At 40.4% G+C, this 274,095-nt stretch overlaps 2 protein-coding genes and 2 non-coding genes across 5 annotated transcripts; 1 reads left to right on the top strand and 3 right to left on the bottom strand.

Moving 5' to 3' along the window:
- Positions 1-40,622: 40,622 nt before the first annotated feature.
- Positions 40,623-157,768, bottom strand: LOC126175590 (GATOR complex protein WDR24). The gene is made up of 13 exons (XM_049922452.1): positions 157,156-157,768; positions 152,740-152,822; positions 142,463-142,562; positions 142,253-142,369; positions 133,349-133,571; positions 118,407-118,620; positions 111,776-112,024; positions 106,129-106,283; positions 104,236-104,422; positions 90,279-90,499; positions 64,894-65,108; positions 61,232-61,471; positions 40,623-41,218 (listed from the first exon to the last, which is right to left on the bottom strand). Exons 2-13 carry the CDS (start codon positions 152,773-152,775, stop codon positions 40,872-40,874), a joined length of 2,304 nt encoding a protein of 767 aa, XP_049778409.1. The 5' UTR covers positions 152,776-152,822; positions 157,156-157,768; the 3' UTR covers positions 40,623-40,871.
- Positions 157,769-163,449: 5,681 nt separating this feature from the next.
- Trnat-ugu (transfer RNA threonine (anticodon UGU)) lies at positions 163,450-163,524 on the bottom strand. Its single transcript has one exon. It is a non-coding gene; the product is annotated as a tRNA-Thr (tRNA).
- A 187-nt stretch (positions 163,525-163,711) lies between these two features.
- Trnat-ugu (transfer RNA threonine (anticodon UGU)) lies at positions 163,712-163,786 on the top strand. Its single transcript has one exon. It is a non-coding gene; the product is annotated as a tRNA-Thr (tRNA).
- Positions 163,787-221,006: 57,220 nt separating this feature from the next.
- Positions 221,007-264,738, bottom strand: LOC126175589 (uncharacterized). Of its 2 annotated transcripts, none has more exons than XM_049922450.1 (5): positions 264,503-264,738; positions 243,037-243,282; positions 232,278-232,325; positions 228,286-228,431; positions 221,007-222,371 (listed from the first exon to the last, which is right to left on the bottom strand). In XM_049922450.1, exons 2-5 carry the CDS (start codon positions 243,275-243,277, stop codon positions 221,997-221,999), a joined length of 810 nt encoding a protein of 269 aa, XP_049778407.1. In that variant the 5' UTR covers positions 243,278-243,282; positions 264,503-264,738; the 3' UTR covers positions 221,007-221,996. The 2 variants fall into 2 exon arrangements, with proteins under 2 accessions (XP_049778407.1, XP_049778408.1); XM_049922451.1 differs by lacking the exon at positions 264,503-264,738 and adding an exon at positions 262,617-262,910.
- Between the last annotated feature and the right edge of the window lie 9,357 nt (positions 264,739-274,095).

Raw genomic sequence — 274,095 nt, 5'->3', positions numbered from 1 at the left:
CTATATAACATCCACCCATTTGTCAAAACCATCTAAAATTATAGATGAAATTAGAAGAAAAAGATAAGCTCGACTCTCAGTCAAGTGAAAGCACTGTATTTCTGTCTTTCCTGTTTTCAGGCATACTACCACTACAGAGACTTATGTCCATTCAGTGCCAATATGCTGAAATATATTTCTTATTCCCTTTTCCACCCACACCTGGTTACATTGTTTCTTCCTGAAGGAAGAGTTTACCAGATTTGTACATTTAATTTTAAATTTTATTTTGTAACTTAGCCCAGATGCAGATAGCCGTTGCCTTTTACCTTTATGAATGCCGCTGTCTTTTATTCTTTCCGAGTGAGGGTCACCGCGACTGTGATGAATAAAGGTCTCTTGAAATTGCTGCAACCAGTCACCTTTTGTTTTGTTCTTGCATTTGTGTTATCAGATTACCAGTTTGAAACCACCTAGCGATCTTTGAATGGTACATATTTATTCGTTGTCTGCAGCAGTGTTTTGTAGAGCAAGTGGAACGTATTACCTGTTGCTAAGTGTATAAAGTGCATTACAATTACCGTCACTGGAAAACATTCAATATGTTTTCCAGACTACTGTGTGCACCAAGAACCAACCAACGGATATGAATAACTCATCACGACTCCCACAGTGCTGCAGACAACCAATAACTATGTACCATCTGAAGATGAATTGGTAAGTGTTTTGAAACCAATAATGGGATAATAAAAATTTATGAATGAGATAAAAGATGACTAGTTGCAGTAATTTCAAGAAACCTTCAACCATCATCTGTATAATGGAATGATGACAATGAAAAGTTGTGCCAGACGGAGACTCAAACACAGATTTATCACTTTATGCGAGTGGTCGAGTTAACCATTATGACTGTCTGTGCACAACTCACGGCCAGACCCAAACTTCCATATATCGTCATTCATGCATCACAAGCTGCACTCGTACACATTTTGTTATTTGCATACTGGCATGGGGGTGGGAGATGGGGGAGGGGGGACATTTCAACTGGAAGTCACTGTCTGGCATCTGCAGATAAATACTATATTGCAGTACTTGCACACAAAATGCTACACGACAGATATTGTAAAGCCAGGTGAAAAAACAAAAATCGATCTACATAACAAAATGATAACAGGAAATGAGTATGTGGTGTGTATAGGAGGTGCTAACAATGCTGCTTAAAAGAGGCAAATAATTGCCTAGCAGAACTACAGAAGTTCCTGCAATGATGGGCACAATAATTAATGTCATAAAATGGTCACAACATTACCGCACAGATATACATATAAATCATACTCTGCAAACAACCATGGAGTGCACAGCAGATGGTATGTCCCATTGTAACAGTTATTAGAGTTTCTTCCTGTTCCATTCATGTGTGGAGCACAGGGAGAATGATTGTTTGAATGCTTCTGTACATGCAGTAATTATTCTAATCTTATCCTCATGATCTCTGTGTGAGCGGTACATAGGTGGTTGTAGTATATCCCTTGAGTAATCATTTAAAGCTGGTTCTTGAAACATTGATAATAGGCTTTCTTGGGATAGTTTACATCTGTCTTCAAGAATTTGCCACCTCAGTCCCATAAGTATCTCTGGAACACTCTCCCATGGATTAAACAAAGCTGTAACCATTTGTGCTGCCCTTCTCTGTATACGTTCAATATTGCCTGATAGTCCTATTTGGTATGGGTTCCACACACTTGAGCAATACTCTAGGATGGGTCTTAGGAGTGATTTGTAAGCAGTCTCTCTTGTTGAATGATTGAACTTCCATAATGTCCTACCAGTAAACCGTAGTCTAACACCTGCCTTACCCATGACTGAACCTGTGTGATTGTTCCATTTCATATCCCTACAAAGTGTTACACCCAAATATTTGTATGAGTTGGCCGATTCCAACAGTGACTCATTAATATTACAGTTACAGGTTACTACATTTTCACATTTTGTGAAATGCACGATTTTACATTTCTGAACATTTAGAGTAAGTTGCCAATCTCTGAATCATGTTGAAATGTTCTCAAGATGTGGCCTATATTTATGCAGCTTCTCTCAGATAGTACTTTATTATAGATAACTGCATCATCTGCAAAACACTAGAACATGAACAGCAAGGGTCCCAAAACACTTCCCCAGGGTACACCCGAACTTACTTATACATCTGACAATGACTCTCCATCCAAGTTAACATGCTGTGACCTCTCTAGCAAAACGTCCTCAATCCAGTCACAGATTTCACTTGATACCCCATATTTGTACTTTTGACAATAAGCGTAGGTGCGGTACTGAGTCAAATGTGTTTTGGAAATCAATAAATACTGCATCTACCTGGTTACATTGATTCAAAGCAATGTCTGTCATACGAGAAAATTGCGAGTTGTGTTTCACATGTTTTAGAAAACCATACTGGTTGGCATTGAGGATGTCATTCTGTTCAAGATACCTCATCATGTTTCAGCTCAAAATATGTTCTAAGATTGTATGACGAATTGATGTCAAGGGTATTGGATGGTAGTTGTGTGGATCACTTCTGCTACCATTCTTGTAGCTGGGTGTGCACTTTGCCTTTTCCCAAGAACTGGGCACAGTTTTTTTTTTTGTACAAGGTACCTTTGATAGATTATAGTGAGAAGAGCAGGTAACTCAGCTGCAAATTCAGTATAGAATCTGACAGGTATCCCATCGGGGCCTGGAGCTTTGTTCAATTTGAACGATTTCAGTTGTTTCTCAACATCACTGACAGTAATATGTATTTCATTCAATGTTTCAGTAGTACAAGGGTTAAATTGGGGCAACCTGGGTTTTCCTTTGTAAAGGAACATTTGAAAACGGACTTAAGCATGTCAGCTTTTGCTTTGCTGCCCTAAATTTCAGTTCCTGTCTCGTTCGCTAGAGACTGGACACTAACTTTTGTGTCACCAACAGCCTTTACATACGACCAGAATTTCTTTGAATTTTGTGAAATGTCATTTGACAATATCCTGCCATGGTACCCATTGAAGGTATCATGCACTGCTCTCCTGACACCAAAATGTGTTTCATTCAGCATTTCTCTATCTATAGCCCTATGCTTTGTTTTACACCCATTATGCTATAATCTCTGTTTCTTTAGACATTTCCTTACAGTGACTGTATACCATGGAGGTTCCCTTCCATTATGAACTGTTCTACTGGGTACATATGCATCCAGTGTGTGGTCAACTATTTCCTTAACCCTGAGCCAGAATTCCTGTCTACAAGATAAGTTAGCTTCTCTGTTAGCACCCCCCCGCCCCTCCCCAGCGGGTCCAGGGGTTAGAATAGGCCCAAGGTATTCCTGCCTGTCGTATGAGGCAACTAAAAGGAGTTTCACACATTTCGGCCTTTATGTGATGGTCACCTGTAGGGTTTGACCTCCATTCTTCAAAATTTTCCCAAAGAGCGAACCAATTGGGGAAGGGTGCCTTAAGGTACATCTTGTCCATCGTCCATTGAGATCTTTAGCCCACTTTCTCATCGTCGCATTGCAGTCCCGCCCATTCTCCATCTCTTGGGCGAGGACATCTTCGTGGGTGCATTTTCCACCATGCACTATGCCGAGTCAATTTCTGCATTGTCAATGACCATGGACTTCTTTGCACCTGATATCTAGCACTGTAGCCAGTCTATTGTGGTGGGGCAGCCATATACAATGTTGGTTGTAGCCCCCTGACCACACAGGGATCACTCTCCTGATGCCTGTGCCGTTAACTCCCCACGTATGCCAAGGGGTAGAGGCCCATCCCCCTGGGGCATCAGAGCTCTCGGCAATGGCCATCCTGCCAGGTGGCCTTTGCTGCGGCTGGGTGGCGCCCATGGGGAGGGCCCCTGGTCGAAGTAGGTGGCATCAGGGCGGATGATGAAGCGTAGTCCACCATCTCTTGCTGGTGGTGAAACACCAGCATTCCCTAAATGATCACAAACTCAATTCAACTACAGAAGTATAACCACAAATCATTGCCCTCCCTGGCCTCACTGCGGGAGGAACATCAGGCTAAGGATGGCAGCTGATCTTATTCGCCCCGGTACCTTGTGTGTTCGAGGCTGATGGGGAATCTTTCATGACAATGAAGCCTCAGTTTTTTGTTGACATTTAGAGGACAAGCTCAGGGAGGTGGAGGGCTTGTCCTAAATAAGATCTGGATCAGTCTTGATCAAAACAGTATCATCTGCCCAGTCACGGGAGACAAGCTGGGGGATGTTTTTGTAACCATCACACCCCATAAGAGCTTAAATATGGTCCAGGACTTCATATTTCACAGAGACCTTCTTTTGCAGTCTGCCGATGAGCTGTGCATCAATGTAGAGCGGCAAGGTGTACATTTTGTCTGGCGTGTCCACCATGGTCCGAAGGATAATCAGGTTGCCATCAGTGCCTTCATCCTGGCCTTTGAGGGTGATACATTGCCTGAGAAGATCAAGGTGATTGTCTACCGGTGTGATGTAAAGCCCTATATCCCTCACCCAGTGCAGTGCTTTAAGTGCTGGAAGTTCGGCCATATGTCTTCCTGCTGTACTTCCAGCGTCACATGCTGAGATTGCGGATGCCCATCACATCCTAATACTCCATGTGCCCCACCTCCCATCTGTGTCAACTGCAGAGAGCACCATTCACCTTCCTTGCTTGACAGCATGAGTCTCCAGAAAGAAAGGAAAATCATGAAGTACAAGACCCTGGACAGACTGACGTACACTGAGGCTAAGAGAAAATTTGAACGCCTGCATCCTGTGTGTATGACATCATCTTAGGCTGCTGCTACAACATTTCTGGCACCATCAGCTCCACCAACCCAGGTCACCTCTCAGAGCCGGAAGACTACACCTGCCCCCTTGATCTCTTGATGGTGGGGGACATTTCCCTCTCTGTTGCTCCTGCACCACCTACTTCGGGAGCAACCCCCCCCCCCCCCCCCCCCCCCCAACCATCGGGGATGTCTGTCCCCACTTGTAACCCAGAGAAGCGTAAGTTTTCTTTGGCTTCTCTTGCTAGGAAGGGGTCCCTTGGGTCACTCCCTTCCCAGGTTTCTTCTAGTGGGAAAGACGACACCCGCCAGTGGCTGAAGAGCCCAAAACAAAAGCAGCTGGTCGTAGGGCTTCACGCTCATCCTCAGTCCTGGAGACTGAGCCAGTGAAGTCCTCCCAGCCAGGGAAACCCAAGGAGCAGCGAGAAAAATCCAAAAAGAAAACCCCTAAGACCAAGGAAAGTGCGGTGGCACCCACACCACCGCTACCTACAAGCTCTGCGGCTGAGGATGGGGTGGAGATTTTGGCATCTGCTGAAGACCTAGATCTAGCCAGACTCTCAGACATAATGGATATAGAGTGCTTAGGCAATAAATTGGTGGCAGCAGGTGACTCTGATGCATAAACTGCCTCATTGAATGTGCCATGCCTTCCCAGTCTCATGATGTCATCCCCCAGTGGAATTGCGGTGTTTTTTTCCACCGCCTGGCTAAACTATGGCAACAGTTATATTTACACTTGCTATCTGCATTGCCCTCCAGGAAACCTGGTTCTCAGCAATGCGGATCCTTGCCCTCTGCGGCTATAAGGGATATTACAGGAACTGTAGCGGCTATAATCGAGTGTCAGATGGCGTTTGCGTTCATGTCCTAAACTCGGTCTGTAGTGAACATGTGCCCCATCAAACCCCTCTTGAAGCTGTGGCTGTCAGAATAAGGACGATGCAGGAAATAACTGTCTGCAATGTATATCTTCCTCCAGATGGTGCAGTACCCTGAATGTATTAGCTGCACTGACTGATCAACTCCCTAAACCTTTCCTACTTCTGGGAGATTTTAATGGCCATAACTCCTTGTGGGGTGGTACCATGCTTACTGGCAGAGGCAGAGATGTCAAAACTTTACTGTGGCAATTTGCCATCTGCCTCTTAAATATTGGGGCTGCCACACATTCTGTGTGGCTCATAGTAGTTACTCGGCCATTGATTTATCAATTTGCAGCCAGGACTTTTCCCATCTTTTCACTGGAGAGCACATGATGACCTGTGTGGTAGTGACCACTTTCCCATCTTCCTGTCACTGCCCCAGCGTCAGGCACATGGATGCCTGCCCAGATGGGCTTTGAACAAGGCGGACTGGGGAACTTTCACCTCTGCTGTCACCTCTGAATCTCCCCCACCTGTTAACATTGATGTGATGGTTGAGCAGGTGACTAGCACAATTGTTTCTGTGGCAGAAAACTTGATCCCTCACTCTTTAGAGTGCCTGAGGCGTAAGGCAGTCCCTTGGTGGTCACCGGAAGTCGCTGAAGCAATTAAGGATTGTCGGCGAGCTCTACAGCAGCATAAGCGGCACCCTTCCCTAGAGCACCTCATAGCCTTTAAATGGCTCCGTGCCCGTGTTTGCTACCTTATCAAACAATGGAAGAAGGAGTGTTGGGAGAGATACGTCTCCACCATTGGGTGCCACACAGCACCTTCCCAAGTCTGGGCAAAGATCGAACATCTTTTCGGGTACCAGGCCCCAACAGCTGTCCTTGGTGTTACCATAAATGGCGGGTTATGTACCGACGCAAATGCAATTGCCGAGCACTTTTCTGAACATTATTCCTTGAGCCTCTGTGTCGGAGAATTACCCCCCAGCTTTTTGCACACTCAAACAGCGGCTGGAAGGGAACGTCCTCTCATTCACTACACACTACAGTGAATCCTCTAATGCCCCATTTACAGAATGGGAGCTTCTCAGTGCCCTTGCACATTGCCCTGACACAGATTCCTGGGCCTAATCGCATCCACAGACAGGTGATTAAACATCTCTCATCTGACTACAAGCGACATGTTCTCGTCATCTTTAACCGGACCTGGTGTGATGGCATCTTATCATCGCAATGGCGGAAGAACACCGTCATTCCGGTGCTCAAACCCGGTAAAACCCCACTTGATGTGGATAGCTGTCGGCCAATCAGCATCACCAACGTTCTTTGTAAGCTGCTGGAACATATGGTATGTCGGCGGTTGGTTTGGGTCCTGGAGTCACTTGGCTTGCTGGCTCCAAATCAGGGCGGCTTCCACCAGGGTCGCTCTACCACTGATAATCTTGTGTCCATCAAATCTGCCATCCGAACAGCCTTTACCAGACGGCAACACCTGATTGCCATCTTTTTTTACTTCAGGTAAAGCATACGACACGACTTGGTGACCATATCCTTGCCACGTTGTAAGAGGGGAGTCTCCGGGGACCACTCCCGATTTTTATCCAGAACTTCCTTTCGCTCCGTACTTTCTGTGTCCAAATTGGTGACTACCATAGTTCCATCCATATGCAGGAGAAAGGAGTCCCGCAGGGCTCTGTATTGAGTGTCTCTCTATTTTTAGTGGCCATTAACAGTCTAGCAGCAGCTGTTGGGCCCTTCGTCTCACCTTCTCTGTATGCACCCGACTTCTGCATTTCGTACTGCTGCTCCAGGACTGTTGTTGCTGAGTGGCACCTCGAGGGAGCCATCCAAAAGGTGCAGTCATGGGCTCTAGCCCACGGCTTCCAGTTTTCAGCTGCAAAGTTGTGTGTCATGCATTTCTGTCGCTGTCGTACCATTCATCCGGAAGTCGCACTTTACCTTAATGACGATCCACTCACTGTAGTGGAGACATATGAATTCCTAGGACTGGTTTTCAATGCTCGATTGACTTGGCTCCCTCATCTTCGTCAGCTTAAGTAGAAGTGCTGGCAGCACCTAATGCCATCCATTGCCTGAGCAACACCAATTGGGGTGCAGATCGCTGTACACTGCTGCAGTTCTACAGAGCCCTTGTCCTATCCAGAATTGACTATTGGAGTGTGGTTTGTTGTTCGGCAGTGCCTTCAGCATTACGTTTACTTGATGCTGTGCACCACTATGGGGTTCGATTAGCGACAGGAGCTTTTAGGACAAGTCTGGTGAGCAGCGTATTGGTGGAGGCTGGTGTCCCTCCACTGCAGAACAGACGTGCGCAAGTGCTCGCCAGTTATGCAGAACACATTCATAGTTCCCCTGAGCATCCGAATTATGTCTCCTTTTCCCGCCGACGGCGGTCTATCTCCTGCATCGGTGGACCAGATCAGGGCTAACGACTGTGGTTTGCGTGCGATCCCTTCTCTCCGAACTGGAGTCCTTCCCTTTACCACCTCTACTTGCGGTCTGTTCACGTACGCCTCCATGGTGTACGTCTCGGCCGCAAATTCATCCGGACCTTTTGCGTGGCCCTAAGGGCTTCGTTAACCCCGCCGCCCTCCGATGTCACTTCCTCTCAATTCTTGACATGTTCCTGGGCTCTGAAGTGGTTTACACTGATGGCTCAATGGCTGATGGTCATTAGGTTTCGCATATGTTCATGGAGGACATATTGAGCAGCACTCCTTGCCAGTTGGCTATAGTGTTTTCACTGCGGAGCTGGCGGCCATATCTCGTGCTCTTGAATACATCCACTTATGCCCTGGTGAGTCATTTCTCCTGTGTACTGACTATTGAGCAGCCTACAAGCTATCGACCAGTGCTACCCTCGCCACCCTCTGGTAGCGTCAATTCAGGAGTCCATCTATGCCCTGGAACAGTCCTGCCATTCCGTGGTGTTTGTGTGGACCCCAGGACATGTCAGAATCCTCGGTAATGAACTTGCAGACAGGCTGGCCAAACAGGAGACGCGGAAACCACTTATGGAGATGGACATCTCCAAAGCTGACCTGTGTTCTTTCTTACACTGCAGGGTTTTCCGGATTTGGGAGACGGAATGGCATAACAGCAAGCACAACAAACTGTGTGTCATTAAGGAGACTATGAATGTGTGGAAGTCTTCCATACAGGCCTCTCGCAGGAAATCAGTTGTCCTCTGCCGGCTCTGCATTGGCCATACATGGCTAATGCATGATTACCTACTCCGTCGCGAGGACCCACCTCAGTGTCGCTGTGGCTCCCAAATGACAGTGGTCCACCTCTTGCTGGACTGCTCACTTTTAGCCTCTCTGTGGCAGACTTTTAACTTTCCCAGCACCCTGCTTCGGTGTTGGGTGACAATGCCTCCACAGCAGCTTTAGTTTTACGTTTTATCCGTGAGAGTGGGTTTGTACTTTTATCTAGGTTTTAGCTGATGTCCTTTGTCCCTCTGTATCCTCCACCCTAATGCTTTTAGGGTAGAGGTTTTAATGTATTTCAGAGTGGCTGGCTTTCCATTTTTATTCTCATGGTTGGCCAGCCACTGTAATCTGCTTTCATGTTTTATTCTCTTCTGTTTCTAGCATCTCTCTGTTGTTTTTTGTCCTCTTTTGTTCCTTTTAGTGTTCGTTGCCTTCCCTTCATTCTTGTGGCTTTTCCTTTCTTTCCGTTTTGTGTTATATGTTTCATCCATTTTATTCTCACACTTGGAGCATTGTTTTATTAGGACCAAGGGACTGATGACCTCATAGTTTGGTCCCTTCTCCCACCTCTAAACCAACCAATCTCTGTTAGCAGATTCTGTAAGGGGAGCCACAGTCACACAAGGAATGATCCCTGTGGTTAATTGGGCCAGACAGACAAGTTGTTTTAGGTTAAAGCCAAAGTCCAGACAGACAACAAATCAAGAAAAATAGAACAAAAGAAGCGCAATGTACAGTAAATTGGGATAAAACTAAGGGTACCTAGTATAAATTTGCTTCATCAGAATATCATGGGAATAAAAAATAAAGCAAACAAGATGTTAGTTTGTTTAGATGATCTCAAAAATAAGAATGACATTGATATACTTTGTCTGTCTGAACACCATATAATTGTGGGGATGGAAAGTGTCAGTATAAATGGGTATAATTTAGCATCTTACACTACAATTTTGTGTTTATATCCTTGTTTTGTGTAATGGCAACTCCTCCTTTATCCATAAAGGAGGAGTTGCCATTACACAAAACAAGGATATAAACACAAAACTGTAGAAGTAAGCAAATTTTATGTCAATCAGCACTTACAAGTTGGTGCATTTGAGCTACAGCTAGATAATGTGGTGTTGATATTAACAACAGTATACAGGTCCCCATTAGAAGATTGGGAGCTATCCATAAAAAAAGTTATTAGACTCCCTGTTATGCTGTCTGTCAGACAAAAAGAAGAAGTTATTAATCTCTGGTGATTTCAGTGTAACCTTTCTAGGCAATTCTGACATGAATAGTGAACTAGAAGTCTTATTAATGACATATAACTTAGAATCAGTGATCAATTTCCCTACATGTATAGCTGAAGACAGTAGCAGTCTAATAGATAATTTATTTGTGCAGCAAGAGTGTGTAAAAGTAACACATGCTTTCCATGTGATAGATGGATTATCAGACCATTTGCACAATTGATAAACTTACAAAAACAAAGCAGGGTATACAGTTCAGAAACTTTTAAATGAAAGTGTAAGGTTGCTCAACCTGGTATCTATAGAGCACTTCAGAGAAATTTTAAGAAATGTTAATTGGGGAGATGTATATAATGAACCAAATGCTAATGATAAATGCAACATATTTCTTGATAAATTTATATCCCTCTTTGAACATTGTTGCCCAAAAAAATTACTAAATGTAACACCAAACAGTTTTCAAAGAAACTTTGGATTACTACAGATATTAAAGTGTCTTCAGAAAGAACAAGAAAACTGTATGAGACAGCAAGAATTAGTAAAGACCCAGAAGTAATATTACACTGTAAAAATTATTGCAACAAACTGAGAAAAGTTGTCAGAAAATCAAGAAATATGTATATTAGAGATTAAATTACAATTCTGGCAATAAAAACAAATCAGTATGGAATGTTGGTAGAAGGGAGGCAGGAAAAGTAACCACTGGAGTAGGTAGTGTTACTTTTAAAGAGAATCAGACCATCTTAACCAACAGTACACATGTAGCTAATGTATTTAACAACCATTTCTTAAGTGTAGGTGAAAAAATTGGCAAGAATAGTTAAAAAAAAAAGCTAAGCAGTACATGGAAGAGTCAGGTTTGAGAGTGCACTCAAGAGTTGGTTAGCCATCTCAACAGTAATGGGATACTTAGTAAAACACAGTTTGGATTTCAAAAATGCTGTTCCACTGAGACAACAATATACAAGTTCACTGCCCACATAATAGAGTCTTTACTATTTAAAATGACACCAACAGGAATTTTCTGTGACTTATCCAATGCATTTGATTGTGTGAACCATGACATTATGTTACAGAAGTTACAATTCTATGGGATAAATGGAATCTGTGGCATAAATGGAACAGCATATGAGTGGTTTTAGTCATATGTACAGAACAGGAAGCAAAAAATTTCCTTATATGGTTTAAGTGATTTAAGGAAGTTTCCCACTTCATCTAACGGCGGTGAAATTACATTAGGTGTTACACAGGGTTCAATCATGGCCCTTCTGTTCTTGATATATGTTAATGACCTCCCTTATTATCTGAAACAAGAAACTAAACTGACACTGTTTGCTGATGATACAAGAATCTTTAATCCAGTAAAAGAAACTCCAATAGAAAATTATACAAGTAATGTCTTTGGAAAAGTTATTGATTTGTTTTCTGCAAATGGGCTTGCTCTGAACTTTGAAAAAAAACATTATATCAAATTTTTTACTGCAAGGAGTACAGTTCCTTCAATAAATATAACACAACAGAAGCCAGTAGCCAGGGTAGAGCGTACTCAGCTTTTGGGTGTACATGTATATGAGAATCTTAATTAGAAAATTCATATTTTTGATCTCCTAAAGCGACTAGGTTCAGCAACTTTTGCAATCAGAATAATTGCCAGTTTTGAGGATACAGAAATTAGTAAGCTAACATATTTTCTGATGTCATATGGAATAATATTTTGTGGTAACTCAACATTTAGGCAAAAAGCATTCACTGCTCAAAAGAAAGTGGGTAGAATAATGTTTGGGGCTCATAGTCGGACATCATGTAGGCATCTGTTTAAAAGGTTAGGAATTCTTACAACAGCCTCACAGTACATCTACTCAGTAATGAAATTTGTTCTCAACTACATGGACCAGTTTAAAAACAACAGTGACATTGATGATTATAATACCAGAAGAAAGACAGACCTACACTATCCTCTACTTAACCTATCTTTGGCAGAGAAAGGGGTAAAATGTGCTGCTGTAAAACTTTTCGATAAATTACCAGATGAAATAAAATGTCTGACAGACAGCAGTAATAGTTTCAAAAAATCAACTGAAATCGTATCTCCTTGACAACTCCTTCTATAGATGAATTCTTGAATAGGAATAAATAAATCTGTAGGTGTAATATATGCATTTTGTGCCATTAAAGGGGATGGGGTAGGTAAAAAAATTGAAGCTTAAAAAAAATAATACCTTGATTCATGTGTGCATTTCTTATGCACTTGACACATTCCATATCATAACAGTTACTGTGAGACTGATCAATGGACCAAGTAACTAACTAACTAACTATGCCCCTGACCTATGCTGAAAGTTTCAGGTTCCTCATTGAGGTATAACAGTACTGATTTTTTACCTACTTTGCTGAACATATATATTTTTCTGCTTGTTTTGGTTGTTCTTTGTACTTTGATAATCATTGTTGCCACAACCGCATCATGGTCACTGATACCAGTTTTGATGTGGACATTCTCAAAGAGGTCAGGTCTATTTACTGCCATTAGATCCAATATATTTCCACCAAGAGTGGGGTTCCTAACTATTTGTTCTAGATAGTTTTAAGAAAAGGCATTTAGTAAAGTTTCACATGCTCTCTTATCATGCCCACTACTAACAAAATTGAAATTTTCCCAATTAATTGTTGGATGAATAAAGTCTCCACCAATCATTACAGTATAACTTAATGTACTATTTATGTATGAAACAAGAAATATGGGAAATTAACATTAAAATAAAACAAATGTGTCCTTTGTTTGGAATCCAGCATCCTAGATATAGGCAAATTGGGCGGATGCCAGCATATAAGGAATTTAATGCATCTTAATTGTTAACAAAAGCACTTTGTATGTAAAAAGGTAAATGAAATCATTGCAAACAGGAGAAAAGTGAACAGTGCTATTTCAAAAGTAGGAGCAATATCATCAGCAGCAGAAACAGCAGCATCACCAGTCTAGTCAAAAACAAAAGTACCTTCAGTGTCAGAACCAGCAGCTAACACATCACCATATGCAGCAGAACTAACACATCACCATATGCAGCAGAAGCAGCAGTAGCTTTCATTTACACAACAGAAAAGACTCTGCATGGTGTTAAGAAGAATTCCACTGACATCTGGTGAAATTTTTATTTTATTGATACAGCTGCATCATCATATGTAACAACGTTAAAAGGTCACAGGTGGACCCATTGCTTCTATCAAGATATATTACTCAGGTATATTGTCTACATGACATTCTATATTAATGGATCACATCTTTGTTGCTCTTTTTTCACCAATGTAATGCAAATAATATTCACTGAATAATATAGGCCTATCTTGTCTAGGAACGATGGGTACACCTATGATCTTTCAACGTTTTTGTACCTGATGATGTGGCTTTAGGCTACAAAATCTTTTTTGTTTCAATAAAACAATAATTTTCCTGTTTTTGGATGTAATTCTTCTTAACGTCATCCCCTTCAACACCTGTGGATATCCAGAGTATAACATACTCTGCAAGAAAAGATTCTTGGCTTGTTTTTATTGTGAAAACATATGAGAGAGAAAAGCATCCCAAGTGATGTGGAACATCTCTCTCATGTACTCAAAGTGAGCCTTACATTAATGCAAATATGAACAACAATCGAACTTTGTTTGTATTCCATCAAAACATAAGATGTTTGAAGAATAAAATGGACTAACTGGTAATAAATCTAAATGATGAAGACTATGTATGTGAATCTGATATACTGGGTTTCTTTGGCATCATATTACAAAAAGAATTCACATGTTACAGATTGAAAACTTTGGTTTAGCTGCTCATTATTCTAGCACGGGGAAAGGTGGAGATCCAATTTTTGTTAGAAATAATGTAGTATATAAAGCTCCATATTTAAGCAAATACAGTTCTTAACAGCATTTTAATGTGTGTGGCATTGAGGTAACATATAGTGCAACTGTTATTGCGCTGCTCATTTCCAGAACACCTGCTGGAAATGTGAATGTTTTTCTGAGACACATTGAATCACTCCTACTGCACCACTGTAGCAGAATAATTATTTGTCATTTCACTTATGTGAAATTCTTGACAGATAATAGTTACAGAGAAGACCTCGAATACCTGATGTGCTCTTACAACATAGTGTCAGTGGTAGACCATCCAATTACACTGAACAACAAATTTGAAGTGAAAGTGTGTAAATTGCTTGATTTTGAGTTAGTTATGTTTATTTCAGTGTAAAATGATACAAAATCATCATCTTCATAAATATTTAGCTCTAGTTTTTTTTTTAAAGTAATCTACATTTTTGTATAAATAACTCACCAACTAAATAGACATTCATGTTCCAAGGTTCAGCATAACATATTTTAAGTGAATAATTACTTGAATTATGTTATGTGTTATGCATTGATAAATTTCAGTGTCATTATGGAAGTACAAAAGTAAAATATTAAGAAAAAATGAAGATAATATTACATGAATGAAAATACTTTGTAAGTCTACTTTGTACCAGAACTATGTAAAGCACAAAAGAAAATATATAAATTTTTGGTCACAAATGTATATAAAGGATTACAAATGTTAAATGTCCACATGTACAGTATATCCAATTACATATTTTGTTCACAGATAAATTCAGATGATGACCGTTTTCACTTGGCTTGACATTTATACACATACTCGGGAACATCCCTTATGACACCTCAGCAGTAATCTGCTAAATTAGTAGGGCTCCACTTCCTGGCATACCTCTTCTCAAATGTGGCAATAGCTTGATGAAATCGCTCCCCATGTTCATCACTTACTGCTCTACAATCTTTGGGGAAGAAGTCAAGATGACTGTATAAGAAATGCATTTTCAATGACATGTTGCAACCAGGTTTTTCATAAGATGACAACATGGTATTACAATCTCCTTGTAATTTATTACTTGTTTGTTCCCTAAGAACTGTAAACAGACTGTCTTAAAACATTCCCATGCATGCTTAACACCTTGTATGATTCCACCAAAAGTATGGTCTCCAAAAAGCTCTCAAATCTGTGGGCCTACAAAGATGCCCTCCTTTACTTTGGCATTACTTAAGTAAGGGAATTTTTGGCTTAAGTAGTTAAACGCATCACCATCTTTGTTCATTCCCTTAAAGTTTTTCATGAGACCCAGCTTGATGTGCAAGGGTAGAAGCAGAATCTTTATAGGGTCTAGTAGAGGTTCACTCTTAATGTTCTTTATACCTGGTCGAAGAGATTCATGTTTACTGTAATGAGATGCATGAGCTTGGCTATCCCATTCTCAGAGAAAGCAGCTATATTTAGTATACCCTAACTGCATACCTAATAGCAGTGCAACCACTTTTGCGTCACCACAGATCTGCCATTGAGAGTCATTATACTTGATGGCTTCTAGTAAAATTTTCATGTTTTGGTATGACTCTTTCATATGCACACTATGCCCAATTGGAATAGAAGGAAGCTCATTACCAATTTGTAAAAGCACTGCTTTTAAGCTCAACATTGATGAATCAATAAAGAGTCTCTATTCATCAGAGTTGTAATTAATTCTGAGAGCCTTCATTAGACCATTTGTGTGTACACATGCCACAAAACTATCTTGAATATTAAAAAAAAAGAAGTGAACTGTTGCTCTCTTCTGTGGTAGAATGAAACATTTACATTGCTTTCCAGAAAATTGGGCTGCTGCAGTCTTGATGCTAAACTCTCAGCCATAGCTGAGCTAGAGAGCTCCAAATCTCCAGCGAGATCACTTAACTCATTTTGAGACAATTTTTGTGGATCATCAGTTGATGATATATTTGGAAGAAACTCTGGATCTTGTGATGTACATGGTTCAGGACATTCAGAATCCCCATCAGAAGTAATATCGTACTCTGTTGGTGGTTCAGGTATTAGCAATCCTTCCCCATGTAGAACTGGATGTATGGCAGATGGAATGTTAGGATAGATCACTGTCAGCTTCTTCTTCTTAGTTATTACTTTCTTGATAGGGGAAACCATACAAAAGTAGCAGTCACTGACATGGTCAGTTGGCTCACACCATCATGGGCATTGCAAAGGGCATTGAATATCCTTTCCCATGCATCCAGTTCCTGAGGTTGCTGGCACAAGTGTTGCTGATCACATGTGGAGCCCAGGGTTTATCCTGATCACCTATTTTGCACCCAAAATAACAACTGTAAGCTTTTTTAATCAATGGAGTTATTTGCTGTTTTTGTGAAGAAAATGTCACTTCTCCGTACACACATAGCAAAATGTGTCAGTTCTGTTAACACAAACTCATGGCGTTTTTGTTCATTTCAGTAGCAGTCAAAGTGAACAACTGGTAGTTAATCTGCAAACAAATGTGCAAAAATTATTACATGCATTAATAAAGTCACTGAAGTTGAAGGGGAGGGAGACAAAAAGATCACTAAAATAGGTATCAAAATGTTTATATACAAAATATTGCACACAAGTAAGACCAGAGGCAATAATATAATCTGTTGTTACTAGTTATTATGACTTTCACACACCATTATAATATCTGATTTTAAACTTTACATAAAAATCCGTATATAAGTATCTCACCATAATAAAACAGTGTAAAATGAAAACTTAATTTTGAATTTTCTTTGTGGTATTTGCGATCAGCACATTAGACCTGTTAAGAATTGGCTACTTTCATTCGATTTACATTTAGTGTTAGAGTAACAGCCAGTTCAAGCACTTTAATAGATAGATATATCCACGTGGAATGTTTCCCTCTATTATATTAATAGATATATAGTTAGTTTTGTGTTTGATGGATCATATTGCAGATAAGGATACATGTAATAATTAATCAAAAATATTATAAATGGCCTTTCTTACTGTGAGGGACAGTTCCTCACCACAAACAAGTAAATGTGCAGAATAAAGTTAATTTTATTTGGAAAAACTTGAGTATTACAAACAAACCAACCATGGAAAACTTTAATATCAACTGCAGATTGTGGGTTGGTCTCCTGTATATGTTGCTGTGGGTTTTAGCTCAAAATTTAATATATTTACTGCAGAAATATTTCTCAAAAATTTAGGGAGATAAAACTTGTTTAAATCAGGTTATAAGCCCTGGATTACTAAGGGCATTTAAATTTCTTGTAGAATGAAAAGGGAGCTTTTGAAGTAGCCAAGAGATCAATAATTCCAGTAATATCAGGCACTACAAGCTGTACAATAGAATTCTTAACAAGGCTGCATTGAAGAAAATGTTCTTGAAGGCAGAAAGCAGTAACTCAAACAATAAAATAAAAACTATCTAGAATTTTGTAAAGAAGGGAACAGGAGAAGTGCAGTTTCTAGAGAAAATATCCAAATAAGAATGAAAATCATTTTGTTTGTGATCCAGAAAGAGTTGATCATGATGCTTCATAAACTGAGGCACAAATTTTCTGCAAGCCCATGTTCTTAGCACAGTACAACAGATCCAAATAAGAATAGTCTCTATAAAAGAAATTCAAAGATTTATTAAGTCTCTGAAAAGTAAAAACTCTATTGGAGTTGGTAGCATACCCAGTAACTTATTAAAAAAAAAAAAAAAAAAAAAAACTGGTGCAGCCATGTAAGTAAAATCCTTTGCTTTTATTTCTGATGCACCATGTAAGCAAGGAACAGTTCCTGACAGATTTAAGTATGCAGTTGTAAAATTACTGTATAAGAATGCAGATAAGGCAGATATTGCTGACTATTGGCCAGTCTTGTTACTCACAAGTGTTTCTAAGATTTTAGAGAAACTAATGAATGCCAGGATTGTTAAGCACATTAGTGATCATACCATCACTAAAAGTAAGTTTGGATTTCATAAAGGGTTATCAACTGAAGATGCAATATTTATATTTGCTGCCAAGGTTTTGTAGGGAGAAAAAAAGGAATCTGAAGATGGTTGGAATATTTTGCCACCTGCCAAAAGATTTGACTGTGTCAGGCACCAAATACTTTTACACAAAGCTATGTAATTAGGTATAGCTCCACCATTGCCAGTCCCAAAACTTTGTGAGAAAGGAGGAAGGGTGGATAGATAGACTGATTGGTTTGTATTTGGTTTCATTTGCTTACATTATGTACAGAGTGTGTACTTGTAATGCAGGACAGGTCAACTAAACCTAATACCTTAAAATATTTAGCCTACATATTATAATATGGAACAGTGTACTGCATGTTATTTACATACACCATACTATGATATTTTCAATTGATTACAGTACATACATGCAAGTAATTACAACATTCCTCACTTTTTAAACAGACATTCTCCTGCACAATGAAATTCTTTTTCCACTAAGTAATCCTTTAGTTTTTTAAGTAATACCTCTTTTAAAAAAATTTGCATCGTCCACCCTGGACAATAGTGTCCTATAAGGGGTCCTAGCCAGGGTAACGGTGAAGTCTCCAGAAGCAGAAAAGGCAGAAATGAAGGTCACTGGTACAGTGGAGCTGGTGGATGTGACACTTGCCCATTGAGGCTAACAATAGGAACCTCCTGCCTTACAGGAAGATGAGAGAACCTAAGAGACCATCCCTGACAGGAAAGGAAGCTCCACTGGTAGTAGAGTGTGTTTGTGGTCTTTCCGCGAAATATAAGTTGGCGGCAGTACTGCAGTCAGCCTCAAATGCTGGTTCTCTAAATTTCCTCAGCAGCAATTCACGGAAAGAACGCCTCCTTTCCTCCAGAGACTCCCACCCGAGTTCCTGAAGCATTTCCGTAACACTCGCGTGATGATCAAACCTACCAGTAACAAATCTAGCAGCCCACCTCTGAATTGCTTCTATGTCCTCCCTCAATCCGACCTGATAGGGATCCCAAATGCTTGAGCAGTACTCAAGAATAGGTCGTATTAGTGTTTTATAAGTGGTCTCGTTTACAGATGAACCACATCTTCCCAAAATTCTACCAATGAACCAAAGACGACTATCCGCCTTCCCCACAACTGCCATTACGTGCTTGTCCCACTTCATATCGCTCTGCAATGCTACGCCCAAATATTTAATCGACGTGACTGTGTCAAGCGCTACACTACTAATGGAGTATTCAAACATTACGGGATTCTTTTTCCTGTTCATCTGCATTTATTTACATTTATCTATATTTAGAGTTAGCTGCCATTCTTTACACCAATCACAAATCCTGTCCAAGTCACCTTGTATCCTCCTACAGTCACTCAACGACGATACCTTCCCGTACACCACAGCATCATCAGCAAACAGCCGCACATTGCTATCCACCCTATCCAAAAGATCATTTATGTAGATAGAAAACAACAGCGGTCCTACCACACTTCCCACCACGTCCCTCCAGATGATACCCTCACCTCCGATGAACACTCACCATCGAGGACAACGTACTGGGTTCTATTACTTAAGAAGTCTTCGAGCCACTCACATATTTGGGAACCAATCCCATATGTTCGTACCTTAGTTAGGAGTCTGCAGTGGGGCACCAAGTCAAACGCTTTCCAGAAGTCAAGGAATATGGCATCCGTTTGATACCCTTCATCCATGGTTCGCAAGATGTCATGTGAAAAAAGGGCGAGTTGCATTTCGCAGGAGCGATGCTTTCTAAAGCCGTGCTGATGCATGGACAGCAACTTATCTGTCTCAAGGAAATTCATTATATTCGAACTGAGAATATGTTCGAGAATCCTGCAACAAACCGATGTTAAGGATATTGGTCAGTAATTTTGAGGATCCGTCCATTTACCCTTCTTATATACAGGCATCACCTGTGCCTTTTTCCAGTCACTCGGGACTTTACGTTGGTCAAGAGATTTGCGATAAATGCAAGCTAAGTAAGGAGCCAATGCAGTAGAGTACTCTCTGTAAAACCAAATAGGAATCCCATCAGGACCTGGTGATTTATTTATTTTCAACCCATTCAGCTGCTTCACAACCCCAGGGATGTCTATTACTATGTCCTCCAAACGGGAATCTGTACGAGACTCAAACAGCGGTATGTTTGTATGATCCTCCTGTATGAAAGATTTCTCAAATTCTAAATTTAAAATTTCAGCTTTCGTTTTGCTGTCTTCCGTTGTCAGGCCAGACCGATCAGTGAGTGACTGGATGGAAGCCTTTGACCCACTTACCAATTTTACGTAAGATCATAATTTCCTTGCGTTTTCAGCAAGATCTTTTGCTAAGCTATGACGGTGGTAGTGGTTGTATGCTTTGCGCATCACTCTTTTTACAGCTGCATGAATCTCTACTAACTTTTGCCTGTCCTCATTCTCCTGATCTTTCTTATACCACAAGTGTAACTGTCTTTGCTTCCTGAGCATTCTCCGAATTGCGCTGTTAAACCATGGTGGGTCTTTTCCGTCCGTAACCCACTTTTTCGGCACATACTTGTCCAATGCATGATTTACGAGGGCTATCCACAAAGTACACTAAGTTTTGGAATTAAAAATAAAGTATTGGAATTTTTTTATTATATACAGATGAAAGCCACACTTAAATACTACTTTTCTACATAGTTGCCATTTAAATTAAGGCACTTATCGTAGCGATGGACGAGCTTGGAAATTCCTTCGTCGTAAAATTCGGCCGCCTTTGCCTTCAAGCTGTGCGTCGTCATCAAAACGCTGCATAGCCAACCACTCTTTCATTGCTGGGAATAAGTGGAAGTCACTCGGTGCCAGGTTGGGACGGTACGGCGGATGAGGAAACAACACCCACTTAAAAGATTCGAGAACTTCATGAGTGGCATTTGCTATGTGGGCCCGGGCGTTGTCGTGAATCAGCAAGATCTTTGAGCCCAACTTTCCCCTGCGCTTGTTTTGTGTTGCTCTTCTGAGGTTTTTCAGAGTTTGGCAATACCTTTGAGAGTTTATTGTAGTGCCTCTTTCCAGGAAATCCACAAAAATCACACTTTTTCTGTCCCAAGAGACAGTCACCATCACCTTCCTTGCCGACGTTGTCTGCATGCATTTCTTGGGTTTTTGGGGGGAATTTGTGTGCCCCCACTGCATTGACTGCAATTTTGTCTCGCAGTTCACATGCTTAACCCATGTTTTGTCACCAGTAACGATGCAATCGAGTAATGAGTTGCCATCTTTCTCGTAAGTGTCCAAAAACGGTAACGCTGCAGCCATTCGCTGATTTTTGTGAATCTCTGTCAAGATTTTTGGTATCCATCTTGCACAAAACTTGTGGTAACCAAGCTTTTCGATAATGATTTCATGCAACAAACTTCATGAAATTTGTGGAAAACTCATAGAGAGTTCCGTTATTGTGAAATTACGGTTTTCACGGAGCGCGGCATTGACTTTTTTGACAAGTTCGGCAGTCACTATGCTGGGTCTTCCACTTCACTCTTCGTCGTGAACGTTAGTTCAGCCATTTTTAAATTTTATGACCCATTGATGCACTCCACCTTCAGTGCTTATGTTGTCCCAATACACTTCACAAAGCTGCCGATAGATTTCTATCGGTGTACAGTTTTTTGCAGTCAGAAACCTTATTACAGCACGCACTTCACACTTCGCGACATTTTCAATTAATGCTGACATTTCAAACTGTCACAGTAACTCAACGGAGTACAGCACGCACCTCTCACTAGCACAGCAGGATGCCGACTGAGCAGCGGAATGCCATGACACCAAGATGGCCGCGCTAGCCCCTCCCCTAACGAACACAAACCAAAATGTAATGTACTTTGTGGATAGCCCTCGTACAATGTGTTTAAAATTTGCCCATAATTCTTCCACGTCCATCGCACCGGAAGTAAATGAAGTTGATTCATTTACTAAGTGGGATGCTAACAACTGCTTATCTGCTATTTCTAGTAAGAATACTGTCCTAGCCTTCTTGACCAACTTTTTAACTTTTGTAACCATAGTCGTAATGACAACATCATGATCACTAATCCCTGTCTCAACACTGACACCGTCGATGAGGTCTGGTCTGTTCGTGGCTACTAGATCTAAAATATTTCCATTATGTGATGGCTGTCGATTTAGCTGCTCAAGACAGTTTTCGGACAATGTGTTCAAAAGTAATTCACACGATGGCTTGTCTGTACCACCTGTAATGAATCCATAGACATCCCAGTCTATACTAGGTAGGTTGAAGTCGCCTCCGACTAATATAGCATGATCCGGGTACTTCAGCGATAAAGAATGTAGACTCCCTTTGAATGATTCTATCACTGTCATGGTGGAACCTGGTGGTCGGTAATAACACCCAATAATTAACTTTATTTCTCCTAGCCCTGTTAAACAAGTCCAGATAACTTCACAATCACACTCTACTTCGACCTCAGTAGACACATTATTTTTGTCAACTGCAATGAAGACACCACTTCCTACGGTGTCTAATCTGTCTTTCCGATACACGTTCCAACCCTCACTAAATATTTCAGAACTTCTTATCTCAGGGTTCAGCCAGGTCTCAGTCCCGAGAATAATTTGCGCGCCACACACTTCCTGGAGGGCAGTAAATTCAGGAACTTTATTCCGAACACTCTGAAAATTTACTGCTAATATCTTGATAGCTGAAGTGTTTTTACACTGAGCGCATCCTAATTTCCCTGCCTGTGTTAATCAGGATACCTCGCACTACTGCCTAGCCTAAAAAACCCCCATGTGCACGCCACAAGTACTCTGCTACCCGAGTAGCCACTTCCTTTGTGTAGTGCACCCCCTGACCTATCTAGGGGCGTCCTACAATTCCCCACCCAATAGCGCAAGTCTAGAAATCTGTAGCCAAGACCGTCACAGAGTCAACGAAGCCTCTGGTTGAGACCCTCCACTTGGCTCCAAACCAAAGGACCCCGATCCACTCTGGGAACAATGCTGCAAAGAGAGAGCTCTGCTTGCACCCCGTGAGCGAGGCCAGCGGTCTTCACCATATCCGCCAGCCGCCTGTACGAACTGAGGATTGCCTCAGAACCCAAGTGACAGGCATCATTGGTGCCGATGTGAGCAACTACTTGCAGACGACAGCACCCCGTACGCTCAATAGCCACAGGCAAGGCCGCCTCCACATCTTGGATGAGGCTCCCCCAGCAGACAAACCAAGTGCACGTTGGAATTCTTTCCAGCCCTGTATGCTATTTCCCGCCTAATGTTGGAGCTCCCAATAACCAGCAAGCCTTTGCCCCCGTGTGTCTGCTCGGGCCCTGCTGAAAGAACGGCCACCTGCCCACTGACAGGATGAATGGGCGAGGCCAGCCTCCACAACGGCCCTCCACAACGAGCAACGCAAACACGTTGCAGTCCGCCACTCACCCTGAGGTGAGGGCGGCCCCAACGCGCCGGGTACGCTAGAAGGTGCCTCAGCGGCTGAGTCAGCAGACACAGCAAGCGACACTTGAGGTGTCCCAAGCGACGCGCCAGACCCTCTGCCGTCGCTGCACCTTAAGGCAGCAGCCTGAAGGCAGCTGACTGTGGCCAACAGCATGCTCAGCTGCTCGCGAACCGCAGTCAGTTCCTCCTGCACCCGCACACAGCACGCACACACCCTATCCTTCCTACTGCTAATATATGGACGTATAGAGTTGCGACAAATAAAACAGCAATATGCAACTGCACAGTTGTGTCACCAGCGCTGGATTGAGCTGCGGTATATGAACAATTACTTACAAACTAAGCAACCAAATGACCACGACTACACCACTATACAGATATTACAATGCGATCCTACCCCTGTCTTAGTACAAATGACAACCGCCTACGTGATGTTACACTCTATTGTTATTAAAATTTGATACTACCCATTTCTAATTCGAAAATATGCAAAGATGCAAAAAATTTCACCACGCAAGCACACAGCTAGTGGTGACACTCGGGTATAGGCAGAGGATAACAAGAGCAAACTTTAAATGTGTAGAAAGGGATAGGAAGTATAATGTGGACCAGTCATCACCAATGAGAAGGAAAGAGCAGAATTCCAAAGAGAAATGGATGAAGGGATGAGAGCGATTGTCGTTGAGGAGGAAGTTAGCCCAAGATTGCATTGGCAGCTTAAGGAAAGAACAACATGACAGACAATGAAATCCACATTGGAACTGGAAAACAGAGTTAAACAAAGTGAGTGGTATGATGATATCTATGAGGTAGCTATTAACAAACAGAACAGTGCATGGAAGAAGATGCTCCAGCAAGGGACAGGCAGACAAAATAATGAAGAATGAGGCATAAATCAAAAACTATTTGCAGAATGAAATTTGAGAAAAATAGATTGAATGACGTTGAGGAATGTAGAAATGAACAGGGTATAGAAGAACATGAAGAACGGGAAAAAGTTACGTGTTCTCTCTCTCTTTTTTTTTAAGTTGTTACGGGAGCTGAGGATGCTACCAAAGCTATTAACACTTGTGAAAAAGACTCTAAGCAACACCAACTGTAAAATAGAAGCTAGTGCCAAGTATACCAATAATTTTCTGATATTTCTAGGACTTAAGTAAGTTGGCTGCAGAGACTGCAATGTGAAAACTTCCAAGGAAAACATGTGGTACTATTTTCACCAGCACGACTAATAATAGGCATTTGTGGATGACGTAGCCATGCTAGGGAGGGGTGGAGAATGTGTGGTTGGAAACAATTTAGTTATGGAATGTGAAATGGCTGCACTTGGCCTGGTCATAAGTTGGGAAAAAATAGAATACACACATTTGTTCAGCACCGGAAACAAAACAAGATGGAGGGGAGTTGAGCAGTTTGAAGGATTTGAAAGAATAAACTAGTTTAAGTATTTGGGAGGAATTGTTACAGAAGATAATAAGGAACCAACACTGATAAAGGCAAGAATAGCTGCATGCAACAGTTGATATTACTGCTTCCTTAAGCTGCCGTGATCCTCCAGCATTTCAAGGCAGTTCAAGATGACAGTTTATAAAATGATCATAAAGCCTGTTGTTATGGACGGGCCTGAAATGTAGACAATAACATAACAAGTCAGAAATGCTGTGGATGTATGGGATAGCAAAGGACTGCAGAAGATATGTTGGGCAGTACGTGATAATGGTGTTTGGAGAATTAGGACTTCGTACAGCGACATTACCCCAAAAAATTTAAAAGAGCAAAAATTATCACTATCAAAAAGCCAGGGAAAGAGGGAACAGCTGCAGAATACTTCCGCCCAATATCTCTACATAGCTCTGCTTACAAGCTATTGGAAAGAATGGTTCTAAACCGAATCCAAGATCAAATTAATGCTATGATACCACCTGAACAAGCTGGATTCAGACCTTATAGAAGCTGCAGTGAACAAGTGCTCTCCTTGACAACTCACATAGAATCTGGATACCAAAAGAAACTTAAAACTGGAGTAGTGTTCATTGACCTGTCAGCAGCTTATGACATGGTGTGGCGTGAGGGCCTATTATTGAAATTTTTGAGAGTAATACCTTGCAAAACTCTAGGCAACCTCTTAAGTAACATGGTAAGCAAAAGGCGGTTTAAAGTACATCAAGGAGAAGAGTAAAGCAGATGGCATGTACTCAATGACGGATTTCCTCAGGGCTCTGTTCTTGCTCCGGTGTTATTAAACCTCTACACAGCTGACCTGCTGAATTTGACCTGCTGAAAATTTCAATGTGCAGATGACCTGGCAATTTCATATCAGAGTGAAGACCTTTCTGAAAGTGAAGAACACGTAACGAACAGCCTTACTAAACTTTATGAGTATTCCGAGACACACCGACTGAGAACAAGTGTTTCTAAAACCGAGGGAAAGCTGTTCCACCTCTCTAATCGCCTTTCATCAGCAAAGATCAGTCCACAGATTGGCCCTCTTGGCACAGTCAGATACAACGAAAGTCCAAAATACCTGGGAGTCGCTCTGGACAGAACTTTAACATACAAAAAACACCTTTCCAACTTTTGGCCAAGAAGATACAAACACGAGTGAACCTTGTGAGAACGCTAGCAAGCAGTACATGGAGAGCAACCACATCAGTCCTCCGAGGAGCATCCCTTGTACTGGTATACTTTGCACCAGAATACTTGTATTTGTGTCTTGTATTGTAATCATGGATTTCCATATTCCTGTTTGTCACTTTTTTGTCTTTTTTCACTAATAATATTGATTGAAACATATATATTGCATAGATAGTTATAATATTAAACTTAATAAACAGGTTTTTGCATGAAGTTCTGGGTCTTACTTTTGCCATAGTTCTTATTACTCTTTTCTGCAATACAGATACCCTTCTTATACTGTATTAGCTACACCCACCCCACAATATAATTCCATAAGATAGATGGGGATACACCAACTCAAAATATGCTATTGCTTCGGTATCTAAATATTGAACTAATCTCCTTAGTAAATACAGACTAGATGTTATTTTACCACAGACATGATCTATTTGCTTATTCCACGAAAGTCTGTCATCTATATATATCCCCAGAAATTTACATTCTGAACAGGTATTTTCCTGAATGTCCTCATTTACAACAGTATTTTTATTTGAGCCACTTGTCTTAAAATAAATTAAATTAGTTTTGTTAATATTGACCCTCAGGTTTTCTTTTTCAAAATGTGTTTGGGCTTTTTCAACAAAATTCTGTACCACTGAATTTAGGTCATCATTACTACATGCCAGCAAACCCCAGAGGTGTCATCAGCATACATAGTAATATGATGACTGGTGTCTAATACTTTTGAGAAATCATTCACATAGCAAATAAACATGAAGGGGCCCAAGATAGAGCCTTGTGGCACACCAAAATTTATATTTCTTATCTTTGATCTTCTTTTTTCGATTACCTCTCCATTATCATACACAACTTCTGTGCATTGTTGTCTGTCTTTAAGGTAAGATTCTATTAAAAGCAACAGTTTCCCACTGACACCATTACAAGCAAGTTTACTTAAAAGAGCACCATGATGGACTCTGTCAAACACTTTGGAAAGATCTAAAAACACTCCTGCCGTTTCGTAACCCTCATTTATTTTCTCCATCAGACAGTGTACAAACTGTACTGTTGCAGGTATGGTGCTCCGACCACTTCTAAAGCCGTGTTGGAAATCTCCTATTAAGTTATTCATATTATAGTGCTCGATTAAGATTTCTAGCATTATTTTTTCAATTAATTTACCAAACACTGAGGTTAAGGCAACTGGTCTGTAGTTCTGTGGTTGTTTTCTTTCCCCTTTTTTATATAAAGGTTTAACTATAGCAAGTTTCAGTTTCTTTGGAAACACACCTTCTTCAAGTACACAATTTATTAGATGGACTAATGGTCCGGCTAACTCACCCTTGCATTTTTTCAGTAGAAAAGGAGAAAATTCATCCCATCCAGGTGATCTTTTATTTTTTAGGCTGTCAATTAGCTGTGTTACGTCCTTGATGGTTACTGTAGGTAGCTTACAAGAGTCCCATTCCTTTTCCTTATCATATTTAAACTGCCTCTCCTGTTTCATGCAAGTATCATTTTCAATAGCATCTATAAAGTAATCATTAAATATATTGCTAACTATATAAGGATCAGAAAAATTATCATTATGTATACTTAACTCTATATTATTAATTTTAGTTTTTGAATCAGTGTTCCTATCATTAACTACTGTCCAGCACGACTATGAGACACAGTCAGAATTTCTTATCTGTTTACTAATATGTTCTACTTTCCTTCTCCTTACTTCCTTGCGATTCTCATATTTATATTTTTTATAATCCTCTTTATATGAATCAAGACTGGTTTCTCTGTGTAGCTTATACATATACTCCATTCCGTCTTTGAGTCTTTTCGTTTTTTCATCCAGTTTTACACGTTTGACTACTGGAGGTTTATTTTTATTTACATTGCTGTTCTTTGCCGGATAGTAATATCTATATGTCTAGTTAAAATTTTTACAAATACTTCCCATTTGCTGTCAACTCCCCTTTCTCTATAAACTGATTCCCAAGATTCTTGACCCAAAGTTTTCTTTAGCAAGGTGATGTTGTATTCAGAAAATAATCTTCTATTCTCATATTTTTTGTTTTATTTAAGTTTATTAAGACAACCAATCAATAATAATTGTTCTAGATGATCAGATATGTGCCCGTTTACAGTCTGTGCCGACACAACATTTTCGTAATTGGTCATTACATGATCTGTGGAACTACTGCTTGACTCAGTTATTCTAGTGGGCACATGACCAAGTAGATCTTTAATATCATAGGATCGTATGCAGTCTTGTAAACCTTTGCATTCCTGGCTGTCGCTTAGTGTGTTTATATTAAAGTCTCCTAACATTATAATATTTACTGTATTGCCACCCTTGCTTAGCTTCCCCAATACACTATCCAGTGCTTCCAGGAAAACCTCGAGATTACCAGAAGGGGCTCGATATATACCTACCACAATAAGTGGGGCGGATACAATCATTAACTTAATTATCACCACTTCATAATCTTTCTCAATACAATAATCATTAACCCATGATACTTTTTCTACAGAACTTATTACGTTACATTTCCTTACGTAAGTAGCAACGCCCCCTCCTTTATATTCTGTTCTACAGAAAAACGATGTAAGATTATACTCCTGTAACTTATAATATTGAATATTATGGTTAGCTTTTTGATGCTCTGTAACCACGATTACATGTGGAGCTATATCTGTAACTAAGGCCTCAAATACATCGATTTTGTTACCCAAGCCCTCAACATTATAACTTAGAAATGGTACATTAGTACAATCATGAGAGGATATATCCTTGTCAAGGTTAATATTACCACACAAATTGATAGTTTCTAAATTAGGAACACTGAGGGACTTTGTTATCCTAAAAAATCAACAGTCTTGACATTGCGGTGAGGAATTATTTCCATTTGCTTGTTCTGCAGGCATGTATACTTATCACTTCCATCTTTCGTGTGTATGACATCTGAGGTACAAGGTAGCAGATTTGAATTATTGCTTTTTGTTCCCTCAATAACTCTGCACCAGTTTGGGTCCGAAGCACCCACGTAGTGAAAGTAGACGTCCAACTGAACTCAGCTATGAGATTTAATTAGTGGTACAGTACGGTCTACACCTACTTCCTGGCTGCCAGTGCTTTCAAACATCTGTCCACCAGACCTCCGTCGAAAGGCTGCTCTTTACAACCTCTGTCAGCAAGTTTCTGAAAATAACCCGATACCTCTTCATGATGATTTGCTATCATTGCCCAGGAAACGCCTCAAATCTATAAGACCAGCATATGAAATGGGAGCCCAAATGCTATCTACAGGATTCAGCCAGGACGCAGAGTGGCAAGCTACAAGAACCCGAAACCACGAACTTGTAGAGAATCCAACAGTTCCAGTTCCAGGCTTCCACCAACCAAGGGAGATGTGGGTGCAGTTAAACAGTTATCGGACTGAAGAGGGTAGGTGCAAATACAACATGCACAAGTGGGGCTTTTCAAGTGACTGTATGTGTGAAACCCAAACAATGAGCCACATAGTGAATGAATGCCCAATCAGATGCTTACCTGGTGGCATTGAGAAGCTCCATCAAGTATCCAACGAGGCACTCCGCTGGATCAAATCCATCAACATACGAGTGTAATCTGAGCCGTTTTAAAACTTGTGTACTGTATATAATTTCACATGTTCATTTTTATATACATTTCTTTGTTTTGCTAAATGTATATTACTGTAATTGGTGCATATGATAATAATAATCAAAAGTTTGTAACCTCCAAACAGCTTTGCATAAAAATATTGTGTAAGATGAATTTGTTTTTTGCTGTGACACTTCAGTGTTTGTAAGAGGCTTGCTTTATTACTCACTAGAACTCGTATATGTTTAAACATTCAGCTAGGTTCACACTGTTCAATCATACCATTTGTCACAGTTCTATAATCATGTGTAATGCTGTCTTTTTGCCTTTAGGCCCTGTCATGTAAAATATACCCCACAGTATTAAGTATTAGGTATTTAAATTGTATACTTGTCTAGCCATTCAGATAGGCACATTAATTAAGTACACCACTTGTCACAGTACCGTATTGAATATGATGTACAACAGTGCAGATTTGCCTGTAGGTCATATGTATGTAAATACACCCAACAGTTCAAGGCAAGTGTGGATTGGTCTTGAGTGACCTTCTCTAGCTTAACTAAGGCAGTAGGAATCTGTGACATCTGATGAACTTTGCATCAGATGAGATGTTTATTTTGAAGAACTCCCTAAATGATTAAAGTAATTTAGGTAGTCTTTAGGAGTGTCCTTAAAATATGAGTATTCCAGTGAGATATCAGCAAAGTTAATCAAAGAGTGCTCATGCGAGTTGAGTTCTATCTTAAGTTATTTGCGTAATCAATCTCTTATAGCGGAACATTTCCAGACTGGCTAAAATATGCTGAAGTTAAGCCTCTTTACAAGAAGGGGGATAAAGAGATACCATCATACTATCAAGCAGTTTCACTTTTGCTGGTTTTCTCAAAAATATTTGAAAAGGTTGTGTTCAAGCGTCTCCTTAAGCATTTGACTGCAAATAATATATTGTCTAAGTCACAGTTTGGATTTCTTAAGGGATCTGATATAGAGAAAGCTATTTACACTTACAGTGAGAATGTACTTAATTCATTAGATAATAAATTAGAGGCTACTGGCATTTTCTGTGACCTGTCAAAAGCCTGTGATTGCGTGAACCACAGCATTCTCTTAAGTAAATTAGAATATTATGGTGTCACTGGCAATGCTGCGAAATGGTTAGAGTCTTATCTATCTAACAGGAAACAAAGGGAGTCGTTGCAAAATACCTATGCAATAAGCAGTCAGTCTTCATCTGACTGGGAATTAATTACATGTTCTGTTCCCCAAGGTTCCACCATGGTCCATTCCTTTTTCTTGTGTACATTAATGACCTCTCATCTGTTACAGTGCCAGATGCTGAGTTTCTTTTGTTTGCAGATGATACGAGGATTGGAACTGAAATAGTGGCAACTATTTATTCACAACCGATACAGAAGAGTTACATGTTTGCACCTCTTACTGTCCTTCAAAGTAGCCACCAGCATTGTGTAGAAGCTGTTGCCAGCAATGTAGAAGGCATAGTATACTTTTAGCAGAGCCTGTTCTGTAGATGGTGCGAATGGAATGGTCTAAAGTTATGGTAATTCTCATGTACAACTGTGATGGTGTTATCCTAATGCATTACGTTCCTCCATGGCAGACCGTCAGTGCACAGTATCATTGTTCGTTTTTGGAGCATCACCTGCGACCAGCTTTGCAAAAGAAGCGGCGACACTTTCTGTGCAACCCACCCATCATTTTGCATGACAATGCGCGGGTGCATAAAGTGCAAGCTGTGGCTGCTCTGTTTGGTCGATGGGGCTGGGAAGTACTGTACCATCCACCATACTCCCCGAACTTAAATTCTTGTGACTCTGATTTGATTCCGAAGATGAAGGAACCACTTCGTGGCATTCGATTCAGAACTGTTCCAGAGATTCGACAGGCAGTAGATCGCTCCATTCGTACTATCAACAGAACAGGCTCTGCTAACGGTATACTACACCTTCCACATCACTGGCAACGGGTTCTACACACCACTGGTGACTGCTTTGAAGGACAGTAACAGGTGCAAACATGTAAATCTTTTGCATCGGTTGTGAATAAATAGTTGCCACTATTTAAGTTCCAACCCTCGTACAAACATTGCAGTAAGTAGCAAGTCAAGTACAGATTTATAAACAGCTGCTAATCAAATTTTCACTGTCATTAATAAGTGGTTTAAAGCTAATTAACTGTCATTAAACTTTGAGAAGACCCTCTATATGCAGTTCAGAAACTGTAAGAGATTTCCTTCCAGCATGAGTATAACATATGAAGACATGCAGATCGAAGAGGTTGACAGTGTTAAATTTCTGGGATTACAACTGAGTTGGGGTTGGGTTGTTTTGGGGAAGGAGACCACACAGCAAGGTCATCGGTCTCATCGGATTAGGGAAGGACGGGGAAGGAAGTTGGCCGCGCCCTTTGAAAGGAACCATCCTGGCAATTGCCTGGAGCGATTTAGGGAAACCACGGAAAACCTAAATCAGGATGGCTGGACGCAGGTTTGAACTGTCGTCCTCCCAAATGCGAGTCCAGTGTTCTGGGATTACAACTTAATAATAAATTCAGTTGGGAAAGGCATACTACAGAATTGCTTAGCGCCTAAACAATTCTGTATTTGCCTTGAGAATGATGTCAGATGTAGGAGATATAAATAAAATAAAAAAAAAAACCACATGCATACTTCGCTTACTTTCATTCTATTACGTCATATGGGATCATATTCCAGGACAACTCATCAAACCGAGCAAAAGTTTTTAGGGTGCAAAAGCATGTGATAAGGATCATTTGTGGTGTAAATTCAAGAGCATCTTAGAAACCTGTTCAAGGAACTTTGTATTCTTACCACTGCTTCTCAGTATATTTATTCCTTCATGAAATTTGTTGCTAGTAATACATCTCTATTTCCAACCAATAGCTCAATACATAGTATCAATACTAAGAATAAGAACAATCTAGATAAAGACCTAAAATCACTTACCTTGGTCCAAAATGGGGTCCAATATTCAGGAACACACATTTTCAATAAATTGCCAGCAGTCATTAAAAACTTGGTTTCAGATAAAGCATGGTTTAAAAAGAGTTTGAAAGACTTTTTGATAGGCAACTCCTTTTACTCTATGGATGAATATCATAAGAGAGACTGTTAAGCCATCTTAAGTAAAAATATCGGTTAGATTTCAGTTTTGACAACACTTGGTCACAACAGTCAAGATTAGGTATTTTGTGTATGATAAATTTATTAATAGAGCATAACAGTGTTTCATTCTGACAGCATGTTGATTCTGTAAATATTAGGTGTTCCAGTTTACTGCATTGTACTAACCTATTTTGACTATCTCCTGACAAATGATCAGGGTAGTAGGTATTATATTCAAATGTTTTATGTTATACTTTCTGACATGTTCCACACCCACGAAGAACATCTCATTTGGGTCTATGGAACGAAAACGAAATCTCATCTAATCTGTTGGTCGATGTTGGAATAACTGTACTGGGAGGCAGCCCAACAGCTAACATAAAAAGTATGAATCAGCATGAAATTTATGGAATGAGAGATAATTACTACTTGCAGTACTGGAATTAAAGCATGAATTCTTGTTGTAACTAAATCGGTGTCATGAACAATCTTCCTTGCAGTGTAATAAAAATACAATGCAACAGGCCAAAACTGAAATCACACAAACTATATTTTGCAGCAAACTTGGTGCTTAACAAAAAGTCAATTGTCTGATTATTACACACATATATTTTTAGATGTCTTACATGATTACTGCCTCTTCTTATGATTGCAGGCAAAGGTCATGCTCGTGAATGAATATTGGCGTAATAAATAAAAATATTCTTGCATTTATGATAACTCTTAATATATGTATTTTCTTGCATTTTTATCACACATAGCATTTACTATGTACATTGTTGATGCACAAGTAAAAATTACACGTCGTTTTTGTGTGAGGTTTAAAACATAAATACTCTCACGCAAGATTGAAACAAAAGTGGTTAAAAAAAATTATTATTGTCCAGACATTGTTCTTTTGTTACGTAGATAACTTCAAAAGCCTATCTTTGCCAATTTTCTGTGGCAATGTACAAATTTCTTATTACTAATGAGGAAAAGGAAACATTAATAGACATTAATAATGAGAAAAAATAAAAAGGTATGATATTGCAAGAAAAAATAAAAGAGGTATTACACATGGGCTATGTTGCGTTTTGATTAAATACAGCTAATATTTACACTGAGCAGTCTCCTTATTAGCAGAGACTGTAAATTGTTACTGAGAGACACTATGATTGAATTTCATCCACCAAATGTTTTGGCTGACTTTCATTCTCTTTCTTGTCTCTCTTGAGTACTTGTCAGCCATTGAGAAAACCAGATGCAATTAAGACACGGCTGCTTGACTACCTCACTCAATAATATTATTGTACTGAATGTACCAATAAATTATCAGAACAGGTGGAACAGGCTAATGTAACTTGTTATTCTGAATAGAAATAATAACACTAATGTAAAGGAATTATTCACTACTTCAGTGCACTCATTTCTTAGTCTTAGTGACCTTCGTCATTATTTAAGTAATCACTCAAGTTTTATTCCTGTGTAATGTCATTTAAAGTACTGTCAAATGGGGTGATTTCGGACACCGGGGCCAATTTTGACAGTATGACTTATTTGCTCTTTGCCACTGCATAGAAACAAAGAGTTACTTATTTTAACGTCTGTGCGCCACTTATTTTAAGTGCAAGATTGCATTTATCGCTTTCCACAACTTTTATTTTGCGTCAATTGTTTCCCTAGGTGAATAATTGACAAACAGTCTCAGTGTTAAAAATCCATGCATTATCGTAAAGTGGAAACTTTCTATTGTTGTGCCGAGCGGGAAGTTATTGTAACCGTAATTGTTGACACGCTCAGTAGCTAACAGCATTGAGACAATTTCTGTACAAGTTTGTCGAGTTTCTTGTGCAAGGCTATAAAATAACGACGGTTTTTGTAAAACTATGTACTGTGTGGGGTGATTTCGGACAATGCCAAAAATGTATTAGATATTAAGTTAAAGGCTACCTTGATAAATCTGGACCACAAGGAACCCATTTCAATAGGAACAAAAGTGGATGGTTTGACCTGCTGGTATTTGAAGACTGGTTCTTTACCATCGCTTTGCCCTATCTGAAGAGGTAAAACGGGCCAACAGTCATGATTGGAGACAACTTATCCAGTCACGTGTCTGTATGTGTTATTGAAGAGAGTGAGCAGAACAATATTTCATTCATTCTCCTTCCCCCCAATAGCACGCACCTCCTCCAACCGCTCGATGTAAGCTTCTTCAGGCCAATGAAAGCAGCGTGGTGAGCTGTATTAACTGATTCACTTGTGTGACCATTTCCAAGGATGCCTTCCCATCTCTTCTAAGCAGACACTGACTAAGATTTCAGCAAACTCCAAGGAAAACATAAAAGGTGGATTTTGCGCCATGGGCCTAATCCCTTTTGATCCAGATCATGTCTTACAAAAATTGCCAGATAATAAGGATAGCCAGCAAAGCAACGCAGACACATGGTCTTCCACTTTTGAAGAAATGCTCAAAGAAATTCGTTATCCTCCAAATAAGCTTGGTAGCTCCCACCGCCACAAACTAGACGTTCAACCTGGAAAATCAATCACAAGCAGAGATTTTGAAGGAAACGAAAACAGTGCTGAAACAAGTGACACTGCTTCTAGCAGTAGTGAAAGAGAAAATGACACATCATCCAATGAAGTTTTACTGCTGAAAGAAGAGGCTTTTCTTGTTGCAGAGTACAAATATAAACGTAGAAACAAGCAGCAAATAAGGCAATAAGTGGTCACAAATGTTGGTGCTACGGAAGTAAGTGTGAAATTCTTGCACGCACACGAGAGTAGTAAAAACATATTTGTGTTTCTTAATTTCCCCGATGAAGACACAATACAAAAAATTGCAAATTTCGAGAATACTTCCCACACCGTGCTTTAGACTCAAAGACAATCATTTATTTAAAGTGTTTGCAACTTAATTTAGAATGATGAGCGAGAAAAATTATTTTGACCTTTTAGTTAAATTACTTTGTTTGTTTCTGTCTGTTTCTAATATTTCAGTTAAGAACTGTAATTTTTTTTTTAATTCTTGCAAAATAAAAACTTAACTCTAATATATAATATTCATTATATCATTCCATATCACTTATTCGTAACAAAGGGCTACCTTAAAATGTCACCAAAATCAAATTAAAGGCATGTAGAATTAAAAAAAAAAAAAAGGCAGTACTGTCCGAATTCGCCCTCTATATACTGTAACCTCAGACAGAGATTTAAAAAATCCATGGGGTGACTTCGGACACTTTATTTAACTGCCTCAGATAAACATACCTACACATACACTTTCTGGTTCTGGGATATTTTATTCGTTACACATATGCCCTACCACTTCCATAACAATCAATTTAATCTAACAATATATACAAAAGTTACAATCAAAATAATGACAAAACCGTCTGAAATCACCCCGTTTGACGGTATGTCATATAGCACCATGTACTCACATTGAAGCAGAACTGTTAAGAAAGCACACTTCTCAGGGAAGATACTATCGTTTAGATATTGTTCAAGAGGAAATAGATTTAACATTACAGATATGTGCCATTTATCCAAAGACATTTTACATTACCATTTCCCATTAAAAATACTTTTAATTTTCATTTAATTATTTGCATTTTTTCGTTCACAGTATGCTCTAATGGTGACCGTACTGTAAGAACTTGATTACTGTGAAACTAATCTATGTATTGCTCTTTGTTTCATGATCAATAATCTCATCCAAACAAGACATGAATGGAGACACTATATGTATGTTGTATGCTACAGACAGGTGGGAACATGGGATGAATACAGGCTGTATTTAATTGGAAAGTTGAGTGCAGCTGTGTGTTTGTGAATTACCTGTTGTGAGAAGCTTGTATTGTCGAGTTGTTACAATGGCAGTTTGCATCAGGATAGCGAACTGATTTGAGGAGTGTCACATAAAGGTGGGCTCTGTGAAGGAATATAAAGAATTGTTTCAAGTGAAGTATCCTGTTAGGAAACTCCCCACGACCAGCACTATTCAAGATCCTTACAAGTGGAGGGCTGCAAGATATGTACAGATTGTGCACAGGAATAGGTGACCGACAACGAGGACCCCTGAAACTTCAGACAAAATTCACATGGACATTACAAGAACTCCCCATAAGTTGGTGAAGACGTTATAGCAGCAGAATGGCATATCTCGTACATGTCATTGTGTACTAAAAGTTATGGAATTAAAAGCGTATTGTACAGTTGTGGTGCAAGAATTGAAATTTGAGGATCAGGAAAAAAGAGAGTTTATTATTTTAACTGTCTGTTAACATCAGTTTGCTAATGGTTACTTTGACTCCTTGCTTTACTTCATGTCAAATGAGGCCTGGCTTCATTTATCAGGTTATGTAAACTCCCAAACTGCAGATACTAATCACAGGACAACCCACATATTCTTCATGAAAAACCTCTCCACTCAGAGGAGATTGGTGACTGGTGTGCATTGTCCAGTATGCGAATTACTGGACCCATATTTTTCCAATTGTACCTTAAACAACGCCAGATATCTAAAGATCTTTGATTCTTGCTATGCACAACCAACAGATGCAGAGAAGCTGTAAGCTGTATTCCAATAAGATGGAGCAACTGCTCACGCATCCAACCAAAGTATGGTCCACATCATCAATGTGCTCCCTGAAGACAGACTTGTCAGTAGAAGCTTCTAGCCCCCAAGGTCCCTGGACTCAACATCACGTGTTTTTTATTCATGGGACCATTAAAAAGTAAAGTGTATGCTGACAATCCTCACACAAAAGATGATCTTGAAAAGAACATTAGTAGAGAAATTAACATCATCATGCATACAAAATGACAGTGTCTCGGTGGTATCGTCACACAAAGTCAGTGTCACCTACATGCCCATGGTCACCACTTCCAGCATTTCTTATAAACAGGTAACTACATGTTTTTTAATGTTACTACTGTCTATTCTGTTTTAGTTGTTCATTGTTACTTGGCTCTAAGGCTTGAGGTGCACCGATTTTATGTGGGACACCTTGCAGAAAGCAAAGAGCAACCACCAGCACTACTTAGATGTCATCATTTTTATTGCATACATATTATACAGCTAGAAGGATGGGGCAACATATGCCAGTAATATTTATTATCTCATTATCACACAAGTTCTGACAGCACTCATTATGTTATGAACAAATTTGCAAAGTGATTTTGATAAAATGAAGTTGTGAAGCAGAGTCTTTATTTGATGTAAAGAATTAAAAATCAGATGAGAACAAACAAAACTTCCAGAAAACTTTGTTAAATGCTGCTCTCCCCAAATGAGTGCTTAAAAGCATTGTGAAACAATGAAGATGTTATCAAGCATAGGGGGCAGTTCAGTGATGATGTTACAAACTTTCAAGGAAGATGGAGAGGGTAAATGTATAACTGTTCGTACATACTCAGGGTAGCAGTCTTGCTGTTACGATGAGCGTGTGTGTTTAGGTGTCTGTGTGGTTGTGTTTGTGAATGTTTGTACTCTTACTGGAAAAAGAACAAGAGCTCAAAAGCTGGTGTCAGCTGTTTTCTGTGTGCTGTACAGCAGTCCTCTATACTTAAGTAGTTGCCTTTCCCCTATTTTATGTATTTTTCAATCCAGGTATTTCCATCATTGTTATTCTTTTACTGAAGCTATACTTTTTACAGTATGCATTTTAGAGCCTATATTTACTGGATTTTTTTCTTCTCTGATCCACATTACTTCCAAAAAACATAGGAACCAAAGAGCTTGTAGTAGAAGAGATGTGCTACAAAGTATCACAGATGAACAAGTGCTCATAGCTCTTAATGTGTGCATTTTAGAGCCCATGTTTGCTAGACATTGTTTTCTTGTTTCAGTCCATACTATCACCTCTGAAAGTTGTCTGCCCCACAATATTAGCAAAGGTACTGGTACCTGTATTGCACTGTCACAGCTCTGAGAACGATTTTCACTTATAACTTTTGACTCGGTTGTTCCCTGATCAGGGTCCCTTAACTTAAATTTATACTTTTACCCGTCTCAGACATCACTGAAAGCTTGTATCATCATCACATAATCATCCTGTATATTATCTCTCACACTTAATTTCTATGCATCAAAAATGATGGTTAAAGAATATATAAAAAGATAATTTTCATCCTACAACTACAGGGCTATTACAAATAATTGAAGCGATTTCATAAATTCACTGTAGCTCCATTCATTGACATATGGTCACGACACACTACAGATACGTAGAAAAACTCATAAAGTTTTGTTCGGATGAAGCCGCACTTCAGGTTTCTGCCGCCAGAGCACTCGAGAGTGCAGTGAGACAAAATGGCGAAAGGAGCCGAGAAAGTGTATGTCTTGCCTGAAATGCGCTCCCATCAGTCAGTCATAACAGTGCAACGACACTTCAGGACGAAGTTCAACAAAGATCCACCAACTGCTAACTCCATTCGGCGATGGTATGCACAGTTTAAAGCTTCTGGATGCCTCTGTAAGGGGAAATCAACAGGTCGGCCTGCAGTGAGCAAAGAAACGGTTGAACGCTTGCGGGCAAGTTTCATGCGTAACCCGCGGAAGTCGAGGAATAAAGCAAGCAGGGAGCTAAACGTACCACAGCCGACGGTTTGTAAAATCTTACGGAAAAGGCTAAAGCAGAAGCTTTACCGTTTACAATTGCTACAAGCCCTGACACCCGATGACAAAGTCAAACGCTTTGAATTTTTGGCGCGGTTGGAACAGCTCATGGAAGAGGATGCGTTCAGTGCGAAACTTGTTTTCAGTGATGAAGCAACATTTTTTCTTAATGGTGAAGTGAACAGACACAATGTGCGAATCTGGGCGGTAGAGAATCCTCACGCATTCGTGCAGCAAATTCGCAATTCACCAAAAGTTAACGTGTTTTGTGCAATCTCACGGTTTAAAGTTTACAGCCCCTTTTTCTTCTGCGAAAAAAACGTTACAGGACACGTGTATCTGGGCATACTGGAAAATTGGCTCATGCCACAACTGGAGACCGACAGCGCCGACTTCATCTTTCAACAGGATGGTGCTTCACCGCACTTCCATCATGATGTTCGACATTTCTTAAACAGGAGATTGGAAAACCAATGGATCGGTCGTGGTGGAGAGCATGATCAGCAATTAATGTCATGGCCTCCACGCTCTCCCGACTTAACCCCATGCGATTTCTTTCTGTGGGGTTATGTGAAAGATTCAGTGTTTAAACCTCCTCTACCAAGAAATGTGCCAGAACTGCAAGCTCGCATCAACGATGCTTTCGAACTCATTGATGGGGGCATGCTGCGCTGAGTGTGGGAGGAACTTGATTATAGGCTTGATGTCTGCCGAATCACTAAAGGGGCACATATCGAACATTTGTGAATGCCTAAAAAAACTTTTTGAGCTTTTGTATGTGTGTGCAAAGCATTGTGAAAATATCTCAAATAATAAAGTTATTGTAGAGCTGTGAAATCACTTCAATCATTTGTAATAACCCTGTACATCATCACAGCTCATAGGTGGTGTAGTAGGATAGTTACAGTAAATAATAATCATTACAATTTTCAACAATAATTTTACAAATTCAGTTCAGCACCTTGAATGCAACTTAAAACAGCCACACAACAAGGAAAGCAAACTTAATATTATTTTTGTCAACAAAACTTCTATGTGGTTAAAAGTTAGGAAGGATACTAGCCTTCTACCGGCTAATACCTGTATAAATTGTCATGATTTCAGTTTGTCTGATAATGATCTCTGCCTGCAGGATCCTCTAAAGTAATAGCTTAATAATGACAAAATTTATCGTTATAACTTCTGCAAACAAAATCACAGATTAAACACTCTTTCCTCCCCCCCCCCTCTCCCTCCCCCCCCTCTCTCTCTCTCCCTCTCTCTCTGGGTGTGTGTGTGTGTGTGTTTTATTGGAAAGGGGGCTGAGGCACTATGCACACACAGCATGAATAGTAAAAGAGCTTGTTGGATGCAGTAATTCAAGTTAAATTTAATAGTAACATTAATGTGCTGCGGACTTGTCAACAAGTTCATTTGTTGTTTACCACTATACAAAAAAATTAACAAAAAACTCTTTAGTGCTTAATTTACTTACAATATTTAATATTCAGTTATACTGACAAATATGCCCACAACCAGCAGGGCATTCACGACGATCATCATTTTCCCACCACTGTTGCAAGCAAGGCATGATGTGACCACCGTGTGCACAGCCTTGGCACCACGCATACAATCCACGGACTGTTCTATGGCAGACTGCACATGCTGCAGGTCGTCGTCCACAACGATCACAAAGCCAGCCCGCACGTTGTAGAGGTTTACGACAAGTCGAGCAACTAGAATACACAGTTGTTGAACGCTGACTTGCACGTGAAACTGCTGAGATCCAAGACAGCTGAGTCAAATGTGCTGATGCTATCCACTGTCGCCTCCGTGATAAAGAGTCCAGGTAACCTAGAAAATGAGTGGCATGTATCAACCGGATTCAAATTATTTCAAATTTTTCATAGTTATATGTATGTTGTGTAGGACCATGCCAGCAACAGCTACCTGGTCACTGAATGTGTCAATAGATAGTTTATATAATGCTCATTAGAAAATTTATACACAAAAGAATTGATAAAACACAAAAAAATTGTGAGAGCATATATTGCTAAATAACACATTACAGAGAAAAGTTCTCAACTACTGCAAGGGACTCCTGTAGAGGATTGAAGGGATGTGCCCCAGGGGAACCTTTCGACTTGGATTTGAGTACTTGGGATTTATCACTCAGTTTTTTCAGTTCTGCTGGAAGCCTGATGAAAATGAAACTTGCTGAATAACACAAGCCTTTCCGTACAATGCTTAAGAAAGTGTTATCCATGTGAATATTATTTTTTCGTCTAGTGTCACTTAATTTGTAGCTTGTTCTGAATTACTCATAATATCAACAACAAATCCCACAGCGGAATATACATACAAGGAGGGTAGATTGGAACTCGAAGACACCAGAACAATAGTTTACATAAAGGGCATGAAGCGACACCACGGATCAGTCTCACTGCCTTTTTCTGAACTAAGAATATTTTTGCTGAGTGCAGAGAGATGTAACTAAAAACAACATCACATGAGATAAAAGAGTGGAAGTCAGAAAAGTAAACAAGCCTTTGTGTTTCAGCATCAGATACAGCCAATATCATTCTTATAGTAAAGATAGCAGCAGCATTCAGCTTTTACACAAGATCTTGAACATTCAGCTTTTGCACAAGATCTTGAACATAGTGCTTCCAAGGAAGCCTTTCATCTACAATCATTCCTAGGAATTTAAAATGGATAATGAAACATCAAAGAGTCAGGAACAAGAAGCTAGTGATCACCTTTGTTGATTTTTAAAAAAGCCTACGATAGTATTGATCATGTATCTCTACTGTCAATTCTTAAAGAATTTGGTTTACATCAGAAACTTGTCAATCTTGTTGCAGTCACCCTTCGAAATACCAAAGCTAGAGATTCATACTGCCCTTCGAAAAGGCGACGGATTGTCTCCATTATTGTTCAATTGTGTGCTGGAGAAAATCATGTGTGAATGGAACAAGGTATGCCCACCATCTGTTAATACTGGAAGAAAGATTTGACTTAACTGCCTTGCATTTGCAGATGATTCGGCGCTGTTAGCAAACAATATTGATGAAGCAAAGTTTCAGATAGAACAACTAAAACGATTAGCGGCAAAGGGTGGATTGCAAATTTCGTTTGAGAAAACAGAAATGATGCCCAGCTTCCCAGTTGACACATCCCATATCATACTCCATAATGATCAAAAAATTAAAGTAGTAAAAAAGTTTAAATGTCTTGGTGAGATTATTACCTGGAATGCTAATGAAAGAGCATCAATAGATAGTAGAACATTAAAACTATAGTGAGTGCAGCGAACCACATGACCAACTTACGAAAAACGATCTCTCTCAATAAATGCTACATTTCGGCATTACTCCTCCGTCGTTAAACCGGAGGCAACATATGCAAGTGAAACACTATTCAAACTAAATACTCAAGCAACAACTGACATACTGAAGAAAACTGATAGAATACTCCAAACAATTATCAGTAAAAAACATCAAGTTAATGGGCAGTAGAGACTTTTGCCCAATTCAGTAGTGTACCGGTATAAAGAAAGTGAATCCATTATTGATACAATGCGGAAAAGAAGGATTGCATTTTTCGGCCATATATCTCGCCTACCAAATACTAGAATCCTGAAGTAACTTTTTGACTACTTCTGGAACAGTAAAACCAAAAACATCTGGTTTAAAGAAGTATAAAGTGATCTGGATGAATTGAACATCACCACACACCAAATTCAACGCAGAGAAGAGACAGCTACTGAAGAACAAATACATATGGCTGATATTCAAACCATCAGAACGGAAGAAGTACATCTTATCTGCAGAAGAACGAGTAGCCAGATCACAGCGAATGAAGAAATTTTGGGAAACGAAGAAATTGCTAACTACTAAGACCTAAACTTAATCATTGTAGACTCTTTTGTATTATGTTTGATTTTAGTGCTCCAATGTGAGTGTAAACTATGTAAATAAATAAATAAGGTCCAAGTGTTGTGGCACTGTCTGTGTGGACAAACATGGCATCCTGACCAATGTGAGCAACAATATTGTGGAATGATGAACTGTGGTCCCGATAGGTCACACTCCTGTCACTGCTGAATTGTGATATATACTGATAGATGTTTCTCCTTCTTACATGATGCATAACATGATTTCAGTAACACACAACATTAAAAAGTAACTTCCGAATGAAAAATCCACTGTGTAATCGTTCCTCATACACAGAATGTAGATGGAATTACCCCTACCTACCTTGTGTGGTTTGCGCAAAGAATGCTAATTATTTGCATATCCAAGCATGCAAGATACTTCATGCCAACTTGATGACTGCTGCATTCGGCTTCATAGTTTTGCAATTTTAATGGCCACCAGCATATTAATCCCTTAACTTAAATCAAACAATGGAAGATCCAGCATGGATGTAACAATATTATGAAAAGGATAATTGTTACGGATCATACAGTGGAGATGCTGAGTCGCAGATACGCACAACAACAAGACTTTCACACTTAATGCTTTTGGCCAGTGCCTTTGTCAACAATAAGACACACGCACACACGCTCACGCGCGCGCGCGCGCGCGCGCGCGCACACACACACACACACACACACACACACACACACACACACACACACACACACAAACGTGTTTGTTTTAATATAATATCACCTTATGTCATGTAATATTGTTTCATTTTTGAAGAAAATCTGTCTATCGTTCCACTTGTTCAGATTTAAATAATTTGTTACGGCGATTTGTCTCTACTCACCTCAATGCCAAGACTGTCTGTTGATGGCTTGGGGAATATGTTTTACAGAAATCTTTATTTAACTATCATTAAATATGAACTGTAAAGTTACAGCCGTCAGGCATGAGATAGTCTGATAATTTTTTTATATTATCAGATTTTTTTTTTTTAATTCCGTTATTGTCCACTGATTTTAATAATAGGTTAATCTTAAGTGGTGAGTTCCAGAGCACATTTAAATTGGCATGTATTGCTCATGCGTTTTGTTAAAAGTATTATGTTTATTAAAAATAAATATGAATTGTGACAAATAATGGCAACTGTGGGCCTGCCCTTCGAAGTCTTGATTTCCCACTCCATCCTGTGTTCAAGGATATCAAGTATTTTCACAGAAAATATTCTATCTATCCATGACTGATCCTTTCTAAACACAAACTGTTCAAGTAACAAAGTTTCTGATATAGAATGTAATCTTTCATTGATTATGTTCCATATGTATGTGTCATTTAATAGACTTGCCTCTCTATAGTTCATTGTCATACTTATATGACCTTCTCAAGTAAAGATTTCACCAGAGTTTTTCTCCAGGAATCAGGAATTTTGCAGTGTTGCCCACATATATGAAGTAGGTACAACAATCTTAGTTTACAGATTTACTGGCATATTTCAGTAGGTATGAATTTATTCCATCCAAGACACATGTATTTTGGTTTTTCACACTTTTATAATTTTGTAATTGCTGTCTTATCAACACTTTTTTCTTCTGATTCTAGTTCGTCTTCCTTTGAGATTTTGTCATTAAACTATAACTGTCTATAATGTAAACCCAAGTGGGCCATGATATTAATTTCAGACTGTTTCCCTTTCTTCTTAGCTGAGATCATTACATTATGAGGGTTATTCTAAATGTAAAGAATGTTTCGACCTGTCAAGCCCCACAATTCTACCCCAACCTACAGCAGCCTCTAAGACTTTCCTAACTGTTGGTATCAGTATTAAGTTAAAAACAAGCACAAACAGTAATTTTTGTGGTTTTAAAATGTGTGACAAAATTAATGATCCCACCAGGTGTAAGGTTCCAGGGTTGCTACAAGTTTCCCTAAGCAAAATTCCCTGATATTTCCCTGATTTCCAGACACATTTTAGCATTTTCCCCTGAGAAATTTTGAGACTGATTGATTGACTGAGAGGGTTTATGGAGCCAAATGGCGAGATCATCAGTCCAGCAATTTCAAAGTTACTCACAGAAGAAAGAGGGTCAGCTAAACGTGGATGGATCCAGTCAGGGGAGTCAAACTATAAAACAAGGAAGTTAAAATACACACAGTAAAAGGCATAAAAGGTTAGACCAAATCTAAAAACAGAAAAAAAAGTGCGAGCTTTCCATGGAGGAGTGGTCACTGGGTCCCAGATTGAGAAAACGTGAAAGCCCCAACCACAACCACATTGCCTCTGTTCCAGGAGTGAAGCAAAACCTTATATCTGGAAATAACCACTTTCACAGAGGAAACTGAGGACTATTCAATCATCCGTGAATTGTCTGATAATATTAAAATCAAGGAAGACAATACTTAATATGAAGGGGACATTCTATCAATATGTGGGATATTCTCAGTCTGCCTCCACAACCATATTGTGGCAGTGGTTCATTACACAGGAGAACACAATGGGTGAACTTGGTATAACCAATGCATAGACAGCATAAAGCAGCGGACTCCTTCTGAGAAAAGTGGAAGGAAGAGTACCAAAGTGCAGTAGTGGACTCCTTCCGAGAGGAGGAGGAGGATTAGCACCAAAGCGCAACAGTCTCCTCGGTTGTGTGGGGTTTATTACTGAAGGCAGTAGTGATCCAGGTGTCATTCCAGTTTCCATGCAAAGAGAGATTTGACATAGATCTGCATATCCACAGCTGGGGTCACGAAAGGGAATGGAGTGTGAATATCAGCTTATCTAGCCAAACAGTCAGCCCGTTCATTCCCTGAGATACCCACATGACTTGGGACTCAGAGAAAGACAACTGAGCAGGTGGCACAGACAAGGAAGGACAGAAGGTCATGGAAAGCAGAGACCAAAGGATGATGAGAGCAGCAGGCTCCTAAATGTGTCAGTAAATATTAAAAACTGTGGAGGGAGGCCTGAGTAACAAAATGGAGGGCCTTGGTAATGGATAACAGCTCCGCTGTGAACTTACGACATGATTCCAGCAATAAATTGTGTTTTAAGCCAGTAGGAGAGATGAAAGCATATCCTGCTTTATCTATCATCTTAGAACCATAAGTGTAGAAGATGGTAGCACCCTGGAACTCTGCAAGGATGGAATGTACAAAATGCCGGAAGACCGTAAGGGCAACAGAGACCTTAGGAAACTGGAATAGGTTGATCCTAATCCATCCAAGGAGGTGTGTGAGAGGGAAATAAATGGCGCACATTTCAGTGGATGGAGATGGAAATCCTGACAGAGGGAAGTGAGCCAACTGGCAATCCAAACCATAGGCAGTGAACAGGAGGGAGCTGTCCCTCACTTGCAAAGAGGACAGACAATGGGATGGTCAAGGAATCTGTGAATGGCAATTGCATAAGAAACCAGGAGTTGGCTTCATCATATTTGTAGAAGGGGAATCCTCACTTCTGTGAGGAGACTGTCAATGGGACTAGTGTGAAAGGCACCAATAGCCAGATGCACCCCACAATGGAGAACAGGATCAAGTATTTTCAGAGCGGAAGGAGCCACTGAGCCATTAACCTGATTAGATTAGATTAGATTAGATTAATACTAGTTCCATGGATCATGAATACGATATTTCGTAATGATGTGGAACGAGTCGAATTTTCCAATACATGACATAATTAGGTTAATTTAACAACATACTTAAGTTAATATAACAACTTTATTTTTTTTGTGTGTTTTTTTATTTTTATTTATTTATTTTTTTTTATTTTTTATTTTTTTTTAATAATTTTTTTTTCTTAATTTATATCTAAAAATTCCTCTATGGAGTAGAAGGAGTTGTCATTCAGAAATTCTTTTAATTTCTTCTTAAATACTTGTTGGTTATCTGTCAGACTTTTGATACTATTTGGTAAGTGACCAAAGACTTTAGTGCCAGTATAATTCACCCCTTTCTGTGCCAAAGTTAGATTTAATCTTGAATAGTGAAGATCGTCCTTTCTCCTAGTATTGTAGTTATGCACACTGCTATTACTTTTGAATTGGGTTTGGTTGTTGATAACAAATTTCATAAGAGAGTATATATACTGAGAAGCTACTGTGAATATCCCTAGATCCTTAAATAAATGTCTGCAGGATGATCTTGGGTGGACTCCAGCTATTATTCTGATTACACGCTTTTGTGCAATAAATACTTTATTCCTCAGTGATGAATTACCCCAAAATATGATGCCATATGAAAGCAATGAGTGAAAATAGGCGTAGTAAGCTAATTTACTAAGATGTTTATCACCAAAATTTGCAATGACCCTTATTGCATAAGTAGCTGAACTCAAACGTTTCAGCAGATCATCAATGTGTTTCTTCCAATTTAATCTCTCATCAATGGACATACCTAAAAATTTGGAATATTCTACCTTAGCTATATGCTTCTGATTAAGGTCTATATTTATTAATGGCGTCATACCATTCACTGTACGGAACTGTATGTACTGTGTCTTATCAAAATTCAGTGAGAGTCCGTTTACAAGGAACCACTTAGTAATTTTCTGAAAGACAGTATTGACAATTTCATCAGATAATTCTTGTTTCTCAGGTGTGATTACTATACTTGTATCATCAGCAAAGAGAACTAACTTTGCCTCTTCATGAATATAGAATGGCAAGTCATTAATATATAATAAGAACAACAAAGGACCCAAGACTGACCCTTGTGGAACCCCATTCTTGATAGTTCCCCAGTTTGAGGAATGTGCTGATCTTTGCATGTTACGAGAACCACTTATTTCAACTTTCTGCACTCTTCCAGTTAGGTACGAATTAAACCATTTGTGCACTGTCCCACTCATGCCACAATACTTGAGCCTGACTTTCATAATCTAGTCTGGACAAGACCAGAGCACTATGAAGATGGACAAGTGTAGCATGGTTTGCACCCCAAGATGTGTGGGCGAGGAGGCAGAGAGCATTAAGCTTCAGCATGCATGTAGTCTTCAAGTAGCGAATATAGGTTAGCCATATCAGTTTGTCATAATAATAATAATAAAAAAGCCCAAGAAACGAGACTGTGCTGTAACATCAAGAAGCTGGTCACCTAAATAAAGTTCTTGATCAGGGTGTACTATGAATTGATGACAAAAATGCATAACCTGCATTTTGGAGGGACAAAATTGGAAGCCATGGGAGACAGCCCACACAGAGATCTGTTGGATGGTGTCTTGGAGCTGGCACTCAGCAGATGCTACTGAGTGGGAGCCACACCAGACGCAAAAAATCGGTGACATACAATGCCGGGCTAACCTGGGGGCCAACAGATGTTACAAACCCATTGATGGCTATGAGGAAGAGTGTGACACTTAATATGGAACCCTGTGGGATACCATTCTCTTGAACCAGGGAGGTGCTGAGTGAAGTGCCAACTGGAACCTGGAAGAGCTGGTGGGGTAAAAAATCACGAATAGAAATTGGAAGGGGGCCATGAAAGCCCCAGTTATGGAGGGTAACTAAAATGCAATGGTGCCAAGCCGTTTCGTATGCCTTATGTAGATCAAAGAAGACAGTGACAAGGTGCTGACAGTTGGTAAAAGCCAGTCGGATTGCAGTTTCGAACTTAAGTAAATGGTCAGTTGGACATTGTCCTTCCCAGAAGTCAAACTGGAATTGGGAAAAAAAGGCCTCGAGATCCAAGTACCCGCCATAATCTGAAGCTAACCATCCTCTCAAGCAGTTTACAAAGTACATTCATCAACCCAACTGAGCAGTAGCTGTCAAGAGACATTAGGTTCTTCACGGGCTTAAGGACAGGCATAATTATACTGTCTCGCCACTGTGCAGGGGAGGCACCCCTGAGCCAAATGTGGTTGAACACCCTGAGTATATATTGCCTCTGTGTAATGTTAAATTGTTGAATCACCTTGTTGTGGATGGAATCTGGGCCTGGGGCCATGTCATGTGAAGAGGTAAGAGCCTGCAAGAATTCTCATTAGTGAAGGGTTCATTATAGTGTTCAGCTTGATGAGTGTTGAAACAGAAAAAGGGGGGTGGGGTTCTGTTAAGCTTTGTATTTCTGCCAGAGACAGGTGACAGGATAGGAAAAGGACGCCGATGCCATCGCAAAGTGTGTCGCGAGGTGTTCTGCAATGACCAATGGATCAGGAGACAGAACACCATGGAAGATAAGGCCCTGGACAGTTGACTGTCACTGGTGATCCAGAAGGCTACAGAGCTTGGCCCAAACCCGTGATGAAGAGCCATATGTCCCCAGGGAGGAAACATTGTGCTGCCAGAATTCCTTTTTACTCCACTTATTACCTTTACCTTATTAGGTACTGAGCCTTAGCACAGAGATGCTTAAAAGTGAGGAGGTTGGTCTGTGAAGGGTGTTGTTTAAATTGTTGCAGCACTTGTCAGTGGTCCTGCACAGCAATTGCTATGGGACTTGTAGATGCGCGGACAGCAGTGCCAGCAGCATGAAGAATAGTGGAAGAAATACCCTGCACAACCACATCAATGCAGTTTGAGAGAGATGTCGAAGTGCACGGCAGACGTATATAAAGGCCGACTGGCCCTGTGGAATGCTTAACATGGGGTCCTGCCTGCCTGGCGGTGGCAGGGGAATGACAGAATCATTGGAAAGTTGTCACTGTCACAAGGATCATCAGGGAGTGACTAATGTAGGCAAGCCAAGGGAGCAGGAGAGGAGACTGTGAGCAGTAAAGGTCCCATAAGTGAAGTGGGTAGGGAAAATCTCACTGAGGAGACACAAATCAAAGTCTGTAGTAAGCTGGTCAAGTAGAAGACATCTACCCAACAAAGTGGCAACTCCCTGCCCAGGTACCACCCACTCTGAACAGGGGCTCGCCTTGTACACGCCACCAAGCCACAGTGATGGCCACCTGGCAGGACAGTCATTGCTGTGAATTCTGATGCCCTGAAAAGATTGGCAACCACTCCTAGGCTTACATGAGGCATTCATAGCACAGGTACCAGCAGTGTGATCCCTATGGTATCAGGTGGCTCAGCCAGATGGGAACGTAACAGCCCCACCACATGGACTGGCTACCGAGCTGGTGACCTAGCAAGGAGGTGAAAGGGCTTTGGCAGGGAGGGAGAGGAAGGGGAGAGAGGGAGAGGGAGAGGGAGAGGGAGAGGGAGAGGGAGGAGGAGGAGGAGGAGAGGGGAGAGAAATCCACACCAGAGATGCCAGGGAGGGAGTTCTTCCCCATATGGCTCACACTACAGGCTTCAAATTTAGAGATGGAGGTCAAATACCTGACGGGGACCACAAAAGAAAAGCCAAAAAGGGGGAAAAGCAACCAATCAAAACCACAAGACAAAGCAAAGTCATGAGGATAGCCAGGCCAACATAAAGAAGAACACCAAGAGAAGGAATGGAAGGGTCAAAGGGAAAGGAAGGAGGACAGGGAAGGAGGAGGAAGGGGAAGGAAAAGCAGCCCAGAAAAGAATGAAGGCTGCAATAGCTCAGGGACCCATTTAAGCCACTCACGTACCTGCTAAAGAGCTGTGGCCCCCTGGACAAATTTTGAGATCTCAATGTTACATAAAGACATAAATTGACAAAAAAATGCAAGACTTCTGTATTTCTAAACATGTGAGCAAAAATCTTAAGTACTAACATCAACATCTTTCGCAATGAACTTTTTTTAGATGGAGAAAGTAAGTCAAATGTTATATATGTTTCATTAAGACCACAGGTGTTATTTTATTTCAATAAAATGAAACACATTTGGTGAGAAAAATATGTATATCATTGGAATTGCAAGACAGATTTAAAATATTGTCACTGATTTCAGAAATAATTTAAGAAAAAAATATGCCTCTTGAAAGAAGTGTATAAGGCGGGGAAGAATTGTGTAAACCAATGTATAGGTGATTGCCAATAAAATATTGTTTCTACTATGTTTGTTATTGTCAGTTATTACCCACTGTGTTATGTCTATTATTTTACAGGTATTGTGTGGTTTTTCTTTCACGAAATATGTGAGTACATAGTATACAAACTGCCAGTGACTGCCACTATTTTCTTCCTCTTATCAACCATGCTTTCTAATACATAAACTACTTTCAAAGTGCCGAAATGTACTAGAATAAATAAAATGTCTATAAAATGCTGCACTGTACAATTTTCTTGCAGTGGGACAGTTGTAATTCCTGAAATCCATAGCCTGTGGCCTCTGGCCTGCCAAAGAGCGCCACAGTCCTCAGTCCATGGATAAACCATGAAAATCTGCCACATTACCCACACACAAATAGACCTGGCCTGCAGGCAGATCGGTGAGACTAGATCCAACAGGCGGGACATGCACGTTAGTGGGAAATGATGGGCTTCAGACTGGCAGGTCTAGTCCGTTAGAGATACCCACAGAAATGGCCTGCAGTTTTGGCCCATTATGGAAGTCCACTGGTGTGGCCAGCTGTTTACATCTCACAGACACCATGTTAATGAAATGAGACCACAGTGATCAATTCATGCAACAGATAACTTGCGTGAATACTCTGAAAATCAATACTAATGATGATAGGTAACAGCTCACCGTGAAGATGATCGCAGATTCATAGACAGGCAACTACAAAAAAAATCACACTCCCTCAACTACATTTTTGGCCATAGCCTTTGTCAGAACACGAGAGCACATAAACATTCACACAAACATTCAGACACAAATCATGCGTATGTGACTACTGTCTCTGGCCACTACATCAACAGTCTCTGAGAATCAGATCCAAACAAACCTCTCCTCACGCCTCCTGCCTCTTGTCGGAAGCTGGTAGACTAGCAGCAGGAAGTAGTGGCAGCGCTGACTGAAGGCTGAGGTTAGTGGCAGAAAGGGAAGAAGCAATAAGAATAAGGAGTAGGGAAGCGTCTCACATACTCCGCTGCACCCAGCCAGCGATGATGCATGACATCTCAGTAAACAAATCATTTCATCTACTGAGATAAAAACTAGATTTTTTCAAATTTTCCTGATATGTTTGAAATTCCATAATATTCCCTGACTTCCAGAACTTGTGGAAACCCTGGGTTCATAGGTTGATATGGTTTCTGAATGCAAAAAGTTCACACTATCAAAATATTTTGATCTAGTTCTGTGGGACTATGCTGGGGAAAGCTATTTGGTCATGGCACAAGTCAGTACATAGTTTAGAGGCAGATAAATGAAGTTTATGGAAATGTGCTGAATGGAGTTTCAGTTCGAACATGATGCTTCATGTTTAATTGCAGACAAATATTCTTGATGAAGAATGATCAGGCCAACCTTCAGTTGTGAATGCCAAGGAATAAATTCAACGGGATAGATGTTTTATTACTGATGAACTGAACTTATGTTTTCTGAAATTTCACCATCATTTATTTGCCAAATTGTTAGTGGCAACTTGGGCTACAGAAAAGGTTGTTTCCTTGGTTTGTGGGGGTTGAAGGGACCAGACTACAAAGGCCATCAGTCCCTTGTTCCACATCCATAAAATCCTTCAAAAAATAGAACAAGCAATTGAGATGACAAGGGATGACACAGAAACAGAAAGGCACAAAGACCAGACAAAAGGAATTAAGAGCTCACCACAATCTAAAACCGGAGGCCAAAGGCCAGACTCAACATAAAAAAGGACACAAACCCTTAGATTGAGCCATAAAAGCCCCCTGCACGAACAAAACTCAAAACTAAGTCTGCGATGGCGACATCATCTGCTAAAAGTGCAGGGAGCATATCAGGCAGTGCAAACGTCTGCATGAGCATAGTTAAGAATGGACAAGTCAACAAGATGTTGACCAGTCAACACTGACCCACAGCGACAAAGAGGTGGGTCCTCACGATGCAAGAAATGACCGTGCATCAGCCAGGTGTGGCCAATGTATAGCCGGCACAGAACAACAGAGTCCTTGCGGGAGGCTCGCAAGGAGGAGCGCCACACACCTGTAGTCTCCATGATGACTAGAAGTTTGTTGGGTGAAGACAGGGTGCGTCTTTCATCACCCCAGGCACCAAGTACCTTCTGCCGCAAAACTGACCAGAGATCACACTCTGAAAGGCCAATTGCCAAGGCCGGTGCATCGACAGCCTGTTTCGCCAGTGTGTCAACATGTTCATTACCCGGGATGCCGTCATGACCCGGGGCCCACAGAAAAACGATAGAGTGCCACAATGGGCAAGGGTATGGATAGACTCCTGGATCACCATCACAATAACCAGACGAGAGTGTGGAAAACATTGTTTGATAGCTCGTAAACTGCTCAGGGAGTCACTACAGATAACAAAGGACTCACCTGAGCAGGAGCGGATATGCTCTAGGGCGCGAGAGATGGTGACCAGCTCTGCAGTGAAGACAGTGGAGCCAGCCGGCAATGAGCGTTGTTCATAATGATCCCCTAAAATAAGAGCATAACCAACTCGACCAGCAGACATTGAACTGTCTGTATGGACCACATCAGAGCCCTGAAATGCGGCAAGGATTGAAAGAAAGCGGCGGCGAAGAGCCTCAGGAGAGACTGAGTCCTTCGGACCCTGTGCCAAATCGAGCTGAAGGCATGGGCGGGGCACACACCACAGGTTATATGCAGAGGGGCCTGGAAAAGAGGTGGAAGAGGGAAAACCTCAAGCCCAGAGAAAAAGAGTCCTGATGTGAACCACGATCATACACCCTGACTGGGGCTGCCGTTCCGGAAGATGGACGACCGAGTGAGGGAACAGGAGACAGTAATTGGGATGCCCGTGCAAGCTACAAACATGTGCACCATAAGCAGCCAGTAGTTGGTGGCGCTGGATCTGCAATGGAGGGACACCAGCCTCCACAAGTACACTCCTGGAAATTGAAATAAGAACACCGTGAATTCATTGTCCCAGGAAGGGGAAACTTTATTGACACATTCCTGGGGTCAGATACATCACATGATCACACTGACAGAACCACAGGCACATAGACACAGGCAACAGAGCATGCACAATGTCGGCACTAGTACAGTGTATATCCACCTTTCGCAGCAATGCAGGCTGCTATTCTCCCATGGAGACGATCGTAGAGATGCTGGATGTAGTCCTGTGGAACGGCTTGCCATGCCATTTCCACCTGGCGCCTCAGTTGGACCAGCGTTCGTGCTGGACGTGCAGACCGCGTGAGACGACGCTTCATCCAGTCCCAAACATGCTCAATGGGGGACAGATCCGGAGATCTTGCTGGCCAGGGTAGTTGACTTACACCTTCTAGAGCACATTGGGTGGCACGGGATACATGCGGACGTGCATTGTCCTGTTGGAACAGCAAGTTCCCTTGCCGGTCTAGGAATGGTAGAACGATGGGTTCGATGACGGTTTGGATGTACCATGCACTATTCAGTGTCCCCTCGACGATCACCAGTGGTGTACGGCTAGTGTAGGAGATCGCTCCCCACACCATGATGCCGGGTGTTGGCCCTGTGTGCCTCGGTCGTATGCAGTCCTGATTGTGGTGCTCACCTGCACGGCGCCAAACACGCACACGACCATCATTGGCACCAAGGCAGAAGCGACTCTCATCGCTGAAGACGACACGTCTCCATTCGTCCCTCCATTCACGCCTGTCGCGACACCACTGGAGGTGGGCTGCACGATGTTGCGGCGTGAGCGGAAGACGGCCTAACGGTGTGCGGGACGGTAGCCCAGTTTCATGGAGACAGTTGCGAATGGTCCTCGCCGATACCCCAGGAGCAACAGTGTCCCTAATTTGCTGGGAAGTGGCGGTGCGGTCCCCTACGGCACTGCGTAGGATCCTATGGTCTTGGCGTGCATCCGTGCGTCGCTGCGGTCCGGTCCCAGGTCGACGGGCACGTGCACCTTCCGCCGACCACTGGCGACAACATCGATGTACTGTGGAGACCTCACGCCCCACGTGTTGAGCAATTCGGCGGTACGTTCACCCGGCCTCCCGCATGCCCACTACACGCCCTCGCTCAAAGTCCGTCAACTGCACATATGGTTCACGTCCACGCTGTCGCGGCATGCTACCAGTGTTAAAGACTGCGATGGAGCTCCGTATGCCACGGCAAACTGGCTGACACTGACGGCGGCGGTGCACAAATGCTGCGCAGCTAGCGCCATTCGACGGCCAACACCGTGATTCCTGGTGTGTCCGCTGTGCCGTGCGTGTGATCATTGCTTGTACAGCCCTCTCGCAGTGTCCAGAGCAAGTATGGTGGGTCTGACACACCGGTGTCAATGTGTTCTTTTTTCCATTTCCAGGAGTGTATGCTGTTGACAGGGCTTGTGAAGAAAGCTCCAGTGGCAATTCAGATCTCGCTGTGAAGGATGGGGTCAAGCAATCGCAACACGGAAGGGGCTGCCGAACCGTAAGCCAGGCTCCCATAATCTAGGTGGGACTGAATTAATGCCTGGTACTGTCATAGAAGGGTAGACCGATCGGCACCCCAGGTGGTGTGACTCAAGCAACGAAGAGCATTAAGATGCCACCAGCACGTGTGTTTAAGCTGCTGAATATGAGGGAGCCAAGTCAACCGAGTATCAAAAACCAGTCCCAAAAACCGATGCGTCTCCACCACAGTAAGAGGTTCATCATCAAGATAAAGCCGTCGCTCAGGGTGAACAGTGCGACGCCAGCAGAAATGCTTAACGCAGGTCTTGGCAGCCAAAAACTGGAAGCCTTGTGCTACAGCCCAAGACTGCGCCTTGCAGATAGCGGCCTGCAGCTGCCGTTCAGCAGCTGCAATGCCTGTGGAGCTATAATATAAGCAGAAGTGATCAGCATACAAGGAACCTGAGACAGACGTTCCCACCGCTGCAGCGAGCCCATTAATTGCAACTAAAAAGAGGCAGACACTCAATACAGATCCTTGCGAGACCCCTTTCTCCTGAACTCGGGAGGAACTATGGAAAGTCGCAACTTGCACGTGGAAGGTACGAAGCGACAGAAAATTTTATATGAACATCGGGAGTGGGCCCCGAAGACCCCACCCATAAAGCATGGAGAGGATGTGATGTCGCCATGTCGCATCGTACACCTTCTGCATGTCAAAAAAGATGGTAAGCAGATGCCGATGTCGGGCAAAGGCCGTATGGATGGCAGACTCCAGGCAGACCAGATTATCAGTGGCAGAGCGGCCCTGACGAAACCCACCCTGAGACGGAGCCAGAAGGCCCCAAGGCTCAAGTAGCCAACTCAACCTCGGGCTCACCATGTGTTCGAGCAACTTGCAAAGAACGTTGGTGAGGCTAATGGGGCGGTAGCTATTCACCTCCAGTGGGTTCTTGCCACGTTTCAACACAGGGATTATGATGCTTTCCCGCCATTGCGATAGGAACTCACCCTCAACCCAGATACAGTTGAAAAGGTCTAGGAGGAGTCGCTGGCAGTATACCGAGAGGTGTTTGAGCATCTGACAGTGGATGCGATCTGGTCTGGGAGCCGTATCAGGGCAAGCAGCTAGGGCACTTTGGAATTCCCACTCACTGAACGGAGCATTGTATGATTCAGGGTGGTGTGTGTGAAATGAAGGGCTCTGACGTTCCAACCACTCTTTCAAGGAGCGGAAGGCGAGCGGGTAATTTGCAAAAGCGGAACTCTGTGCAAAATGCTCCGCTAAGTGGTTTGCAATTGTGTTGCAGTCAGTATAGACTGCTCCATTCAGTGAAAGTGCAGGTATGCTGACGGGAGTCCAATAGCCATAGAGTCGCCTAATCTTGGACAAAACCTGTGATGGAGACGTACGGAGACTAATGGTGGAGACATACCTTTCCCAGCACTCCTGCTTGCATCGGCAAATGAGGCACTGGGCTCACACACGGAGCCGTTTAAAGGCGATGAGGTGTTCCACTCAGGCAACCACCAAGGCACAGTCATCCGCCGAGGGGATCCAGAAGAACAGGGAATGGCAGATTTGCGGCAGTAATTATGCCGGTGGTGACCAAGTGAATCACCGCATCAATGGCATCATTGGAAAGAGGCTCAATAGTGGCAATGGAGGTGAACAAGCCCCAGTCAGCCTTATTCATAGCCCATCTCCAGGGGTGCCCAGAAGAGTGACGCTGTGGCAGTGACAGAAAAATTGGAAGGTGGTCACTACCACACAAGTTGTCATGCACACTCCACTGGACAGATGGTAATAGGTTAGGGCTGCAGATCAAAAGGACGATGGCTGAGTATGTGCCATGCGCCACACTGAAATGTGTGAAGGCACCATTATTTAAAAGAGAAAGGTCGAGCTGTGCCAAAACTTGCTTAATGACGCTGCCTCGGCCTGTTGCCACTGATCCACCCCACAGAGGGTTATGGGCGTTGAAGTCGTCCAGTAACAGAAAAGGTGGCAGCAATTATGCTATCAGCGCAGCCAGACTGCAGACATTAACAGCCTGAGTCATCCACACCCGAACAGTGACAGTCTCTAAAGGTGTTTGATGAGGGACACACTCGCTGTAAAGAGAGTGAAGGACGTAGATGCAGACACCACCAGATACCCTCTCACAAGCTGCCCGGTTCTTATAATAACCCTGATAGCCACGGAGGAGGGGGGAGGGGGGTTCGCATCGCTGGAAACAAAATTTCCTGAAGAGTAATGCAGAGGAAGAGGGTGAAGGCTGAGAAGTAGTTGGAGCTCAGCAAGATGGTGCAAAAAACTGCTGCAGTTTCACTGGGCTGGGAGCACTTCACTGACTCAGTCTCAGGAATGGACGAGGACTATGAAGCCCTACGACCAGCGACCTGTGGTTGCTTCAGCCACTGGCGGGTGTCCACTTTTCAACTGGTCAGAACCTGAGAAGGGAGGGACCCAAGGGACCCCTTCCTGGAGAGAGGAACCGAAGAAGACTTAAGCTTCTCTGGCTGGAAAGTGGGGATTGCTGTCCCCAATCATTGGGGAGGGGGGGGGGAGGGTGTTGTTGCTCCTGAAGTAGGTGGAGCAGGAGCAACAGGGAGGAAAGTGCCCGCCAGCATCAAGGGGGCAGGTGGAGTCTGACGGATCAGAGAGCCAACTGTATGCGACGAAATGGGAGACGGTAGAACCAATGTCGCAGCAGCGGCATAGGTGGATGTCACAGGCGCAGGATGGAGTGTCTCATATTTCCGCTTAGCCTCAGTGTAGGACAGGTGGTCCAGGGTCTTATATTCCATTATCTTTTGTTCTTTCTGTAAAATCCTACAGTCTGGGGAGCAAGGGGAATGGTGTTCTCGACAATTAACACAGACGGGAGGTGGGGCACATGGAGTATCGGGATGCGAAGGACGTCCACAATCTTGACACGTGACGCCGGAAGTACATCGGGATGACATATGCCTAAACTTGCAGCATTTAAAACACCGCATCAGGGGAGAGATATATGGCTTCACATCACAGCGGTAAACCATCACCTTGACCTTTTCGGGAAAGGCGTCACCCTTGAAGGCCAAGATGAAGGCCGGATGAAGTGAACACCTCGTCATTCTAGGTTGGCACACAGTTCATCGTCAGACTGCAAAAGAAGATCCCTGTGGAATATAATACCCTGCACCATGTTTAAACTCTTATGGGGCGTGATGGTAACTGAAACATCCCCAAACTTGTCACAAGCGAGTAACCTTCGTGACTGGGCGGAGGACGCTGATTTGATCAAAACTGACCCAGAGCGCATTTTGGACAAGTCCTCCACCTCCCCAAACTTGTCCTGTAAATGTTCCACAAAAAACTGAGGTTTCGTTGACATAAATGATTTGCCATCACCCCGCGTACAGATGAGGTACCAGGGTAAATAACCTTCACTGCCATTTTTAGACATGCATTCCTCCCATGGAGTGGCCAGGGAGGGGAATGATCTTGGATCGTATTTCCTGCCGTTGAGGTTAGACCTCAATTGCTTAGAGACTGCTGGTGGAGGCCCACCAGCAAGAGATGATGTACCACACTTCATTACAGGTCATCCGCCCTGATGCCATCCACTCTGACCAAGGGCCCTCTCCATTGGCGCCACCCAGCCTCAGCAAGGGCCACCTGGCAGGATGGCCATTGCCAGGAGTCCCAATGCCCCACACAGATAGGCATCTACTCCTTGGCATATGTGGGGAGTTAACGGCACAGGCATCAGCAATCCCCGTGTTGTCACGGGGGCTACAACCAACAGGGTCCATGGTGCCCCTCACAACGGACTGGCTACCGTGCTGGATATTAGGTGCAAATAAGTCCATGGTCGTCGTCTCCACAGAAAACAACACTGCACAGTGCATGGCGGAAATCGCACCCAGGAATGTTTCCATGCCTAAGAGATGGTGAACGGGCGGGACTGCAATGCGACGACGAGAAAGCTGGCTACAAGTCTCAATGCACGATGGACACAGTGCACCATGTAAGGTGCCCTTTCCCAATTGGCTCGCTCTACGGAAGAATTTTGAAAGATGGAGGTCAAACCTGAGAGGGGACCATCACATAAAAACCAGAACGTGAGAGACTCCTTTTAGTCACCTCTTATGACAGGCAGGAATACCGTGGGACTATTCTAATCCCCAGATCCGCAGGGCGACCTACAGAAAAGTGTGAGCCAGATGGGTTTCTGAACTTCTAATAGATGAACACAAAAACAACAAATGGGAGTTGTACTGACTTTTCTTACTTGGTACAACAAAGATGGACAGGCATTTTTGAACTACATTGTTACTGGCAACAAGACCTCACTTTCACATAAAACTCTAGCAACAAAACACTAGTCAATGAAATGGCATCATTCATGGTCCCCAAAAAAGGCACACAAATTATGAACACACTAAAGGTTACAGCCACATTGATTTGGGACTGAAAATGCATCCTGCTCATCAACTTTCTGCCAAGAAGTGCGACTATGAATTCAGTGGCCTACTGTCAGACCTTCAACCGATTATGCCCTGCCATTCAAAACAAACAGCATGGCTTGTTTCCCAAGGGCATTATGTTTCTTTATAATATGGCTTCCCAACATTCTGTTGAAGGATTTTCTTCAGCAGTTTGCGTGAGGAGTTTTTGAACATCTGCCTTATAATACAAATTTTTCTTTGAGTGATTATTAACTTTATCCCAGACTGAAAGACTTTTTTGGCAGAAAGTACTACTGAAATGTTAAGGAAATGAACGAGGATGTTAATGACTGGTTCAACAATTTGGTGACAAATGTGTCTGCAGAAGGCACAGAAGGTTATTGAGTGCTACAACAAATGTTTAAATTTGATTGGCGACTATATAGAAAAATATCTAAGATAACAAAATAAGTAGTAAAATAAATTTTCTTTTATCATCTTGAATTCAAATATCTGTAAAAACAAATGTTCTTTACTTTCACAATGACCCTTGTATATGCTGTTATTAATCAACTGTACACATCATCCTCTATGGCACTAACAAAGTTGTCCCCCATGACTTATCATGTGCATATTACACACTATTTTTGGTACAGTTCCATTTCTGCGTATGTACTGTACAAGCATCATTTGTCCCTTGTTTGGAGATATTAATGAGGCTGTATGTTTATCTTTTACTTATCCTAGATTACTTATCCTTTATTACTTATCCTAGATTTTTCATTTCAAATTTTCAATCCTCTCTTGCATTTATTTAACTCTCTCTTGCCAAGAGCTTCCTTGGCAACTTCAATAAAAGATTTTTTATACTACTCCATCCAAGATCTACATTTTCAATGTTCCAAACTGACTGTGTGTATTCAGTCATTTTTGAAACATATAATTTGTACTTTCTTCCTGTAATATGTAAACTTTATTCATCTCAGGTCAGTTTTCATAAAGTTATCTGTGTAAATCATTTCAAACACGATTATTTGATTACTAAGTGTTAAAGTGTTTCTACTTTATCTTCTTTAAATTAATTTCAAACTTATAGACCATACTCTGCTGATCTACTACACCACATTCAATTATACTACAATAAGACATGCCATGATATGTGAAATACTGATATGGTGTGGCAATAATTTAGGTTGCAGTGATACCTAGAAGCCAAGTTTCTTGCTCAACTGTTGTCAACATGCTGGACAACTGACGACGAATTCTGTCACCTAAGACAGCTAGGACGCAGACTGCTGTCTGGACATCACCAAGCTCAGCATGATGTCGAAGTGCATCCACAACAATGGCTGATGGATCCAATGGCTGTGGCCGAGGCACATTGGGGACACTCAGAACAGGGTGTCCAGATGATTCTTCTGGCAGCAGCGGTCCAAGGACACCATCTGAGGTAACAAAAACAATGGGTATTGTATAAACAAAACTGTGTTGCTGTAGTTACATTTCAGCATGACACAATAAATAGCAAATATAACTTGATTCAATTATACAAATTCTAAAAAAGGAAGTTTTAAATTTTAGTAGTTCTCATCTATTCAAGCAAAAACATCAAACAGATGAAGTCACTAATTCCAGAGAAGCATGTAGTTCAATACTCTATTTAGGTGCTTTTGAAACTGGTATGGAACTTTTAAGTTTAAATAAATGTCAAATGCAAAAACTAGTTTTCTGCATAGCAAGAAAAATGATCATAGGCAAAAATGGTGTATATTAGTATTTAGCCTGAAGATACAGAAAGTGGCATGTTACAGCAAAACAGATACTACTTTATAAATAATATAATTAAAATTAAAAGCAACATATTAATTTCATACATATATATCTTTGTGTGTATTACACAGTATAGCTATTAACATATGGGCAGAATTGGTGGAAAAAAAAAAGAAAAGAAAAGAAAGAAATGAACATCTTTTATAACTAAATACCTTTTGCTGGTTCAAGAGAATATAAGAAGGTAACACATTCAACATTACAATGAAGAAATAACTTGGAATTTCTAACCGATGGAGAGAGATAGCAAAAGCTGGAAACAAAAAACAATTGTATTTTTAAATGTAGCCCAGTATCCCATCTGCTTTTATATTTGAAATTATATGTAATATTGTATTACATGTGATGTTTCTATACATGCTTTTGATTAATATCACATCTACATCTTGAATCCTGCTTTCAGTTTTGTCCTCTCATTACCTGGGTGCCCCATCAATAGGGGAAAATGAGTATCTGGTAACTGCAACAGAAGAAGCTCTTGTATTACAGATGCATTTTCTATAGGTCACACACTGTTCTATGACACGTAAACACTCCTGAACCTGGCTCATAATTTCCTTGTGTATGGGTCCATCTACAAGTACAGATCAATAAACAGCGAAGTCTGGTTTATAATGAAGAGTACATGAAACTTCAATTGCTTCATCTCTCATGATAAACTCTTATCTATAGCTTAGTAAGTTTTTAGAAACCTATCATGTCCAAGGCATAAGGTTCCATTAATAGAGCATGGCCAAAATAAAACTGATCTAAAAAAGTTTTTTTGGTATTTCATGACAATGTAATCTAAAAAACAAAAAGTGAAGAAGTACTGGGACATTTTGGCAGATGAGATCTGCCTTAGAATGAAATTTTCACTCTGCAATGGAGTGTGCGCTGATTTGAAACTTCCTGGAAGATTAAAACTGTGTATCGGACCAAGACTCAAACTCAGGACCTTTGCCTTTCACGGGCAAGTGCTCTACCAACTCAGCTACCCAGGCCCGACTCTCACCCTGTCCTCACAATTTTACTTCCGCCAGTACCTCATCTCCTACCTTTCAAACTTGACAGAAGGTCTCCTGCAAAACTTGCAGGAGTAGCACTACTGGAAGTAAGTTCACTTTCTGTGAAGTTTGGAAGATAGGAGACGAGGTAATGGTGGAAGTAAAATTGTGAGGATGGGGCATGAGTCATGCTTGGGTAGCTCAGTTGCTAGAGCACTTGCCCACGAAAGGCAAAGGACCCGAGTTCGAGTCTTGGTCAGCACACAGTTTTAATCTGCCATGAAGTTTCAAATCACTGCACACTCCGCTACAGAGTGAAAATTTCATTCTTGAAACATCCCCTAGACTGATGTTAAGCCATGTCTCTGCAATATCCTTGCTAGTCCTGCAAGCTTTGCAGGAGAACTCCCGTGAAGTTTGGAAGATAGAAGACGAGGTATTGGCGGAAGTAAAATTGTGAGGATGGGGTGTGAGTCGTACTTGGGTAGCTCAGTTGGTAGAGCACTTGCCTGTGAAAAGCAAAGCTCCCGAATTCAAGTCTCGGTCCGGCACACAGTTTTAATCTACCAGGAAGTTTCAAGATCTGCCTTAGTTTACCCAGTTATGTGACTTCACAGAATACTATGCACCATGAAATCCAATTTTATTTTTGTCTCATTGTAGCTTACAGCATATTGCTTAGCAGTAATATAACTATTTTCTTGGTATACGAGGGTCGTCCGCAAGTAAGTTCCATTTCTATATCTATCTGCGGCAGCGCTATGATCGCAGTTCCGAGCATGCACAGTAGTTACTCTGACTCAAGGAGAAGACATGTATGCCATTTTCAGATTGCTGCTGCCGACGTGTGCTTTGTAGTGCTTCTTTATAATGTCAGCCGTAATTGAAAATGCCGCCGCGTGTGAAATCAGATCTGTGATTCGTTTTCTAAATGCAAAGAAAGTTAAACCAAAGGAAATTTATTGGCAAACCTGTGAGGTTTGTGGGCGAAATGCTAGTAGTGATTCAATGGTTAGAAGATGAGTCAGACTGTTCAATGAAGGATGTGATCAAGTGCACAATGAAGGACGAAGTGGATGCCCGTCTGTGGTTATTAATGAACTGGTTCACAAAACTGAAGGGAAGATTAAGCACAACCATAAGTTTACACTTAGTGCCCTTGCTATGAAAGTTCCGCAAATCTCACGATCACTAATTCATGAAACTGTTACTAAAACACTGAAATTTTGAAGTATTTGTTCATGTTGGGTACCCAAAATTCTTACTGAACAACACAAAAAACAATGGGTAGGCAGTGCACTTCAGTTTTTGACACGTTACAATGAAGAAAGCAATGGGTTTCATGTCTCGGATGGTCACGGGGATGAAACTTGGGTATCGTACAACACCCCTGAAACAAAACAGCAATTAATGCACCATTTTATGGGACAGAAAAGGAAATTTGATGATTGATTTCTTACCATGAGGCCAAACAATCAATGCACATGGTTACTGCGAGACCATTAAGAAATTGCACCGTGAAATACAGAACAAGCGCTGAGGATTTCTGTCAAAAGGTGGTGTTTTTTTCCACAATAATACCAGACCTCACATGGCAAGTGTGACCAAACAACTCTTATGGCAATTTCACTGGGACGAGTTTGATCATCCTCCGTACAGCCCAGACCTCGCTCCTAGTGACTTTCATCTCTTCTTACACCTAAAATCTGTCCTTGGTGGTCAACATTTCAATGATTATGATGATGATGATGATGATGATGATCTGAAAGAACATGTTACCACATGGTTGAATACATGAAGAATACTATGAAGAAGGCATACAAAAACTTGTGCCGCGCTATGACAAGTGCCTACAAAATTTTGGAAGCTATGTAGAAAAGTGGTTTAACAGTTATAGATTTTTGTCCAATAAATATTTTTTCTGTATCTGTACACGTTTGTTGTATATAATCAAATGGACCTTACTTTGTGGACATACCTCGTATTACAAAATTGTAGGTGATTAATAAAATATACAACTTTGCATAGTTTAGAACAAAAATGTTCCATACCTAAATTTTCTGTTGGAGAGTGATTAGGAAATTGTTCCGGTGGAGGTGAGCGATCTTGAATTTCATGCCGGACCTGGAACGCTTCATTTGGTAGTGTCCAATCTTGCTGCCCAACCATGGTATTGCTAGTCAACTGTTCAAAATCTAATAATGCCAGCTCACCCTCACCAAAGAAAAAGTCTCCTTGAGATGGTGTGAGAGCCGAGAAAGCAGCCCTGTAAATCAAAGACAACAGAAAAAAATATTTCTCACAACTGCTAGAGCTCTTTCTCAAAAGATAGACTTTTGATACAACATATACGTATGGTAGTTTTTTGCCTTTGGCAATACGTCTGAAGCTTGAAAATGGTGCAGAGTGGTGCTTTAAACCTCTAATGTGTTGTGACCAAGGCAATGAATATATCAGGCTGCTCACATCTGATATACGAAACTAGTCAAATAAATCAATTAATATCCTACCTAATTCCAATCATTTGAAATGCTTTGTTGCTCCAGCAATCCGTGATAAATTGCTACTAGCAAGACAGCAAGTTCTCTCATATTATCTACACAGAATTTGACAGGCACTGCATCAGGTCTAGTCACTGTTCCTCTGTTGAATGATTTTAGCTCATTTTCTATTCTGCAAGGATTTGTCTCAATAGCAGTCACTTTGGGGTCTGCGCAATGACTGAAAGCACGAACTTGCTTAACAAAACAATTGCAGATGACAGAATTCACTATTTTGACCGTCACTGTGCCATATTCTGTTTTGGTGTAAATGATCACTAAGTGACTGAACACACATATGACTTGAGTCTGTATACTGACATTACATAAAAGAAAACCACTTGGGAATTTTGTCAGAGCCATAAATAGAATTTTACTTTCAAATTCATCGTATGCTTCTCAATTTCCTACACTTTATTATTTGGTTTCAATCTGTTTTTTATTTGTCAAAAGGCTTTCAATTCATTTTCTCAGCTCCTGTAGCAGCTTTCTATGTGTATCAGTGGCTCTTTCTCATCCCTCATGTCCTTCTTCGGCACACACATGTTAAAACATTGGTACAAATCTACTGAATGTTTGTTCTATTTATTGGCCTTTAGCTTGTGTTGTACAGTCACCTTATTTATACAGCTAAATAGAAGGTTGGTTGATTTCAAACAATGGAAAAATCCAGGATGGTATGTAAGAATATTATGAAAAGGAATGTTGCTACTCACCATATAATGGAGATGTTGAGTCACCGATAGGCACAACAAAAAGACTGTCACAAATAAACTATCGGCCAGCAAGGCCTTCGTAGCTTCAGTTGCCAGAGACTGCAGTCATGTGTGTGTGAGTTGGGTTTGTATGAGCGTGTGCATTTGTCTGTTTCCTATTTTAACAAAATCTTTGCTGGCCAAAAGTATATTTGTGGCAGTCTTTTTGTTGTAATTATCTGTGACTCAGCATCTTTGCTATAGGTTGATTAATTTGTTGCATATAATTAATATTATTGATGTTTGATACATGAACTGCATTTTGTGATGTTAAATGTGAACAGATGTAGCAACAGTATATTGCAAGGTGTTTCAAAAGATTTGACCTTCTTTACAAAAACAATAAAGGGGCTCCATGATGTGCAATCTGCACAAAACAAGAAGAGAAAATTAGGGTTTAAGTTTCCATAGACAATGAGGTTTTTAGAGACAGTTTGCAAGCTCAGACTGGACAAGAATAGAAATGGAAGTAGCCACTGTCCTAAACAAAGAAATCATCAATCTTGAGCCGGCCAGTGTGGCCAAGCGGTTCTAGGTGCTACAGTCTGGAACCGCACGACTGCTACGGTCGCAGGTTCGAATCCTGCCTCAGGCATGGATGTGTGTGATGTCCTTAGTTTAGTTAGGTTTAAGTAGTTCTAAGGGACTGATGGCCTCAGAAGTGAAGTCCCATAGTGCTCAGAACCATTTGAGCCATCAATCTTGCTTTAGGGAAACCACTGAAAAATTGGGTGGCTAAACAGATATTTGTAATCTGCCCTCTCTAAACACAAGCCCAATACATTAACTACTGTATGTAAGCCAAAAAGATTCCTTTACTGATACATTAATCCCAACTTTCTATCTTCATCCAACAGCTTACAAACACACAGCATTCCAAAACATGATCCACTGTCTCCTTTCCATCCCCATGTCCAAAGAAGTCTATGAATTAAAATCTGACATTGTTGGTAACATTTTCAACTAAAAAGGTGAAAAAGTACACCAGATCCTTGTTGTAACCAAAGAACAATTTCTCTGAGTCATCAGTCTTCTGACTGGTTTGACACAGCCTGTCATGATTCCTCTCCTATGCCAACCTTTTCAAGTCAGAGTAGAACTTGCACCCTACGTCCTCAATTATTTGCCGCATGTACGTCCTCAATTATTTGCCTCATGTATTCCAATCTCTGTCTTGCTCTTAAGGTTTTACCCTCTACAGCTCCCTCTAGTACCATGTACATTATCTCCTGATGGCTTCACAGATACCCTATCAACCTGTCCCTTCTTCTTGTCAGTGTTTTCCACATGTTCCTTTCCTCGCCAATTCTGCGGAGAACCTCCTCATTCCTTACCTTATCAGTCCACCTAATTTTCAACATTCTTCTGTAGCACCAATATGAAAGGCTTCGATTCTTTTCTGTTGTGGTTTTCCCACAGTCCATGTCTCATTATCATACAATGCTGTGCTCAAAATATTGTCCCAGAATTTTCTTCCTTAAACAAAGACCTACATTTGATACTAGTAGACTTTTCTTGGTCAGGAATGCCTCTCCTACCAGTTATAGTCTGCTTTTCAAGTTCTCCTTGCTCCATTCGACATGGGTTATCTTGCTGCCTAAGTCGGACACTTCCTTAACTTCCTGTACTTCGTGATCGCCAGTTGTAATGTGAAGTTTCTCATTGTTCTCATTTCTACTACTTCTCATTGCCTTGGTCTTTCTTTGATTTACTCACAATCCAATTCTGTACTCATTAGACTGTTCATCTCATTCAATACATCTTGCAATTCTTCTTCATTTTCACTGTGGATAGTAATGTCATGAGTGAATCTTATCACTGATATCCTTTCACCCTGAATTTTAATTCCACTTCTATTGTTTCCCTGATCGCTTCTTTGATGTACAGTTTGAACAGTGCTGGTGAAAGACTGCACCCCTGCCTTACACCCTTTTTAATCTGAGCACTTTGTTCTTTGTCTTCCAGTCTTATTTTCCCTCTTGGTACTTGTACATATCGTATGTTACCTGCATTTCCTACAACTTACCCCTATTTTTCTCAGATTTTTGAACACCTTGGACCATTATACATTATCAAAAGCTTTTTCCAAGTTGACAAATCCTATGAACGTGTCTTGATTTTTCTTCAGTCTTGCTTCTACTATCAACAGCAATGTCAGAACTGCCTCTCTGGTGTCTTTACCTTTCCTAAAGCCAAACTGATCATCAACTAACATATCCTCAGTTTTCTTTTCCATTCTTGTGTACATTATACTTGTCAGAAACTTGGATGCATGGGCTGTTAAGCTGATTGCTTGATAATTCTCACACTTGTCAGCTCTTGCAATCTTTGGAACTGTGTGGATGATATTTTTTCCAAACATCAGATGGAACATCACCAGTCTCGTACATTCTACACACCAATGTGAATAGTTGTTTTGTTGCCATTTCCCCCCAGTGATTTTAGATATTCTGATGGAATCCTTTCTGCCTTATTTGATCTTGAGTCTACCAAAGTTCTTTAAAATTTTGATTCTAATTCCAGATCTCCTATCTCTTCCCTGTTGACTCCTGTTTCTTCTTCTATCACGTAATCAGACAAGTCTTCCACTTTGTAGAGGCCTTCCATACACTCCATCCACCTATCCGCTTGCTCCTCTGAATTTAACAGTGGAATTCCCATTGAACTCTTTATGTTACCACCCTTGCTTTTAATTTCACTGAAGGTTGTTTTAACTTTCCTATATGCTGAATCCATCCCTCCAACAATCATTTCTTTATCAATGTCTTCACATTTTTCATGCACCAATTTTGCATTAGCTCTCGGGCACTTCCTATTTATTTCATTCCTTAGTGACTTGTATTTTTGAATTTCTCTGAACATTTTTATACTTCCTTCTTTGGTCAATCAGTTGTAGTATTTCATTTGTTATCCAAGGTTTCTTTGCAGTTGCCTTCCTTGTACCTAAGGTTTCTTTGCAGTTGCCTTCTTTGTACCTACAATTTTGTTGCCAAGTTTTGTGTTTGCCCTCTTTAGAGACGTCCATTCCTCTTCAGCTGTAGTGCCTACTGAGCTATTCATCATCACAGTGACTATAGTCTCAGAGAATTTCATTTCTTAGTACTGTTGTATCCAACTTCTTTGGGTACTGATTCTTCTTGACTAGTCTCTTCAACTTCAGCCTACTCTTCATCATTACTAAATTGTGATCTGAGTCTATATCTGCTCCTGCGTAAGCCTTACAATCCAATATCTGATTTTGGAATCTCACCTGACCATAATGTAAAGTAACTGAAATCTTTCTGTATCTTCTGGCCGTTTCCAAGTATACCTCCTCCTCCTGTGATTCTTGAACACAGCATTCACTATTACTAACTGATATTTACTGCAGAACTCAATTAGTCTTTCGCCTCTCTCATTTCTGCTACCAGCCCATACTGTCCAGTAACTCTTTCTTCAACTCCCTCCCCTAAAATCCTCCATGACTACTATATTTTCATCTCTCCTTACGGACTGAATTAGCTGTTCAACATCCTCATATACTTTCATTATTTCTTCATCATCTGCATGCGACGTCGGCCTATATACCAGAACTACGGCTGTCAGTATTGATTTGCTGCTGATTCTGATGAGAATAACTATCAATGAACCATTCACAGTAACTCTCTCTCTGTTCTACCTTCATATTCATAATGAATCCTATTCCTGTGATACAATTTTCTGCAGCTGCTGATATTACTCTGTACTCCTCTGACTGGAAATCCTTGTCTTCCTTCTATTCCACTTCACTGACCTGCACTATATCTAGACTGAGTCCCAGCATTTTCCTACCAAGTTCAAATTTCTGACATTCCATGCCCCAACTTGTAGAACATTATCCTTTTGTTGGTTATTCAATCTTTTTCTCATGGTCACCTCCCCCTTGGCAGTCTCCTCCCGGAGATCCAGACGGGGAACTATTATGGACTCTTTTGCCAATGGACCATGGTACACAAAACATGTCAGAACACTGTTGCAGTAGCAACAAAAAAAGCATGCCAAATTCAGAAGAACACAAAATTCCCAAGACTGGCTAAGTTTCATGGAAGCTCAAAATTTAATGCGGGCGTCAATGCGAGATGCTGTTAACAGTTTCCACAATGAAATATTGTCTCAAAATATGGTAGAAAACCCAAAGAGATTCTGGTCGTATGTAAAGTACACTAGTGGCAAAAAACAGTCAATACCATCACTGTGCGATAGCGATGGAAATGTTACCGATGATGGTGCCACTAAAGCGGAGTTACTAAATACAGTGTTCCATAATTCCTTCACGAAAGAAGATGAAGTAAATATTCCAGAATTCGAAACCAGGGACATAAAAGTAGGTATCTTAGATGTTGCAAAACAACTCAAATCACTTAAGAAAGGCAAGTCTTCCGGTCCAGATGGTATACCAGCCAGGTTCCTTTCAGAGTATGCACACACAATAACGCCTTTCTTAGCAATCACATACATTCGCTCACTTGACGAAATGTCTGTTCCTAAAGACTGGGAAGTAGCACAGGTCACACCAATATTAAAGGAAGGAAATAGGAGTAACCCATTGAATTACAGACCCATATCACTGACCTCAATTTGCAGTAGGATTTTTGGAGCATATACTGTACTCTAACATTATGAATCACCTTGAAGAAAATGACTTATTGATACATAACCAACACGGATTCAGAAAATATCATTCTTGTGCAACACAGCTAGCTCTTTATTCCCATGAAGTAATGAGTTCTGTCGACAAGGGATCTCAGATCAATTCCATATTCCTAGATTTCCAGAAGGCTTTTGACACCGTTCCTCACAAGCGACTATTAATCAAATTGCATGCATATGGAGTATTGTCTCAGTTGTGTGACTGGATTTGTGATTTCCTCTCAGAGAGGTCACAGTTAGTAGTGATAGACGGTAAATCATCGAGTAGAACAGAAGTGATATCTGGCATTCCGCAAAGTAGTGTCATAGGCTCTCTGCTGTTCCTGATTTATATAAATGATCTAGGTGATAATCTGAGCAGCTCCCTTAGATTGTTTGCAGGTGACGCTGTAATTTACTGTCTAGTAAAATCATCAGACAATCAATTCCAATTACAAAATGATCTAGAAACAATTTCTGTATGGTGTGAAAAGTGGCAATTAGCACTAAACAAAGAAAAGTGCGAGGTCATCCACATGGGTACTCAAAGAAATTCGATAAATTTTGGGTATACGATAAATCGCACAAATCTAAGGGCTGTCAATTCGACTAAATACCTAGGAATTACAATTACGAGCAACTTAAATTGGAAAGATCACAGAAATAATATTGTGTGGAAGGTGAAACAAAGGCTGCGCTTTGTTGGCAGAACACTTAGAAGATGTGACAAACACACTAAAGAGACAGCCTACATTACACTTGTCTGTCCTCTGTTGGAATGTTGCTGCATGGTATGGGATCCTTACCAGGTAGGAGAACATCGAAAAAGTGCAGAGAAGGGCAGCTGCTTTCGTGTTAAAGAGCAATAGGGGTGAGAGTGTCACTGATATGATACGCGAGTTGGGGTGGCAGTCACTGAAACAAAGGCAGCTTTCTTTGCGGTGAGACCTATTTAGGAAATTTGAATCACTAACTTTCTCTTCTGAATGCAAAAATATTTTGTTAACACCCACTTACATAGGGAGAAATGATCATCATGATAAAATAAGAGAAATCAGAGCTTGGACGGAAAGATTTAGGTGTTCCTTTTTCCCATATGCCGTTCGGGAGTGGAATGGTAGAGAAGTAGTATGAAAATGGTTTGATGAACCCTCTGCCAGGCACTTAAGTGTGAATTTTAGAGTAACCATGTATATGTAGACGTAGATGTTTCACCTGTAGATACACATTGCATCTTTTCATGTGTGGTGTCGTGCGTACAGACTGTTAATAATATTTACCAAAATGAGTGAAGAAACTGTAACTGGACCTTTCAGTGACTTAGTATCAACTTTCATGTTACTTCTACAATATAACAATCTGGTCGGTAGACACACAAACAAACACAAACATACACACAAAATTCGAGCTTTCGCAACCAACGGCTGCTTCGTCAGGAAAGAGGGAAGGAGAGGGAAAGACAAAAGGATGTAGGTTTTAAGGGAGAAGAACCACAAAAGTGCCCCACTTGTGACAGGATACTTTACGGGACTGGATCAGACTCTGAATGTGGCTCTCCAGCAGGGATACGACTTCCTCAAATCCTGCCCTGAAATGAGATCCATCCTTTATGAAATCCTCCCCACTCCACCAAGAGTGTCTTTCCGCCGTCCACCTAACCTTCATAACCTCTTAGTTCATCTCTATGAAATCCCCAAACCACCTTCCCTACCCTCTGGCTCCTACCCTTGTAACCGCCCCCGGTGTAAAACCTGTCGCATGCACCCTCACACCACCACTTACTCCAATCCTGTAACCCGGAAGCTGTACACGATCAAAGGCAGAGCCACGTGTGAAAGCACCCACGTGATTTACCAACTGACCTGCCTACACTGTGACGCATTCTATGTGGGAATGACCAGCAACAAACTGTCCATTCGCATAAATGGACACAGTGTTTGTTGGTAATGAGGATCACCCTGTGGCTAAACATGCCTTGGTGCACGGCCAGCACAACTTGGCACAGTGTTACGCCGTCCGGGGTATCTGGATACTTCCCACTAACACCAACCTATCCGAACTCCGGAGATGGGAACTTGCCTTTCAATATATCCTCTCTTCCCGTTATCCACCAGGCCTCAATCTCCGCTAATTTCAAGTTGCCGCCACTCATACCTCACCTGTCATTCAACAACATCTTTGCCTCTGCACTTCCGCCTCGACTGACATCTCTGCTCAAACTCTTTGCCTTTTAATATGCCTGCTTGAGTCTGTATATGTGTGGATGGATATGTGTGTGTGTGCGAGTGTATACCCGTCCTTTTTTCCCCCTAAGGTAAGTCTTTCCGCTCCCGGGATTGGAATGACTCCTTACCCTCTCCCTTAAACCCACATCCTTTCTTCTTTCCCTCTTTTCCGACGAAGCAGCCGTTGGTTGTGAAAGCTAGAATTTTGTGTGTATGTTTGTGTTTGTTTGTGTGTCTATCGACCTGCCAGCACTTTCTTTTGGTAAGTCACATCATCTTTGTTTTTAGATATATTTTTCCCACGTGGAATGTTTCCCTCTATTATATTCATATCATTAATTTGAACCCAACAATTACGATTGTTATTGTCACTGTTGCATTTCGAAATCTTTTCTGTCGTCTTATTTTCTCTTCCTGTTTTTGCCAGTAGTTTCACTTTGTATTCACCTTCTCCTTTTTACCGTTATCTACTATACAACTTTATCCCGCCTATATATACTCAATAATACGTAACCCACTTCCAAACCATAACCAAAAAAATTTTTCTTTCCACTTTCAACACTACCGCTGCTACAAAATCCACCGTTTCTAGTTCACAAACAGTTCCTTTCACCTATTAAACAACCATTTCGGCTAGTTCTAATAACTTTTGCTATATTTCCATTTCTGTTTTTTCCCACATCACTGATAATTTTCAGCCGCTTCCCACAGGTTTTAACATCATTATTTCTTCGTCAGACAATTGTTAGCCTCATTTTCATAATCTGCCACCACAAAACCACTCCTTTTAATACATTTACATGCAGTTTTTCGAAATTTTCCCAAATTTCTCCATCCTTTAACGTGTTTTGGCGGCAACACAACCACCAACCTTTGTACACTTCGTTGTCTACCAAACCCAAGTTCATCACAGGATCAACATAGCCCAGCTTTAACCAACACTTTTTCGCCTTTTTACACACCAGATCTCCAGTTACTCTCTAGTTCACCTTTATCTCTCCCCATATATTTTTACTTTCATTTTCATTTCAGCCTAATGTTACACTTTCCAGCTTCTAATACCATGTCACCCTCACAACACCCCCACAACGACCCCTTAAGATTTATTTACATTCCCTCTGCAAACATGCCTTCGCCCTAGCCAGATTACGCTCCCACATTTTATTTTCTCAGGCTTGTCTGACATTTGGCATTACCCCCAAAGGCCTCACACTTAAAGTTCCCATCTCTGGCTGCAACCCTTCTTTCCATCAGTTCCAAACTGAACAATCCATTGCCCTCACCCACCTAATCCTTCACCTACACATCAACTCAGCCAATGAACACACCCGTCAACTCCTATCCTTAATAAAAGTCCTCAATCTTTCCTCTCCCACATCCACACCGGCTGTTCAGAGCATCCTCCTACAGGCCAACCACAAATTAGAACGGCATGCCACCCTCCACCTCAAAAAACTATCCAATCTCCTGGTTTCCCACCTCCGGAAAGGCAACTCACTCACCCTTCACAATCTTTCCAGCAAACCTCAACCTCCTCTCATTGCACACAAAGCCAGTCTCTCCCATCTACTCAATCTCCCACTTCAAGCTCCACTCCCTCCAAGACCTCAAAATTCCAATCAACACAATCTGGAACCACAACACCCTAATTCAGTAGTTAACCTTTCCTTCAAACCTCTCTCCCAATCCGAAACCTCAGTCCTATCCAAAGGCCTCACCTTCAGCCCCACTTCCAGATTCAACCAAACAGCCCTCGTCAAAGATTTACTGTCCTCCACTCGTACTCTCTGCTGGAAATATCACTTTACCACGAAGAAAAATTATCCTAATCCTACTCCTAATGATCCAACTTCCCAAGACACTATCCAAATTGAACCCTGCCTGAAACAGTTCCGTCCTCTGTCACAGCGGGACCCACCTCCTCTTCCTCAAAATCACCCTCTCCAAACCTTCCAGGAATTTCTGACTTCCAGCCTTGCCTCTCAATCCTTCTTAAAAAACCTTAATCCTACTCCCAACATCACCACTGCTGAAGCCCAGGCTATCCATGATCTGAAGGCTGACCGATCCATCGTCATTCTTCCGGCGGACGAGGGTTCCACGACCGTGGTACTTGATCGTCGGGAGTATGTGGCTGAGGGACTGTGTAAGCTTTCAGACAACACCACATACAAAGTCTGCCACGGTAATCCCATTCCTGATGTCCAGGCGGAGCTTCAAGGAATCCTCAGAACCTTAGGCCCCCTACAAAACCTTTCACCTGACTCCATCAACCTCCTGACCCCACCGACACCCTGCACCCCTGCCTTCTACCTTCTTCCTAAAATTCACAAACCCAATCATCCCGGCCGCCCCATAGTAGCTGGTTACCAAGCCCCTACAGAACGTATCTCTGCCTACGTAGATCAACACCTTTCAAACCATTACATGCAGTCTCCCATCCTTCTTGAAAGACACCAACCACTTTCTCGAACGCCTGGAATCCTTACCCAATCTGTTACCCCCGGAAACCATTTTTGTAACCACTGATGCCACTTCCTTATACACAAATATTCCGCATGTCCGGGGCCTCGCTGCGATGGAGCACTTCCTTTCACGCTGACCACCTGCCACCCTACCTAAAACCTCTTTCCTCATTACCTTAGCCAGCTACATCCTGACCCACAACTTCTTCACTTTTGAAGGCCAGACATACCAACAATTAAAGGGAACAGCCATGGGCACCAGGATGGTCCCCTCGTACGCCAACCTATTCATGGGTCGCTTAGAGGAAGCCTTCTTGGTTACCCAGGCCTGCCAACCCAAAGTTTGGTACAGATTTATTGATGACATTTTCATGATCTGGACTCACAGTGAAGAAGAACTCCAGAATTTCCTCTCCAACCTCAACTCCTTTGGTTCCATCAGATTCACCTGGTCCTACTCCAAATCCCATGCCACTTTCCTTGACATTGACCTCCATCTGTCCAATGGCCAGCTTCACACGTCCGTCCACATCAAACCCACCAACAAGCAACAGTACCTCCATTATGACAGCTGCCACCCATTCCACATCAAACGGTCCCTTCCCTACAGCCTAGGTCTTCGTGGCAAACGAATCTGCTCCAGTCCGGAATCCCTGAACCATTACACCAACAACCTGATAACAGCTTTCGCATCCCGCAACTACCCTCCCGACCTAATACAGAAGCAAATAACCAGAGCCACTTCCTCACCTCCTCAAACCCAGAACCTCCCACAGAAGAACCACAAAAGTGCCCCACTTGTGACAGGATACTTTCTGGGACTGGATCAGACTCTGAATGTGGCTCTCCAGCAGGGATACGACTTCCTCAAATCCTGCCCTGAAATGAGATCCACCCTTCATGAAATCCTCCCCACTCCACCAAGAGTGTCTTTCCGTCGTCCACCTAACCTTCGTAACCTCTTAGTTCATCCCTATGAAATCCCCAAACCACTTTCCATACCCTCTGGCTCCTACCCTTGTAACCGCCCCCGGTGTAAAACCTGTCCCATGCACCCTCCCACCACCACTTACTCCAGTCCCGTAACCCGGAAGGTGTACACGATCAAAGGCAGAGCCACGTGTGAAAGCACCCACGTGATTTACCAACTGACCTGCCTACACTGTGACGCATTCTATGTGGGAATGACCAGCAACAAACTGCCCATTCGCATGAATGGACACAGGCAGACAGTGCTTGTTGGTAATGAGGATCACCCTGTGGCTAAACATGCCTTGGTGCACGGCCAGCACATCTTGGAACAGTGTTACGCTGTCCGGGTTATCTGGATACTTCCCACTAACACCTACCTATCCGAACTCCGGAGATGGGAACTTGCCCTTCAACATATCGTCTCTTCCCATTATCCACCAGGCCTCAATCTCCACTAATTTCAAGTTGCCGCCACTCATACCTCACCTGTCATTCAACAACATCTTTGCCTCTGCACTTCCGCCTCGACTGACATCTCTGCCCAAACTCTTTGCCTTTTAATATGTCTGCTTGTGTCTGTATATGTGTGGATCGATATGTGTGTGTGTGTGTGTGTGTGTGCGAGTGTATACCCGTCCCTTTTTCCCCCTAAGGTAAGTCTTTCCGCTCCCGGGATTGGAATGACTCCTTACCCTCTCCCTTAAAACCCACATCCTTTCGTCTTTCCCTCTTTTCCGACGAAGCAGCCGTTGGTTGCGAAAGCTAGAATTTTGTGTGTATGTTTGTGTTTGTTTGTGTGTCTATCGACCTGCCAGCGCTTTCTTTTGGTAAGTCACATCATCTTTGTTTTTAGATATATTTTTCCCACGTGGAATGTTTCCCTCTATTATATTCATATAACAATCTTTTAAATATTTGTTTCTTTTTTAAGCTATAAGGTGGCTACTATGGAAGGAGGAGACAGGGATTGTCTCAGCAGCCTTCCAACATCCTCTGCTGAGAGACCACGTTAAAATGTGTGATCCGTATTTGTGTCTGAAATCCTTACTTAGGTTTTTGTTTCATGTTACATATCCTGGCATTGCAATTCTTTTGACTAGGTGGCCATCACATGATACTTCACCCAAGTGAAGAGGACAAGTACATCTTCTCTCATCGATATCAGCACTTCAGTCATCCCATAAGTAATAGGATTTTCCAATACATTGATGCCTAAGTTTTTCACAATTGTTAGAGCAGATGGTGAATCACTGACAACAACTGGTGGCGCTGTTATCATTTATGAATATAAATATGGTCATGATGCCTGCCTGTGTTGATAATTTGAATATATCAGTCCTCTTAAAACTAGTAATGTAGAAAACACTTTCAACAGTCAGCAGTTTTAGGGCCATTAGTGTAGATATTGTTTTGAGATGCTGTCTTGAAAAACCATGCCTAAGTATTATTTAATAAGAGAGCATCACACTGAAAAGGAGTATCGGTTATTATCTTTAAGCTGAAAGAATTTTAGCAGGTATCATACTCCAAAATGGTTTAATCAAGGTAGCCTCAAAATTTTCCTGGAATTGCTGTGAATAACTAAGTACATGTGTACTAATGAACGAAAGAAGAATGCCAGTTAAGTATTTTAATGTAAAATTTGAACCACTGTGTTAGAGACAGTTTGATTCAGTTTCAGTTGTTATCAAAAGAGCTTAGGTCAGTTGCAGGTTCACATGATTAATTGAACAGTACATTGAGTGCAGTGGAGAATACTGCTCCTGCAAAGTCTCTCTGTGCTTCTTATTGACACTTGTTAATTTTGTAAAGGCAGCTGTCCATGCCAGATCTATAACAATCATTTCCTTAATCCCGACTACGTAAAGTATTACAACTGTGTGGATCCGCACCAAGATCCCATCATAGCTCTCACTATGTTGATAGGTGCAGCACATTTATGAGTAACATAATCTTATATGCAACTTCCAGGTTAATTTTACATTGATGAGGAATTCATGATATTTTCACCCATCTTCACAGGAAAGTTGTATAAGGCCCAATGCAGTTACCTCAGATAGAGGTCTAGAGAACGTTGCTGCAGATGACTCTGCTGTGGATGCTTCCAAACCTTTTTTGTAAGTCATTGATTGCAAAACAATGCAGTAGCTAATTGTATCTGGCTATCTTCTAGTGCTATATTTTCCGTGTAGAAACATAAATTGTCTACATACTGCAGATCAATGGATGGCCTAATTTTATCCACTGATACTCTGCCTATGTATACGTATTTAATATTAACTGCTCAGATAATCTGTCATATGTTCATGGCTGCCCATGATAAGGATAAATATTGTCCTACCTTTCTTAACCTTCCCTTCAACACCTGCAGACATTGATGCTATACCAACCTTTCACCAATGATTCCCTCATTTACTTTAGCTGAATCAGAAATTTCAGTTGTTTAATGATATTTAGATTATATTCAGTGTTAATAATACAAATTTATACAATTCCAATGTTGTTTTAATGCTAATTTCTAGTAAAATGTTGACAACTTTACTACATTTCTGACAAGATTATCCACAGCCCATTGCTCTACCAAGAGAGAGCATACACTATCTGGTCAAAACCTATTAGTGGACATTAATATGGTATGTGTCAATACTTTGCATTTATGACAGTTTGAGCTCTGCTAGGAACACTTTCAAAGAGGTGTCTGAATGTCTACAGAGGAACAGCAGCCAATTTCTCCTGGAGAGCTGAAATCAGGACACTGGGGTCTGGAACAAAGTTGAAGTTCTATATCATCCAGAAGGTCGTCGACTGGGTTCACATCAGGACCCTGGGCAGACGAACCCATTTAAAGAAAGTTACTGTGAATAAACAGTTGCCTCACAGACGCTGCTTCATAACAGGGTGCTACATCATGCATGTACAAACATTTATCATTCCCAAAGTGTTCCTTATTGTATGCAACACGTAATGCTGAAATATGTGTCCATATCATTCTGCATTTGGCATTTTATTAAGTGAAAAATGGGGACCACACACTAACCATGAAAAGCACTTGCATTCCATAACACCACCTCCTCCGTACTTCACTATTGACACTACATACGGTCACAATTAATTTTCCCCACGCATCCACTAAACCCAAATGCTTCCATCGGATTGCCACAGAGTATAACACGATTCATCACTACGAGTAACTTGTTTCCAGTTATCCACTATCCAGTGTGCCACTGTTTATACCATCTCAAGCATTGCTTAATACTGACTCCAGAAATGTTTGGCTTATGAAAAGCTGCTTGATCATTGTACCTCATAATTTTTAACTCCCTTCATGCAGTCATTGTGCTAGCTGGAGTGCTGGTAGTACTTTGGAATTCATTAGCGAGTCCGTTGATTTCATGTGAGATTTTACAACTACCTTCCACAATGCTCCTGGCACATGTCCATCAGTACATGAGGCCTACCTAGACTTGGTTTAGCTGTGGTTGTTTCTTCATGTTTTCACTTCATAATCACATCACCAATGGTCAACTGCACCGAAATTGATTAAAAATCAAACAACCGATGGTCCCGTGATCACAATTAAAGCTTAATCATGATTAAGTTGTCTCTGCACTGCACCAACATTAAATGGGTTTAGCTAACCGGGAATTTGACCGTGGTTAACTCTATTTGTTACAAAGGAAAGCACCCACTATACATGCAAAGATAATGATAATTGTTGTTTGTGGTACTATGTGCACTTTTCATTTTGTTGTCATAAAATGGGTATCATTGTGCGCTATGGAGAACAGGAAAAGAAGGCCTAATTTCTCAAAATTTGAAATGATATCATTTTAGAGCTGGTTGGGGGCAAAGTGAAAATTTTAGAACAGAAAAAAACAAAAAAGCTGGTATAGTGTTAAGAAGATTCAGGACTTGTCGAAGGCTTGAACAGCGAATAATACTGTACAATGATGTGAGATATATTTTAGCAGAACTTATTAATTAACTCAACTGAAACTTTATCCCATTTTTGTTTTTAAATTGAACACAGTTAAATGTCTAATGTGAGTTTGCGCATGCATACTGCCCATATTCTTGTTGTTACACTGACTACCATCACTGTGAAGTACATCATCATACAGATTTCTAGATTGAGTTTTGTTTCATGATTTCTACATCTACATCTACATCTACACGCCAACGGCGTGTGGCGGAGGGCATTTTACGTGCCACTGTCATTTCATTTGCATGAAAGAGGATATTTTTTTGAAGCTGCTTATCATCACCGAAAAAGGTATTTACCAACAAGATACAAACATGAGGCTGTCCATAAAACCAAGAGATAAATATAGTTTCCACAAAGTTTCATAACAGCAAAAACTTTCAATGAGTAACATGTGTTTACTTTCTAACACAGACTGACTGTTACGTTAAGATTTCTGGCCACTGGGGTAACATTCCAGACGTTGGACTTTGCAACAAGAATTGTAGGAAATATGTTATTTATAGTAAATAATGTCGACTACTGCATGTAATACTGCTATTAAATTAAGAAGAAAAACCATAACTTTTTAGAAAAACAAAAGGTGAAATAAAAAATCACTGAAAGGAGATGGATGTGAACCTGTTACCTACCCCTTCACAGCTCACGGCACTATCAATTAGGCTACAGCTTCAACAGGGTAGGAAGCTCTCTGAATAGGTATACAATGTGTAAAAATTATATCTACAAATAATATTATTAGATATTTAACTATGACAAACTGTATAAAAATGACATGCCTTTGATAGATCGTTATAGTGCCATAGCACTGAAATCCACCACACCAATGGCTCCAGGAAATACGCTAAAACCATCTTTCATGGAGTGTAATTCTGCCCCCCCCCCCCCCCCCCACAATGAACCATGGACCATGCCTTAGCGATACAGATAGCCATACCGTAGGTACAACCACAACGGAGGGGGTATCCATTGGGAGGCCAGACAAACTTGTGGTTCCTGAAAAGGGGCAGCAGCCTCTTCAGTAGTTGCAGGGGCAACAGTCTGGATGTGTGACTGATCTGGCCTTGTAAAACTAACCATAATGGCCTTGCTGTTTTGGTACTGCAAACGGCTGAAAGCAAAGGGAAACTACAGCTGTAATTTTTCCCGAGGGCATGCAGCTTTACTGTATGATTAAATGCTGATGGCGTCCTCTTGGGTAAAATATTCCAGAGGTAAAATAGTCCCGCATTCAGATCTCCAGGCAGGGACTACTCAAGAGGACATCGTTATCAGGAGAAAAAAAACTGACATTCTATGGATCGGAGCGTGGAATGTCAGATCCCTTAATCGGGTAGATAGGTTAGAAAATTTAAAAAGGTATATGGATAGGTTAAAGTTAGATATAGTGGGAATTAGTGAAGTTCGGTGGCAGGAGGAACAAGACTTTTGGTCAGGTGAATACAGGGTTATAAACACAAAATCAAATAGGGGTAATGCAGGAGTAGGTTTAATAATGAATAAAAAAATAGGAGTATGGGTAAGCTACTACAAACAGCATAGTGAACGCATTATTGTGGCCAAATAGACATGAAGCCCACGTCTACTACAGTAGTACAAGTTTATACGCCAACTAGCTCTGCAGGTGACGAAGAAATTGATGAAATGTATGATGAGATAAAATAAATTATTCAGGTAGTGAAGGGAGACGAAAATTTAATAGTCATGGGTGACTGGAATTAGGTAGTAGGAAAAGGGGGAGAAGGAAACATAGTAGGTGAATATGGAATGGAGCTAAGAAATGAAAGAGGAAGCCGCCTGGTAGAATTTTGCGCAGAGCATAACTTAATCATACCTAACACTTGGTTCGAGAATCATGAAAGAAGGTTGTATACATGGAAGAACCCTGGAGATACTAAAAGGTATCAGATAGACTATATAATGGTAAGACAGAGATTTAGGAACCAAGTTTTAAATTGTAAGACATTTCCAGGGGCAGATGTGGACTCTGACCACAATCTATTGGTTATCAACTATAGATTAAAACTGAAGAAACTGCAAAAAGGTGGGAATTTAAGGAGATGGGACCTGGATAAACTGAGAGAACCAGAGGTTGTACAGAGTTTCAGGAACAGCATAAGGGAACAATTGACAGGAATGGAGGAAAGAAATACAGTAGAAGAAGAATGGGTAGCTTTGAGGGATGAAGTAGTGAAGGCAGCAGAGGATCAAATAGGTAAAAAGACGAGGGCTAGTAGAAACCCTTGGGTAACAGAAGTAATATTGAATTTAATTGATGAAAGGACAAAATATAAAAATGCAGTAAATGAAGCAGGCAAAAAGGAATACAAACATCTCAAAAATGATATTGACAGGATGTGCAAAATGGCTAAGCAGGGATGGCTAGAGGAGAAACGTAAGGATGTAGAGGTTTATCTCACTAGGGGTAAGATAGATACTGCCTACAGGAAAATTAAAGAGATCTTTGGAGAAAGAAGAACCACTTGCACGAATATCAAGAGCTTTGATGGAAACCCAGTTCTAAGCAAGGAAGGGAAAGCAGAAAGGTGGAAGGAGTATATAGAGGGTCTATACAAGGGCGATGTACTTGAGGACAATATTATGGAAATGGAAGAGGATGTAGATGAAGATGAAATAGGAGATATGATATTGCGTGAAGAGTTTGACAGAGCACTGAAAGACCTGAGTCAAAACAAGGCCCCCGGAGTAGACAACATTCCATTAGAACTACTGACAGCCTTGGGGGAGCCAGTCCTGACAAAACTCTACCATCTCGTGAGCAAGATGTATGAGACAAGCGAAATACCCTCAAACTTCAAGAAGAATATAATAACCCCAGTTCCAAAGAAAGCAAGTGTTGACAGGTGTGAAAATTACTGAACTATCAGTATAATACATCACGGCTGCAAAATACTAACGCGACTTCTTTACACACGAATGAAAAAACTGGTAGATGCTGACCTCGGGGAAGATCAGTTTGGATTCTGTAGAAATGTTGGAACATGTGGGGCAATACTGACCCTATGACTTATCTTAGAAGATAGATTAAGGAAAGGCAAACCTACATTTCTAGCAATTGTAGACTTAGAGAAATCTTTTGACAATGTTGACTGGAATACTCTCTTTGAAATTCTGAAGGTGGCAGGGGTAAAATACAGGGAGCGAAAGGCTATTTACAATTTGTACAGAAACCAGATGGCAGTTATAAGAGTCAAGGGACATGAAAGGGAAGCAGTGGTTGGGAAGGGAGTGAGACAGGATTGTAGCAAGGGTTGTAGCCAGAGTTGCAGCCTATCCCCAATTTTATTCAATCTGTATATTGAGCACGCAGTAAAGAAAACGTAAGAAAAATTCAGAGTAGGAATTAAAATCCATGGAGAAGAAATAAAAACTTTGAGGCTCGCCGATGACATTGTAATTCTGTCAGATACAGCAAAGAACTTGGAAAAGCAGCTGAACGGAATGGACAGTGTCTTGAAAGGAGGGTGTAAGATAAACATCAACAAAAGCAAAATGAGGATAATGGAATGTAGTCGAATTAAGTCGGGTGATGCTGAGGGAATTAGATTAGAAAATGAGACACTTAAAGTAGTAAAGGAGTTTTGCTATTTGGGGAGCAAAATAACTGATGATGGTTGAAGTAGGGAGGATGCAATGGCAAGGAAAGTGTTTCAGCCACGAGGAACGATAGAGCTGCCATTTGCTTATCTACCAGCAGTAAGAGTGTGAGTAGCTGCAGTGAAGATTTTTTATGGACTATCATCCCCCAGCCAGTGCCACAAAAACTGTAAATATAGATGCGTCTAATTCTTTGCCTATCCTTCTCAAAAACAGAACTTTAATTATGCACCTAAATGTACAATCAATCAAAAACAAAATAGATGAAATTGATATGTTCCTAAGTTCAAACCCATGTCATGTTTTCTGTGTAAATGAACACTGGCTCACACCAGCTGAAATTGCCCTGTATACCCCAGAAGGATTTGAATTAGTAAGCTCATATTGTAGAACCAAAAGTAGTCATGGAGGAGTCGCTATTTTTATAAAGAGAAACTCTAACATTGAATATGTAGCACAAAAAGTCGACCATTTTTGCAAAGAGCAACTTTTTGAAATTGCTGCATTATTGCTTCCCAAACTTAAATTAGTGATCATCTCTATTTATCGCACTCCTAGCTCTGATATTCATCAGTTTATTGACCAAATGGAGACTTTAAATAAGTACCTGCTGGTAAAATACAGACACCACAAGATAGCATACATTGGTGACATTAATATAGACATTCGACTAAAAACACCAACTGTCACACACTTTCAAAACATGCTAAGGTCTAACAACTTGTACTGTATGAATAACAAGCCAACCAGATTAGATGCCTGCCTAGATAACATAATCACCAATTTGACAAAAGACGAGTGTCAGTACGGAGTGATAAATCCAGTTTTATCTGACCATGACAGCCTATGGCTAATGGTCAACTGTGAAAACTATCCTACTCAGCAACCTGAACACATTAAGAGGATCAGACTATTATATCCTGACAACATTACGAAGTTAAGGCAAAAATTATCAGAAGTTGAGTGGGACAGAGTATATAATTGTAATAACAACGGTAATGCTTTTAACTTATTCATGAACATACTAACAAGCTTAGTTCAAAACTGTTGCCCACAAATAATCAAAAGGATGAAAACAGATGGTGCACCAAATAGAAAAAAGAAGCACAACTGGTTCACTCCTGAACTGCATGACCTGAGAAACACACTTATTGCCCTACATAAAATGGCTAAAACTGGTAACCTAGAATCGAAGCAGAGGTATAAAGAAGCCAGGAAGAATTATAGAACTGAAATACAGATGGCAAAGCAGAGAGCCAATGATGCTTTCATTGAAAACTCCAGCAACAAATGCAAAGCAGCCTGGCAGGTAATAAACAAAATAGCAGGGAAGCATAAAAACAGACAAGAAATTCCAATAGTGCCAGGAAAATTAAATGAATTTTTTGTTAACAGTACTAAGCTGGAAGCTACTGCTACCTCTGCACCAGATGATGCAACTTCTGAAAGTTTTACCCACAACATTCCTGACCTAAATAACTTATCCTTTAAATGGAAACAGGTGTCCTGCCAAACTGTATACAAAGTCGTCACAAACCTACATGGCTCATACAGTGAAGATCTCTATGGCATCTCCAACACCATCTTGAAACAAATAATTGACATTATTGTTGCCCCTCTTACCTTTCTGATCAATAGTACTTTTACAGCTGGAAAATTTCCTGAGGTCCTGAAGGCTACTATTGTTATCCCAATCTATAAAAAAGGAGAAAAAAACAAACCTGAAAGTTACCGTCCAATATCCCTCATACCTATATTATCCAAGATAATAGAATACTGCATTAAAACACAACTTTGCAACTACTTTGCTGAACAAAATCTTTTTTCCTCCTCGCTCTTTGGTTTTAGGCCAGGATTGTCTACAATAAATGCAGTAGAAACTCTTGTGACAGACATACTTGATGGCTTTGAGAACAATTCTATCACTTGTGCTGTACTACTAGATCTGAGTAAAGCATTTGATACTGTATCCCACGAAATACTAATAAATAAACTAGAGTGCTATGGTGTAAAAAATAACGAACTGGCATTAATCAGATCATACCTGACAAACAGAACTCAGGTAGTTATAGTAAATAGCCAGCAATCAAATGCCCTACCAGTTGTAAGAGGCGTGCCACAAGGCTCAGTGCTTGGACCTTTTCTCTTCCTGGTATACATGAATGACTTGCCTACTTTCATGCTTCACAAGTCAATAATATATGCTGACGACACAACCCTGATTACCTCAGATAACAAATTGGAGGAAGTGAAGAAACAAACAAAAGCAATGCTTGAAAAGTCTGCCATATGGCTCCACAGTAACAAGCTGATACTCAACAGTAGCAAGACAGAAACTATGTATTTCTTCTTGCACAATCTACAGGAAAAATTAAATGAGTCTGACTCTGTAAGACTTCTAGGAATCCACCTGGACCCGAAATTAACATGGAACACCCACACGGAACTGTTATGTACCAGACTTTCTAGAGTAGTCTTTTTGTTAAGGAAACTAAAAACATTAGTTAGCAGAAAACAACTTTTATCTTCTTATTATGCGTTCTTTGAATCTCACTTACAGTACGGAATAAAATTATGGGGCAACTCAACTGGTGCTCAGACAGTGTTCATGTGGCAGAAGAAAGCAATTAGAGCAATTACAGGTATTAAAAGCCAAGAATCATGTCGAAAGCACTTTAAGGAACTTAACATCTTAACATTACCTTCTCTGTATATAAAAGCGTGTCTTCTTTCCATAAAAAAACAAATACATACCTTAACGTCCAGAACAGATGTTCATTCACATGATACCAGATATAAAAACAATCTTAATGTAGACTTTACTAGGCTATCTAAGGTCCAAAGTAGCTTTCAGCAAACAGGATTAAAATTATATAACAAGTTACCACAATCACTGAAAGACCTGCAAGGAGATGCCTTCAAGAAGCAGCTGCACAAATTGTTAGCTGATAAGTGTATCTATGATGTAAAGGAATTAGAATGTAGTAGAGAGTGAGAGTAACTATGATGTCAAGGAAGTGGAATGTAGTAGAGAGTAACTATGATGTTATGGAATTATAATGTAGAGAATAACTCTTTATCCTCATGTAATGTAATCTGAATGTACATAGTTTCCCAATTTTAGATTCACTATCAAATGTAATGTCAAAACTGTCTATTTCAACAAATGTTGGCTAATGACAAGTAATAAATAAATAAATAAATAAATAAATAAAGAAGTCATTTCTGAAAGTATTTGTATGGAGTGTTGCCATGTATGGAAGTGAAACGTGGACGATAAATAGTTTAGACAAGAATAGAATAGAAGCTTTTGAAATGTGGTGCTACAGAAGAATGCTGAAGATTAGATGGGTAAATCACATAACTAATGAGGAGGTATTGAATAGAATTGGGGAGACGAGGAGCTTTTGGCACAACTTGACTAGAAGAAGGGATCAGTTGGTAGGACACGTTTTGAGACATCGAAGGATCATCTATTTAGTATTGGAGGGCAGTGTGGAAGGTAAAAATCGTGGCGGGAGACCAAGAGATGAATGCACTAGGCAGATTCAGGAGGATGTAGGCTGCAGTAGGTACTGGGAGATGAAGAAGCTTGCACAGGATAGAGTAGCATGGAGAGCTGCATCAAACCAGTCTCAGGACTGAAGACCACAACAACAACAATTCTGCTCGAGAAGGGAACTATTTTTGTGGAGATATTTCTGCTATGATACCCAATACATCACTAATAATTCTTTGTTTGTTGTACACTATGCACATTAGCATTCAAAATGGCTCTGAGCACTATGGGACTCAACATCTGAGGTCATTAGTCCCCTAGAACTTAGAACTACTTAAACCTAACTAACCTAAGGACATCACACACATCCATGCCTGAGGCAGGATTCGAACCTGCGACCGTAGCAGTCGCACGGTTCCAGACTGAAGCGCCTAGAACCGCTCGGCCACACCAGCCGGCTTGCACATTAGCATTGGCACCAATAACTATATTAAATGCACCAGATGTATATGCCCTTAATGTCATTAGAAGTCTGTTCACGGGCAAGACAGGATTACTTCGATAAGTAAGAAATTCCAACCTCTCATTGATTGGACATAATAATCACCACATTGTTTCTTTTGAAGGACAAAATCTTTCTTCAAATTTACTGTCCCCATAATCTTCAAAGGGATTTCCCCTTTCCACAAGTATACCACTATGTTTGCAGCAAGTATTTAAATGGTAAAAACATAACATTTCTTCGTCTTCTATGCTATCCAAAACATCAAAATGCACTGCCATCTTAATATGGCAACATGTTTACTTCATTTTAATTGCAATCAATTCAAGATAAATGAGCTGCCAACCTCAGTCACCCTTATCTGTGATTAAATTCCTCGTTTAACTTTAAACAAGGTTGGTGCAGTTGAGTTTTATGTTGATCAGGGTTAAATGTCAACTGAACTGCAGTTAACTTTTAATCGGTATTGGTACAGTCGGCTACAACAGTTGATATGGGCAAATTTAGAAAGGTTGAGATGTCCCTCATTGATTTGTTACTCAGATGACATCAGACGAATAGTCCACGTTTGAAGACACTGAGCTCTCATGACCAACCCCCCTTGCTGTTACTGCTTTTTTACTGACATCACAGTATTCTCTGCCTCCTTTAATACCAGTGAATCTGTCTCTTGTAAAAATGTAGTGGTTAGTTCCACATTACATATGGGTGTTCAGATACTTCTGATCAGCTAGTGTATGATCTCAGCAGCTTTTAAGAATTGCACCACTAAATATGTCATCAGGAATCATGCTAAAACTTTAAAAGTAAATCATCTTGGCATTTATTATGAATTCATTTTGTTATTTATTTTTGGGTGTCAGCTCTTGATGTGATACAACAGAATACTTCCGAAACATATATTATCATAGTTAAGGGCTTTAACAACACAACTTAGTTGAACAAAAAACTTAAATGCAGCTTCAACAGTTGCAGTTTTGATATAACATGATGTAAATGTTGTTACACACAAAAAATAGGCAGTATTCAGTATGAGACAGTGGTTTGGGGCTTCCACAACATGTTTCTCCTAACTGTGGCCACCTCTTTGCTGCAATTAGATTACTAAGCTGGAAGTGAAATTACACATACAAACGATGAAAGATATGGTTGCACTACAAATTCACACACACACACACACACACACACACACACACACACACACACACACACACACACACACACACGATGCAGGGCTAGTTTTTCCATCATACGTAAGAATGCATATTTATGTCACCGGAGAGATTAGCATATATTGAGGCCAGGAGGCTAAAGGGACTAAAGTACAAGCTGAAGATCGCAGTTTTATGAAGTATTGGTGTTTAATGATGAGCCCAAATTGTTGTATGGTGAAGAGGCACCATGGCTACACTTACTTTTCTAAACAATGAGATATTGCATGTCATCTGCATTGGCATTGTGTGTCCAAGCATCTTTACTGATATCTTCTATGTTACAGCAAATACTCAGTTTTTCAAATCTAATGTATGCATTCATTTGCTTCTCATCCTATCCTCTTGTGCCACCACTAACTTCCTTCCTCTTACCAGATGACCCTATTATGGATAACAACATCTCTGACGATCTCCGTTCATTTGTAGTAGTAACTCATGTAGTGTAACTCATGAGTTACACAAGCCATTGAAGTGGCACCAAACTGAAAGACTTACGCCAGTTCATGCAGCCATAAAACATTATCGTTATTATTATTATTATTATTATTATTATTACTACATCAATATGCACTCATGCTACAGCTGTAAACTGCTGTTACACAGCCATATGCATAGTGGTAAAATTATTACTATTTGTCAGTAAGTTAAAATCTTCCACATTAGAGTGAGTTCTCGTGCACATAATTAATAGAAAGCAAACAATTAAATAGAAGCAAAATAGAAACTTCCTGGAAAATTAAAACTGTGTGCCGGATTGAACCTGGGACCTCTGCAAAAGCAGAGGCAAATTTTCCAGGTTCGAGTCTGGTCCAGCGCAGTTTTAATCTGACAGGAAGTTTCAAGTCAGAACACACTCCGCCACAGAGTGAAAAATCGGTTTGGAAACAAGTTAGTATTTAACATGTCAATTACTTGGGTACTCATCCTCAACATATAATTTCCAGTAGTATGGAGAGCAAATTTACAAACTGCAGTAATGCTGTACGTTACATGTACTTTAAAAAAGTGAACATCTACCTCCTTGGCAGGTCAGGAGTTTCATCAGTCTCAGTTTCATCATCACCACTGGCTTGTGGCACTGTTACAACTGTTGGTGTTTCAGTACGCTGATCTCCATCTACCATGTCGACACTCAAGACTGACTCGTCACGTGAAACATTACACCCAACTGGTAATGGTGCCTGCAGTTGATCGGAACTTGCATATAGAGTTTTTACCAGATTCCACACAACACTGACCTGTTTACAGAAATAACAGTGAATAAACATCTGTCTAGCACTCAGACAACAGACATATTTTCAAATATTTCAAAAGTGTTTAACTATTAACCATGAACTGCTGCTTAAGAAACTGAAGACATATAATATCAAGAGCTCATCCATGCAGCTACTGCCCGGTTACTTAATGAATCACGAACACTGCACAGAATTCTTGTTCAAAATAGAACGCTATACAGTAACACTGCATGTTCCCGGCTGTTCAATTTTTGGCCCTTTTCTCATACAACAGTAATATTACACAAACACCTCCCCCCACCTCTTCGCAGCCCCAACCCACACATGGTGAGCTATGCTGACACCTCTCCCTTGTTTTATGGGAAAAATAGTAAACAGTTTTAATTGGTGATGTGAGGGGTGTGTTTGTACTGTAGCTCATCAAAGGATTTATTCTGAAATCTAGGGAAGTTTTCATTCTTCTTTGTATGCCTTTTGATGCCTCAATTCTTCTGCTATTTGGTAAGTGGTCCACTTTAAACCTAAATTATTAACTTCTTATTTTTTTCATCAGGGGTTGAACAATAATACAACGAAATCGCAGTTCCTAACATTTAAAATAGTCAACCCACACCAGATGGAAGTGGTCACAATATGTAATATCACAGCGGTGGATGCTGTCTACATTGAATTCATTCTATTAGGACAAAACCTTCAATGAATAAACTACATTAACTTTATATGTGGCACAATTAGTCATAGCCTACAGCTGGTCACTCAGCTATGAAAAGTAATCTTGAGCAAAACATTACATATGGCATATTACGGCATAATTTACCCACATCTTGATTATGGTGTGGAACTGAGGGGCTGTGCTGCAAATATACATCACAGTAGAATATTAATATTGCAGAAATATTCAGTTATGATAATGCATGGATTAGGATATAGAGGAGGGCCGGCCATGAATTCTGCACATGTGTGGAGCTGTTGCACATGTACATCTGCCTGGTTGCAGTGTGTACACTTACTAGACGTGTAAACAGGGAAACCGAACCATTACTGCTGATTTAGTGTATGTCTCTAAGCACAGATGTTGTCGCGTTGCTTGTACCTGGGCACTCTTGTGCTCTTTTTACAGTGTGGAACGCAATCATGGAAAGGTATTGTGTTATTCCATTGCCATCAACAAATGTAACAGTTCTAAAACAAAACATAAAAACAAACGGTGCATAAATATGCGGTATTGGTTTATGCCCACACTAGGTACCTAAATATTCTTCATGCTAAGGGTATCAAACATGTCTCTCAGTAATTAATGTCCACACTAGGTACCTAAATATTCTTCATGGTAAGGGTATCAAACATGTCTCTCAGTAATTAAAGGATAATTTTTAAGCATGTATGTATAACTTGAACAACTGATATGAATATAATAGAGGGAAACATTCCACGTGGGAAAAATATATTTAAAAAGAAAGATGATGAGACTTACCCAACAAAAGCGCTGGCAGGTCGATAGACACACAAATAAACACAAACATACACACAAAACTCTAGCTTTCGCAACCAACGGTTGCCTCGTCAGGAAAGAGGGAAGGAGAAGGAAAGACAAAAGGATATGGGTTTTAAGGGAGAGGGTAAGGAGTCATTCCAATCCCGGGAGCGGAAAGACTTACCCTAGGGGGAAAAAAGGACAGGTATACACTCGCACACACACACATATCCATCCATACATACAAGACACAAGCAGACATTTGTAAAGGCAAACTCTTTGCCTTTACAAATGTCTGCTTGTGTCTTGTATGTATGGATGGATATGTGTGTGTGTGCGAGTGTATACCTGTCCTTTTTTCCCCCTAGGGTAAGTCTTTCCGCTCCCGGGATTGGAATGACTCCTTACCCTCTCCCTTAAAACCCATATCCTTTTGTCTTTCCTTCTCCTTCCCTCTTTCCTGACGAGGCAACCGTTGGTTGCGAAAGCTAGAGTTTTGTGTGTATGTTTGTGTTTATTTGTGTGTCTATCGACCTGCCAGCGCTTTTGTTGGGTAAGTCTCATCATCTTTCTTTTTAAATATAACTTGAACAACTGGTTTAATAACAAATTTTTCAGGCAACAATGTTCACCCGTGTAACATGGAGCAGGGTGAGGCACAGTTAGTAAATAACAGTTTTAAATTTGAAAAAGAAATAAATCCAAAACATGTTTATCATTGGTGATGAGAAAGGTTGATTTCTTGAAACCTGCTAACATTCGTGGGACACAAAAGTTCTGCAGCACCAGTGACAGAATTTTTTAGAAAATCCCCTTCGGAAAACGGTTTCCCGGATCATGCTACTCTTATGCAATTTTGAAACTTGCTTGCCACACAAATTGTCATTCTGGAAGATTGTACAGTAAAACAGAAGAAAGCACAAGAAATGAAGAGTTCAATACGTATAAATTAGTATGACTCACATTAAAAACCTGTTGATGTGCCTCATCCATTTTCTTAAGCATGCTGAATTTGACTTGCCATTCCTCACTGTTCAGCACACTACACTTGTCTTTACGAAATGAGTTATAGTGTCTTTCAATTGTGAACTTGTGCTGACAGTCTATTACTCAGTGGCACAGCAAACACTGAGTTTTCAGGTACTGCTGTAAAGAAGAGTTGCAGCTCCCAGTCATATTTACATGACTGAGAACTCAGATCTCTCATTCTTTGCTTTATTGCATACTTGCCATTTCTCAGTATGCTCATGTAAGGCTACAGTCTCCAGAGGGAAGCAAGACTGGGTGTGCTTTGGTCCTCCCGGTACTGCGTAAACAAGGCAGTGGAACCGTTGCTGCTCATTCGGTATATGGGCTACTCACAGATGTCGCTGTTCTGCTTTGCTCGCTGGCTGAGATGTGCACACCTGTGCCCTACTTCCGCACTTTTGCACAGGGTGCAGCATTTGGCCGGCCCTTATATAGACAGTCCTGCCACTCACCATTTGTACAACATAAATATCTCACAATATATCTATTGTATTTATGTAAATTGATACAATCTTTTGTACAAAACTGAAGGGAAGCAGGCAAGTGTAATGAAGTTCATACTACCACACTAGAAGAAAGGACATTTACTTCAGATGCAGAACAACATAAGAGAAACAGACCTTAGTCCACACATGAATGATCAAATATGGTTTTACAAGCTTCAGTCACTATAAGAACATGTGAAACAAAATTATTAAAATTTAAATTAAAAATTTTATATTATATTCACACACTGAATTTTAAACAGGAGAACTTTCAATTCATTTTCTCAAGAAATGTCACTAGTTATATTTCAGTAAATAGTTTCTAAATATGTATGACGTGTTTAGTATTTCACCCTTCTCTTTGTCATCCTCCATTGCAGTATCATTATGGTCACAGAGCATTGGGACAGATGGGTTCGATCCGTTTGCTCCTTTAACGTAAGGCCAAAACTTCTTACAATTTTCTGTCAAGTTGGTGGATACAATTTTACTTTCAAACCAGATGAATGCTTCACGCATGGCTCTCCTTATGCTAATTTTAGCTTCATTTTGTTTTTGTTTGTAGTTTAATCATAAAATTTCTTGCAAGTTTGTATATTTATGAGAGACAGTTTAGCATTTTAGTATTTCTGTATTGTAGATTTGCATCATCTATATCACCATTGTCATTTGTTTTTTTCTGAACAGTCAGTGGTTGTAGATCTCAGTCAGGCACTAACCTCTGTAAAAGCAGCTGTGGGACACTAGATGGCTTGCGAGTTCTCTTTATGAGCTTTTTAGTAGATGTAAGTTACTTGTTTAGATTTGTTTGTATGTTTCTGTAGTTTATCATAAATTTCTCACATGTTTCTGTAGTGTAATTTCCCACCATCTTTAGCATGGAGAGTGTCTGTGAATGCAGTGTTCAGATGGGGGTCAAGCTGATGATTCTTCATTTGCAGCTCCAGGCAGTGCTGACTTCAGTGACACAGCTGAGGTTGTTGTCAATGGTCACAATGAGCAAGTTTGTGTGTGTAAGGGGGGGGGGGGGGGCTGGACATCACATGTTACATGTACCTCTGGTTAGCCTACTACTGTGGTTGGCCTGGTTACTGTTTACATTGAGATATGTTACCCCCTCACCCATGGTTGAGTGGAAGGTCATTTCAAGGTGTGGCAGGCAGCAAAAGACTTTCCAGGGGACCAATCAGCAAACCTACCCAGTCTGTCTGACAAGCAGTTTTCATGCACTTTCTGTGGCTGATAAAGATCCTGGGCCAGCTGCAATTGATTGCCCTTTTGCATATTTGGGGAGGAGGGGGCAATCACTCCAGATGTAGAATAGGTTCTTACAGGTGACATGAAGAGCATAGGATACAGCCAACTGCAGGTGGTGGCTCACGTCAGTACTAAAAATATGTGTCACTTTGGGTCTGAAGAGATTCTCTCTGGTTTGAGATGGCTAACCAAAGTGGTAAGAGAGCCAGTCATGCTTGTGAGATGAAGGCAGAGCTCATCATGTATAGAATCATTGACAGGATGAATTGTGAATCTTTGGTTCAGAACCAAGAGGAGGGTCTGAATCAGAGGCTCAGACAGTTCTGTGACCATTTAAGTTGCAAATTCCTTGACTTGCCATTGGGAGGAATTGAGATCCACTTAAAAGGTCAGGAGTCAATTACACACAGGAGGTGACTCCATGGGTAATGTGGGCCTTCTGGAGTGGACTGGATGGTTTGTTAGGTTAAAGGGTCTCAGAGAAAGTACAAGTGCAAGTCAAACATATGACATGGATAGACCTAGGGACCACTGGTATTGTAGTTTTAAATTATTGTAGGTATGTTGGGAAAGAATCAGAGTTTCAAGCAATAATAGAAAACAATGAAGCTCAAATCATTATAGGTACTGAAAGCTCGCTAAGCCCGGAGATCAGTTCAGTCAAAGTTTTTACCAGTGACATAACTGTGTTAAAAAAAATGGACTCAATTCAGTTAGTGGTGATGTGTGTGTTGCTGCTAGAAGTAGTTTTATTTTATAGTGAAACTGAGGTGGATAGTTGCTGTGAGACAGTAAGGATAGGAGTTACACTTGATAAATGGAATGGATTAAGAATTGCCTCTGTCTACTGACCTCCCAACTCAGATGATATAGTTGCTGATGTGGTCAAGAAAAATTTGAGTCTTATTTTGAATAGGTACTCTGCTCACATTGCTACAGTTGATGAAGACTTCAATTTGCCCTCAATATGTTGGAAAAAATATAGTCCAGGAGGTTACCCAAAGTGCAAATGGTTGCAATAACACACTTGATCTCTTAGCAACAAATAATCTTTTAGCAAACAGGGTATATCATACTGGATATGGGGATTAGTGACCAACCACGAGACTGAATATCAAAACATCCAAACCCCACAGAAATAAATGCAAAATAAATCTATTTAAGAAAACAGATAAAAATTGGTTTGATGCCTTCCTAAGTGACAATCTCCACTCCTTACAAACTAAGTAAGTGTAGACCAGATGGGGCTTAAAATTCAAAGAAACAGTACTAAGGGCAATTGAGAGGTCACAGCATATCTGTACCACTATATACCAGATACTAAAAGGTATCAGATAGATTATATAATGGTAAGACAGAGATTTAGGAACCAGGTTTTAAATTGTAAGACATTTCCAGGGGCAGATGTGGACTCTGACCACAATCTATTGGTTATGACCTTTAGATTAAAGCTGAAGAAACTGCAAAAAGGTGGGAATTTAAGGAGATGGGACCTGGATAAACTGAAAGAACCAGAGGTTGTACAGAGTTTCAGGGAGAGCATAAGGGAACAATTGACAGGAATGGGGGCAAGAAATACAGTAGAAGAAGAATGGGTAGCTTTGAGGGATGAAGTAGTGAAGGCAGCAGAGGATCAAGTAGGTAAAAAGCCGAGGGCTAGTAGAAATCCTTGGGTAACAGAAGAAATATTGAATTTAATTGATGAGAGGAGAAAATATAAAAATGCAGTAAGTGAAGCAGGCAAAAAGGAATACAAACGTCTCAAAAATGAGATCGACAGGAAGTGCAAAATGGCTAAGCAGGGATGGCTAGAGGACAAATGTAAGGATGTAGAGGCTTATCTCACTAGGGGTAAGATAGATACTGCCTACAGGAAAATTAAAGAGACCTTTGGAGATAAGAGAACCACTTGTATGAACATCAAGAGCTCAGATGGAAACCCAGTTCTAAGCAAAGAAGGGAAAGCAGAAAGGTGGAAGGAGTATATAGAGGGTCTATACAAGGGCGATGAACTTGAGGACAATATTATGGAAATGGAAGAGGATGTAGATGAAGATGAAATGGGAGATACGATACTGCGTGAAGAGTTTGACAGAGCACTGAAAGACCTGAGTCGAAACAAGGCCCCCGGAGTAGACAACATTCCATTGGAACTACTGACGGCCTTGGGAGAGCCAGTCCTGACAAAACTCTACCATCTGGTGAGCAAGATGTATGAAACAGGCGAAATACCCTCAGACTTCAAGAAGAATATAATAATTCCAATCCCGAAGAAAGCAGGTGTTGACAGATGTGAAAATTACCGAACAATCAGTTTAATAAGCCACAGCTGCAAAATACTAACACGAATTCTTTACAGACGAATGGAAAAACTGGTAGAAGCCGACCTCGGGGAAGATCAGTTTGGATTCCGTAGAAATGTTGGAACACGTGAGGCAATACTGACCTTACGACTTATCTTAGAAGAAAGATTAAGGAAAGGCAAACCTACGTTTCTAGCATTTGTAGACTTAGAGAAAGCTTTTGACAATGTTGACTGGAATACTCTCTTTCAAATTCTAAAGGTGGCAGGGGTAAAATACAGGGAGCGAAAGGCTATTTACAATTTGTACAGAAACCAGATGGCAGTTATAAGAGTCGAGGGACATGAAAGGGAAGCAGTGGTTAAGAAGGGAGTAAGACAGGGTTGTAGCCTTTCCCCGATGTTATTCAATCTGTATATTGAGCAAGCAGTAAAGGAAACAAAAGAAAAATTCGGAGTAGGTATTAAAATCCATGGAGAAGAAATAAAAACTTTGAGGTTCGCCGATGACATTGTAATTCTGTCAGAGACAGCAAAGGACTTGGAAGAGCAGTTGAATGGAATGGATGGCGTCTTGAAGGGAGGATATAAGATGAACATCAACAAAAGCAAAACGAGGATAATGGAATGTAGTCGAATTAAGTCAGGTGATGTTGAGGGTATTAGATTAGGAAATGAGACACTTAAAGTAGTAAAGGAGTTTTGCTATTTGGGGAGCAAAATAACTGATGATGGTCGAAGTAGAGAGGATATAAAATGTAGACTGGCAATGGCAAGGAAAGCGTTTGTGAAGAAGAGAAATTTGTTAACATCGAGTATAGATTTAAGTGTCAGGAAGTCATTTCTGAAAGTATTTGTATGGAGTGTAGCCATGTATGGAAGTGAAACATGGACGGTAAGTAGTTTGGACAAGAAGAGAATAGAAGCTTTCGAAATGTGGTGCTACAGAAGAATGCTGAAGATTAGATGGGTAGATCACATAACTAATGAGGAAGTATTGAATAGGATTGGGGAGAAGAGAAGTTTGTGGCACAACTTGACCAGAAGAAGGGATCGGTTGGTAGGACATGTTGTGAGGCATCAAGGGATCACCAATTTAGTATTGGAGGGCAGCGTGGAGGGTAAAAATCGTAGGGGGAGACCAAGAGATGAATACACTAAGCAGATTCAAAAGGATGTAGGTTGCAGTAGGTACTGGGTGATGAAGAAGCTTGCACATGATAGAGTAGCATGGAGAGCTGCATCAAACCAGTCTCAGGACTGAAGACCATAACAACAACAACATATACCATTAAAAAAACATGTATGTACATATGTGTTCAACTGCTGGAGCAATTCAATTGAACTGGGTACACATATCACTTACTGCCTGGAAAAAACCACTGTGGGGGTAAGAATACTTATCTCCCACAGGGTAAGGATGGCAGTCAATAAAAAGTCCTTCCTCACTGTGATATATGTTCATCCAATTGGATTTCCTGCAGGACAAACTTGTTGTGTGTTGTATGGACAGATGGCGATGGTTGCACACAGAGACAGAGGTGAGGGTGAAATGGATCTGATAGGGCGAAGGGGAGAGGGAAAGGAGGAGATGGGATGAGATAGGAGGTGGAGGAGACGGATAGAGAGAAGGATGAAGGAGATGGACAGAGAAAGGAGGGAAGGAGGAGATGAATGGAGAGAGGGATGGAATGAGGAGACAGAAAGATGGATGGGAGAAGACAGACTGAGACAAGGGAGACAGAGAGAGGGGGAGAGTAACAGGTGAACAGAGAAATGGGGGAGGAAGAAGTAGGCAGAGAGATGAGGGAGGAGGAGATGGAAAGAGAAAGGAGGGAGAAAGGGATTGAAAGCGAAAGGAGAGTGGAGGAGATGGGCAGAGAGATGGGGAAGGAGAAAGTGGAAAGACAGAGAAGGGAAGAGGAGATGGAGTAGGTGAACAAAAAACTGTTTTACTAGCAGAATGTTTACAAGATTCAACAAATCTAGTAAAGGAACTGCCCACATTAGGCTTATCCATCTTCCTTTTAAGAATTTCTGCACTGTGTGGGATTTTACCAGATAGGGTTCACAGCAGACATAAAAAAAGTACAAAGAAGGGCAGCTTGTTTTATATTATCGTGACAAAGGGAAGAGAGTACCATGGATGTGAATGTGAGTTGGAGTGGCAATCACTGAAAGAAAGGCATATCTTACTGCAGTGAGGTATGTTCACGTTTTTTTTTTTTTTTTTTTTTTTTTTTTAACTCCCAGTCACATAAGAAAAAATGATCATCACAATACAGGGTGTATACACGGACAAGGAAAAAATTCCCGGATTTCCCAGATAAAAATACACTTCCTCCTGGGTGAAAATACACTTTTTCCTTGTTAAGCAACAATATACAATCCCTCAGAACTGTAAAATGCATCAATCCTTTGAATGGTTAAGGTTTTATACACCAGTGTAGAATTTACTGGCACTTCAGAAAACTAAACTCAGGGTGGGGTGGGGGAACATCTTTTGGAAATATCTTTGATGTGCAGCAACATGTATGCTGATTATTTTCATATTACAAAAGTAAAAATTCGAATTCCACCGAACACCTCACGTTACTCTCCGAAGCATTGAAATCGAGATTGCGATGCACTTTTGTAAGCCAGTCATAGCTTATGTCACGTGATCTCACCAGCCAATGACAGCTGATATTCAGAGCATAGAACACGTGATGTAATCAGCCAATATCAACATCACTGTTAAGTAGAGCGAACACACACACACAAAAAAAATTAATGGTTTAAATTAGGATACATAGTGTTGCTACAAGAAAAGCAAAGTTTTCACATATAATATTGTTTTTGAAGATTAATAAGCTGCAAGAGAAGCTAAGCTTTCACATATAATGTTGATACTTTTGCACGTGTTACGCTTTAAGATGCATCACACAAATGTATCAGTAACATTTGTAATACCGACATAAATGTATGATCTTCTGAGTTCAAAATTCTTCTAAATGACTCATCATCAAAGAGTTGATTTTTAAATGAGAGTCAAATGCTCTGTGACTTAAGAAATTAATCATACATTCTCATACATTGCTTTTCAAACAACCATTCGCAATATTTTCCCACTACCTCTTAGAAATAGGTTCGTTTCAGTAGTTATCAGGGAGCACCAGATAATAGATGTTACTGCACTTGTGCAGCTACAATGACATAGGAAGCTAGTATGTTCATAGGTGTAAAACATTAAAAGATCTTACATTATGTCATAAAAGAAAAAAGACATTAGAGGATACTCCAAGAGCATCGGAATTTTGTGAACCATACTAAAATGCACAATTCGGCTAAAAGTGCACATTCACATGTCCAGATTCACAATGAAGTAGGCCTTGACCTGATATTAAGCTTTTCAGTGTGGTTTTTGGGATGTAAATTTTCTTGGAGTATCTGTACTGTATTATCTCATGTTTGGTTCTTTATCATGGCGTAATGCCATATGAGCTAGAAGATGAAAACATGCACTTGAAATGCAGTGAACAGTTGAAACTAGCCAATCGTGTGGAATTAAACACTGTGCTTCAAATAAATTGACTGCCTCAGCGGAAAAGATTAATGAAAGCCAAATTTCTTTAGCAAACCGACAAAAACATCATTGTTCTGCAAGCCGATTAATGTTTGACTGTCAGAAAGGTGGAAATAAAATAAAACCTGAAACTAATAACATATTTTAGCCTTCCCTAATAATGTGAATGTATTTTAATTCACTTGTCAGCTCCTGATCACACAAAAATCCGTTTTGTTTTCATTTGACATGAAAGCAGAAAACGAAGAGGAAACAGCAAAAACACGGATAACTTGGAGACTACCCACCTCCTCACTGTAACTCAGACTGTTCTGCGAATCAGCCCCAGGTCTATGATATTTCTGAACCAGGGCAATACTAGATTGTGCCCCCCCCCCCTCCCCCACCTCCTTCAAGAGTTTGAGACAGAATGTCAAAAATTTTCAAAAATCAACTACTCAAAAATATGTTCATTTTGTAGTGCACATCTTTCTGAAAAGTCTGACACATGAAACATATATGTTTGAGGAAATGTAAGGCATGTTATTTGGTCTTAAGTGTGACAAAGAGTAGTGCCACGCCTCTTCACACAGCATTCTTCTACACACGTCACTGTATTTCACTCTGAGGAACCAAAATGTGTATATTTTGTAATGGATGCTATCAAACTAAATTCAGCACAGTGGAAATTAAAATGTCCTCTGGTGCCTCTCCCGCTCCTAGTCGGCCGGTTTGACATCCTGGCCCTCTTACAAAAAACTCGCAGTTAATACTGGATGGGATTATTTGTAACTGGGAGAACAAGAACTCTTCAGAAAATTTGCACTCTTTATTGCCTATTAGCTAAAACTTGCTGTTTTGTATGACATAAAATTAAATATAGGATACATGAAACCAGTAATGGACAAGAGACAAGCAAGACAGTACACACTTCTTCAATCTTTAGGTCCTAGCATTCTTTTGTTTCTAATAGTTTTTATTCTTGCTACAGCTTTACATGGTGTGCTTTCCTTTCTGCAAAAGAATCTACTACCTCATTAAAGTTCATGAAATGTTTTGCTACATGAAAAATCGAAATGTCGTTGTCTATTACTGAAAAAGCTCATATACCCCCGTCCCCTTTTGTCTGCAGGAAAGTTTATTTCTAGATGTGACGAGGATTCCTCTGGCAGAGACATCATGTTCACTATGCACACATTCAAAAACCAACTTATGATTCATTCAGAAATCAACTTATAATGTGTTCAAAAATGTTCGAAAACCAACAGAGGTGCATTTAAAATCATATGAATAATTGATAGACCAATGTGCGCTGGATGCTAGGCGCTTTGTGAAACAGGTTTTTTTTTTCCCCTCAAGAATATGAATTTGGCACTCCGCCCCCCCTCCCGAAATTGCCGCCAGGGTCAGACACCCCGGTTTGCCCCCCCCCCTCCCTCCCTGCCCCCAAGATCTGGGCCTGCTGCACATGCGTGAAACTGGCAGCTTGGGCACGCCAGTAAGATTTTTCCGGATAGCATCTGTCTGCTTGTTGCTACTGCTTACACAGCCAAAGCCACATTTCTGTAGCCAGAAGTGGAAGAAGGTACTACTCATACGCGCCTCAACTGTGCACGCCCATGAGCCCGCTTGTAACTGCTCAAAACGAATCTAATGTAACCAGCTGTGACGTCATGCTCATCGAAGGCAATTTGTTGTTATGAAGCATTGCATTGTCTACTAAAGCCTTTGACACATTTTGCTGTTGGCAGACGCTTTAAGAGCACTGTGTTTTGTTGTTGTACAAGGTGCATTTCGTTTGCAATTTATTTTCGTTTTTTCCTCTCATTCATGTCTTATTGCTGCAGTATTATTATGCAGCAGCGGGATACAGTAATATCCTTTGTTAGGGTATCGGTTCTTACCAGTCAAAATTACAAAAATTTAACTGAAAACTAAAACAATAAAAAATACCCAGAATTCTAAAAATTTCATGGGTTTTTCCTGGTTTTCTCCCTGATGAAAAAATTCCCGGGTTTTTTCCAAATCTCCCATTTGTCTTGTGTCATATACACCCTGTAATAAAATAAGAGAAACTGAAGTTTGCCTGGAAATATTTAAGAGTTCATTTTTATCAAGTGCCATTTGAGATAGAGAAATAGTCTGAAAGTGGTAATTAACCCTCTGGTAAGCAAGAAAGTCATGCAGATTTAGATTATGTGGATGTAAAGTGGAGGTGCAACTAGAACTTTTATTTTAATGTTACAACATTCAGCTTCCATAGTAATTCACTGTTACCACTTCTATATTTTTTAATTTATTATCAGCTTGACAAAATTTTAGTTCGTGTTACAGTGAAAGAAAATTCTCATTGCAGAACAAATGTGAGGTGTGTGTGTGTGTGTGTGTGTGTGTGTGTGTGTGTGTGTGTGTGTGTGTGTGTGGCATGGGCAAAAGTTATCATAAAAAAAAGGTTCTGAAATATGTTTACAAGGCACAAAACATGTGGATAGTATGTTACTATATGGTAATCAGAATGAGGCCACAATATTCATTGTAGTGAAGGCCTACAATAATGAGACATTTCTAATGTGAATAAATCATAAATGTGTAAAACAATGGTGAGAAATAACAGACCACAATTAATTACACATAAATAACGGAATAAAATATCTATGGAATTGACTTTAACAGAAATCAGCATTGGAAATCCTTTTATACTGATAATAATTAAATACTGAAATTTAATTGCAGTTGAACTGAACACAGAGATACATAATTAAAAAAGAAGTTATGAATGCAGTGAATACAAACAAATGAAAGTTGACTCCATTTTACTGTAGAAAAAATTATGGCTATGCATTTGAGGTTACTATTAATATTGTGCAGTACAAAATCAATGTTAACCTAATTGCTACTGAACAAGATATATAACTGCTCACTATAATCCATTGGAACACTATAACAGACTGTAACAAATACAGAGTATTTGTAAGAAAAAGGGAATTAGTAAGCATTCAAAGGAGAAGTACTGGTACTTTTTGGTACAAATAGATACAGGGTTGTACTGACCTCAGAGCAAAGGAAACAAGCTGCTGTAAGGGCATGTAAGCTATAGACAAGAATCAAGTTTTAAAACAACTATAAAGAGTCAAGTTTATAAAGCTCAGCATAATACTGAATTAAGAGATCATCATTACTGCCATCAATGCAACTTCTTTATGGCAATTTTCTATAACAAATCGCACTTCTGTTTTCAGTGGAGTGACCCTGATCTAAACTTAAGGTATTATATCTTAACTGAAATAGCAAATGAAGAAATACAATCAGCTCCATATAGGAGGGAAGATGAAATTATAATAAATGGGAGGGAATAAGCTTAATGTCTCACAGGTGGTGAGGATATTAGAGGATGAGGAAGGAAATTAGGCATTGTCTTTTTGAAAGAACCAGCTCATATTTGTGTTCAGTCATTTAGTGAAACTACAAAAAACATAAATCTGAGTGGTTGTATGGGAATCTGAAACCTGTTTCCCACGAATGAGACACCAGTGTCTTAACCAATGTGCTATCTCACTTGACACACTAAGTCGGATACTGGCAAGTATCTGAGCAGATATGAAAAAAAACATTGTTCAGTTAAATATATCATATTTCAAAACAACTTACATTAGTTCTACCTAGACTTTTTGCTACAGCAGCATTATGTTCGCACATTTCCACTAGGGTACGTCCTGTAAGAATGTATCGACGAGCTGACTCACAAAACCAGTGTGTTTCACGGATGGAGCTGTTATTAAACATGAACATATTGCTCGAAGCTTGGTAAAATTGTTCACTATGTGGCACAACTTTCCTGAAAATAGTGGTAACATTGCCAGAAACATGAAAACAATAATAAAACCACTTAAAACATGCAAATCTGAAGAATGTACACTATACTAAAACTTAGGATTATGTCTTCTCATCTTAATTTCTAGAGCTAAAGAAAACCGATTCCAATGTACAGTTTCTCATCTCAAATGTATATCTTAAGCTGCAAACGTTTTATGTCATAGTCATAGTTTTCCAACCAACTCCTATAGCTCACTCACCATATATAACCACACAAGATCAAACTGAAGGGTTTTCAAAAAATTACATAAAACTGAGCAATGAGCATCACATGAAAATTCACAGAGAATGAATACTAACATTTTTTCCACTAAAATGTAAATATTTATGCAACATTAATTATCTATTTCTATTCCATGAGCCAAAAGGAATAGATAATTGTAACAGAAGATAGCGACCAACATTCACACACTATAATCCATATTAAGTGCTCTTTCTTTATTTATTTAATCATAAAGAGAAGCCAAATGAAAATGAGACATATGGGAAAAAACTAAGTAAACTGTTTTTATTACTTCAAAACCAATCACCATAGTTGTTAATACGTATATCCCACTGTGAGTCAAGAAGGTCAATGCTTTCATGGAAGAATGTTTGGAGTTGCCTACAGAACCATGATTGTACTCTGATTCGTCCGAAGCAAACTGGTGGCCACGAATGGCTTCTTCAGGGCTCCAAAAATATGGAAACCACATGGGGAAGGATTGGGACTGTGCGGAGGACATATAAGGGCTTTCCAGAAAAACTTGTGCAGCATAGTCGAAACAAACTTGAAACATGTGGGCTGGCATTACACTGCAACAGAATGTTGTCACCCGTCAATATCGCAGGGCATTTGGACTTGATGGCACGTTCAAATTTTTACAAAGTGTCCATGTACTGCAGTGCTTTAATTGTGATGGCATGTTCCAGAACATCTATGAGCAGTGGGCCCTACCAGGCAAATGTCTTTTCCAGAGTTAACGTGCCTGTGTTTTCGACTACGCTGCACAAATTTTGCTGTAAAGCCCTTACACGCCCTCCATACAATCCCAATCTCCGCCCATGCAATTTCCATATTTTTGAGCACTGAAGATAGACATTGATGTCGTCAATTTCGTTCAGGCGAAGAGGTGCATGCCTCAACCCAATTGTGGCTTTGCATGCAATCACAAACATGTTTCCACAAAGGCACTGACTGTCTTGTCTCATAATGCAGTAAAGATATTAACAGTTATGGCAATTACCTTTGAAATAATTAACAGTTTATTTACTTTTATTTCATCTGTCTTGTTTCCATTTAATTGCTTATTACATAATACAGGAAAATTTCAGAATATGAGCTAATCACCACAAGTGATGTAAGAACTTCTGTCAAGTAAACTAATGAAATAAATTAATATGTATCCCTAAGGATGACTGTGAAATGCTGTAAAGTTTCATAGTAATTTACCTATTTTACTAATGAAAGAGAGAATGAATAATATGTTAACCCATTGCACTCACAAATTCAGTCACAGATAACTATATGGTTTGGATAAAAATTTGGAGGAAACTTTAGCCATATGTCGTATAAGGGGCAGTGAATGAAAACAAGAAGAGGTAAAAAGGGAGAAGATGGACAGAATAACAAAAATCAACAACATTTTATTTAGACTTGCCAATGAATTGTGGACACTAGTGATTTACCTTACACTACCTTGCTTCCCACCATAGTTTTGATTAACATTCACTTTGCAAGCATATGAAACGTCTCCGCATTTGTTGAAAGCTATACACTGAGGATTAGCTCTATTTGCCGGTCGTGTAGCATCTTGAAATATATGGTGGTACAATGTGCAATCCTGTGCAAAGGAAGTATATTATAATGATTTTCTTTTTAGTTACAAATACAATGAAAAAAGGAGTTTTAAACAACAAGTAAAAGATACAACTAATACTGTATTTAGGAAGCAATATAAAAAATGATTTCCGATGTCACAGCAAGCACAAGTTACAAAGAAGATGCAAAATCTACAACAGAACCCAAAGTCAAATCTTGCATCTACACAACTAGATAAAAGACATACACTGAGCATTAAATGAAGCGTAAAAGTGCAACTAAAAGGAAAGTACGTTAGTTGACAACATTACTAGGTAAATGTACAGTTGAAGACTGTACTTGTGCTTAAAATCTACATTTAAATTTGTAGTACAGTCATTGTCACACAATTATTATTTTCAAGCAGTCTGATCAAAAAGTCAGATTTAGCAATACTGCAGTTGTTACCTTTCCCTGAACAAAGTTTTTAATCAAACATACGGACTGTCACAATGGAAAAGTGTGCAAATTTCTGCATAATTTTTCAAGAATTGTGTCAGTGCGAGGAATTTCAGTGTTACTTTTATGTGGTATGTTGTAATACAATATATAAGTAATGATGCTTGTCACCTCTGGAGATGCATTAATAACTGAAACTACCACTACATAAAACCTGATAAAGAGAAAATTATCTTCAAACTTGAAGCTGATTTGGTACTATCACAACGAGAGTTAGCACTTTTGCAAACTATAGTCTGCAATAGTAATGTTAGGGCTACATTAGAAGACTGGTTTACAGTCAAGCATTCCAAATAAGTTGAAAGTTCCATAAGACGTTGACAGCTTCAGTCTAGCAGTCTCCAATACCTTCACTGCTTTGGAGACTGAGGTCAAAAGCTTTCAGACAACCCAAGAAATCCAGAAGCAATCTGGAATTACAGGGCATAAGGTGCAAGTTAAGTGAAAGAATAAAAGTTTTAAGAAGACCAAAGTCTTATTGCTGCATTGTAGTCAAGGATGGGGGACTATCAGAACTGGTACGGAACTCTTTGGGAAGTGACTACCAGGTAACGGGTGTTCTCAAGCCTAGCGCAGCACTCAGTGATTCCACTCATGATTTAGGCCTTTGGGAATGGTTCTTAAAAAAAAAAGATCATTTAATAATAGTAGAGGTTGTAAGGAAGTAACAGTTTAAACCATAACCTTATGACATCAGGTACATTGCTAAGAATGCTCTTCACATTAGCGAGAAGATTGAGTCACACTTTGAGTGGTATGATAAACCCTCGATGAAGCACTCTTTACAATGAGTGGAGAGCTTGGTAAATCACTCAGGGGAAAAGACATTTATACATGGGTGTGACTAGTCCATCACCTCTCACTTGGGTCACATGATGAATGGCATGGCTTGTGTCTTAATGCTTCTGGTGCAAGAGTAGTTGCACACCAAATTGCCAGAGGCATCCAGTTTGACCAAAGCAGTATTCACCCTATCCTAGTAATTTCTGTGTTCCCTATGCCGTTATTAGGGTAAATTCATCTGAAGGACAGAGCTGCAGAATAAATGTACAGTGTGTTAATTGTAATGTGGACGATAGCCAGAGGGGGGGGGGGGGGGGGGAATCTTGTGTATTTTTAAAGATCTTAATTGCAACAAATATGTATGCTTTATACTCTGTGGACTTGACTGCCCGACTTTCAGTTAACCCACAGTAATAACAGTTGAAACAGCTTCTAGCAACAAAAAAAAAAAAATACTGCAATGTGGACAAAGCCATAGATATTAAAGAAAATAAGTTAAATGTCTTCCATCAAAAAATAATGAGGGCAAATAGAGAGAGGGATGTCCTGGATCATAAAGCTCTTGCACCATCTATGACTAGATGGATTACAAGGAATGCGAAGAAAGGTAGGAAGGTATTTATTCTTAGCAAGAATGACTGGAAACAATCTATTGAGTATCTGAGTTGTCAGCATTGAATATTCAGCTCAGAGAAAAAATGTAGAGCAAAAATCAATAATACTCGAAATAATTGTACAATAAACCTCAGACCAGAATGTGCAGAGCAAGGCAGTAATGGATGGAAAAGACCCATCATGATTCAATAGCCACATTACAAAGTTGCCACGAAAACAAATGAAAGTTGAACAAAAATAAAATAGGGAAAAGTAGAGCAATGTGAGAAGCATTCAATGACAATTTTGCCAGCTAAACTGACTAAAAATTGTAAGAAGTTCTGATTACACATGAAGCCAGTAAGCAGATTGAAATTATCTGCTCACAGGGAGAGGTCCCAGTGGTGGGATCGACTTTTTAAAACCAAATATCGGTGATGTAGGTTAAGATCCCAGATAGCACATCTTGCAGCCATTCATCCTGGTGGGCCCACATTTTTGAGTAATTGAAGGAAAAAATATTCAGAATTTTGCGTGATGCTGAATAATGATAAAAAAGTTGTAGTACATAATCTGGTTGCGTGGTGTAGTGGATAGACTAATAACTTCACATGCAGGAGGTTGTGGGTTTGAATATCATCAGGTGCAGTAAAGTTTTTATTCTTAAATCTTTATTGAAATGACTTTGATCAATATTATTGTAATAAAATTAATTGGATTAAATGTAACTTTTTATTTCTATTCCTTTGTCACATCATTTTAATCACCTGATGCACTTTTTCACTTGTTTCATATTTTGTTCATATCATTCTTTTTCCAAACAGAATTTTTGTGAATATAAACTCAACTATATTTATCTATTATAATATACAGTTACTTGGAAATTACAATCTATCAGTTAAAAAACAAAAGATGAAATAATCTGTTTATACTGACTGTACAATGGTGGGAGAAATGCATTTCTCATTGCCAGATGTGTGATTTTTTTTGCATGGTACTCATAATACAAACATTTAAAGAATAACCTAAATAGAAAATACGGGTACACAATATGGGAATTGTGAGTCCGCCTTGATGCAAAACACTTTGGTTATTTATTCCCCAAACTAGTTTCAGCGACAAATGTGAATTCCTATTGCACTATGGATGAAATAACGCAGATGAAGATATCCATGAAAGAAGGGTTTATAAGCAAAATGAAATTCACACAAAACCAGAAATAGATATAATGAACACAATAATGTGGACGAAAAAACATTGTGACAAAGCAAAAGAAATTAAACTGAAATACATAAAATTATTTAAAAACACATGGACAAAGATTTCATGTGGAAAAAGAATGATTGGAAGAAAAATAAGAGCAAATGAAGAAACTTATATTATGATTAAAATTATACAACAAAGGAATGGAAATAAAAAATTACATTTGAATCATTAATGAAATAAAAATGATGATCAAACTCATTCTGAAAAAGATTTAAAAATAAAGAAACTATTGCACCTGACAAGATTCAAATCCACAACCCCCTGCTCGTGAAGCTATTATCCTATACACCATACCATGCAAGCAATGTATGCAAGAGAACTTTTTTAATGCTACTGAGCATCACGCTAAATTCCAAAAATTATTTTTGTCAATTACTTGCAAAGAACGGGCCCACCATGATGAATGGCTGCAGTGTTTGATACCTGGGATCTTAAGCTACATAACAGTATAGATAGTTTCAAAAAGTCGATCCCATTGCTGGGGAACTCTCCTTGTCAGTCACTCAACAACCATTCTGATATTGAAATGGAAGCTGGCAGGTTGAAATACTGAACTGAGTTTTCCAAAATTGTTTCACTGTGGAAGATTCAAATATAGTTCTTGACAGAATGAAAACAATGGGGACTTTAACTTCTATGAACCCCTGAAGGAGGAATTGGGATAAAAATTCAGCAATGATGCAGAGGCTGACCTGTAAGTGCACAGTTAGCTGTTGGAGTGCCCCCTCCATTTTTCGGTGAAGGGATCAATAAGTTGCTTATCAGGAGAAAAACATTCATCTTTTAAACAAAACTATATGGAAAAATAGTATTCTGCTATTTTAACCATCACTCATACTCTGCTAAAAATTTTAATATTAAATGACATACTTAGACAAACAATGATGCAAAGAAAGGGAAACCGGCTACTGCAACAACGATGTCAGCAATTGGGGCATTCAATAGCATAGTCATCAGTGCATTTGCTAAAACAGTTTCAGACAAATCTGACTATACCATTAAAAACAACAATATGGAAAGAACATTGCTACTCAACACATACAGACATGTTAAGTTGCGGACGGGCACAATGAAAAAGAATCGTGCCTTTCTTTAACTAAATGCCTCTTCCCCGCTGCCTGATTATACCATTAAAAATTCATTTAAAGAAATAAGCCTTTCACTAAAATCTCATTTAACCTTTCTCATTTGCAATCACATAGAGGGATACAATACGTCAAGCTGGTAGTAGCCAGTCTATCTGCACTGAAACATATTAAAAGTCTCTACCTAACCACACAATTCTGATGCTGGACATGGAACACAACTTTAAAATTCCATTTGTACTACATCCATCTCAGTCTTGCATATATGTGGCTATAGGGAAAAAGGAAGATGTGAGCACTATGTTTTCAAACTATTTCCACAGAAAACAGTCTGTAATTATGTGAAAATAAAATGACTGCTTCTTTAATGTATTACATCTATTTTTAATCAATTTTAATTTCAATTTAGAGATTAAAACCTGCAGAGTGTGAGCAAAACATGTGGCGTGAACACCTCATCCTGTACTGGAGGAAATTACTCATTAAGAGGTCTGTCCACAAAACAGTAGTCAACACAGTTAGCAACTTTGGTATATTATAACTCTCTCTCTCTCTCTCTCCCTCTCTCTCTCTCTCTCTTAAAAACAAAGATGATGTGACTTACCAAATGAAAGTGCTGGCAGGTCGACAGACACACAAACGAACACAAACATACACACAAAATTCAAGCTTTCGCAACAAACTGTTGCCTCATCAGGAAAGAGGGAAGGAGAGGGAAAGACGAAAGGATGTGGGTTTTTAAGGGAGAGGGTAAGGAGTCATTCCAGTCCCGGGAGCGGAAAGACTTACCTTATGGGGAAAAAAGGACGGGTATACACTCGCACACACACACATATCCATCCACACATATATATATGGATATGTGTGTGTGTGCGAGTGTATACCCGTCCTTTTTTCCCCATAAGGTAAGTCTTTCCGCTCCCGGGACTGGAATGACTCCTTACCCTCTCCCTTAAAAACCCACATCCTTTCGTCTTTCCCTCTCCTTCCCTCTTTCCTGATGAGGCAACAGTTTGTTGCGAAAGCTTGAATTTTGTGTGTATGTTTGTGTTCGTTTGTGTGTCTGTCGACCTGCCAGCACTTTCATTTGGTAAGTCACATCATCTTTGTTTTTAGGTATATTTTTCCTTCATGGAATGTTTCCTTCTATTATAACTATATATATATATATATATATATATATAAAATCACTTGCACTGAAAACTGACGGTTATGTTTAGTCATTTTATGCCACTACTTTGTGCACCTGAAGAGAACATTTTTTTTTAAATCTTACAAGAAAACTTACCCTGCTTGTGGAGACAAATGTGTGTGGATTACCGCACCATGCAACATCTGTTGCAACATCTTTATGTTCATTGAATGCAGCATAAGGTATGTAAGGCCTACGAACATCCCAAACATTTATGCTACAATCAACAACAAGTGCGCAGCTGGCAATGTGAAATTTTCGCTGTGGGCGCCACTTTATATGACCCACAGATGCTATTGTAGGAACTGTGTACTCAAGTGTTGGTTTGGCATTCAGATTCCAGACCTAAAAGAGAGACCAAAAGGAAAAAAAGAATGAAACATGGTAATTGCTGGAATGCTAATCATATTGTCACGTAGAAGAAGACGAACACTAACTTCACTTAACGAAGGTTTATTCAGCACTTTCACACCCAAGAGTGTGGAGTGAACTGCCTCTGGCAAGAACACATAAGGTACATACACAGTTACAAAACATTCCAGTACAATGATTCTTGACATTTGTGGATACTTCTAGACTGTATTCGAACCAAATACAGAAATTAAAATTTTACAGTTCAGGTGAGTTTTGGACTCACGACTCTCCATGCAACAGTCTAGTATCATAACCACTACACCACAGTGACTGTGCTACTCAGCTTCTTCTGCGACATTGCTCCCTCCTTTAGAGAACAGCGTCTCAGTGTTAGGTCCTCCTAGTCCGGGAACGAGTCATCGGTCCTGCATACTCCGACTCCCGATGATCGATTCTCACCCTGGCGGTGATCATCTTAGAACTTCCTTTGCTGCTACGCTCTTCATCGCCTTTCCGCTTGTTGCTTGTCGCTGTAGCTTCAAATTTACCCTGGGTTGCAGGATCCTTATAGGGCTTCATTCAAAGGACATGGACCATATCTCTGATCTTTTGTTGTCTTGTGTCGGGGTCGAAATCTTCAACTTCATAAGTAACATCAGACAACTGTTTTATAACCTTATAAGGTCCAAAGTAGTGCCTGAGGAGCTTCTCAGAGAGACCAACCTTCCGAAAAGGAGTGAAGATCCGGACGAGGTCACCAGGCTGTTACACAACAGAACGGTGGCTCGTGTCATACCTTCAGCGATCATTTTCTTGAGCCTGCAGCGTGTGGAGTCGAGCTAACTGCTGAGTTTCCTCAGCTCTGGTTAACACCTGGCCGATGTAGTCATCGTCCACGTCATCACAATGTACTGGAAACAGTGTCCATCACCATAGTCACCTCACACCCATGTACCATGAAAAATGGCAAAAATTCTGTGGTGTCTTGTTTGGTGGTGTTGTAGGCAAATGTCATGAAAGGTGGCACCTCATCCCAGTTGCTCTGCTCAACAATGATGAACATTGATTAAGGCGTTCAGTAAGCATGTTAGTTTGCGGATGGTAGGCAGTTGTCATGTGATGAGTAATGTTGCACCAACGGTTTATCTCTGTCATGAGATTCGATTGAAAAACTTTCCCTCGATCCGTAACTAACAACCTTGGGGCACCATGTTTTAATACAATGCACCGTGTTTTAAATACAATGTCTTCCACAATGAATTTGGCTACCTCAAATGCTTCGGCTGTTTTCACCGCTTTTGTAATGGCATAGCATGTCAGATAACCAGTGCAAACAATAATCCATCTATTGCCATTAGCAGACGTTGGAAATTGTCCGAGGAGATCAATCCCAACACAATGGAAAGCTGTTTTGGGTGGTGGAATTGGTACGAGTTGGCCAAGTGGTTTCTGAGGACAGTGCGACACATAGTGACAGACACTCCTAACTAAACCTGGCCAGAAAAATCTCTTGTGCATCCTATCGTATGTCTTAATAAATCCTAAATGTCCGGCCTCAGGTGTGTCATGGAATTCCTGTAGAACATCTAAGCGCATGTGTTTAGGAATCACTGGTAGCCACCTCTTTCCAAATGGATCAAAGTATTTCTTGCAACGTAACCTTAAATTGTCCTTTCACATCCTCTGACCGATTTAAGGCAAGCATAATTTGAGATATCTTGGCGTCCTCCTTCTTCTCAGCAGAGAGATCCTGGAGTGCAGCGAGACAGTCACTATCTTCATCGAAGTCTTGATGGTCTTGCACAGGGTTTCTTGAGAGACAGTCGGCATCTTGGTATTTTCTTCCACTCTTGTACACTATGGTAATGTCATACTCTTGAAGATGTAGTGCCCACCTGGTGAGTCGTCCTGTTGCATCCTTTAAGACCTGTCAACCAACAAAGTGAATGGCCTTCCATAGAGATACTGTTGAAATTTGCACGTGGCACAGATCATAGTAAGACATTCTCTTTCTGTAGTTGGGTAGTTCCTCTCGGCTTTTGTACGTGTCTCTTTTCCATCCAAAATTTGCACCAGAACAGCACCGATCCCATACCCACTGGCATCTGTGTGTAGTTCTGTAGGTGCTCTCTCATCATAGAGACCAAGTACAGGGTCAGTCGTAAGAGCTTTTCATAGCACATCGAAAGAATCTTGTTGAGCACCATCCCAGATAAATTTAACATTAACTTTTAACAACTCTTTGAGTGGCCTGGCTTTGATACAAAAGCCTTTGATAAAAAGACGGTAATAAGAACATAATCCAAGGAAGCTTCTCACATCTCTAATACTTTTAGGAATAGGAAATTCCATTACAGATCTCACCTTTTCTGGGTCTGGCCGCACACCTTCATTTGTCACAAGGTGTTCAAGTATTTTATTTCGTTTGCTCCAAAGAGACACTTTCTTGGATTAAGTTCAGTCCGCCTTGTTGGAGACACTTAAGAATGGCCCTCAGTCTTTTTACGTGTTCATCAAATGTCTCTGATAACACTATAATGTCATCTAAATAACAAAGACACACCGTCCACTTCAGGTGACTTAGAAGACTATCCATCATCCATTCAAAATGACAAACGGCATTACCTTAAGCTCATACAAGCCCTCATGGGTGGTGAATGCAGTTCTCTCACAATCAGCCTCATCTACTTCGATTTGCCAGTATCCCAAGTACATGTCCATGGTTGAGAAAAACTTAGCCCCCTTCAGACAGTCTAGTGTATTGTCAATTCCTGGAAAGGGGTAAATGTCCTTTTTAGTTAAGCTTCCTGTAATCAACACAAAAGTGCCAACTGCCATCCTTCTTCCTGACGAGAACAACTGGTGATGACCATGGGCTCTATGAATGCTGGATGATGTCATTCTTCATCATTTTCTCTACCTCGGCGCGAATTATTCGATGTTACGTTGCTGATGTACGTTATGAAGCATTCAGAGAACTCTTGAAGATTGGCAAGTAGCTTCTTCTGTGCTTCCTTAGTGAGATCTGGTGATAGTCAAGCTAGAAGATCTTGTCTCATAGTGGTAGCACCAATTTCGCCAACAGACTTAGCATGGGAGGTTTCTATGATGCTCAGCTGTTCGGCAATTAACGGCTCAGCGTTTGCTATGCACCTGTGTCTTGGAAGGATCTGTGGTTCTCGGCGACAGTTAACTATCCACAATTCACTGAATTCGTCTTAAACGAGATGACAGAGGTGGGGATGACACAGTTATTCTTCAGTGGTATGCTTCTCTTACATTCCACTACAAGATCCATGGGTTGATGCATTGCATGCATGACCCATGACAGTTACCTTTCTAGCACTGACTGCAGGAATGATCACTTGATCCAGCACACACAGTCTCCACACACTCTGATGCGCATCTTCCTGTCCACAGTATATCATCTTGTCCAGCATAATCTTCGAGCAACCACAATCTATAATTGCCTAAGAAGCTTTCAAAAAGTCCCATCCAAGAATGACGTCATGACTACATTCTTGTAAGACATTGTAATCTAAGGGCTGTGTATGGCCACTTATACCCACACGAATGACACATCTTCCTGTAGGTTTTACACATTAACCACCTTCAGCAGAGATGTTTTGTTGTTGACGAATACGGTTTTCTGCAACTGGCGACAATACTTCTCTGAAATGACTGAATATGATCCTCCAGAGTCCACAAGAGCTTGGGCTGGTCGGCCATTCATGAGGATATCGACATAGTTTCCTGTCATTTTTGTAGTGATCGATGGCACAGGATTTTTTTCTTTGTTGGCCTCACCTCCAAGGAAGGTCGCACCCTTTAGTTTTCCAGGTTGCGACAGCTAGGTGATCAGCTGGAGCTTCTAAACGGCGATGGAGACCTTGATCGGCATGTTGGGGAGCATCCTCTCCAGCAGCTGGCTTGCAGCGATGGTGACCTACGTCGTCCCGCACCCACACCTTCTCGTTCATCTTCGTCATCCCACAGTTGGCGTCGGCTAAGATCGGGCTGCTGTCTTCAGGCACGGGCATTATGAAATATCTGCTGCCTTTCTTGACAACAGTGCACCACATGTCCTGGTTGTCCACAGTGGAAACATACTGGTTGGTTATCCTGGGTCCTCCAGATGTCAGTCTTCCTTGGTGCCCAAACAGGTCCCTCATGCGGCATTGTAGGAACGTGACTTCACCTGGGTCTCAACTTTTTTAACTATTTAAAGGGAAATGAAGGATGAGAGATTGGGTTCAATGTCTGTTCCACTTCCTCCCTTATGACCTCTTGTAGTGTCTTGGTTTTTTGCTCGTCGTGCAATCCAAGTGCTTCCTGAACTTACTCTCTCACTATCTGATGAAGAACACTTGTGAAATCAGTTCCTTCCTCCATCACAGACATCGATACAATGTTTGGAAGATGTTCAAACTTCTTGCAAGTAATTATTTTTTGATGCATTGTCTTGATATACTGGCACCATTTTATGAAGTTGTCTGCTGTAGAAACCTCCTTCAGGAGTAGGGCTTGATACTTGTCCCCAGCAACACCCTTCAAGAGATGTGCAGCCTTATCTTTCTCCTTCATTCTAGGCTCCACTATTTTACACAGCTCCAAGACATCTTGAATGTAGGATGCTGTAGTTTCTCCTGGACGCTGTGCCCTGCACTTTAATTTATCTTCAGCCTTGCACTATTGTCATTGTGTGTTGCCGAAATACTTGTGAAGCTCCACCTGGAATACTTCCCAGCTTGTGCGTTTCTCCTCATTGTTCTCATACCATTGCTTGGCAGTGACCTCCAAGCAGAAAAATATGTTAGCCAAACACACGGTGTCATCCCATTTGTTAAATTTGGCTATACGCCCCTACACCTTCAGCCACTTGTTTGGATATTGGCCATCGTCACCAGAGAACCTGGAAGGATGTCTCATTTGGTGGCACACAGCTGCTGTCATCGTAACGTCCTCTTCTTCTTCTGTCTCTGACAGATTGCGATCTGTTGCATATGACTCGAACTCGGGTTTCTCGTCACGTAAACAGAAGCTCTGTCATGGCCTGATGGGAGCCACTGTGTCGTCGAAAATGTGCACTATCACAAATTCCAGTACCCAGTGTCTCCACCAGAATAATGTCACATAGAAGAACCTGTAATTAGATGAATGACGAACAGTAACTTCACTTAACGAACGTTTATTCAACAGTTCCACATACAAAGAGCGCGGAGCAAACTGCCTCCAGCCGGAACACATATGGTATATATACAGTTACAGAACATTCCAGTACAATGATTCTTGACATTTGTGGATACTTATAGACTGTACTTGAACCAAATGTAGAAATTAAAATTTTACAGTTCAGGTGAGTTTTGAACTCATGACCTTCCATGCAAGTCTAGTATCATAACCACTACACCATGGTGACTGTGCTACTCAGCCTCTTCTGCGACAATGCAGTCATGATCAAGAACTGCAGTGAGAGTCCATAATACAACACCAAATTACAGTTTGATTATAATCCATACTCACATCATTAATGATCTTTTAATATGTTATGTGTACAAATAAAGCAAGCATGCCAATAAAACAACAAAAAATCCAGGATAGAAAAATGGCAATATCATGAACAGGATAGAATGCTACTTGCCATACAGAGGAGATGCTGAGTTGCAGAAAGGCACCACAGTCTTAAAGTTGTGCCTCTCTACCACTCACCAGCTCCTCTCTGTAGTGGCTAACAATCTTTCTTTTTCATGATACTGTTGTCAAGCATGCTAAATATATTGACTCAACAGTTTAATATACTAAATATGAACTCCTTTATTTCATGAGATGGCGAAATTTTTAACAGAAAATAATTTTTTGTGCACAACAGCAGTGCAAGACCAAGAACGGAATTTCTAATTTGTAGAAATATCTGAACTGAAAGCTAAAATCACACAAAGAGAAATAAAATTTCCTTTCATACAGACAAAACAATAAATTGTAGTAGATTGCAACAGTAGAAAATCTTGACTGGAATATAATTATTAACAGAGGGCAGACCACTAAATCAACATCATAAATGGTGGCCAGACATAGCAAAGTGCTTGTTAGTCTTTTACATTTTTCATCTTAATATGAATGACTTTCAAAACACACACACACACACACACACACACACACACACACACTGCAGCAACAGTGTTGAATACATATGTTTGATTATACTTGTCTGCATTTAAAGAATGACCAGCAACGCTATGTTTTATATGCCTAACTGATATTCACTACTTTCTCTGAAAAGTGAATTGTCACCTGCTAACGTCTTCACAATGATTGAGGATGATCATAAATTGCTATTTTGTTATAATCACAAATGTATAGTATTGATTCATACCTTTATAGTTTTGTCTCTGCTGGCAGTAGCTAGCCATGTCACTTCTGGATGCCAATCACAAGCAAAGACAGGACCACTATGTGCTGTAAACTGATGGCAGCAACGGTCAGGACGTCTGATATCCCAGAGCTGCACATTGCCATTCTCAGACACAGCAGCAAACATGTGGTGAATGTGTGGGCTGAATTGCACATCTCTTACACTTTCAGTATTGCTGCACATAAACAAGAGCAAATATTTAAAAATTTATTAACAACATATTTATCTTTGTACACAATGACTGCCTCACTATTCAGTGGCAATTAATTCAACTGATGTTTAACTTTTGCAAATGTCACATAAGTTCATATAAAAGACAACAAAATACAAGAAGTGAAACTAGGAAATAAAGAGCGGTGAAAATACGGAGACATAGAAAATCAATCAGAAACAGGAGAGATTCAACAAAAAACTGTACAGTATTGAATAACTGATAGCACAAATAAGAAACGGTATGGCAGCTTACATGTTTGTGTTTGAGTGAGACATGCACCCCAAATGAAATCTCTTTTGTGAGTACGTTTTCTTTCAATCTAGCCTACATAATACTTGCACAATCATCACAATTAATCTTGTAAACATATAAGCTCAGAAACTTGTTATAACTATGACTAAATCCACATCATAAGCACAGTCTTAATACGTTATTAGTCTGGAATCCTATCCTCATGATAGATTTTTTTAATAATGTACAACTTTATCTGAATATTTACACAGCAGTATATTTCATTTTCCTGTTGTTCTTGAACTGACTGTCTATGTTCTTCTGTCTTGCTTCCTCCTTTTTATTTCTTTTATTGCAAGTATTCAGACTATCATTCGTAGCGCATATATTGGCTACTACAGCTGATTTCAAAATATACAGTTCTTTATTTATTTCATACTGTAATATACCACTTCCTGGCCAACAATATATGCTAGCCCTATTGTAGTCACCTTAGCCAGTTTCTGGTTGGGGAATGAGCCTTTCTTGAGCCTTGAGGTGATAGGCCAGTCTTTCCTCACTCCTCCTAATTGGGTTGTGGCAAGAGCCTAAATAGCTTGCAAGGAGAGTAATTTCCTCACAATGGCTGGTGTTTTCCATCATCCACTGCAGAGAAAGTTCTTAAGGTCCTGCCAGAAGGCAGCACCTTACAGGAGCACTTTAAGTAATAGCAGGATATGGTCAATGAGAATGTCTAAATTCCGCAATTGTGTCGACTGGCTGGAAAACCTACATGCTATATAATTTTGTGGCACAGTTTGGAGCCCCAGAAATGGGGGAGTCAGCTGGTTCGTTTGCATATTTCTGAAGTCAGGATTATGTGATTCTTCATGATCCACGAAGTTATTTAATGCAGTACAGAACAAGGAGAGAACCGGAAGTGCATTCCCGGTTGAAGTGCAAAACTCTGCTTAGGCATTTTTCTGTTCCTCTCGGCGAGTGTTGTGTAATGGTGACTGTAGACCTGTTCAGTAAAAACAGAGACCTTAGAGTGCAGTATGGAGCCATCAGCTAGCAAGAGATGGTGTCAGATAGAAGAGACAGACTTGGCTACGGTTAATTCTCTGGTAAGCTTATGTTACCACATCTATCACACCAGAACCTTACTGGCCATAAACATAACAAGAAGCGGGGCACTCACTCATCTCGTTACGATTCTACTTGCCAGCACCTGGAGGCATGGGTCCAGCCACCAAGCGATTGCATGATCAAACAGCAACATCATTATCACATCAAGGACGGCGTGTGCAGTGCCACCTTGTGAATCTGACTAGCAACCTGTGTACTAAAATCCTGGATCAGAGGGCTCTCTGCCTGATTATGTTACGGTTCATTCATATGCTCACTTGACTCCGCTCCCAAGACGTTTGTTAATTGTTGGGACTCAGCCTAGCTATGTACACAGACCTTGGATGGAACTAATGATCACCCTTGTCATTAAAGTGATTTATTCTATGTGTACTTATTTGTGTGTGTAGCTACACAAATGGCAGTGAATGGGATCACTATTCACGTGTGTTTTTTAACGAAGTTGCAATGTTGACAGGCACGTCTTGGAGGTTTTTCTTCAGAGTTCACGGCAGCTGCTGGAGAGCCAGAGGTGGTTGGAAATGCAGCAATAGGAACACATGGCAATGTTTGACAGAGTGCTGACAGGCCTGTTAATATAGCCTCAAAATTTCCCACCCTTTCTGCCACCTTTCCCCGCACCTACGAAGAAGACTGAGAATCCTATGAGGAACGCCTACAGCAACATTTCACAGCCTTCAAGGTAATGTACACTGACTCTCTCAAAGAGCTCTCTTTCTGTCGTTGATATTTCTCCAGATGTACCACTTGTTAGGAAAGTTAGCCTCCTTCAGGATCCTACATCTCTGTTATTTGAGGAAATGTTTCATTTTTTGACTTCAAGCTTACCCATGGGATTTCCAAGAGAGTGGTGTTTTGTTAATGCAGGAAACAATCCCATAAATCTTAGCAGAAGGGCTGCGGAGTTTCAAGGTTTAAGTCAAAAGTGTCATTTTGTTACTGCACAATCTAAGGAATCTTATCTGGACACAATAGTTTGGGATGCTATTATTAGATCAGCCTCTGATAAAGACATCTGCTAATGGGGAATTGCAGTTCAAGTAGTTAAGAAGTTAAAAGAAGCAGTTAAGGCAGCACAAGCTTTTCAAATTTCCTGGGCTGCATGCCATCGGTTATATCCCTGGTCTTAGATGACAGAAGGCACACACATTCCAGCACCCCTTTTGGAGACAAACTTTGTGGCAATGCAACACGCTCAGCCACAAGCCCCTGCCTTCCAGTCCAGCTTGTTTCATTCAATATGACCAGCTGGCCTGCCCTCAGTGTTGAGCTACTTGCCATCACTGTGAAAAGAAAGGACATGCAGTACTTGAGTGTAACTACAGGTCAGCTCCAGCTGTGACTTTGAACTCTCAAGCTACAGGCATTGACGTTGTTGACCATGCGTATGACAATCTTGCAACTGCTTCTAACAAAATGTTCATCAATGTGCATATCGACAGCATGCCCCCTTCGACTGCAAGTGCATACGAGCACGGCAGCATCACTTCTTAACTCTAACACTTCCTTGTACCTTGAATCCCCTCCACTCTCTACTGAAAACAAATTCCTATTATTTGATAGCTTATTGCAGAGATGGCATACACGGCAGTGGTGGGTTCACTGATGCTACTCATAGTGGGCAGTGCGTTTACGAAAAATTTGTTTCGTTTGAATGCTTTCATGGAGTCTGGATTCACGGTTGCCAATTTGAGACATTTAATGTCTGACCTCGTTCCCAACTACGAATTGGATGATTTGTGCAAGGAACATTCCATCCTTTATTTGCAACGCCACAGTTACACATCACTTATCACCCTGAAATTCACAGCGTGACCTCATATCTTTTATACCAAGCCTATGCCACTGGCACTTTGTGATCAAGTAAAAGGAGAACTAGATAGGCAGGTAGCTTTAGGTGCCATGGAACCCATACCATCCAGTCAATGAGTTACTTCATTAGTGATTATTAAGAAACCAATGGCAAGCTCCAACTTTTCAGTAATTTCAAGGTGACAATCAATTCGCTGTCTGTGCCCAATACATATACCATTTCCCGCCTGGAAGAACATGTAAAAAAACTGGAGGGGGGACATTATTTTTCAAAACTGGATTTGTAAGAAGCATATTTACAGCTACCACCTGATGAAGAGTTTCATCCAATCCTTGTCATCAATATGCCATATAGTTCTCTACCAGTACAGCCACTTGGTTTTTGGAATCGTCAGCGCTCTGGCCTTTCTTTGAACATTACTTGGAGCAGCACCCATACCTAATCCCTTGTTGTACCAACTACCTTGACGACACTGTCATCGCTGGTCCCACCAGTAAAGACCATTTTCACAACCTTTTGCTTCTGTATCAGACACTGTGGGACACGGGTATCAAGTGCTATTTGGATAAGTCTTCCCAACCTTCTACTGAATACCAAGGGCACATCATTACCCATCGGGGGTTTCAGCCAACAAAAAAGATAGTAAAGAATATCAAGGTCCAAAGAATGCCAATAAAAGTTTGTACTCCATCATATGATGAATGCAATGAAGTGCTCGGAACCATCTCATTCACGATGTGATAAGAATGCCCCAATGCTGTATCGAGATACATTAGTTGCTATTATCAGTGATTTCCCTGCAGGGTATGGAAATAGACAAGGCAAAGACTCTGATGCGTGTTTGAGGATGTGAAATGCTTTGTCACACTCTTGATCACCATACACCTATGGAGGTGTCACACTGTCAAAGGCTTGTACATGCTGTCAAGTAGGAAATTTACTCTTTTTGACAATTATAAAACCTAGATTGTTGTTTTAAAGTAATATTTCATTAGATAGCATTTCAGATCCACATTCTGCAAATTAGTGAATACCATAAAAAAGTTGTGCAGGTGCTTATATGTATTAGCATCCATGGCAATTATGTCAGCAAGATAATTACGACACACAGGAACATTATGGAACAACTGTTCTGGATAGTGCTGAAAGATAGTGGGGACATTGGAAATTTCAAATGGAAGCCTTTGATAATAATATCATCCAAATGGTGTGTTCAAAACTGAAATATCTGTTGCAGGTCTGAATGCAATGGAAGTTGTAAATAGACATCAGTTAGGTTGACCTTGGTGTGGCATTCATCTTGCTTCTGTTTAGAAACTCCTCATGATGAGGGATTGGAAATATTTCTGCAAAAATTTGATAATTTACTGCCTTGATGTCCCCACACAGTCTAAGGGAGCTGTTTGCTTCCTGACCTACTACCAGAGATAACCAGAAACTAGATGAGATGGGCATAACGACATTTTGTTTCTGTACGTGGTCATGTTCACTGTAGGTCTGTTGTGATAGGTGTGGGGATATGGGTCGAGCTCAGAGAAAATGGGAAACTGAGGGCTGCCTTACATCAATCTGGGTTTGTATGTATTTTATGCAGCCTATCCCCGGAGAAAAGATGTCTGAGATCTTTGTATATAATTCATAACTGCTTGGAATGGAAACTTAATTTTCTTGTTACTAACTGGAAGCACCTAGACTAAAAATATTATCTGTATTCAATCAACTAATGACTAAAAGGGAAATCTGTCTAGCTACACGATTATCTGATGCTTCTTCAATTTGAATTGCTGCTTTTATCTGTAACGTCCACTTTACGTTGTAAATTTTTTGTCAAATGGTTGTAACGGAGTTGATCCAACACCTACATAAATATTCCAATTGACAACCAATGTAGAAGCCCCTGTGTCAACCTGAGTTACTACTGCTTTATCAAAGATTAGTTAATCTATTAACAATTTTTGTGGATTCCCCACTTTTGGGTTCATTAGAGTTCCAATTTTATGGACTGAATCACTACTATGCAGCTTTGTGTTCTTACGAGAACACAAGAATTACAAACACTGCTAACATGACCATGTTTCTCACAACAAAAGAAAATTTTGTACTACTTTCGATGCTGATGGAGTGGGTGGTGCACAAAACACTCTGGACATAAAGTCAGTGCAGATTTAGGCAGTAAGCGATTCTGAACTGTGACTAGGATAACTGGAGGAAGATTCCGAACCTCAAAAACATGAATGCATGATTCCATGATCTCTGTTGTTTACTATTTCTATCCAACCGTAGCCTACTTCCCCATCAACTGAGCTGATTGTTTATCCCTTCTGATCAGGCAACTTTTCAGTCATTTGTGAGAATTTGAAATTTTGCACAATTCTGAGAACTTCATGGATCCGAAGACTGTATATACCTGGGTATGAACATCTTTGGCAAGTGTGTCACGCAGTACCCAGTTATGGAAACAGCACGATTGTTTGCATTGTTCATATACACACAAATAATTGCAATGACGACAGAGACTCAATCCTTGAAGATCTGATACCCAGTCATGGTACGATTCAGATCGCAATTTTTGACAGTGGTAGACATCTAATTTGGAAAACATTGTACACATTTTGTAACTATAGTACTCTGAAAGTACATCCAGACCTTGGATAAGAACAACCTATCACGATCATCTTCATGTGATGACCAAGACAAAAGGAACAGTTTTTGAAGAACAGTATCATTTACCTTGAAAGTATTGAAATTATAATGTCGTTTATGCAAGTACGTTTACTAGTCATTAGTGCTATCCTGCGGTGACAGGAACAATAGAACCAAAGGTGTCATTGAGGATGTAGCTGACCACACAGCTAAGAATTACAGTAGTATGGCCATCCATTGCTTGTCCTGTACCTCAAGAGCTGCGAGTTGTTTATAAAAAACACAAGTCTGATGCACATAACCAAGTGCAAGTTTATTTGTTGGTAAACAGCAAGTGAGAACCCAGCCAACACAATAAACTGTAGCAAATCCATGGAATAGCCAAGAGTTGTCACTGGGGAAGTGGCTGGAATGTAGCATAGTATCATAAATCAAGCAAACACTTGAGGCTACCTGTGCAAAGGAGTGCCTACTTATGCCACCCCATAGAGCATTGGTTGCAGCATGTCAGTTTATGTGGAGACAAGGGGCAAGCCCACTGTTTGGAGTGTCACTCTCTGTGTAAGTCAATGGAGCACTGCATCATCAGTGGTATAGTCTGAAAAACCTCGTCATCCAAGCCACTATCACTGTGGCTGATGGATACAGCACTTACCACTAAGAGAAACAACATGTTGTTAAGCGAGTGTTTTGACATTTGATCATACTAAAATGTTTTGTTTCATACATGGTGCTAGGCATTGTCCTTGCATGTGACTGAAGAATAGTCTATTTGATCTCCTTGGTAAGAAAGCCCCTACTTTGAAAAAAGTGCTGCCTTCTCTATTTTGTTATATAGCTGTTGATTATCTACTATTAATGACTTTATATTTACCTGATTACAACGGTATATTTCAAAGAAAAAATTATTACATTTATAAATACTGAGACCTGTGTAGCATACATTATTACTACCTGTCATACAGTTTTATGACAGACACAGCCAAACGTCACTAAAAGTAATCAATTATTGAAAATATGGTGTAATTGTATAGATAAAAAATCAAGTTACCAAGTGACAGCAGGTGAAAACACATGCAAAGGTATTAAAATCTGCAAAAAAAAGGGCAGGTCAGGTTCAGGAAATGTGGAGAGTTCAGTAAAGTTGCTCAAAACCTCGCATCAGGGAGGCTTACCGAATGGTATGAGAAGGAAAGACAAGATTGTTGGGGACTGCACCACACAACATTTGAAAATATGAGAGATTAATGATGGAAGATAGGGTCATAATCTAGACAGAGATTACTGACAAAACATTGTGCATGACTAAATAAGAGCGGAAAGCTAATTGCACTGTATGTGGTAGAGGTGGAGGGTGGGGCAAAATAGAAAGGTCAAAAAATGAAGGATATAGCAAACTAAGAGGGAGTGGAGAAAGGAGTAGTTACTGAGAAGAAATGCTGAGACAGAAGAAACCAATGTAAATTAAGGCCAGGTGGGTGGTGAGAACCAAAGACATGTTGTAAAGCCGGTTCCCACCTGTGGAGATGTAAGAAACTGCTATCTGGGAGAAGAATCCACTGTGGTCACAACTGTCACACTGTAGAGCAGGCTCTCCAACAGGATATTGTGTGTTGCCAGTATACACCGTCTGCCCATGTCCACTCATCCTAACTGATAACTAGTTGGTAGTCATGGCAACATAAAAGGCCAAGCAATGTTTCCATAATAGCTGGTACGTAACATGTGTCGTGTCAAGGCAGCTTTCTCTTTGATGGTGTATGTTTTGACATTGATAGGGCTGGAATAGGAGGTGGTAGGAGGGTGCATAGGGAAAGTCTTACAATGGGGATGGTCACAGGGGTAGGAACCTTAGGGTAGGAATATGAATACAGGAGCAGCATAGGATTTGGCAAGAATATTGTGGAGACTGGGAGATACACGAAAAGCTATGCTAAGTGTGTTGGGCAAAACGTTGGACAGAATGCACTTCATTTCAGTGCATGATTTTAGAAATTTATAGCCTTATCAAAGTAGTTGATTAATACAGTAAAGACCAGCATAATACTGAGTGACAAGATGTGCATTCCTCAGTTGTTTTTTGGAGGGATTAGCTGTACCAGTTTTGGACGTAATGGCCTAGGAACTAGGGTAATTACATCCAGTGAAGGCTGAGGTGAGAATGCTGGTGTAATGCTGTAAAGAGCCTGCATCGAAACAAATACGTTTGCCTTGAATGCTATGGCTGTACAGGAGAGAATGTTTGACATGGAAATGATGGCAACTGTCAAAATGTAAGTACTCATGACCACCAACTCCAGCATCTCGGGCCGGTATGGCATCCCGGCATTTCGGCCTGTGAGGCAGGAGTTGGCAGTCGTGTGCATGAGGTGCGCTTGCTTGTGTGTTTGAATTGTGTGTATTTTTCTTTTGCTGATGAAGGCTGTGGCCGAAAGCTTTATGTAAGTGTCTTTTAATTGTGCCTGTCTGCCACTTAACATGTCTTCTTTATGGTAAGTGGCAATGTGTCTTTTCCTAAAGTGTTGATGTTCTTACCTAGAGGTTCCACTGTTTGAAAATGTAAGTACTGATGTTTGTTGGTATGTTTGATGTGAACAGAAGTGTGTAGCTAACCCTCAGTGAGGATGACGTCAACATCAAAGAAAGTGGCATAATACTACATGCCACTTTCCATGGAGAGCACCATCTGAAATTTAATTGGGAGAATGTATTGGGAGATTCCAAGGAATTGCCCCCCCCCCCCCCCCCCCCCACACACACACCTCTATCACATACAATGCACTTAGCTTTCCGCTTTTATTAACTCTCACACGGTGTTTTGTCATTGATCCCTGTCTTGCTCTTGACCCTATCTTCCACCTATAAGCTCTCAGGCTTTCAAATCTTGTGTGGTGGCTTCCTCTGCAATCTGCCTTTCCTTCTCATCCCACCCGGTATGTACCCCCTGATCCATTGTTCTGGGTGACTTCTATAAAATCTCCCCATTTCCTATACCTCACCAGTCCTTTTCTTTCAGCACCCTTCCTTCTCCTTAAAAGTTTTTTGCTGGAAGGAAGAGCCACTGGATCCGAAAGCTTGCAAACTTCAATACCTTTATATGTATTACTGTTGAAAAACCAAGTTTGCCAAGATCGCTAGTAATTCTTTTTATTACAATTACCGGTTTCAACAAATCTATACTGTCATCACTGGGTCTGAAAATTACACAAACAAACATCCCAAGTGAAGATGGCTCAAAAACATATGATTTCACATAATAACTGTGTACATTACTGCAACTTTAGAATGTTGTATTAGGCATACAAACATTTTACAACACTGAAAGTCACATAGTGATGCGTCAAACTGTAATCAAAAGTGACGTGGGACACCAGCATGACACAAATGAAATACCACATGATTAAACATAAAAATGTTGTACTGACTGTGGTGTCACCGCCAGACACCACACTTGCTAGGTGGTAGCTTTAAATCGGCAGCGGTCCATTAGTACATGTCAGACCCGCGTGTCGCCACTGTCAGTAATTGCAGACCGAGCACCACCACACGGCAGGTCTAGAGAGACGTACTAGGACTCGTCCCAGTTGTACGGACGACTTTGCTAGTGACTATACTGACGAAGCCTTTCTCTCATTTACTGAGAGATAGTTAGAATAGCCTTCAGCTAAGTCCATGGCTGCGACCTAGCAAGGCGCCATTAACCATATCTAGAGAGAGTCTCACTTTTATCATCAAGAATGCTGTATACAAATGATGGATTAAAGTTAAGTATTCCAGCCGCTACGTACTTTTCTTTATAGCATTCATTACGTATCCTGTTTCAGACCTAAAGCAAGCCTGCGTGAGTTGACACGTGCATTTCGGCCTCCTCTAAAAAATTAGTGTACGTTGTGTTGGCTAATCTGCCGACACAACACTGACGTCCCAGCACACAATAATCACTTGCACCACAATAGTGACTTAACTAATATAATATTTTCAGAAATAAGTAAGTACACAGTTATATACATATTTGTGTCTGATAACTGATAAATTATTATACATGTGCCACATTGCTTCATTAAAATTATTTTAGCGCAATTTACATAAAATTTTAATTCACAGATTCACTATGTTTTGAAAACATACAGTGCCATTTTTTAAAAAATTTAAAATTTGCAATGAAATATACATTGTCATCCTTTACATGTAAACTTCTAATAACTGTAGTTCAATGTCATTTTTTACAGTAAGTTTACAATAAATGTAATTCAGATTATTCGTCAACACAGAGCTGTACTAAAAGTCCTGATAGAAAAAAAGCCAGCGTAGATTTGTCAAAACTGGTAATTGTAATAAGAAAGACTACTAATGATCTTGGCAAATTTGATCCTTCAAGAATAATATAACCTTCAGATAACAGCCTCCGCCACCCCACACCTGATGCAGTGTCAAACATATATAAACTTTATGCGTGTTTTCTCCTGCCTTCGTTTGGTGAGCATATTTTTTATCTATCGATTTACATTATATTTTCACAGCTAGATGTCAGGTCGTCAACAGAACTTGAATCTTGATGTTCAGGTAATATTTAGAAAGAGTGGCTAATGAGGTGTGGTTTTAACTGTCTTTTGAATTGGCAGGCATTCCCTATTTCTTGTTTTATGTTAGACAGCAGCTTGTTGAGTATCTTCTACCAGAGTACATAACTCCATTCTGAACATTGTTCAAAGAGAGAAAGTCTGCATGGAAATTATTTTTGTGTCTTGCATTGTGCCTATGTAAATCACAGTTCAGTTGAAACTAATTTTTAGTATCAGCAACAACAACAAAATTAAGCATTAAAAGTAAGGGAAAGTAAATATGAGAATTCCAAAATCCTTAAAAAGGCTTTTGCAAGATATATGATTGTTCACTTCACGTAATATTCTTACTGCTCACTTTTACTGAACAAACACTTTATACACTTTAGGTTCACTGCCCCAGAAGATAATTCCATAACACAACAGTTAGTGAAAATATGCAAAATAAGTAGGCTGACCTGACGTCCCTGTTTTGCTGGGACAGTCCTGGTTTTCACATAAAAGTCCTGGCATCCCAAGAAAATCATCCAGGACACATAGTTGTCCCAGTTTTCAATCAAGAAACAAAATATGTGCAATAATATTTCTCATTTAATTAAATATTTATGAAAAACAAGGTTTCCTAAAAGTAGAGCATTACACAAATATATATTTTCACAATACCACCCAATAGGCCACTACTGCATTTGGTTTAACTGATCTTATGCCCAAAAAAAAAAAAAAAAAAAAAAAAAAAAAAAAAAGACTAACATATATATTGAAAAGAAAAGCAGGTATCACCTACCGTTGCCTCTGACTTGACAGATTCCATTTTGTGGCTCTCAAGACAAGTAAAACCAAAACCAAAGGAGGTATGCATGAACAGTGCTGAAACCATTTCTCCTATTGGTACTGCAGCCATATGGAAGATAATTTTTGTGAAGAATGTGAGCTATGCAGCATGTGTTAGCAGTGCTTACTGAATATTGTTTGACGTACCCTACCAGTCTGTGGTCAAATGAAAACTTAAATTTTAATGGGAAATGTATAATTTGTATCTGATTATTGATTAGTAACATTACATAGTTTTTAGGATGAACAAATTGTACCTAAATAGCTAGTAAGTGACTAAAAACAGCAGGTTATTACAATTAAAAAAAGTATATGTCAGTTTCTCTCATTTATAAAGAAAACAATTTTATTTATTTATAATGTACCTACATGTTCCTTTCCAATTCACAAATCGAAGATAAATTCTTGCTATGGGTTTTTCAGTTGCTGCATGATCATAGACCTATTATAAATTTGAAAATCGCGATAACTGACAAGAAAGGTACATGTAAGTGTAGTAATGAACTTACGGATAAAGTATAAACACATGTGTCTCAGCATTTTCTCTTTGAAATCTGGTCAGACTAAAAATAAGCCAACACCCCTGTCTCTAGGTCAGTACAACTGGAAATTGTTCTATGATGTAAATCATCTACTGAGCTTCTTTATTAGTTTACTCATGTGTTGATTACATTTTAACTTGTTATCCAGTGCACACAGGAATTTTACACAGTGTTTTTCATTAAGAGTATAATCACTAATGTCTTCTGGTGCTAAAAGAGTCTTTGTGAGAGTATGACTTAAGTGAACAACTTGTATGCATCTCCTGCTATCATCCGAACAGTGTCTGCTAGGGTTGGGTTTGGACCTTGACTAGTATGGTTGTACCATCAGCAAACATTACAGTCTTTGAACTGCCCTTTACAGTCATAGAAAAATTATTTATATAGGTACGCACACACACACACACACACACACACACACACACACACACATATTCATTCACACTCACAAATGCAACTCACACACACATGACCACAGTCTCTGGCTATCAAGGCCAGACTCTGGCCTCGGCAGCCAGAGACTGGTTTTTGTGTGTGTGTGTGTGTGTGTGTGTGTGTGTGAGTGAGTGAGTTCCCGCGTGTGCGTGTAAGCATGCACATGGGCACGTGCAGGCACATGGCCAAATTTTACTTGTTTGACAGTCTTTTTGTTGTGCCTATCTGTGAAACAGGATAATTTTTCTTGCTCAGGTCTGCTAGAACTTCACCTTGTATTTCTTTGTGTGAGGAGAATCCTTCACAAACGCCAAATTGAGAAGCAGTTAACAGTTTTGCTCAGGTAAATGAGTCAGTAATCTATCAAAGGCCACTTTCTAAAATGCATTTCAAGAAATGGTTTGCTCAGCTCCAGTTTTGTAGATGGTTCCTACTACTGCTGCCCTCTATATATTGCTTCCATGAGGATAGAGAGCATAAGATTAGATTAATTACAGCAAGCAAGGAGGCAATAAACAATCATTCTTCCCATGCACATTATGCAAATGGAACAGGAAGAAACACTAATAATTAGTACAATGGGACGTACCGTCTACCATGCACTTTATAGTGGTTTGCAGAGTACAAATGTAGATGCACATTTAAAACTTTCACAAAATAGGCCCCAAGTCATTGACTTATTACAAAGACAGCTTAAGATCCAGCCCTATCACGTTAGCACAAGTTTTAATATTCTCCAAGAAACATCACCATAAGCAGTGGTTGTATTTTTTAAGCTAATGTGTCATGGTGGCGTATGTGGTGTCTACAGAAATAAATCTAATGCAGTGCTTGCAGCCACTGAAACACAGGAATTATTCAATCTGTGAGCAATGATTTGAAAGTGTCACCATTTCTGTCAATTTTCTGGGAGCTCAACTTCACCAGTTCTAACACAGGAAAAGGCAGAAAAAATACGAATGTACTATGGTACATCTGCTTCTTCACACAATTTGTTTCATGAAATATATATTGAGCTTCACTTTAGTCTAAAAAACAAAGTCAATACTGTGGGTCTAATGTGCTCTGGAGATCATACATAAAGAAATTGTCAAGAACATCCATACTTTTGTGTTGGGTGACTGCTGAATGAAGATCCACATGATAAATACTGTACTGAACGAGCACTCTACGGCCTTATTGTGTATTTTGATTTTAGTAATATGTCATGAAGATGGGCACACCAAATGCACTCTGATGATGAAATATAGAATTGCGTGTCCATTTACTAGCTGTACTCGTACATCTTCAAGAAGTATGTTACAGTACACAGAATTCAAGAACAAAGGTTAACTGAAGCAGTGGTTATGTTTATTTGTATTGGTGCTACCAACATGAATACTAAGAAGAAGTAGAAGAATAAGAAGAAAACTTTGTCAGCTGAGAAAGGATCAGAGTCTGAGGCATCCCAGCCTTCACCTGATGTGGTTTATCGTAGGGGACGGGGGAAGGTGAGAAACTAAATTAAGATTGTTGTAAGGACATTTGCAGCTAGTCTCTATTTATATAAGTACAGTGTTTTAATCACTGTATCAGCTAGCTCAGGATTTGCATATAATTATTACTTCTCATGAAATGGAAGAGATAATTATGTGTGTTATGTTTTTAACTGGATAAATTCCACACAGGATAAATCAAAAACAACAAAAAACATCATCCATTTAATGACTCACCATAAAAAGGACACACACATCTGGAATAGCCATGGCCAAAATTACGAAGCTGCACCATGAACTGCAATCTCATACACACTGTTCTATAAATTTGGCCTCTTGTTACTATTTCCCTTCACATACTTTAAGAGCATTTATGGTTTGTGTCAAATGCATGTGTGTGTGTGTGTGTGTGTGTGTGTGTGTGTGTGTGTGTGTTTGAACTGATAATACAAAAAAAAACTGCAAAAATGATATACAGAGACAATATAAATAACTATACTACACTACCCAAAAAGTAATGGAATAACAACAGTTTTATGGGAAGGATAGATTGCTAGCCATCGTGCAGTGGATACACTGAGTTGCAAATGGCCACAACAGAAGACTGTGATACATTTGAGCTTTCAACCACAAGACCTTTTTTTGAAGTAGAAAACACACACACACACACTGACCACTGTCTCTGGCCACTGAGTATGGTCTGTCCCAGGCTGTCTGGCCTCAGTGGGCAGAGACAGTGGTCACATGTATTGTGTGTGTGTGTGTGTGTGTGTGTGTTTGTTTTCTACTTCAAAAAAGGGTATTGTAGCTGAAAGCTCGAAAGTATATCAGTCTGTTTTTGCTGTGCATGTCTACAACTCAATGTCTCCTCTGTATGCTGAGTAGTAATCTACACCTTACACAACAGTGTCATTATATTATACTAGAAATTGTTTACTGGGTGCTGTTGGGGGCCAGTTTTCTACAACAGTGGTGCTGTTGCAAACTTGTAGACAATATACTCGTAATATGAATGAATCAATTACACACCTGTGGTATGTTCTGGCAGTTTCTCGTGTTCTCAGATCAAAACACTTCATTGTTCCATCTTGTGACCCAGATATAAGCCAGGTTGACTCAGCTGGATGGAAACTAACTTTGTTTACTGTACGTTTGTGGTCAATAAACACATGGTCTTGTTTTGATCTTGAAGGACGGTTCAAATTCCATACAACTACTGCCCCATTTGTTGCAGCAGTTGCTAAAATATGGTCTGTGAACAAGTCAGACACTTTTATACTAACACTGGTATTATCTATGTTCCTGTTATTTCTCATCTTTCTACATTAGGCTCATGGCTTACAAAGTTAAACATACCATAAAAGAATAACCACTAAAAATTATTTCACGTAATATTACAAGGTATATCATTGGGCAGAGTTATTTAATGAATGTATGATCGTGTGGGCTGATGTATTGAGACAATTGTAACATTTTGATTTTACCAGCAGCCTTTATGATGTGTGTTCAAGCACTGGATATGTTGACATCTATGTACATAAACATTACATTTATTGTGTCACATACAAAATTCAATTGAGAAAACTAATAAAATTACATGAAAACAAAATGGCTGGCCATCATTTACCTTCAAGAGATCAAATTTTTAGTACTGATGATTCAAACATTTACTTTAAGTGTTTTCTGTTTTAGGTGTTTCTATGAACAGTACTTACAATTTTGCCTTCTGAAGGTTAATATTAGCCACCCATTCTGTTTCCCTTGAATTTTATATTGCCTTTATATATTGTATAAATTTTATGCATATACTTACTGGTCATATGCATATACTTACTGGTCACATTTAGACATAGTAATTGATTTTTTTTTCTTTCAAATAAACTGCTACACTCACACTCACACACTGCTGAACATAGCAAACTGTTCTTTCAGAGATGCAATTTTTCCAGAAAAACTGAAGATAACAAAGGTAGTGCCAGTGTACAAGAAAGGGTGTAAGGATGATCCCAACAACTACAGACCAGTTTCACTGATATCAGGTTTCTCAAAAATCCTAGAAATGCTTATGTATACCAGATTAGTTAACTATTTGGACAAACATAACATTCTCATGCCCTCACAACATGGTTTCAGAAAGGGTAAATCTACAGAATCAGCAATTGTCAGTCTAACAGAATACATTTTACAGTCCTAAGATGAGAAAAAGGTTGTCTCTGCAATGTTTCTGGATCTTTCAAAGGCATTTGACACCATTGACCATGAAATGCTGATACAAAAATTAAGCAACTATGGCATTCGGGGGCAACAAGGTGAATGGATAAAATCATACTTGTGCAACCGCAAGCAGTATGTATCAATAGGAAACTCGTACCAATCAGAAACCAAATCCATCAAATATGGAGTGCCGCAGGGTTCGGTAATGGGGCCACTGTTATTTAGTGTATTTTTTAATGATATAGGTGTTGAGGAGGATGAAAAGAAAATATTGTATGCTGATGACATGACAATACTAAATAGTGACCAAAATATGGAACAGCTTGAGAGAAGAGCATACATATCTGCAAATGTCACAGCTCAATGGCTGTTGGAAAATGAACTTGTTATAAATCTAAAAAAGACTATGTATGCAGTGTTTAAAAACAAGGAAAAGGCTGTAGACATGGATTTAGAGGTTGATGGAACAAGGCTGGAAGAAGCAGAATCTGCTAGATTCTTAGGTATTCTTGTGGATAATGACCTGAAATGGAAAAAACATATTAATAATGTCTGTAAGAAACTGAGCTCTGTCATATTCTTAATGATGCAACTATCACAGTATTCAGACAAGAACCTTCTGTGTACAGTGTATCATGGACTTTTCGAACCATACTTACAGTATGGAGTGACTGTGTGGGAAACTCAAACAAACAAGAGACAAAACGAGTGTTCACATTACAAAAAAAAGCAATTAGGACCATTTTAAGAAGAAAGACCTCTGAAACATGCAGAAACTGTTTCAAGAATTTAGGTATCTTAACTTTTTCATCGTTGTATATATACAAAACAATAATGTGGTTATAATAGAAGGAAACATTCCATGAAGGAAAAATATACCTAAAAACAAAGATGATGTGACTTACCAAATGAAAGTGCTGGCAGGTCGACAGACACACAAACGAACACAAACATACACACAAAATTCAAGCTTTCGCAACAAACTGTTGCCTCATCAGGAAAGAGGGAAGGAGAGGGAAAGACGAAAGGATGTGGGTTTTAAGGGAGAGGGTAAGGAGTCATTCCAGTCCCGGGAGCGGAAAGACTTACCTTATGGGGAAAAAAGGACGGGTATACACTCGCACACACACACATATCCATCCACACATATACAGACACAAGCAGACATATTTAAAGACCTAAATATGTCTGCTTGTGTCTGTATATGTGTGGATGGATATGTGTGTGTGTGCGAGTGTATACCCGTCCTTTTTTCCCCATAAGGTAAGTCTTTCCGCTCCCGGGACTGGAATGACTCCTTACCCTCTCCCTTAAAACCCACATCCTTTCGTCTTTCCCTCTCCTTCCCTCTTTCCTGATGAGGCAACAGTTTGTTGCGAAAGCTTGAATTTTGTGTGTATGTTTGTGTTCGTTTGTGTGTCTGTCGACCTGCCAGCACTTTCATTTGGTAAGTCACATCATCTTTGTTTTTAGGTATACAAAACAATAATGTACATCACAAAAGGTAGTGAGGACTGGATTACAAATGCTAGTGTACACAACCACAATACAAGAAAGAAGAATGAAGTACGGAGCATACCCCACCGACTGGCAATGCTAGAAAAAGGACCCCAGTACTCTGGTATCAGACTACTAAGAAGTCTGCCCAAAAACCTGTAAGATAGTGTACTTCATAATGACTTTCCAAAGAAACTTAAAGACTATCTCATTGAAAAAGAGTTTTACAGTATTGCAGAATACTTATGCCATTAAATTTGTATATATTGTTACTCGTTATCAGTGATGTAAAAATGTAAGCTAAAGGTGTAGAAAAATAAGTGATAAAGAATGTTAATACTTTGACATGTCCTATATTACATGTACATTTACTGTACACAATGTAATCTTACAGGATCAAATAAAATTCAATTCAATTCAATTCAACATATCATTACAGCATGGAAGCACTATAACAAATACGTCTGAAAAGGCCATGCACAGAATTGCAGTTTTAGGAGTCTTGGTGCTAGGTTCCTATTTGAGCTAGGAACAAGAGGTAAAAATTTTTTGGTTTAGCCTGGACCAGCAGCCATTTGTATAGCCATTCGAACATTAGTCTTACTGCTGCTAAGTTACAGTATATTGAGCAAGGTTTGAATGATGACCCAGGGCTGGTGCCCAGGCAAATTGTGCATATCAATTAATTCCTTCTGCAAAAGATTTTAATTGGGTTGAAATTAATGTTCAGCTAATGGCACAATTTTTATGTGCACATTCAGATTTTACATGCAAAAATGTGCGAAAAGCACATTTTTCTGGGAGGTTTTTGAAGTGTGCCACTTCTGTAGTTTAAACTTGAATGAATCAGTTAAAACTCTGCATGAAGGTAGTTAAATTGGATGAAGTCAAAAAGAAATTTTGTTTGTCCAATAATTTTTAGCCATTGTGGAGATATGGTGGTTCAAAGTTGATCTAAATGCAGCACATAAAATTCGTTCTTGCATGAATTGAATGCACAAAAGTGGTTAAAGTGAATCAAATAAATAACAAGTGAATTCTTATGAGAAAAACTGAAGACTCACTTTCAAAAATCTAGCTTTGTTCGGATATCATGTGCAAAAAAACATGTTTTTTGTGACCGGTTTTTTCTTCCAATCACCACTTCCATGTTTCAAACTAGTGCAAATCAATTCAAATTTTGCAAGATGGTAGACAAATTTGTGTAATTATTGGTTTTCCTACTGTGTTCTGAAAGCTTTATCCATTGTCATGTTATAAGCAACATGGTTTGAAAGACAATAATAAATACCTATACCAGATTAGTTGTCATCTGAGTAAACAAAAACCTACATTGGTTGTCAATTTATGTTGGCCCAATGGCAAAGTTATGGTAGAGTAAAAGTTGGGAACCAGAATGAAAAATGCCCCTACTGTAGTACAAAAGAGATGAATACATCTTGGGCTAAGTTAGGGATGTAAAAGAAGGTAACTAGCTTCTCAACTTATTTGGCAGCTTCAAAGCCATTTAAATTAAAACATCTAGACATATCTGCACTTTCTGTGAGTTAACCCTACCTACCCAGTATAGTGATCTCCCCTAGTTGCAAGGCATTGGCATGCCTGCATCTTGAAATTGAGAGGCTAAAGTCCCTGATCCTGTGTCCAAAATTCATAAGATTCACCACCAACAGTAAACACTATCAATATCATATTACAGAATAGTATACATGTAAAAGCTAAAACAGTTTTTCTGGAGGGATAAAATTTCTAGGGATGGATTTGTCCCATGGGCCGGGGGAGGGAAGAGAGGGGGGGGGGGGGGGGAGGAGAGGACACTGAAACAGTTTTTTGATATCTGGTTAGGGGATTGATTTTCTTTTTCCCCAAGGTGACCATTTCTCCCTCCAACCCATCCTCTGATATGTTTCTGGTGAGGGGTGTAAGAACAAATACGCAAAAATTTGGTGCTTCTAGAAGTAGGATACATCTAAAGTAGGAAGTACCAGAGAATCTGAGTGCATTTGAAATAGGAAGTATCCCAGAGTGGAGATGCATGCATCCTAAACTTTAATGACATGCATATTGCATGACATGACATACGACATGTTGTATGACATGATGTCATCTGTGATGTTATGCGGCATGACATCATGTATGAAGTTACTTTACTTGACATGATGCATTATTTCATTATATTTTGTGACACAGGTACTAATACTGACAAATAAAAAAGCTCGAATATGTCATGATGTTTTTATTTAAATGTCTTTGAAGCTGTCCAATAAGTCATGAAACTAGTTCCCTTCTGTTACATCCCAAACTCTGTCCAGGGCATATATTTGCCATACTCACATTTTTCATTCTGGTAACACAATATTAAAACACAACTTTCATAAAGATACTATGAACATCACAAAATTGCAAATGGAGTCCTGACTTCTGTAACAAAGACTAGCAAGATTTCTGGGCCAATCAAAAAGATATCTGGAAGAAATGGCTAGTAGGTCATGTGGACTGTGTCTTAAGAAAGTTATTTAAATTTTTGAGTCTAAAGAACTGTCAAAAGTTGCTTTTAGGGGAAGAAGAAATTAATACACAATTTAAGTAACAGTAACATAAATAATCCTAAACTAAGTTCACAAAATTACTATAAGATGTACTTCAGTTAAGTGCAATATTTTACAATATCTAAGATTTTGTATGAATAAAGTTTACAGCCAACTTGGAAGTACTATTTAAGTGTTATAAAGTTTATGATGCACCATTAAAAATATTTTCTGAAGAAATATTGTATCTACAGATGCAAGCCCAAAATGCAAGGCATCATTATTGAAAATGGCATATCGCCTATTGTCTTCTGTCTCAGATCTTCTGAACAACATTTGTTTAACAATTTCCTTGACTTTCCGCAGGCACGAGTGGCTGACGTGGCCAAAGGATCACTCTCCATGGCTGGTAACAGACTGGAGTTGAGTTTGTAGGCAGAGATTATATGTACCTGCCACACCAACATCTGAAGGCTTCTCCCCTTGCTACTTTAAATGATTACTGGAATATGGGACTCCATGATCTGTACACCCTAAGGTTTTCTCCTTTCTTGTTGATGGTATTGTCATGTTTGTGGATTTCTACAGTTTCCTTGAACTAGTAGGCGTGGTAGATCTTCTCCACAGTGAAGAGGTGGGTGGTTGGAGGCACTCTTCCAGTTGTCACAATGGTGTTCTCCTCTCCCATCTGAGTGTTGTGGGTTCATTGGACTGGCAGACTACAGGAATCCATCAGAGGTGAAGATATCTGCAGCAAATCCGACAGCATTCAGGAAAACTCTATTATTCAGCAAGCTACATCAGACACATGTGTATACCCCTGTCCAGTAAGTGGAGAACAGCATTGACCCACACCATCTTTGGGCTGGAGAAGTGACAATGGATGCATCTGAAGACCACGCAAATTGCTGAGAGGCAGCATCTTGATGAGACAATGTCTCACAGCCAAGGTCCGAACAGCTCTGCTGCTGCTGCTAGCTGGTGCCATCTGCAGTGCTGAGCAGCACCAGGGCACCAAGGTGGCAAGGTGCCCGGAATTCCAGACCTCGGCGTGCAAGTAGCAGGGGATTCGGGGCAGCAGAGCACCTCAAACTTTGAACCTTGGTATATGTGTGGCAGGCTGGTTTTGATGGCTACCCAGTGGGTTCTGGAGGCTTCAGTAGCACAGCAGCTGTCCGGTTACGTCTCCAGCTCAAACCTGCCTGCTGTCTCGATCAGAGCTCATAACAACACACCAGTGACTGGCTGTCTGGCAGTGAAGGCATGCACCACCACTTGATGCAATGTTGCATTGATGAGTCTTTGTGGGTGTCTCGATACACACTGAAGTAATTTGTGGGACACCTGTGTTTTGGTTGTGTCATCAGCCACGTGCCTTCAGAATGGTAATTGGAATACACCTGAATTTCCTTGGCGTCATAGTACTCTGTCTGTACTGAAACATACCTGCCCTCTTTGGAGAAATTCAGTCCTCAAATTTTGCTAGGTGTTGTGCCGATGAAGGCTAGCTGGGACAGATACTCGGATATAATTATCCAATAGAATAGCTCCATGCTATTAAAGACAGAACTCACATGAAAACAATACTTTTGATAAATTACTCATCTATTATTTACGCTCATCTAAGTTTCCCTGCTGCATCTTCACCACACACTTTCCCAACATTGCCTGCTGTACTGCTCTCTTTCAAGCAGGCCAGCAATCCAACACACTATGTCATGCCACTCTGTCATGGAGCCACATTAGCTGGCAGTTTACACTACGAGCAAACAACTCATTTGATAGATTCATCACTTGGACTCATCCCTGGTACTACAACCAAATCTATTTCTGGCGTAACTATGATAAATCATTTAGGCAGTAGGAAGAGAATGGACACAACCCCATGAACAATAAACACGAGAAATCCATGAGCAGTTACAGAACACACATGCTACTACTAAATCTTGACACCCTTGACGATAACAGTAGGTACCTCTTCCAATCCTGTATCTGACACAACTTGTAGAGGCATAGGGTGTGTTGACATTTATGGTGGGTGGTGGAGACATTCTTCTTGTTATCAGGATGGCATTCTGCTCTCCCACCTTGATGTTGTTGGTTCGACATGCTCGTTGGGAATACAGAAATCCATTGGAGGTGAAGGCAGCAACAGCACGAGTGACTGCACTCAAGGAAAGTCTTTGTGATTTATCAAGCTATATCAGATACAGATGCACACACTTACCCGGTGGGTGCAGTCTGGTGTCAATCCACACTGTCTTCGTGTCGGTGTAGTGGTGGCAGATGCACCTGAAGACGACACATGCCACTGAGCAACACTGGTTGCTTGGTGGAGCTGATGCACTGGGTGCTGAGACAGTGGCTAGCAGTCAAGGCACCTATCTTTCGGCTGGTACTGACTGGATTCATCTGCAGTGCTAGGCAGCAGCACAGAGGTGGTGTAGCATGGTGCAGTGTCCCAAACACCGGACTGATGATAATGACAGCTCTCCAGCGGATGCACAATGGCCATCTGATTACAATCACCGGCTCGAACCTGCATGGTGACTCGTCTGAAGCATAAAATTAATGTCCTGGTGGCTGTCCGGTGATGAAGGTATGCTCCACAGTTACAAACATCTCCATACACACTGATGTAGTGTGTCATCACTTTGCAGGTTGGCTGTGCTATCAACAGCAGACCTTTGGAATCATAATTGGAACACTGTGCCCCTAAATTCCTAGGTGTTATGGTACACCACCTGTAATGCAGCAACAACAAGAACCTATGTGTTGGAGAATTTTATTACATGATCAGTCTCACACAGTGTGTGCTCTCCCATGGCCAGTTCCTCCCAGCTTAGTCTATGTCTATGTTGGGATGAATGGGCAATCCACCAATACCAAGACCACTGAAGATAAATGGCATTACAGGTTGGGACATGTGGAGATATTGTCTTTGTTGGAGCACATGCTGCATGAGATGGACAATGCAATAAAAATCACAGACACAGAGGTTCTCACTTTGGAGAAGAACTAACACATCCTCTTGTTCAGGAAAGCAACAGAAATCCACAAACACGACAATAGCATAAACAAGAAATAACAAACCCTCAAGATAAAGAGATCCTGGATTCCTCTGCTGCAGCTAATGACCGCTGCAGCACAGCACAGCACAGCCATAATGACCACAGAAAAACCCTCAGACATCGCCAAGACTTGTACAATTAATCTCTGGCTATGAGCTCAACTCCAATCTGGCACAAGGATGAACCTTTGATAATGCAAGTCACTCATACTGATGAGATGTCAGGAAAATCATAAACTGATAACAGAGAACCCAAGAAGTCAACAGGCAATATGTCAACAAGCGGCAATAAAAGACTCAACAATTTTGTAATGTTAAAAATATTTTTCTTCCTGCGTAGCATACATACATTTAAAGAGCAGCAGCCTAAAATACAATAATAAGAGTTCTTTTAAACAGCAGGTGGGCCATATATGCACAATATGGTATGTTGCATGTTTTATTTGTTATCTCAAACAGTTTCATATTGGTGAACAGTGCTGATTTCTTAATCTATTCTCTCTCTCTCTCTCTCTCTCTCTCTCTCTCTCTCTCTGTGTGTGTGTGTGTGGGGGGGCGGAGGAGGATGGAGGGGTGGGGGGGTGGGGGGGCACGAGGAGAGCAGAACTGGAATTAAAAGTTTACCTTCAGCTGCATTCCATGCAACATCATTACAAGAGAAATTTAGGTTAAGATTCTTGCCAACTCGTAAATTGCATGTCTCTTCAAATTCTTCTTCCTTTATGGTGAATATCTTGAAAACTGAAATTAAACGAAGAAAGAGTAAATAATTATCTTCACCTTATGTTCCAATATGAGTAGCATAAAAAACATACATTAGATAAAAGCACATACCATTTCTTCCAGCAATTACAACTTGAGTATTGTCTTTATTGAGCGCAAGGGCATTTGCAGGTGCCTCCTGACTGATAAACATCGTACGAGACGACATCTTCTGTAAAAAGGATAAGCATATTTTAATACAAGAGGAAACTAAAGAATTAGTTTCCCTGGTGTTGGAATAGCAGTGATCATTGAAAGTTCACTCAACTGAAATGTTATGACACTAGAAATGTACTCAGTTAGAGCATTCCCCCCCCCCCCTCCCCCCTGATGGTACTGTAAAACATTAAATGTTACCCACACAAACAAATACAGCAAATGCCTTATCAATGTGCCACTCACTCAATAACTAACACTTGGAATGTGTATTAAAAAGGTGTTTTTATGAGTTATTTTTCTTGATTTAGATGAGGAAAACTGTATTTTCTATGATTTACAGTGCTGTCATCATCAGTAGTAAGAGTTATTAAAGTGACCTTAGTTAATGGCCACAAAGTTTCTACACTGTAGTGGAGGGACCAGTAAATATGTGTAGCAAATGCTACTATTGCTCAAGAAGGGTGACAGAGAAGATCTGTAAGCTTCTAGCACATATGTACAAACTTATAACTTCATTTATAAGCAACTGACTCACTGAACAATTACACTTCTACAACCCCTTAGAATAAGCAGTATTTTGCAAAGGTTTTTCAACTTTTGACCATTCCCGTCCATTAAAGCTCACTTTGAAAAGACCATAGTATGTAACATTAACATAAAATTGGCCTTTATTGAATGTCTTAAAAGGGTTTGCTACAGTCACAATGGGCGCCAATCAGAAGTTGGAGAGGTTCTTGGATCATTTTTATTAACGAGCAGTGATAATGATCAGAGTAGATAAACCCCTCCTAACCAAAAGGATCTCGGTGGCCAAATATATTTGTTAGGGGGTATGGTATCTCCAAAGCTTTTTTTTTCTTATCTGTGGAAGATGTATACAAATACATGGACTGGAACAGGAGATGGCTAGTCCCAGAACCACCCTGGATTTGTTTATGACATTATGTCTATTTAAAACTAGTGAGAAATAAGAACTACCTAACGTATTTCATTAGGTTCTATGGAACAATGTACGCCACAGTTACTTGGCCATTAATTAACAGAAAGCTGACAAGAAAATTTGAAAACAGAATAAGAAAACCATAAAAATTCAAAAATATTTACAATAGTATATTTAGTAAATAATTTGTTATAGTACAATGCTCTAAACTACTACAAGAAACACTTTCACAGAATAAAAGAAGTATGCCACAAGGAAAGCTTTCCAGTTAGCTTTGAAAATTATCACTTTTTTACCTTTCTATACAATGATTAAACTGTGAGCTGCCAGTTCTTTTTCAATGAGTATCTATTATTAAGCAGGAATCTCATGAGGGAATTTATGCACAAAAATGGCACAGTTAGAATACCGCGATACATGAACAATTGCCAGCTCAAGTTTGCAAACTGAACTACAGATCATTCTGTATGCTCTTTTCTGAAGTAAGAATATTATCTGTGAATTCAATGAGTTGTCCTAAAACATGAGACCTTGACACCTTTGGACATAATGTAGTAAAAGTACATAAAGTAAAAAGTTTGCATGTTTCCATACAGGGATAGAGGAACTACTGCATCAGTGCAATGTCATTCAGAAGGTTAGAAACATTTTCAGTCTTCTTCATATCCTATCAACATCTTAACATTACAACTAGACACTTACATATTCCAATATTTATACTTCCAAGTGAATTTTCCTCTATCTTTAGTCCTAAGAATTTGAAATATTTAACTTCAGTGGCCATTTGATGACCTAGCGACAATAGAATTTTGTTTCTATACGAAACTTATGCACCTTTATCTGACAGACAATCATTAATTTTTCTCACACTGTGCTCTTCACCTAGAGAGAGTTACCTATGCAGCAGTTGGTTTTGGTGTGAATACGGGAAAAACTGTCAGAAATCCACTACTGAGAACTAACTATGTGTCTCCAAATATTGGCCATAAAATTCAGATAGGGAGAGCCAACTAAACGGCAGAAATCCACAAAGAATATTGTCAAGCTGCACAGCATTTAAACAGCATCAGTTCATTCTGACCAACAATGGTGTTACAATGAAACTAAAATCAAAAATTGTCATGATATACATGAGTACTTATAGATTACAGTGCGCACAAAGAGCAATGGAGGTAGACAGGCTTTGTTTTACAAAGGGCAGTGCTTGTGCTGCTGTCATTCGCAATGCACAGCAGGTAGCAATGTTCATTCACAGCCATTGATTAGATATGTCTTTATGCCACTAACTAACATACTAGTTAACAGCATTTTGTTGGCAGCCTTTCCTTCACATCCTGCTTGATGACATGGTTAGATTTCTACATAACTTCATACACATACACACCATCAGTATGATGGGCATGTACATGATTAGAGTTGCAATTCTCTGTGACAGCTAGAATTGCCACCAGAGTGCACTAGTGTTGTTCATATTTGGTGTTGTTACAAGACCAGGCATGCTATACAAGGAGCATGAATTCTGAGTGATCACTGTGATGAACAGAGAGATATCCCGTACTTGTGTGAGACCATATTATCAGCATCTGACAGAATTGAAAGAGGGCTTCAGTGTGGGTCTCTGGTCAATTTGCAATATACAGATTTATGGAGCATTAGGATGTGACAGTGGCCTGATGTTTGATTGCATGGGAATGTGAGTGCAGGAATATTCACCATCAAGGTTCCAGTCTGTCACCTCTGACCACTATAAGGAAAGTCCACAATACTGTGCATGAAGCCAATGTAACTCCTTCATATTGTGCCTGCCATCCGACAACAAATAACAGACACCCTGCAACATTTTATGTCATTTGCATCATTGCTCAGAAACTCGCAGCAGCTGGACTACAAATTATTAACCCATGTGTGGACTACCATTTACATCACAAAACAAACAGCTGTGTTTGGAGTGGTTCTGTAACCAGGAAGCATGGACCGCTGTAGTATTCCAGATGACCATCATTGACAAGTATGGCAGCAACATGGAGCTACTCAGTATGACTTCCAGTCACTGCTAGTAGTGACTGAGGGAACTCTGATGGCAAAATGGAAGGTCGAAGATATCCTGCATCCTCATGTGTTATCTCTCGGTGCCATTTTTCAGCAAGAAAATGCTCATACACACATGGCACACGTCTTTAAGCTGTCTGTGATACTTCTGTGGCGAACAAGACTCCCAGGTCTGTTCCAGATACAACATGTCAACGACCAGCTCGGACATCAATTATGTCGCCAGTGCCAGCACATCAACGAAGGGTTACTAGTTGTGGGCCACTTTGCCTCAGGAGAGGATACAACAGCTTTATGGCACCTTTCCCAACCAATCAGTGCACGCATGGAGCTCGAGGTGGTGCAAGAACATACTGTTAATTGTGCTCACTCTACCAAGTTCTTAAGAAATTTGAACTGATTTTGTAATCAATGAAATAACATCACATACCTTTCTCAACAATTGAAGTTTAGTTTCAGTTTCTCCTCCCCTTCTGTGTGTTTCACTTTTTTCTTGTCAGGAAGCATGTGCGTGTCTTGCATCTTTTATGTTAAAATGTTGTTAATAATTTCGATTGAAATATGAATCTCAGTTACAGTGACAAAATTATACAAATTACTCATGTTATTTGGCTGGCCCTTTCTTCATTTTCAGCTTTAGCTGCGCACAGGTGTTTCTCTTATTGGCATATATAGCACTTTTTACTATATATGTTGAAATATTAATGATTTTGACTCAAAGGAAGAATCTACATTGTGGTGACAGACTGATCTATTGAGTATAACAAGGTTCAAGGACTAGGTCAAGCCTGAAGGGAACAGTTAATGAGTTGGTGAAGCCAATGGATGTGAATATTGTACAGGGTGACAATTATTGAACTACATGAGGAAAGAAACGTAAATTAGTTACAAAATATGGTGTACTCACACTTCATTCAACATGTAAACATCACTACAGGTATTCGGATTTAGGTTATGACATGTTCGACATGCCTGCCATCATTGGTGATGATGTGGCACAGACGAATAGCGAAAATCTGCATGACACACTGAAGTGTCAGAACATTGATGCTGTTGATGACCTCCTGAATGGCTGTTGGATCTCCTGAATGGCTGTTTTCAACTCGGCAATGGTTTTGGGCCTACTGCTGTAGACCTTGTCATTAATATAGCCCCACCAAAAAAGAGTCCCATGTGTTTAGATCTGGAGAATATGGCCAGGACATCAAGTACTCTCCTGCTTCGATGGGGTCAAGCTCCGTCTTGAGTGCACCATATCTTGTCAAAATCCGACTCACTTTGGATAGAGGGGATGAAATCATCTTCCAAAACCTTCACGTACTGTTCAGTAGTCACCTTGCCATCAAGGAATATCACACCAATTACTCTGTGACTGAACACTGCACACCACACAGTCCCCCAAATGTGTCGATTTTGCTTACTGATGAACCTATCCAAATGAAAGTGGGCTTCATCACTAAACCAAATCATACAGTGCATACTAATTCCCATCATGCCCTGTGCCCAATCATGCAGTCTGAATGTCCTAATGTAAACCATTCAGAAGTTATGATGATTTTATTTCATATAGTTCATTAAATGTCACCCTGTATACAAAGGTTGTGGTGTCAAGACTTAGCTGTAGCATAGCCCAAAGTCTAGTTTTGGTTTGAAGGTGACAATTTGGCTATGTGTTGAAGAATTCAACAAGTCTAAAAGTCAAATCTTGGGTTTTTGTGACAGACTGATGCATAGCATAGCCAGAGATCTGTGTTAGCTTGGAAGCTGGTAGTTTCATTTTCCATTATTTGCTGTTATATACCAATAACAGCAAAGCCAAAATGCAGCGAAAAGCAGAATATGAAAACTCAGTGTTAAATAATTTATTGTTTTTGTATATCTAAAAACAAAGATGATGTGACTTACCAAATGAAAGCGCTGGCAGGTCAATAGACACACAAACAAACACAAACATACACACAAAATTCAAGCTTTCGCAACCAACGGTTGCTTCATCAGGAAAGAGTGAAGGACAGGGAACGACGAAAGGATGTGGGTTTTAAGGGAGAGGGTAAGGAGTCATTCCAATCCCGGGAGCGGAAAGACTTACCTTAGGGGAAAAAAAGGACAGGTATACACTCGCACACACACCCATATCCAACCGCACATACACAGACACAAGCAGACATTTGTAAAGGCAAATAGTTTCGGCAGAGATGTCAGTCGAGGCAGAAGTACAGATGCAAAGATGTTGTTGAAAGACAGGTGACGTATGAGCGGCGGCAACTTGAAATTAGCAGAGGTTGAGGCCTGGCAGATAACGAGAATAGAGGATATACTGAAGGGCAAGTTCCCATCTCCAGAGTTCTGACAGGTTGGTGTAAGTGGGAAGTATCCAGATAACCCGGACGGTGTAACACTGTGCCAAGATGTGCTGGCCATGCACATCATGGCATGGGATTTAGAGTAGGACCAGGTGAATCTGATGGAACCAAAGGAGTTGAGGTTGGAGAGGAAATTCTGGAGTTCTTCTTCACTGTGAGTCCAGATCATGAAAATGTCATCAATAAATCTGTACCAAACTTTGGGTTGGCAGGCCTGGGTAACCAAGAAGGCTTCCACTAAGCGACCCATGAATAGGTTGGCGTACGAGGGGGCCATCCTGGTACCCATGGCTGTTCCCTTTAATTGTTGGTATGTCTGGCCTTCGAAAGTGAAGAAGTTGTGGGTCAGGATGAAGCTGGCTAAGGTAATGAGGAAAGAGGTTTTAGGTAGGGTGGCAGGTGATCGGCGTGAAAGAAAGTGCTCCATCACAGTGAGGCCCTGGACGTGTAGAATATTTGTGTATGAGGAGGTGGCATCAATGGTTACGAGGATGGTTTCCGGGGGTAACAGACTGGGTAGGGATTCCAGGCGTTCGAGAAAGTGGTTGGTGTCTTTGATGAAGGATGGGAGACTGCATGTAATGGGTTGAAGGTGTTGATCTACGTAGGCAGAGATGCATTCTGTGGGGGCTTGGTAACCAGCTACAATGGGACGGCCGGGATGATTGGGTTTTGTAGGGGGCCTAAGGTTCTGAGGATTCCTTGAAGCTCCGCCTGGACATTAGGAATGGGATTACCTTGGCAAACTCCAGAATTTCCTCTCCAACCTCAACTCCTTTGGTTCCATCAGATTCACCTGGTCCTACTCTAAATCCCATGCCACTTTCCTTGACGTTGACCTCCACCTGTCCAATGGCCAGCTTCACACGTCCGTCCACATCAAACCCACCAACAAGCAACAGTACCTCCATCATTACAGCTGCCACCCTTTCCACATCAAACGGTCCCTTCCCTACAGCCTAAGTCTTCGTGGCAAACGAATCTGCTCCAGTCCGGAATCCCTGAACCATTACACCAACAAACTGATAACAGCTTTCGCATCCCGCTACTACCCTTCCGACCTGGTACAGAAGCAAATAACCAGAGCCAATTCCTCATCCCCTCAAGCCCAGAACCTCCCACAGAAGAACCACAAAAGTGCCCCACTTGTGACAGGATACTTTCCGGGACTGGATCAGACTCTGAATGTGGCTCTCCAGCAGGGATACGACTTCCTCAAATCCTGCCCTGAAATGAGATCCATCCTTCATGAAATCCTCCCCACTCCACCAAGAGTGTCTTCCCGCTGTCCACCTAACCTTCGTAACCTCTTAGTTCATCCCTATGAAATCCCCAAACTACCTTCTCTACCCTCTGGCTCCTACCCTTGTAACCGCCCCCGTGTAAAACCTGTCCCATGCATCCTCCCACTACCTCCTACTCCAGTCCTGTAACCTGGAAGGTGTACACGATCAAAGGCAGAGCCACGTGTGAAAGCACCCACGTGATTTACCAACTGACCTGCCTACACTGTGAAGCTTTCTATGTGGGAATGACCAGTAACAAACTGTCCATTCGCATGAATGGACACAGGCAGACAGTGTTTGTTGGTAATGAGGTTCACCCTGTGGCTAAACATGCCTTGGTGCATGGCCAGCACATCTTGGCACAGTGTTACACCGTCCGGGTTATCTGGATACTTCCCACTAACACCAACCTGTCAGAACTCCGGAGATGGGAACTTGCCCTTCAGTGTATCCTCTCTTCTCGTTATCCGCCAGGCCTCAACCTCTGCTAATTTCAAGTTGCCGTCGCTCATACGTCACCTGTCTTTCAACAACATCTTTGCATCTGTACTTCTGCCTCGACTGACATCTCTGCCGAAACTCTTTGCCTTTACAAATGTCTGCTTGTGTCTGTGTATGTGCGGTTGGATATGGGTGTGTGTGCGAGTGTATACCTGTCCTTTTTTCTCCCTAAGGTAAGTCTTTCCGCTCCCGGGATTGGAATGACTCCTTACCCTCTCCCTTAAAACCCACATCCTTTCGTCTTTCCCTCTCCTTCCCTCTTTCCTGATGAAGCAACCGTTGGTTGCGAAAGCTTGAACTTTGTGTGTATGTTTGTGTTTGTTTGTGTGTCTATCGACCTGCCAGCGTTTTCGTTTGGTAAGTCACATCATCTTTGTCTTTAGATATATTTTTCCCACGTGGAATGTTTCCCTCTATTATATCCATATCATTATTATGTTTTTGTGCATATTTGTCCAAGCAAGTGAAAAATCTGTTTCAACACTCTTCAGAACCTAGTATATTAAGGTTCCTATTATAGTATATTAAAGTTCCTATTATGTTAAGTACCTAATACTTCTTCATGGTCAAGACAAAAACATTGTTAGCTTCATACATCCATCTTCAGATAGACCATGGGTTGCCAGATGTTACCAAGTTTTTTTTTTCGGAATATGAATGAATCCTTCAAAAAATAGATCTGTATTTAATTATGCTTCTGTATTTGCTATCAATTTTGGTACTAACATGCACCATGTTCAGGTCCCCAATGATAAATTGGGTAACTATACAGAGAACCAGGTAAATGCCATAATACATCTTGATAGGGCACAATCAGATCGATACCCACAAAGATTAATTCCTTCCCTCCTGTTTTTGGTATTAAAATCCATATATCCATAAGATTACCAGGTTTATAACAGAGATATATGTAGACAGTGCACTGTGCCACTGAAATCAGTGGCATATAAAGCAACCTTTTCAATTACAATTGAAGGATTCATCCATTCTACAAAAAATTAAAAAGAACATTATAATTTTGGCTTTACAAAGCAGCTGTTCTGCCACTATATGTTCTGACCACTCGTGACAAGTGTTACAAAAATGTACTTCGAGCTTAGTGTGTGGTCAGCCCAACATAAACTTTCACAAGCAGAAGCAGGGTATCAGCCGAAGACACAAGACCAAGAGCATTGCCATCAGAAAAACACCAATGGTAATAGGCATCCTCGAGAGAATTATGTTGTTGTAATGGCACAGGACTGGCCACATAGCAATGCCGAATCCCAACAACAGATGTAGGAATAATATGGTTTACTGGAGGATATGGGGACGAACAAGAAGAAGACACTGAAAGCAGAGCTCATATTGACAGAAAAGAACCACAACTGAGTCGGCAATTCTCATAAATGAAGATACAGACATCACTCTTCACCATCACACTCAATTTTCTTTCAACTGCGAATTTTACAACCACACTATGTAAGCACCCTCACAATCCCTGTCAGCATTTTGAAGCATATTTGAACTTTTTTTTTTGCTTTATAAAACGGAACAAAAAAAAAAAATGAACTGAATGAGGATTATAGCCTTTTTGAATAAAATTTCATGTACATCTTCAACTTTTTGCAGTCACCTCATTCCCAACCATTATCTCAAGTCAACACACCAACATTTATTTGTTTCATCAGCACTTCACAAAAAACATAATGTAGAGCAGACCTATTTTCATTTATCCCTCATGGATCCATAATGCACAGTGAGTTAGTTTGGTTTAGTTTTGGGCGTATCCCATGGATTATGTTTGCAATGAACTGTGCCATGGAATGTGCCAGTTGGTTTATAATCTCTCACTGACAAAATGCTACATTCTGCTTTTTATGTAACTAGGTGTTTTTCTTGATATAAAATTGTTTTTAAAACTTTCATTACCTGCCAGCAGATTTAATCATTAGAGAGATGGTCAAATGTTTTTATGGTTGCTTACTTTCCTGTCTTTTGTTCAAGAGTAAGGTTAAGTTGTGCGTAGTGGAGGCTATTTTTGTTTGTAGTGTTATTTTCATGTATGTTACTATTATTTCCAAATTGCACCTGATTCTTCACAACAAATTTCATACGAGAGTATACGTATTGTGAAGCCATTGTTAGTACGCCTATATTTGTTACAAAATAATTGATTACATTACGTTAAAGCATGGACACCAGATTATATCCTCAAAGCCCTTTTCTGCCCGAAGAGAACTTTCGTGTTTACGTATGGAATTGCCCCAGAAAATAATTCCATTATGGCATTAGTAAATGAAAGTGTGCTAAGTAAGCCAATTTTAAAAACAATATTTCTTATTTGTTGTTATAAAAAGGTTTAGATGCTTCATTTTTTGTGTTAATTTGCGTTGCAGAGTTAAAAAAACAAAAGAAGGTGTAGCCATGTAATGTGGCAGCATGTCTCTCAGATCTGCACAGTGTGTACCTGCCATGGAATGTCTAGCACTCTAGCTGACTCACCTCAGAGATTCAAAGGCACCCCACTAATGTTCATTATTCCATGAAAACCTTACTTAGTTTAAAAAAAAAAAAAAGAAATATTTTGAGATGGTTACATTTGTTCAGGATTTTTGTCCAGTAAGATTGGTTAATACTACCAACTCATGAATAAATGAGACTAGTTACCATGAAAGTCTTAGTGTTAAGTAGTTTCAATCACATCCTGATATTTTTTTGAACAAAGAAAAAAGAAAACTCAATAAGGACACACAAGAATAAGTCAAAAACTTGAATGACATAAGTGGATAAAAAATTAAAATAATATTTCACATCTATGTAAGCCTAGTAACTTATAAATCATCATCCTAACCAAATGGCCCCCAGCCCCAATGGATTACGATCTCCTCTAACTATTTTATCTTTTAAATATTCTTTACAGAGTTTCTCAGTTACATGTAGAAGAGATGGATAGAGAGGTGGAACTGCACATCAGCTACAACTTTTATGAAAATAAAAATTTATCATAAATGTTTTGCCATAATTACTTTCATCATTACTCAAAAATCAGCTATTTTAATAGATACTCACCATGTCTGGCCCACCTGTCTCGTGTTTTTCCATCATGTTCCTTTTCTGTTTTGATCATTCAGTTAATGAAAGCCACACATTTCCTAAATTGGAAAACTCACATGAAATAAATATAACATACTGTTTTATATTAATGTCTTAAGATAGCAGAACACAGTGGCAATAATTGAAGAAGTTTCTCTATGAGTATCAATAATGCTATGCAATATTTCAGTGACAAACACGTTTACAAGTGGGAGAAAAACAATGCACACCATAACTATTCTTACAGCAAATATCACTCAGTTTTAGGAATTAAAATAAAGATGTTATATTTTGCAATCAACATATACTTGACATTAGACAGCATGTAATATACGTGCATTGTTAGAATTGTAACATAAGTTCATTTAGAAGTGCACTGTGCAAGCTTATATATATATATATATATATATATATATATATATATATATATATATATATATATATATATATATATATATATATATATATATAATAACACCTCCAAACAATTTAGAACATAATCATCCCACACTAGAGAGTGCCATCACATATTCCAACTCACCCTGTGCAAATGCAATCAGCTACAAATATGCCACACCATAACTCTCTCTCTTATATATATTATAATAGAAGGAAACATTCCACGAAGGAAAAATATACCTAAAAACAAAGATGATGTGACTTACCAAATGAAAGTGCTGGCAGGTCGACAGACACACAAACGAACACAAACATACACACAAAATCCAAGCTTTCGCAACAAACTGTTGCCTCATCAGGAAAGAGGGAAGGAGAGGGAAAGACGAAAGGATGTGGGTTTTAAGGGAGAGGGTAAGGAGTCATTCCAGTCCCGGGAGCGGAAAGACTTACCTTAGGGGGAAAAAAGGACGGGTATACACTCGCACACACACACATATCCATCCACACATATACAGACACAAGCAGACATATTTAAATATGTCTGCTTGTGTCTGTATATGTGTGGATGGATATGTGTGTGTGTGCGAGTGTATACCCGTCCTTTTTTCCCCCTAAGGTAAGTCTTTCCGCTCCCGGGACTGGAATGACTCCTTACCCTCTCCCTTAAAACCCACATCCTTTCGTCTTTCCCTCTCCTTCCCTCTTTCCTGATGAGGCAACAGTTTGTTGCGAAAGCTTGGATTTTGTGTGTATGTTTGTGTTCGTTTGTGTGTCTGTCGACCTGCCAGCACTTTCATTTGGTAAGTCACATCATCTTTGTTTTTAGGTATATATATATATATATATATATATATATATATATATAAGAGAGAGAGTTATGGTGTGGCATATTTGTAGCTGATTGCATTTGCACAGGGTGAGTTGGAATATGTGATGGCACTCTCTAGTGTGGGATGATTATGTTCTAAATTGTTTGGAGGTGTTATTAGTGACTCAATTGACTTTTTATTGCTGTTTGTAAGAATAATATTTGAAGTGTTTGATCTGTGGTGGTTTGTTAGTGAGTTACTGTCATGTTGGCAATTATGTGCAATAGATTCGATGTCATGTGAAATTATGGGCGTAGTATATTATGGTTGGAGATTTAATTTTATATTTCATTTTTTTTTTTAAGTCATGGGCATGATAATGAAGTTCACGACTAGGTTGCTGCATGCTATGAAGGAGAGTGACATACGGACCACGACTAGGATGCACGTGCTTGTGTTAGGTTGGTGAAGGGGTGGGGATATGATTTTTGGGTTGCGTAGTTATTTGTAGGTAATTATGTTGGATTTTGAAGTATTCAATACCAGATTTGTTGCGCTGTGTGCAGTTTCACGGTATCATTTATTCTGTTTCTGCTATATACTTAAGTATTTCAGATACAAGTTTTTTTCAGGTTTGAGTTACATTGGCTTCTATTTGGTTGAGGGATGTGTTTGGTATGTCTTCCTTATTAAGACTGTTATACGTCCCCATCCGCAAGCCCCCTACATTTCGTGCTGTTAGTTTCATGTTACTTCTGCAATCAAATGTTTTTCATTTTATTTTTGTCCATGAGTATAAAGTGTCATGTTATTCTCAACGTATTGTGTAAGCCTGAAATAAGAGTGTCTGCCACCTTAATGATACCATGAATCAAAGCCGATGAATGGTACTGCAATCTTCGGTAATCCCAGAAAAATATCTTAAGAAATGCAAACATCTGATACTAGTGGGTAATAGTTCAATGTTTGTAATTGGTTTAAACTTTTTCTAATGGTCTGGTGTACTTTCCATGTAAGTAGCATGCCAAAACATAATATGTGAATTATGACTGTGAGCCAAAATGAGCACTAACACCCATATAACAAAGCATTTGAAACTTTACAATATGATTGATAGTACATAAATTTAGTTTTGTCTGTAGTGTAAGAGAGGTATCAGAATTGGGCGATAACTTCTTTGGAAAGTGTAACGTAATAATAATGCGCATCATACATAAACTGAAGAAGGTGATCAGTAATACACAAATTAGCAACTATCTGGGAAGAATGGGATTCCCATTTCAGTCAAGTCGTCCTGATTAACACTTTCTACAGTTTTCCCGAATAACTTCAGACAAATTCTTGCTAAAAGGCTTCAATGCTAAAATCAAATTTCCTGCACATCCTTATCCAACTAAATCAGTAATTACGAAATCAACAAAAACACATGCTTGGCACCACTGAGGTCATTAATAAAAACACGGAAAAAAACTTAAATGGTCTTACTGAACACTTGTCAATACTTTTCTGCTGACAGCTGTGGAAAGAATAATAAGCAATCAATAATTACAGATAAACGGTTCTGCCTTGGGCAAACATGTTTCGGAAAAGTTTCACCACCGTCAGTGGGTTCCTTTCTTTCATTAGTATCACTTAATGACATTGATGTGGCTGTTTATGTTGGTCTGAATGATAAAATAAAGCAAGCTATTAGATGTATTGCAAATGAAAGACAGTCACACAAATATCAGTATGTGATACTGAGAAATAAATGAGCCCACTGACAATAGTAAAACTTCAGGAAGTTATGTATCAGTGCTAAAGAAGAAGAATTTGTTTGCTAACAAAACCATATTTCCATAATTATGTATTTGAAAGTAAATACAGACAAAAAGAGACACTGAACCACAAGACGAATAGTATTTTTGTTTTTGTATCATTAGCAACATCTATGGAGATCCTCTTGCTTTGAGTAAATGAATGAACAGTGTACATAATCTATTCTAATCTCAACAGTGACATCACTAGAGACATTCCAGTACTCATAAAGCATGGAGGGAGAAATCTGCAGTATCATTGTTTGAGTATATATGTTGACAGTTAGGAACCGGTTTGGAGAAACCAATTTAACCTAAACCAGAACGATACAGTGATAATTAAATGAGAACATACCACACAAACCTTTTCAGTGTTTTAATAAGTACATTATACCACTCAGTGTTAGAAGTAGATATGGATCCCATATTTGAAGGCATTTACTGTTGGAATTTGCTAACACATTCAAATATCTGGGTGTAACACTCTGTAGGGATATGAGAGGGAGGGATCACATAGGCTCAATCATTGGTAAAGCAGGTGGTAGACTTCAGTTTATTGGTAAAATACAGGGGAAGTGCAATCAGTCTAAAAAGGCGATTGCTTACAAATCACTCATGTGGCCCATCCTAGAATATTTCTCATGTATATGGAACCGATACCAAATAGGACCACCATGGGATATGGAATGCATACAGAGAAGGGCAACACAAATGGTCACAGGATTGTTTAATCCATGGAAGAGTCTCACAAAGATACTGATGGAACTGAACTGAAGACTCTGGAATATAGACGTAACCTATCTCTAGACAGTCTCTTTACAAATTTTCATGAACCAACTTTAAATGCTGACTCTAAGAATACACTACAATCCCCTGTCGCTCACATAGGGACCATGAGGAGAATAATTACAGCATGCACAGAGGCCTTCAACAATCATTATTCCCACATTCCATACATGAATGGAATGGGAACAAACCCTAATAAATGGTACAACGGGACATACCCTCTTCCATGCACCTCACAATGATTTGCAGAGTATAGACGTAGATGTACTACACCGTGTAAGCAACACGAAGTATGTGATAGTACTAATTCTGTCTTGCACCACAAACGGAAATTAAGAAATTAATGTGTTTACATGACCTCTACATTCGATGAATTAATGTGCCACTTGACCTCTATAGTGGGCAATTCCACTATTTTTCCGTGCGTACAGTGAAGATGAAATACTGTCTTGCAATAATACACTACTTCTATGTTATCAGCAAAGTAATCACACCAACATAAGTTATTACAGATACTAAAATCAGATCTTTCGAAGCGTGAAACTGATATTCTCTTAACGACAATACAGAAAAATTATTATTATTATTATTTTTATATTCACCATTAACGTAGGCTTATAATTCGGCACATCTACGATGAAAGTACTCCTTGCGCATCAAGAAAGTCTCACACATTTGTTCAGGCAGTCACACAGCAGCTTAGGTGCTCGGTAATAAGCCGAGAATCTCTATTCATTCTTTCTTACGTAGGTTTTCGGTTTCGATTTATCCCGCATTCTGTCACATAACATTTGTGTTTCATTCGAGATGTAAATATGATCATAACACTAGCTTTAAACACCTGTAATGTATTTTTTTTAATTTTGTAAATCGTCAGCCCATCAGCACATTACATGACAATACCACTCGTTAATATTTGCATCAGTACACCGCTGTTCATGGTAATGTTTATACTATTCCCTGCAGCCTGGAACGCTTCCAAATCAAAACAAACAGCAGCGCTATCTGAAGGATAAATATTAAATACTATAATTCATGACGAAAGGAACAAACAACTGTCGAGTTTCCCTAAGTCAGGAATGAAACTTCGCTGCGACTTACAGAAAATCGAATTAGGCTATCAAAACAAACAAAAATAAAAAATGTTAGAAAGGTCTATAATTCGTTCCACTCTTCCGCAACAATCGTATATTGGAGAACAGCAGAGTTAATCGACACTGTGTACTTATTGTTAAACGGGTATCATAAACCACAGAGCACACTGGAAATCCTATGCTGGAACGAAATAAAATATTCTCATCTTTCTGGCCGCGTCAAGTGGTCAGAAAGGCAACGAGTTTTCAACCAGTTACCCCTTGGACATTGTCAACAGGCATAACTACTGATGGGAGAAGAAATGGAACTCCTTCACGCCGGCATTTTCATAATGACAATCTGAAAACTTCTGTTGTTACCTCTGCGAAAGGGTTATTATTTCCATCAGGAAAGTGCAGGCTGCAGGTCTACGATATTGTCCATACGTTTTCATGCGATCACTCTTTAATTTGATTCCATCTGGGATGACAAAAACTCTTAAAGGGTAACGGTTTAGGGCAGACGGAGAGAAAAGTGTCAGGGCAAGCTGTGGGTCAAAATGTCAAAATGTCTGGGACAGTCTGGACCCATCGTAGGGTTCTTGGCAGATATATACAGATATCATCGACGGTACAACGATTGTCAGTAGCAGGTAAGTCACCACTGTTGCTGCGCACCGACCCCTCGGCTTTGGCCAGTGACGTCATAGTTTACTCGTAAATATTAATCAATTTATTTTCGAGCCACAGATAATAAATCGGTTATCTTCTGTGGCGAGGCGTTATCGTCGTAAATTGAAATAATTGCATGTGTTTTTAAAAGAGAGGGCTAGACATTCTGTACGATTTTCGTCGCTTGCATTAATTTAAATCGTTTGTGCGACAACTCGTTGGCTTTGACCAATGACGTCAAAATTTGCCGGAGATGATTTATTAGACAGATTTAACAGCAAAGACGAGTGTTCATAAACAAAGGAATGCAAGAGAGAAAACAGACGGTAGACTTATATTGAGGATATCGCTTGTTTGAGTTCTAATACTTCTGTAAAAAGTGAGCAAAAAAGGGGATAGAAGTAACGGTAGCATGGAATATCTCAGTTGACATATATATGAGTTGTATCTCGAACTTCCGTCGATCTGTACAGCTTAGCTGCAGTACGGGATACAAATTTAACGTACGTCGACTTCTTCGTTTTCGTTGGCATTAGTATCCTGCTCTTGCAGTACGGGGGACAAATTTTGCAGGTGTTGTTTCTTTTACCACCGCTACTACTAGCATTCTGTTCTTACTTAGATAGTATTACTAGCGAAGGCGAAAATTTGCATCCCATACTTCAGTTGACCTATATCGGTCAAATGAAGAATAGGATACTATTGCATACGAAAATGAAGATATCGACATACGTGACATTGGCAGCCTGAACCTCAGTTCAACTACGCGAAGGCGGAAAGAAACAACACACACAAAATTTGCACCGTATACTTCAGTTGACCTATATAGGCCTTGTTAATGACGACAAAAAAAACCGACAACAGTAAAATTTGTATCCCATTCTATAGTTGAACTATACAAGTCTACTGAAGCATGGGATACTAGTACTAGCGAATGGGAAATAACGACATATATAACATGTGTATCCTGTACTTCAATTGACCTATAATATTCGTCAACTGAAGAATAGGATACTAGTGCTAGCGAAGGTGAGAAATAGCGACGTACCTAACATTTGTATCCTGTTCAGTTGACTTATGCAGGTAAATGACATCAGTGTGACATGTCGCGTTTTTCGTCTATCTAGCACCAGTACACGCCAACTGAAGTATGGGATACGAATTTTATGTATGTCGGCCTATTCGCCTTCAGTAGTCCTTGTATAGATCCAATACTACGAGGGTCACTCCAAAAGAAATGCACACTATTTTTGTAAAAATACAGTTTTCATTCTGCATGTGTGAAAGTTTTACAGTGTGCAGATACATCCTTCCCACTTGTTTTCAAACTTAGTTCAACCTGTTTCCGGGAGTGGCGTCGTCACAGCATGTCTTCAAGATGGCTGGTACACTTGACGTTCGTCAGAAGCAACGTGCTGTCATAGAATTGCTGTGCTGTGAAAACGAGACAGTGGGAAACATCCACAAGAGGTTGAAAAAGGTGTATGGAGATGCTGCTGTCGATCGCAGTACAGTTAGTCGGTGGGCAAGCAGGTTACGTGATGAAAGCAAGCACGGCAAAATTGAGGATTGTCCTCGCAGTGGCAGACCTCGTACTGCACACACTCCAGGCAATTTGCAGAGAGTTAACGAATTGGTGACTGCTGACAGACGCACCACAGTGAACGAATTATCACGCTACGTTGGGATAGGGGAAGGAAGTGGTGGCGTTAAAAAAGGTTTGTGCCAGGTGGGTTCCCAGGATGTTGACAGTGGCTCACGAAGGAACAAGAAAAACGGTATGCAGCGAATTTTTGGAACAGTACGAGAATGGTGGAGATGAATTTCTTGGAAGAATTGTGTCAGGTGATGAAACATGGCTCCATCATTTTTCACCAGAGACGAAGAGGCAATCAATGGAGTGGCATCATGCAAATTCACCCAAGAAAAAAAAAATTCAAAACCACACCTTCTGCTGGAAAAGTTAAGGCTACGGTGCTTTTCGATTCCAAAGGACTCTTGCTTGTGGACATCATGCCAAGTGGAAACACCATAAATTCTGATCCATATGCGACGATACTGAAGGAACTTCAAGCTCAACTGCGTCATGTTCAACCACATCGGCAAAAGCAGGATGTTTTGCTGCTGCACGACAATGCATGGCCACATGTCAGTCAAAAAACCATGGAAGTGATCACAAAACTCCGATTGACAACACTGAAACACCCACCTTACAGTCCTGACCTGGCTCCATGGAACTATCATTTCTTTGGGAAACAGAAAGACTCTCTTCGTGGAACAAGGTTTGAACAGATGACACCCTTGTGCACGCTGCCAAACAGTGGCTCCAGCAGGTTGGTCCAGAATTTTACCGTGCAGGTAAACAGGTGCTGGTTCCTAGATGGTGTATGGCAATTGAAAGTGATGGAAATTACGTGGAGAAATGAAAATATTGTTCCTAAAGGATGTATCTACACACTGTAAAACTTTCAGACATGTAGAATAAAAGATGGATTTTTAAAAAAATAGTGTGCATTTCTTTTGGAGTGATCCTTGTAGTACTAGGTTAGAGAAAAAGAGCAACGACTGCAAAATTTGTATTCCATACTGCAGCTGACGTAGGCATGCTTGACGCAGAACAATATAATATGACAAAGAAATATATCAAAATAGACAAATACAGTACAACATAAAAATAAAAGACTAAAATTACCATAGGGAGATTCCATGGTGACTCACGTTAACATTTTGAAGTCAGTGGTTAATTATGTTGACTTTTTATCAATCTATAAACCTGTGTTATTTTTCGTAAGTCATCATCATACATTGTGTTACTCAGGCAAAGATCTTGAATTAATATTTAAGCGGTGAAGAACATCAAAATTAAAGTACAAGAAAGTAATTTATATTGTGACTTGTGTTACAAGTATGGGACATCCTATTGCTAATGTACAATTTAAGTAATAAGTTCCCTCAAACTATTAGGAATATGTATCTGGTTTTTATCAGATAAAATGCAAATTAGGTTGCCATTCAATTGACACACTTACAGATTTCTAAAAATATTTATACCATATAAAATATTGAAATATAATGGAAAGAAGTGTGTGACTCAATGTTCCGTGACTCATGTTACTTGCTACTTATTGTTGGGAAAAAATTTTCCTGCGAGCAGAGAAATAAAAATATGACATTATTCACCAAACAAGATAAACTTAACATTAACATTTCATTTTTTAAACACTATGAAAAATTACAAGAGCATGTCATCTGGTAAAATGAACTGTTTACAAGCTCATTTAAAATTCAGAGAATTGATAATATCCTCTTGCATTGACATCAAGTGGATTAATTTTCCTTTTAATATCATCCTGTTTATACAATATTTCATCACATTTTGCAGTCCATAACCAGTAGTCACCAGCATGCTCCATTGCATTGATTATAAAAGTTTCCAAAAATTACACATATCTCTCCAGCATAGAATTTATCATCATACTTTACTTTGTACGCCTCCAATTTTTACACTTTTTATAGTCTCTTCAGTATGAAGATCTGTAGCAGGGAAATTCTTTGGAGACAGCAGGTATGTTTGTAGTACTCCTTCCTGGTAGTGAAAGCAGTTAATGCTTTTTATGTTTGGTATTGACAGTGCCAAAGAAAATATTTGAGCCAAATTGAGTTTCACATTGATTCCTTCAATTTCATTAGGAAAGATATGAAAACTTGCATAATTGTGGTACTTGCAGGTGCTTGAGCAAAAGTTGATGCATCACCTGCTAAGAGTTTTAACCTTTTTACTGCATTCAACACTTGCTGTTTCGCAACTGCACCAATTCCATCTACAGCTCCTTTACCATGGGATATAGCAAAAAACTTCCAGTCGATATCCACATTGTGGAAAATTGAATTTTATGTATGGCAGCAATAATATATTTGTTCTAAAATTGTGTGGCATGCCCATCTGACTACCTTCTCATTTTCAGGTGTAGTAGACATTACCTTGCTAATGTATGCAATCACAGTTCCCTTGGAATGGGTTAAGTTGTCTGAAACAACCACTGGGTGATGAGAACCCGAATGCCGCAGTGACACAGTGAAAATGGTAACTTGAACTTGTGCACTTTGCACCTCATTATATCAGTGCTTAAACTTTTCCTTGATACTTGGTGAGTTGGGAATTTCATACAGTACTAGCCAAAAAATTGTTACCAAGGATTTGGCCATGCGAAAGGTGTGTGCCAAGTTTGTGCCAAAAATCCTTAGTGATGAACAAAAGCTGATTCGTGTTAAAATTTGCCAGGAAATTCTGAACTGTGTCCAAGAAAACCCTAATTTTCTTCACAATATGACTACCGGTGACGACTTGTGGTGTTTTGAGTATGACCTGGTGACCAAATGCCAGGGCACTGAGTTGCAAACCCCCAATTCCGTGCATCCAAAAAAAACCAAAATGAGCAAGTCAGGTGTTAAAAACATGCTCAGCTCCGGTTTTGACTGCTGCGGTGTGGTTCACAGGGAGTTAGTGCCCCTTGGACAAACTGTGAATGCTAAATTTTACATGGAACTGCTTGAAAGGTTGCACAAATGCGTCCTCTGAGTGTGGCCAGACATTATCACTTGTTGGAAGCTGCACCATGACAACGCGCAGTGCCATTGCATGCTGCGGGTGTTGGAACACCCGGCAAAGCACAGGGTTGCCACATTGCTTCACCCTCCCTACAGTCCAGATTTGTAGCTGGTAGACTTCTTCCTCTTTCCCTGGCTCAAGCAGGGCTCTGTAGAAGACTTCCAAAAAGCTGTGACGGTGTCTCTAAAGAGGATCATGGAAAGCGAATTCCAGAAGGCATACTTGCAGTGGGAATTGCGTTATGTGCATTGTGTCAAAGCACAAGGGTGCTACTTTGAGGAATGCTAGGGATATGTACCAGTTAGTTCAATAAAAAAAATGAATTATTTTTTTTTTTTCCTTGTGTAGTTCAGCTGAGGGACAGGATACCAATGTTACATACATAAATTTTTTTAACTATATATGACGGTAGTATCTGTTCCCGAAAGAACAGTTACCGTCGATGACCATGCAGCTTTGCTAGAAATGAAATGATAATTAAATTGGCACCCTAGCTGCAAGCAGGCGTTGATACACTTCATTGGGGACATGTTGAAAATGTGTGCCCCGACCGGGACTCGAACCCGGGATCTCCTGCTTACATGGCAGACGCTCTATCCATCTGAGCCACCGTGGGCACAGAGGATAGTGCGTCTGCAGGGACTTATCCCTTGCACGCCCCCCCGTGAGATCCACATTCCCAACATGTCCACAACACTACATTCGTAGTGCGCCTAATAGATGTAGTGTTGTGGACATGTTGGGAATGTGGATCTCACGGGGGGCGTGCAAGGGATAAGTCCCTGCAGACGCACTATCCTCTGTGCCCACGGTGGCTCAGATGGATAGAGTGTCTGCCATGTAAGCAGGAGATCCCGGGTTCGAGTCCCGGTCGGGGCACACATTTTCAACATGTCCCCAATGAAGTGTATCAACGCCTGCTTGCAGCTAGGGTGTCAATTTAATTATCATTTCATAAATTTTTTTGTCTTCGCTAGCGTTAGTATCCTATTCTTCAGCTGACCTATATGGGTCAAATGACCTATGTATAGTTCAAATGAAGTACAGGATACAAATTTTACATATGTCGGTCTTTTCACCTTCACTGATGGTGGTAGGTGGGCTCAACTATCAAGCTGCTAACGTGCGTGGTTGAAGAGAGTGGCAGAGAGAAGCCGCCTACTGCAGAGCAGCTGGCAGCTTGACTATGTTGGCAGCAACCGTCATCACAGCAGCCATCTGCTGTGTCATCTGTTTGAGCATGCACATCATTCAGTCGAACATTCTTGTGAGCATGGTAATCAGGCTGCTGTTATCGCCACTTCTCATAGCAACTGCATAGCTTGGAGCTGAGTTACTGAGATCGGCATCTTCCATGTGGCCACTGTCACTGCCTTCCATGATGTTGACACCCTGCATGGTTTTCCTTCTCTGCTGCAGGGCTTGTTCATCTCCTGTTATGCCTCCACCATGGTGACTAGGCCACCCTCCACATCTAGCTAATGCAGACTACCCATCTGCAGCTGTAGCGTGCACTTCGACAGTCGGTGGTGTGTTCCTGTGTGCTGCTGGCAACTAGCACTGGCTGGGGTATGGAAAGTGGTCAGAGTGTGTTGCCTTCATTGACTGTGGTGCAATGTAAGGTACTCCAAGCTAATGCAGCTTTGAATTTCTTGCAGTTGCGATGATGCGCCATGTGTTGCTGAAAGGTTTCTTCTGTTAGTGGACTTCAAGCCTTTGCTCTCCATCTTCAGTGTTGCCAATAGCATTCCACAGAGAATGATGCAGAATCTTGGTGTCTTCAACAATGGGCCAGGCTTCTCTCATGTATAATCATGAGATATGGTACCATATCACCACCCAGTATGCTAATGAGGATGTGCTTTCCCACCTACTCGCTGGGCAAGACACATCATTTGATTAACCAAACAAAATTTGCTTCCATAGGGACACTGATACAGAAGAAGTGGTGTAACATTTTCCTATTAACGCAACTTCTATTACCAATCTGGCCCCAAAGGATCGTATTCTATGGGGTATCAAACATTATGTAGAAACACAGTGGTCGGTGGATTAGAAGCTACTTCCTAACCCATAGATCACTGCATATTGGTACAGAAGGCATGAAATCACTATTTTCAAGGTTATTCTCCTCTTACATAATGGGAATTGAAAAACTAGTCATTGTTCCTCGGGCTCTCCAAGGAAAAGTGCTATTTTACTACATCAAAGTCATTGAGGCACTGTTCTTTTGAAATGGATCGTCTGAAAATAAATTTTTTTATAAAGAGATTGACAAAGTTATTGAGTTCAACCTCGCCAACTGTATGCTCTGTGAATGTCAACAACAAGCACTATCTGAGAAGTATATTCTATGGATTTAACACACTCACCCTTGGACAGTGGTTCACCTTGATTTTGTGGGAACAGTTCTGGGGGCTGAGTGGCTCAGTGTGGTGGATGCTTTTAGTAACTTTCTGTATGTCTCCAGGATGCAGTTGATTACCTCATCAAAGATGATTTCAGCATTATGCAGAATTTTTGCTATATAAAGTTTACCTAACACACTGGATACTGAAAACTGTAACCACTTCACCTCTCAAGAACTTCAGACATATTGTGAGAAAAGTGGCATTGCAAATATTCAGTGAGTACCATTTCACCCAGAATCCAATGGTCTGGTGGAGAGGTTCATGAGGGCTAACAAGACCAGATGTTTGCCTCCATATTTCGACATGCAAGACACTGTTGGCATTGGCATGAATCACCAAGTTATTAGGTCACTTCCCGTACATTTGAGATTCAAATTGCAGATAAGGCCCGTGCCAGGAAGCACTTAAATCGGTTATGTGCATGATAGGGATTTGTGTCGAATGAAGGAAATGCTACCACATTCTTATTTTTGGGATAACTCCATCTGGGTCTCAAGTTTTGCCAGCCACAGCACCCACAGTCAGTCTCCTGCAGGCCAGTACTGCATTTCCATGGATGGAGACATGACTGAGGCTGTTAACATCATTCCAATGAAGGTTGACATCATCAGCCTCTGAGGCAAATCATTCTGCCAACATGCTTTCCAGGACTGATCTCCATGACATCAGAATGACTCCACCACCTCACCCTTGGGGAAGGGGAGGCTGGGGGGAGGGGGTGGGGCATGCAGCTGCTGTATCCCAGGAGCACTGGTGACCTCCCATGTACAGCCATGTCTATTGGGTTGCCTGCTCAGCAGACATAAGCGGTGTACCCACAACATACACTATGTCATCAAAAGTATCTGGACACCTGCCTGAAAATGACTAACAAGTTCGTGGCACCCTCCATCAGTAAGCTGGAATTCAATATGGTGTTGGCCCACACTTAGCCTTGGTGACAGCTTCCACTCTCGCAGGCTTACGTTCAATCAGGTGCTGGAAGGTTTCTTGGGGAATGGCAGCCCATTCTTCACAGAGTGCTGCACTGAGGGGAGGTATCAATGTTGCTCGGTGAGGCCTGGCACGAAGTCGGCATTCCAAAACATCCCAAAGGTGTTCTATCGGATTCAGGTCAGGACTCTGTGCAGGCCAGTCCATTACAGGACTGTTATTGTCATGTAATCACTCCGCCACAGGCTGTGCATTATGAACAGGTGCTCAATCATGTTGAAAGATGCATCACCATCCCCGAATAGCTCTTCAACAGTGGGGAGCAAGAAGGTGCTTAAAACATTGATGTAGGTCTGTGCTGTGATAGTGCCACACAAAACAACAAGGGATGCAAGACCCCTCTATGAAAAACACGACCACACCATAACACCATCACCTCTGAATTTTACTGTTGGCACTACACACGCTGGCGGATGACGTTCAGCGGACATTCACCATACCCACACCCTGCCATCAGATAGCCACATTGTGTACTGTGACTCATCACTCCACACAACTTTTTCCGCTGTCCAATTGTCTAATGCTTACACTCCTTACACCAAGTGAGGCATCATTTGACATTTACCATCGTGATGTGTGGCTTATGAGTAGTTGCTCAACTAGCATTAATTGTCATAGTACTTGCAGTGAGGTTGCTGATATGGAGTACCTGGCAGTAGGTGGCAGTAAAATGCACCTAACATGAAAAATGTATGTTTTTGGGGGTGTCCATATGCTTTTGATCACATAATGTACGTCCTGTCAGGCTCATGGATGGTGTCAACTTTGCTAGAGGGAACTAGCATTGCTGCATTACTTTACAATGTCAGTCATGTACACTGAACTATAGCATGACAGTATTCTTCTGCTCATAGGGTATATGTGGGGCTGGATGGCCCAACAACAAAGTGAGTTTTCTTTGAGTTCTCAGTGAATTGTTTCCGAGTTGTATAAGGCAGTCACCAAGAGCTCTGCAATGGTCTGTGAGTCTCTTCTGTCTGGATATGTCCTGCAAGCCAGCGTCGCTCTAATGCAGTTAGACTCTGGGTAGAGTAAAGTACTTCATTTATGAAATGTGACCAAATGGTCAGTTCTGGACTTGTGTGTTTCATGGTGATACTCTTTATTAGGGTTAGAACTGTATTTACTTTAAGTATAATAAACATGGTGACTTTGATTCAGTTCTGACACTCAGACAATAAATTTGTGTGCAGTACAGCTCATGGTGACTACAGTCATAGAATCATGCATTTTATTTAGCCTTTGATGCTGGTCTCTTTCGTCACAAATACTGGCGAGATACTGTATTTTGTCAGTTTGTTAGTTTTGCTGTATTTTGTGGCAAAGTTGGACTCTTTATCTTGAGTGGTTTGTAAGCCACGTTTCTTCAGTGTGATCCTCTCTTCAGTCAGTAGTAGGGTAGTGTTCAAACTCTATCCTTTGCTTGAGAGATCTTAATAACCTGTTCAGGAAGAGATGAATTATGTCCTTCATTTTGTCCTGTGTAGAAGAAGAGGGGGGCGGAGGGTGTACTCCTTCCTCTGTTGATATCTGGAGTTTGGGTGTTATTCTTTCTCTAAACTCTTTGTGATTATTTTTAGCTATAATGTAAACTGTCTCATTCTCCATTTCGTCATCAATTTCAGTTTTATTCGCATTTTCATTGAGAGCATAATATGGTCACTGCCAAAGTCTGTACCAGGATAGGTCTCCCCAGGGAGCTCGCCACTCTTTGGCGGGTTCATGCTTGGCTGCCATGGGGCCACAGCCTTTGCAACATCTTTTCCCTACCATGCTGCATGTGTACCCTCCTGTTATTCTTTTTCCCCTTCCTTAGGGAACATGTCTGGGGTGTTATTGGGAATGTTCCGCATTGTCTGCCACTGACATAAGAACAGTCTCACCACAGTTTTTCGTTCCTTTTTCCTTTCTTTGTTTACCTTCCCCTATCCTTCCTCTGCTTCAGCATTTGAGGTTCCTCTTTTTATTCTTACTCCCTGTGTGATCCTTAAGCCTGGCCCACACATCTGATGTGTAACAGGTGACTAGGTAACGCTTAACTCTCACCCCCAGGTTGACAGGTGGGGTTCACACGTACCCCCTGGTACAGGCCAGGCCCAGGGAGAGGTGATTGCCTGAGCTGCTACCTTCCCAAATTGCCGATTAGTCCCTCTGTCAGGTGTTCGAGAGGTGTGACCTAAGTTGGGTGCACCCCAGTTCGAAGGAGCACACTATCGGAGATGCTGGCAATCATGGGGGATTTTCTCGCAATGAGCCAATCATCTTTACCATCAGTGTCTACGAAACATAAACGGAATGATGCTAATAATTCAAACCCTTCCAACTGCACAATGTTTCCTGATGGTTTCACATACTGAAGATGGTTGGTCCTCCACAATGGTAAATCCACTTATTATTTAGAAAGGTGTTGATGCAATGCTCTCGATTACAGAATGGCACTTTGCTTTTTGAGACTACCTCTGATTTCAAGCACAACAACTGCTTGCCACTTCACTTCTCCGCAGCTTTCCTGTTCATGTCGAGGCCCATAGAACTCTGAATTCTTCCGATGGTGTTATTTACACTAGGCTTCTTGATAGTCTAACCGAGGCCGAAATCCAAACATACCTCTCTGATCAAGGTGTCACTGCCATCCATTGGGTGATGAAAAAGTGGTAGATTCCTCCTTAGTGCCCACGCGCACCCTTTTTCTCACCTTTGATAGAGTGGTGCTTCCATAAAGCAGACTACGAAGTTATCACAGTCCGACCATACAGTCCGATGCTGATGCGCTGCTACCAGTGTCATCATTTCAACCACACTTGAATGTCTTCTCCCCACTGTCCCAACTGCAATGGCGACCATGTTGCCACCTCTCGAGGTTGTCCTGTGTATCTTGATGAGTAGGCTGTCCAGGAGATCCAGTAAAAGAAAAAGTTCCTTACATGGTCGCTCACAAGTAATTGGCTATTCGCAAACCCTGCGTTCTACTATCTGGCACTTATAGTACTGTTCTACCTATGTCTCGCTCCATGAAGGATATGGCCACATAGACATGTGACCTCAAATTCAGCTCTGAGTTTGTGAAATCGCCCAGTGACAAGGTAGCATTGCCGTCCCCTCATCCAGCTGTGCAACAAGCCATCAGACTCTCGCCTCAAGGGCAAAGTCACCAGCTACACAACTGGCAGGCCAGAAAGGACAGAAGTAGTACTCCCATGAAGACTTCCTCCATCCCTCCAGCCAACCAATGCCTAAGTCTTGCTGTGCTAACAGGAAAGGCTCAAAGAAGCCCAGCAAAGACTTCTCCTTTGCTGACTTGAAGATCCTCTTTGACAAAGTCACCACATGATACCTTCACCTGGCTGGCCTCTGTGTTGCCGGCGCACACCACCAACCACTTTTCTACATTGGACTTCACAGACCAACAACACAAATTAGCTGATGCCTCTGCGGACCTCATGGAGCAGATCCTACTGCCTCTGTGCTCATGTCGGCACCAATGATGTGTGTTGCTATGGATCGGAGGAAATCCTCTCTGGCTTCCGGCGGCTATCAGATTTGGTGAAGACTGCCAGTCTCGCTAGCGGGATGAAAGCAGAGCTCACCATCTGCAGCATCGTCGACAGGACTGACTGCGGACCTTTGGTACAGAGCCGAGTGGAGGGTCTGAATCAGAGGCTGAGACGGTTCTGCGACCGTGTGGGCTGCAGATTCCTCGACTTGCGCCATAGGGTGGTGGGGTTTCGGGTTCCGCTGGATAGGTCAGGAGTCCACTACACGCAACAAGCGGCTACACGGGTAGCAGGGGTTGTGTGGCGTGGGCTGGGCGGTTTTTTTAGGTTAGATGGCCTCGGGCAAGTGCAGAAAGGGCAGCAGCCTCAACGGGTCCGGGGCAAAGTCAGGACATGCGGGGACCAAGCAGCAATCGGTATTGTAATTGTAAACTGTCGAAGCTGCGTTGGTAAGGTACCGGAACTTCAAGCGCTGATAGAAAGCACCGAAGCTGAAATCGTTATAGGTACAGAAAGCTGGCTGAAGCCAGAGATAAATTCTGCCGAAATTTTTACAAAGGCACAGACGGTGTTTAGAAAGGATAGATTGCATGCAACCGGTGGTGGAGTGTTCGTCGCTGTTAGTAGTAGTTTATCCTGTAGTGAAGTAGAAGTGGATAGTTCCTGTGAATTATTATGGGTGGAGGTTACACTCAACAACTGAGCTAGGTTAATAATTGGCTCCTTTTACCGACCCCCCGACTCAGCAGCATTAGTGGCAGAACAACTGAGAGAAAATTTGTAATACATTTCACATAAATTTTCTCAGCATGTTATGGTCTTAGGTGGAGATTTCAATTTACCAGATATAGACTGGGACACTCAGATGTTTAGGACGGGTGGTAGGGACAGAGCATCGAGTGACATTATACTGAGTGCACTATCCGAAAATTACCTCGAGCAATTAAACAGAGAACCGACTCGTGGAGATAACATCTTGGACCTACTGATAACAAACAGACCCGAACTTTTCGACTCTGTATGCGCAGAACAGGGAATCAGTGATCATAAGGCCGTTGCAGCATCCCTGAATATGGAAGTTAATAGGAATATAAAAAAAGGGAGGAAGGTTTATCTGTTTAGCAAGAGTAATAGAAGGCAGATTTCAGACTACCTAACAGATCAAAACGAAAATTTCTGTTCCGACACTGACAATGTTGAGTGTTTATGGAAAAAGTTCAAGGCAATCGTAAAATGCGTTTTAGACAGGTACGTGCCGAGTAAAACTGTGAGGGACGGGAAAAACCCACCGTGGTACAACAACAAAGTTAGAAAACTACTGCGAAAGCAAAGAGAGCTTCACTGCAAGTTTAAACGCAGCCAAAACCTCTCAGACAAACAGAAGCTAAACGATGTCAAAGTTAGCGTAAGGAGGGCTATGCGTGAAGCGTTCAGTGAATTCGAAAGTAAAATACTAGGTACCGACTTGACAGAAAATCCTAGGAAGTTCTGGTCTTACGTTAAATCAGTAAGTGGCTCGAAACATCATGTCCAGACACTCCGGGATGATGATGGCATTGAAACAGAGGATGACACGCGTAAAGCTGAAATACTAAACACCTTTTTCCAAAGCTGTTTCACAGAGGAAGACCGCACTGCAGTTCCTTCTCTAAATCCTCGCACCAACGAAAAAATGGCTGACATCGAAATAAGTGTCCAAGGAATAGAAAAGCAACTGGAATCACTCAACAGAGGAAAGTCCACTGGACCTGACGGGATACCAATTCGATTCTACACAGAGTACGCGAAAGAACTTGCCCCCCTTCTAACAGCCGTGTACCGCAAGTCTCTAGAGGAACAGAAGGTTCCAAATGATTGGAAAAGAGCACAGGTAGTCCCAGTCTTCAAGAAGGGTCGTCGAGCAGATGCGCAAAACTATAGACCTATATCTCTGACGTCGATCTGTTGTAGAATTTTAGAACATGTGTTTTGCTCGAGTATCATGTCATTTTTGGAAACTCAGAATCTACTATGTAGGAATCAACATGGATTCCGGAAACAGCGATCATGTGAAACCCAACTCGCTTTATTTGTTCATGAGACCCAGAAAATATTAGATACAGGCTCCCAGGTAGATGCTATTTTTCTTGACTTCCGGAAGGCGTTCGATACAGTTCCGCACTGTCGCCTGATAAACAAAGTAAGAGCCTACGGAATATCAGACCAGCTGTGTGGCTGGATTGAAGAGTTTTTAGCAAACAGAACACAGCATGTTGTTATCAACGGAGAGACGTCTACAGACATTAAAGTAACCTCTGGCGTGCCACAGGGGAGTGTTATGGGACCATTGCTTTTCACAATATATATAAATGACCTCGTAGATAGTGTCGGAAGTTCCATGCGGCTTTTCGCGGATGATGCTGTACTATACAGAGAAGTTGCAGCATTAGAAAATTGTAGCGAAATGCAGGAAGATCTGCAGCGGATAGGCACTTGGTGCAGGGAGTGGCAACTGACCCTTAACGTAGACAAATGTAATGTATTGCGAATACATAGAAAGAAGGATCCTTTATTGTATGATTATATGATAGCGGAACAAACACTGGTAGCAATTACTTCTGTAAAATATCTGGGAGTATGCGTGCGGAACGATTTGAAGTGGAATGATCATATAAAATTAATTGTTGGTAAGGCGGGTACCAGGTTGAGATTCATTGGGAGAGTCCTTAGAAAATGTAGTCCATCAACAAAGGAGGTGGCTTACAAAACACTCGTTCGACCTATACTTGATTATTGCTCATCAGTGTGGGATCCGTATCAGATCGGGTTGACGGAGGAGATAGAGAAGATCCAAAGAAGAGCGGCGCGTTTCGTCACAGGGTTATTTGGTAACCGTGATAGCGTTACGGAGATGTTTAACAAACTCAAGTGGCAGACTCTGCAAGAGAGGCGCTCTGCATCGCGGTGTAGCTGGCTCGCCAGGTTTCGAGAGGGTGCGTTTCTGGATGAGGTATCGAATATATTGCTTCCCCCTACTTATACCTCCCGAGGAGATCACGAATGTAAAATTAGAGAGATTAGAGCGCGCACAGAGGCTTTCAGACAGTCGTTCTTCCCGCGAACCATACGCGACTGGAACAGGAAAGGGAGATAATGACAGTGGTACGTAAAGTGCCCTCCGCCACACACCGTTGGGTGGCTTGCGGAGTATAAATGTAGATGTAGATGTAGATGTAGGAGCGAGTATTCGCAGGTTGGCACTCAGCAGCCACCGAGGTGACACCCCTTCATTTTTTCCTCATTATGACTCTCCACCAATGGAAAGTTCGCAGCCTTCGATCCAACAAAGAGGACTTACAGCTGCTTTTAGAATTGCAGCGTTTCCTTGTAATCTGCCTTCAGGAAACAAAATTGCACCCTCATGCCCACTTTGAGCTTTCGCATTTCTTGCCAGTCCATTTTGACCTTCCTCTGAGGTTGGCATTCCATTTCATGGGGGAGTCATGCTGCTCATAGGGGATGACGTTCATAGTCAATCCATCTCTCTGACTACCTGTCTTCAAGCTGTTGCGGTCCACCTTTTCCTTCCTCACCTCCCCACTGCGGGTCCGGGGGTTTGAATAGGCCCGAGATATTCCTGCCTGTCATACGAGGCGACTGAAAGAAGTTACACATGTTTTGGCCCATATGTGATGGCCCTTGTAGGGTTTGACCTCCATTCTTCAAAATTTTCCTGAAGAGTGAGCCAAGTGGGGAAGGGCGCCTTATAAGGTGCATCGTATCCATCATGCATTGCGATCTTTAGCCCATTTTCTCTTCGTCGCATTGCAGTCCTGCCCATTCTCCATTTCTTGGGCGAGGACACCTTCCTGGGTGCGTTTTCCACCATGCACTATGCAATGTTGATTTCTGCATCGACGATGACCATGGACTTCTTTGCACCTGATATCCAGCACAATAGCCAGTCCTTTGTGGTGGGGCCGCCATGTACCCTGTTGGGTGTAGCCCCTTGACCACACAGGTATTGCTCTGCTGACGCCTGCATCATTAGCTCCCCATATATGCCAAGGAGTAGATGCCCATCCCCCTGGGGCATCGGGACTCCTGGCAATGGCCATCCTGCCAGGACGCCTTTGCTGTGGCTGGGTGGCGCCCATGGGGAGGGCTCCTGGTCAGAGTGGGTGGCATCAGGGCAGATAACACGTGATGAAGCGTAGTCCATCATCTCTTGCTGGTGGTGAAACACCAGCAGTTTCTAAGCGATCACGAGCTCAATTCAACGTACAGAAGTACGACCTCAAATCGTTCCCCTCCCTGGCCACTCCATGGGAGGAACATCAGGCGAAGTATGGCAGCGGATCTTATTCTCCCCGGTATCTTGAATGTTCAAGAGCTGATGGGGAATCTTTCATGACGATGAAGCCTCTGTTTTTTGTGGAGCATTTGGAGGACAAGTTCGGGGAGGTGGAGGGCTTGTCCAAAATGAGATCTGAGTCAGTCTTGATCAAAGCAGCATCCTCTGCCCAGTCGTGGGCGTAACTCGCTTGTGACAAGCTGGGGAATGTTTCTGTAACCATCACGCCCCATAAGACTTTAAATATGGTTCATGGTATCATATTTCACAGAGACCTTCTTTTGCGGTCCGACGATGAGCTGCACGCCAATTTAGAGTGGCGAAGTGTACATTTCATCCGGCATGTCCACCAGGGTTCGAAGGATAATCAGGTTGTCACTGGTGCCTTCATCTCGGCCTTTGAGGGTGATACATTGCCTAAGAAGGTCAAGGTGATGGTCTACCGGTGTGATGTAAAGCCCTATATCCGTCCCCCGATGCGGTGCTGTAAGTGCTGGAATTTCAGCCATATGTCTCCCCACTGTACTTCCAGCATCACATCTGAGATTGCGGACACCCATCACATCTCAATTCTCCATGTGCCCCGCCTCCCATGTGTGTCAACTGCGGAGAGCACCACTTGTCTTGCTTGCCTGACTGCAGGTTTCTCCAGAAAGAAAGGAAAATCATGGAGTACAAGACCTTGGACCGACTGACCTACACTGAGGCTAAGAGAAAATTTGAACACCTGCATCCTGTGCCCATGACATCGTCTTACACCGCCACTACAACAGTTCTGGCACCGTCAGCTCTGCCAAAGCAGGTCACCTCTCAGAGTCGGGAGACTACACCTGCCCCCTTGATAGTGGGGGGAATTTCACTCCCTGTTGCTCCTGCACCACCTACTTCAGGAGCAACACCCCCCTCCCCTCCCCAACCATCAGGGGCATCCATCCCCACTTCTAAGCCGGAGAAGCATAAGTCTTCTTTGGCTTCTCTCGCTAGGAAGTGGTCCCTTGGGTCACTCTCTTGCCAGGTTTCTTCTAGTGGGAAAGACGACACCCACCAGTGGCTGAAGAGGGCTTCATGCTCATCCTCAGTCCCAGAGACTGAGCCAGTGAAGTCCTCCCAGCCAGGGAAACCCAAGGAGCGGCGAGAGAAATCCGAAAAGAAAACCCCAAAGACGAAGGAAATTGCGGTGGCACCCACACCACCGCTACATACAAGCTCTAGGGCCGAGGATGGGGTGGAGATTTTGGCATCCGCTGAGGACCTAGATCTCTCCAGACCCTCAGACACAATGGATATAGACTGCTCAGGCAATAAATCGGTGGCAACAGGTGACTCTGATGCGTAAACTGCCTCATTGAATGTGCCATGCCTTCCCAGTCTCACGATGTCATCCTCCAGTGGAATTGCGGCGGTTTTTTCCACCGCCTGGCTGAGCTATGGCAACTGTTAAGCTTTCACCTGCTATCTGCATTGCCCACCAGGAAACCTGGTTCCCAGCAATGCGGACCCCTGCCCTCCATGGCTGTAAGGGATATTACAGGAACTGTAGCGACTATAATCGAGTGTCAGGTGGAGTTTGCGTTTATGTCCTAAACTGGTCTGTAGTGATCATGTGCCCCTTCAAACCTCTCTTGATGCTGTAGCTGTCAGAATAAGGACGATGTAGGAAATAACTGTCTGCAATGTATATCTTCCCCCAGGTGAAGCAGTACCCCTGAATGTATTAGCTGCACTGATTGATCAACTCCCTAAATCTTTCCTACTTCTGGGATATTTTAATGCCCATAACCCCTTGCGGGGTGGTACCATGCTTACTAGTCGAGGCAGAGATGTCGAAACTTTAATGTTGGAATTCGACCTCTGTCTCTTAAACACTGGGGCCACCACACATTTCGGTGTGGCTCATGGTAGTTAGTCGGTCATTGATTTATCAATTTGCAACCCAGGACTTCTCCAATCTATCCATTGGAGAGCACATGACGACCTGTGTGGTAGTGACCACTTCCCCATCTTCCTGTCACTGCCCCAGCGTCAGGCACATGGATGCCTGCCCAGATGGGCTTTGAACAAGGTGGACTGGGGAACTTTCACCTCTGCTGTCACCGCTGAATTTCCCCCACACGGTAACATCAATGTGATGGTTGAGCAGGTGAATAACACAATTGTTTCTGTGGCAGAAATCGCCATCCTTCGCTCTTTAGGGTGCCCAAGGCATGAGGCAGTCCCTTGGCGGTCGCCAGAAATCGCTCAAACAATTAAGAAGCGTCAGCGAGCTCTACAACGGCATAAGCGGCATAAGCGGCACCCTTCCCTGGTGCATCTCATATCCTTTAAACGGCTCTTTGCCCGTGTTTGCTACCTTATCAAACAACGGAAGAAGGAGTGTTGGGAGAGATATGTCTCCACCATTGGATGCCGCACGGCACCTTCCCAAGTCTGGGCAAAGATCAAACATCTTTTCAGGTACCAGGCCCAAACAGCTGTCCCCGATGTTACCATAAATGGCGAGTTATGTACCAATGCAAACGCGATTGCCGAGCACTTTGCTGAGCGCTTTGCTCGAGCCTCTGTGTTGGAGAACTACCCCCAAGCCTTTCGTTCACTCAAACGGCGACTGGAAGGGAACGTCCTCTCATTCACTACATGCTGCAGTGAATCCTATAATGCACCATTTACAGAGTGGGAGCTCCTCAGTACCCTTGCACATTGCCCTGACACAGCTCCTGGGCCTGATCACATCCACAGCTAGATGATTAAACAACTCTCATCTGACTACAAGCAACATATTCTCGTCATCTTCAAACGACTCTGGTGCAATGGCATCTTTCCATAATGGCGGGAGAGCACCATCATTCCGGAGTTGAAAACCAGTATAAACCCACTAGATGTGGATAACTATCGGCCCATCAGGCTCACCAACATTCTTTGTAAGCTGCTGGAATGTATGGTATGTCGGCAGTTGGGTTGGGTCCTGGAGTCACGTGGCTTGCTAGCTCCATATCAGGGCGGCTTCCGCCAGTGTCGCTCTACCACTAATAATCTTATGTCCATCGAGTCTGCCATCCAAACAGCCTTTTCCAGACGGCAACACCTGATTGCCATCTTTTTTGACTTACATAAAGCATACAACACGAATTGGCAACATGATATCCTTGCCACATTGTATGAATGGGGTCTCTGGGGGCCACTCCCGATTTTTATCCAAAGCTTTCTGTCGCTCTGTACTTTCCGTGTCCAAGTTGGTGACTCCCATGGTTCCATCCATGTCCAGGAGAATGGAGTCCCGCAGGGCTCTGTATTGAGTGTCTGTCTATTTGTAGTGGCCATTAACGATCTAGCAGCGGCTGTCGGGCCGTCCGTCTCACCTTCTCTGTATGCAGACGACTTCTGCATTTCGTACTGCTGCTCCAATACTGTTGTTGCTGAGCGGCACCTCCAGGGAGCCATCCACAAGGCGCAGTCATGGGCTCTAGGCCACGGCTTCCAGTTTTCAGCTGCAAAGTCGTGTGTCATGCACTTCTGTTGGTGTCGTACCGTTCATCCGGAACCCACATTTTACTTTAATGACGATCCACTGACTGTAGTGAAGACATATCAATTCCTAATACTGGTTTTCGACGCTCGAGTGACTTGGCTCCCTCATCTTTGTCAGTTTAAGCAGAAGTGCTGGCAGCACCTCAATGCCCTCCATTGCTCGAGCAACACCAGTTGGGGTGCAGATCACTGTACGCTGCTGCATCTCTACAGAGCCCTTGTCCAATCCCGAACTGACCATGGGAATGTGGTTTATGGTTCGGCATCACCTTGAACATTACATTTACTCAATCCTGTGCACCACTGTGGGGTTTGATTAGCAACGGGAGCTTTTAGGACGAGTCCGGTGACCAGCGTGCTGGTGGAGGCTGGTGTCCCTCCATTGCAGATCAAACGTGTGCAACTGCTCGCCAGTTACGCAGCATACATTCATAGTTCCCCTGAGCATCCAAATTACCATCTCCTTTTCCCACGTGAGGCAGTCCATCTCCTGCATTGGCGGCCCAGATCGGGGCCAACAATTGAGGTTCGCGTGTGATCCTTTTTCTCCGAACTGGAGTCGTTCCCTTTACCACCTCTACTTGCGGTCCGTTCACATACACCTCCATGTGTACGCCTCAGCTGCAGCTTTGTCTGGACCTTTTGCATGGCCCTAAGGACTCCGTTAACCCCGCCACTCTGCGCTGTCACTTCCTCTCGATTCTTGACGTGTTCCATGGCTCTGAAGAGGTTTATACTGATGGCTCAATGGCTGATGGTCACGTAGGCTTTGCATATGTTCATGGAGGACATATTGAACAGCACTGCTTGCCACTTGGCTGCAGTGTTTCCACTGCAGAGCTGGCGGCCATATCTTGTGCTCTTGAGTACATCCATTCATGCTCTGGTGAATCATTTCTCCTGTGTACTGATTCATTGAGTGGCCTACAAGCTGTCGACCAGTGCTACCCTTGCTACCCTCTGGTAGCGTCCATTCAGGAGTCCATCTATGCTCTGGAACAGTCCCGCCATTCTGTGGTGTTTGTGTGGACACCAGGATACGTTGGAATCCCCAGCAACAAACAGGCGATGCAGAAACCGCTTATGGAGATAGGCATCTCCAAAGCTGACCTGCGTTCTTTCTTACACCACAGGGTTTTCCGGCTTTGGGAAATGGAATGGCATAACAGCACGCACAACAAACTGCGTGTCATTAAGGAGACTATGAATGTGTGGAAGTTTTCCATGCAGGCCTCTCCAGGGAATCAGTTGTCTTCTGCCGGCTCTGCATTGGCCATACGTGGCTAATGCATGGTTACTTACTTGGTTGTGAGGACCCACCTCAGTGTCGCTGTGGCTCCCAAATGACAGTCATCCACCTCTTGCTGGACTGCCCACTTTTAGCCGCTCTGCAGCAGACTTTTAACTTTCCCAGCACCCTGCCTTCGGTGTTGGGCGACAATGCCTCCACAGCAGCTTTAGTTTTACGTTTTATCTATGAGGATGGGTTTTATACTTCCATGTAGGTTGTAGCACATGTCATTTGTCCCTCTGTGTCCTCCACCCTATTGCTTTTAGGGTGGAGGTTTTAATATGTTGCAGAGTGACTGTCTCTCCCTTTTTATTCTCATGGTTGGCCAGCCACTGTAATCTGCTTTCATGTTTTACTCTCTTCTGTTTCTAGTGTATCTCTGTTGTTTCTGTTGTTTTCTTGTCCTCTTTTGTTCCTTTTAGTGTTCGTTGCCTTCCTTTCGTTCTTGTGGCTTTTCCTTTCTTTCCGTTTTGTGTTATATGTTCCATCCGTTTTGTTCTCACACTTGTAGCATTGTTTTATTAGGAACAGGGGACCAATGACCTCGTAGTTTGGTCCCTTCTCCCACCTTTAAACCAACCAACCAATCAACTACCTAACCTTCCTCACGTGACGTTTTCCCTTTGTACCATTTATATCCTTCCATTATTCAATATCACCAGGGCAGTCTTCCTCCAGCTTGTTGGGCAGCTGTCTCACCCATTTCTGCTGCTCGGTGACTTTAATGCACACCATCCCCTTTGGGGTTCTCCCAGAACCTGTCAGAGAGTTTCCTTCTTGGCTGACCTTCTTAATCAACTTAATCTCTTCTGCTTTAACACAGCAGCACCTACATTCCTTTCCAACTCTTCATACACCTATTCCCATTTGGACCTATCCTTCTGCACTGCCCAGCTTGCCCATTGTCTTGAGTGGTCATTTCTCATGTGCTATTCATTTGCTGACTCCTATGTCACCTACATGCGCACCAAAACAAACACGATTTCCTCAGTTGCAATGACCAGGTGGACTATCTTACAAATGTTATCTTTACCGCTGCAGAACATTCCATTCCTCGCACTTCCTCTTTACCATGCTGTGTTTCAGTTCCTTGATAGACTGAGGCATGCCGTGATGCATTTTGTGAACGGGGACATGCTCTCCATGTTTGTAACTGTCTTCCTACAATGGCAAACTGCGTCCATTATAAACAACTGCGTGCACAGTGTTGTCACATTATTTGGGATAGCAAAAAAGCCAGCTGGATTTCATTCACTAGTTCTTTTAACAGTTCCATTCCCTTTTCCATCATGTGGGCCAACCTCCAACAGTTCTCAGGGACCAAGATCCATTCCCCAATTTCTGGCCTAACATTAGCAGACAGTGTCATCGTTGACCCTATTGCTGTCTCGAACACCTTGGGCCGCCATTTGGCGGAAATTTTGAGCTCTTCCCACCATCACATTGCCTTCATCCATCAGAAACGAGTGGAGGAACCTCAGGCGATATCCTTCTCATCTCAGAATTGTGAGTGCTACAATGCCGCCTTTACTATGAGCGAGCTAGATCATGTCTCACATCATCCTGATCCTCCGCCCCAGGGCCAGACACTGTTCACATTCAGATGTTGCAGCACCTTTCTCTTGCGGGCGAGCACTTTCTGCTTAATATGTATAACCACATCTGGGCAGAGGGCACATTTCTCAAATGCTGGCATCAAGACTCTGTCATAGCCATACCTAAGCCTAGTAAGGACAAACACCTTCCTTTTAGCTACCACCCCATCTCTTTCACAAGCTGTGTTTGCAAGATGATGGAATGTATGATTCATGCCCGGCTGGTATGGTGGCTTGAGTTTTGCAATTTACTAACCACTGCACAGTGTGGATTTTGAGCACACCATTCTGCAGTTGACCATCTCATCACTTTGTCCACCCATGTGATGAATGGTTTTCTGCAGATATCCCAGACTGTGGCTGTGTTTTTTGATTTGGAGAAAGCGTACAACATCGGTTGGACGACTGGTATCCTCCATACTCTCTACACGTGGGGCTTACATGGCCGCCTGCCCCATTACCTTCAGGAATTTTTAACAGACCATGTGGGTTCTGCCTTGTCGGACACCTTTATCCAGGAAAACAGTGTGCCTCAGGGTTCCATCCTGAGTGTCATCCTCTTTGCTATCACCAATTAACCCTAAAATGGCCTTCCTCCTGCCAGGCATCTCTGTCTCCCATTTTGTTGACGATTTTTCTATCTATTGCAGTTCTCCACAGACCTGTCTCATTGAGCAGTGTCTTCAGCGATGTCTTGATCATCTTTTCTCAAAGAGCATTGACAATGGCTTTCGTTTTTCCACTGACAAAAGCGTTTGTATGAATTTCTGGCAGCGTAATTGGTTTCTCCCATCATCTTTACATCTTGGCCCTGTTGCTCTTCTGTTCATTGAAACTATAAAATTCCTGAGGCTCACGCTCGATAGGAAACTCTCTTCATCCTCCCACTTGTCTTACCTGGCAGCCTCCTGCGTATGGTTCCTCAATGTTCTACCTGTCCTCAGTGATACTTTCTAGGATCCAGATTGAACCACCCTTCTCCGTTTGTTTCAGTCCCTTGTCCATTCGAAACTAGACTATGGGTGCTTTGTTTATGCATCTGCATGTTCTTCCGTCTTATGCCGTCTCAGTACTATCCACCATCATGGCATCTGTTTGGCCACTGGTGCCTTTTACACTAGCCCGGCTGAGAGTCTGTATGCAGACGCTGCTGAACTACCGCTGTCCTACCAACGTGAATTTCTCCTCAGCAGGTATGCATGCTGTTTGTCTGCCATGGATGGCCACCCTTCCTATGCCTCCTTCTTCAATGACACATTCAATCACCAGTATGGCGTGCATCCCTCTTCTCTATTACCTCCCGGAGTTCGCTTTCAGCTCTTGCTCCGGCAGCTTAAATTCTTGCTCCCTGCAACTTTCCCAGTGGGTGTGAACCCTTCATCAACTTAGCTTCGTACTGGGGCCCACATTCATCTTGGCCTTCATTCGCTTCCTAAGGACACCACTCCAGCCTCGCTCTATCGGCTTCAGTTTCACGACCTTCACCATGGAACTTCATGACTGTACCTTTGTGTGCACTGATGGCTCTCAGACAGACTGTTGTGTCAGGTGAGCCTTCATCACTGGCGCTGACATTTTTCAGTATCAGCTTCCATCACACTGCTCAGTATTTACAGCAGGGCTCTTCACCCTGTATCAGGCCACAGAGTACATCTGGATACACAGGCTTTTCAATCGTGTCATCTGCTCAGACACTCTCAGCGGCCTTCAGATCCTCTATGCGGTGTACACTGCCCATCCTTTAGTGCAAAGGGTCCAGGAAAACTGTCACTTGCGTACTCTTGATGGAGCCACTGTGCTGTTTATGTGGGATCCTGGTCATGTCAGTCTGACAGGAAATGAGGCTGCTGATGCTGCTGCCAAGGCTGCAGCCCTCTTACCTTAGCCTCCTACTGCTTACATTCCATCCAATGATCTCTGTGTTGCCGTCTGTCAGGAGGTGGTCTCACTTTGGCATCGCCACTGGGCCTCCCTTTATGGAAATAAGCTCCAGGTTATTAAGCCTCTCCTAGTGGCTTGGACGACTTCCTCTCAGCCCTCCTGCTGTGAGAAAGTCATTTTAACTAGATTGCATATTGGGCACTGCCTTTTTAGCCATCATTTGTTAAGTGGCACTCTTCCACCACTTTGTACACATTGTGCCCAAGTTTTAACTGTCGACCATTTCCTGATGGAATGCCCATTTTTTAACCATTTATGTTTCTGCTTGGGTTTGCTGTCTGAGTTATCAGCTATTTTAGCAAATAATGCTTGGGCTGTCAACCATGTTTTACTTTTTATCCACTGTAGCAACATGGTGAAGGCAATTTAAATTTTAGTTCTGGACCTCTGTTTCTTTATGGTGTATTTTATAGACCTTTCTCCATGCCCCTGTTTTTAGCTGTCTTTTCTTACATCGATTGGAATTGACATGGAGCCATTTTTTAACTCCTCTCTGTCTTTGTGTTCTATAGTTTTGACATGGGTGCATATGACCCTAGTTATTTTTGTGCCCTAAAACAAAACAACAAACAACCAGGATAAGTCTTGCAGCCCAGGACTGAAGTATGCCAGCATTGCCTCCCCCAAATGAAATCAGTCTGATTTCTAAACCTATGCACAGGAGAAATCCATGTGAAGTGGATGATGTTGGAAAAGTTCTTATGAATCAGAAAAATACACTGTATTATTATGTCAATAAAAAGTAGTAATTATTCTGGTTAGGTGATATGCCAGTCAAAGTACTAAATTTTGTTCTGACTTGATAGTGTCAGCCTTCAGTTATCTCCGTAAATGGTTGATGTGTCAAGTTTCTATGACCTTGCCATGGCCTTTAGTTGTGTGCTTCATGAAACTTGGGAAACTAAAATAGCATGACATTAAAGATCTTCCCCTTGCATGGATGGAGTCATATCTTAACAGAAAAAAAACAAAGGGCCACATTAGCAAATAATAGGACAGGAATAAGATTATATTTTAAGTGGGGAAACATTAAATATTGTGTGCTGCAAGGTTCATACTTTGCCCACTCGTCTTTCGGCCTGTATAAATTATTTATCTGGGACGTTGGATGACTATTCAAAACGTGTGATGTTTGCTGCAGTATTGATAAAGGGCCATATACACCCATAGCAGACACAACCAGGATAATAATGGAACAGGATTACAGCTGGTTCACAGCCAGCTGTTTAAACCTTTATCTTACAAAAATTCATGTTATGTAGTGGCAAATATGTAAAAATGAGTTGAAGGTACCAGAAATAGGAGATGAATGATCATGCATTGGATGAGGCTCTGTGTGTGAAGTTCATGAGCATGAGCATCCAGATGGATAATAAACTGAAGTGGCACCAGCGTGTGGGCAAATTAACCAAACAGCCCAGTTCTGCCTGCTTTGCACTAAGAAATCTCTCTGACTGTGTTGACTTGCAGACAGAATTGCTAGCATATTTTCACTTAGTTCTGTACTGTGGTACAACCTGCTGGGGAATTGCAAGTAGGGTAAAAAATACTCTACAGAAACGTGTGGTAATAATGCTGAGTAACGTTGATAACAAATGTCTTACCAACACTTCTTCAGGGACCTAGAGACTCTTACACTTACACACAAGTACATACATTTTTTGACTGTATATGTGGTTAATAACAAGAAGGAATTTAGGAAGAACTCAACAGTTTACACACAAAATACCAGAAGTAAAATTATTTTCATATAGATTATCCATCCCTCTTTAGGGCTCAGAATAGAGTTTCATATTCTGATGTGAAAGTGGACAATAGGCAGAAAATTAAAAATTTCCAAACATTTAATAACATAGTTAAAGCATACCTCATGAGAATATCTGGATTCAGGAATGTAAATTCTGCATAACTCTAATATTTGTGAGCCATGCCAGGAATGTCTGTGCCTGTTGGTATCAGAGAGGCAATGTGGCTGATGTTATCAGCAGCCAAGGAGGATGCATAAGTTGTCAGTTAGTGCAGAGGTTGATAAGCAGTCTGCCTGGGAATAAAGAAGTGAACACAGTGCTGCTTGGAGTGTGTTATGGAGGAGCCATTCTGTGTACTGCAGTCATGGAGGCGTGACTGCTGAGTGATGAGGGCAGTGTCAGTCTACAGGCACTTCTCACTGCCATGTACAGAGTATGATGGCCAGCTGGATGCTGTGGTCGTTATCTGCTTGTTTTGGTTCACCATGTGTTCGGTTCTGGTAGAGGCTATTTAGATTGTTTTCCTCTTCACTACTGTGGGACGGTACAGCAATGTGACGGGTATGTAAAGTGTAGTTCCTCAGCATTTGGGCAAAGTTGTTGGGCAAACATTATTGTTGGTCAGTATTTCGGTGATGTCACTTGACAGCAGTGTTGTTTTAAGCTGTCATTGTGGTTAATTACGACATTGCCCTTTTAGTTGTGTGTTTTCTGTCATGTTTTTGTCATCCATTGGGTTGAGTTAATGTTGCATCCTTGCATTAGCTTGTGACCTTGTTAAACTGTGTATATTAGCACATTGGCCTCTATTACATATGAGACGCTTTTTTTGAATGCCAGGATTCTTTCTCATTCATCCCATGTTTAAAATTCGTTTTAAGTTTGCTTGTCTTTTGCTTATATATATCTATAACCATATGTCTTTTAAATGATGCAGAGGACTGTGATGTTTTATTGAGATGTTAAGTTATGGAGATTTCCACTATTTGATTGCTTTTAAATACTTACTATACTGGTAGAGTCAATATTGAGTAATAGAAGGTTCAATGTATGTGAAAGCTATTGACCTAAAGTTACCACCATTTACTTAGGTAAGGTTTAGTGTGCCACCTGTGCCAAGATTATCTCAAGAATTCATCGTGTGCCAAGATAACTGATGTATATTTGTCATGTGTATTTTAAGAGAGTTTTGTGTCAAAAATTTATCTTTAAAGAAGTTACTAGCTACTGGTAAATGTCTTTTGTGATTCTTAAGGAGAAAGTACCACTAGTGTGAAGTTGCTGTTACTGTAACTTAAAAAACTTAAAATACATGTAACATTCATTGTTTTGAATTGGTCATCAGAATTCAGTCTTGTTATCACATTTGGTGAATGATTGTGCCTAAATAATATGTCTGAGTCTCTTTTTTTTATGCTGTGCCTAAAAGACTGCAGCCAAATATCTTTTACTGCCAGTTGAAAGATTTCTTATTGCCATATGTGATGAAATATATCTGGAGACTGAATTGTGTTATGACTATGGTTGGTTGGTAAGTTGGTTGGTTTAAAAGGGGGGAAAGGGACCAAACTGGTTGGTCATCAGTCCCATCGGCTATGGTGAAATTGCTCTTACAGTGGAGTGTAATGTTCAGATTCTGTTTTTAATTAATAAATAATGAATTGATATCTTTGCATTAAAATCATGAGCATGCTCCAATCCCCTGCATCTGTGGTCCTTAGATGAAAACAGCACCTGAATAGTACAGGTTGTCCCAGATATCTTTCCCTGATTACAAACATGCATAAGCCAAGAAAATATGACATATATCTTTTATCTTGAAGTGCAGGCAACATATTCAAGTTTTTTTGTACACATTGTAGTGTTTCGAGATATTTGTAAACATCCCAACACACCATTGGAAAGCTGTCGACAAGAGGTGCTCGTGAGTAAATTGAATAAGGATAAATGTAGTGGGAAAGGGAAACTGTGTTTTCCTTTCTTGTATGCAGTGAATATGGAGCAGTGGCGGAGCCGGCAAGAAGGGGACCAGTAAAAATAGGTATTACAATCACTGGTCATCTGGGAGACATTTGTGCCATGGTTCAGCAAGTGCATGAATCCAAGAGCCATGGAGTAAACGACACTCCAACAAGGGCGTGATGAACAATTGAAGAGTGGTAGTTTTTTTCTGGTTTTTCTCTCAGGCCCTACAGTATGCATGTACAGATGTTTGAATGTACGTGAGAGAGTGGTATTACCATAGCAATTGTTAGTTGTATTGTGAAAAGTAATAATGAAAATGTTCGGCAAAATATTGTCCTGTCATATCGGCCAGAGACGGAACTTCCCGCTAGTGCTGTTATAAGACCTAACACAAATCTTTCAAAATAAACATCAGCAGAGAAAGAAGGAAAGATACACCCCATATGGCAACCCTGGTAGATGCGAATGGAGAATGTACCAGCAAGTAACTGCAGAAAATTGATTTGAGTCAGAATTATGACTCCAAAGAGTAGAAGACAGAGAAGTTGTCCCCTAGCAACTAGCAATCAACAACAGAGCCTTATAATGCATGTAACAAGAAATCAAAAATAATTAAGAGCTTCTTTTGAATGAATTGTCTATGAAAGAATAGTAAACACATAATGAACTGAAAATATAATTTACTGTCGCAAATCTGAAACAGAAAGAAAGAAGAAGACAGTGCCAGCGGAAAGTGCACCCTATTACAAGCAATGAGTGCACGAAATTTGTTCAAAACTAAACGAAACTGGTTTGACTGGATAACCCATATGGTGGACGTCAATCAGACGGGAGTTATCAACACAGAGCGGTGAGCAGTTACGCGAATACGGGGTCAGTGGCAGCATGCAGCACAAGAGCAGACTTTGGCTTCAGCTTCAGTGCCGGCTTCAGCTATTTTACAACCAGCACACAGTTCACAGTTCAGCAGAAGGCTGAGCCATGAACATTTAAAAAGTAGAAACAATTCTGTGAATATAGGATTTAATGTTAATATTGTCAGTTGGTAATAAATAGTGCATGCCGATCACAAGAAAGATGGCAATGCAAAATGAGGAGTAAAGATTGATACTTGAAGGTATAATTAAATAACAAGCAGAGAAGGATAAGGAAGGATGGAAAGCAGAGCATGTAGAATTAATTAATTCCATCAAGGAACAGATTACTGAATCAATAGATAACATACTAAGCCATAAAACACAAGAGGTTAAAGCTAACTTAGAACCTAACTTTAATGCACAAATTAATAATCAAAACACTAAAATAACGGAAATAAATTCTGAAATAAATGAATTATGAGAATCAGTGCCAGTAGAGGTACAACAAGTGGTTAAACAAGTGTTAACAGAGGATTTACAAGAAAGTGTACATAGAATAACAACCCGATGGTGATCGGGCTATGTAGAGAATCTGAATTCCTGATTCCAACTGGTACGAGCTAGTATTTCAGACCCAAATAAGCATATCATGTCCGTACAGAAAAATACTGTAATGGGGACATCTGACGCTATAAAACATTTGGAAAAACATTTACAGTTATTCGTAGAACAAGAATTAAAAGACAAATCAGAAATAAATAATGACGAAGTCACTTCTGGGGAATGTACAATTAACAGTAAACAAGAACTTGATAGAATATGGGAAGCAATTGATGACAATAAAAAGAAATTAGAAAATAGTAAACCTGAAACTACAACAGGAGTAACTAAAGATGTAATAGAGAATTTACATATTCGAAATGCATTTAATTTAGCAAAGCAATTTCCAGAGTATAAACCAGACGGTGATGTACAACCAGTTTATTTTTCATGAGTGTTTACCAGATCTTTACCAAAAAATGTGGGATGACTTAAAGAAAATAGATTTAACATTAGGATATTTAATGTGAGATGCTGCGGTATGGGGAAATGCTCATGCAGAAGAATTTGTGTCTTGGAAAGACTTTAAGGAAAGCTTTAAGAGGAAGTCCTGGTCATCAAGTACTCAGTAAAAATTAATCTTATAGTTATTAGACCCTACTCCATACAATAATTTATGGGGCACACATAAAAAGTACATAGAATGGTATTTGACAAAATCAAAGTACTTAGATGATCCAATAGATGAAATGCGCTTAGTAAAATTACTCATTAGATGTTTACCATACCACACTTGATAAGGAATATTGTATGGAGCGTGGAAAACTGTGAACTAGTTATTAACATTTATTGAAGATTTACACACACTAAATACTGAAAGAAATGAAAATTATTCAGTGAATGACTGAAATACGGGGAATAGGAATAACAAATCCTTTCCTACTGCAGACAAAGGAATCCAGTTATCATAGAGTAAGCAATAACGAAACTGTTCACAGCAGGGAAAATGGTCTAAATTACAATAACCATAGAGGGGGAACAAATCAGACTGATAACATAAATTTATAGGGGAACCACTATTAAAATTCTTCAAAAGGCCAGAGGTAAAGCAGGAAGAAAGTGATAACTTAGACAAAATAGTGAAAATCAATTGCATAGATCAGCTGATAAAAGATTTCAAAATTACAATACATCATAAATTAACCCAACATTTGAAATAAATGATCTTGTGTAGGTAAAAGAAGAACAACATAGTTCTAATCTTAAAAAGGAAACACACAAATTTTTTTCTGAAATATGCAGGACCATTTAAGATCATGGATAGCCCACAACTGAAAGAAAACTATTTAATTGACCCATATACTGGTCAGGAGAAAGGTTTATAAAATGCCAACAAACTAAAGAAATGTAATGAAACTGTGCAATAAATAAACTTAAAAATTGCTGTGACTATAAAAATTGGGTGACAAATAGAAAGCTATGGTACAGGTACAGAAAATAGATTAATAGAAGAGAGCAGTAGAAACAGTAATGTTTTGAATTGGTAATCTAGCTGGAGCTTGGGTTTTAGGAAAAGAGAGAACAAGAGAAAGAATAGAGTGCAATTAAGAATACTTAGGTATATAGTGTCATCAATAGATGAGTTAAGATGTGAAGAAGGTAGTAAGCAAAAGACTTAACGCCTGAAATAGAATACAGACATGGAAGTCAAATGGGACCCTCACAGTAATAAGGGAGAAAGTAGACAGAAAAGTAATGGAAGATATAAATACGAGGGCAGTTCAATAAGTAATGCAACACATTTTTTTTCTCGACCAAATTTGGTTGAAAAAACCGGAAATTTCTTGTGGAATATTTTCAAACATTCCCGCTTTGTCTTGTATAGTTTCATTGACTTCTGACAGGTGGCAGCGCTGTACGGAGCTGTTAAAATGGCGTCTGTAACGAATGTGCGTTGCAAACAACGGGCAGTGATCGAGTTTCTTTTGGCGGAAAACCAGGGCATCTCAGATATTCATAGGCGCTTGCAGAATGTCTACGGTGATCTGGCAGTGGACAAAAGCACGGTGAGTCGTTGGGCAAAGCGTGTGTCATCATTGCCGCAAGGTCAAGCAAGACTGTCTGATCTCCCGCGTGCGGGCCGGCCGTGCACAGCTGTGACGCCTGCAATGGCAGAGCGTGCGAACACACTCGTTCGAGATGATCGACGGATCACCATCAAACAACTCAGTGCTCAACTTGACATCTCTGTTGGTAGTGCTGTCACAATTGTTCACCAGTTGGGATATTCAAAGGTTTGTTCCCGCTGGGTCCCTCGTTGTCTAACCGAACACCATAAAGAGCAAAGGAGAACCATCTGTGCGAAATTGCTTGCTCGTCATGTGGCTGAGGGTGACAATTTCTTGTCAAAGATTGTTACAGGCGATGAAACATGAGTTCATCACTTCGAACCTGAAACAAAACGGCAATCAATGGAGTGGCGCCACACCCACTCCCCTACCAAGAAAAAGTTTAAAGCCATACCCTCAGCCAGTAAAGTCATGGTTACAGTCTTCTGGGACGCTGAAGGGGTTATTCTGTTTGATGTCCTTCCCCATGGTCAAAACGATCAACTCTGAAGTGTATTGTGCTACTCTTCAGAAATTGAAGAAACGACTTGAGCGTGTTCGTAGGCACAAAAATCTGAACGAACTTCTCCTTCTTCATGACAACACAAGACCTCACACAAGTCTTCGCACCCAAGAGGAGCTCACAAAACTTCAGTCGACTGTTCTTCCTCATGCACCCTACAGCCCCGATCTCACACCGTCGGATTTCCATATGTTTGGCCCAATGAAGGACGCAATCCATGGGAGGCACTACGTGGATGATGAAGAAGTTATTGATGCAGTACGACATTGGCTCCGACATCGACCAGTGGAATGGTACGGTGCAGGCATGCAGGCCCTCATTTCAAGGTGACGTAAGGCCGTAGCATTGATTGGAGATTACGTTGAAAAATAGTGTTGTATAGCTAAAAGATTGGGGAATAACCTGGTGTATTTCAATGCTGAATAAAACAATCCCTGTTTCAGAAAAAAAATGTGTTGCATTACTTATTGAACTGCCCTCGTATATCTGAAGTATGGAATGTACTTTCTAGTAAGGAATGATGAATAAAAAAGGCAAATAGGTGGACCTAAGGAAGGCTGACCTATACTGTGTGGACAGGGGCACCAAGAAAGGGATTGACCTGTACCATAGTAGAATAGGAATTAATATGGGGCACTGCCACACTGAAGGAAATAGAAATATTTTACTGTACTGAGACACAAAAGTGGTCTTTGGGGGAAGTGAGGATAATATTTGTTAAAAGGATAATCCATAGATTATTCTTAAAATTGATTTTAAATAACAAGAGGTTTTCCTCAATGGTTTACAGTAAAGAGGTGAAAGTATTTGAGTGTAGTGGTGGAGACAATTCACACCACCACATTATTGCGTGCAAAGGCTTTGGAATACAAGTCTGTACTCTTGGAAGATGGGATATTAAGGAAGTTAAGTTCCCTAAAAAGAGAAGGCTTGGATGTCAATATAATGGAAACTGAGAAAGTTTATAGTCAGTATAGAAACGAAAGATGAGCTATCTATGTAAAGTAGGTTAATATTGCGTTACCTATTTAAAGAGGAGTAATATTATGATGTCTAAGTATATCAGAATAAATGTCTCACAAGTATTCAGTAGATAGATAGTAAAATTGAAAATGGTTAATTGGTTATGAAGTCAAGAGGATCACAAATAAAGGGTACTTAAGAATAACATTAATGACAAGTAATATGTTTGACTATGCATGTTCCTCAGATATTTTGGGTGATCTAGAAAAGATAACCATAGTATTAATGAAAGTAACAAGATATGAGAAATAATATTACAAGTATGAAAAAAATGAATGGATTCTGCCAAAAAGGAACAAAGTAGTTAAGTAATTAAGTGAACATAGTCACGAGTGATCATTAATGATTACAAAAGTTATGTTGGAGAGATTATGTAAATGCAGTTTAAATATGTAAGAGTAGGATAATAATAATAGAATTGTTAATAAAAATGTGTATGTAACTAGAGACTGAAGTATGAGATCTCTTGTCTGAGTGGTGGAAAGCCATTGACAAGAGATGCTCATGAGTAAATTGAATGGGAAATGGGAATTATGTGTTTTTCTTTCTTGTATGCAGTTAATGTGGAGCAGTGGTGGAGCCAGTGAGAAGGGGACCAGTAAAAATGGTATTACAACCACTGGTCATCCAGGAGTCATTTGTGCCATGGTGCAGCAAGGGCCTGAATCATTGAGCCATGGAGTAAACAACACACCAACAAGGGCGCAATGAACAATTGAAGAGTGGTAGTTGTTTTCTGGTTTTTCTCTCAAGTCCTACAGTATGCATATACGGACATTTGAATGTACTCAAGACAGAGGTATTACCATAACAATTGTTAGTTGTGTTGTGAAAAGTAATATTGAAAATGTTAGGCAAAATATACCCCCGTTTGCAAGAAGTGTGACTATTTATTTAGTAGCGCAATAGGGAGAATTTGCGGAAGCATTCCAGGGATCTTCACTGCAGTTTGATTGACAGGGAAGTGGCACAGAAGGATCTGGACTCTGAGAAGAGAGGATAAAGGTAATACTACTTTCATCTGGCGGTGTATTGGGGTTGACAAAACATTGCCCTGTTATATCAGCCAGGGATGTAACTTCCCGCCAGTGCTGTTATAAGACCCACCAAAAATCTTAGAAAATAAACTACAGCAGAAAAAGAAGGAAAAATACACCCCAATACACACACACACACACACACACACACACACACACACACACACACAAACACACGCAATTAATAAATTTTGACGTGTGTTCCTTTTGTTGCCATAAGGCTATGTAGGTGATATTCCAAGGATACCTATGTGTTGGTCAGCATTTTGTGAGGGATGGATGTTATGACATCAGTAGTTCTGTGCCATAATTCTGCAATGTCATTCACTGGTGTTTGGTAAACCTGGTCCTTGACATATCCCCGAAGAAAGAACATCAGTAATTCTGTGCCATAAAGCTGTAATTCCATTAATGGGTGTTTGGCAAACCTTATCGTTGACATAGCCCCGAAGGAAGAAATCCAGTGGTGTTATGTCCTGTGATTGTAGAGACCAATTGATAGGACCATCACACCCAGTCCATCTGCCTGGAAATGTTGTACCAAAATAGGCACAAACATCTAACCCCCAGTGAGGTGGCACACCATCTTGTTAATATCCTGAATTTGAGGTGCAACAAATAACTGCAAAATACCAAGATAGGTACTGATTATATGAATACATGGTGTCCGTCCTTCCAGAAATGTCTGAAAGAACAGACATCCTGCCTTCACATAACTGATTTGCCTGAGTGGGCTGTGAATCCACCACCTTCTGTGTGGATGCACAATTATGCCCGGCCTCATGTGGAAATCTCAAAGTAGCAGGCATGGAGAGCATGGATGGGGACTGCGAATAGGTAGTGCTCAGTGGATGTGGGTCAGCCAAGGGGTATCAGCACAACTGCAATAAGCACTGGATGGTGCAGTGGTTAACACAACTGCCTATTAAGCAGAAGATCTTGGGTTTGAATCCTGGTCTGGCTCCCAATTTCACTCATTGACACTGGTTCAACATAAAGTCCTGATGCCGCTGACATCAGTAGTTCCTCCCATTTCTTTTCCTTTCTCCCCCATACATCTTAAATTTACATAAGATTGGTGTTGGCTGTGATTGTCATTTCACTGAAGAAAAACAGTCTTATGATTTTATTGTGCATAAGACTGCACCACACATTCAGCTGAGGGTTGTCTCTGACAGCAGTGTGGGGATTCTTAGACCCCCAGATCCTAGCACTGTGTTAGTTGACTATGTTGTTCAAATGAAATGTGACCTCATTTGAGAAAAGGACACATTTCTGATAGTCATCATCTTCCTCAATCTCAGCCAACATGACAACAGCAAAGTCATAATGAGCACTGCAGTCTGTTGGTTGGAGGGACTGCACAATCTGAACTTTGTACATGTAGAAAAGGAGTAGTTTGTATAGAATGTGGTGCACTGATGCCTTAGGAATCTGCAACTCACATTAAACTTCACAGACTGACTTCTCAGGACTTCTCATGAAAGCGTCTCTCACTGTCTGAATTGTCTGCACACTGACTATCCTAAGGAGATCACAGACACTCCCTGTTTCCTTAAACTTTGCATATCACATTTTCTTGTTTTTGACACCTAGTGGCTGTCTATTGTATGCCATCTGGAATTTTCTCTGGACTGTTTTTGGTGAATGTGTCTTGTGGTACCAGAGGACATTTAGGGCTTTCTCCTGGTTTGAGTACAGATGATTTGTTTTGTCACTGTGCCCTGTAACAAACAAAGTGATAGTAAGTACATATGTACAAAAAAACTTCAGTATGTCACATGAAATTCCAGGTAATAATATTTGTCTACGAATCATATTTTAGCCTTATGAATGTTTGTAGCAAGGGAAAAACTTTTGGACCACCTGGTGTAAGTGGACCAGCAGTGGCTTTTTTCAAAAAAGATATTTTTCTCCTAACATAAAGTGATCTAGAAGTAATTACTTTCATTTTCAGTTTGAGTAGATTAGCATTAGTCATAATTTCTTCTCATATGCTTCGCAGAAGTAGCCAGCAGTGGCTGTTTCTGCCTACTAATGTATAGTTTGGCTTGTTCCAATTTACTGAGGGCTCTTCTTCATGATAGGATATATAGAATTTGATGAGTGATTGACTGAAATGAATGAATGATAAGGGAAGTGCACACCACCAAGAAGTGTTGAAGGAACTGTTTGACAAAAATGTCAAGTTGTGGTCTGATATGAGGATCACCTGTGACTTGTTACGAGTTTAAAATGAGACCTATATTCTGTACACATCATGATACTGAACAAAAGTTGTCATTCATACTTGATATGACAGAAGTAATGTTTTGAGATACAACTTGGCACTATCTGCATAAAAGTAGTAGTTATTGTACAAGAATGTAGTGCAGATGAAATATCATACATATGAATAAAAGGAAAATTAATGAACCAAGCACTGAACCCTGCATGTCTCCAGAGAGCATGAGTATCCATGATGACTCTCCTAACCCAATCAACAGTGATAAAAGCCTTTCTGAAACCAAGAAGTATTAATTTGTCCATGGCAATCTTTATGTTGTCATTCACTTGGATCAATGGAGTTGTTGTGCTACATGGTGTTCTGGAAAAATTCGGTTCATATTTATTGTGGATATTATTTGCTTAACATAATCCGTCCACTGCTCATGATCAATGTACTCCAAGGCTTTAGAAACTGTGAGTAATATGCTGATAGGCCTGTTGTTGTCTGGTTGTTTTGTGTGATCTTTTTGGGTATTGGCTGTGTTAGGCTGTGCTTTCAGTCAGCAGGATATATACTAATAAGAAGAGATTGAAAATGTCTGTGAGACTGGAACTGTAATATCAGCAAAACTTTTTATCATATCTGTCCTTAATCTGTCATTCCTACTATCCCAGAAGAGATTCTCTCAATTGCTTTATACACTGTGTTTGTAGAAAAATGTTTCAAGAAAACATTGCTGTAAAGAAATTGCTATTTTGTGACATAATAATTTATTGCAACTTGAGAGATAAGTGCTGGTGAGAAAAGCTGTTTAATACATGTGCAGAGCTTAAAAAACAGCTTCAGATTTCGCCTTTCATATACTGAAACTGCACAGTTTTCCTACATTGCTGTCAGATTCAATGTGCTGTGTAAGATCAGGCATTCCTGATTTTGGAATTGCACGCTTTTGGGTTAAATCAGACAATGGAAACTCCTGGTAGGGATATCAGCAGTTCAGGAAAAGACAGACTACTACTTACCTTGAAGGTGATATGTTTAAGTTGCACAAGGGCACAATTAAAAGACACACATAAGCTTTCAGCCATAGCCTTCACAAGAAAAAGAGAAACACAAGCAAGCACACCTCAGGCACACATGACCACCAACTCCAGAAGCCAACTCAACTTGGGTTAGCTTTTCTTTGCTGCTTATTGTATACTTCAAGATATTCCTGTGTTAGATTTTGCTTGAATCTTCTATGTATAAAGTCTCATGTATTTATTAACAGCCAGAGTTCCATAGTTAGTTATGTAGCTGAAGTTCTCTCTACTTTAACAGAACTTTGAGGGGAAGCTTTTCATAATGTGCAGGAAGTTTACAACTAAATTCCTAGTTTTCCATCTAATGTTGGCTCATTGCTCATATCATGCCTGGGACTGTCTGAATAGTTCATTTGTAGGCATCATGATTAACGTATTTTAAGTTCCTGTACATTATTGGGTTATATTTTAGAATAACACATCACGGGCAGAAAGGTCTGTATTCTAAGTCTACCTGGTGCAAATCACTTTGCTTGGCCTCTTTTTTGCGATTACATTTGTTAAGATGTAACCCAATGGTGGGTGATGGTTGGGATCCAGAGGTACAACAGTGGAACAGTCTCCTTAAATGTTAGCAGAACAAAATTTCACATGCAAATTTATATATGTATCTCTCATAATCATCATTGCTCCTATTACAACACCAATGAGAACAAAGCTGATTGGTGGGAGGATACTGTGCTAGTTTTGGGTGTTGAGAAACAAGATCACTGTTTGTCTCTAGCCATTTGCCTCTGATATACTTACTGTTTTTGTTTTTAGTTCCTAGCAAATGTATACACCTGAAAAGGTTGTATAACTCATCAAAATGAGCTGTTTATGATTGCAAGCTGGCTCAAGTGACAAGCAGCACTCCAGTATATTCCGGAGTCATGGCCTGAAGACTGTCCTATGAGATCTGTTCAAAAAATTCTGGAACTTTGCCCACAAATTTTTCTACACTTACATTTTACTTATTGTGCATGCTCTTCTTCGAAACACTCTCCTCCATAATTGATATACTGCTCCCAGTGCTGTTTCTGCTTCCAGAAACAGTCTTGGTACATCTCTTGCTAGATCACATAAGTGCCATCTGTGAATTTTACACCATAGGGTTACATTTTAACAGATATAATTACACAAAAAAAGTGATCAAGCAAAGTGATTTGCACCAGGAAGACTTAGAATACAGGCCTTTCTGCCCATGGTGTGTTATTCTAAAATGTTGTTGTGGTCTTCAGTCCTGAGACTGGTTTGATGCAGCTCCCCATGCTACTCTATCCTGTGCAAACCTCTTCATCTCCCAGTACCTACTGCAGCCTACATCCTTCTGAATCTGCTTAGTGTATTCATCTCTTGGTTTCCCTCTATGATTTATACCCTCCACACTGCCCTCCAGTACTAGATTTGTGATCCCTTGATGCCTCAGAACATGTCCTACCAACCGATCCCTTCTTCTAGTCAAGTTGTGCCACAGACTCCTCTTCTCCCCAATTCTATTCAATACCTCCTCGTTAGTTATGTGATCTACCCATCTAATCTTCAGCATTCTTCTGTAGCACCACATTTTGAAAGCTTCTATTCTCTTCTTGTCCAAACTATTTATCGTCCATGTTTCACTTCCATACATGGCTACACTCCATATAAATGCTGTCAGAGACGACTTCCTGACACTTAAATCTATACTCGATGTTAACAAATTTCTCTTCTTCAGGAACGCTTTCCTTGCAATTGCCAGTCTACATTTTGTATCCTCTCTACTTTGACCATCATCAGTTATTTTGCTCCCCAAATAGCAAAACTCCTTTACTACTTTAAGTGTCTCATTTCCTAATCTAATTCCCTCAGCATCACCTGACTTAATTCAACTACATTCCATTATCCTTGTTTTGCTTTTGTGGATGTTCATCTTATACCCTCCATTTAAGACACTGTCCATTCCATTCAACTGCTCTTCCAAGTCCTTTGCTGTCTCTGACAGAATTACAATGTCATCGGCGAACCTCAAAGTTTTTATTTCTTCTCCATGGATTTTAACGCCTACTCCGAACTTTTCTTTTGTTTCCTTTACTGCTTGCTCAATATACAGATTGAATAGCATTGGGGAGAGGCTACAACCCTGTCTCACTCCCTTCCCAACCACTGCTTCCCTTTCATGTCCCTCAACTCTTATAACTGCCATCTGGTTTCTGTACAAATTGTAAATAGCCTTTTGCTCCTTGTATTTTACCCCTGCCACCTTGAGAATTTGAAAGAGAGTATTCCAGTCAACATTGTCAAAAGCTTTCTCTAAGTCTACAAATGCTAGAAATGTAGGTTTACCTTTCCTTAATCTTTCTTCTAAGATAAGTTGTAGAGTCGTATTGCCTCACGTGTTCCAACATTTCTGTAGAATCCAAACTGATCTTCCCCGAGGTCGGCTTCTACCAGTTTTTCCATTTGTCTGTAAAGAATTCATGTTAGTATTTTGCAGCTGTGACTTATTAAACTGATAGTTAGGTAATTTTCACATCTGTCAATAACTGCTTTCTTTGGGATTGGAATTATTATATTCTTCTTGAAGCCTGAGGGAACTTCACCTGTCTCATACATCTTGCTCACCAGATGGTAGAGTTTTGTCAGGACTGGCTCTCCCTAGGCTGTCAGTAGTTCTAACGGAATGCTGTCTACTCCTGGGGCCTTGTTTCAACTCAGGTCTTTCAGTGCTCTGTCAAACTCTTCACGCAGTATCATATCTCCCGCTTCATCTTCATCTACCTCCTCTTCCATTTCCATAATATTGTCCTCACAAACATCGCCCCTGTATAGACCCTCTATATACTCCTTCCACCTTTCTGCTTTCCCTTCTTTGCTTAGAACTGGGTTTCCACCTGAGCTCTTGATATTCATGCAAGTGGTTCTCTTTTCTCCAAAGGTCTCTTTAATTTTCCTGTAGGCAGTGTCTATCTTACCCCTCATGAGATAAGCCTCTACATCCTTACATTTGTCCTCTAGCCATCCCTGCTTAGCCATTTTGCACTTCCTGTTGATCTCATTTTTGAGACATTTGTATTCCTTTTTGCCTGCTTCACTTGCTGCATTTTTGTATTTTCTCCTTTCATCAATTAAATTCAGTATCTCTGCTGCTTCCCAAGGATTTCTACTAGCCCTCATCTTTTTACCTACTTGATCCTCTGCTGCCTTCACTATTTCATTCCTCAAAGCTATCCATTCTTCTTCTACTGTATTTCTTTCCCCTATTCCTGTCAATTGTTCCCTTATGCTGTCCCTGAAACTCTGTTCAACCTCTGGTTCTTTCAGTTTATCTGGGTCCCATCTCCTTAAATTCCCACCTTTTTGCAGTTTCTTCAGTTTTAATCTACAGTTCATAACCAATAGATTATGGTCAGAGTCCACATCTGCCCCTGGAAATGTCTTACAATTTAAAATCTGGTTCCTAAATCTCTGTCTTACCATTATATAATCTATCTGATACCTTTTAGTATCTCCAGGGTTCTTCCATGTATACAACCTTCTTTCATGATTCTTGAACCAAGTGTTAGCTATGATTAAGCTATGCTCTGTGCAAAATTTACCAGCGGCTTCTTCTTTCATTTCTTAGCCCCAATCTATATTCACCTACTACGTTTCCTTCTCTTCCTTTTCCTACTCTCGAATTCCAGTCACCCATGACTATTAAATTTTCATCTCCCTTCACTACCTGAATAATTTCTTTTATCTCATTATACATTTCATCAACTTCTTCATCATCTGCAGAGCTAGTTGGCACATAAAGTTGTACTACTGTGGTAGGCGTGGGCTTTGTGTCTATCTTGGCTACAATAATTCTTTCACTATGCTGGTTGTAGTAGCTTACCCGTACTCCTATTTTTTTATTCATTATTAAACCTACTCCTGCATTACCCCTATCTGATTTTGTATTTATAACCCTGTATTCACCTGACCAAAAGTCTTGTTCCTCCTGCCACCGAACTTCACTAATTCCCACTATATCTAACTTTAATCTATCCATTTCCCTTTTTAAATTTAACCTACCTGCCCGATTAAGTGATCTGACATTCCACGCTCCAATCCATAGAATGTCAGTTTTCTTTCTCCTGATAACAATGTCCTCTTGAGTAGTCCCTGCCCGGAGATCTGAATGGGGGACTATTTTACCTCTGGAATATTTTACCCAAGAGGACGCCATCAGCATTTAATCATACAGTAAAGCTGCATGCCCTCGGGAAAAATTACAGCTGTAGTTTCCCTTTGCTTTCAGCCGTTTGCAGTACCAAAACAGCAAGGCCGTTTTGGTTAGTGTTACAGTACCAGATCAGTCAATCATTCAGACTGTTGCCCCTGCAACTACTGGAAAGGCCACTGCCCCTCTTCAGGAACCACACGTTTGTCTGGCCTCTCAACAGATACCCCTCCGTTGTGGTTGCACCTATGGTATGGCTATCTGCATCGTTGAGGCATGCAAGCCTCCCCACCAGCGGCAAGAGCCATGGTTCATGGGGGGGGGGGGGGGGGGGTATTCTAAAATATAAACCAATAATATACAGGAACTTAAAATAGGTTAATCGTGATGCCTACAAAAGAATTATTCAGAAATCTTGTCTATCATTGCAAATGTTCATTCTTTCAATGTGGTTTTCAACTTTGGAAGTAAAAAATGTCCACAGGGGTGAGGTTTGGAGAGTATGAGGCAGCACAGTGATTTCAGTTTTTGTGCAGTAGTCACACACCAACAGGGATAGATGTGCAGGTGCGTTATCGTGATGCAAGACCCATGAATGGTCTCATCACATTTCATGCCATTTCCTTCTCACATTTTCTTGCAGGCATCACAACATGTCCCAATAGTAATGTTGATTAACAATTTGTCCCTGTGGTACAAGTTTGTGATGAAATAATTCTTCAAAAACAAAGACAACTATCAGCATGGCTTTGACATTTGAGCTGACCTGATGGGCTTTTTTTGGTCTTGGAGAACCTTCCCTGACTCCTTGTGTAGATTGAACCTTGGTCTCAACATCATAACCACAGATGCACATCTCATCACTAGTTATGATTCTCTTAAGGAATATCTTGTTCTCATTTGCTTGATCCGAAAGCTTTTCACAGATTGTGAGATGAAGCTCTTTCTGGTCTTGACTCGTGAGCCATGGGACGAACTTGGCAGCAACATGATGCATTCCAAGATGCTGGTCTGGGTGACATGGCATGATCCAAGGGAAATGTTACATTCCTCTGCAATCTCTCGGACAGTCAATCTTTGAGTGGCATGCATAATTTTGTTGACATTCCTGACGTGCGTCATCATAGATGTCGAAGGGCATCCTGAATGAGGGTCATCTTTAACTACCATCTGGCCATTTTTAATCTGTGTGAACTATTTGTAATACTAAGTACAACTTAAGCAATCATCACCATAGACTTCCTGCATCATTTGGTGTGTCTCTGTAAAGGTTTTCTTGAGTTCCATGCAAAATTTAATGCAGACGCTTTGCTCCTGTAACTCTTCCATTTCGAAATTCACAAACTGTGCAACACAATGTTCTACTCAATACAGTACTGAACAATAACTAACAAACATACAACAATGAAACTTTCACCAGTTACACACTAAACACAGACATGTGCACGGATGCAAACTGGATTTTGCTTCAACTCACCATTAGTGTGAAATTATGAATATTCCGGAATTTTTTGAACAGATCTCATATGCCATCCCTGTCTGCTGTCCAGAAGGGGCGCAGTGACTTACACTCACTACAACAGACCTTCTTAAGAGGTGCCCATAGTCTATAACATGAGCATCATCACATTTGATGTAAGATGGACTGGCTAATAGAAAATATCAAGGAGTGAACTGTTCATTGATAAGGAGTGATTCTCAGCAAGGAATGCTTCCAATAGCCTGCATTTTACTCTGTGGCAGCTGTCAATGTCACATTTACCTGCATGTGAAGGTTCTCAAACATGATTTTGAAGAACAAATCATTGCACAAGTTGGTATTGCTTTAGTTTTTTGGTGTCTGTGGACAGTTTAATTGCTAGAGTGGCGAACTGTTTTTTTATATTCGCCCCTAGGACTTTCTTGGAGACTTGGTGCTATTATGACCAAGAGAATATTTGCCTATGAAAGGCAAAGGTCCTGAGTTTGAGTCTCAATCTGGTCCACAGTTTTAATCTGCCAGGATTAGCAAAATGATTTTACCTATTTAACATTAACTTATTCATAATTGGATTTGGAATTATGTTATTAACAATAATTCAATGAAGATGAGATGTATATCAGTGCACACTCCACTCCAGAGTAAAAATTTCATTCTGATGCCAAATTATCTCTTGGGTTTTATACATGACTACTGCCATCACTATTTCAATGACTGCTTGCACAATGAGGACAGCACATCATCACTTTGCTGCACTGACCTGGGACCAGGCGAGTCCCTGAAGCAGTATTTCATCTGTCACCAGTGTCCTCGCATCTGCACTGCCTGTGTCACTGCTGCCAGTTCATGATTTCCCCTTTATAATTCAGTTGGAACTTATGATATACCATTGAATTCAAAGCTTATGACACTGTTGTAATATGGTACATGTTCAGTGAGCAGCAGAGCTTCTTTACAACACCTTAAACAGTGTTAAGAGCTCATGAGCTGAAGAATTGCATATCACTCAGCAACTGCCATCAGAGTAGTAAATTACTAATAGAAGCCATTTAGTATAATTAAGGAGGCAGCAGTTTTATCCAAAGTAGTGGTTTCTTTCTAATTACTTAATTAAATCCATCTGGCATAAACATAATTCACATTAATGATAGTTTATTAATAATAAGAATATAATAGAGGGAAACATTCCAAAGATATATTTATTAATAATAAAGTATACATACACTACCCCCCCCCCCCCCCCCAACCCCCCAACCACTGCATGAACCACGGACCTGGCAGGAGGACCAGGACTTCTGGTCAGGTGAATGTTGTTGTTGTTGTGGTCTTCAGTCCTGAGACAGGTTTGATGCAGCTCTCCATGCTACCCTATTCTGTGCAAGTTTCTTCATCTCCCAGTACCTACTGCAACCTACATCCTTCTGAATCTGCTTAGTGTATTCATCTCTTGGTCTCCCTCTATGATTTTTACCCTCCACACTGCCCTCCAATGCTAAATTTGTGATCACTTGATGCCTCAGAAGATGTCCTACCAACCGGTCCCTTCTTCTCGTCAAGTTGTGCCACAGACTCCTCTTCTCCCCAATTCTATTCAATACCTCCTCATTAGTTATGTGATCTACCCATCTAATCTTCAGCATTCTTCTGTAGCACCACATTTCGAAAGCTTCTATTCTCTTCCTGTCCAAACTATTTATCGTCCATGTTTCACTTCCATACATGGCTACACTCCATATAAATGCTGTCAGAGACGACTTCCTGACACTTAAATCTATACTCGATGTTAACAAATTTCTCTTCTTCAGGAACGCTTTCCTTGCAATTGCCAGTCTACATTTTGTATCCTCTCTACTTTGACCATCATCAGTTATTTTGCTCCCCAAATAGCAAAACTCCTTTACTACTTTAAGTGTCTCATTTCCTAATCTAATACCCTCAGCATCACCTGGCTTAATTCAACTACATTCCATTATCCTCGTTTTGCTTTTGTTTATGTTCATCTTATATCCTCCTTTCAAGACACTGTCCATTCCGTTCAACTACTCTTACAAGTCCTTTGCTGCCTCTGACAGTATAACAATGTCATCGGCGAACCTCAAAGTTTTTATTTCTTCTCCATGGATTTTAATACCTACTCCAAATTTTTCTTTTGTTTCCTTTACTGCTTGCTCAGTATACAGATAGAATAACATTGGGGAGAGGCTACAACCCTGTCTCACTCCCTTCCCAACCACTGCTTCCCTTTCATACCCCTCGACTCTTATAACTGCCATCTGGTTTCTGTACAAATTGTAAGTAGCCTTTCGCTCCCTGTATTTTACCCCTGCCACCTTTAGAATTTGAAAGAGAGTGTTCCAGTCAACATTGTCAAAAGCTTTCTCTAAGTCTACAAATGCTAGAAACGTAGGTTTGCCTTTCCTTAATCTTTCTTCTAAGATAAGTCGTAAGGTCAGTATTGCCTCACATGTTCCAATATTTCTATGGAATCCAAACTGATCTTCCCCGATGTCGGCTTCTACCAGTTTTTCCATTTGTCTGTAAAGAATTCGTGTTAGTATTTTGCAGCTGTGACTTATTAAACTGATAGTTCGGTAATTTTCACATCTGTCAACACCTGCTTTCTTTGGGATTGGAATTATTATATTCTTCTTGAAGCCTGAGGGTACTTCACCTGTCTCATACATCTTGCTCACCAGATGGTAGAGTTTTGTCAGGACTGGCTCTCCCGAGGCCGTCAGTAGTTCTAATGGAATGTTGTCTACTCCTGGGGTCTTGTTTCGACTCAGGTCTTTCAGTGCTCTGTCAAACTCTATTTCTATAATATTGTCCTCAAGTACATCGCCCTTGTATAGACCCTCTATATACTCCTTCCATCTTTCTGCTTTCCCTTCTTTGGTTAGAACTGGGTTTCCATCTGAGCTCTTGATATTCATACAAGTGGTTCTCTTTTCTCCAAAGGTCAGGTGAATAAGGGATTATAAATACAAAATCAAATAGGGGTAATGCAGGAGTAGGTTTAGTAATGAATAAAAAATAGGAATGTGGACAAGCTAGTATGAACAGCATAGTGAACACATTATTGTAGCCAATGTAGACACGAAGCCTACGCCAACCACAGTAGTACAAGATTATATGTCAACTAGATCTGCAGATGAGTTGGAGATTGAGGAAATATATGATGAGATAAAAGAAATTATTTGTATAGTTAAGGGAGACAAAAATTTAATAGTCATGAGGACTAGAATTTGATAGCAGGAAAAGGAAAAGAAGGAAAAGTAGTAGGTGAATATGGAATGGGGGAAAAGAATGTAAGAGCAAGCTGCTTGGTAGCATTCCGCTCAGAGCGTAATTTAATCACAACTGACACTTGATTTCAGAATCATGACAGAAGGTTGTGTATGTGGAAGAGCCCTAGAGACACTGGAACATTTCAGATTGATTATATAATGGCAAAACACGAGATTTTAGGCCCAGGTTTTAAATTGTAAGACATCTCGAGGGGTAGATGTGGACTCTGACCACAATTTCTTGGTTGTAAATAGCAGATTAAAACTGAAGAAACTGCAAAAAGGCAGGAATTTAAGGATGGGACCTGGATAAACTGAAAAAAAGCAGATGTTGTAGAGGATTTCAGAGGTACCATTAGGGAATGATTGACAAGGACAGGGGAAAGGCATATTAAAGAAGAAGAATGTGTAGCTTTGAGAGAAGAAATAGTAAAGGCAGCAGAGGATCAAGTAGCTAAAAAGATGAGGGCTAGTAGAAATCCTTGGTTAACACAAGAGATATTGGATTTAATCAATGAAAGGAGAAAATATAAAAATATGATAAATGAAGTGGGCGAAAGGGAGTACAAATATTTAAAAAATGAGATCGTCTCCTGGAAGTGCAAAATGTCCGAGCAGGAATGGCTAGAGCATAAATTTAAAGGTGTAGAAGCTGATATCATTAGAGGTAAGATAGATGTTGCCTACAGGAAAATTAAAGAGACCCTTGGAGGAAAGAGAACCACCTGTATGAATATCAAGAGCTCAGATGAAGAACTAGTCTTAAGCAAAGAAGGGAAAAGCAGAAAGATGGAAGGTGTATATAGAGGGTCCACACAAGGGAGATGTACTTGAGAATAGTATTAAGGAAATGGAAGAGGACGTAGGTGAAAAGGGAGATATGATACTGTGTGAAGAATTTGATGAAGCACTGAAAAATGTAAGTCAAAGCAAGGTGCCTGGAGTAGACAACATTCTGTTAGAGCTACTGATAGCCTTGGGAGAGCCAGCCATGACAATACACTTCCATGTGGTGAGTAACATGCATGAGACAGGCAAAATACCCTCAGACTTCAAGAAGAATGTAATAATTCCAGTTCCAAGGAAAGCAGGTGCTGACATGCAAAAATTACCGAACTGTCAGTTTAATAAGTCATGACCACAAAATACTAACATGAATTCTTTATAGAAGAATAGAAAAACTGGTAGAAGCCGACCTCAGTGAAGATCAGTTTGGAGTCTGGAGAAATGCAGGAACACAAGAGACAAAACTGACCTATGACTTATCATGGAAGATAGGCTAATCAAAGATAAATCTATGTTTATAGCATTTGTAGACTCAAAGGAAGCTTTTGATAATATTGATGGGAATACTCTCTTTTAAAGTCTAAAGGTGGCAGGGGCAAAATAAAGGGAGTGAAAGGCTATTTACAATTTGTACAGAAACCAGATGGCAGTTATAAGACTTGAGGGGCATGAAAGGGAAGCAGTGGTTGGGAAGGGAGTGAGACAGGGTTGTAGCCTCTCCCCGATGCTATTCAATCTGTATATTGGGCAAGCAGTAAAGGAAACAAAAGAAAAATTTGGAGTAGGAATTAAAGTTCAGGGAGAAGAAATAAAAACTTTGAGGTTTGTCAATGAAATTGTAATTCTGTCACAGACAACAAAAGACTTGAAAGAGCAGTTGAACAGAGTGGATGGTGTCTTGAAAGGAAGATTTGACTTGAACATCAACAAAAGCAAAATGAGGATAATGGAATGTAGCTGAATTAAATCAGATGCTGCTGATTAGAAAATGAGACACTTAAAGCAGTAGATGAGTTTTGCTAGTTGGGAAGCAAAATAACTGATGATGGTAGGAGTATGGAGGATATAAAATGTAGACTGGCAATGGCAAGAAAAGCGTTTCTGAAGAAGAGAAATTTGTTAACGTTTATTATAGATTTAAGTATCAGAAAGTCCTTTTTGAAGTATTTGTATGGAATGTAGCCTTGTGTGGAAGTGAAACATGGCTGATAAACAATTTAGACAAGAAGAGAATAGAATCTTTTGAAATGTGGTGCTACAGAAGAATGTTGAAGATTAGATGGGTAGATGATGCTACTAATGAGGAGGTACTGAATAGAATTGGGAAGAAGAGAAATTTGTGGTACAACCTGACTAGAAGAAGTGATCAGTTGGTAGGACACATTCTGAGGCATCAAAGGACACCAATTTAGAACTGGAGGGAAGCATTGGGGGGGGGGGGGGTAAAATCATAGAGGAAGACCAAGAGATGAATACAGTAAGCACACTCAGAAGGATGTAGGTTGCAGTAGTTACTCAGAGATGAAGAAGTGTGCACAGGATATAATGGCATGGAGAACTGCATCAAATCAGTCTTTAGACTGAAGAACACACCAACAACAACATACACTGATGAGCCAACACATTATGACCACTGCCAATCACAAGTCTAAACACCACCTGGTGGTGGTGCAGGCACATGATGCAGTAAGGAAAATGTGTAAACAGAGCAGAGACAAATGGAGAATCACTCTAGCAATGATATGGAATGCACTGAGATGACAGATTTTAAAAAAGGACAGATTATTGTGGCATGAAGCCTAGGAATGAACATCTTAGAAATAGCACAGCCAGTCAGCTGTTCAGATACTACTGTCATGAGCATGTATGGAAAGTGGTTGAAGAATGGTGAAACTCTGAGTAGATGACAAGTTGTTGGACATCCAAGCCTCATCATGGAATGTGGGTGTTGGAGACTGGCCTGCTCTGTAATGTAGGACAGGCAGATAACAGAATTCAGTGCTGGTGATGGCACAAGTGTCTCAGAGCACACATTCAGCTCACATTATTTAACTTTGGGCTCTGCACCAGACGACCCTCTGTGTTCCCCAGTTGACCCAACAAAACTGTTAGTTATGATTGCATTGAGATTGGACCAGGAATCATTGGAATCATATTGCCTGGTCAGATGCATTGTCATTATTGTTACACAAAGTTGACAGCCGTTTCTGAATATGCCACTATCTAGGCAAATGGAACATACACTATGTGATCAAAAGTATCTGAACACCTGGCTGAAAATGACTTAAAAGTTCATGGTGCCCTCCATTGGTAATGCTGGAATTCAGTATGGTGTTCGCCCACCCTTGATGACAGCATCCACTCTCATAGGTGTACATTCAGTCAGGTGCTGGACGGTTTCTTGGGGAATGGTAGCTCATTATTCATGGAGTGCTGCACTGAGGAGAGGTATTGATGTTGGTCAGTTAGGCCTGACACAAAGTCGGCTTTCCAAAACATCCCAAAGCTGTTCTATAGGATTCGGGTCAGGACTCTGTGCAGGCCAGTCCATTACAGGGATGTCATTGTCATGTAACCATTCTGCCACAGGCCGTGCGTTATGAACAGCTGCTTGATCATGTTGAAAGATGCTATCACCATCCCTGAATTGCTCTTCAATGGTGGGAAACAAGAAGGTGCTTAAAACAGCAATGTAGGTCTGTGCTGTGATAGTTCCATGCAAAACAACAAGGGTTGCAAGCCCCCTCCATGAAAAACATGACCACACCATAACACCGATGCCTCCGAATTTTGCTGTTTGCACTGCACATGCTGGCAGATGATGGTCACCGGGCATTCACCATACCCACACCCTGCCATTGGATTGCCACATCGTGTACTGTGATTCATCACTCCATACGATGTTTTTCCACTGTTCAATCGTCCAATGTTTACACTCCTTACACCGAGCAAGGCGTCATTTGCCATTTACCAGCATGATGTGTGGCTTATGAGCAGCTGCTTGACCATGAAACCCAAATTTTCTCACCTCCCACATAACTGTCATAGTACTTGTTGTGGATCCTGATGCAGCTTGGAATTCCAGTGTGATGGTCTGGACAGATGTCTGCCTGTTACACAATACAACCCACTTCAACTGTTGGCGGTCTTAGTCAGTCAATACACAAGATCAGCCTGTACGCTTTTGTGCTGTACGTGTCCACTTCACTATCACATCCGAAACAGTGGACCTAGGGATGTTTAGGAGTGTGGAAATCTTGCATACAGACATATGACACAAGTGACACCCAACCATCTGACCACGTTTGAAGTCCATGAGTTCCACGGAGTGCCCCATTCTGCTCTCTCATGTCTAATGACTATTGAGGTTTCCATTCTGGAAACATCCCCCAGGCTGTGGCTAAGCCATGTCTCCACAGTATCCTTTCTTTCAGGAGTGCTAGTTCTGCAAGGTTCGCAGGAGAGCTTCTGTAAAGTTTGGAAGGTAGGACACGAGATACTGGCAGAAGTAAAGCTGTGAAGACTGAAGACTGGGCGTGAGTCGTGCTTCGGTAGCTCAGATGGTAGAGCACTTGCCCGCGAAAGGCAAAGGTCCCGAGTTCGAGTCTCGGATGGGCACACAGTTTTAATCTGCCAGGAAGTTTCACTATTGAGGTTGCTGATATGGAGTACCTAGCAGTAGGTGGCAGCACAATGCACCTAATATGAAAAAGTATGTTTTTGAGGGTGTCTGGATACATTTGATCACACAGTATACACTGCCCGTGAATTAATACTGGTGGGGTTAGTGTTATGCTGTAGGGGACATTCACTGACCCTTCCAAGGGATGTGCGGTAGTAATGAAAAGCACTAGATCACCTGTGGACTATGTGAACATTGTTCCTGACCACCTGCACCCCTTCATACTTGATGTCTTTGCTGACACCGTCTGCATCTCCCAGCAGGATAACTGTCAATGTCAAAAGGCCAGAATCATATTACAGTGACATGAGGAGTATGATAGTCAACTCATGTTACTGGCTTTGCCACAAAAGTGACTAAGTATGAACCCAATGGAACACATCGGGGATGCTATTAGGTGCCAGCTACTGTGGTGTAACGCATCACTTTAGGGAAAATGATGGGGTACAGTCTCTATCCTAAACAATGAAAGATGATCATGATATTTAATTTTTTTTTATTAATAGTTAAGTTTCAGACATCATATTGTGGGAGAAATGGTCTATTATTGTGTGCAGGTAATATAGGGAATGTGGGTGCAGCATATTTGCAAGATGAGATGAGAAGTTGTGAATATGTTGTAGAAGCGAAACAAATATAGTTTTTAAACTGTCATTCTGGCATTAATTTTTGATGTTCAATCTGTAATCAATCAAATAGTTGTAATTGATTGTGTTATACACATCTGATAAGCGTTATCTGTCAAAAGTCTGTAGCAGCTTTAATATATTTTCAGTAGCAGCTTTAATATGTTTGCAATAAAAGAATAAATTTTCTTGGTCAGTATGTAGATTTGACAAGGATTACAGCTCTTTTTCAGGCTCTAGCATGAAGAAAACTGCATAGGAAATGAAGCCCACTAAGAAGTATAAAAGCACAGTTATTCATAACTGATTAGCAGATCCAAATCATAATTAATTCACAACATAGTCAACCTCAGAAACTACTAGCACATGCTGAAAAGCAATGCCTCTGAATTTTTTATTCTGTGTTCAGTATCAGTTGGGGTATTGCATGCCATTCTTATTACTTGGTCAACTTTCCCACTTTGCTGAAACAAGCTGCAACCCTCTGCCGCTAGAGGGCTTCAAATTGTAATATGTAACATGGCCCTGTGTATCGGAACTATGTCGGTATACTGCAAGACCCTCAGAAAACTGAAAGCATGAAGTCAAAGAGTTTGTCCACACATGGAGTACCTTCTCCTTCAGCATGACAATGCTGCTGTGACATCGGCAACAATCTGATGCATTGGTCACACTGTCATTGATTGAACCCCATAAGGTCCCAACTTGGCCCCATCCAATTTTCATCTGTTTCCAAGACTTCAAAAATACCTTTGAGGACTTCACTTTGATAGTGATGAAATGGAACAAGCAGAGATGAGGTTGTGGCTCCATCTACAAAGTCAAACATTGTACAGTGACGGTATCAACAAACTGGTCTCCTGTTAGTAGAAATGTGTTAATCACCAGGGTAACTATGTTGAGAAATAAATATGCAGACATGAAGAGTATTGATTTAGAATGTTAATAAAGTTTCTTTATTTTAAAATCTTTAAGAGTTTTTCTGGTATCTCAGTCTGACAGCCCGACAGAAGGCATGGACATAGACGACAGCCACTAAGCAGCACCCCTATGATTGTGAGCACTGCTGTTGCCCCCACAGTGATGTGTGTGGGCCACATCTGCTGCGCCGGCGTATTGACACTTGTGGTGATCCTATAACCCAGCAGTGCTGGGGATCAGACTGCAGTGGTGTTCCGACAGCACTTGTGGTCGTATCTCTATTTATTGTTGCTCTGGTCACTGACAGTTGCTATGTCTTGGTATCTGATTTGGTTTTGCTCTCTGGTTTTGGTATTTTGCCATGTGGTCTGTTGTCAGTTGTTCCTGTTGTGTGTGTCTGTGATGTACCAGTGATTCCCCGTTGACGCCATCACCTGGTGCATTCCGGTCTCGCTCAGTGATGGTTACTAGAGTTTCCACATAAAAGATTTGGAGGCATTACTTTTCAGTATTCTCTCATATATTATGTACCATTTGTTTATTATGACATGTGCATAGACATCTAGTGCCACATACCTGTGGATACCTGCCAAAGACTTCTTTACACACACCACACACTAATGTTGCAGTACTATGTTCCAAAAGTGGACCAACATTTTACTTATTAAGCACGTGGCCTTAACATTTTGGGTCATCATTGTCTTATGTTTCTGTGATTTGCTTGTCATTAATCAATGTATATCTGGGTCATGCCTGGACATCTTAGTCAGTAAAGAAACTGCTCATGAATGACAAATCTTTCAGATTCTTGTCCCAGTCCAGCATGTAGTTCTGTTTGTTGCCAGGAAGTTTCAAATCAGTGCGCACACACTGCTGGAGACTGAAAATTCTATCTGGAGTATTAATGCTGTATGACATATTCTGCACCTTTGGACCCACAGTACTATTGTTTTTGAGCCATGACAATACACTTCCATGTGGTGAGTAACATGCATGAGACAGGCAAAATACCTTCAGACTTCAAGAAGAATGTAATAATTCCAGTTCCAAGGAAAGCAGGTGCTGACATGCAAAAATTACCGAACTGTCAGTTTAATAAGTCATGACCACAAAATACTAACATGAGTTCTTTATAGAAGAATAGAAAAACTGGTAGAAGCCGACCTCAGTGAAGATCAGTTTGGAGTCTGGAGAAATGCAGGAACACAAGAGACAAAACTGACCTATGACTTATCATGGAAGATAGGCTAATCAAAGATAAATCTATGTTTATAGCATTTGTAGACTCAAAGGAAGCTTTTGATAATATTGATGGGAATACTCTCTTTTAAAGTCTAAAGGTGGCAGGGGCAAAATAAAGGGAGTGAAAGGCTATTTACAATTTGTACAGAAACCAGATGGCAGTTATAAGACTTGAGGGGCATGAAAGGGAAGCAGTGGTTGGGAAGGGAGTGAGACAGGGTTGTAGCCTCTCCCCGATGCTATTCAATCTGTATATTGGGCAAGCAGTAAAGGAAACAAAAGAAAAATTTGGAGTAGGAATTAAAGTTCAGGGAGAAGAAATAAAAACTTTGAGGTTTGTCAATGAAATTGTAATTCTGTCACAGACAACAAAAGACTTGAAAGAGCAGTTGAACAGAGTGGATGGTGTCTTGAAAGGAAGATTTGACTTGAACATCAACAAAAGCAAAATGAGGATAATGGAATGTAGCTGAATTAAATCAGATGCTGCTGATTAGAAAATGAGACACTTAAAGCAGTAGATGAGTTTTGCTAGTTGGGAAGCAAAATAACTGATGATGGTAGGAGTATGGAGGATATAAAATGTAGACTGGCAATGGCAAGAAAAGCGTTTCTGAAGAAGAGAAATTTGTTAACGTTTGTTATAGATTTAAGTATCAGAAAGTCCTTTTTGAAGTATTTGTATGGAATGTAGCCTTGTGTGGAAGTGAAACATGGCTGATAAACAATTTAGACAAGAAGAGAATAGAATCTTTTGAAATGTGGTGCTACAGAAGAATGTTGAAGATTAGATGGGTAGATGATGCTACTAATGAGGAGGTACTGAATAGAATTGGGAAGAAGAGAAATTTGTGGTACAACCTGACTAGAAGAAGTGATCAGTTGGTAGGACACATTCTGAGGCATCAAAGGACACCAATTTAGAACTGGAGGGAAGCATTGGGGGGGGGGGGGGGGTAAAATCATAGAGGAAGACCAAGAGATGAATACAGTAAGCACACTCAGAAGGATGTAGGTTGCAGTAGTTACTCAGAGATGAAGAAGTGTGCACAGGATATAATGGCATGGAGAACTGCATCAAATCAGTCTTTAGACTGAAGAACACACCAACAACAACATACACTGATGAGCCAACACATTATGACCACTGCCAATCACAAGTCTAAACACCACCTGGTGGTGGTGCAGGCACATGATGCAGTAAGGAAAATGTGTAAACAGAGCAGAGACAAATGGAGAATCACTCTAGCAATGATATGGAATGCACTGAGATGACAGATTTTAAAAAAGGACAGATTATTGTGGCATGAAGCCTAGGAATGAACATCTTAGAAATAGCACAGCCAGTCAGCTGTTCAGATACTACTGTCATGAGCATGTATGGAAAGTGGTTGAAGAATGGTGAAACTCTGAGTAGATGACAAGTTGTTGGACATCCAAGCCTCATCATGGAATGTGGGTGTTGGAGACTGGCCTGCTCTGTAATGTAGGACAGGCAGATAACAGAATTCAGTGCTGGTGATGGCACAAGTGTCTCAGAGCACACATTCAGCTCACATTATTTAACTTTGGGCTCTGCACCAGACGACCCTCTGTGTTCCCCAGTTGACCCAACAAAACTGTTAGTTATGATTGCATTGAGATTGGACCAGGAATCATTGGAATCATATTGCCTGGTCAGATGCATTGTCATTATTGTTACACAAAGTTGACAGCCGTTTCTGAATATGCCACTATCTAGGCAAATGGAACATACACTATGTGATCAAAAGTATCTGAACACCTGGCTGAAAATGACTTAAAAGTTCATGGTGCCCTCCATTGGTAATGCTGGAATTCAGTATGGTGTTCGCCCACCCTTGATGACAGCATCCACTCTCATAGGTGTACATTCAGTCAGGTGCTGGACGGTTTCTTGGGGAATGGTAGCTCATTATTCATGGAGTGCTGCACTGAGGAGAGGTATTGATGTTGGTCAGTTAGGCCTGACACAAAGTCGGCTTTCCAAAACATCCCAAAGCTGTTCTATAGGATTCGGGTCAGGACTCTGTGCAGGCCAGTCCATTACAGGGATGTCATTGTCATGTAACCATTCTGCCACAGGCCGTGCGTTATGAACAGCTGCTTGATCATGTTGAAAGATGCTATCACCATCCCTGAATTGCTCTTCAATGGTGGGAAACAAGAAGGTGCTTAAAACAGCAATGTAGGTCTGTGCTGTGATAGTTCCATGCAAAACAACAAGGGTTGCAAGCCCCCTCCATGAAAAACATGACCACACCATAACACCGATGCCTCCGAATTTTGCTGTTTGCACTGCACATGCTGGCAGATGATGGTCACCGGGCATTCACCATACCCACACCCTGCCATTGGATTGCCACATCGTGTACTGTGATTCATCACTCCATACGATGTTTTTCCACTGTTCAATCGTCCAATGTTTACACTCCTTACACCGAGCAAGGCGTCATTTGCCATTTACCAGCATGATGTGTGGCTTATGAGCAGCTGCTTGACCATGAAACCCAAATTTTCTCACCTCCCACATAACTGTCATAGTACTTGTTGTGGATCCTGATGCAGCTTGGAATTCCAGTGTGATGGTCTGGACAGATGTCTGCCTGTTACACAATACAACCCACTTCAACTGTTGGCGGTCTTAGTCAGTCAATACACAAGATCAGCCTGTACGCTTTTGTGCTGTACGTGTCCACTTCACTATCACATCCGAAACAGTGGACCTAGGGATGTTTAGGAGTGTGGAAATCTTGCATACAGACATATGACACAAGTGACACCCAACCATCTGACCACGTTTGAAGTCCATGAGTTCCACGGAGTGCCCCATTCTGCTCTCTCATGTCTAATGACTATTGAGGTTTCCATTCTGGAAACATCCCCCAGGCTGTGGCTAAGCCATGTCTCCACAGTATCCTTTCTTTCAGGAGTGCTAGTTCTGCAAGGTTCGCAGGAGAGCTTCTGTAAAGTTTGGAAGGTAGGACACGAGATACTGGCAGAAGTAAAGCTGTGAAGACTGAAGACTGGGCGTGAGTCGTGCTTCGGTAGCTCAGATGGTAGAGCACTTGCCCGCGAAAGGCAAAGGTCCCGAGTTCGAGTCTCGGATGGGCACACAGTTTTAATCTGCCAGGAAGTTTCACTATTGAGGTTGCTGATATGGAGTACCTAGCAGTAGGTGGCAGCACAATGCACCTAATATGAAAAAGTATGTTTTTGAGGGTGTCTGGATACATTTGATCACACAGTATACACTGCCCGTGAATTAATACTGGTGGGGTTAGTGTTATGCTGTAGGGGACATTCACTGACCCTTCCAAGGGATGTGCGGTAGTAATGAAAAGCACTAGATCACCTGTGGACTATGTGAACATTGTTCCTGACCACCTGCACCCCTTCATACTTGATGTCTTTGCTGACACCATCTGCATCTCCCAGCAGGATAACTGTCAATGTCAAAAGGCCAGAATCATATTACAGTGACATGAGGAGTATGATAGTCAACTCATGTTACTGGCTTTGCCACAAAAGTGACTAAGTATGAACCCAATGGAACACATCGGGGATGCTATTAGGTGCCAGCTACTGAGGTGTAACGCATCACTTTAGGGAAAATGATGGGGTACAGTCTCTATCCTAAACAATGAAAGATGATCATCATATTTAATTTTTTTTTATTAATAGTTAAGTTTCAGACATCATATTGTGGGAGAAATGGTCTATTATTGTGTGCAGGTAATATAGGGAATGTGGGTGCAGCATATTTGCAAGATGAGATGAGAAGTTGTGAATATGTTGTAGAAGCGAAACAAATATAGTTTTTAAACTGTCATTCTGGCATTAATTTTTGATGTTCAATCTGTAATCAATCAAATAGTTGTAATTGATTGTGTTATACACATCTGATAAGCGTTATCTGTCAAAAGTCTGTAGCAGCTTTAATATATTTTCAGTAGCAGCTTTAATATGTTTGCAATAAAAGAATAAATTTTCTTGGTCAGTATGTAGATTTGACAAGGATTACAGCTCTTTTTCAGGCTCTAGCATGAAGAAAACTGCATAGGAAATGAAGCCCACTAAGAAGTATAAAAGCACAGTTATTCATAACTGATTAGCAGATCCAAATCATAATTAATTCACAACATAGTCAACCTCAGAAACTACTAGCACATGCTGAAAAGCAATGCCTCTGAATTTTTTATTCTGTGTTCAGTATCAGTTGGGGTATTGCATGCCATTCTTATTACTTGGTCAACTTTCCCACTTTGCTGAAACAAGCTGCAACCCTCTGCCGCTAGAGGGCTTCAAATTGTAATATGTAACATGGCCCTGTGTATCGGAACTATGTCGGTATACTGCAAGACCCTCAGAAAACTGAAAGCATGAAGTCAAAGAGTTTGTCCACACATGGAGTACCTTCTCCTTCAGCATGACAATGCTGCTGTGACATCGGCAACAATCTGATGCATTGGTCACACTGTCATTGATTGACCCCCATAAGGTCCCAACTTGGCCCCATCCAATTTTCATCTGTTTCCAAGACTTCAAAAATACCTTTGAGGACTTCACTTTGATAGTGATGAAATGGAACAAGCAGAGATGAGGTTGTGGCTCCATCTACAAAGTCAAACATTGTACAGTGACGGTATCAACAAACTGGTCTCCTGTTAGTAGAAATGTGTTAATCACCAGGGTAACTATGTTGAGAAATAAATATGCAGACATGAAGAGTATTGATTTAGAATGTTAATAAAGTTTCTTTATTTTAAAATCTTTAAGAGTTTTTCTGGTATCTCAGTCTGACAGCCCGACCGAAGGCATGGACATAGACGACAGCCACTAAGCAGCACCCCTATGATTGTGAGCACTGCTGTTGCCCCCACAGTGATGTGTGTGGGCCACATCTGCTGCGCCGGCGTATTGACACTTGTGGTGATCCTATAACCCAGCAGTGCTGGGGATCAGACTGCAGTGGTGTTCCGACAGCACTTGTGGTCGTATCTCTATTTATTGTTGCTCTGGTCACTGACAGTTGCTATGTCTTGGTATCTGATTTGGTTTTGCTCTCTGGTTTTGGTATTTTGCCATGTGGTCTGTTGTCAGTTGTTCCTGTTGTGTGTGTCTGTGATGTACCAGTGATTCCCCGTTGACGCCATCACCTGGTGCATTCCGGTCTCGCTCAGTGATGGTTACTAGAGTTTCCACATAAAAGATTTGGAGGCATTACTTTTCAGTATTCTCTCATATATTATGTACCATTTGTTTATTATGACATGTGCATAGACATCTAGTGCCACATACCTGTGGATGCCTGCCAAAGACTTCTTTACACACACCACACACTAATGTTGCAGTACTATGTTCCAAAAGTGGACCAACATTTTACTTATTAAGCACGTGGCCTTAACATTTTGGGTCATCATTGTCTTATGTTTCTGTGATTTGCTTGTCATTAATCAATGTATATCTGGGTCATGCCTGGACATCTTAGTCAGTAAAGAAACTGCTCATGAATGACAAATCTTTCAGATTCTTGTCCCAGTCCAGCATGTAGTTCTGTTTGTTGCCAGGAAGTTTCAAATCAGTGCGCACACACTGCTGGAGACTGAAAATTCTATCTGGAGTATTAATGCTGTATGACATATTCTGCACCTTTGGACCCATAGTACTATGGTTTTTGAGTGAAAAGAATTCAACAGAAAATAAAAAATAAAATTTCATTTGCTGCTTTCTGATAGATCTTTCCTAAGACATATACTAGCTAGTGATAATAACACAGTATATTGGTCATAATTACCAGTCAAAGGAATCCTGAACATTGTTATTCTTCTTTAAAAATTGCTTTATTTTTCTGAACAATAAGATTTATATTCCATGGACATCCATATTTTACAGCAATAAATATTTTCAAAAGCTATTACAGGCTTTTTATTTAGATAATTCAAACTTTTTGTACAAATATCAAATTTCATTTTCATTCTTTAATAACAAATTATACTGATTTTATCATTTATAAGTATTGATGGTTTTTGTTTCCACATTTGTATGCATCTTTACTCATGACACTTCTCTATTTCATTTTCAGTTTTTAGGGAAAATCTGGTTTAATTATTGTATTTTTCCCATTGTGACTGAAAGAAGGTAGTGAACAGATCAGTTAAAAAATGCACTATATTTATAGCATAGAAAAATATATCACTTGAACAATTATACTGCACTTGATAAAATTAATTTATTTTGTTTCACTGGTAATGCACTCCATGTACTCATGTTTACAAAAATAAATTAGAGAAATATTTTGTAAAAGCACACACAGCACACACACACACACACACACACACACACACACACACACACACACACACACAAGGGTAATGACCCGGGACATCTTTATAAATTACTCAACTGGACGGATTTCATAAACACAAATTTACATACACAGTAACACACATGATAATTCATGTGAACATGAGGTACAAGAGGAAACATATTTACCTATTGATATATTTCTGTAAAAAGTAGAACAGCTCAAAGGCTCTCAAGATATAAAAAGCACATATTAAATTGTGTGCTTACACATCTGTCATTGATGTAGTTGGTATACAAGAGAGGTTGGGATGGAGGAAGGTAGATGGAAATAAAGAAAAACTAAATAAAATATACACTGAAGAGAATCTTTTTAGATCATAGATTGGTATACACATATGTTTTAATTAAAAAATTGTTGGCAAGGAATCAATTGTGAAGCACTTATATCTTCCATCTCCTTACCTCTCTTTCTACAAAGTGTGTATTCCTTTGAATACTCATGTTTGTATCTTCCCTCTATGTTTTCCTACTTTCTACTTGCCCATATTTTCATAATTATGGCAATCAAATTGGAGATCCTCCATTTTTGTATTTTTCAGTTCTGCTCTGGTTTTTAAGTTTAGCATTTGGTATCAGATTTCTTTAGTTTCTTCTTCTAGCTCAATGTTCAGTTGTATTTTGAACAAATATATTCATTTTGACTTTTGTAAATTTATGAGAAACTTAATCTACACTACATTCAAATGGACGGATTGGTGTAAATAAAGTTTCATAAAATATCATAGCGAGTTTTGCATTTGCATGTCAGTTTGCTATAGTAGGAAGGAAATGGATGGCACAGTTCTTCAAATGGGATTGTTACGAAAATTGTTAGATTTATTTTTTCATTTGTGCTAAGGCATAGAATCAAATAACCTTTGTACCTATTAGTTTTCCTAGCTACAATGTTACTGTGTCATTTCATATCAGAATGTGTTTATACACTTTTTAGGACATATACTGATATGACTGCCCTCCTCAATATTCAACATAGTGGTATATGGAATATAAATGCAGAAGCGGACATCACTGTGTTTCACTCATTCAGCACAATAACAAACATAAAAAATAAAAGCATTTACTTTGTGAAAGCAGACACAGATTTCAGCTCGTATCCTTTGGTCACCATGACATGTATATAAAAATTGGCTTTAAATGTTGGTGAATGTTACTCTAAATGAAATATTATGTAGGAATTAGTACCCAACATTATTACTGTTCTCAACTCCACTTCTAATGAAACTCATTTTATGCAGATAGACAAAATTTTTGTCATTAGGACAATTTACTGCATTAAATTGAATCACATATATGTTCCTTAAGTTTATTTTTCATAAGGAAAAATAGAAAAATGTAACTTCTGTGTTCTAGCACTTTTGTTGTTCCTCCACAATGTGAATAACAAACTAATAAAAAAAATTGTGAATGAATACAAATATTAGATTGTAACAATAAATTAGAAAAGCAAATTGTGCCCGTTAATTTTCCCTGCTACAATAGCAGGCCATAATCAACACTCGCGCATTTGTGGATGTGTTGGAATTTTTAAGACATACCAAATAAAGTAATAGAAGCCCCTACAAACTTTTACCTGAATAGAGCTGAAGCATATGAAACGGCAGAGTTAAAATAGTAATTATACTGTGTAAGTGTGACTAATGACATAGTGTAAACAATAACTAGCCAATAAATGTTAAGTCACATAGTGCTCAGAGCCATTTTAACTAGCCAATAAAACATAACATTAACATATTGATTTTGATAAATCATAGGTTTCACAGTACCGGTCAAATCACTAGATCTTATAAGGCAGTGACATTCATTGATGAATACACATCCCCTGTGTTGTAATGTCTAGTGATAGCTGTAAGGCCAAAACTAGTTATCTGTTCAAATAAAATAAAATGTGATCAAGACCATGAATTCTATGATTTATGTAAATATAAAGCTCATCTGTCCTCTACAAAAATCAAAGTGCCTTCTTTCTCATTCATGTTGATCAGTGGATCAATTGTGAAGCTGTGATCATTTTGATGCTAAATATTAATAAAGAAACAGCAAAAACTTAATATTATTTTGGAATGCTCAGAAAAACAGAAATGATATGACGGGAAATCATGAGACATTAACAAAATATAAAAGCTTTCATTGTTTGAAAAGAGGATTGTGAAAATGATGTGTTAATGAGTGAATGAATAAACCATAAATGATTCACAAATGAAGTATGACCACTTATACATAATATATACAACCTAATAATAAGCTATCACTGTGTTCATGTGTCAGTCTTACATCTCTTCTTCTTTTGTATTTACCACTCTTTTATTTCTTTATTTATTTGTTTTCCCATGTTTATTACCTGTTCCAAATCTTCTTTGTCAATGTTTGCAAGATTACAGCATTTTTAATTCATCTTCTTGAATTTATTTCTGTTTCTTTGATCTCCAACTTGTTAGCTGTCTGAATCCTACTCATTATTGCATCTCTAAAAGACGCAATAGTTAAATTTCTACTGAAGTACCTTCTTTTCTTTTTCTCCATGGTGTGTTTACTTTTTTTTGGTTCATATTTTATAAAATCTGTAACCACTTGCATGTCTTTGTTGGTTACAGCATGACGAAGTAGTTTTAGCTGGTTTTCCACATCCACCAAGCTGATTATGTGGCTGGTTACCAAGTACTACCTTAGTTACAAAGTTCACAGACACTTTGAAAAACATTGTCGCATTTGACCACATGATGTACACTAAATGCAGACAGGAAAGGTACACAGTTTATTTTTCAGGGAGGCAGAAGGGGGAGGCGGGGGGGGGGGGGGTGCAGTGGCTTTAAAAATCCTTTGGGACTGGTCACCTCATCATAACAATATAACAATAGCCTATACTGCAAAGAATGCTGCGAGATGCAGCATGGTGTTAGAAAACACACTAAATCCTCCATAGTTAGGAAAATAACATAAGAAGAAGGGAAATCTGAGAGTTTCAAGGTAGAGCAGGCTGCTGAAAGAATGAACCACTGAGGTTTAGGAAAACTGTTGAGCAAGCAGAGCAACAGGAAAACACTTTTCTAGAGAAGTTCTGTGCTAACTTCACCATGAGTAGATTGTTTACTCATCACAAAGGTACCATGGAACTTCTATATTTACTCTGTAACATTTTATACCTTATGTATCTATATAACAGCAGTTTGCTCTACAGTTGTGAACTACATGATACACAAATATGAAAAAATGGACCAAGTAGCTTAGCAGTATGCCCAGTAAAATTTAATCCTACTCTGAAGTCAAATGGTGATATTGTTACTGTTATTGATATACATAAACAATCCTTCATTTTTCCCTGTAACATGCCAATAATTACAAGCCATAAACACCCACACAGTTTACACCATACCGTCAAACAATATCAAAGGGCAATATGACTCATTTACAGGAATGATAACACCACACAAGTCACACTATCTTCATAAGCAGATCCAGTTCAGTATGTAACCATGCCATTACACTCAGACAATGTAATATTTCAGAAGTATATATGATTTACGCAAACATACCTGATACCCTTTTACTGCTACTATTATCACAATACTTTTGGAAAAATATGCTTTTTCATCAAACTAATAAATTTTAGTTGCCTTGAGGAAGTAAAAAACTGGTCTTGCATTTAAAATACATCAGACTCTGAAATTAGTTATTAGCTTGATAGTCTGTATGAACTACAAGTACTACCTTAGGAATAGATACTGATTTGATACATGTCTGTGCCATTCAGTAAGTTCATGTGACTGTGAATCAGAATTCCACACACTACTGGAGTACGATGATCAAAATCACAATTAACTGTTGCTTGGCACCTCCAACACTTTTAAAATGAACTTTCTTTCGCTCTGCTCACATTTGGTGAGACAGATTCATCAAGGACATTCTCGGAAGAACGTGAAAGTCCATGGTTATCATAAGCATGTTCTAATGTTGCATCTTCAGATGGGTGCCTTGGAGGTCTTGTGCTGAGTGGTGTAGACATTGTAGCTGGTGTTATAGCACCATTTTTGCCACAGTAAGGTGTAGAAGGAATACTGGTTGTCCCAAAAGTAGTTGTAGTAGTTGCACCTGCTGATGGCAAATCAGTAATTGTTGTTTGATCATCTGGTTTTGGTACCATCAAACGGAGATTGGAGTTTGCGGCTGAGGATGAGGCATGGTTTTTGTCACTATTTATGACAGCTGCAGTACTAGAAGCCTGAAAAAAGCACATGAAAAAAAATAGTATCAAAAGGAATTTTCAGTTGAGAAAGCTAGTAAATTATGAGACAGAGTTTCTGGCCAATACTTACCTTCAAGAGGCAAAATATTTACTATTGCTGATAAACACATATAAAACTGGAGGTACACAACACTATGACAGCTTTTGAAACTTTAGTTTCTACATCAGGAAGGAAAAAGGGCTAGGTTGGGGCAGGTCAAAAATAAAGGACGTTCACCCAAATCTCAGGATGCTCACCTGTAGTGAGGATGAGGTTAAGGTAGACTGGAGTAGTTTAAGAAGGAAGGGTAGACCTGAGTCACCTGCTCGTGAAAGTAACATTACCCGACATATCCCTCTTGTCGCCCCCCCCCCCCCTCCTCTCCCCCTCCCACCCTCCAGAGGAAGGGACTAATGTTTCTGAAAGATAAGACAGTGTCATGTACTTTTATTTAATATGTGTCTGTTGACGGCACCAAATTTTTTGCCTCTATACAGTAAGCACTGACCAGCACTTCTGTCTCAGATTTCAATAAAGATAAAACAGTTAATTCACATTATACTCATGTCACTAAAAATACTTGGCAGAAAAAGTACACAGTCTTTGTAATGACTAGTAATCTTAATGCATTTAATGATTTTAACACAACACTGACAAATTTAATAATCTAAGGAGCTTATAAGTAAAAGGTACTTCGTTATCATGCTATTTTGTCGAAAACTGACATCCTGAGTCTGGCTGCATAGAAAATATAGATGTAAGAGTCAGCCTACACTTTGTTATCACTTCTTCGGTATATGTTGCATGTTCCTAACAGTTTTCCAGTTTAGGTGGTACAGTACAACAGTCTCTGGCTGCTGAGGCCAGACTCACTGGCCTTGGCAGCCAGAAAAGCCTTTCCTTCTCATCTGGTAAATATTCCCTAACCTGGAGTTCTGGGTGACTTTTCCAAACTCCAAACCTTTTCCTACGCCTCGCTAATCCTTTCCCTTAACCCTTCTTCCTTCCCCTTCAAGCCTTCTGCCAGAAGAAGGAGCCACTGGCTCTGAAATATAGCAAACTGTAATAACTTTTATTTGTGTGTTCTCCTACAGCTGTGTGGTGAGTAGATTTTTTATCTATCCAATTACTTATATTTACAAAAATTGATTAGTTTCATTGGGGTGTGTATGTAGATATAGAAAGCAACACTCCATCCATACAGGAGGAATACTGTTAATATCATCTGAATTTACCTAGTAGAATTTTGTGACCAGTACAGTCAAAGACTTTGATAGTTAATGGAATAGGTCGATTAGAAAGTTTTTTAGTTTATCTCTGCAAATACCTTATCTGTGCAGCCATTGATGGGTCTGTTTGTAGGTAGTTCTTTATGGATGTCAAGCTGAGAAGAAACTAATAAATGGTGCTGTGAAAACTGAGTTGGTATTCTGTTGTAAGCTGTTTTCTCAAAGAGTTTTGAAGAGATTCTGAAGTGTGATTGAGTCTCTTATTAGAGATGATTTGCTTACCTATGTAGTTAGTTAATTTGATAGTCATATGGGTCATATTTGTGATCTCTCTCTGGGATGTGGAATGAGTCAGTTTACAATTATAATTCACTTCCACAGTGAAAACTATGACAACATTGGTTGTAACTGATTATTTGTCTAACTAATCTGCTTTCCCCATTGTGTGGCTATGCTGTTTTCATTTTATACATCATTGCTCTATTTTTTCATTTATACAGTATATATTAAGTTATTCTCTTATGATATTATTTTGTATAAGATCTCTGAGAGCATGTCCTTTAAATTTCCTTAAAAGCTTCACTTTAGCCAACTGTATTCTTCTTTTGTTTCTTAGATGATGTCCAAGATTTACTTTCATATTTTAGAATGGTGGTAGCTAATACCTTGTAAAATTTTAGCTTTGAATCATTCCTTGTCTTGTCATGGAGTGTTCTGCATATTGTGCCATGTGGTAATGGCAGAAAATTGCAGAAGTGAAGCTGTGAGGGAGACTCATGAGTTGTCTTCAGATCACTCAATTGGCAGTAGGCTTGCCTGCAGAAAGCAAATGAGCCCCAGTCTGGTACACAGTTTTAATCTGCCAGGAAGTTTCAAATCAGCTCACAGTCTACTGCAGAGGAAAAAATTCTTTCTGGAAGGTGCGAATCAATATGTTAGTGCCAACCACTATGTGGTTTAACATACTGCTTTGCAACACACTGAATGTGGGTGGGGTAGGGGGGGGGGGGGCAGGGGGGGAGGGTGGCAAGTAGGGGGCTCTATTGATTAATGATATTGTTGAAACACTAGCAAAATATCATTTCTGCCATTTCCCACATGCAATAACAGAACTCCATTTCATTGTTTACACTTTTCACCCTCCAAGGAATCACTAATCTTATTCTTATGTCAACACAACCTCAAAATTATAAATACGGAGTGGCTGATGTAGTAGACAGTTGCAAACGTAATGTATAACAACAGTATCACTGTCAAAGGACTGAATATGGAGACAAACACAACCAATAAGAAATGAGCAATGATGTCAACAGGAAAACAGCCTCCACCATTCTTGACACAAACAAAATGGCATTTGTTTCTGGACATGCTTATGGGACATATTTATAGGATATTATTTCCAGTTTTGACCAATACTATCTCTTGCAAGAAAATGGTGCACTTAAAATGACCATGCATAGAAGCAAGAAAGAAGTAAAGTGGGAACTGTTATAATGTATTGTTAGTGTTAGCAAGTAAGGCTCTGAATGTAATTGATTTATAGTGTTTCAGTCTATGAATATTATATGTTACCATGTGAAAGCGAATTTTTTAAGGTTTGGTAAAAGCCTCTGTGATGTCTCTGCCAGAATTCCCTTATAACAGTCATCTGAGAGAAAATTAATATTTTTGTGTAAACCATTGATTGTTTGAGTTATATATTAGGGGAGTGTTTTAGTTCTACACCTCACTGACATTTATACTAACAACCAGTTATGCACTCCACACAGAGAAAGCTTAATTCATGTACATGGCTTAATTTTGCTGTAAAGAGCATGAGGTTCAAATTTATCAAGAGAAGTCTAGCTACTGCCATTAGAAACCCGTCCTATCAAGCTATTACAGTGAAACCTTGACTTTACAATCTCCAATTTCACATTTTTTGTGATTCTACACCATAAATTTGTAGCCCCTGTGACATACCCATAAGATCAATGCTTAAAATTCCCCAATTTTACATTTCTTCCTGGTAAGGTGTACCTCGATTCGAAGTTCTTACTCGACGTCTCATTTGACTTCGTCCCATTTTATTCCTATTGAAATCTGATGTGACAGAACAAGTTATAAGTGGCTCAAAAGACAGATGGGTCATGACAGAATTATTGGAGAGGGGAGATGTGAGAGAGGAAATGCTTGTCTAATCCACAATTGGTGTTGCCAACACAACTTGCAACATTTAGCTTCACAATGCAATTATGATATAACTATTGCTAGGATGCAATGCTAGTGGAAAAATAAGACAGTCAGACCGAGCCAACACGTTATGAAGGGACTCAGCCACCACCTTTTCTTGTGCCACTTACAACTCAGTCTCATCTTTTTGCATGTATTTCTGAAGTACTGTAATCGATAACAATATTAGTCGTCATCCTTGTAAATTCAAATACTGAGTCTCAAAGATTATGCCTGGTCATAACTGAGGAAATGTTGCCCATTTATGGCTAGTGAACTCTTATTGATTGGCAATATTATGAGGAGGACAGTTGCTGATCCCACATAGCAGAGATGCTGAGTTGCAGATAGGTACAACAAAAATACTCTCACAATTATAGCTTTCAGCCGTTAAGATCTTTGTCAACACACACACACACACACACACACACACACACACACACACACACACACACACACACACACACACACACACAACACACGCAAATGTAGCTCATGCACACAACTGCAGTTGAATCACCAATTATTAACTGGCAATTTATTAAGTTACCCAGTAGCCGGCACAGCCACCACACCACACTAACACAAGTAAAATGAGCTCACCTACTGGATGTGTGGAGAGGGGGAATGGCCATTCAGTGACGGGAATATAGGAAGGCATGAAAGCATTTTGTGAAATGTTGAAAATACACTTTTTGTGCAGGTCATGCGTTATGACAAAGATGTCACACGGAAATAGAACAAGGGTTTTGCGATAGACTTTTTCGTGTTCAAATCTGACATGATACACTTGCAACAACTACATACACTACTCATGTATATACTACTTTGAACCACACACACCACACATTGTAGATCATAAAGACTGCCAGAAGTGATAGAGGGCATGAAATGGAACTGTAGCACCTGAGCTTTCTTTCAAATTTCAATTTTACACAGTGTACAGTAATTCACTGAGGAATTCTAGTAAGCTTGTAATACCAATAGGTGAAGTAAACTCATTTTTTCATGTCTCTGTTCCTCTCATCAAGCCTGAAATAACACTTTTATGGTGGTGGGCATACGAAGTGCAGCTCATAAGAAAAGTATCAAACAATGACAGCAATAGTGACACAGTATGTCATTATGCAGATGTCCACATTTATGTTTAAATTTTAATCACTTAGCTGCTGTGATGTTTTTGATCTCATTCAACATGTTCATCAATATTTGCTTTTTTCTGTGTGAGCACAAAGGATGGTCTCTCAAAAACACATGTTTTGTACGCATAATTTGCAGTTGTAGCATGTTGGAAAAGAGCTTGATTACCTTGTGTCCAGGTACAAATTTCAATTTCTTGATGAGTTTTTATTTGGTGTTACACATTGGTGGTTTTCTAAGAACTGATGAAATTCATTATCACAAATTATTGTGTAAACTTTGAATTCTACATTTAATTTCCTTCACTTAGACAGATTTTACACAAAGTATTGGAGAGGATTGCAATGTTTAATCATAAATGCCAATTACATATGTTTTTGCTCATATTTTGGGGGAGGGGGGGGGGGGGGGTTAACATCTTCCTCAATTCTGCATTTTCCTCAATTTTGCGTGTTTTAAATCTGGACCACAGAAAAAAAGTCAAATAGGGGTTTCACTGTATAAAAAAAAATAAGCTGAGATTAAATTCTGCAATGATGCAAGTTTATACCTGTTGCTTATGTAACAGGGAATCTAAAAAAAGAGTTAAACTCATAATTGTCAACAGCATAACTACAGCATAACTACAGCATTCACAGCATTCACAGCCTGGCGGAATCACAAAGAGGCGTCATCTTTGAACAAACAATGTATCAACAATGGCATTGTCTGTTGCTGCTGCTGAATAAGTTTCCACATTCTGATACACAGAATCTTATATAAACAAACAACAACAAAACTCTTAGACCGATTACAGGTTGTCTGTAATGTACTCTGGTAGATAAAAATTATTTTCTATCTTGAATAGCAGCATGTTACAGGGAATGGCAGTAATGAAATATTTAAGGTGGAATTGGACAATATCCATTCACTGCATAAACATATCCCATCTTAGTAACAGCTGAGTCCCAGAGAAGCTTCCTGTAAACATTGCAAGTCAGCACCAGCCATGTCTACTGATTGGTCCACTTCCAAAATGTCCTGTACTTAGTGAAAAGTTACAGTGTTATAATAACTTGAATGTAATTCTAGGTGTGATGATTTAATAGAATTTCAAGACTGATTTCCACGTTTGCGCACACTAATTTGACCCAGAAATGCATTACTTTTCATCCACTCAAACTATTACAATTTAAATAATAGAATAATAAAACTACCTGGCAGTTATAATCATAGTGACATTACCTAATGGGTAGTTGTTATTTTCCTTAATATTTAAATTACATGAAATATATATACATAAAATATCTTGACTTATGTTAATGCCAAAATAATAGTAGTGTGAACAAACCTTCTTTTTGGTAACTGATAAGCCAAAGAGGAGAGGTTTCAGTCGAGTATTCAGATGAACCAGTAGAAAGAAGCCAATGAATAATAATGCAGCTGTTGCTAACACAACAGCAATGAGTGACAGCTTACGCAAGCTGCTCATATCAGCTGCCAAAATAAATATTACTGTTTTTGAGAAACACAATAACTTATTACACACAAATAAACTGTAATATTTTCTAATGTAAAAGTACATTAAGAAATACAGTAATACAATATAACCCAGCAACACTTACTAAGATACATCTGCAGACATTTAATGTCATAGTGCACTTTCTATACTTAGCCTACAGTTTTATTTGAATTTTTAAAATAACATATTTGAGGAAGAGTATAAAGTCATTCAGTCAAAAAAGACTGGAAAGTAGGAGAGATTTAGAAGCTGCAAATGTATCCTGGTGAATTAATAATAATGAAATAAGTGATCTAAAGTTTCAAAGGAAAAATGTGTCATTAGGATGTGTACTTTAGGTTATGTGTTTCCCTGGAACTATAGTAATGGGAAATGGAACACAGGGAAACAAATATTGGGGGAATTTTGAGAAATGAGCATAATCTGAGAGCAAAGAGAAAAGGACTCATTCTAGCACCTGACATTAACAAAAAATAAAAAACATGTGAAGGAAAAAGCTGAAAGAAGTGAAAGAAGAAATGGCTGCATGTGGACAAAGGAGATATCAACAACTGAACAAACAAAATTGAGTACAACAACAAAGGAAGGGATAAATAACGTCTACAGATGAAAATAAAATTGTAGAATTTAAGTTTTTCTCATGTAGCGATCATTCGAAAAGTACATGAAAATGCAGTGAGATATAATCATCAAAAATAGCCAATGTTTTCCAACTTGAGAATGGCAAGAGCTCTGCCTGTTGAACTGTTGACTGTCTATGATGACTATTCTTGTCAGCATTCCCATGAGCTTTCCAAATATACAATAATATCTGTAAGATGAAGGTAGAAGTTGGAGCACACTATATCTAATGTGGTTAGCTTTCTTCTTTTATTGACTCTTGCTTGATGTTTTTTCCACTATTCTCTGCCTTTCTTATTACCCTATCTTCCACTTTTAAGCTCTCTGGTTTTCAAACTTGTCTGGTGCAGGCACTAACAGTCAGTCTTACCTTCTCATCCCATCTGACAAGTTCTCCCCTCACCTGGGATTCTGGGTGACTTTCTTAACTCTCTCCATTTCCTAAACCTTGCCAGTCTTTTCCCTCCATCCTTTTCCTTCAACCCTTCACCCAGAAGAAGAAGCCACTGGCTCCAAAAGCTTGAGGTTTTCCATATCCTTTATATATGTTTTCTCCTGCTGCCACTAGGTGAGTACATTATTTACTTCATAATGGAGTTGCACTCAGAAATAGAAAAGCTGTGTGCTTATCTGGTGCAGGCACCAACAGTCAGTCTATCCTTCTCATTCTGTCCAGTTGGTCTACCCTTATCAGGGTTCTGGGCAACAATCCTGATTTCCTAAGCCTTATTAGTCTTTTTTCTTCATTACTCTACCTTTTCATTCATCTTCTCTGCCAGGAGAAGGAACCACTGTGTATGAAAGCTTGCATATTTTCATATCCTTTATATCTTTTTTCTTCTGTTGCTGCCACTGCTGCTTGGTGAGTAGATTTTTAATCTATCCAGTTATATTTTCAAACATTGATTACTTTTGTTGTTATATTCCTATAAAGTAAGATGACTTCATCTAGAACACTGAGATAGGTAACTGAGTGCAGTTAAAAACTTGACTCTTCATAATGAGTTTAAGAGCTTTGGTGCTTGTTTAGACCTGTTCACACATGTACGCTAGCCAAAAAATTGAGCCCTACCTACAGGTTCTGCAACAGATGTTGATCAGATAGCATTAAGAGATTTCACAGATAAAGTGGGAGACTGTGAGCAGTTTTATAGTTCAATTTCTCTCAAAGGTTGACTGTACAACTATGTTTTAATTAAATGCCTCCAATGCCATAGAAGATTATCCGCACTGTTCTACTGCATTCAGATGGTTTAAAAGAGGAATTTCATTTTTACACATATGTCTGAATTAACAGACACTCTTGCCAATCCACAGCTGTACAAAATACTTCAAAATCTATTCACTGACTGCAAATTCCTTGGCATCAGCTGTATTAGGTGTAGATCTACTACCCAAGAGTGACATATGAAAATTTGTGTTGGACCGGGACTTGAACCTGGATTTCCCACTTACACGAGCAGTTGCCTTACCCTCTTTGGCTGTCTGTGCTTGCTCCCCAAACCAACACAAACTTTCATATATCATAAATTTTCATATGTCACCGTTAGGTAAAATGTAAATGTCGTGTGACTAGGGCCTCCCGTCGGGAACACCGTTCACTAGGTACAAGTCTTTTGATTTGATGCCACTTCAGCAAATTGTGCGTTGATGGGGATGAAATGATGATGATTAAGACAACACAACACCCAGTCCCTGAGCGGAGAAAATCTCCGACCCAGCCGGGCCCTGCGGATTGACATTCTATCACATTGACCACTCAGCTACTGGGGCAGACACTGTTAGGTAGTAGATCTATATGTAATACAATTGAGTTCAAGGAATTTTCAGCCAGTGAATAAATTTTGGAGGGATTTTAGCCTCAGGGGTGCAGCCCATTCAGGTTGACTTTCTTCACTGCTCACTGAAGAGGATGCTGCTACACTATTTAATGTAATGGAAGAAAGACAGTTTGTGACATGCTGACAAATGCAGAATTTATTGTACTGAACTACACTTGAAAGTCACATTCTTGCTAAGACCACTTAAGCAAGAGTTGTTCTTTGTGGGTTCCAAACATTGGCAGTGGAGTAAGTAGTACATCATGTTCCATAATGCAATCAAATACACAAAATATTAGAAGAATAGTATGTAAATAAATGTAATTACAAGTGATAAAATGTGTTATGATAGTTACGGTGAGTTAACTAAGTCAAAAAACAAATGGTTGGTATTTGAAAGAAGAGTGCTTCTGTCACAACTGATCCTCATCTGCCAAGAAGCAAATGGTGGCAGTTTTCTTTCTCAAAAGATGAATGTAGTGAAAGTTATTTCAAAAGTGTAAAATGCAAACATCTGTTTGTGAAACTGACCTTGTGCAAACTGTAACTAAATAATACGGTTTGTGAATACATGTTACAAGTGGAATATATGAATTTAAACTATGTTGTGACTGGCAGAGTCCAGGGAGAGATTTCCAAGGGCACAAATGGTTTCAAAAATACTGAATACCAACTGCAGAGACACTCCACTAAGTCTTGTGTAAAATAGTGAAATTGCTATCATAGATCAAAGTCAGCCACTATTGGTCTTATCTTGAGAGAGAAGATTCTTCAGTTGAAGGGTACTAATATTAGACACAGGAAACAGATAACAAGGTGTCACTGATTGAGAGATCCATAAGCATCTTTTAAACACACTACTAAACATTGTATCATTAAATTCCAGTTTTCTTTTACAAACAATAATGATTTAGTACATATGACTATTATGGATACCTATGAACAGCAATGATGGACTTGGGAACTGACCAATAGAACATTAGATTTTGGGAATGAATTACAGATCCTCAGTCAGTAACACAGACTTGAGAAGTTGACACTTAGGTGAGGTCATAGATGTACAGTCTAATAATCTCAAACTAAAACTGACTATGAATAAAAGAATAATCCAGAATAAAACTACAACAACATAAAGATAAAAAAAGTCTTACTTCATCATATTTTCTATTTATAGATTTAAAGAATGAGCAAAATAAAATTGGTAAAATGTCAATGTGCCCATAAAATGATCGAAAGCTGTAGAATACAAAAATGAAAATAGGTTTCCATTTCATAAAATTATTGTTAGTTTTCTTTTGCACCTCTCATGAATGAATACAAAAGACAAAACTAAAAAAAAGCATATGTTCGAGCAAATGGACAAACTAAAGCCATACTCACAATCAACCCTCTTGTACCAGTCTTCAAATTTCTTTTCATAAACGTACTCTGCAATTGAAAAAAGATAATATTATTCCTGTCTTTTGAATTAAAAATTATATTACGTGAAAAAAAATAATGAAAAATATTTACACTCTAAACTCAAAACTGAATAAATAAAAATTAAAAAAAAAAAACTATATCGTGGGAACTTACTATATGCAACACATAAAAAGGTTCACATACAGCTGAATAATATTTAAAATAATGGAGAAATTGCAGTATCAACAGAAGGTAATTTTGAGAACAGCTTAAATACTTCTTAGTAAAGTAGTTAATATATTACAAGCAAATCATGAACTTCCCTAATGCACATATAGCTAAATAATACATAGACAACACAAAAAAATTAAAAAAATTTAGTTCTCTGTACACTGTATAGATAAGAACACCCTTAACACAATGAGTGCCATGAGGCCACTCCTGGTGCTGCAGAGCCACCTACTGTGACCACTGATGCTCACAATGCAACCAACATGTTAAATGAAGCGGAAAAACTTTTACTATTACCACAAGAAAATGGAAAGTAATTTCCATACATACCACCAGGCTAGTGAAAAGTCATATTTGATTTTCTTCCATCTTGGGCTTAGTTGTTTTACCATTGTGCAGCCTGTTGCACTTAATGAAAGACATTGATACATCATAAACTAAACCAAGGATAAGGTCTTTATAATATTTTGTAGAATAATTGGTAATTCATTCTATTTTGTAACTCTGCTGTGAATTTGACATGGAGATTCTGTATAATGGGGACAACCTGATGGAAACAAAATATGTCTTCTTAAACATAAGTCCTCAACTACTTAGTTTCCGTGCAACATGATGCCAAGCTTCTTTATTAAAAAAGGTATTACCATTCTCCATAACATTATCTGTGGTACGTAGCATCCCTTCAGCACTGTGGTCATGAGCGGATGGTACTACACTGAAGAGTCAAAGAAACTGGTACACCTGCCTAATCATGCAGGGCCCCCATGAGCACGCAGAAGTGCTGTAACATGGCATGGCTTGGACTTGACTAATGACTGAAGTATGCAGGAGGGAATTGACACCATGAATCCTGCAGGGCTGTCCATAAATCTGTAAGAGTATGAGGGGCTGGAGATCACTTCTGAACAGCATGTTGCAAGGCATCCCAGATATGCTCAATAATGTTCATGTCTGGGGAGTTTGGTGGCCACCAGAAGTTTTTAAACTCAGAAGAGTGTTCCTGGAGCCACTCTGTAGCAATTCTGGATGAGTGGGGTGTTGCATTGTCCTGCTGGAATTGCCCAAGTCTGTCATAGTGCTCAGTGGACATGAATGGATGCAAGTTATCAGACAGGATGCTTACATATATGTCACCTGTCAGAGTCGTATCTAGACGTATCAGGGGTCCCATATCAGTCCAACTGCACACGCCCCAAACCATTACAGATGTTTTGTTGAATGGTTCGCATGCTGACATTCGTTGATGGTCCAGCATTAAAATCTGCACCAGGTTGTGGAATGGTTGCACTCCTGTCATGTTGAACGATTCTCTTTAGTCATCATTGGTCCCTTCTTGTAGGATCTTTTTCTGGCTGCAGCGAAGTCGGAGATTTGATGTTTTAGCAATCAACAACTGCCCCAGACACTTGTCTTATTTAGGCATTGCTGACTGCAGTGCCATATTCTGCCTGTCTACATATCTCTGTATTTGAATATGCATGCCTGTACCAGTTACTTTGGAGCTTCAGTGTAATAAGGGTTCAGTATATAACTAGGTATTCTTTGTGGTTGCTTGCTGGAAGAAATAAATTAGTGGTACAGAGGGTGATTTATTTTATACATGATGGAACTCTAAACCATGTCATTACAGTGTGGAGCTACTTCAACAACGTCCTCTTCAATTGGCCAGTCACACACAGTGATCCAAAACATGGACCATACAGCCATTGTATCTCAACCCCCCAATCTTCTACCTGTCTGTGTGTATGCAGGAGGGAGGGGGATTATGTGAAAGGTGTCCTATAAAGAGCCTGTATAGGCATGCCTGCATCGGAGTAATACATTCATGCTGCTTGCAGTGCTATTCACATGCAGGTTGGTGCACTTAAGTAAGTGCAGCAGTCAATGTTGCTGAGAGTATGCCAATACCGCAAGGCCCATGAAGCTATTTAAAACCCCTGCACTAGGCCTCTAACAGAATTTTGTCTATTGGAATATACTGCACAGACTGGTGCACAGCATGAGTAAAATGGCTGCTAGTATAGAAACCATGCTTTTTTTCTAGATACACTTCCATCAGACCTTCATTTTCCTCTCATGAGCCGTCTTCCTGTTTTCTTGAATATTCTGCTAAGCAGGCTTACACCATATGCAGATGAAATTGTGGGGGATTACCAAGCCGGCTTTTGGAGGAACAGATCAACTATAGACCAAATATTCACCCTGCGTCAGATTTTGGAAAAGAAATGGGAATACAATAAACCAGTTCATAATCTTTTCATAGATTTTACAAAAGCATGTGATTCACTATTGCAGTCAAAATTGTACAGAATTCTTTTGGAACTTGGAATACCAAAGAAGTATGTTAGACTTATAGAAGCGAGTTTGAAAAACACAAAAGGTAGAGTACACGTGGGGAAACTGGAGTCAGAAGAATTTGTAATAAAGAACGGACTTAAGCAGGGAGATGCCCTGTCTCCGCTACTTTTTAATTTAGTCCTAGAATATATTGTACGAATGGCAGCAGATAATTCAGAGGGTGTGGAGTTAAATGGAAATATTAACATGTTAGGGTATGCAGATGATCTAAACATCATTAGCAATAGGAAAGAATTGGTAACAGCAACTGCGAATGCGTTAATCAAGGCTAGTGAAGATTTAGGTCTAAGGATAAGTGAAGACAAAACTAAATACCTGGTTACTACTAGAATACCAACAGCAGTAGATCAGGAAATGTTAAGAGTTGGAGACATGCAGTTTGAAAAAGTGAACACATTTAAGTATCTAGGCATGGACATCACTTTGAGAAATGAGATTGAATCCGAACTGAAGAAGAGATTACAGGCGGGAAATGCATGCTACTTCTCACTGAATAGATTACTTTCATCACGGATATTGTCTAGGAATTTAAAGATTAGAATATACAAAACTATTATTCTACCAGTTGTGCTGTATGGGTGTGAGACTTGGTCTCTCACTGTGCAAAATGAAAAGCCATTTCGAGTATTTGAAAACAAAATTTTGAGGAAAATTTTTGGAGCAAAAAGGGATGACAGTAGCGGAGAGTGGTGAAAACTGCGTAACGAAGAGGTTCACCAACTCTATTCAAGCCCTGACATAATCAGTATTATTAAATCACGTAGGCCGCGATGGGCGGATCACGTAGCTCGAATGGATGAGGGCAGGGCAGTGCGCAGAGTACTGGTAGGGCACCTAGAAGGAAAACGTCCTGTGAGGAGACGGAGGCATAGATGGGAGGGCAATGTGAAGGCTGATTTGAGGAGCCTAGGTATTGAAGGTGAATGGAAGGAAATAGCCCAAGACAGAGTCAGATGGCAAAAATACGTTGCTGCGGTAATGGACTCTCGAGTCCGGTACGACCAGTGAGTAAGAGTACGTAAGAGTCATCTTCCTGATATTTTCCAATTAGTTAAAATCACTCTGTACAGTCAACTTCAGAGGAACACCCTACAGTGAATCTTCACCTTTTCTCATAATATATTTTAGTACCCTCTCCTAGGCATTGTTTATAACATACTCAATGTCTCTATCTCTGATTATGTGCATCATAAAACTTAATGCGAAAAACTAAAATATTAAAGTATCATCACTTGTATTGCTGAAATGTTGGGAAATAGAAGATCATGTTAACACCATGGAAATATCTCTAAGTCTAGAGTGAGAGAAAATCAAACTTTGTGTACACTCTGGTCTGCCAAAGTCTAATAATGAGCCCGAACTAATCACATCACATACAGTGAAGGCTATAGCTAAATAAGCTTAACTTTTAATCAAGCAAAAGTATACAAATCAAAGCTAATTACAGTAATTTCTATAGCCTAGATATACACTGCATGACAAAAAATGTGCAGCACCCAAGATGGCAAGGTTGCATGCCAATGTAAAGTGTACATGTACACACCACTGATAGGTATGTATATGATTAGTGTTATAATTCTTTATTATAGGTTATAGTTCTTTATTATAGGTAGAATGGCCACCAGGGTCCATTTGTGTTGTTCATGATTGGTGTTGTTACCAGGGATGGTAAGGTACACAAGAGGTGCTTTACAGTGTCGGATGTTAAGTGATCACTGTGAAGGACACCAAGATGCGACAGAATTATCAGCACTTGATAAGAGTTTGAAAGGTGCCTCATTGTGGGTCTCCCTTTGAACAGCTGGTCAAATTGTGCAGTATCCAGAACTGTAGGGCATTGAGATGTGACAGTGGGCCACTGTTGGACTGTATGGGAATATGAGGCCAGGTATACTGTTCGACAAGGTTCTGGCTGATCACATCTGTCTACTGCAAGGGGTTTACTTTATTTTGCACCAAGCACATCTGCACCTGTCACCTGAGAACAAGTACTGGACTAATTGCACTGTACTGTGTCACTCTGCAGTGTTGGCTGGAGACAAACAGTCAAACTAGGGAATTACTGTCCCCATGCCTAGGCTGCCATTAATACCATAACACAAACAGCTGCATCTGGAGTGGTTCCAAGACTGGAAGCATGGACTGGTTATGAATTATGTCACATTGTGGTCAGTGAGGAATTGCAGTTTTGCATTCCCTGGATGAACATTGTTACTGAGTATAGTTGGACAACCAGTGGAGAGGTCTCATTCTTCCAATATTTTGGAGAAGCACAGTAGTGTTATTCCTGGCATCATGATGTTAGGAGCCTTTGGGTATGAGTTCAGGTCATAGCTGGAATTAATTGAGAGAACTCTGACAGCCCAATGGTACATCACAGGCATTGTGTGTTCTCATCTGTTAGCTTTCACGTGACAGTATCGTGGTGCCATGTTTCAGCAGGATGCTGCTTTTCCACACTTGACATGTCTCTCTATGAACTGTGATAGGCAACTAGTTTTGAACCTTACAGGTTTATTTTCAAGCCTGGCCTACTGAGGCTGCATTGACAATCGAAATCTATTAGTTCGATTTTGACTTGGTAACAGGTATGTGTGGATTGTGGCATTCATTCTGCAAACATTTATGGAACATGTGTTGCCACTCAATATTTATTATTAAGATCAGGTAGTGTCAGTGCAGCATCAGCAGTTCTGGCTTGAAAATGAGCCTGTAAGGTTTGAAACTAGTAACCTAATAAATATTGCAACTGTTGACAGAACCATTAATAAATGCTCGAAGACAATAATAATTTGAATAAAATATTTCAATTTATATGAATTTGGCTGAGTGCTCCTTGGTCATTGTAAAGCCGTGTGGTTGCTGATCTCACCCTCGTAAAACCATGATATCAGGTGTGATATCACTGGTACCCACGCCATCACTGTATAATGTAATGTTCTCGTCCCACATCTGCCAGGCTCATGCAACCTCATGATGGCCATGTCCCATGCTCTATTCAGATGCAAACTGCTATCTTTACTGGTGTTGTTGTTAGATATTTTGATCTCTATAATGATTTTTTATACTATCCCAGAAACTGTTAGCCCTCGGGATGAGAGAGGTGCACTTAGAAGGAATTTCATGTCCATTCTCCAATACATGTTCACCTACCATTGATTTCTGTGGATAGCATAATCACATACACCTCTTTTGTTCAATCCACCACTGTTCTGTCATTCAGTTGGTCTCCCCAATATATATTGACTGCTCTCATACATCATTTCATAAAAAAGTGAGAATTCTGCAGCCCACATTATCATTCACAGACTTCATGAGTCAGTGTATTTTAGCTGGAGGCCTGGAGAATGACTTGATGTTATGCCTCTGCAGGAGCTAGCTAATCTTCCTATCACTGAGCTGCAAAATTACAAAAACACAAGCTTTTACTGTACTTCTTTACAGTGTTCTGCTTACGAGTACTTCCTGAAACTGCATGTGATAATTACGAGGGCAGTTCAATAAGTAATGCAACACATTTTTTTTCTTGGCCAATTTTGGTTGAAAAAACCGGAAATTTCTTGTGGAATATTTTCAAACATTCCCGCTTCGTCTCGTATAGTTTCATTGACTTCCGACAGGTGGCAGCGCTGTACGGAGCTGTTAAAATGGCATCTGTAACGGATGTGCATTGCAAACAACGGGCAGTGATCGAGTTTCTTTTGGCGAAAAACCAGGGCATCTCAGATATTCATAGGCGCTTGCAGAATGTCTACGGTGATCTGGCAGTGGACAAAAGCACGGTGAGTCGTTGGGCAAAGCGTGTGTCATCATCGCCGCAAGGTCAAGCAAGACTGTCTGATCTCCCACGTGCGGGCCGGCCGTGCACAGCTGTGACTCCTGCAATGGCGGAGCGTGCGAACACACTCGTTCGAGATGATCGACGGATCACCATCAAACAACTCAGTGCTCAACTTGACATCTCTGTTGGTAGTGCTGTCACAATTGTTCACCAGTTGGAATATTCAAAGGTTTGTTCCCGCTGGGTCCCTCATTGTCTAACCGAACACCATAAAGAGCAAAGGAGAACCATCTGTGCGGAATTGCTTGCTCGTCATGTGGCTAAGGGTGACAATTTCTTGTCAAAGATTGTTACAGGCGATGAAGCATGGGTTCATCACTTCGAACCTGAAACAAAACGGCAATCAATGGAGTGGCGCCACACCCACTCCCCTACCAAGAAAAAGTTTAAAGCCATACCCTCAGCCGGTAAAGTCATGGTTACAGTCTTCTGGGACGCTGAAGGGGTTATTCTGTTCAATGTCCTTCCCCATGGTCAAACGATCAACTCTGAAGTGTATTGTGCTACTCTTCAGAAATTGAAGAAACGACTTCAGCGTGTTCGTAAGCACAAAAATCTGAACGAACTTCTCCTTCTTCATGACAACGCAAGACCTCACACAAGTCTTCGCACCCGAGAGGAGCTCACAAAACTTCAGTGGACTGTTCTTCCTCATACACCCTACAGCCACGATCTCGCACCGTCGGATTTCCATATGATTGGCCCAATGAAGGACGCAATCCGTGGGAGGCACTACGCGGATGATGAAGAAGTTATTGATGCAGTACGACGTTGGCTCCGACATCGACCAGTGGAATGGTACGGTGCAGGCATACAGGCCCTCATTTCAAGGTGGCGTAAGGCCGTAGAATTGAATGAAGATTACGTTGAAAAATAGTGTTGTGTAACTAAAAGATTGGGGAATAACCTGGTGTATTTCAATGCTGAATAAAACAACCCCTGTTTCAGAAAAAAAATGTGTTGCATTACTTATTGAACTGCCCTCGTATTTGTGGTTGTAGTGGCTCACATGAAAATCATTTTGTAAATGGTTCATTTTCTTGTGGAATCCAACAGCTTCCCCATGAAGGACCAGAGACCCTAGAATGAAATGCTTTTGTGCTGGATGGCAACAGCAGCTCAAAGTGTGCACATACCTGTCCAAATGACTGAGTTTTCTGTGTACACTGTGGCTGAGGTACTCACTGGGATTATGGCAGATGAGGGTATTAAGGAAAAGCAGAACTATCATTTTTCTCAACTTCAATCATGGACTTAATGTGGTCATGGATACTAATGAGATGTTCCAAGAACTCTCCCAGTTTTTCACACCTACATGCTCAGACAATGAATATAGCAGTAAAAACAGCCACTTTTGTGGCAGCCATGTCTAAAACGATATCCTTGAAGTTCTGCATGGACAGTTTAGCTACAGTTGAAGCAAATGGGCATCCCATCACACCACTGTCATCTGATCATGTCATCAAGGAATTGAGAGAGCAGATCTATCTCTGTCAGGAGTGCAGGTGGATAATGACATCACATCAAGTCTGATCATAAAATAACTTCCTCCAAAATGCAGATGTTTAACTCAGCTTACACATCACCAATATTCTTTATGTGATGCATGCAGTGTCTCATATGCAAAGGAAGAAGACTGGCAGGGATTCTATATTCATATCTATAGGCATACTATGCAAGACACCATGTGATGCATGACAGAGGGTACCCTTTACTACTAGTAGTCATTTCCTTTCCTGTTACACTTGCAAATAGAGCATGGGAAAAATTACTGTCTACATGCCTCCATAAGAGCCCTAATTTATATTTCTTCTTTTCATGATCCTTATGCAAAATGTATATTGGTGGCAGATGAATCATTCTGTAGTCACCTTCAAATATTGGTTATCTACATTTTCTCGAGAAGAACATCATTTTCCCTACAGGATTCCCATTTCAGTTCACAAAACATCTCTGTAAGACTCAATAGCTGACTGAATTTACTGGTAACAAGTCAGACAGCATGCTTCTGAAATTCATCATTGTCTTCATTTAATGCCAAACACTCAAGCAATACCCGCTAGTCACTTACTCCAGTGCTCTATATGTGATCTCCTTTACAGATGAACCACTATTTCCAAAAATTTGCACAATAAACCAAAATTGCCCATTGGCCCTCCATACTACCATCCTTATGTGCTCATTTCATTTCATATTGCACACCACATATCTACTCATTTACATCAGCCTATATTTTTCTAGATTTAGAGCCAGTTGCCATTCATTTCACCAACTAGAAAGTTTGTCTAAGTAATCTTGTATCCTCCTACAGTCACTCACTGATAACATGTTCCCATAAACCACAGCATCATCAGCAAACAGCTGCAGATTGCTGTTCACCCAGTACTTCAGATCAGTTATGCATATATAGTGAACAAGAAGGGTCCTATCACACTTCCCTGGGGCACTCCTGATGATACCCCTGTCTCTGTCAAACATTCACCATTCAGAATAACAAACTGTGTTCTAATACTTAAGAAGTCTTTTGCGCCAGTCACATGTCTGGGAACCTATTCTGTGTGCTTGTATCTTCATTAACAGTCTGCAGTGGGCCCACATGTCAAATGATTTCCAGAAATCTAGTAATACGGAATGTGCTAGTTACCCTTCATCCACGGTTTACAGATTATAACATGAGAAAAGATGAAGCTGAGTTTTTCACAAGCAAAGCTTTCTAAATCCATGCTGATTTGTGGACAGCATCTTTCCTATACCAAGGAAATTCATTATATTTGAACTGAGAATATGTTCAAGAATTCTGCAGCAAACCGATACTAAGGATATTGGTCTGTAACTTTACAGGTCTGTCCTTTTACCCTTCTTATATACAGGAGTCACCCACACTTTTTCCAGTCATTTGACATTTGCACTACATAATTGATTCACAAAAATGCAAGCTGAGTAAGGGGCCAATATCCTAGAGTACTCTCGGTAAAACCAAATTGGAGTTCCATCTCGACCTAGTGACTTACATGTTGTCAGGTCCTTCAGTTGCTTCTCTACACCTGGAATGCCTATTACTATGTCTTCCATGTGGGAGTCTTGCAACTGTCAAATGACAGTATGCCTGTACAATCCTCCTGCATGAATGATTTCTTCAATGCAAAATTTAAAACTTCATCTTTCCTGTTGCCTTCTTCTGTTGCCATACGAGACTGGTCAGTGAGTGACTGGATAGAAACCTTCAGCCCTCTTAGTGATTGTACAAGGACCAGAATTTCCTCAGATTCTCAGCAAGATCATTGCGTAGCATACCACTGTATGCTCTGCACACTGATTTTTTTTACAGATACATGAATTTCTGCTAACTTTTGCCTGTCAAGATCTGTGAACTTTTTTTCCTTTTTCTTAATGGAGAGTGCAATAGTCTCTGTTTCCTCAGCATTTTCCAAATTTTGTTAAAAAGCCACCGTGGGTCTTTCCCATCCTTAATCCACTTACTTGGCAGACATTTCTCTGGAGCACAATTTCCATCCATTTAAACTTAGTTCGCAATTCCTCCACATCAATCATACTGGAACTAGAGGACATTCTTTCAGTGGCTGAGGAGGATGCTATCAACTGCTTATCTGCTCTTTGCTGCAAAAATACTCTCAGAGCCTTCTTGATGGACTTATTAATTTTAGAACTATCATCACTATGACAACATCATGATAACTAATCACTGTCTCTATACTGACACTATCAAAAAGGTCAGGCCTGTTTGTAGCTACAAGATCTGAAATATTTCCATTGGGAGTGGACTGTCGAACTAGCTGCTCAAGACAATTTTCAGTAAATGTATTCAAAGTACTTCACAAGACTGCCCACCTATACCATATGCAGTGAATCCCTAGATGTCCTAGTCCATACTCAGTAGGATGAAGTCACCTCCAACTATTATTGCATAATCTAGTTTATTTCCATGCTGTCGAGCATCAACTTTATTTGAATGATTCTAAAATGGTCAGGAAATGTTCCTTCAGTCACTGAATAATTGCAAAATAGCTCTAGAGAGTTCCTATCAAGTCAATGCAAGATTTAATAGTGTTCTATAAATACCTCCTATAACCCTTTACTGATCAGAAGTGTATTTTTTCATACAACATCAGCACGTTCTGTGTGAAACTCTTTTCCAAAACTGTGTTCTCACTTCGCTACTTCTCATGTATAAGTATTGTTGTGTAAGTATTGTCACAGGTTATTAAAAAGCAAGATAGCTGAAAACTTATGAAGCAAACTTTAATAGGTACAGTTGACTGCTCAGTATTATGGTAAATAATTGCTTACCTTGACATTTCTCACTGCATGTTTGATGGTCCGTTGCAGGTCCTTTTTCTGCGCATACCTCAGAACATTCCCGACAGTGGGGAGAATGTTTAGCGGCACAAAATTCAAACAAACTGCACTTAATCTCACCACATGGCTTAACTCCAACACCATACTGAGGAAGTGCATCACTTACTTCAATGTGTATAATACACACATGCAGAAAAAAGCAGGCAGGCCACAAAATTGCTTTCTGGAGCATGATTTCTGTAAAGAAGGAAAGAAAATAGAAATTAGGTTTAATAAATTGCCTACATTATTTTGGGTTACCACTGGATTAAGAATGGTGCAATAAACTATGTACATGATGACACTAAAATCTTAATGTACTGTGGATAAAAATTAAATGATAACAGTTGAATGTAGCTTTCAATGTTTTCCAGGTTGCAGGTTATACATAATAACAACAGTAACTGAATAATAAAAACATTGATTATACCACTGCCTATGGCAGAGTTGCTGTTTTAAATTAATAATTACATTTGATAAATTGTTACAAGAATACTGTAGCTCAATTGAGAATCTATGAACATGTACGAATAAACATAAGATGATTATGACAATATGATGTACAGGGTGATCCATGTAACTTAACCATCCCAAATATATTTTGTCCAGAAACAAACATAAAAAATGTATCAAGTAAATGTTTTGTTATCTGGAGATATTAACGAACATGATTGTCTTTCCTGTAACTTTGTTCATTAAGAAAATATGAACAGCAGTACACCTTTTTAAAATGACACTCTATATTTTTTATTCAGTAATATATTTCTTCTCCTCAACATCTGTTGAATAATGTATCACACTATAACATGTAAACATCACATTACAAAAAATGTAAAACAAAATTGACTTTGACTCTCCTGTACTAGCAAATGTGCAAGTAACCCATGCACCAGTCATTCAGTCAACTGTCTTCTGTGGAAGGGTGGTGAGTACAACGTACACTAATGAAGGGAAGGTGAAAATGTAACTCATCTGTGGAAAACAGTAACTACAATAAAGTTTTCATAATTGTGTTTCTATTTGTTTACTGTCAACTGTCTGACAATGGAGAGTATTTGTTAGCAGGACAGTAAGAGCAACAATGTTTTCTTAATCATATTTCCATTTGTTTACTGTGAACTCCAGTAAGTGAATTAGTTCATGACTTCTGGTACCAGCACTATGTACTACTACAGGAGAGTCAAAGTCAATTTTCTGTTACATTTTTAGTAACATTATGATTACTGTGATACGTTTCCCAATAGATCTTGTGGAGAAGAAGTGGATTACCAAATAAAAAAAAATACAGGCTGCTCTTTAAAAATGAAGATTGCTGTTCATATCTTCACAATGAACGAAGTTGCAAGAAAGGCAAATATACTGGCTAATGAACCCCTGGGAGACAAACAAAATTTGTTTGATGCATTGTTTTTATTTTGTTTCTGGGCAAAAAGATATTTGAGGTGGTCAAGTTAAATGGGACATCCTTATACTGGAGATGTTGATTTGCAGATAGTCACAACAAAGAGATTGCCACACAAGTAAGCTTTTGGCCAAAAGGCCTTCTTCTGAAGTGGACAACACACACACACACACACACACACACACACACACACAGGGAGATAGAGAGAGAGGGGGGGGAGAGGGGGGGCATATACACAAACAAAACTCACACACACAAATGACCACTGTCTCTGGCCACTGAGACCTTACTGTGAGCAAGTGTGCAGTATGAGAGAGGCAGTTTGTATGGTAGAAGTAAGGAGGAGGCCAGGGTGGGGAGGGGGGAGGTATTGTAGGGTATGGATGGCAGACAGTAAAGTACTGCCTGTGGGAGCATGGGGGTTGTGGTGAGGATAGAGTAGGGCAGCTAGATGGGCAGCTAGATGCACTTGGGAGGTTAGAAATGTGGTGGGGGAGAGGGGGGTGGGGGGAGGAAGAGAAATAAAAATATTGTGGGTTGATTGGTGGAATAGAAGGCTGTGTAGTGCTGGAGTGGGAACAGGAAAGGGCATGGGTGGGTGCCTAATGAAGGTTGAGGTCAGGGGGGTTATGGGAAGGTAGGATATATTGCAGGGAGAATTCCCGTCTGTGCAGTTCAGAAGAACTGGTGTTGGTAGAAAGGATCCAGATGGCACAGGCTGTGAAGCAGTCACTGAAGTTCAGAACACCATGTTGGGCAGTGTGCTCAGCAACTGGCTGCTCCAGCTGTTTTTTGAGCACCATTTGTCAGTGGCCATTCATGCAGACAGACAGCTTGTTGGTTGTCATGTCCACATAGAACACAGCACAGTGGCTGCAGCTTAGGTTGTAGATTACATGACTACTTTCACAGGTAGCCTGGCCTATGATAGGATAGGTGAAGATTGTGACCAGACAGGAGGACAGGAGTAGGTGGTGGTGGGAGATTGGATGGGACAGGTCTTGCATATTGGTCTATTACGGGATATGAGCCATGAGGCAAGGGGTAGGGAACAGGGATGGAGTAAGGCGAATGTGTAGGTTTGGTGGTTGGCTGAATACTATTGTGGGTGGGGTGGGGAGCATAGTGGGTAGCACATTCCTCATTTCAGGGCATGGCAGAGGTAGTTGAAACTCTGATAGAGAATGAGATTCAGTTGCTCCAGTCCTGGGTGGTAATGAGTTACGAGATGAGTGCTCCTCTTTTGTGACCAGATGGTGGGACTTTGGGAGCCAGTGGATGGCTGGAGAGATAAGGCATTTGAGATCTGTTTCTGTACAAGGTTGGGAGGGTAATTTAGGTCTGTGAAGGGCTCAGTGAGACCCTTGGTATATTCCAAGAGGAACTGCTTGTCACTCCAGATGTAATGGTCTTGGATGGCTGGGCTGTGTAGAAGGGACTTCATGGTTTGAAATAGGTGGCAGCTGTCAAAGTGAAGGTGCTGGTGGTGGTTGGTAGGTTTGATGTGGACCGAGGTACTGATGTACCCATGTTTGATGTGGAGGTCAATATCAAAGAAGGTGGCTTGTTGAGTTGAGGAAGCAAATGTGGGAGATGATTTTGATGCTCTGGAGGAATGCAAGTAGGGTGTCCTCATCCTTTATGATGAAGATGTTGTCAATGAATTTCAACCAGGTGAGGGGTTTGGGTTTCTGGGTGGTCAGGAAGTCTTCCTCTAGATGGCCCATGTATGGGTTGGCATAGGAGAGTGCTATGTGGGTGCCCATTGCTGTGTCACAGATTTGTTTGTAGGTGATGCCTCCAAATGTGAAGTAATTGTGAGTGAGATGTGAGAATATACACTAAGGTGACAAAAATCATGGGACTGTGATACACACACATACAGGTGATGGTCGTATTGCATACACATGGTACAAAAGGGCAGTGCACTGTCAGAGCTATCATTTGTACTTAGGTTATTCATGTCCTCATGGCCACATGACAGGAATTAACAGACTTCAAATGCGGAATGGTAGTCGGAGATAGATGCATGGTACATTCCATTTTGGTAATCATTTCAGAATTCAGTATTCAGAGATACTTAGTGTCAAGAATGTGCTGAGAATACCAGATTTCAGGCATTACCCCTCACTATGGATGACACAGTGGCCAACCATCTTCACTTAACGACCAAGAGCAGTGGCATTTTGTAGACCATACCAGTGGGCTCCTAGATGACTGAAAAACTGTGGCCTGGTCATATGAGTCCTGATTTTAGTTGATAAGAGTAATCGTAGGGTGTGAGTGTGGCACAGACTCCATGAAGCCATAGTCACAGGTTGTCAACAAAACATTGTGCTAGCTGGTGGTGGCTCGGTAATGGTGTGGACTGTGTTTACATGAAATGGACTGTGTCATTGACTGGAAATGGTTATGTTCAGCTCCTTGGAGACCATTTGCAGCCATTCATGGATTTCGTGATACCAAACAATAATGGGATTTTTATGGATGACAGTGCACCATGTCACAGACCAACAACTGTTCACAGTTGGTTTGAAGAGTTCAAAACCCTGGTACTGGAGCCGTTGTCAGCAGGAAGGATTATGAGGTCGAGATCAGTTTTTAGGTGGTGGATTGTGGTTCTTCCAGGTGATTTAAGGTTAGCTTACTTGTTGAGGTTTTGGGGAATGATGGTGGGGCAAGGTGTGAGATTAAGAAATTCTGAGAAGTTAACAGCGGGTCATACGGGGGCAGTGGTCAGGGGGGATCATGGTTGGATGAAGGAGTGTACTGAGTCACGCAGTGTTCATCATTGGTTTTGGGTTGTGTCTGATTAGGAGGGTTGGTGGCGAAAAGATTGCTTCCAGTCTAGTCTTGGCAGCCAGAGACAGTGGTCGTATGTGTGTGTGTTTTTTGTCTACTTCATAAGAAGGCCTTTTGGCCAAAAGTTTACTTGTTTACCAGTCTTTTTGTTGTGCCTGTCTGTGACCCAACATCTACACTATATGGTGAGTAGCAATCCATCATTTTCTAATATTGTCATTATTCCATCCTCACTTTTATATTGTTTGGTTTTAAATGGAATATCCTGTATACTCAGACTTCTATCAGAAAAAAGGAAGTCAAAAACAGTGCTGTACTTTCTATAGATGTAATAATAATTTCTTGACAGCATAAATGATAATTAGAAAATAATTTCTCTATCTCACAAACACAAAAGGTTTTACTTGTGTGAGAAAAAGAGGAAAGGGGAAAATAAAAAGTAATTATTTCTTCAAAACCGCTGTTTCTATATTTGAATAATAGATTTAATGAAACAGAGAAAGATAACATACACTGAAAGGATAAATTTCTGTGGCACATAGGCTTTACATTATTAAGGGGGATGCCCTGAAGTTTGAGAATACTTCTTTGAGATATAAGTAATTAGCTCTCTTCATTTGATTGTTTGTATTCCAACTATAATTTTCCATTAACATACAAATTCACTTAATCCATAATTATTTCTTCTTTGTGTGCCAAATATACAAACAAATGTATAGAACTGACCTAGCACCATTGTATGCTAACTTGTTTGTGGGTCAGCTACAAAATTCCCTTCTTCCCCACTTGACACCTAAACCCTTGTTTGGTTTAGATACATTCATGACATCTTCTTGATGTGGATTCATGACATGGATAGCCTTAATTCCATTCTCCAAACATCAGCATCTACTCTGAAATATGCTTCATCTGCTTCTTCTAACTGAACAAGCTACCTTCTCAGATTTTGTGAATTTTACCTCTCAGGTGATTCCAAAAATACCTCTGCTCACATCAGCTGTACCAAATGGAAAATTCAATTAAGAAAACTGTTAAATTACAAGAAGACAGAGTGGCTGAACTGTGCTTACTTTCAGGATCTTAAATTCTGAATACTACTGGCAAAAACACTAAAAGCAGAAAAACGGATTTCTAGCTTTCTTAACATGCATATCCTTTCCTTAGGAAGGGAAGAGGTGTTGGTTGAAGAATATTCAAAAGGAGAGACAGATATCCCAAACTCACACTGGGAAGGCCATCTATGAAACACAGAAGAGGCAATGACATCATAGGACCATGTTCCATAGGACCTGCCTTATTTTATCCATGGGGTTCCACAATCAACTCCTTGATTTTCTGAACTTCGAGTAATATGAGAAGTTCCTTTTTAAATATTTAGGGTTCTTGGACAGGCAGCCTGGTAGCTGCAAAATGCTTGGCTAATTTATCAGTGATGGACATTCTCATAGGCTCAACCCTTGTACAACCAATTATAATGCTCAGTGCTGTTCCCTAACAGAAACAAAGTTGTAAACAAAAACGGTTGGCTAATTAATGACCTTTTCTAGTTCCTCTCATGTTACAGAAAGTGTTATGCATACCCAGTGTAGTGACAGTACTGCTGATTGCAGCACTGTGCTCAGGTTTGGAGAAAACAGTTCCATCCCCATACAGTTATATATAATGTAGTTCCCTTCAGTTCAGAACACCTTCCAAATATTTCCCTGAGCCCCATGGCTACTTCAATAAGCACAGCAGCCAGCAACATCATAATTATCAGAATTCTGTTGGCTGCATTCTCAAAAATTTTGAAAAGAAGTGAAATATGTCTTGAAATAAAGATGAGTTTTGATTTTTACAGATGGAATAACTGTTGCACATTTAAGCCTATCAGGAAATCTGCATTAAATCACTGATAGACTATAAAGATACCTCAAATGATTTTAACAATATTTTGATTGTGATGTATATCTATTCACAATAAAGACGACACGCTGAGTTGCAGACGGGCACAATGAAAAGACTACACATTCTGCCAGAGCCTTCTTCAGAAAGGAAACACACATACATTCATACAAGCAAGTGTACTTCACTTTCACATGACCATTCCAGCCAGAATTCTGGCTGGAGTGGTCTGAGATGCCAATCCTGTATCTGTGAGATTTGCTAGCTAGTGTGACTGTGTGAAGAATGCTTTGGCAGAAGCTTCATGTGAACAGTTGTTTCATTATGCCTGTCTGCAATTCAATGTGTCATCTTTAAGGTGAGTAGCAATCTAGCCTTTCACAATATTCTTGATATTTCAACCTGGAATTTTCCTTCAGAATGATTTTATCAAATTTACTCAGTGATAAATACTCTTCTGGTAACACCATCACCATAACCAGAAAAAATTACCACTTCTAAGGTGCTGAAAAACTTTTATACTTTTTTAATAGCTGCAGTATTGAAGCTGAAGCCCATCTGCAAGGAAAAATAATGTCTACTGTAATAAATCTAAAGCTTTTGTATTTGTATATTTATTAATGGATGAAATGGCTGTTTACACTCTGAAGAAGTAATCACTGAAGCTTATGAACAATTATTTGTTTTGTTATTTCTGTCATGTCTGTCACCTGAGGACTTAACAGGTACCACAATCATTTCTCTCCTTTCCTTTTGGTGAATCTCTGTGTTGTTGTAGTGGTTTTCAGACTGAAGACTGGTTTGATGCAGCTCTCCATGATACTCTATCCTGTGCAAGCCTTTTCATCCCTTAATTAAATGCTGCAGCCCACATCCATATGAAACTTTTTACAAGTACTGTACTAGTCTCTTGGTCACCTGGTGCAAGTTTTACACCTACACTGCACTTCAATACTAAACTGATGATTCCTTGATGCCTCAGAATGTGTCATATCCACCATTCCTTCTTTTAGTCAAGTTATGCTTTAACTTCCTTTTGTACCAAGTTCTAATCAGTACCTCCTCATTAGTTGCATAATCTACCCATCTAATTTTCAGCATTCTTCTGTAGTAAAACATTAAAGAAGCTTTTCTTTTCTTCTTGTCAGAACTACTTATCAGCGGCATATCACTCCTGTGTAAGGCTACATTCCAGACAAACACATTCAGTGAAGACTTGTGAACACTTATGTTTGTATCCAATGCTAAAAAATTTCTCTACTTCTGCCACCATAAGTTGCTTTACTGCCTAAATACCAAAACTCAACTACTACATTTAGTATCTCATTTCCTAATACAGTTCCACAGCATTGCCTGATTTAATTTGTTTAATTTCATTACCCTCATTTTACTCTTGTTGATTTTCAACTTACACCTAATTTCAAGATTGCCCATTCCATTCGCCTGCACTTCCAAGTCTTTGCTGTCTCTGACAGAATTACAAAGTCTCTGTATTAGAACAAATTTCCCTTATATACTATGATGGTAAAAAGTAAATTCATACGACATTGTTGGCTGTGAGACCCAAAGGGCAGCTTCAGCCACCTAATCAGAAAGTTTTTTTCCTATCCTTCTTGCACAATTGCATGTTTCCTTCAAGAAATATGAGAATTGTGAGTTTAAATGTATCTGGTAACTGCAGGTGACTGTAATGTGTGTGTGTGTGTGTGTGTGTAGTGTAGTGTCATCTTTGTGTTGGATGATGAGAGGAGAAAGAGGATGAAACCTGGTGCTGGCACATAGCCTTCTCATCTCACATAGCACAAAGAGGGCTGCCAAGTTTAACACCCACATTTGACAGATGGATCATCATCAACAGTGTAACATGGCCTCACTTCATGAGACACTGGAAAGAGGTTTGGAATTAAATTCAGGACATTGCACAAAGACTGGTGATCAGGGACTTTACATCACCAATTCTTGTCCCTTTTGCTGTAAAGGCTATGGGGAAGCAGCCAACAGCATGTGGCATACCCAAGCAGTTACTTATCCAAGTACTGTTCATGCCTGATGTTGCTTGATTTCAGTGATGTCACAAGAACTGGTGTATTTCACGGGTCAAGGCTATTGGATGCTATCATGGTCATTACATGAGATGTGTGTCGGAGGAAGTACATGATGCTTCACATCAAATAATGTTGCTTTGATTCTGTTGTGCATAATAGCAACTGACAATCAATACCATAGGGTCAAAATAATAATTAAATTAGTAAAGATAAACTACTGCAGCAGTAATTACACTTAATAACACAAAATTAAGAAATTGAGAAGTGAAGGGAGGGATTACTCTTAGAGTTAGTTAAAGTTGTTTCACTGTTTAGGTATCAAACATATTGTTAAGCAATTTACTTTAGTATCATGTGTCCTCTGTGTCACAGACTCTTAAGATGTGCTGGTGACTAAGAACCCAAAATAACTTATCTGTTGAAATAAATTAAAATATGGCAAAGACTTCAGATTTCATGTTGTTTGACTCTTCTTGAAAACAGTGTATCCAGAATTATAAAACAAATCCTTCTGTTGTGCTTCACAATGCCTCTCCTTTAGTTTCTTCCCATGGAACTGAAAAGCATCCCCATGATGCTCTTGCACTTACTGCACAAATTTGTGTTAAAAAGCACTTTGCTTTCCATTGTATCCTCTCTACATCCTTTATTAATCTTACGTGGTAAAGATCCTAGATTGATGGGCTGTACTCAAAAACCAGTCCAATAAGGTTTTTGTAAGGCATGCCCTTTGTAGACAGAACACATTTCTGTAGACTTCTTCCTGTGAATCTCAGTTTGGGATGTTATTCTACACCTGTTTTTTTGTGTTTGTTCCACTTTTAACTCTTTTCAGCCAAATACTCTTAAAGGTAGGGTGTTTCACATATGATACAAGCACATATTCCTAGTTCTTGCAGAATGTGTGCCAGTTACATTCCTTGGCAGACATCGCATGAGGGAAAGGCAGTTATTCTGCCTAACTGAGCATGAACTAAGATGCAATGTGATTGCATTAAGCTTAACTTTATTTGGTCAAAATGATGTCCTTCTACAACAAGAGCAGCCCGGCATCTTTTGTAAGAAAAAAAATGTCAAACACTTGCTGAATTTCAGTTGCCAAAATTCTTGAAACTACAAACCGAGTACTGTCTTCTAGCTCCTCAAGTATATGTGGATTGTTTCATACACCTTACAATCTACCATTCCCCTAAATATAAAAATCATGGGGATTTAGATTGGTGTGGGGGATGACAAAGTCAACTATGTTACCATCAAAAACAGATGACAATACTGTCACTGAAATAGTGACAGTGTCCTGCATGAAGTAACTGCATCTTTTCATTAACTGTAAGTCTCTGAATAAACGTTACAATACACTGAAAGGACCAAAGTCATGGAATACCTCCTAATATTGTTTTGGACCTGGCATGATGCAGCAACTTAATGTGGCATAGAATCAACTCACTGTTGGAACCCCCTGAAGAGATATTGAGCCATGCTACCTCTATAACCAGTAAGAGTGTTGCACGTGCAGGATTCTGTTCATGAACTGATCCCTTGATTATGTCCCGTAAATGTTCAATTCATTTCAATTGATCAGGGTGGCCAAATCTCTCACTTGAATTGTCCAGAATGTTCTTCAAATGAATCACAACAATTGTGGGCTGGTGACATGGCACATTGTCACCCATAAAAACGAATGGCTGCAAATGGTCTCCAGGTAGCCGAACATAATCATTTCTATATGAAAATGGTATCTGTTCTTTCAGAAATGTCTGAAAGAACAGATACCATTGGTGATCTTGCAGCTCTTAAAGAATGAAATTACGATGAAATCCAGACCATTAGCTACTTACAGGCATTGATAAATATCAACAGGGACAGTTGAAAATGTGTACTCCAACCAGGACTTGAACCCGGGATCTCCTGCTTACATGGCAGAGGACAGCGGACAGTTGAAAATGTGTGCCTCGACTGGAACTCGAATGGAGGAGATCCTGGGTTCGAGTTCCGGTCGTGGCACACATTTTCAACTATCCCTGTTGATATTTATCAATGCCTGTAAGAAGCTAATGATCTGGATTTCATTGTAATTTCATAACCATTTCCAGTCAATGATCAGTTCAGTTGGACCAGAGGAACAATTCCATCCAATGTAAACACAGTCCTCTCCTTTATGAGGAGACCACCAGCTCACACAGTACCTCATTGACAGCCTGGGTCCACAGCTTCTTAGGGTCTGCACCGTACTCGAAAACTACCTCAGCTCTTATCAACTGAAATTGGGACTCATCTGACCAGGCCACAGTTTTCCAATCATCTAGGGTCCAACTGATATGGTCATAACCCCGGGAGAGGTGATGCAGGCAATGTGCTGTTAGCAAAGGCACTTGTGTCATTCATCTGCAGATTTCATTACACTTGTTGTTGTTGTGGTCTTCAGTCCTGAGACTGGTTTGATGCAGCTCTCCATGCTTCTCTATCCTGTGCAAGCTTCTTCATCTCCCAGTACTTACTGCAGCCTACATCCTTCTGAATCTGCTTAGTGTATTCATCTCTTGGTCTCCCTCTACGATTTTTACCCTCCACGCTGCCCTCCAGTACTAAATTGGTGATCCCTTGATGCCTCAGAACATGTCCTACCAACCGATCCCTTCTTCTAGTCAAGTTGTGCCACAAACTCCTCTTCTCCCCAATTCTATTCAATACTTCCTCATTAGTTATGTGATCTACCCATCTAATCTTCAGCATTCTCCTGTAGCACCACATTTCAAAAGCTTCTATTCTCTTTTTGTCTAAACTATTTATCATCTAGGTTTCACTTCCATACATGGCTACAATCCACACAAATACTTTCAGAACCGACTTCCTAACACTTAAATCAATAATCGATGTCAACAAATTTCTCTTCTTCAGAAATGCTTTCCTTGCCATTGCCAGTCTACATTTTATATCCTCTCTACTTCGACCATCATCAGTTATTTTGCTCCCCAAATAGCAAAACTCCTTTACTACTTTAAGTGTCGCATTTCCTAATCAAATTCCCTCAGCATCACCTGACTTAATTCGACTATATTCCATTATCCTTGTTTTGCTTTTGTTGTATACCCTCCTTTCAAGACACTGTCCATTCTCCAAAGGTCTCTTTAATTTTCCTGTAGGCAGTATCTATCTTACCCCTAGTGAGATAAGCCTCTACATCCTTACATTTGTCCTCTAGCCATCCCTGCTTAGCCATTTTGCACTTCCTGTTGATCTCATTTTTGAGACGTTTGTATTCCTTTTTGCCTGCTTCACTTACTGCATTTTTATATTTTCTCCTTTCATCAATTAAATTCAGTATCTCTTCTATTACCCAAGGATTTCTACTAGCCCTCGTCTTTTTACCTACTTGATCCTCTGCTGCCTTCACTACTTCATCCCTCAGAGCTACCCATTCTTCTTCTACTGTATTTCTTTCCCCCATTCCTGTCAATTGTTCCATTATGCTCTCCCTGAAACTCTGTACTACCTCTGGTGCTTTCAGTTTATCCAGGTCCCATCTCCTTAAATTCCCATCTTTTTGCAGCTTCTTCACTTTTAATCTACAGTTCATAACCAATAGATTGTGGTCAGAGTCGACATCTGCCCCTGGAAATGTCTTACAATTTAAAACCTGGTTCTTAAATCTCTGTCCTACCATTATATAGTCTATCTGTAACCTTTTAGTATCTCCAGGGTTCTTCCATGTATACAACCTTCTTTCATGATTCTTGAACCCTTAGTGTTAGCTATGATTAAGTTATCCTCTGTGCAAAATTCTACCAGGCAGCTTCCTCTTTCATTTCTTAGCCCCAATCCATATTCACCTACTACATTTCCTTCTCTTCCTTTTCCTACTCTCGAATTCCAGTCACCAATGACTATTACATTTTCGTCTCCCTTCACTACCTGAATAATTTCTTTTATCTCATCATACATTTCATCAATTTCTTCATCATCTGCAGAGCTAATGGATATGTCCCACACTGATTTCTGTGATTATTTCACTTAATGTTGCTTGTCAGTTAGCGCTTACAATTCTATGCCAATGCCACTGCCCTTGGTCATTGACTGAAGGCCGTCAGCCACCGTGTTGTCCATGATGAGAGACAATGCCTGAAATTTGGCATTACCTTGTTCAAATACACATCAGCAGTTATGTTTGGTGGAAAAAGATTGCTTAAATAATTTGTTTTGCACTAATTGCACACCACACTCCTTCTCCACATCATGCAGAAGCTCTTGATGTGAAAGATGAGGATTTTCTGAACTCCAACTTCAACTGTTCTGCAAGCTCACATATCCTGATAAATGCAACCATGCTTCATCTGAATAAAAGAGCATTTCAGGATCAATCTTTCCATCACACACAGAGCACAATAATCAAAGGCAGTAATGACATAAAGTAACAGTATCTGAATTGCCCAGTTGTTGCCCTGCTATTACTTTGTAAGGTTTCAGTTTGAGGTTGTGCAAAGCTGTTTGAACTGCTAAATGGCACAAAAATGTTCTCACACTCTTAATTCATGTGGTTTATTCTTGGTTTGAAAGCTTGTTTTTTTATTTTTTTGTGTAACATGGATCCAGTCTCTTAAAATATCCTTATTAATTTATATCTACAATAGTATATCAAACAATGGAAACTCTAGGTAGGAATATCAATAATATAGGAAAAGACAGATTGCCATTTATAGTAAAGAAGACATGTCAAGTTGCAGACAGGCACAATTAATAGATACTTACATATGTAAGTCTATTTTAATTGTGCCTGTCTGTAGCTTCACATGTTTATGGTAAGTAGCAATCTATACAGTAGTATAATAACTGGAAACACACTGACTCATTTAGAATGAGGGCAAGCCAGTAAACTGCTTCAGACTCTGTTCTTGCATACTCCAGCACAAATAAAAATTGTTGATCCTTCATGTACACAGCAAAAAAGAAAAACAATGTATACTCAGTTGCATAGTAAATTAGCTACAACATGCACTGTTAACTGATATCAGCATAATGGGTGGAAGCATCATGCAGTGATCAGAGCCTGGGAGGTGTTGATACTTGCGCAGTGCTGGAGACAACATGTATACCTTACATGAAACACCCTGCATTTTATGATAATGACTGTTTCTGTTACATTCACACTGATATCCTGTAATCTGGCATCACCTCTAGCAGTTCCCTTTGTGCATTGCGAGAGGGCATTTGTTTTGCATGTGCTGGTTTTAGCATGGTGTACAAGTGTGGGGCAGAAGATGGGTTTTTGGTAGGACACTGGTCACAGAAATCTTCTCAGAGTGGACTACATATCAACTTTGCCCACACTTAGTAATGGTTGCCAACTTGGAAAGGCAGTGGGCTTTTCAGTTTCGAGCCAGATATGTGATTGGTAGTCACATAAAAACCCTTTGGTTCCATCACGGCTTCCTATTGCTGCTAGAACATTTATATGTGCTGGAGCCAGGTTCTGCTCCAGTCAGAATGGTATATCATCAATGTGTAACTACTGTGAAACCATTACAAACAATAACTACCAGCATTTGATGGAAGTTCATGTTGATCTTCCATTGGATTAGTTACATTGTAATGGTGCTCAGTTTTGCGTAAGCAAGTGAACATACTGATTGTGTTTGTAAAATTTGACAGGGTTTGAGCGTGATTGGCTGTTCCATCATTTACTTGCAAGTGATGATTAGTTCTCTGTTTGATATTTCAAAGTCATGTGCTAAGCATTGTGGTACAGTATGCTAAATTTGTGTGTTGCTTTTATTTTAAGACTGAAAGAGAGTGCTAATAGTAATTTGTGCACTCTTCTCAGTTAATTTACCCTGTAAATACTGCACCCCTGGGTGGGATCTTATGACAAACTTCAGCTTGTTTTGTTCATTTGATGTATGCTCCTGACTAGTGGAAAAGATGTAACTCTGATATCTTCTCTTAAATTATATGTATTTCTTTTAAAATGTTGTGACATGTGGAGTAACACTGCTTTCTTTCTGTTTCAGAGCTCTAAAACCTAATTGTTTTATTGTACCTATTAGTCTCTTCTGGGACACCCAGTTGAGAACTGTGCCAAATGTAAATATGCCTATAACAGCTTCTGAATTAAGTTTTTCAATATGATTCCTTGGTGTCCTTTGCAGGTTATTGGTCCCCCACTTGTAACTGTAAATAAGTTGTGGAATGTAATTCAACTCTTGTTATTGGAATTCAGTTTTAAGCACAGAGGTCCTTTTAAAGGAAAGTTTTTCTGATGTTTATATTGTCTGTTTTACTTATCGGCACCTTTAGGACTATTTTGATTCTCACAATGTCTAATTGTCTGCTTGACTTACTGGCACTTTTAAACTATTTTGATTTTGATAGTATCTGATTTATTTTTTGGTACTTTAAAACAGGTCAATAATTACCTTATGAGCAATTTACTTAACAATTAAGGAAGCTCAGGTTACCAGTGTGTGCCTTATGTAATTTGTTGGAGTGAAATAAGTTGTAAACATTTTCTACTGAGTGTGGGCTCAGTCACTTATCAGTGCTGGATCCCCACATCCTTACCATCTCAATGGTAGGAGTGTGTGGTTCAGATTATTTTAGATTCACAATCTGTAATAGTCTCACAAGGTAATCATAAGTTTTTAGAGCAGTAATAATCTGCCAACACTGGCATCCAGTCAACATTTGTGAGGTATATTCCAGACAGAAATTATAATTTTGCTGCTCTTCATTTCAATGTGCAGGCAGTGTTCTGTTTCCAGTGGTATGATGTCATTATGCTTATTATTACAGTAAATATAGGAGACTAATTCTGGGACCATGTTATTGTCTCTCTTATAGTTAAGTAATACCATTTTAGCTTTTTCTCTTTCTACCCTGAAAGGGCAAGACCCTGCACTTAATGTGGCTACTATGCTTCTATCTGAGTGTGTCACATAATTGATCATTAGATGTATAGAGGAGATTATGTAACATAAGAAAACCATATGAATATAATAGAGGGAAACATTCCACGTGGAAAAAATATATCTAAAAAGAAAGATGATGAGCTTACCAAACAAAAGCGCTGGCAGGTCGATAGACACACAAACAAACATAAACATACACACAAAATTCAAGCTTTCGCAACAAATGGTTGCTTCGTCAGGAAAGAGGGAAGGAGAGGGAAAGACGAAAGGATGTGGGTTTTAAGGGAGAGGGTAAGGAGTCATTCCAATCCTGGGAGCGGAAAGACTTACCTTAGGGGGAAAAAAGGACAGGTATACACTCGCACACAAACACATATTCATCCGCATATACCTGTCCTTTTTTCCCCCTAAGGTAAGTCTTTCCGCTCCCGGGATTGGAATGACTCCTTACCCCCTCGCTTAAAACCCACATCCTTTCGTCTTTCCCTCTCCTTCCCTCTTTCCTGGCGAAGCAACCATTTGTTACAAAAGCTTGAATTTTGTGTGTATGTTTGTGTTTGTTTGTGTGTCTATCGACCTGCCAGCGCTTTTGTTTGGTAAGTCTCATCATCTTTCTTTTTAGATATAAGAAAACCATATGTATACATAAACTGTTCTTTACCACTTGAGGAGTCACTTCCTTTTTATAGTGCTTAATTATCCTGTTAAGAGTGGCTGCACAATTTTTCATTTGATACTGGAATTAAAAAAAAAAAAACTGTATTCAGGATTGCTTGAGACTCAGATTTAAGCCCTCTGCCTGGTTCAAAACCAGAGGAGTGCAACCAACTCTGTGATAAATGCTGCAAATTGCAAACCATGCTTTCACTTCATAAGCATAGCATCTGGTTTGTAAAAATCCAGTTGACAAGTGTCATTCATGCCAACACTATGTTCAATTTGCAACTGACACACAGTGCTCTCAATAGCTACCTACAGAGCCTCCTTCACATCTCATATGAGGCTTCACAGCAAACATGTTATATGCACACTGTTGTTTCTACCCGTTTTCTCAGATATTTCTCTGAGGAGCTTCAGACTTCCTGAATGGATTTATAGTTTTTGCTTACAATTTGCTCTAAAAATTAGATATTTGTCAGCAATGTGTCCCTCTGCTATGATATGAAAGTAAGACTGCATTAATTCAAAACAGATGGCACGAATACCATAAAATTTTAGTTGCCCAGGTAAAACAGTATGGTACACAATGAATGGCCTTTACAAGAACACAGATTACATCAAGAGGGTTATTTTTTAGTTCTAGATGTTGGGGCTTCATTTGTATGATCATATAGTTTTTGCAGAGACAGTCCCTCATGGAAGCCAGATTAAGAATATTTATCATGTTTGCTTTAGATCCACTTCTCAAACTTAAAAAAAGTCAAGGAATTAAATGGCTCATAATTAGAGGTGTTGTCATATTTCAGTTATTACTACTGCATATTTAAGTTTATCAAGAAATTTGCACTTAGTAATTGACTGATTACAAAGGTTAAGGATAGTTCTACCATTCCTTGGGGTTGTAGGAAGGGTACAATCAATTGCGAAGTAAATCTAACACATTGAGATTCAATTGTTTACTATGGTATTCAATATTTTCTGCTACTATGAGGAAGTAATAACTGAAACTGGTGGTCAATAATTTCAATGAGTTATCTTTTCTCCCAAAGCTGTTATCTACAAACTCCACTTCATTTACCTCATTTTTCGTTTGTTTCTTGTATAATAAAGCTCAAACTGACTTCCATAACTGAAGACATGCCAGTTTGAATCCTTGTGGTGTAAAATTTTCACTCCCAGTATTTGGTCAGCAAAGGGAAGGGGAGGTGGTGGCATGAAGTTTCTGGTCACCAATCTCTGCACCAATGTCCTGAATGGAGCTCCAAACCTCTCTGCAGAGGAATGGACAGAGGTGCAGGGCACTCTTTTTTCCTTGGGGTGGGAAACTGCCCATAAAAGGTGGAAGAATCAGCAGTGGGCAATGGCATGAGGAAGCAGGACTGCATTAAAAACACATAATGTGTATCCACAGGATATGTGGACTGTAGCTGAAAAAGTGTCATGATGATCTCTCCATAGGCAAAAGATTTTGGACTAGTCTTCCATTCAGATCTCCAGGAGGGGCAGACAAGGGGGAGGTTACTCTGAGAAGGAGATTGAATAACAACAAAAGGATAACATCCTATGAGTCAGGGTGTGGAATGCATCATGTTTGAACATGGTAGGGAAGCTAGAAAATCTGAAAATGGAAATGGTAAGGCTCAATATATTTACAGTGAATGTCAGTGACATGAAATGGAAAGAAGACAAGGATTTGTGGTCAGATGAGTATTGGGTAATATCAACAGCAGCAGAAAATTGTATATCGGGGTAGGATTTTTATGAATAGGGGAGCAGGACTGCAGGAGGTGACTATGAGTAGAAGACTGAATAATCAACAAAAGGATAACATTATATGAGTGAGGGTACAGAATGCCAGACTTCTGAATGTGGTAGGGAAGCTAGAAAATTTGAGAAGGGAAATGCTAAGACTCAGTATATTTATAGTGCGCATCAGTGAAGTGAAATGGAAAGAAAATAAGGACAACTGGTCAGATGAATATAGGGTAATATCAACAGCAGCGAAAAATGGTATGTTGGGAATAGGACTTGTTATGAATAGGGAAGTAGGACAGAGTGTGAGATACTGTGGTGAACAGTTCAGTGATAGTGTTTTCTTTTGGACCCCTCTCTTAAAAACAGCTGGCAAAGTTCTTGTTACTTTGTGATATGTTTCACATTTGTGAGCTAAAACATTGTAATCACTCACCACTGTGAGACTAAATGCACAAGTGCACATGACATGGTAAGAAAAGTATATAAGCAAAGCAGATATGAATGGGTAATCATTCTAGTAATGAAACAGGAGGCAAATAGGGAAATCCACTGACATAAGCTGCTATGAGAAACAGCAGACTGTTACTGCCCAGCACTCGGAAAGAACAAAGCTGGTCGGTTGACTGCTTGCTACTGCTGTGGCATCTATAGAAACCAGTTGTAGTAGCAACAAAGTGTTGAACATTCATGCCTGATCACAGAGTGTGGTCAGAGATTTGCACATTCTGTAAAGCAGGAAAGGCATTGATCTGTGGCAAACCTGACAGATAAGTACAGTGCTGGTGTATGGACAAGTGTTACAGTCCACATTGTTAAATGCACACTGTTGAATACGGGGCTCCACATCTGATGACCCTAAGTGTTCCCAAGTTGACCCAATGACACTGTCAGTTATGACTGCAGTGAACACAGGATCACTGAGATTGATCCATGGATCAATGGAAACGTGTTGCCTAGTCGGATGAATTACATTTGTTTTTTGTTTTGGGTGATAGTCATGTCCAGATACACTGTCATCTAGGTGAAGGGCTGGTCGAAATATACATCGATCTATGGATGCAGGTCGCAGGGAGCTGTAATATGCTATGAGCAACATTCACCTGGGCTTTCATGGAACCTGTGGTAGTAATCGAAGCAACATGACAGCTGTGGACTACGTGAACATTTTACATACTATGCACATCCCTTCATACTTTGTGTGTTCCCTGTTGGAGATGGCATCTTCCAGCAGGATAACTGTCCCTGTTTCAAGACCAGAATCGTGCTACAGTTTTTTGAAGAACATGTAGTGAACTCATGTTGCTGTCTTGACCATCAAATTTGCTTAATCTAAATGCGATGACTCACGTCTGGGAGGGCATAGTCGCCAACTGCGCTCCCAGAAACCACCGGCCCATAATTAATGGGAATTGCGTGACCTGTGTGTAGAGATCTGGTGCTTCATGTTCTCTCGTAAACATACCCAGGACTTGTTGAACCTACATCACACAGAACTGATGCTGCATTGCATTTCACAGGTAAACGAACGTGGTGTTAACCATGCGGTAATAATATTTTGGTTCTTCAGTATAAGTGTCATAAGATGTAGCGGATTCAATCATTCCACATGGAGAAGGAATAACAGTAACCTTTTTGTTGTTGTAGCTAAAGTTCTAGCTGCCAATTTCCAATAATGCACGATGGCACTGGCAAACTAAAGCCTGCTTTTCAACAGCGGTGTGCAAACTGAAGCTGTCTCCTATGGCCTGGGTGATAATTTTAGTGGTACAGGTATTAGTGAGATGCCACAGTTGTCAGAAATCCTGTCCGTGGCTTCTCATTTGCGTTCAAACAGCAGAATGATTCACATAGTGCAGAAATACTTGCTATGTCATCTTCTTTCTACAACCATTAGTTCTAATCTGCTTATCATAGGTTACATCATTTGACCACCAGGATCAGGGAAACATGTTCCCCAATTTACGTCTGAATAAAAATCAGATCAGTGACAAAACGTTCAATGGTTGTCAAACACTGTTACAAAGTATGTGAGACATATTACTGTACAAAAAGTCGTATCTGGACATTAAAATGTCCACTTACCCTTAATTAAGAGTCTTCGCCTAATTATCCAGTTCTTATTAACATCCCTTACGTTTGTATCATCTTGCCTTTGATTTGTATAAGGCCCCAAATAATTTCATGAATATTTACATTCAGTTTGTAGCTACGGATTCCAGTGAGCAGGTCAGTAAGCGCTCATTGAAGAGATCTGACATTACTTTTTCTGTAAAGTCAAGATCCCCCTTCCTTTCAACATTCCTACAAGAATACTTCATCGGTTTATGTCGTTCAATGCGAATCTGCTGAATTTCAGCAAATTCTACATGGTGTTGAGATTCCGGTTTTTTTTTTTTTTTTTTTTTTTTTTTTTTTTTTTTTTTGCCGTTAGATTTCTCTGAACCAACTTTTTAAGCACCTTATTACAGACACTTTTTTGTCACTCTAAAACTGTGTAGAAAATGTATCTCTTGATATTTGGACCTGGTCTGAGCCGTTAACATATAGTTCTATTTCGGATGTTTTGACAAATATTACCATGAACCGGCCGGCGGCTTGTTTCACATCTGATAGCCTCCCGTTATTTTGCAAACGTTATGTACCGATGAAATATGTTAAGCGCTTAATCTTCAGCTCATGTAAACCAACTTCTGCGGACCACGTGACTTCTACGGCTTCCTGAATGCTTCCCAAACAAGGCCAGCTGCTTGTCATCGTTGGCTCCCGAAATGTCAAGATAACTGTTCATTTCGCCACCATCCGTATTCCATAGCTGGTATCCCTAAAATTGAGAGCGAGAAGGAAGGTGGAACAGAAATATAAGGGTTTAACGTCCCGTCTACGACGATGTCGTTAGAGAAGAAGTGTCATGATTTATAACGCAAAGCGATTATGTTCATGCTGACATTGCCTCTAAAGACAAGGCATACTTACACTTTTATTCTATTGCACGTTGATGTTGTTTTTTGTTCTTTTTTTACGTAACTCTTGGTATCCCCGAGTAATCTGGCATGTCATTGGAAATATGCACGTCAAGAAAGGGAGAAAACCATAATGCAGTTGATTCGAGTAGCAATTGTAGGAAAAAGAAAGTGGCACATTTGCGAGATTTGTTTATTTTCCCAGCTGTTTGTCACAAAGTATAATACTATTGTCCACAACCATAGGCACAAAACTGAGCTGTCGGAAAATATATGTCGCGATTTTATCCGTGTCGTTTCACAGGAGTGCAGGGCTACTTATGAATTTGGAGTCTTAAGGAACTTAGTAACCAATTTTTCGATGTTTGAGGATACTGTATTTCAGATTTCTTCCTAGCATGAAGAGTTCAGCTCGTACCTAGAATTTGAACGCACATGAGTCTCGTAAGTCTCTCATCTCCGAGTGACTTACGAAATGGGAAACTTCACCCAGTTCCTAAATGTGTCAAGCGAATGTAAAAGCCTTCCAACCTCTTCTTCGAACCACTGAATCGTTCGTCTGCCGAAATTTGTAGAACGCGTTTCGTCAACGAGGTTTCATCGTCAGTTGCCTGGATATATTTTATTAAAAACTGTTTAATCCCTTCTCAGAATGTTGCATTTATAATCGTGAGCGCTTTCATTCGCTAGTCAGTCTTCCACCGCACGTAACAGACGCCCATAAGTAATTTTTGCTATGATGGTTGGTACACGTACAAGTATTGCTCGAAGTGTAGGCGTTCCAGTGAGCAATAAAAAGAGAGAACGACGGAAGATCCATAGTGCAAACAGCGAAAGGACGCTGCCTACGCAAATGAGTGACGCACGATGACTCAATGCGTCGTCTCCTGTCCGTGCGTTGAAGTCCCAGCGGCTGAGGCCATTCCACGACAAACAGTAGTTACTTTGCGTGACAGTTGATGTACACTTCCATCAACGAACCGCGCAAGGAAGCAACGGTACACGTACCTGCGTGTTCCTGTAGGAGCGTCTGGTCTATGTGGAAAGCAGGTCGCCGATTAACTGTTCTGATTTAGAGGCCTGGCAGCAGTTGTCCGCTCTGGCCCGAGTTCGTCGCCCTGGCATCCGGCATACGTTTACGCTCTCCTGATCCACTCGCGCACTCGAAAAACACCCGCGCACAGACACATCCCAGTATTCGCTAGGAACGACAGCGCCTAGCCCTCTCTCGCAGGTAGCACCACGTCGACTGGATTCCTGTGCACGCGAGCGGCAGAGGCTGTGGGTGGGGGAGCGCTGCCCCTCTACCTGTAGGTACAGTGTCCACACAAAGCACAGAACGACCGCGCGCCTTACCTGAGGCGGCGGCGGCGGCAGCACGCAGGCTCCATGCGGCGTGCTAATAGTGGGGGGACATACGCGACACTGTCGCTGCAACCAAAGTCGCCCGCAGCTACCGCCCTCCAGCTTGGCGACAAACCAACCACACGCACACGATGGTTCCCTTCTCTGCGGCGGCCACCTAAGTTTCCACTAACTATCACTCGATGGCGCTAATGAGATGTGACATTACCATTCTTCTTTTTTCGTATTGTCATCTCCGGACAACGCTTTTTCCCGGCGCCTGGGCTTTAATTTTAGCCCAGTATTCCCTCATTTCTTTCCTGTGCTGTTCCTTCCACGCTTCAGTCCACATTTTGCCAGTTTTTAGTTGTGACTCTACATGGAATCCAAGGTGGTCTTGGAATGCGTTTATCGCTACCCTCCACTGCTTGCAGGTTCTTTTCTACCTCGGTAAACCACACCTCCTATGTTTTACTCTTGAGAAAGTAGTGGAAGATCCGACCGCTCAACCTTGTGGGATTCATACGGGCAATGCGCCTACAAAAACAATCGTCCCCCTATGGATGGTGTCTGCGATCTTTTCTACATTGTATATATTTCATACAGTATTGATTGCCTACAATTTACATGATATTCAACAGCTCGTCAACGTAGTAGGAGACTACAGCAGTAATCCAGTAATCTAGGCCTGAATATCAGTACCAAAAAGATCTAGTTTATGAATGTCACACGATAGCCCGACTACTCTACAAATGCAAATCTACAATTCAGTGGTTCCTTGATACAAAGAGTAGACGAGTTTAAGTAGTTTAGAAAGTGAAGATTGAGGATCAGACATGGATATAAAATGTCGCGTAGAGAACGCTCGTAATGATTTAATAAATTTCTAGAAAATGTTCACAAGTACAGATCTAGACCTAAATCTTACTGTTCGTTTTATAAGATGCTACACTTGGCCTGTTCTTCTATACGGTTTTATAGGATTGGCGCTAAATATGCCAATTTACAATTTGTACAGAAACCAGATGGCAGTTATAAGAGTCGAGGAGCATGAAAGGGAAGCAGTGGTTGGGAAGGGAGTGAGACAGGGTTGTAGCCTATCCCCGATGTTATTCGATCTGTATATTGAGCAAGCAGTAAAGGAAACAAAAGAAAAATTCGGACTAGGAATTGAAATCCATTGAGAAGAAATAAAAACTTTGAGGTTCGCCGATGACATTGTAATTCTTTCAGAGACAGCGAAGGACCTGGAAGAGCAGTTGAACGGAATGGACAGTTTCTTGAAAGGAGGATATAAGATGAACACCAACAAAAGCAAAACGAGGATAATGGAAAGTAGTCGAATTAAATCGGGTGATGCTGAGGGAATTAGATTAGGAAATGAGACACTTAAAGTAGTAAAGGAGTTTTGCTATTTGGGGAGCAAAATAACTGATGATGGTCGAAGTAGAGAGGATATAAAATGTAGACTGGCAATGGCAAGGAAAGCGTTTCGGAAGAAGAGAAATTTGTTAGCATCGAGTATAGATTTAAGTGTCAGTTTGTCGTTTCTGAAAGTATTTGTGTGGAGTGTAGCCATGTATGGAAGTGAAACGTGAACGATAAATAGTTTAGACAAGAAAAGAATAGAAGCTTTCGAAATGTGGTGCTACAGAAGATTGCTGAAGATTGGGTGGGTAGATCACATAACTAATGAGTAGGTATTGAATAGAACTGGAGAGAAGAGAAATTTGCGGCACAACTTGACTAGAAGAAGGGATCGATTGGTAGGGCATATTCTGAGGCATCAAGGGATCACCAATTTGGTATTGGAGGGCAGCGTGGAGGGTAAAAATCATACAGGGAGACCAAGAGATGAATACATTAAACAAATTCAGAAGGATGTAGGTTGCAGTAGGTAGTGGGAGGTGAAGCAGCTTGCACAGGATAGAGTAGCATGGAGAGATGCATCAAACCAGTCTCAGGACTGAAGACCACAACAACAATAACAACATGCCAAAAGCAAGAAGGAGTGAGGCCTCTGACATGTGGATTTACCGCAGTATGCTCAAAATTCTATGACCAGCACGAATAACAAAATCTGAGGAAAATTCAAAATGTTTAGAAGAAGAAAAACTGCATAACTTGGACAAAAGTACATCACTGCTCTGCAGTTCACGCTTAAATGCCTGGCACATCGTTCTTCGAACCACCTTCGGGCTATCTCTCTACCGATCCCTTCTCAGATAGCGAGTGGGAAAAATGAACACATAAATATTTCTGTACGAGCTCTGATTTCTCTTATTTTATTACGATGATTGTTTCTCCCTATGTAGATTGGCAGCAATAAAATTTTCTTATTCACAGGAGAAAGTTATTGACTGAAATTTCGCGAAAATATCTCGCCGCAATGAGAACGCCTTCGTTTTAGTGACTGCCATCCCAACTCGCTTATCATATCTGTGACACTTTGCCATCTATTTCGCGACAATACAAAACGAATACCAAATATATTCTCCTACAGTTGATGCTACAAGAGATGGCCGAGGGTAAAAGAAAAAAACGGCGAAGAAAAATATACTGGTTAGATAACATAAAGCAGTGGACAGGATCCCAAAGTGCGGACCAAATACTAAATACAGCGGTTCATCAAATAAAGACACATTGTGTAGTCACCAACATCCATTAATGGATAAACAGAAGAAGAAGAAGACAGATTTCATGATTGTGTTGTCTCCTGAATTTCCCATCAGGCCTAAGATTTTTCTCAAAATCAGTCTTTTATTTCTCACTTATCGATCACACCTTTTGTACTCATTCATTCTGCGGCGTACAGGGCCTCGGCTTATTGCAGGACATTAATGTCGTATCTAGCCGGTTGAGGTGGCCGAGCGGTTCTAGGTGCTACAGTCTGGAACCGCGCGACCGCTACGGTCGCAGGTTCGAATCCTGCCTCGGGCATGGATGTGTGTGATGTCCTTATGTTAGTTAGATTTATGTTGTTCTGAGTTCTAGGGGACTGATGACCTCAGAAGCTAAGTCGCAAGCCATTTGAACCATTTGAATGTCGTGTCTTGGCATTAATTGATATTTTCTTGAAGACACTTTTGCTTAATTGGTATACTTATTATATTTTCTATCCACTCTCCTAGATATTAAAATTGCTCCGCACGTTTGATTTGCTCTTCTTTCATCTCTAGTGGTGACTTGACGTTTGTAATAAATTTAGTGTTCCCGAAGGAGATCGGGAGATGTGTTCTGCAGCTGCGTCTAGCGAATCACGAAAAAATGTGTGGTCATCTACATAGGCCAGGTAGTCAACGGTCGAATTCAGGTGTCTATAGCCAAGCCTGACTCCATTCTCAACACCTTTGTCACTTATTCCTTTTTGCAAGTTTCGGATCGCTTGCAAGTGCACAGTTGGAAAGCAGAGATTAGCGTCAAAATGCTTGCCTTACTCCCTGCCTGATTTCAAAGACATCTGAATTCTCTCCCATTAGCTTTACTTTGGAGGCGGTGTCAGTAAGAGTCTGTTACTTTGCTGTCGAATCCAAATTCTTTGAGCCTTTTTTATATCTACGAAGGCCGCTACGCATTTCTTACTTATACACTTGATGTAAGGAAGTACACATTTAAGAAATGACCGTTGTTTTCAATTTCGTCATTTGTTACAGTAGCAGCCCAGAGTTGCTTCGCAGTCTATAATCCACCAAAGGAAGGAAAGAATGTTTAAGGTACTGTACGTCTCAACCCCCTATGAACTAATCACCTTGAGAAGGTGGGGCGGCTTGCGCATCTCAGATATACAGACAGCCGTATCGTAGGTGCAGCCATAACGGGGGGCTATATGTCGTGTGACTAGGGCCTCCCGTCGCCGGATGCAAGTCTTTCGATTGGACGCCACTTCGGCGACTTTCGCGTCGATGGGGATGAAATGATGATGATTAGGACAACACAACACCCAGTCCCTGAGCGGAGAAAATCTCCAAGCCAGCCGGGAATCGAACCCGGGCCTTTAGGATTGACATTCTGTCGCGCTGACCACACAGCCACTGGGGGCAGACGGGGGTTATATGTGGAGAGGCCAAACTGCCTAAAGGTACCTGAAGAGGAGCAGCAAATTTTTCGTAATTGCAGGAGCAACAGTGTGTGACTGATCTGGCCTTATAACATTAACAATCATGGCCTTACTCTGCAGGCATTGCAAACGGCTGAAAGCAAGCAGAAACTACACCTATGATTTTCCCCCCTGAGGTCCTGCAGATTGACTGTATAGCCTAACCATGATATCCGCACGTGTGTAAAGTACTTTGAAGGTAAAATAGTTCCCATTGGGATCTCTGAGCCAGGACTACACGCGGATGTTGTCATCAGGAAAACCAAGACTGAAATTCTACAGGACGGAGGATGGAATGTTAGATCCCTTATACGGGTAGGTAGGTTAGAGAATTTAAAAATGGAAATGGGTAGTTTGAAGTTAGAGGTAGAGGGGCTTAATGAAGTGCACTGGCACGAAGAAAAGGACTGTTTGTGAGATCAGTACAGGGTTATCAACATAAAATCAGAGGTGACGCAAGATTGGGTCTAATAATTAACGAGAACATAGGAATGATGGTAAGCTACTATGAACAGCATAGCGAACACATTATTATAGCCGAGACAGACACGAAGCCAACAGCCACCACAGCAATACAAATTTATATGCTAACTACCTCTGCAGATGATGAAGAGATTGAAAGAATGTATGATGAGATAAAGGAAATTATCCAGATAGTTACGGATGACAAAAGTTTAATTGTGCCGGGTGACTGTAGTAGAAAAAAAAACATGTTGCACAATTTAATTATCGCTAACATATGACTCACGAATCATATAAAAAGTTTGTGTACGTGGAAGATACCTGGGGGCACTGGAAGATTTTAGATTGATTGTATAATGGTACGACAGAGATTTCGAAACCAAATTTTAAGCTTTAAGGCATTTCCAGGTGCAACTATGAACACTGAGCATAATGCAGATAAACTGCAAACTAAATCTGAAGAAGTTACAAAAATGTTGAAAATGAAGGAGACGAGACCTGGGTAAACTGAAGGAACGAGAGGTAGTTAAGAGCTTCAGATGGAGCATCAGGCAACGTCGAAGTGAAACAAGGGAAAGGAATAAAAGGTAAAACGAATTGATAACTTTGAAGGACAGAGATCTTTTGATAATTAAGGAGATATTGAATTTGATGGACAAAAGCAGAAAGTATAAAAATTCATCAAATGAAATAGGAGAAAGGGAATACGGACATCCAAAAAATGAGACTGACAGAAAGTGCCAAATGGCTAAGCAGGAATGCACTCAAACACTTTTAGATGTTTTGAAAACTATTTTGTTACTCTAATCGCTTGCAGGAGTGTTTGAAGGACAAATGCTAGACTGTAGAAGCACTCATAACCAGGGGAAAGACCTTCGGAGAAAGAAGAAGCAATTGTGTGAATACCAAAATAAGCAAATAAGTGAAATCTGCAGCGCCTGTGTTGTTCAGAAGTACGTTGCAATGTTCCTTCAAACATGCATGCTACTGAGAATACATTTCATGTATTTCTTAACGGCTGTAGTCGCCGCAGTGCCTGTTCCTTCCGACATACATGCCTGTCCGAAGGAACATTGTATCGTACTTTGAGCCGCACAGACACTACAATATCACATTTATTAGCCGATACCGGGCATGCTACGTTCAATTAAAATGTCTCCGCCGTACGGGAATGTACACAATGAATGTACCAGTGCAGTTTGTAGAAACATGCTTGACGACCTACAGAAGTTTTGGTGCGATCGTTGGGCGCGCCCAGAGATATCCTATGTTAAGTCGACCGCATGCGATAAGCGGAAAATCCAGGTTCGAGTCCCGGTCCGGCACAAATTTTCATTGTCGTTATTCCATTATACAGCTGATGGTTGTCCATATTCGCAACTGCGAATACATTTCATTTAAATCTGAATGGTGAAAGGAGAATATACTGGGGACCAGCTTGAGGACAATGTTACAGATAGAGAAGAAGAATTAGGTGAAGATGAGATGGGAGATAAGATACTACAAGAAGAATTTGCAGATGATGTGATCTCTGATTTATTTATTCTTGTATATCACCTGACAAGGTAAATATAGCCTGTTTGGTTGACTCTCCTTTTTGAAATTCACACTGCGTGCTGCTGAGTATATTTTCTCGTACTAAAGTATGTATACAGACAATTGTACATCACCTTATCCAGAATTTTTGAAAATACTCGCAGTAAAGAGATGGGTCGTGAAACCTTATTGGCGTTTCGTCTTCTTTCTTGCGAAGTAGCTAGGTAGCAGGACTGTAGATATTTTTAAAAATATTGGGAATACGATGTATCGATATTTAAAAATATAATTATTGTCTCTCGATATATAACAAAACAGCTATCGATACATTGATATATCAATCGAAGAAATATCGAAGTTCAGCCCCATAAAACTATGGGCTGCACATTGTTAATATCCTGCCAGTTTTAGAGCTTATACTCGTATTTAAGTACTGATTTATTATTAGGTATTCTGTACATCAATAAGCTAGCTACCTGCTTATCTCTCTTAGAGAAAGAACTGAAAGAAGAACGATGAACGTTCGCACTTGGCGATAGCCACTTTGGTAACAATGGTAGCTGTAAGAAAGTGCCATAATAAAAGGTGTCCGATGGGTCCGTTGTTCGGTTTCGTCACATATCGGATTTGTCCGGAAAACCTCATGTCGACTCCTCTGTTTTTCCATTGCTGCAAACACCAGTGACATGGCAGTTGCAGAGTCAAAACTGCGTAAAGTTACACGTTGCAGTTTCTGCTTGTATCGCCGAGGGCCGATTACGTCAGCATCTCCCCTCACGCGTTTCCGCCTACCGCGAAGACCAATCTTGTCATTTAGCAACTGTTTTTGAAGAATGCAGATGTGAAGAAATAGCACACTAGCTGCATTAAGAATTGTTTTTTAGCGCAACTGGTGTGATATTTCTTCACATTGGAAATCTTGTTGCATTCATACCGTCAACCCTCAGCGCTGCCATCTACAGGCCGCTCTGCACGCTATTTGTAGCACGCTTACCAACTTACAGGATAACGGCGCGAAATTTCGATTTGTTATTACAAATTTAAGGTTTTTATTTGACTCATCCTCGTATATAGGGTCGTCAGGCGCATTTTCTCTTATGTCTCGGCAGATATTTGCAATTTCGTTTTTGCAATGTGTGACTAAGTCAGTGCAAACAATTACTGTTCATCGCGTCTTCCATGTGGCGCCCAGTATTGAAGAAGCGTCGGTTGGTTTCAGTTACAAACTAAATTAATTTTAAAGCTGAATTTTATGTGTCCATTCGATAGAGCGATCCGAAATTAGTCTAGTGCGATTTTCGTTATATCGATCCGTATTAATGGGGACAGTAAAACACGAAGCATAACCAGTACTCCAGTAGCATCAGCATCGCCCTGGTCTACACTTAGTGCTACCGCCATCCAGCAGCACTACACCAGTGAGCTGACCTGAAGATGTGACAGAATAGCAAACAGGAGCTGTCGTGTTTGGACGTCACCCTAACCACAACTTGAAGAAAACTGCCCGATTTGTTGCTGTATCAACATGGGCTCTCCAACGAATCTACAAGGAATGGTGCACCACTAGCAGCCATTTAACAAGGCATAAGAACAGTTCTAAATATAACCTAGCCGATCGACATGGACGGCAAACGGGCATCATCGCAACTAATCAATGAAAAACGGGTTCAAATCCGACAGGAATTGCTATTGTCAGTGAATGCATCTCCATCTCAACCACTTCCAGGGGAAACATTGCGAATGGAGCCACAATCAATGGACATTTGTGCTCTGGTATCTCGCAGCACGCCATTGCTCATAGCGACACATGAAGCCGCACGCCTTCAATGCTCAAAACAATATAGAAACTGGACGAATGGTGAATTTGCGGCTTTTCAAATAAAACAGTGCATCTACACTATTGGCCATTAAAATTGCTACACCACGAAGATGATGTGCTACAAACGCGAAATTTAATCGACAGGAAGAAGATGCTGTGATATGCAAATGATTAGCTTTACAGAGTATTCATACAATGTTGGTGCCGGTGGCGACATCTACAACGTGCTGACATGAGGGAAGTTTCCAACCGATTTCTCATACACAAACAGCAGTTGACCGGCGTTGCCTGGTGAAACGTTGTTGTGATTCCTCGTGTAAGGAGGAGAAATCCGTACCATCACGTTTCCGACTTTGATAAAGGTCGGATTGTAGCCTATCGCGATTGCGGTAATTCGTATCACGACATTGCTGCTCGCGTTGGTTGAGATCCAATGACTGTTAGCAGAATATGGAATCCGTGGGTTCAGGAGGGTAATACGGAACGCCATGCTGGATCACAACGGCCTCGTATCGCTAGCAGTCGAGATGACAGGCATCTTATCCGCATGGCTGTAACGCATCGTGCAGCCACGTCTCGATTCCTGAGTCAACAGATGGGGACGTTTGCAAGACAACAACCATCTGCACGAACAGTTCGACGACGTTTGCAGCAGCATGGACTATCAGCTCGCAGACCATGGCTGCGGTTACCCTTGACGCTGCATCACAGACAGGAGCGCCTGCGATGGTGTACTCAACGACGAACCTAGGTGCACGAATGGCAAAACGTCATTTTTCGGATGAATCCAGGTTCCGTTTACAGCATCATGATGGTCGCATTCGTGTTTGGCGACATCGCGGTGAACGCACATTGGAAGCGTGTATTCGTCATCGCCATAGTGGCGTATCTATCACCCGGCGTGATAGTATGTGGTGCCATTGGTTACACGTCTGGTCACATCTTGCTCGCATTGACGGCACTTTGAACAGTGGACGTTGCATTTCAGATGTGTTACGACCCGTGGCTCTACCCTACATTCGATCCCTGCGAAACCCTACATTTCAGCAGGATAATGCACGACCGCATGTTGCAGGTCATGAACGGGCCTTTCTGGATACAGAAAATGTTCGCCTACTGCCCTGGACAGCACATTCTCCAGATCTCTCACCAATTGAAAACGTGTGGTTAATGGTGGCCGAGCAACTGGCTCGTCACTATTTTTTTGCCAGTCACTACCCTTGATGAACTGTGGTATCGTGTTGAAGCTGCATGGGCAGCTGTATCTGTACACGCCATCCAAGCTCTGTTTGACTCAATGCCCAGGCGTATCAAGGCTGTTATTACAGCCAGAGGTGGTTGTTA

This window comes from Schistocerca cancellata, chromosome 3, assembly GCF_023864275.1.
Source record: "Schistocerca cancellata isolate TAMUIC-IGC-003103 chromosome 3, iqSchCanc2.1, whole genome shotgun sequence".
NCBI lineage: Eukaryota > Metazoa > Arthropoda > Insecta > Orthoptera > Acrididae > Schistocerca > Schistocerca cancellata.
The sequence above is the reverse complement of the archived record's forward strand: the minus strand, read 5'-3'. Positions and strand labels throughout refer to the sequence as shown.

Bases quoted from the DNA above. Each gene is read 5' to 3' on its own strand.
- LOC126175590 (XM_049922452.1), bottom strand. From the start codon at position 152,775: ATGATGGAAAAACACGAGACAGGTGGGCCAGACATG. The intron at 133,572-142,252 runs GTAAACTTTTAA...ACTTGTTCACAG, and splicing joins TGCATGGAATGCAGCTGAAG to ACCATATTTTAGCAACTGCT. The intron at 41,219-61,231 runs GTATCACTGCAA...CTCATTTTCTAG, and splicing joins GCAAGAAACTTGGCTTCTAG to GTTACCTGGACTCTTTATCA.
- LOC126175589 (XM_049922450.1), bottom strand. From the start codon at position 243,277: ATGCTCCAGAAAGCAATTTTGTGGCCTGCCTGCTTTTTTCTGCATGTG. The intron at 232,326-243,036 runs GTAAGCAATTAT...TTTCAATTGCAG, and splicing joins ATGCAGTGAGAAATGTCAAG to AGTACGTTTATGAAAAGAAA. The intron at 222,372-228,285 runs GTTTGTTCACAC...TGCTTTTTTCAG, and splicing joins TATCAGTTACCAAAAAGAAG to GCTTCTAGTACTGCAGCTGT.